The sequence below is a fragment of the Rissa tridactyla genome, chromosome 1, assembly GCF_028500815.1.
Source record: "Rissa tridactyla isolate bRisTri1 chromosome 1, bRisTri1.patW.cur.20221130, whole genome shotgun sequence".
Taxonomy (NCBI): domain Eukaryota; kingdom Metazoa; phylum Chordata; class Aves; order Charadriiformes; family Laridae; genus Rissa; species Rissa tridactyla.
In genome coordinates, this window is record NC_071466.1 from 61,048,685 (window position 1) to 61,337,042 (window position 288,358).

General features: G+C 44.3%; 3 protein-coding genes and 1 long non-coding RNA gene across 4 annotated transcripts; 2 read left to right on the forward strand and 2 right to left on the reverse strand.

Annotated features, from left to right (window-relative positions):
* Nucleotides 1-11,084: 11,084 nt before the first annotated feature.
* Nucleotides 11,085-12,596, reverse strand: LOC128910215 (uncharacterized). The gene is made up of 2 exons (XR_008466646.1): nt 12,480-12,596; nt 11,085-11,495 (listed from the first exon to the last, which is right to left on the reverse strand). It is a non-coding gene; the product is annotated as an uncharacterized LOC128910215 (long non-coding RNA).
* On the forward strand, nt 11,974-40,041 carry TM9SF2 (transmembrane 9 superfamily member 2). Its single transcript, XM_054203167.1, has 17 exons — nt 11,974-12,227; nt 16,285-16,352; nt 17,474-17,567; nt 18,168-18,295; nt 22,399-22,528; nt 24,104-24,228; nt 25,112-25,223; nt 27,753-27,832; nt 27,931-28,039; nt 28,163-28,295; nt 28,546-28,665; nt 30,840-30,897; nt 31,553-31,712; nt 33,242-33,393; nt 34,403-34,514; nt 35,112-35,283; nt 39,365-40,041. The coding sequence occupies exons 1-17, from the start codon at nt 12,096-12,098 to the stop codon at nt 39,430-39,432; spliced, it is 1,953 nt and encodes a 650-aa protein (XP_054059142.1). The 5' UTR covers nt 11,974-12,095; the 3' UTR covers nt 39,433-40,041.
* Nucleotides 40,042-64,192: 24,151 nt separating this feature from the next.
* CLYBL (citramalyl-CoA lyase) lies at nt 64,193-242,960 on the forward strand. The gene is made up of 8 exons (XM_054182875.1): nt 64,193-64,274; nt 156,202-156,391; nt 214,586-214,774; nt 218,376-218,477; nt 220,280-220,373; nt 221,738-221,905; nt 227,158-227,282; nt 242,308-242,960. Exons 1-8 carry the CDS (start codon nt 64,216-64,218, stop codon nt 242,401-242,403), a joined length of 1,023 nt encoding a protein of 340 aa, XP_054038850.1. The 5' UTR covers nt 64,193-64,215; the 3' UTR covers nt 242,404-242,960.
* A 34,253-nt stretch (nt 242,961-277,213) lies between these two features.
* On the reverse strand, nt 277,214-283,768 carry ZIC5 (Zic family member 5). The gene is made up of 2 exons (XM_054222127.1): nt 282,460-283,768; nt 277,214-277,668 (listed from the first exon to the last, which is right to left on the reverse strand). Exons 1-2 carry the CDS (start codon nt 283,766-283,768, stop codon nt 277,214-277,216), a joined length of 1,764 nt encoding a protein of 587 aa, XP_054078102.1.
* Nucleotides 283,769-288,358: the final 4,590 nt, after the last annotated feature.

Below are 288,358 nucleotides of genomic sequence, written 5' to 3' on the forward strand. Positions count from 1 at the left end.
CTCTTGCCTGGGACCTCCAGCACTAATGCTCTGTGCTGGTGACAGAGAAAGGGACAGGGCTGGCTTGCCAGCAGAGGTGGGCACCGTTCAGGAAAAAAAACATCTGGATAGAAGAGAAATGAATGAAGATGGATGTGAGAGGCTTAAGAAACACAAAGGCGGGTGTGGGAAATCAAGAAAGTCAAGAAGAAGAGAAGTTTTCAGGGTCCCTGCAAGATCAAGGCACATAGTGTCATAGAGATAGGGGCCGAGGGACTACTGGGGGCTGTGAGCAATTGAAAGAGCTGGTAGTTCCTGGAGCTATGTTACTGTGCCACTGGTATATTGTGAAAAATGTGAAAAATTACAAGAAGAGCCCCAAGAACCACGTACCCTTACCACAGCAGCAACATTGGTCTCTTTGTGCATCTTGTCCTAAGTATCAGAAAGCAAGCTGAAATGATAAGGAGCCTTGAGTGAGTGGCACGTTGTTGCATGACACCTGCATTTGGGAGCTGAGGAAGTCTGGACCAAAGTGCCTGTTGGATGGTCCGATGCCTGTTTTACTGTCAGGTGATTTGAAAATTTGTTGGACCACAGGGCTCAAAGGCCAGTGGTCAACATCTTGATGCCCATTTGGTACCTAGTAGCAAGCAGAGTGCCCCAGGGGTAGATACTGGTGCCAGATCTTCAGTCATCAAAGACCTGAATGAGACCAGGCAGAATGCAAATCTGTAAATGCATCATCCTCAGACAAATCTGTGGGTGCTACTAAACTAAGGGAGTAGCTGACAAGACAAATGGTAGAGCATCAATAAATAGACCTTGAAAAGCTAAGGAGTGCGCCCAGCAGAAATCCCATGAAGTTCAACACGGAGACATGAAAAGTTCTGCTGCTGGGACAGAATAGTCCCAAACTGGGAAGTAAGAGGTCTACTGAAAAGGACCTGGGGGCTACGGTGGGTGACAAGAGGAATATGAGACTACAGTATGGTCTCATTGCAAATAACTGCAAATTGCAGGTGCAGCAGTGTTGGGTGGAGGGTGGCCAGCAGATAGAGCTGGACATCTGCATGGTACTGGTAAGTCTGCAGGTGGAGCACAGCATCCTCTTTTGGGACCCCCTGCTTCAAGGGGGATGTGGAAAAACTGGACAGGTCTGGGTAAGGACTGCCACCATGGTCCAGGGTCTAGAGTGCAGATGTGGTGAGAGACGTGGAGGGAGCTGGGCTTGTTTTGCCCAGTGAAGAGGAGTCGAAAAGGTGATGGAACAACAGCCTGCGACTGCCTGAAGAGCAGGTACAAAGATGACAGAGCCAAACTCTTCTTGGTGGTGGCAGAGGATATAACATGGAGGTACGGCCACACACGGCAGATGGGGAGGTTCAGGTTGACCATTAGGAAAACTATCTCCACCAGGTGCTCCAGAGAGGTGGTGGCAGCTCCTTCCTTGGAGGCTTTTCACAACTTGGCTGGATAAAGGCACAGCTGACCTAACGGTATAACATTGGTGGTAGTCCTGCTTCAAGTGGGGTGATCTCCAGGGTCCCATCCAACCAACATTTCTGTGATTCTATCATCTCTTTACCTAAAAATTAACATTGTAGGTACTGGCCTACTTCACTAGCATAGATGAAACTTCAGAGAAGTTGCAAGCAACAATACACTACTACATACATGAGTAGACCCATAACTTTCTGCAATCCAAACATGTCACCCAACTCAGAGCACTGGATGCACGGGTTGCATATTCAGCTGCATGCATTTTCCATTCACCCAGATCACACCGATATAATTATGTCCTTTATGAAGCCTTTCCCACAGCACTGAAGGTGCCGAAGCACTAGCAGACTCAGCTGTTGATTGTCTCTAATTGCTTCCAGATCCACCATTCTTGGCAGGCCAAGCCTCCACAGATTGCTCTTTTTTTTTTTTTTTTTTTTTTTTGGCTTGCAAAACTTCTGGAGCACACAACGTGCTCCAAACACAAATACAGCACTAGGAGGCTCTACAGTCCATATAAATCCATAGACTGTATTGTCATATGCACTGCCAGCCTGCCAGCCTACCACTCTACACTAACTCCTCTATATGAAGGAGGAACAGTACAGATTCATGCTGAAACAGCACTGGCAAACATCCACGTACACTATACTGGCCAGCGCACTCAGTCTGAGTATCTGCAAATACAGCCACATCATCGTCTAATGTCAAAATAGCAATCACCCTTTTCCACACTTAGATTTTCTATTATTTTAATTTAGGACTACAAGTGTTTTGCACATTACAAAGTCATACTACTTAGGAGACTGCCTAACCGGGAGAAAAAAAAAAAAAAAAAAAAAAAAAGGTGACTTGCAAAAACCTTGGCCCTGGCAGATTTTGGGTTGTGTTACCTTTCCATTTTCTCAGTGGTGCTGCCCTGTATTCCTGCTCATCCAAACCCGAGAACGACAAATGAACACCTTTTGAGCAGTGCAAAGTAACCTTTGCAGACCTACCCGCCACACAGGAGTATTTACGGATGATTTTCATTGTAAGTAGCCTGAGATTTGCCTTGTTAGCAAACTCACATGTCAGGTGAGATTCTTTTCACTACAGCCTCTATTTTCCGCTCCTGCTTGTCCGTGCAGTGATCATGTATAGCATGGCAAGTGATCCTCCCAGGGAATGTACTGCAATTTCCAGAGAGAAAAGGTCACCGAGAGAACCATCGTCTTCTCACCAGAGCTTCCCAAGCATTTCAGTCTCTTTTCTACGTAAATAACATGCATGGATTTTTTTCACATCTGATCAACTTTCTCCCACCAAGCGTAAATTAAAGTGGCAATTTTGTGTTTATCTGTAATCTACATAATCTTATTATCTTTGGTGAGATATAGAAGACATAAATCAGAATGTAATTTGAAATTTCCAGCATTCCTCTAGTTTACAATGAATTTATAACACAGAATAACAGAGATAGTAATTCTCCTAGCTGATGTTTTACATCAACTTTTTACACCCTAACCCCATTGATCGGTAATTTAAGTTTTAGACTAACTTCCATCCTGCTACTGATTGGGACATACTGACAAAAATTTTTAAGGCATGTGAAGTAATGCTTTAAAAAAACATCTCAGTGGAGAACTTATACAAAAATCAATAGGAAGACCCCCCACTCCTGGTGCACTCCTTTTCCTAAATTATCTAAGCACTCCTAACAAGTCCCTTTGTAAAGGGCAACAGGGACACCTAAGAAAGATGTTTAATTGCAAATGAGGGCAAATAATTAAACCAGTTTCGGGGTGTGAGCTGGCAAAACTACCTCTTGTAGTCTACCCATTAGAAAAATGCACCTCTTGATTTTTTTTAATCATTCAAATTTGGGTACTTAGAGACTCTACCCTCTAGAATATAAAAGGGAACTTCATTATGGGAGGGGTTGCAGCAGGTTTGCTCGCTTTTCTCCCTCATTTGAGAAAACAAAAAACTTCATGCAAAGGATCTTAACATTTTTTTTCGGCACAGGGCAGGTTTGTATTTACTGATCTGGCAAATCAGGTTCTATTTACAGTCACACACCATTGCTGTGAAGACCAAGGCATTTGCATGAAACTACAACACTAGATGTGTAATACTGTGTTGGGTTTTTTATTTTGGACCTTTTTTGTTATTCGCAGAGGGGGAAAAATTACCCCATATTGTGCCTTCTTCCCTCTACACACCTCTTTATTCCTCTTCTGTCTTCCACACGTTTGCCTGATCTCTTGCCTCCTTTTTTCCCACTTTACAGTAGTTTAATGAAGACCATATGTCCCTAGTTTGTCCATGAGAGTGTCATATGGGACAGCGTTAGAAGGTTTGCTTGTACCACCTGCAAGCCACCTTTTACACCATCTTTTTGACTATGAGGTCATCTTCCTAGGTGGCCACACTGGCCTCCCCCCATTCTTGCTGCAAGCCTCCTGCATCAGGGTGGTTTTTCATCGCATCTTCGGTGCCTCTTTTAGGAGCCGACAGTTCTCCTGGGCTCCCTTTCCCATTAAAATTCCTTTCCACAAGACTGCATTTACCAATTTTTTGAGCGGGCTGAAATCTTCTGGTTTAAGTTCATTAGTCCATTGCTTCCACTCCCTCCTCTCCTGAAACTCGAGAGCTCTGCTGATTTGTGATCTTTTCCACCCAGATCGCCTTCCTCCAGCAGCAGACTTTCAGCCAGTTTTCCCACATTAACCGGCAGCAAACCGCAAGCCGCCAGGTACAGCTCCATATGCCTCACCTCACCGAAACAAAAAGCTGCTTTTTATACCCAAAACTTCAGGGACAGACTACACAGTGCGGTCGCCTCCCGAACACGTATCTAGGACAGAGTTTCTGCTGTTGTGGGATGTATCCTACAGGACGTATAGGCATCATTTCCCCATGTCCCCTGCTGCACACAGAGACCTGGTTCAAGGTATCAGCTCGCCATGGCTGGAGCAGGATGCTTGCGGCTCTGCAGTCGGCCTCCTACTCTCCATGCAAGCAATTCCCCTAGGAGCTGGGAACCAGTTCAATTCTTTGGCTCTGTGCTGTCCCCCACTCTCCATAAGCCCTAGGATGTAACTGTCTGGAAAGTGACGGGTCTGAGAACTTTAAAGCTGTGTCGACATTCCAGTGCCTGAATCAATGGGCTTATTTCACCAGGAACAGGCAGTCAGGCGTTCAGGTGCGATTACTGATTTTGCACAGTTCTCATCTTGGATGCTGAATTTCTCTCTGAAGTCAAGGGAAGTGGCATCAGGCGCCCAGCAACACTGAAAGTCACATGCAGGTTGTCTTAAGAAAGGGCAACACAAAAAAAAAAACAACTCCCACAAAATTCAAGGCATATAAATCTGAAATATAGACTTTAGAAAAACAGGAAAAAAAAGAATTTTTGCCAGGATTTCTCCCAGAAAAGCCACTTAATCCTCTGTTAGGCTGAAGATCAAGAAAATTATCTTTTAGCTTTACCCACATCATCTTACATAGTATTTTATATGCAATATTATTCACCACAACTTTTCACTTCTAATTGTAAAGTTCTTTTACTTCTAAGTGTAAAGTTTAAAAGAACTGAGTAAAGCTCCTTTCAGTGTCAAATTCCCCCAGAATTAGAGGGCTTGGGTGCACTGAATTACCGTTACTGTTTAACACACATCCTGCTTCTCGCTGCTCTCTGTCCTGCTTTTGCTTTTCTCTGACCATTTATTACCTCCTCTCCTTTCCCAACTTTCCATTTCAGGCTGTCAAGGAGAGAGCAGAGTCCGGCTCCTGCAATGAAATGCTTCACCTGGGGAGCCTGCTGAGAGTGAAATTGATAAAAGGACAGCACCAGTCCAGGCAATTTCACTCACAGCGGGCACTTGCAGGTGAAGCACTACCATAAAATGGAGCAAGGTTACTCACCCGCCACCTCTCAGCACAAGTCACCAGCTGATAGCTGCTTCTTTCACCATCTTTTCACCCGGCTCCTGACGGGCACTGCTTGCTCTGACCCCGGCGCAAGAGGCAGGAATCGGACACGTAGACTAGGATTTGCTAGTAAGTGCTCCAAACATTGAACGCTCAGCTGAAGCATGGCCCGGCTGCAGGACCACCTTCCCACTGGTGGCATCCCAGGGAGGATGCCCATGGTGCCACCAGCCTCGTCAGGTACCACACCAGTGCCATAGAGCTGTCACCACTGCAGCCACTCAATGGGACAAAGGCGACTTGTAGCTGTTTCTGTAGCATCTGACAAGGGTACCATCCTGATGCTCAGTGCAATATAGGACAACTTATACATCATTTTAGCTGGTGGCTCCCACAGATCTATTTCTATCTTTCCCACAGATCTATTTCTATCGCGCCAATCCTACTTTCTCAGCGATTTGAAAATCCTGTGTATTACAGGACAGCTTTTCACCAGCTCAGGATTATGTTATTTTGATAGAAATGTACCTCAGAGCTTGACTGACACCAGCGCTGAGATTTTTCTCTCAGATGGGTTAGCATAAGAAGCAATCATGAGAATCATGGTGATGCAGGGTAGGGAAACCGGGCTCTGCCATCTACCCCTTTTTTCAACACTGGGAGTAGTTTAAAAGCTCCAGATTTGAAACAAATAAAAAGATTTTTCTTACAAAATTCTTCATTTTTTTTATCAAGGTAATTTCACTATTTCATATCTGAGACAAAAATATTTTTAAATCTAAAAAGGCTTAAGCCTTTTTAGCTTAAGCCTTTAAGGGGAACAGTCACAGTTTGCAGTTAGATCACATTGATAAACAGGATAAAAGGTTACGACAGACAACCTTCCTCATACTTCAGGGCATAACATTTCAGGAACTCAAGGGATTATTGAGAAACTCCCTTTCTAAACAGTGCTCTATAGCCCTTATTAGAGACCTGAATACCAGGCAGTGACAGACATCTGGTAGAGCATTGCCTGTAGTACTGGTGGGGGGAAATCATTATGACAAATACTCCTTCTATGAGTCAAAAAATACCCATTGTACCATTCAAGGACTGAAATTAAGACCCAAGAAGCACAGTGCAAACTCAATGTACCTGAACACTCAGCTCCTAATTTGGCACATAATTCCCAATTGAAATTAATGGAAAAATAGAAGTCTCAAAAGGATTTAACTGCCTCAATACCTTCATGGTTCTTGTCTAGCAGCCGCATCCCAGATCAGCTCTTCAGCCTTTGCTGCGTTGTTCCAGAAGGCTTCCCATAATCTGAATTTCATAAACGTGATTTGCTTTACAACAGTGCAAATTTCACCACCAGGAACTGGACTTGGGTAAAGACCTTTGTCAATGAATGCGGCTGATTGCATGTGTTAAATACATCATGCACAGAAAGATACAGGGCAAGGACAGAGTACTTGAGAAATATCACCACAGATTAACTGCTAATAACCAGATGGTGTCTGTGTGCATGTTCTCACTTATAAGCTAGAATCAGTTCAATATAGGTTATTACACAACATTATTCTTCTTCCTTTTTTTTTTTTTTCCAAAATGTAATTTAACTCTTCTCAAAGATCCCGAACAATCTCTTCTTGAAGGGAAAAAAACCAACCAAACAGATTCTTTCTTTCCCAGTTGATATAAAACAGTGATCACCAAGAGTAATATTTAAGCTTAGAACTACAGTGAAACTATTAATTACTGACCGTGCTGACTGCTGAACAAGTTACCAGCTCAATTGATTTGGGGCTCATAGAGCTATAAAAAGAAAGCATTCCCTTTTGTTTTATTCACAAACATATTCTACTTTCTCCTGTATAAAGGTTTGTTTCTTCCCAGTCCCTATAATCGGTACTAATGTGAACAGCAATTATATTATTACACACTGAGGGCAGAACAAACTAATTGGTGCAGCCTGAACCAGACCCACTCCAAACCTGGGAGACGTAGGCCAGGCAGGCAGCCATCTCCCCACACTTTCTTTTGCGCTGGTTTACAGTTCACCAGGGACCTCACAGAAACCTTAGCTGTAACTGCGGAAGAGAGTCATAAATGCAGCTGCTCCCAAGGCCATTAGTCCTCAGACCGCACTAGCTGGTGCCACGTGCCCCGTCTCCCTCCTGGAGGATTCTGGTTTGTGTTTGCTGCAAGGCGTTGCCGCATCCCTCTTGGCACACTCATTTCTCCTAAGGCTCTGCCCCATTGCCTCGGTAAAGAAGTCAGCCGAGCTGAATTTAGCCTTAAATATACAGTGATGGCTGTATAATCGTCTCAGCATTTTCTTTTGAGATGAAATTCAGTTGCCTTTTTTACCTGACAGAGCTCTTCTTTGCCTATTTTATTCAGTCAGTCATCTCTCTTTTTAATTTAGCGAGTCAGGTAGCAGACTGATTGCACATTTCTAGCACCGTATGATATAGTGGGGAAAAAGACATAGGCCTCTATAGTATACCAAAACCCTGAAACGATTTGTGTTAAATATTAATTTGAAGCTGGTCATAAAGTCACGGGAGGTGCTGAATCTAATTTTCGAACAAAGATTAAAAAAAAAAGCCCCAAAACCAAACAGACTTGCAAGTCATTAAACCAAATAAAGACAAAAATGGCACAACCAGATGAGTTTCTACATGTGTGACTAGTCCGAACACTGCACTGTTTACTTAGGTAGTGAACTGGCTGCTGTTCAAGAAGATATGCTTTTCCTGGAACACTGCAGATCTACTTTGACCCAAAGGAGAAACACTTCACACATCACCAAGCCCTGCAGAGTATTCACAGGTTGCAGCACGGCGGCTGCAACGGTCCTGAGCTGCAGGAGGCCAATCCGCCAGAGGACTGTGCCTTGGGAAAGAGGGACGAAAACTATCGGGATCTGCCCTGGAGCCTTGCAGACAATGCTGCCGTCCATCTGCGTGGGCTCGGGGCTGCTTATGCCATGTGTCCACTCCCACCAGTCCCACGGGTAACGTGGTCAATGACATGTGGCTATTGCCACAGAAGCTTTGGGTCCACAAAAGGACTAGGGCACTTGATGTGCTCAATTTCCACTTCAGGGACAGAGCCGAAGCCCTGCTCTGCTGTCATCTCACCAAGGAGGCAGGCAGCGCCCTCCGTTTTCAGGCTCAAAGCTCCCTAAAAATTGTCTTGCGATCACTCGCAGAAGTACCTGAGGCTTAGCAGGACTGCATTGCTCAAATCTCCTCGTGGCAAAGTAGCATCAGTCTTTGCAAACCATAATCCTTCACTTTCACCTGATGAGGTCTTCATCCATACTTCTGGCTTTCTAGAAAAATGAAAAAACTACCAGTCTAGGGGCTACTTAACAGCAGGGGATTTCCCACAAATATGAAATTTGTCATAAATTTATTAGTGCCAGTTGTGTCGCGGGAGAAAAAGAGCGCACTCATTTAAAAAACTCTGGATTTTAGTTGTTGGGGGAACTCATCTGCAAGAAGGGGATTTGGGTTTCAGGCCACAAACACATAGTTTATACTAAACATCTTTAAAAAAATAATGTTGAAATGACTATTCGCATTAAAGTGCATCATAGAATCATTTAGGTTGGAAAAGGCCTTCGAGGTCATCAAGTCCAACCGTGAACCTAACGCTGCCAAGTCCACTGCTAACCACGTCACACTCCAGGGACGGTGACTCAACCACTTCCCAGGGCAGCCTGTTCCAACCCTTTCAGTGCAGAATGTTAGTTGTATCCAGTTAGCACCCTAAACGTTATGCAGCAGACTATTATTCTGCTCTTATGGTACTAAAAATCATGCCCACTGAATTGTAACCCGTGGCTGTAACCTGTAGTGGGGGGAAACAACTGTGTGCTCGCACCCTCCACAGCAGGGAGTATTTATTTCACAGGGAGTGGAACAGCCACACAGCTTGGCTGCTAAGGCACTACAGTGAGAAAAGTGGGTTTCAGTGTCCTCGGGCAGGGGAGAGACTATGCTGGGAGAAAGCACTAGCCACCGAGGTATAGGATACAAGGGACTTTTAAGAGTTTCTTTCTGAAATGAAGAGCTAAATTATGAGAGCTGTGAATCCCCCAAAGGAAGAGGCACCCCTCATGGCCCAGACGTAAGCAGCAAAAGGTGAGAACCACCACGATAATAGCAAAAGTTATTCACAACAGTCTCTGGTAACAAAAAGAGCAGTAATGTTTTTCAAGGAGTGACACACATTTTCCCAGCAGTTTCTGACCACTCTATATTCTTGTCTTTGTATTTTCTTATCACAGGAATTTCTCATGAAAAAAACCCAGGCTGTTCTTTCCCTTTGGCTTCTGTTGGTTCATTAATCTCTGAAACAGTACTTTTTCCTGTTTTTATTTCACAGCCTTGCGTAACCTTGGAATTTCTGATGATAAAACCTGTGATACTTGTTCTTCTGGTACTAAAACCACACCCCCTGAATTGTAACCTATGGCTGTAAAACCCGTAGCAGGGGAATTTAAGATGAGAAATTATCAAGCAAATTCCCACTGAAGTTCTCATTAAATTAGAGAAGAGGGGGTTTGCCCAGGCTGAAATTGGATCTCAAGGACCATGGCCATTCCTGGGATTATAACCCATGGTTACAGCTGCTCCAAAAGAGTTGCTATATGGAATTAATAACAGAGCCTACAAACTGTTTTTTCCACATCACCTTTGTAGAGCAGAGAGGATCATAGCATTCAGCATCACATCCACTGAAATGCTCTTTGCACCAACTGGCAGAGCACTCCTTAAAATTGCTCTGAGTCAGCAGGTTTTGTAGTCACGACAGCAGAGCAAGACGAGGGATTTAAACAGATCACAAAGCACACCGCAACTCCTACTCATCACACAGCTTTTGGAGCGTTCTCAAGGAAGATGAGGATTAAATGGGCAAAGGCTTTTAAATATTCTCTCATGTGAAGGAATGGAATTAGGCCCACAAAAGTAATTTGCTTGGAATATTAACCTGGGAAAGAGGAGATATGTTTGAACTCCCTCGTGGCAGAAGAGAAACTGAACTTGGGTCATTTACAACCTGATTACCCTAACCACGAGTAATTTTAAATAAAAAGAGGGAACTGGGATTTCTTCTCCAGCTGCGCTTGTCACAAGGCTTGATCTTATAATTGTGCTTTTAGGATATCTACAGGATGAGACAAGTAGGACTTAGACCTAGGAATGAGAAAGGTAGATGAGCAACTTAGATTTTAGATATATAGAGTTCAAAAATATCTAATGTATGTAACATCATAAATTCGCATGTATCCATCTAAAACTAAGAATGGCTTATGTAATGTAGAAAATATAAAAAAATGTATTAAAATAACCTTACCTAAGGACTACATTATGTGCCCTAGGTGCTTAGGTACTCAACCCTGTATCTGGTCAGATGCTGTGTGAATTAACCCACCTAGAGCTCCACCCTGCCGCCGTAGCCAGGTATCTCATTTATTGCTTTCTCAAGCACCGCTACATCACATTGCAGGACACAGACCAGACATCCCTTTGGACAGCCCTGCCACTCATTCCTTACTGACTTTACTGTCAATAGCTTTGCTGCCTAAAGACCCTGGCTATACACAGGATTGCGTCAGCAACGGGTGTATCCCCTGAACCCTGTAATAAATAGAAGAAAAGAAATCAAAGATGTGACAACCGAGGAAATTAGTGGAAATACCGCAACATTTATACATACAGTTTTTCATTAGAGGCTGTTTTTTGGAGTTTCTGAAGCTGCGCAAACCCAAACTGATGGAAAATATTAGGAAGTAGGGAAAGGTAAAATGAGAATCTGAGCAATGTCCGTTTCTACATTATCAAAACAGCCTTTTCATGCCTGCCCCTTTTATAGGGGTTGGGTTTTTTTGGTGAGGATTTTTTTTTCAGCAGACAGCAGTGACACGGGGAGAACGTGGATTCAGGTTGTTCTGAACATTGAGCTGTAACAGATGTCCACCACCGCCAACAACTGTCTATCTGTATGTCTGTCTGTCTCGCCCCGGCTCCGCTGAGCCGGCGGTTGGTGTCGCCTCAAGTTCAGTCCTAAAACCGTTGAGAGTTGTCCACAGTGAAACCCTTGAGAATTTAAAAAAAAAAAAAAAAAAGGACAAAATATATTTAAAAAACAGCAAGTACGGCTGAGCAGCCACCAAGCCTGCGCGGCCTGAGCGGGAGCAGGGCCAGGCCTCGTTGGGACCCCCCAGGCGGGCGCCGCTCCCACCGCCCGCGGACGTTCCCCGCGTCGTTCCTCAGCTCCCGGGGAAGGCCGGTGGCGGTGGGGTAGGCCTGGGCAGGTGGCGGTGGCAGTGGCAGTGGGGAGGGCCGGGCCGGCTGCAGTGGGCGGCGGGCGCCGCGCTGCCATGGCAACAATGGGCCGAGCGAGGTGTGGGGGGGCACTACCCCGGAAGCGAACGGCGCTGGGCCCGTCCCGTCCCGCCTCGTAGCGTGCGCCGGTCCCGCCCCCTCGCCTTCGTCAGACGGCTCCGCGCGGGGGTGACGTGTCGCGCGCGCGCGCGCGAGAAGCCGGAAGTGGCGGTCGCCGTCCGGGCCGGGAGGGGGGGAGACGGAGCCGCCGCCGACGGGCGAGAGAGGCGCCAGGGACCCTCCCCCCTCAGGCCGCTGCGCGCCCCCGCCCCGCCGTTCCTCCGCGCGCTCCCCCTCCCCCCCCGCCCCGCCATGGTTCTGCGGAGGCTCCTTATCGCCGCGGCGCTGGTGGCCGCCGCGCACCCCCCCGCCGCCGCCTTCTACCTGCCGGGCCTGGCCCCCGTCAACTTCTGCGACGCTGACCAGGAGAAGCCCGAGTGCAAGGTGGGCCTGAGAGAGGGGGCAACCGGGGCGGACCCTGAGGGGGGAGACCCTGAGGTGGGGAACCGGGGCCTGCCGGGGCAGCGGCGGACCCTGAGGGGTCACCGGGCCCCGCCGCCCTGAGGGGAAGGGGGAAGGCCTCGGCGCCGCCCGCCGCTGCGTGGCCCGAGTTTTTATCCGTCTGCGGTGGAGTTTGTGGGGTGGGTTGTTCGTTGCTTTTTTTCCCGGGGGGTTTGGTGGCTGCTTCCAACGTACCCCGGGGGCTGTCGCTGCAGGGACTTGGAGCGTGTGTCAGTGCCCGTCGTCGGGGGTGAGCGGTCCTTCGCAGGGGAGGGAAGGGCTCTCGGCTCCTCCCGTAGGTTACGGTCACGGTGTGGAAGTGGGAAGCCCCCGCCGCTGATCTCTCGGGCCCTTTTAAGTACTGTTTGGAAAGCTGCAGAAAGTGAGGATCGCAGTGACAGGTCGTGGCAGGGGTGTGTGTGTGATTCTTGGCAGGAGTGAGCAGCTGGTGGCTGCAGGCAGATAGAAAATCAAGGCAAACCTTTCTCCCTGTGTCTTCCGGGTTGCAAGAATTGAAGCTTAAACTTATTTTCACGCCTATATGAGCAAAGTTCACGTAACTAAATTATATATCAGTGAGGACGTTGGCTGGTCGGGCATCTGTGCCTAAAATAGTCTTTGCTTTTGTGGGTGAGCTTTAGAAGTTCCTTGCTGCTGCTGTTATGGAAATTATGCCAGACTGTGCCTTGAGACTTGAATGAGAAAGTTCAAGATCAATTAACAGCTTTTATGATCCATTGCCTTATTGCTCTTGAAAGTGGCTGTCTCACACTTCCTGATCTCTTGGCTTCTGTGTTACGTGAAACACTGGTCTATGATTCTTCAGATTTACAGTCTGTTGAAATTGCATGCTTTTGGTAAATACCTTGCGCTGACTTTATCTGTTTGCTGTCGTGAATCAGTAGAGCAAGTAATAAGCCCAGCGTGTGATGAAGGCATAGTTGCTATGAATGTCTTTTCCCTTCTTTCTTAAGTGTATTGTTCCATTCAGACCAGACAGATCTTGCACCTAACACATAGCTGTGGATTTTTTCACTCTTGTTTCCCTGCCGCTTCTGTTGTAGTAGTAAAAAATTCTGTGGACGTTCTTTTATAGGATCATAGAAATGGTGTTTGGAAGCGACCTCAGGAAGTCACATAGCCCAGCCTTGTGCTTGAAGCACAACTGTTGCCAGCACTAGATGGGTTCAGCTCCACCTTTTATTTAAGCAAACCTTGAGAACATCCAAGCGTGGAGCATCCATCACCTCCCTGGGTGACCTCTTACAGTGCTGCACTACTCTGTTAAGGAATTTTTTTTTTTTCTTCAAATACAGGCTAAGACTTTCAAGCTGCTGTTTGCAGTTTTCACAACATCCCTGAAAGCCATTGCTATGTTTGAATTATTGCTGTTTTAAGCTAGGATTGTGGCAGAAAGAGTATTTGTTTTTTTAAAGTCAAGTAAATGAGGTTGCCTACTGTCTTTTGTAACCAACCTGAGACACTTAACGGGGTGACCTTCCTCAGCTGTCTCTGTATTTTTTTTTTACCCCTCATATAATATGTACAAAATGTTTTTCTCCTTATCCTGAGAATTTATCATTTTGTAAATGTGAAGTGAGGTGCTTAGGTAATGTGAATCTACTACCAATGCCTAGATGAAGATTTTAGGATAACCTCAACAGGTGTATTATTGCAAAAATCTCTTTCTGAAATTAGCCACCTCTTACATTTCTCTACCTCACGCCAGCCAGCTTACGTCCTAAGTGAGACACAGGCATATGGAAAAGTCTAAATCACTCTTCACATCTAATTCTCTCCGTATAGCCTGCAACTGAGTGTAGTCTGGTCCCTGGTGAGGAGAAACAATATGTAATCAGATAATTGGTATATCATAATATATACGTGAGTGGGTAAAACTAAGCTTCCCTGGACAATCTTAACTTTTTACATGTTCTTGTGGAGCTCTTAAAATTGTCACTGTTGATTATAATATCAGTAAAAATATTGAGTCTTCCCCTGCCTTGAGGATTTAGATCCAGAGACCAGATCTCTAAATGTTAATATTTGTCTCTTAGAATCTTTGTGGATCTCCTGTCCTCTGTTGGTGGGATGGGATGTTGTTAGTGGGGCAAATAGCTAGCATCACAAGAATGATGAGACTTACGACTTTCTCCCTTTCTCCAGGCTATCTTGGGCTTGGGCAAACTCAGTTTGGCTACTTTTCCTGTTTCTGGTTGGAATATCATCAGAAATGGAATGTGATTTGTGCAGACTTAAATAGTAACTCTTGCCCGAACATTAGGAATCCCTACTCAATTTAAAAAAATACTGATGGCTCCAAAGGGGACTTGGCATTGTATGGGAAATCATTTATCAAAGATGCTGATCTGCAGTAATGCATATACTTCTTATGGAAAACTGAAGCATTCAAGTAAATCGCCTTCTCCAATGAAAAATAGCTAATCTAAGGTGTTGGTTCTGTGACCAGCTGAGGCAATCTAATTCTTTGCTGCTGGAAGTGAGAGATTTCATTCTTGTCTTCCTCAGGGCAATGTGTTCCTGTCCTCTGCATCATCCCAGCTATGTTACCTGTTAAATCCTTTTTTGAGCTTATTAACATGGCAAGAAACTATCCAACTTTTTGCAAGACTAGTTATTTTGCTCTTAGTGAGTTGAAGCGGCTTACAGAATTATAACAAGTGTGCACTACCCAGAGGTAAGCAGCAGGTCTGCATGGCTTCGGGCAGAGGAAAGAGGAGTGGTAAAGTGTGTTTTCACTTAGTGAGTGAACCTAACAGCTCACAGCTGCCTACCTCTCATGGAATTGCATCCTGAATCGCACATGGACAACTACAGTGTATCAGCAGAACACAGTACCTGACTGAAGTATCTGAGCTACAGATACATGTGAACAATTCCATCTTTTTTTTTTCCTACTTTTTTTTGTTCCCTTCCAGAATTTCTTGGGTTTGGCTAAATATGAGTGAATTTTCATAGGGAGGAAAAGCTCTCCTGTTGATTCATGGTGAGAAAATAGGTGGCTTGCTCTTGAAAGGGGGAGGTCTTGTCCCTGAAAGCACTCACCTTCCTTTTGTTGTCTCCAGCTCTTGTCTGACTGCACAGTAAGTGCAAGTGAGTTCAACTTGCTATGCTGCTAAAAACTCCTCTTAAAAAAAAAAAAATGGGGTAAGTCTTTTAGCCAGTTTAATTGGTTCACTGTGCAACCAGATAACTGCCAAAACCAGCACAAGTTAAACAGTTGGAATGCATTGTATTGGGACTGTGGGATTAAAATAAGGGAAGGGATTTTGAGACTGAGGGAAGAGTGAGAGGCCTCTCCCTTTCCATAGCAGTGGGCTATCCCATCTGTAATTAACACGTATAGACCAAACTAGTCTGAAACCACAGCAGATTGAATTTCAGGTTCTTGCTCAAGAGTTGCTAGAGTTATTGATAACCTTTTATAAGAAGTAAACGTGGATATCCTTGCCTTCTCTTTGGAGAGGGCTGCTGTTCATACTTAAAATAGTGTATCAGTCTGAATACATTGTTTACATCCTCATAGTTCAGTTTTCAGTTGCTACCTAAACAAAATTGTGGACCAGCTTAATTGTAGGGAGAAGTACTGATCTCATCCATACTTCTGTTCATGTTCTTTTAAGACTTCCATTACACAAAAGTTGTGGTGATGACTAATATGGCTCTATCACACTCGCACCTGTGATAATTGTATTATTTTTGTGCTTGATTTCTTGCTGCCTTGTAGTTTGTATGGTTATGTTAGCCTTAAAGTGGTTTTGTAATGTGGTTGCTGTTTTTGTGATGGTTAGATAGTGTTTTATGTATGCTCTCAGCAGATACAGTTCATTACACAAGGTTCTGTGTTTCAAGATGTAGAATTACACAAATCTGGTATTTTCGTCTTCCCTTTACCGTATTCACATAAACCTATTTTTATATATCTGTCAGAATTGATGAAGTGCTTTAATATAACTGCTTATTATCTCCACTTTTTCAGTCTGCAATCGAGCTGTTTGTGAACAGACTTGACTCTGTAGAGTCTGTCCTTCCCTACGAATATACTGCGTGAGTATATTATGCTGTTCGTATCAGATGAATTTAACTTATCTTAAAGTACTATCTGCCTCTTGCTACAACAGTTTGCCAGTGAGGAATGTCTATTATTTTGATAATGTAAGTTTACAAATACAGAATTTTCAACAAGCAGATGGGTGCACGCATTGCTTCTTTCTTCTTGGTTGTCTTTGCGCATACTTTAGAAGTAGTGCATGGATTCATAGGCCCTCATGGAGGTCGAAGCATTGCTTTAGAGTAACTAAAGGCTGAAATGTGTGTATGTATACATATAATATTTACTCTTTTGTGTTAGTTGTCATTTTGGAGATCAAAGTGTCGCTGCTGCCTTAAGTAGCCTATAGCCAGATGAGTTGAAGTGGTAACGAGGTGTGAACTTCCTATCAATTATCTTAATGAGGTGTTAAATGTTTTCTTGGTACACAACTTAGGAGCAGCACAAGACATATCAGTGCCTGGTACAACTATGTAAAGTTGTTGTGTCAGAGAATGTTTTGACTATTGAAGAAGTTAGGCACTAGTTATGTCTATGTTTTAATGAACACAAAGGTGATGTACTTGAAATGAGGTTTAAAAAAACTTGGAGTATGTTCTATTAAATGTATTGGTGAATAAAGCTGCAATAACCTGTTTAATAGTGCTTACTGCAAAGGAGCTGTCTATGTGTGTGTGTATTTTTTTTTTTCTTTCATTATCCCCTTCCCTGTCCGCCTGTCGCAAGAATCTGGCCTGCATGCTTTTCTCTCAGGGCTGCCATGAAACTCTATGAGAAGGTTTAATTTCTAGCTAAAATTCCTGTGCAAATAAGAAACTTCTAATTATTTAAGGAAACTGTTATACTACCATGTTTAGTATAAACTGAGTTCTGAAATAGCTGAGGAAGAGATTTGATTGTTGGTGGTTTTGGGTTTGTTTTTTTTTTTTTTTTCTCAAAATGGGACTGTGATTTTCACACTTTGCTTTGCAGGTTCAAGGAAGAAACTGTTGTCTAGAAGGCATGCTATATGATTCCTTTCCTTGTGATGAAGGTGTTGATTTGGGAGCACTGTTTGAAGTCTGATATTTGCAGCTGAGAATATTTGATTAACTTTTATATCTTTTCTCTGATTCAGGTTTGATTTTTGTCAAGCGGAAGGAAAGAAGCGTCCCTCTGAAAACCTTGGCCAAGTATTGTTTGGAGAGAGGATAGAACCGTCTCCTTACAGGGTTTGTTCTCTGACAAAGGGTGTTCAGTAATATGTATTTTCAAATGTAACCAAAGGAATGCTGTGGAGGTTGTCTTCTCTCTGGAACCTGCCAAAACCTGATTCTTGCTCCTCAGCTGTACCCTTGTTAGAGGGAATTGAGTACCCTTATTTCTTGGAACCAGATCTGAAAATATTGCAGCTGTAAAATGGAACAATTAGAAATGGTATTAGCCAGCTTGTCTTTTCTGGTGACTGAAGCTCTTGCCTTCTCCAAAACACGTAGTAGAAGAGAAAGTTATCAATTGAATCTGCCTGGAACAGCACTGCTGCTGTGAGGTCAAATGTGTTGTCTGGTAGATCATTACAGAAAACAGGTTTTAATCAGTAACAAGGAGCTCTTAGTGTAGGCCTCCTACAATGATCACAGGAGAATTTTATAGCACAGACTAATATAAAAACCTCCTCTGGAGGATTGATATACATTTTCTTGGTAATTTCTTTGGTGCTTTTATTGTATCAGTATAGGCAATTATAAATGTATAGGGGAAACTTGTTAAATAGTGAAATTACACAAAGTTTGTTACTACCTTTTTGTTCATATGTCTTTTGTTTTTCTTAGTTCACATTCAAAAACAAGGAGACATGTAAAACTGTTTGTACAAAAACATATGATACCACAAAGCCAGAAGATAAACAGAAATTAGACTTCTTGAAAAAAAGTATGCTACTGAATTATCAACATCATTGGTAAGTTGATATCAAAATTCATAGATTGGTTAGTCTAGTATGTTAGTGATAATTTAATTTCATTTATTTTGTATTTGCAAGTTAATGCAGGTTGAACACTAGGTATTTACGCTGAATCTTTTCCTCGAAAGCCTTTGCAGTCCCCTTCAGATGTTGTGTCCAGGAGATGGGATGAACATTTCTGAGAGAGTTTTATGCAAAGTTTGTTTCTCTTAAAGGATATGTAAGTAAAAGGTGGCCAATGAAAATTAATTAATGAAATAATTTTCAGGAGCACATAAACACTTAGTCCTTTCCTATTCTCTGAGTCCCTTTGTAACCATCTGAGTTGTCTTGGACCATGATAGGGCTCTGTTTCGGCTTGGACATTGAGGTCCTCTTCTGATGGGTATTAAGGACAGGGCGAGTCTGAACTTGTATGCTGACTCTCATGCTGATTTTCAGTTTGGATGTAGCCATGCTCCACACCCACATCCAAGAGCTGTGAAATGTTTATCGGCAGGCTCCGTCTTGACATTTGAAATACCCAGCCATGCTATTGGTGTTTGTATAGTGCTTTGTGTGTTGGTGCGCTGTGCTAACAGCAAGGGTAGAAGGAACAACTTGGGCATGAAGTTGTCCGAGTTCCTGTGGCATGTCTTTGCAAGTAATACATGAGCGTAATTAACCCGCGTGATTACAAATATGTGCTCCCTGCTTCATGGAAACAAATGTTTTGGTCTTTGTCTAATTAGATTAAAACTTTCTGGATGTATTAGTAAAAATGTCGGTGAAATGTTGAATGTTGTCAGTGTCGTTAAATGTTTTTCTGTAATGTCAGATTCCATTTCTTCAGTTTTGAAACAGCTACCTGTGCTGGAAAGGCAGTGAGTGCATTTCCTACTGCTCTTGGGAACCAATATGGAATATCCCTTTTTAGGGATAAACTATGGCTCACTCATGTTTCTGGGACCCTCTTGAAAATTAGCATAGGTGGAAGTTGATAGATAGCTCAGAAGGGTTCACAGGCAATAGCCATATGTTCATGTAGGTGAACCAGGAAGTAATAAAGAAACCCTGAAAGGTACACCTAATTTTGCAGGGATTTGAAGTGTATATGCCTAATGCTGAAACAAGGAGAGCTTCAAACATGCTGGATTTGGTTATATTCCTATTAAATACTGCAATAATATTTACACCACTTGTAATTTCACTGATGCATGTTGGTCTGGCATAAAGCTTCAGTTTTAAAAGTTTGTATATGTTTTGGTGCATAAATGAAGAATAGTTTCCCAAGCCTATGATCCTGTCACTCTTTGTCAGAAATTAAATTTTTTTTCTAGGAAGGCCCAAAATTTAAGCTGACAGAAACTGAAACAGAACTGTGTAAAACTCATCATGTGGGAAAGTACTTTAGACAGGCTTTTTTTCCTCTTAGATTAAATTGTTTTACAAATATACTTAGTGTATTTAAGTATATTTTTTAGCCTGTACAGCTAACTTGGTAGGATTGTTCAGATTTTAGTAAGATGTAGTTCTGTTTTTCAGTGTGGAAACTTCCCTTTAAATTTAGGGTACTTCTTATACTCTTAGTTCTTTTAATAGCACTTCTACTTTTTTTTTTTTTGTTGGGCCCACTGTCCTAAAACTTTAGAACCAGTGGCATGAAGAATCCCTGTTTATGTCTGTATGGTAATGGTAGTTCTCCTCAGTCACAGCTTCACGAAGTGAAAGTGGCTGGATTTCTGTGATGAATGATGCGTGGTCCAGGAGTATGGTACAGGGGTATGTTGTACAAGGATCAGCAAGGTAGCATAAGTGAGGATTTAATAGAGGCTTATTATCCAGCTTCAATTTGTCATAAAATTCCTGGGGAGCACAGATGGTGCAAAGTACTTTTAAGGTTTTAAAAGCCACTTAATAAGATTAGGAATTGACATACTGAATTGGACTCAACAGCTATACTGATATCTTGGCTGACAATGTTCATCACCAGATGTTCTTGAGCGACATATAAGAACACTGTTGTATAGCATATTTGCCACACATGTATAATCTCTTAGAGTCATTTTAAACTTGAAGATTAACTGTGAAAAATGATTTGCTGCTTAAACTATCAATTTGTTCCAGCATTGCTGCTTGAGGGCAGCTCAGTATGTCTTTGCTGCAGAAGATGCAAGGGAAAGCCTTTAGCCCAACCACACTGATTTCCAATAGGTTTACCTGGTTTCGATTAGCAAATTAAAGTACTAACAAAACCAAGAGGTATCTCTAGCATCTGTTATGGAGGTCAAATTCCAAATATGTCCAAGTGTAATGAATCTGCATCTGGAATAGCTCCTGATTAGCAACTTAATTGTACTCCATAGTAGCATGGGGAAGTGAGTAGGATTTGGTTGGTGCTGCTGCTGCTTTGCAACTGTGATAGTCTTTGGAATCTCCTGAAAACCTGGGAACTGCATTTCTGGAGGGCCTGTCTTCACCTCTTCCACTGTGTCAATATGAGCCAAGAACATTGCTGCTCATTTCTGCCTGGTAGCTAATGGTAGGGATGATGCAGATCTCTATGTTGTGTGAACAAAGGCAGCATGTACTGCTATTTTTACCCCCATCTGTTGATGTGCTTTAAAAAATAGTGCTACTTTAGAGACTGTTACAGTATGTAACAGACTAAATAATGCTTTGTTTTTGTGGCCTGAAGTCATAATTCCCATGTTTAATTAGGTATTTCAAAGTACCTAATGAGGTATTATCAGGTATCTGTTAACATTAATAGCCTAGTGGTTATAATGATGAGACATTTAATTGTAAAGGGTATTCAGTAGCTTGATAAGTTCTACCAAAAATGTGTGTTGTTAACTTTCAGTGGGATGTCCTTTTTTTGGTCTAGTGATGCACAAAAAGTGGCAGTTGTCTCATCTGTTTTGTGTGAAGTTTATTAATAGACCTTTAAAAACATAGTTTGGAGCAATTAATGTTGCCCTAAGGGCAGATACTGGATTTTAAGTCTTCTTCAAATGACTTTCTTTTGGGATTTATCTTTCAGCTAGTTAAAACATGTCATAACATAAAGAAACATGTTTTGGTTTTTTTAGTAGTTCCTTTTACAGAGGTCACCATGCTGGGTATCTTTTTTATGTTTAAAAGTATATTTTTCCAGTTTGGTATTCGTACTGATTGTAGCATGTTGGATACTGTTTCTATCTTACTGTCTTATAATTTTCTGCAACTCCTCATGGCAGTGTGGGTTCCTCCATAAATTTTTCATTGAAATTGAACTATAAACCTACTGGGCTCAGGTCTTCTAGGTAATATGAGTATAAATCTTTTGAGGCAATAATATAAAAGCAGCAGGTAGACAGTGGAGGGAGGTTTGGAAGTGATTACTTTCCTAAATATGTGGGATTACTTTTGTGGGATTTACTAAAAAAGTGGGATTACTAAAAAAGCTTACAATTTTTTGCTCGTGTAAACCATGGAGTTAAAATATGCCATGCTCTCAGGTCAGTGGTCAGGAATTCACTTAAATAGCTCCCTTCAAAAAAACCCTTGCACTTTAGCTTTAATGCAAAATAAAAGTTTAAAGATTTACAAGAAAAATGTATTTTGCAATGGAAGAGCAATGAGGAAGCTGGAGAATTAATAGTGTGTGTGTGTAAACAAACTTTTTTGTGTTTTGTCTTAAACTTGAAATTATCAAGTGGATGACTTTGGCCATTTTTAAAGACAAAATAATGAAATGTTAAATTGTTATGACTTTGGAGTGGGAGAGATTTATGTATTGGGCTATATTTGTAAAGGGACTTCAGAACCAGTCCAGTAAATGGAATTTTTTGGTGGTCACAGAGTAAGCCTCCTATTTCCAAGCAACCTTCTGAAGAGATAGATTGATTTTTTTCATTTTTTTTTTTTTGAAAAAGATAAAGTTTCAGTTGAAGAGCTACATGCTTGTATCTCACTGGGAAATTGTATTGGCAATCAGTGCAAGATCTGAGAGAAGTATTATACTTGTAGTTAATCTTCCAATAATGAATGTAGCAAAGTTAGATGAATATTAATCTGGTTTTGTTTCCATTATGCTGTATTTTGAAAAAAATTGTGAAATGTCGCTATGCCATTTACAGGATTGTGGACAACATGCCTGTGACCTGGTGTTACGATGTTGAAGATGGCCAGAGGTTCTGCAATCCTGGTTTTCCTATTGGCTGTTATATTACAGAAGATGGCCGTCCAAAAGATGCCTGTGTTATTAATGTATGTTTATGCAATTATTTTTTTTAATATCCTCTTTTTACTAAGTTAAAGACTGGCATTTCTCCTATGTTGTGTTTCTATGGTGAGTCCTCACTATCTTACAAACCCTTGTTGCCTAAATCTAGGTAAGTGTTTTGGTATCTCTGCAAGTACAACAATTTGTAAGCCTCATCTAAGCCTAAGAACGGTCTCTTCTCTTGCATAATACAGAAGGGCTCTAAAAGATGGAGAGATGAACTTGCATAGCATTTACTACATGTAAAGGGTGAAGGAGAAGAAGAGCATGTCATCCTTCATTGTTTAGAGAAGTCTAAAGATTTGAAGGCTTGGACTTTACATTTTTGTGGGATAGAAATGTTTTTGTGGAAGCAGGTTTGCATAGACACGTTTGTATCTCTGCGTGGAAATTAATACTTCTTGAAGGACTGCTTTCTGTAAAAACCTGTGGGCTAATGGAAGAAAGCAAAATATAAGATTATTGAGTGAACAAAGCTTCTCCTGTGAGAGACAGATATATTGGATTGACTGGTGGAGGTACAAATAGATGCACTGTAAGCATTATAGAGATAAGAATGCAATAGAAAGTCCAGGATGTCTTTAGATTACCGCAGACCTTTTCCGTGGAGAGGTCACTGAAAACCTGGAATAGGTTTTTGGTTTTATCGAGATGGTTGGTTTTACTTAATGGATCTTACCAAAGACGACAGCTTCTGCAGTTTCTAATTTTGTTTCCTTGCCTCCATAATGAATTGGTTGCGGAGGCTCCATATGAATGAATGCATTTATTAGCAAATACGTAATCTGGCAATATTCTTTTATTATTGTTTAAATACTTGTTTTTAATAGAGGACAATACCTTTGAAGGAATAACTGAAGGGACTGTAGAGGAACACTTTGTTTATATAACTATTCTTATAATTAGGCTGCTTTTGTAGAAAGGGGTGGGGATAGAACTGTGAAGAAGTACTAAATGAATTACGTTAGACATGATGCTTGTGATCGAACAACATCTTTGACTGACTAAGTTCCAAGCTGATGTTTCCCTTCACCTGAGATTTGTATTCAGCATTCTTGGCTGCTGCTTGCAGTTCATCCCTATGCATCTTTGTTTTCAAATGCAAGGTGCAATTATTTGCATTGTTTATCTTGGAAGGTTCTGTTTAATCTATGAAAAATATACACGTTATTTTAAAATAGGTGTTGTTCATGAAATGCTTCTAATATGAAAGTTACCTATTCAGTTTGCTGCTTCAATTAAATACAATGAGACATCTGGAGTTACTGAAATATTTTAAATATATTTATAAATACATTTTATATTTAAATACGTTTTTCTACTTTTCAACTGTAGTAAGACAGTTCTTAGCATTAACTTTTCTAGTTTGTCTTTTTAATGCAAGACTTTAATGCGAAGACTTGACTGTGTTTGTATTCCTAGAATCCCACATTCATCTTGTAGAAGTTCTTGACAGAAAAACTGTACGCAGTCTAAAATTCTGTTATGTAAGCCTCTGTCTAAGGCTTTTAGATGTCTTTATCTTTTTGGTTGTTTAACATAATCTTTTATAATTGCAGTCAGAATTTCATGAAAAAGATACTTTTTATATCTTCAACCACGTTGACATAAAAATATATTACCATGTTGTGGAAAATGGAGCTCTGGGAGCAAGACTAGTCGCTGCTAAACTTGAACCAAAAAGGTTAGTACTTGGAAGTAACTTGTCATCAAGCAGTGGTCTGTCCCAAGATATTTGCTTTGATCTGCGGACCTGTTGCTAGTCAGAAATGTTTTCAGATATGTGACCTGTAGATTAGTTATTGTTTTGATTGATGTAGTGTAATGTAGGACAGTCTAACGTAATTTTGTTCTGAATTCTGCAGATCTTTGTGCTGTTTCATATTTGTGCCAAAAAAAAAGATAAAATAAAACCTGTTCGGTAAAGCAACCCTCATTTCCCTACTGGGGAACGTTTTGTCTTGTGACAGAATAGGCTACCAGCATCTGATGCAAAAGTAATCAGAGTGTAACATTTGATATCTTCAACAATCAGGATTTGAATGGCATGATTTCACAAATCTACTCATCAGTTGTTCTGGAGTCTATGTGGCTTTTGCACAACTGATGTCTGTTTTATTATTTCTTAGCATCTTGTCTTTCCTTTCTTCTGTATTCTTGGTACAATTGAGCTTGTTGCATTGTTGGTCCAGCATCATGATGAAAGTTTGAGGGTTTTTTTTTTTCCCAAGAGAAGTTAGTAATTCTGTTGTAGTAACTTTTTGAGTGTTTTGGAGTTTCTAGCAGTACTCAAGACTTCTTTAATTTTGGTGCTCTGCTTTAGAGACTGTGCCTCTATAATTTTTCTTTTTAGAAGGGATAACTTTTGTTTAAAAAGTTCAAATAACAAAAAATTCCTGTGCTTATACATTCCTTATGAGCTCTGGAATTTATGAGGCATTAAGAACAAATTTTATATTTAAGGGAAGAATCCTGGATGAAACTCATGCTTTTGTAAGATGAATGAATTCTTCCTTAAGAGTGTTGTCAGTGAAGCAGTTTTCATTCTGTGTGTTTTCTTCCTGCAGTTACAAGCACACTCATCCAGACAACCCTGATTGCTCAGGAGTACCTATGGATATAAGTAATAAGGCTAGTGGAGAAGTCAAAATTGCTTACACGTACTCAGTTTCTTTTCAAGTGAGTACTAAGCTTTCTGTGGTAGTTACCTCTTAAAATCATGCATTAATAATCTGAATTATAAAGATCGATAACTAAAAGTATCTCAGAATAGTACACTTGTGGTTTTCAAACTTTATTTGAATTGAAGTGTCAGAGATGGCTTAGGATTTAACCACATGCTTTCCAATTTTTTGTACCACCCCCTACACACTGAATGTGAAATGCATGTGTTTTTTAAAGGAATCGTACTTCCCATGTTTACCTAGGTTGTCTGGTAGATTATTTTTCAATCCAAGCTCTTAAGTCTGAGAAATTGTGTGTTTCAGCAAATTACTGTTGTGGGTAGGTTGAAGCTGGTAATTTTCTGCTCTCCTGCCGCAAAAGCTTCCTTCTCTCCAAGGTCTTCCTTCCATGGAAATCTGCAAAAGAGTAGGAAGCTGGTACTCTTTGTTCCTCTATTCTGTATTTAAAAGCAGAGCAGTATATTAGGCAGGGAGCTCTGATATGTGAATATGTCTCATTCTGGTGACAAGCAAGAGAGGTTTTTTGTTGTTCTGTGGGGGTTTTTTAATGGAATTTGTAGGACAAACTGTTTCCCAAAGTTTCCCACTCTTTCACAAACTGTTTCCCTATTGGTCTAAGATGTCAAAATGCAAATGACTCGTTAAAAAGGCTGCAGATTATAACTTAATTGGATTTCTTGACGCCTTGTGTACGTGCTGAGGGGATGGCTCACACACAGCAATACATATTTTCAACCTCAATAATTCTGTGATTCTTCTGGATGTGAAGGAGTCTACTCTTTACTTTTTTTTTTCTAGTCATTATGGACTTTATAATCAAAATCTTGGCAAAGAATAGATTAAAAAATAGCAATAAGGAAACTTTTATTTAACCTTTTTCTTGTTCTGATTGCAAGGTCAGTGGTGTCTTTAAAATGATAGGCCATTGTAATGTCAAAGCTGTTCACGTCTTAATTCTAGACTTAGAGCCTGCTGCAGGTTTCAGTTCAACTGTGGTGAAATGGAGAGTAATAGTTGATCTTTAAAGTTGGTTGAAGGGTAGCGTTGAGTTAGCGTGTGAGATCCACTGCCACTGTCATAAGAAGTACACATAACAAAAGCACTGCTTTTACAATGTCATTACATTGCCACACTTTATCAGGCATGAACCCCTTTTATAAGCTGTTATAGCAGTGTTTGCAGAATTACCGTGACTGTTCTTTACTCTAGTAATGTACTGTATTACATGGTAAAGTTCAAAATACAATAAATAGTATAAGAAAAATACTCAGAAGGGGTTATATTGTGTATTACCTAAAAATTAAATTTTGGGAAATTATATCAGTTATGATGCTGAAGTTAATTTGTATACTGAAAAGTAAGTATTTCTGGAAACCTGTGAGAAGTTAGTAATTAAGAATAAGCTTAGCTTCATGTTACCGTATTGTTTCTCTTCAAAAAATGACATGCCCAGCCAGCTGTGTGTGTGTGTCCTGTGCACAATGTTTTGTCACTTGGAGGTCGTCTTCTGAAATTCTATCAGGTTGGTAGATCAGGTCATCTAAGGAAAGAAAAAAGGCAGTGTAGGTATAGGGAAAAATGCAATTCTATCCTAGAATCGTTGATACTGGTTTAGAAACTTGTTGCTTGCTTTGAGACATAGTTTTATTACCTCAGTGAACTAGATAATTTGATCTTGTCTAAATTTTTTAATCTGCTGGTTTTATATTTTCAAAAACTGGCTTTATTGGAAAGCACTCTTGCTCTTATATGTTATAAATTACTGAAATAACATCATGTCAGGAAGACATCTAACCATTTTTATTAGTTGATACTAGTATTCGTGGTTTTGTTTAATAGCAAACTTGAGGTTGATCAGCACAGTTTGTTCCTTTTTTCATGTTTACTCTGCAAAATAAAACAAATGCTCTTTTTGAAGTGTTTCTGATCGATGAATGTTCAGTCTGAGTAAGTATAATCCATTGAAATGCCTGAAGGAATAATTTGTTTCCTTCTACTAACAATGTAAATTCTATAGTATTGTCTCCCCCTCTGTCTTGCAGTATAAGCTGAATGTAACTGGATTGGTAGTTGGTACTGAAATTAGGTTGTATGAAAGCAAAGGATAATTTGGACAGAGGGCTATCTAGAAAGTGGAATTTTATGCTGGAGGCTATGTAGCAGAGCTTAGTTCTCAATGTCTGTGGCATTGACTTATATATGCTAGAAAATGCATGTTCTTTTATTATGCTGCTAGTCATTCGAATTCCTGATGAATTAATGTAATTTTTGAAGGGAGGAAGCACAATTAAATTGATAGGCCTTTATGTCTTAAGAAGACATTCAGAAAATATTTTGGTTTGGATTCTATGGTCAAATCTTAGGTTTGTTTTGGGTAGCTACTATTAAACTAGTCCCTTTAAGGCATGCAATGTGAAATTTTCAATTTGTCATGAGACTTAAGATTGCTTTGCAGGAACATCAACTTGTAAATTTACAAGTTGGATACCGATTGTTTCTGAAACTGATGTGTTTACTCTTTCAGGAAGAAAAAAGTATAAGGTGGGCATCAAGATGGGATTATATTTTGGAATCCATGCCTCACACTCATATTCAGTGGTTTAGGTGAGAAGAAAACTTGTCTTCAAGTGTACTGTACTGAAGTGTTTACGTTGCAATTTGAATGATGAATTTTTTTTATTTGTTTTATTTTTTACATTCAGTATTATGAATTCCTTGGTGATTGTCCTCTTTCTGTCTGGAATGGTAGCTATGATTATGTTGAGGACACTGCATAAAGACATTGCAAGATACAATCAGATGGATTCCACTGTAAGTCTAAAATGTACCTCATAAAATTTACTTGGAATATAATTTTTTTAGCTAAACATATTTCTGTAACAGGCTATTTAAGTGGCAATACACTGTATTAAAACAGGTGTATTTCCTTTACAGGAAGATGCTCAGGAAGAATTTGGCTGGAAACTGGTTCATGGTGATATTTTCAGGCCCCCAAGAAAAGGAATGCTGTTGTCTGTTTTTCTAGGCTCTGGCACACAGATCTTAATAATGACTTTTGTTACCCTGTGTAAGTAATAAAGTGGGGAGGAGTCAGTTGAGTACGGATGATTTTCCACTGCTAATTGCATGCTACTAGTAAAAATAGCAGTTTAGGTTTTTACCGAGGAGTGTCTTAAAAAGTCTTAAGGTTAGAAACAGCTGAGCTGATACAGTAGACACACAACTTTTAGTATACACAGATTTTTAAGATAACTGATGTACTGGCTTTAAGTCAAACGTATGGTTACTTTCTAAAATTGTGCATCTCTGCTTCATAGTTTTTGCTTGCCTGGGATTTTTGTCACCTGCTAACCGGGGAGCTCTAATGACCTGTGCTGTAGTTTTGTGGGTACTGCTTGGAACTCCAGCTGGTTATGTTGCTGCCAGATTCTACAAATGTGAGTAAAAGTTATTTAAAATGACAAGGCTGAAGTTCATTAAAGTAAATTATCATCACGGAACTGATTTTTATTTTGTAACGCTTTTTGTAGTTTCCCTCAGGGCAAGTTGGAAAAATGCACTTACCTTAACAACAGAAAACACGTATAGAGCACTGATATGGTTACACTGGTTTTGATGTGATCGTGCCTGAATTGCTCTTGGTACTATGTATTTATGGAATTGGGACACAAATTCCATTTTACTAGTACTAAACTCATTGCATCAGACAGTTTTGTACTTCTGTTTCTTACAGCTGGGGGGGGGGGGCACGGTGTTAATGTGCATTTAGTTTTAGCCATCGATGTTGCTTGGTGACTTTTTTTCCCCCAAAAAAATCATGAACCTGTGTTCTTGCATGCCTGAGATTTGTCACCTCTTTTTAGTTAGTTCCTAGGCCTTCAGAAGAATGGCACTTATCAGACAGTGGCAGGGGTGCAGGGGGAAGAATTGTTAGGTGTTCTGTAGTGTAGAAATTAACCCAGTGGTGTTTGGACACCTGACTGTAGTTAGTTGATACTGTTTTCCTTCATTGATCCCAGCTAGCTATTGTTTCAAGGCCTGCCTACCAACCTCAAATGGTTTGCTGCTGTACCCTCTGGTTTATTTTAAGGTGAAACATGCTGTTCTGCATACAGCTTATTTTAATTACCTTACTCAAGCTAAAAGACTCCTTACGACTGAGTGAGATGGATCTTTTGGACTGTTTTAGTTCTGAACACGCAGGGATAGAGACGGAGTTTTCTGAACTTCAGCCTGGCAGTAGGCATTGGAGTTCATTCTTCTAAGCATTTTGTAATTTTCATGTGGGGAAAGAGGGTTTGTATTTTGTAAGGAGTTTTTCCACAATGGTAGTGATGTGGTAGTGAACTGTTCCTTTTCCTAATCTTCAAGCCACTTAGCCTTAAATGGAGGGAGATTTTAGGACAAAGATCATAATTGAGGACAGAATTCTTTATATCATGTTGTACGTTACGTGTTTTGAAGGATATTTTGGAGTGTATTGATGGTAAATCGAATCCTGTATCTTTGGTGGAGATGTAGCTAATAATAATTACATTTCATATTATACTTATTGGGAATCATTTAGTTGATACCTGAATATTGTGTTTAACTACTAAGACAGTGAGTGACAGATCCAGAGATGATATTGTTATAACACGAGGTGGTCCATACCCTGTATAGAGCATGTAAACATGAATGTTTCACTTTTTAGTATACAAATAAAGTAATGTGAGACATAAATGAAAATGCAACTGAAATGGATATCCAGTTTTAAAAGTTGCTTGTTGGTTTTGTGTGGTTTTTTTCAACATCGCATTTAAAAAGTGAAACCTGAGTTGAAATTAAACGGTTAATCTTAATAACCCGTGCCGTGTTCTTCAAAGATTTTATGAAGAAGTAGAAACTTAATTAAAATCACTCTAACCATAATCACTTCTGACTCTTGAAGTAGCATGTCATTATGGCAGTGCTCCGATGACATTGTCAGCTTCACTGAATTCCAGCAGGACATTTTCATTTAAAAGTATGCTGACTAGAATTTTTATCAGCATAGTGCAAATTCATAAAGATTTTCTTAATAAAGCTATCTTTGGTCTTTTGGTATCACAACTGCTTAATGCTGTTAAGACTCAAGAGAACATCACTACTTCCTGTAAGCGTGTCAGTCCTGACTTCCTTGTAAGATTCTTAGACAAGAATTATTTCAAGAAAACTGTTAAGCTTGCTTTTCACATTTTTATGTACTTTTTCCTACTGAAACCTGCAGTTAAGTGCTAGAAAGCTTAAATTTTTTAATCACTCCGGGTTTAAACTGTTTTTTAAAGACTTGAAAGCACTGCAAATCTGCTTCCTCCTTTTAGCAGATAAAGTGGTCAGAGACCCAGTTTATTTAGTTGGATACTTTTCTTGACCTTGGTCTGAGTCTTTTCTTTGCTTTGAAGCTCTATGATTAAGCAATGTGATGAGGAAATTCAGTTTTATTACTGAAGATTTAGTTTACTGTTTTAAACTGTCATGATAGCACATTATTTGAGTATTTGCAAGCTAAGTGTAACAGGTAAATGGGCTGGAAAATTAATAGTTGTGAGCTTAATGCATGTTTTGATGACTGTCAAATGTTTTAATACAGCATTTGGAGGTGAGAAATGGAAAACAAATGTCCTGCTGACATCATTCCTTTGTCCCGGGTAAGTTGAGGGTATTGCCATGATTAAAAGAATTAAATTGCTTCTCTAATGTGCATAGCTAACTTTTAAATTTCAGCTGTACAGGTAAATCTTGTTACATTCTCCCTTTATTCCAGAAGCTACAAGACTGTCACAGCACTTTGACAAAGATGAATATGTTAATAGCATATCATCCTTAGATTTTTTTTTTGTTTAGTAAGCATTTGTTTTATTCTCACCACATGAAAAGGTTGATTAAGAAAGAGCATTATGATAGTACTAAGTTTTAGACAGGCACACTTTTTCATCGCTTTCTTTTACTCTCTAGGGTGTTTCTCTGACCACACTGTAGTTGGTCTTACATAGTGTCACCTACCGTATAACCACTGTGATAAATTTTTCTACTTAATCACAGCAAGCAGTCTTACCCTGAAGTGTAGTTAAGACAAGCATACATTTGAAATTGCTTAGTTGGAACGTCAGCTCCTGCTGGAGTTCAGTCCCACTAGATTAACAAAGAATTGCTTGTTTGACCTCTTCATTTTGGTATTTTGTGTGTGTCATTTGGTTTTAACAGAGATTTACACTAAAATCTTAATACAGTGCTATTGTTTTGTTAACATTATTAAATATTAAGGATCATTTCTGTGCTTTAAGTGTGTTATATATTTTTCAGAATTGTATTTGCAGATTTTTTTATCATGAACCTCATTCTCTGGGGAGAAGGCTCTTCAGCAGCTATTCCGTTTGGTACTCTGGTTGCTATTTTGGCACTCTGGTTTTGCATATCTGTACCGCTGACGTTTATTGGTGCCTATTTTGGTTTTAAGAAAAACGTAAGTGTGTTTGAGAAATTGTTTTGTAAGTGTGTGTATACACATATATACACACATATTTATTTTTCACTGTATAGACTGTGACTGAGGTAGCACTGAAGCTAGTTGCATTGTCAGCTCTGGTTCTGTTCGGTTACTTTAGAGCTGCACTAGATATCCAGTCTTGATATTCTAAGACTTTGATATTCACTTGGTTGTTGGTGGTGATATTTCTGTGCAATGATTAGGATTATCATTGTATTTGAGTGACTATGCCAGAATAAGCAGTGACTTGAGCATTTTAATTTTAATTAGCATGTCTTTCATTACTAAAAATAGTTGATCCAGTCAAGCATAAAGGAAAGCAACTTACGCATTTCTGGTTTTCCCCCATGGTTTTTGTTCCTGTACGCCCTCTACACTGAGAATATTTTCAGTATTGAATTGCAAGAGTTCTTGTGAAGTCTCTTTGCATAAATATTCGGTAAATTCTTATCACTGCTTGGCAGACATTAATTGGCATTTACTCCAAAGCTGATCAGTTTTACTTATTTATATGAGGGCTCTTTGACACTGGTGACCAAACCTTCTTAAATTGGCTCTTCTCTTTTTGCTTAAAAAGTGGTTTACTGTGCCCCACAAACTTGAAGATCTGTAAGCTCATATATTTTTGTGGTTTTTTCTTGTATACAAAGCCAGGGTTCCAGTTCTCTGTAGCTTTCATGGAATACCTTCAGAGAATATTTAAGTATCTTAGAAGGCACTTCTCGAGTTGATTTTAGTTATCCCATTTTTCTTAATCAGAATTCAGTGGTGTGGTTTTTTTTTTTTTTTCTGATAGTCGTGTTGAAATTCCAGCAATGCCCCCTGCGTTGTACAGAGGCAGTTCCTTTAAGAAAGGAGGATTTGATAAACTATAAGGCAACGTGACAGGCGTCACGAATACATTAAAATCAAATCAGAAAGCAAGTACCTAGCAAATATCTATTGATGCTCTTGATGTGATCTTTATGAAGGGAAAAAGATGGCAAAGTATGCATTTATCTGCCTTAACTTTTTTTTTCTCACACCATGCAAATCTATGTATGCATCTTCAGTTAGGATTTAATTACCAGATTGAATCCTCTCAGTTTGTAAGTTTACCCTAATGTGATTCTTGGAGAAAATCCTGAAAAACAACATACAGGGATTTTAAGAAGGGGAAAGCAAGAGTCTGTACCACCGCTACCCGGCTTTCCCCCCACCCCACCTCCCCACCCCCAGCTGAAAAGTGAGAAATCAGCTCAGGCTGATCATAAATAGGTATCGTAAAAAGAGAAGTCCAAAATACCTGCTGCTATGTTTTCAATGAGAGCTGTCTTTTAGCTTGTTTGCCTAGCAAACTTTGCTAGGTAGGCTGGTAGTGAAAGCAGATGTAGTGGTAGCTGGGTATGCACATGCTCAAAACAAAAAGTAGACTTTTGCCACCACTCATGTTAAAAAGAAAACCAAAAGGTAGTGCTGTAGTTTGACATTGTATTTATTTAGCAATTTCTTATTTTCGTTTAAAGGCTATTGAACACCCTGTTCGCACAAATCAAATTCCTCGTCAGATTCCTGAGCAATCATTCTATACAAAGCCATTACCTGGCATTATCATGGGAGGGATTCTACCTTTTGGATGTATCTTTATACAGTTGTTTTTTATTCTCAATAGCATTTGGTAAGTTAACCGCGATCTATTTGAATTTTCTCTGTCATAAAAGGTGGTAATTTTGTTGTGAAAGGTTTTTCTTCGAGATCATTTGACTGATTTTTGGGTAATAAAAATTTAAATGTTAACATCTTTTTACCATTTTGAGATTTAGAAAACACATGGTGCCTGTTTTGCTTGTTGAGGTGTGTAGAGAAGCGGCTGTGATACACTTAGCAATTTAGAGCTGACCTACAATATTCAAATAGCTTGTTTTCTCATGCTACTCCTCTGACTTCATGTGGAAGTAGCTCTGAAGCTGATGTATGGCATATAACTTGAAAATAGTAAGTATATTAAAATTGACTTGAGGGGTTTTTTTTAGTTGTTGTTGCTAGAAAAGTATTACTAGTCTTGTGAGAAAAAAGAATCAAGAACAAATTTTGTGAAATCTTTATAAAAGCACCAGAGAGTAATTCTTTTCAAAAATAAAGTACCAAAGACTAGTCCAGTGTAAGTGAATTCTGATGAGAGCTCATAGCACACTGGCAAACTAATCTACTGTGAGGGATTTGTCTCCCTTCTGGCACAATTTAGTTATTGGATCTCGTTAAACTGTTTCTGAACCTTGAATAGGTGCCTCTACCCAACGTAGACAGTTACAGCATTTGACACTTGTTATTTTGCAGCTCTGCTCCTTTGATTGAAATGTGAGGTGAAATCCAAGTTCTGCTGAAGTCAGTGGAAGAGATCACGCTGACTTCACTGGAACTGTAATTTCACTCGTTATGTCTAGTCAGTTCTTTCCCTAAAATCCCAACCAGCAGCATGCTTTGGGCTTGCTTTCTCACAGTTTTCAGACTGAGCTGCCAACGCTCCTGTTCTTCAGTTAGAAAATAAATTAGTCAATTTATACAACTGACAATACTTCAATAGGAAGGGGAATACTTAAGGTGAAGGTGATACTACTGCATATGAAGAAGTAATATTAGCACAGTGTCCATCTTAATTTTTATCTTTTTTAAACTTCCTTTTATAGGTCTCACCAGATGTATTACATGTTTGGCTTCCTGTTTCTGGTATTCATTATTTTGGTTATTACATGTTCTGAGGCTACAATATTGCTCTGCTACTTCCATCTATGTGCAGAGGTAAGAAATATTCTTCAGTATTCATACTTGATATTGTTTTAAGAATGTTTCCAAAAATTTTAAGGCTTTTGTAATTGAAAATAAGTATTCTAGAATTCAACATAAACACCGCTACTAGATGAGATGTGCTTAAACCGTGTCTTTAAAAAGTGAAGCAGGCTACCTTTGGCGAAACTTGTAGTAAATATTGCTAAGTACTACTAAGTCAGATATCTCATCTTTAGATTCTAACTGCTTGTTTTCTGAAGGCACCAAACTAATCTGTTAACTTTTGTTGAATCAAAGTGCATTTTGGACATGCCCGAGCTTGAGGAAAAAGATCTCTGTGGCTGGCTTATAGTAGGTCCGGCTTATTTGGGTTTTTAGATTTTTTGCCTATTTGATATTGATCTTTAGGTTTCTTATCTCTAATTGTGAATGGTGTAGTTAAAGCACTATTTATTATATATAGCTGTTTTTCCTGTAGATAAATACTATAAAAAGTCACTTTTGGATAAAGTGGTAATAGAAAAAATATCTGTGTTCAGTAATAGGGTCAGTGCGTTAGAGGTGCATGGAATAATACTCATACGTATTTTTCTTTCTCACCACTTCTAGGACTATCACTGGCAGTGGCGTTCATTTCTCACTAGTGGCTTCACTGCAGTTTATTTCCTAATATATGCAATACATTATTTTTTTTCTAAACTGCAAATCACAGGAACAGCTAGCACTATTTTATATTTTGGTTATACCATGATAATGGTTTTGATCTTCTTCCTTTTCACAGGTAAGTATATTGAACCTTAATTTTAAATTTAAATGAGGCTACCTTTAGCTTTGCATAGTAGAATCCTTGGCAAAACTTACCTTGCTACAGGATTACAAATTTTTATGTCTTTGACTATTCCAGATAGTTGCATAATGTTTGCAAGTCTCTGTGATCACAAATTTTAGTGAAACAGATTAAGTGAGGATGAGGCAAAGCTAATGCTAATTAGAGGTGTGGCCTATAACATCAAGTATGACACCTTAAAACATGATAAATACTTCTCCAGATTTCATTCCTATGTTAGTCATGTGACAAACTCAATTTTTAAATTAGTTGTCTTTGGAGAAACGCACTTCAAATCACACACAATCAAGCATAAAGTTACAGTGTTAATGAAGGAAAAAATTGCAGCTTTAGAATAGGAAGAAGGAAGAGAGAGGAGTAAAAGTTGACAGAGAATACTTTTTTTTTTTTTCCTTCATTTGTTCTTTTCCAGAATTTCTTTACCTTCTTTCCCAATTGCACTGAAGTGGCATGGGAAGCAGGCAGAATTTCTTAACCACTTTTTGATGCAGTCTTGTCAGAACCTTGTCATCTTTATTGTGAGCTTTTGGAAAAGGTGCTTCCTTTCAAAGGTGCTGCATTTCAATTTCCTCTTGAATAAGTGAGATGAGGTCAAAAAAATCTTCCTTTTGTCATCTTCAGTATTAAGAAGGAATCTTCAGTCAGAAACACATATCCCTTGTTTAGAGTGGAAGAATGCTGGTGAAAATGCAAGGTCTCCTTTCAAACCCTCGTGCAAGAGGGAAGCAATTGCCAGCTCCTCAAAAATCTTAAAAATACTAAATTCTGTTCCAGCAGAATGTAATCTGTCTTTGTGGACTTTACCCCACAGAGTAATGTTTTTGAAACTATTTTGAACTGATGAATGCTTTAAATAATTTCAAGGTCCATGTTTATGATGAAGTTTAATGATTCCAAAGGCTTTGATACGTATTTACGTATACAGCTGTAGAAGCTGTATTTTGAGGCCTCCTGGAACACAAGTGGCTTGTCATTGGAGCTTTTAATACAGATCTCCCTATAAGTAGAATTTTCGTTTCCACTTGACATAGGAAAACAAAAAAGATCCAGTGGGAAAAGGAATGACATTTGAAAATGGTGTTAATTTTAAGTGTAACCAAATATTAGTTTCAAAGATGTTACCACTGCAGCTTAGGAGATACTGAAGCTGTTTCTGCACCACGACTGAATGCAGATGATGATGAACAGGAGCAGGAGCCTGCAAGGAGTTTCTTGGGTCATTGCCTGTTAGAAGGAGGGAATGGCACTTAAGTACATTATATAATCTCTTTGAAAAGTGATCAAGCTGTGTTCCAAAAGTGGTTAGTTTTATCTTTCATCCTTTTTAAGTCAGTCTAACGTGTTTTGTCATTGCTTGAGGATATCTTGTAACTTGCATATCATCTCTACATCTGTTCATATTTTGTGTACTGGTCAGCAAGTCATTCTGAATGTGTAGATCAGAGATTCTGCCTCCCTTTCTCCCTCTGTCTCATTTCTCATCCTGCCTTTCTCTTAACCTCTGATCTGGGTTTACTAATAGTCTCATTGAACTGAAGAATTTAGGAGTGCATGGTTGTTCAACTAGAAATGAATGTGTACTGCTGTTTGCAGATCAATTTTAACTGTGGTGCAAAAAGTAGCATGAAAAAAATAACTAAGCCTTACATAAGTGTAAGGTCAATTAATTTAGTTTCACTAGCTTTTCCAACAGATATTCAGCATGCCTGCCTTTAACAGTAAACAGTTTGGGCCCAAACCAGAATTGACTTTACCCTGTCTCCTTTGTTCAGTCTGTTTACTTTGGATTGTCCACAGTAATTCTGGAGCGTGCAGGTTCAAGATAAAGGGGATTTACGCTAAATTTTCTATGCTGAGTCTTAGCTTAGCGAAGACTTACATCTTTTGCCCTTATTCTTTCAAGTCAGTCATGTCACATGACATCATCTAGAGGCATTAGGACGTGTCCAGGGCATCTGCCTTTTCCTTTGCTCACACGTTCACTTTCAACTGACCAGTTGGCTGTGCGGCGCCTGCCAGCAAGCCTGGGGAGTCCTTTTCAGGGTGGGTTCACAAGCGTGCAAAGAAGAGGCATTTTACTCTCAGACCCCTTCAGGTGCTTTCTGTGTTAGTCATTTCTATGTAATTGGGACAGTGGAGATGTGAGTTATGCTGTGCAACTTGAACTAAGCTTTCAGAGTTTGCATGCTTTAGTTTTTTTTAAATTCTCAGTTTCTATATTGAAATCAGGGAAGAATACATGTGAAGTTAACCAAATGGTTAGAACTTTAAAACATCGTATGCTTAATGATTTTTTTTTTTATTTATTTCCCACAAGATTAAGTGCAAATTACCCTTTAATTTGAGGGAGTAGTCCTATTTCTTAAGATTTAAGAGTAATTTTGTCCGTTTAGGTTGATACGCATTCAAAGACAGATATGATCAGTTCTCTGAGATTTACTGAAGTGATTCGAGATAAGGTTTTACAGAAAAAGTTAGAGGCGGGGTAAAGGACAGGCAGTTCTCCAGCTTCTAAACTGAAAAAGCATAGTAGCAATTTAACAAAGACTGCTCTTAAAGGCAACTGACTTCCTGTGTCAGGATGATAAAAAAGCTAAAAAGAGAAAATCATAATTGTTGTATCAAAACTATTCTGCTGCTGCTTACTCATCTGTTAAAAATCGTCAGTATCAGGAAGGGTTTTGACGGTGCCCTGCTGCTATGTCAGTGTAACACATGCTTCAGGCACTTGCATCCATACTGCATTCCAGGTCATTGATCAGACTCAGCAGGCAAAGTACCGGGAGCTACATGACAAATCTTTGATTCACAGCTGGGACCACAGCTACGTATCATAGTAAATGAGTCAGTTAAACATCAGTAGCTTAGCAAGCGTGAAGGGGGAAAAAAAAATACTGTAGTACCATTCATGGTTCCTTCCAAGCTTGTGTAGTGAATGAGTTAGCACACAACTTCTGTTGTGCCTCTTATCAGATCTAAAATAAAGGTGATTTTTTTTTTTTCCTTTAAAGAGCTTACTTGGCTCTTGCATAAGTTAAGGCTATGATTTCAGAAGAGGTACTCAGGCAAAAATCAGATAATTTTCAGGGCTCTTTTTCTGTCCTAGTTTTTGTGGGAAATGAAGGTTCCTGTAACAGGTGTTCTGAGCTGCAGTTAAATCCATTCTGACTGAGGCTGCATTTTGAAGTAATCCAGTTAGATTAACAAAGCCCAACTATATTAACTCCTTTGCATTCGAAGAAATATTTTTGTTAAAAACTTCTGTTGGAGTTTCACGAACAAGGGATGCAGCTATTTTTCTTCAGCTAAAAGGATTATAAGTTATCAGGGAGAAACAGTCTTTGTCCTTAAATTTCAGTTCAAGTTTGCTTTTATCTTTTGACTGCTTACATGTTTCAGAAGTGTTTGTTTTTAAAGGTATGTAACATCTTTTCCATAAGAGTACAAGTTGCATAGTAACTACACTGTGGTTTGAAATTTGTATTAACTTGCTTTACACAGAAATAAAGGTAGTGCTCTAAAGACCTTAAAGTGTAACTAAGACATGCAAACTCCTTTTGATGCTGTCATTCTAATTGGTTTATTAAATATAATAACAATATTCTGACCAGCTGAGCAGATCAGGTAAAGTGTGTGTGACTAGTCACTGAAGCAGGGTGAAATGGAGTGATACGAAGGAACTGGACTGTGGAATAATGAAACAACAAAGTACAAATATGTAGGAAGAGAAATAACATAGAAATGTCTTAAAACTAGCGTCTTCCGTGTGATCAGCTCTGTGATTGTGAAAATAATGAGATACTTTAGATAGTATTTGATGCCTGAAAAAAACAGGTACTGTCTGTAACTTTCCATTACCTGATCTGATGGATGTACTGAAGACTAAAGGTAGGACATACATATATGCAATCCGCTGATTTATGAGCTAAAGGTAGAAATTGATGTCTCCTGGGTCAGTTTTCCTAATGTGTAATTTCTTTTTTCATTTTCTTTTTTTCTTTTTTTTTTTTTTTAGGGACAATTGGATTCTTTGCATGCTTTTGGTTTGTAACCAAAATATACAGCGTGGTGAAAGTTGACTGAAGAAACCAATGTAAAGAATTAACACAGAAGAGGTTTAATCTTCATTAATGTTACTTAAAGACCTGGTCTAGTTGATGAACTTGAGCTTTGTCAGAAGTATTGGCTTCCTGTTCTTTGAGAATGATACTGAATATGCAGCTGCCCCAAACACTTTTTCCACTAACACGTTTGTATTGTGACTTAACAGCCTGTTTTCATTCAGATCTTAATAAAGATCAGAGTTACAATATTTATGCATTTGTAAATACAACTATACTTTAAAAGAAATGTTAAATTCTAATGGCAGAATAGAAGTGGCTGTATTGCTCAACTTAATGATACTTCTGATAAAAGTACAGCTGTAAATAGGTTTTTCTAGCTTGGTAGGTGGGATGAATTATTTTTCTTTGAGGGAAATGAGAACTTTTTATTATGCTGACTTTGAAGGATGACTCTTGAGAAGTGTTGCTTTTAGTTTGGATGTGATTTTTATTTTTTACTGGTGTTACATCCACAAATATTCTGATTTCTGTGACTTCATTAGTTTCGGTGTTCTTGGCCTTTTAAACTATGTGCCTCTGAGTCCTTGAATTTATAAATTCATAATCTAATAAATATTGTAAAAATGTCTTCAGTGGCTCATTACATACTATAAGTTCATAAAAATTTGTAAATACAATTATATTGAAGATGGATGCTTAAAGTTTGCATAGAGTATTTTATGGCATTTTCTATGGTTTAGTGTCTATTGACACACCCTTAGATCTGCAAGAATTGTTATTTGTGCTACATGGCTATAACACGGAAATGTGATTGTGGCGCATGAGAATTAAATTATACACACATTTAGCAAAACCACTCTGCAGCATTAATCCAGTCCTTAACCCAGATACGTTTTCAGAGATGGCGATGGAATTGTCAGTATGTTGAGAAGATCTTACAATGCATGAGTCGGCGTTCTCTGCTGATCTTGCTCTTAAAAGATCTCGATGATGCATATTCTATATGGCAACTATTGCTGATTGTACTTAATGTAGGTTAAAAAAATGAAAGAAAATTACTATTTTTGCCTTATATTAAGAGACTAATGTCGATTTTTGGATGACTAGCATTAAACCTATATTTGCTTTTTTTGAAAATGGAGTATTTTGTTCATATCTTGTTCGGTAATTTTACACTCGTAACAAAATTTGGCTTTTGGCATGTTTTCGCAAGCCTGATAAATTTTGTTTAAAATTAAACTTCATGTACCAATTGCCATTCATAAGGTTGGGGTATTTTTATTCTTACCGGTTTACTTTTCTAAAGGACCTTAACCTAATGATGCTCGAATATTGAACCCAAGAAAAATATCTTTAGTTACGGTAAGTTGTCATTATTAAGCTCCTAAAAGTTGGAATGTTAAAAGGTTTCAGGTGACATTTCCTCAGTTGCTCTGCTCCACAACCCCGCCCAGATGAACCACAGGTCTCTGGTGCTCTGCCTGTCCCCAGCCACAGCTCAGTTCCGATGTTGCAGACAGGTTTGTTCTCGCGCCCCTCCCCACGTGTAGTCACTAGGAAATGCTGATTTCAGATAAATCTTCCATGTTTGACGTTCAAAACAGGAAAAGGGTGAGTGTGGTAAGCATTTGTTCTTCACTAATGCAGTGAATTGCAGTGTGGCTCTTGATTTAAGTTTTAAAAAGTATAAAATTGAATATTCTTAATATCCCTGGGTTTGTGATCACCTACTGTATGTATAGTCACTGCGCAAAATCATCAGTAGTTATTACGCAAATGGGAATGCTTAGTTTGAGAAACACAAATCAGTTGTCTGTTACTGAAATATGAATATAATAGCTGCTCAAGAATTTCAGTGTAGTGATATGAAAACAGCTCTTTTTTTTGTGATGTATTTACAACTGCTGTTTAAAAATCAGATTAATAGAAGTGAGATGTAGCCACCGTGGTATGTATATGGGTTTGAAAGTGATGGGTATATTTCTCTTTTTTTTTTTTTTTTTTCCTACAGGTTAGTTGAGAAGCCATGGCAGCTTCTCAAGTATCTTATTTTTACCTTTAAAGGTAGTTTGTGCAGTGTGTCATTATCTCGTGGAATGTAAGCCTACTGCATACACAAGTTTTCAAGCAGCCTTGCCTTGTAATAATTGCAGCTGTTTTGGAATTTGAAATAGTTTGGTTTCAGTGTGCAGTACTTGAGACAATCCGGAAAGTTTAATACATCACAGATTTGACAGAAGAGCTATTCTAAAGTTGTCCCTTCCCTTGAAACCCATTATTACGTCAGATAATTTTAAAAGTTTAAGTTGCATTTAAGCTTCTGGTGTGTGTTAGGGCATCCAGATGTTCTACTGTGTACTGTATCTGTTCTTCTGATTTCTTGTGAGGCCTGGGGTTTTGTCTAAGCTGACAAAAATACTGGCCCCTTCCAAAATCCTTCTATACTATGAGACATTTCCTTAAAATGCATTAATCGCACAGATACCTGAGAAAATGTAAATTAATAGGAAGGTTAAGAGGTAGGAATAAATTGCTGAGCTGCATGAAGACAAAGCAAATTTAGACAAAATATAATACTTCAGACCAGTGTCAGCTTTTTGGTGGCTGCTAAATAATTTAAAAACTGGTTCTTCAGAGTCTGAAAAAAGTGACCATCGTTGCCAAATTTAGTCTGAAAGTAATCCTCAGTCCAAGTCGGGTTTTGAAAACATGATATGGGAGTTAATGGTTTGATTTGTTTTTCTCTAAGAAAGAAAAAATAAAAAATCAGCTTTACAGCAAGTAAGTATCTCCTGGCAAGCTGCCTGGTCCATCTTTAGCCTGGTAGCTTCACTTCTTAAATTCTGAAATGCTTAGCTGTGTTTGAACAGCCCTAAGAGTTCTTAGATTATTTTTTTTTGCCGTCCTACAGATCACGTGTGCCCTCAGCTGCTTTGCTGGAGTCTTGCAACCGTATCACAAATATTAGTTGGCTGTGAGGTAGCCATGGACAATGTCTTCATAGGCTTTGTGCCATTTTCAGGTAAAAGGCAGTGAGGGATGTCTGTGGAAGGCTGAGGTCATTAGTGCAGTCTCCTGCTTGCCCCTTACCTTTCTCCCTTTTTGCAGTTTTGCCCTAGGATTGCTTGAGAACAGGTTTCCTTACGTTTTTCCTCTGTCTTTCCCATGAGAGCAAAGAGCAGTGATTACCTTACCTGGCAATCCTTTTGTATTTGAAAACTCAGCTACCCGGAATGTGTGTGTGCTTACAGGTGTGATGCAGATGTTGCACCAAGCAGAAAGGTGTAGGCAGCCTTGTGGAACCTGTAAGTGTATCTCCATGTTTCTGTAATGCCACCGACTGTCCCTTTGGGGTTTGGGACAGTCAGAGTGACGGTATCGCACAGAGGTCCATCAGTATTTGTGGATGGAGGAGAAAGCCTGGCCCGTGCGGGGCGGGGAGAAGAGGTAGGCGAGATGTCTGGTTATTGGATACTGAGGTGGAAGGAAGGTTACTGGAGTTTCTGGTTACTTGAAAAATGCTTGAAGTGGGTACTTTAGTCCTGTTATGGGTGGTGCCTGTATTTTCTTCAGGAAGAATAACTTTAGAAGAGAAGTGAGGAAGAGAGGGCGGAACAGGATGGAATTCAGGCAGGCGTTTGAGGGGCTCGCAGTTATACTGATCTGAACAACCAGTTTGAAGGGACAGGAAACACAAATCAAGTCCTGTTTGAAGCGACGTACAAATAAAAAATGTGAAATGTTGTGGATGAGAAACATCATTTTACTAATACTGGAAAAGCAAAAATACCAATCTCTAAATGAGGAAAAGTAGGCTGGACAACATCTGTACTTCAGGCAAGGCAGGGGAGGAGTGGGAGACCTTGAAAGAGAATGGTGGGGGTTTGGTGTGTCTGACTTCGGTCAGGGCAGTGTGAAATTGTGGACAAGTATTTCCGCAAAGCTTTGCGGGATTGCTGGGGAGGGGTTGCTGCTGCAGCCAATCCTCACCACATTAGCAGCGCACAATAAATAAAAACCGAGGTCGCTTGGTGAATTATTGTTAATCAGCTGATGGAGATCTTGACTTTTACAGGTAAGGAACAAGTCACATGAAAGTATGGTAAATCCTTAACAGCTGGTAGAAGGTTTTGTATTTAATAGTTGATAAATATTGTCCATTGTTGTTATGATTTAATGTTACTGCAGTGTTAGATATAGGTTTTTCTGCTCCAGCTGCCCCAAATGTCAAATTGTATGAGCTAGAACTTTGATAAGCTTTAGCTGGTGTGGGATGCACGTGACCGTGACTTCATGCCATGAAGGTACGTGCTGGCCTCTTTCTGTGCCTTACCAGTTTGGGCAACAGCTTCATTTCTGGGGGCAGCTGCATTTCCTCTTCATAATTTTTCATGAAAGTTACTGCTTCTGAAATTATCTGTTCATCCAGGTTAGTTCTCTCTCAAATCCCTGATTGTTGCCTTGGATTAATTACTAATCATCATTTAGAGAATGATGTATATTCTGCAAAGAGCAGTTTCATCTCCGCATTTCATCCCTTTTTTCCTTTCAGTTGCTCTTCCTCCAAAAGCTCCTCTCTCTTCTGATAATGCTCCTAACTCTTGCTCTTGGAGCTCATCACAACTAAGTATTTTCTTACGGGAAAGGAGACTACTCATGCAGAGATGTTCTAGCCTTCTCCCAGATATCTGTTTCCTACAGTTCACCCCTAATTTAATTTTTCATTCTTAGTATCCCGCTGTTTCTCCGTATGCCAGGCACATAAATAAGTAGATCGCTATTAACTGTCTCCATAAACCTGACTCCTGAATTATTTCTCCTATTACCTTATATATTGACTTTGGGTACACGTGCGTACACAGGTGTATGGCACTTCAGACTAAAGCATAAATCCTCAGGGGCTACCAAGAGGCTTAATTTATCAGTTGATTACTGTATAGCTGCCGCCATGCATTTTCTTTCTTCTTATTTGAAACATCTGGAACTCACTGCTGATGAGATGAGAGTAGTTAACTGCTTGTAAATCAGATACAACTGGGAGATCACAAACGAAACCTGTCGATGGTGCTTTCCGGCTGCTTCGCAGGGTTCCGGCACTGTCAAAGAAGACGCAGTTTGAATTCTTCCTGCCCTCAGAGGTATTTTAGCATCACCTGCTGGCCACAGCACGTATAAACTTAGAAAGTGCAGGAGCAGAGTTAAGGGTATGATAGGAGGACTTACCAAAGCAGGTTACTTGGCGGGGGGGGGGGAGGTATCCTTAACACTATATCTTTAAATATGTATGCTAATTTCAAAGTTTCTGGAAGCAGGCAGCCAGAAATCAAAGTGAAGAACAGCTATCATACAAATAATTTATCTGTGAAGATGCTAAATGTTAAAAATGTGTCTCCTGCATCTAGCAGGGGCACGTAGCTAGCAAGGGTCCTTCAAAAATGAACTGCATTTCAAATATACGGGTTCCTCTTCTCACTCGGGTACCCACTCTGATACCTTCAAACAATTTTTCTGGGCTCACTAAAAAAAGGGTGCTGCAGAGGGGGCCCCACACAGCATCCCAAAATCCTGGCCAGCCTGCGGAGTGAGACGGGCCAAAGGCCGTATCCCGGATTCATACTTTGAATAGTGTTGAGTCTTTATTTTTGAACAGTTCAGCATGGCCCTTGTTTTGCTACTGCTGGTGCGAGATTTACTTTGGCTTGTTTGGTTTTTTTGTTTGTTTGTTTTGGGGGAGTTTTTTTTGTTTTTCATTTTCTTTGATCATATCAAGTCAAGAAGACAGTAGACTTATTTTTAATTTTCTTCTCTATTTTGGGGAAATGGTTAAAGTAGAGAAAAACATTCTTCCTGATATTTTTCTCACCTTTCCCTGACTCTCTTTCGATTTGCCCACAATTACCTATTCAGTTGAGGTATGTAAAATCATAGAATAAACTGACTGGGGTGTGACTGTGTGAGGAAGGAGCAGTGCACATGGTGGCCTCCCAGGAGGGCTGACACATGCACCTACACCATCCAGCCTCTGTTTCTCCTCAGCATGGCGGAAGACCAGCTTCTCATTTGCTGGAGGATGGTGAAGCCAGGTGGGCTGTGTTCTGCTCCCACCTGTTGGGTGCGCCAGGAATGAGTGGCTCTGGGACATACTGAGGAAGTCGGTGGGCTGGCAAGGAAGCCCATTCTCTCCCTTCGTGGCCCAAGGATACAGAAGCAGTAGGATTGTGACACTGCTTCTCCAGCCTTGCTTAGGAGCTACAAAAACGAGCCAACGGAGGTCAGTCCTGGTTTCTGCTTCATTCTGCAGGTTCTCCCAAGGAGTCCCAACCACTCTTCCCCTGGAAACTGCTCGTCTCTGCCCACTGCAGCGAGACAGCCGAGAAGAAATGGATGTTTTGTTCTGTCGCCCATGTCCTGCTGTCTCCAGGCTGTAGTGACAGCACCAGAGAGCTAAATGACACAATTACGCATGTTCCTCTGCTGCATAATGTTGGATCCGTGCAGCCCCAAGGCAGGTGGAGGGTAAGGCAAAGGGAAGCAGCGGGTGGCCTTAAATTTACTGTTTGTCCCAGAAAGCAGGGTGACCGTAGTAACACCGGACAAAAATTGCGGAGGGAAAGAAAGAAGCTTCCTTCCTTTTTGAGAAGGACAGTATCCAGACCCAGGGGGGCAAAGCCCAGAGAATTGATTAATGCACCAGTAAAATGCTAGTTTATTAAACCCCATTCTTTTCTGTCAGTCTGTTACCAGTTTCAAGTGGGGGTTTTTGCTGGAAGAGACATCTCAGATCCAGAACAGAATTTCTGAAGAGGGCAAGACAGGCAGACAAATTTAGGCAGATTAGGAATGTGACTCTAAATCCCCAGAGATTTTCTTGACCAGTGGATTATTTTAGGGTTAATATGTCTATCTTTCTCTCTTTTTAAACAGCTTTACTGACAGGTTTGTGAAGACCTTTGATGCACAGAATGGGACAGAACTTGCAATCTCAGTGTTCTGTTGGACAGGACACCGCCTCCTGTCCCACTCATCCCTGACACTTCAGATTGCTGGTAAAATAACCTGAGCAAGCCATCTGCCCTGTAATTTGATGCAGAAAGACACTTCTGTGTGCTGTAAGAGGAGTCCCAGTGCACAATGTCCAAATGGACAAATACACATCAGAGCCCCTACAGACAGAGATGGTCAGATGGGCCATCTCTGTGCAGGACTTGGAGTCCTCAGTGAAAACACTGCCTAAGAAAAAAGGGATAAATACGAAACAGAAATGGCATGGAAAATGTTAAGAGTTCTAGGGCTGCAAGTAGACGACAGCAAAGACTCCCTCTCGCACTTTGAATCAATGTTGAATCTCATGGCCTGAGTAAATATGGAGAAAGCTGCAATGCTACTAGTTTGTATATACTGCGGTATATAGCAGAAATCCATCAAAGTCAGGGCCAGACACACCAAAAGGAAGAACAAATAAATACGCTCTCGGAAACTTTACAGGAGTCAACAAAAGACCTCTACTGCAGTTAAGCTCCAAAGGAAAATCTGATTTGGCTGGAATGAAAGGGAGAAGGAACTGGGATAATTTCAAAACTTAACATGATGCAAAGCTTAAATTGCACTAAAATAATTTTACTGGTGGAAAGGATTTATTTGAATGTTGGGTTTTGGTAAATTTATTGGGAATATCAAGGAATTACGTGTTTCTGGAAAGTTGCGAAGCAGAAGCTGATGTTAAAGTAGTTTGGTATTGCTAATGGGATCAAAACATAGGACAGTATAAGAAGAAAAGTACCGTCATAACCCAACTTGGGCAAGACGACTGTGCAGTGCTGACCCTGCACTCACAGGCACCCCTCACGCAGCTCTGTTGCCGCCCTGAGTTACAGATCCTTGAAGACAGTAAGGAGCCCGAGATCATCCCCTCAGTCCCTCCAAGCTCTGCTCTTCTGGGAGGCTGCGATCTGACGATGTTTCAGACTTTCAGGACCTGTTTTGCCTTCTCTCTCTTTCAGCCCCTCCGTGGGGGCAACGGCAGCAAACATCCCACTCCCACAGCGTGGAGAGGGTTTCCCGCGCTTTGCTGCTCCCGTGTCGTGGTTTAACCCCAGCCAGCAACTAGGACCACGAAGGCACTCACTCACTGCCCCCCAGCTGGGATGGGGGAGAGAATCAGAATTGTGAAAGTGAGGAAAAATTTGTGGGTTGAGATAAAGACAGTTTAGTAGGTAGAGCAAAAGTTGTGCACGCAAGCAAAGCAGAACAAGGAGTTCATTCACTGCTTCCCAGCGGCAGCAGGTGTTCAGCCATCTCCAGGAAAGCAGGGAAGACAAATGCCATAACCCCAAATTTCCTTCACTTTCGTCCTCCTTCCCCCAGCTTTATATACTGAGCATGATGTCGTATGGTATGGAATAGCCCTTTGGTCAGTTGGGGTCAGCTGTCCTGGCTGTGTCTCCCCCAACTTCCTGTGCCATACTACGGCCACCAAGTGTAGCAGTCTCACTTTCAACTGTTCTGTTAAAAACTGAGCAACTAAAGGCTACTTCTAAATAACCCAGCGCCACGATGGTTAATCAGGCCGGCCATCGTTATCTGGGAGATATAGAGGTGGCTGTCCTAGTAGCTGTCACTCACAGCAGCACCAAGTATAAATCACAGCGTTAAAATAACAGACAGCAGAGGAAAGCTGGGCCCCAGAAGGATTATCCTGGGTCCCATCCCTCCTGAAAACACCCCATGACCTTCTTCACGAAATGGTAGTCAAAGAAAAGCACTCGGTTGGGTAGCAGTGCGCGTTCCCCTGGTGAAACTCTGGAAGGCAGTCTCTTCTCAAAAATACTCCGGCTAGACATTTTTCTTATACGTTTAGCACACAGCTTTCTCTTGGAAGTTTATTTGAGTATTTCTGAAGATGCTGATCTTTTTTCGAAGACCCCATGCTTCCACTATGGATGATAATGGCTTTCTGTGGGGTATATGGTACACATCTACTGGCCAAAATGATTCGTAGTTTTTACTTTCAGTTTAACTTAGGTTTAATTGTCTCGATTTAAGCCTCTTGCGCTAACACTAAGCTGCTTTTGTTTTTACTTTGGATCCAATAATTTTAATGTTTGCTCCATATGGCAGTGGGTTTTTGAGGGGAAAAACAAGGTCTGAGACGGAGTTATTTTGAATGGATTGAAATTAGGAAAGTGAAACTAAAAATATAAATAGGAAACGCCCGGCTAATGTGACATATACATAGGGAATTCCTGTGTGATACAAACATATTCAAAAACGTGACAAAATTTGTCACGTCTTATGTTCAGCCCTTCTGTATCTACGGCGCATTCTCTGTGCCTCCAGCAGCATGTGGATAAGCAGCACGGCTACTCCTCTGGGGTGAGTGCCAAAGAATAACACTTATAACATATATTTCAGTGATCCTAAACAATGAGTTACACCTGCTTGTCAAAAGTATTTTTGTCAAGCATAACTGGGCCATGGGCTTATTCTGTGAGTGTGATATACTTCGTTAGCCAAGTTTCCTTCATAGTCAGTTGGATTGTTGGCACAGGGAGGAGTACAGGTCTGACAATCCACTTTTTTAGTCCAGTAGGTATATTGGTAAATATTCTGTCTTTGAGACTATTTAACCATTTGTTAAATTGGTAAAACCAATGTTGCTTTACCTGGAGTCTGAAATCTGGGTCCTCTTCCAGTTGTGGCTGTGTCCTGTGAGGGCAGGCTGGGGGTTTCACTCCCAAAGGTGGTATGTCAGAGACACATATTCCTCCTAGATCTGCAGGCTGAAATGTTCGTGAGACCACCCTGAACTCACTTCAGTTCAAACACGGAAGGTTAGCCAAGATCTTCTACTTAAACCAGCTGATTTCAACTAAAGACCTTTGGAAGCAATTGTTATGATCCTTTCTCTCAAGTCACTGGCAGTTCAGGAGGTCCTGCAGGTAGCAGGAGGTCATTTCTAACCACAGCTGATGCAAATCCACCTGAAACCAAGTCTTGATGTTGCTTTACTTAAAGCACAAGTCTCTCTTTCCCTGTAAAGAAGATGTGAGATATGGGAGGTGGCTAGCTGGCACGTTTCTGCCTCTGCTAGCATTCCTCTACTTGCATTTAAGTTGTAGGTCTCTCTCCACCGCTGGGCTCTCAGGTGGGCAGTTTTTCAGTCCTTGACTGATCCAAAACTAGCCCAAATTGTTGGAGAACAAATTCCCTGCCATGTGATAGCCCTTTGGCCATCTCTGTGAAACAACTGATGATTCTGGTCTAGTTGATGGCTGAAAATGTTTACATGTCATTAAAATCATTGTGACAACCACTACTTTTCATGCCATGCTAGTCATAAACCTGAAGGTTAAATGGAAAGTGTCTAGCCACCATACTTCTGGGACATTGGTCACTCTGAGGCTACTGAGATGGGGGGGGCTGTGTGTGCCTGTTGGGTGTGACCAACAGGGATGACAAAGTCAGCAGATCCTTCAGTTTGGGATCTGGGACCGGCGCTGCATTTACCTCTGCCTTGTCCATGCGGGGGTCTTCAGCCAGCTCCTGGCTCCATTCTGCTGTGGCACATGGCACTGAGCAGAGATGAGTCAGTGAGGGGGCCGCCTGGCTTTTTTTACCTCTGCGGCCCAATGATACAAACACAAAAAACCCCCCCAAATTCTAATTTACGCAAAGAGAGGAAACGAAGATTTAGTCTTTAAAATCCTAGCCAAGACAGAACATGGCACGCAAAGGACTCCTGTTCATTTGCAGGGGATTGCAGGTTTTCCCAGGGGCCAGAGCCCACTTCACCACCTGCGTGGAGTCTGAGGGGGTTCTGCTGCCAGCGGTCACGGTCTGTGCTTGAGGCCAGGGGTATAACAGCATTATGTCTCGCTATTCATCTGATGAGAAGTCTCTGTGTCTTGCTGGGATGCACAGGTACCCGGGTTACTTGAGGAAAGCAAAATCATTGCACTTGATGTTTCTCACATCAAAAGCATTCAGGAAATTTTATCACCGTTGCCAAATCCTTTTGTTCTCTTTATAAAAATGAGAAAATGACCTCATTGAAGCGCTGTGAGACACTAGCCTTTGGATGTTTAACGGTCTTTTGAAAACTTTTATTTTGAGATACGCTGCTTTCTGACATGACAGAAAGCAGTAGCATCTCGATGTTTCAGAGACTATAAACAGAATAAAACATTCAGAGTATGCACTGTATTTAGAACACATATTCTTACCTTTTGATCTCAACAAATTTACTGGTTGAGACAATCTTACTGGAAATCAGTGAAAGCTCTGTTTTCTGGTTTTCTTTTTCTACTTTTTTTCCTTTTTGGCATTAAATGATAATGCACTATGTACGGTCTTTTATATAGGGACTTCAGAAACATTTAAAAAATGATGGAAAGTCTGTTAAAGTGGTAGGTAGGTAGGCTAGATTTAACTTCTCTAAGACTTTTTAAGTGTTTCTTTCATTTATTATTATAGTGCAGCGTAACTTCTGAAGCTAGCAGCAATCTAATCCTAATTGCTAGTACCACAGGGCTAAGTTATAAAAGACTTTTTAACTAAGGAGAAATACAAGCTAAGTTGTACAAACCTTTAGTTTAGGATTAGATAAAAAAATGGACACTCCTTAAACGTTGCCTCACAGAGAGCTGTGAAGGGAAATTGATTCATCAGATCTCACCAGCTTTATTCTAGATATTTAGGAAGAAATTTCTCCCTGTGAGGGTGGTGAGGCACTGGAACAAGTTGCCCAGGGAAGTTGTGGATGCCCCATCCCTGGAAGTGTTCAAGGCCAGGCTGGATGGGGCTTTGAGCAGCCTGGTCTAGTGGGAGGGGTCCCTGCCCATGGCAGGGGGGTGGAACAAATGATCTTGAAGGTCCCTTCCAACCCGAACCCTTCTATGATTCTATGATTTTCCCCTCCGGTTTCCCAGTGCCGATTCACTTTGGCCACAAGTGGTCTTTTGGAGCTGCACTGAAAGCCTGCCAAAGGTCTTTCTTTTCTTTCACACCAATTCAGGTGACACTTTTCAGAATCTGAAGGTTTCCCGGTCACCACCACACTACCCTGGGCACGAGCATCATTGCCTACCAGTACAATAGTCTTCCCTACATGCAACTCACGCTTGCTCCTGAAGCGGTGCCTCTGTGGATGCCTTGTGCCGACTCCATTTGCTGTGCCCTCCTGCATGGGGTTTCATAAGCTTCTTACAAACCACAGCATCGTATGTCCAGGGGCTGTACAGAGGTAGGAAGCGGACCTGAAAACTAACAGATACCATCAGCTGACGGATAGTCCGTGGAAGAGAAATCTCCTGCACAGTCACGCTTGCAGAAGGAGTTTAACTTGCTTGATATGGAAGCACCTGAAGCTCCATTCAGAAATATCCAAACTCTTCTGTAAAGTACAACAGGGAGCTGGACTAGCAGCAACAGGATTTAAAAAAAAAAACAAACCGCAAATGTAAAACTGGGATTAGAAGCAATTATTTCAATATGACTTGCAGTATAACTGAAATTTGGTACAAACACATTCCATAGTGGAAAAAAATGGCTTTGCTCTACTTAACCTTTTAGTAAATATCACATAATGTCTATACACAATTTTTTTCTTTTCATGTTGGCACTTCGCTACTGAAATTTTACTTTGCCTACTAGTTCGCTTGAAAACAAGTGTCAACCAGAGTTCAGCTCTCCAGTACACAGAGCGAGCTTTAAAGACAGCAAGCTGTGGCAGGCACACAAACAAACCAACCCGAGGGTCTCTGCCTTTTAAACAAACCCCCTTTCCCTCCCCCTTTCCAGCCAGTAAACAGCTTCTGGCTGCAGATTTGGTCCTCTACAGAAGAGATTTTGAAGATGCCAGCTGACCTGTGCAGCAGCCTGGTAATCCTCAAATCATCTGCTCGCCGTGCTCATGCGGAGATGTCACCGAAAAGGCTTGTTGACTACCTTCTGCTGCATTAAAGATAAGTCTGTAAAACTCCCACTATCTTACTCAGTTCAACTTTACCACACGGTTGAATAAAACTTCCCCTTCTGACAAATTCCGAAAGACTGTTAACAGAAGAAAAAATCTATGGAAAAAATGCTTCTGGCTTCCAGTTTGCTCTGGGTTAGACTAAATTGACGCTGATCTGTATAACAGCTTGTGAAATCTTTTTAAAAAAAAAAAATAAATTGAGAAGTCATTATATTGGAAGTCCGAATGTCCTTTCCATGCACGTTCTCATACAGTGCATTTTAAACTGTCTATATACCATATTTTATATTAGTATGGAGTTAAAATATTTTAATTAACAACAGATTTATGTCAGTTATTCAGTTTTTACCTTTTCACACAAAGTGAACGTTTTATTCTCAGGTCTTAACAAGAACTCGTATGGCAAAAAACCAGTCATTTAGCGATCAAATACCAACTGTGATATTATCAGCATCTACGAATCCTTCAATCAATTTCAATAAATACTAATCTCAGCTAAACTGTTTTGTTACATATACAGCATGCTCTGATCCCAAACAATGCCTTAATCCACTATTTTAATAATAGTCTATGGATTAAGGGATCTATACTGTATACTGACACAACGTATTGAGTTCAGGTTCTACAGATGAACATTTCTGTGATCCATTTTAATGGCGTGCCAACCATCGCGGTATTACGGTGTCAGCAGCCTGCAGATTATCTGCTGGCTTTCAAAGCATCCTGCAGCAAAGCGAGTTTAATGAACCTCCATCAAGGTGAAAACACTATCAAATGTACGAGGAGAGAGGACTCTGAAGTAAAAGCGTAGAGTATATAAATACCAACAAGTGTTCATAATAGTCAGCTATAAGATATACAGAACGTTTCGAGTTTCCAAATCTGTCAAAATAACAGCATTAAGAAAGCATCACACTTTTCTCCCAGCATCCTCGTTTCCCCCCTACATCTTGACAGTATTTCATGTCGGAAACCCAGAATGATGGATTTTATTAATATTTTTTTTATAAATTTGCTCCAAATAGCTCCATGTCTGTTATATTCCTGCTTCTGAACTCTAGTATGGCCTGCGTCTGGTTAAATAAAATCACCAGTGCGCTGGCAGCAGAGGCTCTCCAGCACCATGTAAGGTAGGGAATTGTCCCGCCCACCCACCTTCACCGGTATCCACGCTAAATGTTTAAGGTTATTTTTCCTGAGCTTTGCCTGTAGTCAGGGAAAGGACACGCTCCTGCAGAAGGCAGTTCAGGAAGGAGTCGTCATCGCTCGGAGTCCCTCCCCTTGTGGAAGGTGTCTAGTGGGATGAGCCCCGTCAGGCTGGAGTCAGTGCCCATGTACAGCACCGCATCCCCCGGGAGCAGCATTGGCACCACTGGCAGGCCCCGCTCCGGGGGACAGGGCTGAGATTCCCCCTCCCCAGCAGCACAGTGCGCACCACGTTAGCAAGCCCAAGGTGACGCACGTAGGGGAGAGCATCTTGAACCATTCCCGTGTGTCGTTCATCATGAAGTGACCGGCTAACATTCAGGAAACAGCCCTGCTTCAGTCCCATGAAAACATCTGCTCAATGTATAGCACCAAACGAACCCTGGGGATGTATGAGGAGTGAAGAAGAAAAACAATACTGAAACCACACCACTTTTTGTGATCGATCACCTGCTCCCTCCTGGAGTACTGGCAAGCACATCTCTCTGCTTCAAACCCTTTTACAAACTCTGTCTCCCAGTTGTCTCCCCTTTTTTTTTCCCCCTTCTAATTTCTCCTAACTAGTGCATAGAGCACATAGGGTGTGTGCTGCTTCCCAGCATGGAAATATTTTGACTTGCCTGAATTCCAGTTGTCCTGGTTTGAGGTACCAAAACCACGACACCAGTGACCCAACACAGACACTTCTCAGTAATCTTCTCCCAGAGCTGCCCAGTATGTAACAGCGTCTGAATTGGATGGCAACAAGTATTCAGTGTAATGTTCTCCTGATGTCTGAAACCACGCCTCCCGTACTTGATATCATTTATTGAGTATTTTCTTTGATTTATGGTTGAACCTGTTCTTGTAGTTTCTATGCCCTTCACCTGGCCCTTCTTTTTTTCCAGATCTTTCTCCCTTTTTTGACTTTCCTGTTCCATCTGTTGGTGATGTTCACCCACAGCTCACTTGGGGAAAGGAAAGGTTTGATTTCAAAGGCAGAGAACTGAACTTGGACAAGGAACCTCTAAGCAGCATCTCTGGCAAGGAGATTGGGACAGGCAAGGGGTCTTTACATTTCCTGAGGAGCTTCCTGGGAAGGATCCACACACATAAAGCTGTGGATTTCCCCTGGTTCAATAGGATGGTGGTATCAGGGGCTCTCTGCCCTACCCAGGGGGAGAAAGCGGCTGCACAAGCTGTGCTTTTGAGGTGGTTGTGAAAGGGGAGCTGGGGTGCTTCTGGCCCTTCAGCAGAGAGAGCTTTTCTTGACAAAATGATCCTGTCTCGATATACCAGGGCTATTCAATCCATTTTCACCAAAATCCACTTTCCATCCCGCCTAATGCATAGGCTCTGGATGATGGATTTATGGTGGATTAAAACACTATGCACTGCTGGGTTGTGACCTACACTGCAATTTCGTTAAACATAATGGTGCAACGAACAGACAGTGGAAAATTCATTTTTCACCCATGAAAGTATTCAGTGTTTGCTGGCTTATCTCTATTCTTATATCAATACCGTTTTGGTGAGGGCTCTTCCTTGGGCTCTCCTCCCCCTACAGGAGGATCCAATTTGGCCCAGCAGCCCAGCAGCTCCCTGGGACCAGCTGCATCCCTGCGCATGGGCACACTGTTGCCTCTGGTGTGGAGCGGTGGGACAGGACAGTTCTCCCAGGAGGTGGGTGCACCCAAGACAGCCAGGAACTCCAGGCAACATCAGGCTGAGCACACGTGGCCCTGGCACCTGCTCCACCAGGGAGCCAGGTGCTACCATGCACCTCACAGCCTCAGCGGCGGTGGAGGATGGGCATCCTGCCAGGCATGGGAACACAGAGTCCATCTCAGCTTTCCAGACTATGGGTAAGAAATACGAGGTCTCAGGCAAGGAGGCTGTCAGTACCATGGGCTCCATTCGGTGGCCTGCCTGTAGATGTCCAGTGCTACCTGAGATGCTCCTGGTGCATCTTGAACAGACGCTGGGGCTCAAGAAGGGTCTGAGACCTCTGACGTATCTGATGCCTGGTGCAGATGTCTCACATGGGACTTAAGGACTTAGATGTCACACCTTGTGTGATGTCCAGCCTGGACCCAAGGAAGTGTTTGCTGTCTCAGGCTGTGTCTACACTAACAGTAGGTCCAAAGCAGTAGTGTGGCTTCAAAGTGAAATCCATCACTACACTTATTGTGCCCTGGGTTGGTTCTCAAAGTATCTGTGAAGTTCAGGATTTGGATACCTTTTGAAGGAAACTAAGCTAGAAGCTGTGCTCCAGTGCCTGCTGGGGATGCCAGGGTCTAGGGTAGGGATGAGCGGCACCATCATGAGGTCTCCTAACACAAATGTGCCAACAGGACATTGCTCTTGCACCATCAGGAACTCATGGAGCATCCTGAAAAAGTTCTTGCACTATACATGGGACAAGTGTGCCTCCCTATTAGCCTTTGACTGCTTGTCCTCAGCACTTGGTGACTCCACTACTCCTTCCTCACCCATCCACCTTTCTTCTGGCTCAAAATAATTTCTCTTCCTTTCCTTGCCCTTGCTTAACCACTTATATTTTTTATCACCTTTTCTATTATCTCCTTAACCCACTGCCTAGGCCAAGTCAACCCCACAATTCTTCCAGAAAAGCCAGCAAGGTCCCAACAAGGTCCCTTAGGAGATGTCACTGTGCTGTGAGGTTGAAGGCAGTTTCTTGATGGCTAGATGATCCATGGCAGTGCTGTGGAGGTGCTGGCCTCCTGGCTGCTGCTGGGTATGAGAGGGCCACATAAAACCGAAGATGGTGAAGGCAGTGTTCTTCTTCAAGAGTCAGGACACCAGCTGGATTAGAGCCTGGCAGGTGTGCTCCTGTTGCAGGTGCTCGAAGAGATCTTCAGTGTCCCACCAGCCTCAGGGATGGCCACGTGGCAGTGACTGGAAGGGAGCACATCCTCCAACCCTGCTCTTGCAGGAGACCCAGGGATGGATGGCTGGCACCTCAAGGGGCTGCACACTGCAAAAGGGGCTTGGTGTGCCCTGCAGAAGGGGCTGGGGGTGCAGGGGTGTGCTCCGTGCTTGCAGGGCTGGTGCCAGCAGGAGCCAGAAGGAGTGAGAGGCCTCTCGTGGCTGGTGTCTGCGTGGGCAGGGGGCAAGCAGGAGGCCAGCAAGGGCTTCCCGGGGTGCTCGTGGTGGGGAGCAGAGGTTTAGCACCTTCGTTCTGCAAGCCTGGAAACACAAATGGCTTGTAGGGGAGACCAGACACTGCCCATTGCTAACAGCCAGAGTCTGGATAAAAGACTGACAACGCTCCTTCAATTTCTCTGTGTCGTTAAGCTAGAGCTGGAAAGTACAAGATAAGAATATGTATCTTGAGGGAAAGCCGTGAGCTGTTTGGTGTCACAGGAGGCACAGTAGGAGAGGGGTCCCTCCAGGTACCAAGTGCTCTCACCAAGGGGGAGCCAGGAAGCAGCGGAGGTGCTCAGAGACCCCCACAAACACTCGGCCAGATAGGAGACCGGGCCCAAAGCAGTATGTTCACCACAGAAACACTTCAACACTGCTGGCCAGCAAAAATGAATGTCCCCCTCGGAGAGAGGCACAGAAATCTCAGTGAGATTGATGCCGGCAGTTATTTCTTTCCCACTTTTGCGCAACAAGGTGAGGAGGATATCCCTTTGTGTTCACAATACCAAGAGGAAGGCACATCATTCCTTGGCTGTCGCAATGCTCATTTCTCTCTTGAAAATCCAAGTACGTGAGTGTCAAGAGGATACTGATGTGCAACAGCTTCAGGCAGCAACACAGGTCTTTTTTCTACCCTGACTCCACACAGGCTCAAATAAAAGATTATTTATTTTTATCAGGATGGGTCATTAATAGTTCTACAGTATTTCCATTCTACATGGCTTCTTTTACCTTTATCATGAAAAAATACCTGCTTTAGTTGCTAATAATACTGTTAAGAGATCATTAAAGTATTAGAAAATTAGCGTAGACCAATGACAACCACAAATTCTTCCAGAATATTTGGTTTGCTCTTTCATAGCAACCTTATGCTTTCAACAGCTCAGAAGATACTAGACCACCATTGCAGAAACGGTATTTGAAATACAACAATTTAAAAAATTGTGTACATGAAATGCACTGTGGTTGCTGTGATGCTTTATTGAAATAAGAGAAGGAAGACTGGTAGGCAGTTATCTTTTATTAGACTATTTTGCCTAGTCTGTTAAAATTGCAAAATTATTTTCAACAGCGCAGTCTCTGAGTCATTTGATCTTCATAACTTGTTTTCTATCTGAGAAGTTGCAGGATTGTGCTCTCAGATGAATTCCCAGTGTAGTTACCACAAGCTCAGCTGAAGCATTTATGCAGAGGAGGTTTTGCAAGGGGACACAAAACCCAGTAGCACTGACAGAGATATCATAATACTGACTACCAGCCCCAGCTGAGCTCAGAGACCCTTTTTTCCACATACTCTTGGTGTACATATGGCCCCAGGGTCTTAGCCCCAAAGACACTGCCGCTATAATACTCACACCCTCATAAGCACCTGGGTGCCTAACTCTGGAGGATGTCAGTGGGAGTTAGGCTCATAAATACCTTCAGGACATCCTGGAAAATGTTACACTGGCTTAATCCAATTCATGGAAAACACAGCATCTTTAAAAGGCTTCCAGTTTTAAAAGCGCAAGACAGATGAACAGCATTTTTCCCAGAATACAGAAGGGAAAAGACGGTAATGAGATTTAATTGACCTCCCTGTGTTGCTATGGTCGTTTACAAGTTGAAGGGGCATATGTCATTTGGAAACGAGCAGGCCGGGCTACCCAAGGCTTTCCAACACTGGTTTATGCAAAACCTATGCTCAGCTACTAGTGCTGACAAAAGGGTGTTTGGACTTCTGACGGAACCTGCAAGCTGCTCTGCACACAGTGGTGACAGCTGATCTGCTGTCACCACACTGTCCTGCCTCCACCTGACGTTGCAGCACTAAATGCCGTTGCTGCAAGGGAGATCCACCTTTTGGGAGGATCTGCCCCTGGCTGTACCCCTGCTCTCATCCTCCCCAAGCTGGCATGGGGAGCCACTGAGAGACAACAGCCAAGAGTGTCCAGCAGCGGCCACGCATCTCTTTTCTTCCCTGCTGCTGGATGGCCTCATCACAGCAAAGCGGGGAAGGAGAGCATTGTGTGCACCTGGGAGTCTTGGAGTCATAAAGAGAAAAGGCAAGAGAGGTTACAGGAAGGAAATCCCCTGTCCCTACGGAGGTAAGAGAGGGGCAGGAGACCAAGCCCCAGGCTCTCCTTCACCACCTCCTGCCATTTCATCCCTCATGACGAAGAGATCCCCATGGAGGTAAGATTAGCAGGAGGAGACAGCGAAGGGAGGGAGGCGTTAGTGATGGGAGGGAGAATGAAGAGCCTCTGCCACACACAGTTCAGCAGGCCTACGCTGAAAAGGGTTAACGCTATCACGCTACGGGTGATAGCAGGAAATGTTTCTTTGTTATCAGGTTATGTCAGATTCAAGTGGTATCGCCCACAACTAGCACGCAAGATTGCAGAGGGGAGGGGAGTTGAGCGCGGGTCACTTTCATGCTTCAGCACAGCTCTTCAAAACAGCATATTTCATTTTGCTAGGAGGGGAAACTCACACTCGCTGACACTGCTTCCCCAGTACAGCGACACTAAGCCAGACCGGAAAATTTCTACATGGCCCTCTGACAAAGAAAATCAAATAGGGCATAGAATCATAGAATCTTCACGGTTGGAAAGGACCTTTGAGATCATCAAGTCCAACCAAACACACACCAAAAAAAAAACCCCAAAAAACCCCCCACCCACAAACAAACAACCTACAATCTCTGCCACTAGAGCATGCCCTGAAGTGCCACATCTAGATGTTTCTTAAACACCTCTAGGGATGGTGACTCAACCACTTCCCTGGGCAGGCTGTTCCAGTGCCTGACCACTCTTGCAGTAAAGTAATTCTTCCTAATATCTAACCTAAACCTCCCCTGCCGCAACTTCAGACCATTTCCTCTGGTCCTGTCATTATTCACCTGGGAGAAGAGGCCAACACCCACCTCTCTACAACCTCCTTTCAGGTAGTTGTAGAGGGCAATGAGGTCTCCCCTCAGCCTCCTCTTTTCCAAGCTAAACATGCCCAGCTCCCTCAGCCTCTCCTCATATGACTTGGTCTCCAGACCCCTCACCAGCCTGGTAGCTCTCCTCTGGACACGCTCCAGCACTTCTATGTCCCTCTTGCACAGCGGGGCCCAGAACTGAACACAGGACTCGAGGTGAGGCCTCACCAGTGCCAAGTACAGAGGCATGATCACTTCCCTACTCCTGCTGGCCACGCTATTCCTGATACTAGCCAGAATGCTGTTGGCCTTCTTGGCCACCTGGGCACACTGCTGGCTCCTGTTAAGCTGGCCGTCCACCATCACCCCCAGGTCCTTTTCTGCTGGGCATCTTTCCAGCCACTCTTCCCCAAGCCTGTAGCGTTGCTTGGGGTTGTTGTGACCGAAATGCAGGACCCGGCACTTGGCCTTATTAAACCTCATACAGTTGGCCTTGGCCCATCGATCCAGCCTGTCCAGGTCCCTCTGTAGAGCCTTCCTACCCTCAAGCAGATCAACACGCCCACCTAGTTTGGTGTCATCTGCAAACTTACTGAGGGTGCACTCAATCCCCTCATCCAGGTCATTGATAAAGATATTAAACAAAACTGGCCCCAAAACTGAGCCCTGAGGGACACCACTGGTGACCAGCCGCCAAGAGGATTTCACCCCATTAATCACAACTCTCTGGGCATGGCCATCCAGCTAGTTTTTAACCCAGCAAAGAGTACACTTGTCTATGCCATGATTCGCCAGCTTCTCCAGGAGAATGCTGTGGGGGACGGTGCCAAAGGCCTTACCAAAGTCCAGACAGACAACGTCCACAGCCTTCCCCGCATCCAGCAGGCGGGTCACATGGTCATAGAAAGAGATCAGGTTGGTTAAGCAGGACCTCCCTTTCCTAAACCCATGCTGGCCAACCCTGATCCCTTGGCCGCCCTGCACTTGCCGTGAGAGCTCACTCAAGATGATCCTCTCCATGATCTTTCCTGGTACCGAGGTCAGGCTGACAGGCCTGTAGTTCCCCGGATCCTCCTTCTGACTCTTCTTGTAGATGGGCGTCACATTAGCCACCCTCCAGTCATCTGGCACCTGCCCTGTTGACCAGGATTGTTGATAAATGATGGAGAGAGGCTTGGTGAGCTCTCCCGCCAGCTCCCTGAGTACTCTTGGGTGAATCCCATCCGGCCCCATAGACTTATGTACGTCTAGGTGCAGAAGCAGATCATTGACTACTTCCTCCTGGATTATGGGTGGGTTGTTCTGCTCTCCATCCTTATCTTCCAGCTCAGGAGGCTGAGCACCCTGGGGGTAGCTGGTCTGACTATTGAAGACAGAGGCAAAGAAGGCATTCAGTATCTCACCCTTCTCCTCGTTCTTGGTTGCAACTTTCCCCCCAGCATCCAGTAAGGGATGGAGACTCCCCCTGGCTCTCTTTTTGTTGATGTATTTATAAAAGCTTTTTTTGTTGTCCTTAATGTTAGTGGCCAAGTTGAGCTCCAGCTGGGTTTTTGCCTTCCTAATTTTCTCTCTGTATAACCTAACGAGATCTCTGTACTCCTCCTGAGTTGCCTGTCCCTTCTTCCAAAGGTGGTAAACCCTCCTTTTATTCCTAAGTCCCATCAGAAGTTCCTTATTCATCCAGACTGGGCATTTTCCCCGCCCTTTAGACTTGCGACACTTGGGGACAGCCTGCTCCTGGGCCTTTAAGATTTCCTTCTTGAAGAGCGTCCAGCCTTCCTGGACCTCTTTGCCCTTCAGGACTATCTCCCAAGGGACTCCCTCAACCAGTGTCCTGAACAAGACAAAGTTTGCCCTCCGGAAGTCCAAGGTGGAGGTTTTGCTAACCTCCCTCCTTACATCAGTGCGAATTGAAAACTTGACCATTTCAGGGTCACTAAACCCAAGACAACCTCCGACCACCACATCTCCCACTAGTCCTTCTCTGTTTGTGAGCAGTAGGTCTAGCAAGGCACTTCCCCTGGTAGGTTCCTCTACCAGTTGTGTCAGGAAGTTATCTTCCATGCACTCGAGGAACCTCCTCGCCTGCCTGCTCTCTGCTGTGTTATATTTCCAGCAGATACCCGGCAAGTTGAAGTCCCCAACCAGAACAAGGGCTGGCGATTGCGAGACGTCAGCCAGCCGCTTATAGAATACTTCATCTGTCTCCTCATCCTGGCCGGGTGGTCTGTAGCGTACTCCCAGCACAACATCTCCCTTATTTCCCTTCCCCTTCATCCTTACCCAAAAACACTCGACTTTGTCATCACTGGACTCTAGCTCTATAGAATCGAAACATTCCCTAATGTACAGAGCCACACCCCAGCCTCTCCTTCGTTGCCTGTCCCTTCTGAAGAGCTTATAGCCTTTCATCGCAGCATTCCAGTCGTGACAGTCATCCCACCATGTTTCCATGATGGCGACTACATCATAGCTGTCCTGCTGCACAACGGCTTCCAGCTCATCCTGTTTGTTGTCCATGCTACGTGCATTTGTGTAGATGCACTTGAGCTGGGCTACTGATTTCACCCCATCCTTGGCCCTTTGTCCCTAGGCTCATTACTAGGGAAAGGACAAAATTATATGGCAAAACTGAACGACACCAGAAAATAAAAAAGCTTTTCCATGAGGACCTGAGCTTGATTTGCATGGATCAAGCCCGGGCCTTCCGAGGAGCTGGGGCGTTGGTTTGCGGTTTTATTATACTTCTGTTTTTATAAAACTGTTGAAACCGAGTGTCTCGGGGATCTCTCCCTCATGGTCAGACTTGGTCCAAAACGGGCAACATTTTTCAGCAGCTGTGGGAGGATAGGGATGGGAGATGACGGGACAGACCGGTGGCACAATCCAAGTTCCTGTCCTTCAGAAAGGACCTGGCTGGAATATCCACATTGTTGGAGGAGCTTGCTGGGATTATGCTTTGTGGCCACTCCAGCACATTCGAGCAGCACAGCAAGGAAAAATATGTTCTCAGTCTAACTGTGGACTGAAGAAGATGGGCAGAAGCCCTGCCCCATTTTAAGGACCCTTTCCTTTTTTATTTAGTTTCTCTCCAGCCCCCTCCCCTGCTACTTCTTATGTTACCTTTGGTCTTGACTCTTGTCCTGGTTTGAGCGACACGGGACTAATTTCTCTTCTAATGCTTGGGAAAACTGCACTTTCAGAAGACTCCAGTGTCTGAATTGGTGAAAATATTTACTTTATAGCCAGCTGTGGTATGTGGGATTCAAGGTCTCAGTGTTTTTGAGCTCACCAGGTACAGAGACGAGGAGCAGCGAGACCTGGGCACTTGGCCCAAGCTGGCCAACAGGATTACTTCATACCATGAACATTCAACATAAATTAGAAAGTTTGCTGAGCAGTTCTCTCTCTGTCTTGATGATGGTGGTCCAGAGAACGTCTTGCCCCGGTGCCAGACCCCTGATCCCTTCCCTTCCTCCCAAAGCCATAGTGCTCACACTGTCTGACATTTGCTGTCCCCTGCTGGGAGTGCACAGCTTCCTGCTGACAGCATTGGCTGAGTGTAATCCTTGTGTATTTTATATTGGTATCAGGATCAATATTGGTTCTTTAACATTATTAATGTTAATTTTTTAGTCTTATTCTATCAAATCTGTTTATATTTCCACCCTCATGTTTCCTTGTTTGTCCCTGATTCCTCTTCCCATGTTGGGAGGGGTCATCGGGTGATAGAATAATTGTCTAAACGACAATAAATTGTTGTGGGTTTCTCAAACCATAACAACTCGTTAACCTCCTCTTGAAAGAACGAGCTATTTCCCTTCCTGGCACTTATTTCCACACAGAGATGCACAGAGCAGAAGCATACCCAGCCAGAACCAGCCCCTGAAGCTGGAGACACCTGTGCCAAAACCCTCTGCTGCAGCAGCGGGCCTGGCCCACCGCTAAGGTTGAGCATTTCCCCAGGTATGTGCCGACTCCGGCAGCCTCACACCAAACACATCCCAGCGGAGTAAGTTTTGCCACGCCTCTGTGCCGTACCAATGCGTACACCAGCACCCGGCCGGCTGAAGTTGCGCTACCACAACGGCTGTCCCGGGAAGGGGAACAGGCGACACCGGCGGGGGTGATTTTGGCCGAGGAGCCGCCGACGCCCCCACACGCACCGTCCCGGACGGGTTTCAGGCAGGCTGAGGCAGCCAAGCCCAGGCCCGCTGGCCCGGTGGGGCCTGGCGGAGGAGCGGCGCCCGCCCCGGGGCAGCGGGGGAAGGGAACGGACACCCGGACCGAGGCCTCCCCGCCCGGGACAACGGACGCCCAACGGCTGTCCCCGGGCACGCGCCCCACCTAACGGCCGGTAACGGCAGCGGGGGACGCGCGCCCGTCCCCTCCGCTGACGCAACGCTCCTCCCCCCGCCCCGCCCGGCTCGGGCACGTGGCGGGCGTGGCGCGGGGCACGCCTCCTTCCCCCCCTTCTGACCAATCAGCAGGGCGGGAAGGAGGGGCGCGGCGGCGGGGAACGCGCTAGCCAATGGGCTGCGGCGGTGGGCGGGGCCGAGGCGACGATCATGGCGGCGGCGGCGTGGATCTCCTGGCGGGCTGGGCTGCGCCTGGGGAGGCGGAGACTGTGAGTGACGCCAGTGCCGCGCGGGGGGGGGGGGGGACAGGGGCGGGACCAACAGACCCCCGGCGCCGCCCCTGCCCCCCCCCCTCCGCCCCGCTGGTAACGGCGCTCGGAGGGTCTCACGCTCCCCCGCCCTTCCCCGGGCCGCGGGGGGGTGGCGGGGAGGAGCCCCGCAGGCGGAGCGGCGGAGCTGGGGTGGGCCCGGCGGGAGGGGCTGAGGGGGCCGGGCCGGGCCGGGCCCGCGCGCCTATGCCGTACGCCAGCGCCGGGGGGAAGCGGCGGCTGCCGGGGTCGGCCGCTGCTGCGCCGGGCAGCAGCCCGGGGAGCCTCGGAAGGGCGAGCACCGGCCTTTCCTCCCCGCCTTCGGGCAGCCCCCGCCCGGTGCCTCCCCGTGAGGGGCGCTGGCGGCGGCCGCGCTCGGGCACGCGAGGAACGTGAAAATAGAAATGAGTTTCTCCCAGTTTACCCCAAAATTGCCCTTGGCCGGTTGCCGGCTTTGGTACAGCTGCTGCACCAGGGGGGATCAGAAGAGTGCAGCCCAGAAGGTCAACTGTGTCCTGGGCTGCATCAAAGGCACCGTGGCCAGCAGGGCGAGGGAGGGGATTCTGCCCCTCTGCGCCGCTCTAGTGAGACTCCACCTGGAGTACTGCGTCCAGCTCTGGAGTCCTCAGCACAGGAAGGACATGGACCTGTTGGAGCGGGTCCAGAGGAGGGCCATGGAGATGATCAGAGGGCTGGAGAACCTCTCCTGTGAGGACAGGCTGAGAGAGCTGGGGTTGTTCAGCCTGGAGAAGAGAAGGCTCTGGGGAGACCTTATAGCGGCCTTCCAGTACCTAAAGGGGGCTTATAAGAAAGATGGGGATAGACTTTTCCTCAGGGCCTGTTACAGTAGGACAAGGGGTAACAGATTTAAACGGAAAGATTTAGGTTAGATATTAAGAAGAAATTCTTTACTGTGAGGGTCTTGAGGCAGTGGAACAGGTTGCGCAGAGAAGTTGTGGCTGCCCCATGCCTGGAAGTGTTCAAGGCCAGGCTGGATGGGGCTTTGAGCAGCCTGGTCTAGTGGGAGGTGTCCCTGCCCATGGCAGGGGGTTTGGAACTAGATGATCTTTGAGGTCCCTTCCAACCCAAACCATTCTCTGATTCTGTGACCTGGGTCTTTCCAATGCCTGCACTGAACCCCTGACTGAGCAGGCTCCTCATGGCCCCCATGCCCCATCTCCTGCAGGGGGAAATTGGGGCAGGGGGGCAAGGGGTGCTGGATCCACACCGTGGGCCTTCCTTTCTTCAAGGGAATACTGTGTTGCCTCCTCCATTGATAAACCACCCTGGATGGAGCCGAGCAGTGGAGCTAAGCATGGGTCATGATGTGGGCAGAAGTGGGGCCATCAGCAGTCCCATCACCATCCCTTGTCCTGGGCTTGGGGAGGCCCTTGTGAGTCCAGAGGGGTGTTGTGTCCCCATACCCCTGCTGTGGGAGGGTTATGTAGGCGACGTGCATGCACTTGTAAAGGGACGAAGATCACCAGGCGCTTTCCCACCGGTGGCCAAATAGTTGTCAGGGCATGGACTTTGGGTGGGGTGCTAGGAAAGGCTCCGCTGAACATACTCAATACCCATGCAGGCCAGTTTGCAGGATCAGGCTCTGAGTGACGTAGGCTATGTAAGATGAGGGCTCCACCACACCTTTCTTCTGGAGATCTGGGTGGTTTTGATGCCTGGCTTTCCGCCTGCAGGTATGTGCTCGCATATTACCCGTGGGCAGAGAATTACTTCTGCCAGATGGTTGATTGTTGAGTCTGTGCTGAATTAAGGGAGGTTTTCAAGCAAATTTTTTTAGTAATGATATTAGGCAGGCAGTCAAGTGTTAATTCATTTTAATATTTAAAGCTTTAAATTCTTGCAGTCTCTGCTGAGACCATGATACTGTAAATATTTTATAGTTGGCTGACAAGAGTATGCAGTTGGTAATAACTGTAACATAGTTGTTACTGTGAACACGCAATATTGGTGCTGGTGTTCTAGGGGAACCTCAGGGACAGCTGGACTGGTTTGTGCTGTGCTAGAGGCAGTGTGAAGAGCTCATAAAATTCACGTCAGTCTTTCTTGCCCACGGTAACACTGTCCTGCATAGCACTCAGGGTCATTTTTCCAGCCTACCTCCTTCAGCTTACTTTTACAGCCTGTTTCTGGAGAAAATGCACACATATACATGCCTTCCCCCCAACCCCACCCCCACCTTATCTCCATATTGGTGCAGAATCACAAATGCTATGGTATTTCTGGTCATGAGGAATTTCGAATATTTATACTGTGGGGAGAAGAGGAGTCTATACAGCATGACAGCAATCAGATGATCACATTTATATGTGCATAGAAGCCTTCAGAGCTGGGAGAGAAGGCTGACCACATGCCTGCGGTGAGGCTGCTCTCTTCCAGCCATGGTCAGATGGGGCTTCCTTGGCTGGTGCTGCCATGGGATGGGACGTGGCCGCCGAATACCGCAGCCCGCTCGCTTGACTCCCAGGAGATGTGACGGCCTCCCTGCAGTGGGAACTGTCTGCCCCTTGTCATCAGTGCTGCTGTGGAGCCTGAGAGGCCATCACACAGGTGGAGACTGCAGAATTTGGGGCATCAAAGCGATCACAGACCACATCCGGTTGAGGCATGAGGAGCCCTTGCTCACCTTGGAACTGGGCAGCCGTGTAGCTGGGTGCAGTGGGGAGGGAAAATACAGGGATGACTTCAGATGTCACTAATGGATGCATGTGTTGGTCGGATTTAATTAGCAGCTCCCAGGTCTGTTGCAGGAGTTGACAGGTCCTGCTGGGGTCCGGACCCTGATGCCTGGGTCCCAAAGTGCTTGTTGCCATGCTGTTGGGCTGGGACCCTAATTATAGCAGGTACCTCCGATGCGGTGTGGCTGCCTTTCCAGCTGCTGACATCTTCTCCTCATGAGGACGTTGCTGCCCCTGCGAAGCCGCTGTGCAGTGCTGCCGTGAGAATGTGGATGGAGTATTTGTGTTGTTAGCAAGCAGGCGAAACCTACAGTATCCAGAGCTGGTTTTGCTCACTTGTGACATTCCAGAGCCTTTTGGGCTTTTGCTGCCTGGGAAAAATTTTTGTCTTGTTGGAAAAAGTTCAAAAGAACTCCTTCCAGCTGTTTTTTAATAACAAATACAACTGTTCTTTCTGTTGTTGTTGCTCTTAAGAGCTTCAAATGTTCTTTTAAAGACAATGTTGCAGTAAAGCATCGATGATAAAAACTTTCTTGATGACAGATCTTTATGAAGGGCCCTTTGCTTGATGTTTTTAGTGTGAGAGAAGAGCACAGCACGTGTAAGCATGATCACCTGTGTGCCCTCAGCTACCCAAGTGCTTCATGCAAGTATGAGGGATTTTTTTATGTGTATTTCTTTTCCATGGTGTATTCCAGCAGAGGTATACCCACATGCCCACACCAAATCAATCAAAAGCAGCATTGTTAAGCTCACGTCTCAGCGGAGTGCTGCAGAGTACAGAATATACCATGTGGGCACGTAGAGCCTGTCGTGCCAAAGGTGCAGACACCAGCACGTCTGCTATGAACACAAGAGCTTGAGAAGAGCTGCCGGCAGAGTGCTGCTTCTTGTGGCTCTGTCACCAAAATGGGCACACCAGATTTTCGTGGTGTGGTGAGGCCTGACGAACCTCTGCACAGGAGATAATACAGAATCAGTAATAACCCTGTATCAGATCTTCAGGGACTGCGCCTATGTCGTCTAAAATTTCTAGCATTAGGAGTTTCTTCTCTTGTCTCTGATTGCCATCTTCCCTCCCAGGACTCCACTGCTGCTCCGTCGTGTTTCAGGCTCCGAGTTTGTGTCCACTTGGCAAATTAGTGATGATGATGTTTTTCATGGATCGGACACTGGAGGGTGCTAATGCAATGAGAGCTGAAATTGTTCTTGCAAATTAAAGGGCTCCTCTTTGTTAGTTGTGAAATAGTTTCATTCTTTGTTGCAACGTTTAAATGGATAGACATGAATCGTGGTCCTTAGCAGTAGCTTATCCTGCTCGGTGCGTGTAGAGCTATAACCAAGAATATCAATAAAGTGTTAACTCCATGAGGGATTTCTTTCCTGAACCTCTAACAAAAAAAATCACTCATTTTATGTTCTACACATTTTTAAGCGTGTCTTTTGAGATTATGGCCTCAGGGTGAAATTTATTTGAAAGTGTGACTTTCTAGTGATAAAGCCACTTTACCTGGCAGAACTGTTGAGCCGTATCTGCAGAATCTGCTTTTCTACAAGGTCACTTTGGTTCGCCTAAACCAATGTTGTGTTGCTGGCAAGGTGAGAACCTGATAGTGGGGAGGGAGGGGACACCTTGAGCACTACTAATCAAGTCCCTGGCGTTGCAATCCTCTCGCTGGGGCTGTACCTGGTGGAGCCTCAGCTTACCTTGCAACCACCATCACCAGGCCACGCGTGAGGGAGTGTGGACGATGGGAGCCTTTCGTCAGCCGCTGCTGCTAGGTCAAGTGAAGCATGTGATGAAGCTGAACTTTAGCTCTGGTATTTCAAATTCACTCAAACGTTGTTGGCAGGTTAAAGTCATGTTGGGAGGCCTTATGCCAAAGGAGGTATTACCTGTCTTAAAGCTGCTTCAGCTTTCTGCTGAACAGGGTCTCCACTCGCCTCTGCCCTTGGCAGAAAGACACGGGGCCGACATAAGCTCCCCGTTGTGCACTCTGGCAACTCCATACTCGGCATTAAGGACTGTGAAACTACTGCCTGAGCCAGTCCTCGTCCTGGCAGCCGTAGAGGTATGATGCTGGCTAATTAATGCTAATGAGAAGCAGGGTGCAAAGCCGAGCGTGTCCAGCTAATCACTGCTGGCACCTCAACTAGTCTGCTTAAAGCTAACACGGTTCTGGACAGTCCTGCCCAGTCCTGTATGTGCCTTTACAGACCTGTTAGCCAAATGAAAGCTGGTATTCATAAAATGTGTGAGCAGAACAGAACTGGGTATGAATATGCTTTCCTTAGAAGTCTTTCTCATTTGGTACAAGCAGCAAATGAGTTACTCCTCTGTCTCATTCCCTTTTGCAAATGAACTGGGCTGTCCCCTCCTGGAAAAACATCATTACTGTGCTGTATTGGTTTGTTCTCTCCCAGGTGTTGCCATTTGCTTACATAGGGCTGGTTTAGTTTTTTTCTTTTAAAAATACACATCATTTTTGTCCAAATTCCCTCTTGAACAGAAGATGCGTATAAGCACAGAGAAAGAGCCCGTGGATAAGGAAACCAGAACCCATTGCTGTCCTGTTCTGGCATCGGGTGAGATCTGCTGCTCACCTCACAAATGGATGTACGGCTAGTTTCACAGCAAAGCTGCTTGGCACTTTGTTGGAAGCAACAGAAACGTAGCCAGCTGAAAGTTTACACTTCTTCTGCAAAAAGTTTTAGTAGCTTGCCAGAATTGGGTCATAAGGGGATGTGAAACGAAAAGCTTTTAAAATCACTGTAATAACTAAAGGTACTGAAGACAGTCCGCTTAAGAGGAGACAATTTAGCCTAAGCACAAGAAAAAAGATCTGATTGACCATGTTCATCTTGTTTACCAGCTTTTAAGAGAAGACCGCTTCTTCCATCACACCTCCATGCTTACGAGCAGGGAGCCAGGTTACACCTCCTGGCGTCATTTCAAGAACCATCATGCTAGGTCTGGTGCCAAAAGGATTTGCAGTTGTGCATTTTATGTAGGCAGTGTCCTAATTTATCCCGGGAGACCTTTCCCTGGGAGAGAGGGTTAACGGACCTTCCACCAAACCTGCATGATCACATTGAGTTTAAATGCCGCCAACTGTGGGATGTCATCTTTGAGGCCCAGCATCACCCCTGGTCCTTGGCCCTGCATGGGGAAGGAGCATGCTTGTTCCCTTGGGGGGTGCTGGGTGCCTTCCAGCATTGAGCCTTCATACACCTGTGCAGCTTTTCTTGCCTACTCATAAAAGCTGGGTGAATGGGCTCTGGGGTTTTCATGCCTTTCTGGGAGATCGGGCTGCTGTACTTGAAGCCTCTTCTCTTATGAGTCATTCTGGCAGGTAAAAGCCCCTTGATGCTAGGAGCTTTGTAGGGTTTCTGCTGATGAACTGGTTGTCTTTTGAATCCCCAGTGTGGTGTTCGCTCCCATTCTCCGCGGGTCAGGTGAGCTCCCAGTGGTGGTCTCTCCTGGATCCCTTTCTCACGCCTCCCTGAGTTCCAAACCCCCTCATCTGGAGAGAGGAAATAAGACATTCACCCTTCCTTTGTCAGCTGGGCTGCCTATGGAGATATTTCTTCAGCCGCTGCCCTTTTCATGCTTCCCTCTTCTGCCCCGCAAGGCTGTGGAGCACAGTAGGTCTGCAGAACTTCGACTGCAAGTGGGTCTGGAGGTCAGTTGTGTGGTTACCGAGCCCCACGGGTGTTGAACAAGTCTCCTTCGTAATTGTTCCCTTATTTTCTTGTCAGTGCTATATTTACCTCTCAGTCTCCCTGTGCCCTTTAAATCTCCAAGCGTCACTGGCGTAAATAGGATTTGCCTGTCCCCGTGAAACAGGCATCGGGGTGGCTGCCTGCCTTGCCTTCTCCAGCCCTTTGCGGGCCGGGGTTGACTTGTTGTCACGGGCTGAGCAGGCAAACCTGCTTTCTTCTCTGCCATTTTAATTAAAAATGGTTGGCATCAGGGGCTCTGCAGCGATGAAAGGGAAATGATGAAACTTTGAAGAATTTGGGGCATAAAGTTGATCTCTAAATTTTAATGTACTCATTGCACTTAAACAGTTGATACATTTTATTATTGAGCTTTCAGGTGACCTAATTTCCCTTAGTACTGTACATTTAGCTTTATACATCTGCACCTAATTTGTAAAAAAGGACTTAATGAGAAACTTCAAACAGTTTAAATGTCAATTACAAAGAAAGCGAGGTTTTAAAGTTCCAGTAATCTGTCCATATTGGTCATCGAAACATGATCCCAGGTGGACGTTAATTCAAGACAGATGGCATTCCAAAGGCACAATTACAAAGAGCTTATATATTTTCAACACTAACAAGCTGTCACGCTATGTTGTAGCTACACTTCCAATACTGTATAACCACAATTGCTGCTTTATCTGCTGCGGACTCAGTAATAAAGGGGTTTGATTCCCCACTCTTGATATTGTCAGTGGGATTTTTGGGGGTTGAAGTGGAGAGTGGGGTTAGTTGGTGTGAATATCTTTCACTTGCTCAATCTGTTGGGGAGTGGGGGGTTGTTTGTTATGGTTTTTTTTAAGTTGGTGAAATGCTTTTCAAAGAAAGGAGAGAAAATATTGAATATGGGCATAATAAGACTAGCTCATCACAGAATTACTTCTATTTCCTGGCAACATTAATTAACGTTAGTCTTATCAGCTGCTAGGCAATAGCTATGATGATTTGTTAAAATGCCCAACATCCTGGATGTTTTCAGTTAAAAAGCCATCTGAAAGCCTTTGGAGTAACGCACGTGTTACTTGGAAGACTGAAGTCCAAGGGATTGATAGTGTCTCGACTTGCGGTGGTGTAAATGGGCAGCAGCTCGGCTGCAGCCAGGCAGGAGCGCTGCACCCCATGCGAAAGGCAGTTTGAATTATTTTTAGGTTTCTGAAAGTCTTCTTAGGCCCAGAGGCAGAAGTGGAGAGGCTGGAGAAAGCAGGGTCAAAGTAGAACTTCCATTAGAGAGAAGCATCAGTGTGTGATCTAGTTGAAGATGTCCCTGCTTATTGCAGGGGTGATGGACTAGATGACCTTTAAAGGTCCCTTCCAACCCAAACTATTGTATGATTCTGTGTGGTAGGTGTCAAGGTTTGTTGTCAAGGACGATGTTTGATATCTAGTTAGTAGTTGAGGTGGGCAGTGATCTGCATAACCGAACAATGAAAGATAATTGGGCAAAATTTCCACTGATTTTTTGTTTGTTTCTTGAAACCAGGTCACAATAAAGCAAGACTAACACAGCTATGACTTGACAATGTTTTAATAGGCTTTAAAAATTCTGTGCTGTTAGGAGCAAGATTAATGATGCTCCCTAGGAAGGTTTTTAAGCTCCTATGGACACGTGTATCCTCTAAAGAGATACTGAGAATGAAGAGCTTATATTTCTGCTAATTTATCTACCTTTCACTGGAAAGTGGAGAAGAAAGCAGAAAGGCTAAGATGCTTCATACTTGGAAAGTGGGAATGAAATGGTGAGGTTATGCTCTTTAATTTTTGTTTTTTGTTAATGAATGTTGTAAATGTGTTCTTTGAAAGCATCTTACCTGGCTTCCTTTTTGGAGGAGATGCAAGTCCTATTTGAAATATACAGGTTGCCAACAAGCGAATTGGACTCCTGAGCCACGCTTGAAACAAAATGCCAATTTTACCTACAGTTTTACTAGGTTTCCTGGTTTATGCAGTGGCATTTGAATGGCCTCTAGTAATTGTTTTTAGCAGAAAAAAAAATTCAAACAAAAATTAAAAACACAACCCAAAGCTCATTAGCACTGTATTTGGCATGCCATGAATCGTTAAATCTTTATATAAATACAGAAGTAATTTGTAACAAACAAAATGCTTTCTTTTCCTGGAAAGACTTTCTTTTGGATTTTTATTCGGACTGATGAGGTACAGTATGTTTTCCAAACATCGGATGTTATTACCAGAATAGGGGAGAAACCAATTCATGTTTTAATTAAATATTATGTATTATTCTTGAGTGTCAGGTATACTTAGTGGTGATAAGTGAATAAAATTAGTTGGAAAACAAAAGACAATAAATAAATGCTTACATAGGGTTTTTTAACCTAAATCTTTTTCACCTAAATTTGATGCTAGTGTGTGTTGCTCTCAAGTGGTCTCCCCTCGTATTTTCCCAGTGCTTATCGGGGTAACATACTGCAGTCTTTTTGTTTAGATCAGGCTTCGACTGTGAGAGTTAACTAATTGTTCGAGCCCAAGTGGGAGACTTTCTTGCACCTGGAAAATTAGGAGAGCAAAAGCAAGAGACATGTCCGCATCCTTTCCCTGGTGGTTCTTCACCTGCGAATTTGAACTGCAGCGGTAATAAAAGTTTTGTGGACCTCATTTTATGTGAGATCATTAAGCGACAGGAGAATTCGGGACTAGCTGCCCTTCATAATTCAGGACACTGAAAGGTGCCATTTATAAGCTCAAAGTGCCTGCAGGAAGGCAAAACAGGCTTGTAAAACCCGCACTCCGAACCCTGAAAGGGAACCGGTTTGTACTGCTGCCTGCAGCCTTGGAGTGGCAAAATTGCAAAGGTGGTGGGGACTGGGTTTAAAAAAATGGAAAAACACCTGCCTCTAAACGTTGATGTAATAGCCTGCTTTTTCACACTTCTTGTGTTGATATCTCTTTTGTCCAAAAAAACACCAAAACGTCCTGGTAAATGATCCCAGTAAAATCCTTATCAGTTGTAGCGCCCAGCTGTTGGGCTTATCATCTTTCCTGCTACAGCCTGCTCTTTTGCTGAGCTGCTAATTTGGCTATAAAATAGGTTTATCCTGACTTTTTAGTAATATTTTGCAACCGGTAACCTTTGCCCATTATGTGGGCCAGGCGTTTTTTGAGAAGGAGTAGCAGCCTGCACAGCACTTGAAATGAAGAGAGGTCTTCAATAGAGTGGGTGATAAGCCAGCATACCCAGTCTTCATAAAACTGACTGTTATGGCTCTAAACAGGCAATGTAGTCTGCGAAATACAGAATACGCTGCAGCTTTATGGACCTAGAAAGCCTGAAAGGCACTAGAGCGGCAGCCTAAGGAAACATTGAGTCCAGTGTATATTCTCAGAGGAGGTACTGCTTTCCCTACGTGCTCCCCTGTTACCCCTCAAATGAGAGTTAGAGCAATCTATTTTAAGTTTATGACCAAAAAGCAGCAATTGCTGCCTAGAAATGAGGCATCTGTATCTGTAATCTTAAATGGCTGGGGCTGAACTCTTCTAGTCTGGCCAACGTAAGCCAACTCTTCACGGCCTCATTAACACCCTATGACTGAAGTTCCTTGAGTGCCAATTTGCACCATCAGAGCCTAAGTTCTAGTGAAGACAAGAACTGGTGGCATGTCAGGTCTGCCTGCAGTGCCTTTGCTTTATTAATTCAATACCTGCATCTTTATGCATGTTGGTTTCAGCAGCAACTGGCTATATGGCACAGTACCCAAACTGTCATCTCTCCACGCGTCAATCACGTAGGAGCCAGGGAAGCGGCTGTGCTTCAGAAGTGTATTGCTATTATTCCATTTTCTGATGCTGCTTTTGTTGCCCAGATTGACGTGCTCGGGGCCCCAGCCAGTGCACTGAGTTTAGTATGACCCCAGGGCCTTCGCAGAGTCGACTGCAGGACTCAAACCTTTATATCCACTATTAAAAGGCACTTATGTGACTGTTTATGTTAGAGCCAGGTGCTTTGTTGCCTGTGGACATGCTGTAACTTGAAAAAAATTATTTATTTTTTTTCTTTATGGTCAAAATGTGATAAACATACTTACCTGAGTACCTTACTCTTTACAAATGGTCTGGCTGCCTTCAGCAGACCGCTTGGATTTCTGTGGGAGGATGGGAGTCAGGGTTTTCCAGCTCTCTGTAGGGATGTATTTGTGGTAGCATTTCTGCTGCTCCTGTATTTTCTTTGTGAAGGACATACAATTTCTAGATGGCGTGTTGTCAATGTATTTTTAATGACATTTTTTGTGGTACTTTTCATTTAAGTTCTCTAATTTGCAGTGCATTTCTGATTTTTGTGGGTCCATTTATTTAGGCTTTATATATGAATGCATGCTTTGCAGGCTTATTGCATTAAACGTTTGCTTATTTTTTGTTAAATCTGTAGCAATACTAAAGCACCGAAGGGGTTTTGGGTTGGGTCAGTACCAAATAGTGACTTCAGCATACTGGAACTATAAAATCCGTTTTCTTACTAACTGTTTCTTTGAGAGGCTGATAGATGTGAAAACCATTTAACAGTTGGGGTTTTCTTCCTTTCCTGTTAAACTAAGCTACTGAGGAAATCTTCCTACTGCTACACGCTGCAATATGTCAGAAACACCATTATATTATAGTTGCATCATTATCTAAAGGAAAAATTGAGTGTGGGTTTGAAGTCGACAAGTGATGAAAGTAGCCCTGAGGTTGTCAATTAGAAAGCCAAGGCCTGGAACTGATAAGTTAATGGCCAGTTCCCTTCTCAACCCCTCGCTTTGCTGCCTGCTCCCACCTCACCCCACAGCAGCTTTACTGCTCGGAACATAAAGAAAAGGCTCCCATTGGATTGTGTCCCAAAATTTATCATCTCACTGATACAATTCATTTGAATTCTTGGCTGGTTGCAATGTTCTTAGTATGAACAGACAGTTAAACAAGGAGAAATGGGATGCAGCAGATAAAAAATTCAGTCTCCAGATGATGCTTTTTTTGTCCTTTTTTTTGGTTGTTTGCTTGTTTATTTTTTTGTTTAAATGTTGAACCGTTAACACTGTTTCAGACAGTGCAGTACACACGGCAAATTTAGCAGCAGTGCATAATTTAACTTCTACCGTATGTTTGTTTGCAGGTTTTAAAGCCTGAAGTTTTTAATGGCAGCCAGTTGGAACCCATGTGTTCCTGTTAAAGGCAGAGGGCAACCAACACGTGTGGTTTTTCCTGAAGGAAGATACTGGTTACCAAAGTTTATGATATAATGAAATATTATACATAGTGTTTCTATTTTGCTTGGGCAAAAAGGAACCAATGTGTTGCCATTTCTCCTAAGGAACACATGGCTTCAGATAAATAGGTAAATTATGGAAAATAACAAAGAAGATTTATTCGGATTTTAATCATTCTTGGTGTGCTGTGTTGTGAGAAGAACAGTAAGCTTATGAAAAGAGCTTTAGAGTAGTATTAGAAGCAGAATATAACTCCAACAGGAATAGTGCAAAGCAAAACACTTAATTCATCTTCACTTTTTGAAAACTTGTGTGCGTTTTTAGGGCTTGTAAAAGGTTGCAGATGAGCACCCCTTCAGCAGCCTGAGGTTTTCTGCTCGTGGCACAGCTGCTTCAGTGACAATGGAAATTCAAGATTTTTTTCACATAGCCGTGTCTCAACCTAGAGCAGACGAGTAATAGTCATGAGTATGAGAAGGCAGTTTTAATTTGTAAGCACATTCAGGTTTTTGACCTTTCTGGTGGTTTCACCATAACCAGCCAACATCTGTTGAATAGTAAAAAAAATCGCAGTTGTTACTTACCTGCCAAAATCAAATTAAATAGCATGGACTCCAAGCGTGGGCTGCTGCTCTGGAGTCCCTCTCTCCTCCAGCCAGATTTCAAAACATGAAATAAATCTTATTCTAGCTTAATTCACAGGAAAAGTGACGTGACATCGTATTAAACAATTCAGCGTTGGATGGCACTCCCTCTGCCTGATGTGCTAGCTTTGCCCAAGACCCACGTGGCAGAGCTTTTGCAGTGCTTCACTGGAGGTTCAGTGCAGAAGAGGTGGTACATGATTTTCCAAAAGCAGTCGTTCCTTCTGTGCCATACTTCGACTTACTTCTTGAGATAGATGTCTCATAGTACCCATAAATAATGAAAATATGCAGTGATATTGAAAATATACAATGCCATTGAAAGTATACAATGACATTTTTTATGAGAGGTGGTTTTTTTGTTACACATTGTGTCTCTGGTGTTTCTTATTTATTCAGAAATAAGCTCCTGTGGTGGCCTTTTTCAGGAGAGGTTATCTCAAGATGATGTAAGAACACTGTGTCTAATTTAGCTTAATCTGTTCAGGCATCACACCTTCAAGAAACCATAATTCTGGGTTTTCCTCCCATGTTGGTCCTTTCCTTGGATTTCCATTTTGTCTTTGCAGGAATCTTCTGCAGTTATTTTTTAAACTTTTCTGAAAGTTAGTGGTGTTGGATCAGCAAAGCTCATATTCCAGGGGGACAGTCATCTCTTTCTGGGTTTTTCTTCTCTTAACTCTTTCATCTACTTTCATATATCTGTCAGCCCAGCAGAGCTGTTGTACAGGTACACTCACATGCCGTATGGAAGCTGGTCAGACAAATTTTGGTGGTGCCAGTCACTGCTCTGCAAAAGGCAGCCCAACACCAAAATGTCCAACCATCTCTTTCAGTGTGTTGCTGCAGGATGTTGGTCTCTGTGCTTGGGAGGGAGAGGGGTTTCCCTCCTCTTTTGTTTTTGCTGTTGGTTAACTACATTTTCTCACCCATGGAACACTTTCAGTCTGAGAGTCCCTCTCTTGCCATGTGTGTGTTTACTTTTGTCATGCCTTAAGTATATCCACATCTTTCAGTGTGGATGAAAATTTGACTCGTGTGCTGTCTGCTGACCAGTTGACACTAGTTACTTCCATACTTCCATGAAGCACAGGGGTGCTCAACAGTGCCCATCTTAGGGTGAAGGCTATGGTGCTCTACAGAGATGTTAGCGGTAGAATTGGTCTTTTTCCCCCTTTGCCTACATAAGGAGGAAGAGTGTCATTTTAGGAGGAAAAGTTTCTTTCTTCCCAGCAAGACTGGGTCCACATATCAGCTCTCTAGAAGTTTGGTTGCATTGGATCACTTCTGTCTGAAGATGCAAAACCCTAGTGTCAGAGCTTTTGATGCTATGGAGCTTTCTAGGGCTAAAAATCAAAGAATCTACTTTCCACCCACATACTTTGCCTTTCCTGATAAATACACGTGAGTGTTGTCGAGCCCAAAGCTCCTGCCTTACTTCACCTTCATCTGTACTCAGAGGAATGCTGGAAAGAAATGAAAATTACTTACCAAAAAGTGGCATGGCATTTCCTATTTTTTTCATTCCAGTATGGAATCTTAGAATACAGAAAAGCTTGTCAGTAATTTGACACATTTGGAATTTATGAAAGCCCCTGTCCTATACAGTAAAAATAAAGGAAAACACACTGCTTGCACAAAGGCATATCCGGAGCAAGAAAGGTGACTTGCATTTCAAGATTTTGAATTGCTAAACCAAAATTGAAGCCCACTGTTGTCTTTATGCAGTCATAGATTTCCTTTGAGTATGTCTGAAATGATTACAGAGTTCTGTTAAGTCAACTTTAAGGTTGATATCATTATCTAAGACACATGTCATTAGCAGGTTGTCATCCCACAGCAACGCAGCACCGATGTTCCTGAACAAGATAGACCAGAAAATGAATATTCTATCAAAGGGCTGCGTTTTTGGGGGCAGCTATAGAGTATTTTTAGCAGTTTCTTTGACGATTTTTGCCTGGAAAATGACCTACTGATCTTCAAACACAACTGACAAATGGGAGAATCTAAAAAAGAAAAATGAGGACATGGTGGTTTAGATTTGTTATCGTAATGTGTGACTACATAAAATCACACATTCATTATGCAATGCTAATGGCAAAACTAAATGTTTTCAAACCAAATATGAACTTCTGAGGGGAAACCAGCAACAGTTTGGGCCTTTCTGGTACTGCAGACTTCAAAGATGTCTGGAGGTCTTGACTTCAGAGACTGAAATATTCACCCGCTCCCTGATTCATCTGTTGCAATCAGGGTCTGCTGCAGGATGTCTTTGCCCCACAACCATGAAGGAAGTTAGTTTAGAAGAGAAAGACATTGAAGATTTTTAACACTTCAGACATTTCCAGTTTCTTCTTCATACCACTTTCAGCCGGTTCTATAATTAATAAAAATATTTATTTTCTGTCATTTTTGTATAAAATATTTGAGATGTAGGTCTCGCTGCTTTCTGCCACTAGTAATGGTAATGCTGGCACCTTCCTCCATTAAAAAAAATAATTCTGGAACTGAATGGTAAGCAAAGAGCTGAACCCTGTGTCAATGAGACGGGTAAAAACTTAAGTGATCAAGAAATAAATAAGAAAAACAGTTCTCAAAATTTATGCTGAGTGTATTTCTTCTTAAAAATCCATCTATTAATTATGCCAAGGCCTAAGCTTACTGTAATCTGCTTAAATCATAAAAAAATAACAAAAAAGAGAGAAACAATGCCTCCAGGTTGTGAGTCAGACTACTGAACTCATGGAAGTCACTGCCTAAACTCTGGAAACCTGAGGTGTTTGAAGTACTAAGTTGGCTTTTGAGATCAGTAGTCTCTTATGCAAGTACCAAGAGAATATTTTCTTCAATATATTCAATTAGCTCAGTTAAATGACTAATTTATTCAAACTTGACTAATTGGGAGTTGAAAGAAGCAGAAAAACTTGTTCTTCTCTACCAATCTGTGAATAAAAGCTAATTATGAGAGGATTAGATTTGCTAATGCTACAATATTGAAGGATACTATGACCAAAGACTAGATGGGTGCTAATTCTAGCTAATACCGAGTTATTTTAATAGATCAATTTTCAAATCAAACCACAATTTTCTTTAGGAGTCTAGCCTCTTTAAGACAGTGCTATGCAACTGATAAACCGTCTCACTACATTTTAAGTTGCATTCTAGTTTCCATCCAAAGACACGTAAATCGTAAGTAAACGCAAAGGGATCAGCTAGTAAATAAGAATTGTGCCATACATGATTTTCTAACAAAAGCAGTAAAATTAATCTGAAAAAATGTGTAATGAGGTATAGAGAAGCTTAAATATATATCAGTGGAGCTACTCTGTCCTTCTGGCTAGCAATAAGAAGTGCCAAATTTAGTGTAAAAGCTATATTTAGTTACAAAGCAACATACTTTAGTGGTTACAAACTGAGAATTAACCTTTCTCCAAGAAAATAACTAAAACATTTAAATGGGAAAACAAGATCCAGATTAATTATTTAACTCAAGGTTTCCCGCTTAGTAGTTTAACTCATTATTTTAAAATAAGTGGCTTGAAAGATTTCATCCTGCTGAAAGTCATCAATAACTGAGGTACCTACAAGTGAAAATTAACATAAGTGCAAACTTGACATACGGATCCAGAAATTCAGCCAAGAACATGATGTCAGGAATATGGGAGAATAACATTTTCAGGCCTGTCCATAAACATTTGGTATATGAGAAACCCCACAATGAAATTTAATTACCTCTTCTGCCAATAGGATCACGAGAAAAACGTTGCTTCAGGCACAAGCAGAATGAGATATGGAGGACAGGACAGAGAGTGTCTCGGTCATCATGCCTTTGCTTCAAAGACACCAAGTCCTGCTGCTGTTGGTCTTTGGTGTCTCAAACTTTGAGACGGACACCATTATATTTCCTCTCCATCTGCTGGTCGCATTGGAAGCTGTTCCTGTAAATGCTAATTCATCAACTTGCTTTGAAAAAACACCACTTTCTGTTGCTGACTATTTAAAAGATCAATTTGGCAATGGTTAGGCTGCCCCGTTGCCCCACCAGCAGAGTCCGTGAACAGTGCTAAGTTTCCAAGAGGTGGTCCCTCTCCAATACTTACTTGGCAGCATGGCTGCCTGGCTCTTCCTCACCTCCTAGCCAGGATGAATGACCAGAGCAATAGAGACAAGCGCTTGGTGCAGTGCTGCCAGACCAAGAAGCAAATCTCGGGGTGCTGCAGCCCCATACTATTTGTGCACCCTCTGCTGTGTGCCTTGATGGGTAGCTTCTTTAGGTTTTAACCTCTCATGAACGTAGGTTCCTCATCTTCAGCAGGTCCATAAGCCAGCCGTGTAACTTAGAAGTAGCCTATTAGTAAGTAGAAAAGGGATTTATGGCTGGAAATTTTGCTGGGAAAAATGGCCTGTTTCCCCAGCTCCCGCTTTTCCCCATGGTTATTGCCCATGGTAGTCCTGTATGTTTTGTCTATACGTCCTGAGCCTGCAGGAGCCTCCTGCTTAATCACGTCTCTCATTGACAAGCCCAGCAGAGGATTTTCTTAACCGGCCACCCAGCCCCGCTGCTCACTGCCGGGGGCATGGGGGTGTAGCAACGAGGGGTGCGTAACAGTTGAAAAACCTAGATGATGGCATTCACCTCCCCAAAACTATTACCATGAACAGGCTACGGGTGCACCCCAACCTCCGCTCCTCTCTGCATGATCTGCTGTCTCCCTCGTCGGGCTCTGGGGTCCGTGACCCTGCTTGGGCATTCACCGTGACAGCCATGAGGCTTTATGTGTTTATTGAACAATAACAGCCATTGTAAAGGATGCAGAGGTAAAGGCTGTGTATTACCTGCCCTGTGTGTCTGACCAGGGTCCAGATTTTTAAATATGCTATTTCTTTGTAGTCCTTTTCAAGTAAAAATCCAGGTTTTGCCATCTCTGTCTCATATGCATCCACAATGAAAGATTAGCACAGTATATAGGTTTTTTTCCAGACCGATTTTCAGGACAACTTGGACCTTTTTTTTTTCTGTGATGTTTCTAAAACTGGCAGAAGAAGAACTTTTTTTTAAGCCTGCATACACTGCAAGGAGTATTTTAAAATAAAGATATTTTTTTTTTAATCTTTAAGCGTGTTTAATGCTTGTGTAAGGTGCCAGATTTTAATTACAGTTGGCATTTATAAGCGTGGTGCTGGCAATGGCAACCATATTGCTGAAAAAAGGCATAAATTTTGACACTGGCAATATGGGAACCCAGCATATGAGACTGTAAACCTCATTGCTTTCTGTTTTAATATACTAGTTTAAGGGAAAAACTTTTAATGGTTAATATTTAACTAGAATGTTTAGTGTTCGATATAAAGTTGCTCTAATTTCAGACTATTTAGTAATTCAGGTCCTATCAAAGATCGGCTTAGGTAATAACTTTCTATTAAACAGCCTTTAAATAAGCATGCTTAAAGTAGGGAAAATAAGATGCTTCATTACAAGAAATGAGGTTGGCATCTACCAGGTTTTCCATTAAGTTCCAGGTCACAGACAAATAAAGGAAGTATGTTAGGAAAAAAAACCTTTTTAAAAATAATTAGGGAGATGTCTGTTTTGTTCACCAGATGGAAAATCAGTAGTTGTGGGTGGTCTGTGCTGGATGGGGCATCTCACAATTGGCAGAACTATGCCTTTAACTTTTAAAGTCCTGGGACAAAATGTGAAAGTAATTGACTGTTCAGAATGCTCTCTCTCTGGATACCTAGCATGCTTTTAAAACCGAGATTTGGTGAGTTTCTGACTTTTTTTTTCTAAGAATGCTCAAGCTGTTGTGTCTAGTATTAGGCCAATTGGGTATATTTTTGGTAGCTGTTTAGTGGGGCTGTTGTCTTTTGTGCTTACGCCTGTGTGTGCCTGGACTTGCGTGCACACAACTGAAATGCCACAGCTTTACAATTCTCCATTAGCGTGTTCTGCACATGGTTTTCATAATATTGTCAGTGTTTGCCTTGTTCAGGGTGTACGTAAACTGTTGGTTAACATCATTTGTTTCTTTCCTCTAGTTCATTCCTTTTAAAGAAATTTAAATCTGTCAGTTTGCCAACATACTAAGGAAAACAAAGTTGCAACCTTATTTTTGCAAACAAGAAGAGAATTCCTGTTTTAAAATAATTCGGGGGTTTGCAAAAGTATTTTAAATCCACAGTATTCTTTTTTTTTTTTTTTTTAATCTGAATAAATTATCTGAATGTGCATGCGTGGATAGTATGTGTACACATATGCCTATTAAATACCGTCATTTAAGAATGTGTTAGAATCTTCTTGGTGCAGTTCGTAACTTTTCTTGCTGTTTCAGGACTGATACTTTCTAATTGCCAGATTAATTTGAGAAAACAGTATTTCAAATGTGAAAGACGGGTTAGAAAATCTTTGTATTCATGTTAAGAATAACAGATTTTATTATCTGAACTGCGATAAGAATGTGTGCTGTTCAGCAGTGACCTCCCAAAGAATGAGGCACAACCCATTTATGGCATAGGAGGCAATTGCTTTATATTTGCCTTACTTTACAGACAATTTTTTTGCAGTTATCTATATAAATGGTCACAGAGAATTGTATGCGTGTGTTATATCTACATTGTAGCTTGTGTTAAACCGATCCCCGCACTTATTATGTAGAAGCATTCTTGAAGATAAGTGAGGCACTCAACTTAGTGCCTTCTTTGTAAAATCCCTTTTGCTATGCATGACATGTACTCTGTATTTTTTTCCTTGCAGTAAATTATAAAGCTTTTTTCTTTCCATGAATCTCCTTCCAAGAAAACACATACAGCCTAATAACACTCGCCTTGAGAACCGTGCATTGCCGCCACTACAAAGCCGTGTTTTCATTGAAGAGATAATTATAATATGGTTTAATGTTCTTGTCAACCCTGAAACACTGTCCCTAAAGAGTGCTATTCTGGAGGACATCTTTTTGAAGAGAGTTGAATGTAGCTAAGAAAACATACATATAGCCACACGCTTTTCTGATAAACCAAGCCAGATTTTTAATACAATATGTGCTCTCTGAAAAGAATTACATGTTTTCTAAGGCGTTAATTCAGAGCTGCGTCTTCCTCCAGATACAGAAAATATCCTTGATTTATATTGCTTTCTTCTTTCCCCCTCCCCCCCCAATTATATTTATAGACTTTAAATCTATACAAGGACATAAACTCATAATAATAATATAAAATGCTTTTAATGTGTTTTGAGGCACAGACTTCAAATGAGTAAAAAAGCCCAAACTGGAACACAAATGGTTCTTCCCGGGCAACAAACACGCTTGGCTGTTGATATGCTGTAATTTTCTGCTTTACTTAGTAAAAACAGCAATTACTTATTTGTTCCATATCCCCCCCCCAGCACAGATGCTACTCAGTCTGTCCATTTTCTGAGGGCCGAGCAGGCTGCGCGCACGCACAGGGATGCGGGTGCATGCGTTTTAATGCGACGCAAGCGAGTTTTCCCCTTGCACGCCGTCCTATTAACAGCATTTATTTGCCACTGCTGCCAGTTTACCACCAGCCCAAGACAATGGTGTGCTGGAAGCGGCTCTGGCTGTGAAAGCCTCGCTTAGCGGTCTCTCCTGCCACCGGCAAATGTTTGCTTCCAGGTGCATTTTACAAAGCATCGAGCTGACCTTACAAACCGGTGCGAGGGCAGATAAAAGCCAGGGCGGTCACACCGGTTGAGACTGCAGCCGGGTCGAACAAATCTTTAACATCATTTTCGCTGTTATTGTCTTTCGTGGCGGTCTGGTGGTTGTGAACAGTGTCTGGTAACGCTAAAAGCAATGCAGTCTGAAGCAAAAAGCCTTCGAGGGAAACGAAATCGCAGGCTGGCTGAAGGCAATGCAAAGTTCCCCTTGGCTTCAGGCCGTCTGGGATTTCCCCCTTGGGTTTCAAAGCCCAGTTAAAGGCTGCTAAGTAAGAAAAATGTGGTTATGACACAAAAAGTGCATGCAACCAAAAAAGGCCCTTAAAAGATAAGGACAACACAACTCTTTCACTGCTCTTACAGCGAGTGTGAGACTGTTGGCGTATACGAGGAATTGTGTGGCTCCGCACAATGCAACCTGACTGCTGAATCGGGTGCTTGGGATCTTGAATGTAATACCTAATTATTTTTAAGAGCTCCTGTTAAAGGAGGAATATGAGCGAATATGGTAATTAATTGAAAGGCATTTTATTAAGTATTTAATTAGTGTAACTCCGGAGAGGTACTATAAAAGAAGCGCAATACCTGGCAAAAATGTATCACTTGAATCCTCTTTACAATCATCTCATCATTAGCAACCCATTTGCTTGCTCTGAACTCAATGGGATTATTTTTTTTTCTTCTTTGAGGAGGAATTAGAAACTAAGGCCTTAAATTAGTATTGTAAATAATCTCTCTAGAGAAACTTTTCACTGCAAAAAACTTCCTCAACAGGCAAGTGTTAAAACGTTTCTGGTGCTGCGCATTTTAAAAATATCCTTGGGATTTTTCCTCTCGGGTTTATATATTCAAGCTAGGTAGCCACAGTTCAAAGAATAAGCAAGTGCTTCTGGCAGAATTAACATTTTATAGCCATGTCAAGTATGTTTTGGTTCCCCCACCATTTTCCTTTTGCTTTGTAGTGGAAGGAAAAAATAGCCTAAAAATACAAAATCTTAGTTAATGAATGTAGATGCTACGTGGCATGAAAAGAAACGAAGAATGTCAGTTTCCCGTTGCCCCCTCTTTTCATATCTTTGAATTTGTTACTACAAATGTTATTTTTAGAGTTTGTTTTCTTTTAACAAGATATACGGTGTTCCTACCTAATTTTTTTAATGCAACTCAGCACCTAACATTTTGATGGATATTTCTTACCTTAAATCTTGGGTTTGGGGTTGTTTATTTTTTTCCTAAACTACCCCTTTTCTTTTGTGAACAAATAACTCATTGTGGGATTAAATATCTGACAAAAAACATATAGAACTTTCCCAACAGGTGAACATACATTAGTTTTGCAATTATATTTCCTCATTTTTTTCAGGCTATATATTCAATTTATTAAAAAAATCTTTTTCATTTTAGCTATGATCATGTCTCATATAAACCCATTGCCACACTAGATGCTGCTACAATCACAGCTAAGGCTCAGTGATCTCTGTCTGGCAGACAGGTATCTTTGCTGTTATATGTCCTCAGAAATTTCCCCTCTGTGGAGGGATAATTCCCGACGGCCCGTTTTGTGCCATCCTCCTCCCGCTGCCCAGAGGCATCCTTGCCAAGGCAAACGTCCCTGCTCCGCTCTTAACACATCCTTAATAATTCACTTCCCTTTTCCATGTAATTTTGCAGATAAGGAATTGATAATCTCTAAATACTCTCGGTGTTTGTTTAAAACCAACTTGATTTTTATCAACACCTAGTGTTTTTGAAGGTGTTTGATTTCCAGCTTTCACATCCAAATGTTGAGATGGAGAGAGCAACTGCATGGAAGGCTGCACTGTTGCATGTTGATGACTAAATCTTGTTTAAGTGGGTAAATACACTCTTTGACCTCATTTCTTCTGGAAATCCCCATTGGTTGCATGTTATTGCCATAGGATGTAAATTGATTCTCTAGTATTTTCTTGCCTTTTAAAAGACTGGAGCAAAATTTTGCTGAAGTTCTCTTTTGAAAATTTTATTATTATTATTAACCTTGTTTTCTTTTATGATACTGGCATTCATTCAGCCTCTGTATCTCACTGCACACTGCATTCTTTTAAGTCTTTTCTCATAAGAGGAGACTGCAACAGCTAAAGACAGCCTCATTAAGGCTGGAAAGTAAAATATTCAGGAGTTAGGAAGTGTCAGAACTAAGGTGATGCAATCATAGTTAAGCCCCCTTATATGTTTGCATGATAGCATAGTCTTTTAATTTCAGGATTATACACGGGTTTTTCCAGAGGACCCCTGCCTCAGTTAGTGAACAGGATGGACGATGCTGAGTTAATGAGCAGTTATTCAATATTTTGTTTTCTCCTAATTTTTCAATGTGTAGCCCTAGGCCTTATTTACTGCACACTATTGAAACCCTGCTGTGAAGACAGAATTGTTAATTTCCTCATGAGCTTTTCTATGGCACTTATTGCTATAAATATCTGAATGCTTAACAAACATTAATTAATTTATCTTCAGAAAACCCTCACGATGAAAAGCGCTGGTATCACTACTGTTTTACAAATAGGGAGCTGAGGCATAGGGAGATGAGAGTCGTGAATGTCCTGTAAATTTGGGTGCTCAGTTGTCTGCTTATAGTTAAGGAGGCAGAGATCTGTATTTCAGCATTCAATTTTGAGGCACCTTGTCATCAATGTCATCAGAACAGAAAGGTAGTGCTGATATTAGAAGAGCTAGTGAGATGAGCTGTGCAGGGAGCACTAATACCATTTATTGCACTAATAGCTTTTATATGGGGAAAAACGCAGAAGCCTTGAGCATGCAAATCTTCTTCACCTGCACTCTTTTATTTTTGAATGTCCAAATAATTTTAATTCTGTGCCAAGTAGAAACTTCTAAAGATACACGAGAGCGTCATGGCTGCGACTTCACTACCCTTAAGAAGATATAGTGAGCAGGGAATCACCTAAAGCTAGACGAGGGGAAATACCACAGAAATACCATTCCTTAAATCACAGCCTTTTCATAGATTTAGTATCCTTACTGTGGGTTTCAGGAAAGTGCTTTCTTCCACTCAAGATTCAGAGCTTTTAGCCCTTTATTACAGTCACTTATCTAAGCTCTTGCTTCCAAAAGCATTTTGGAATTTGATTTAATTAGGTAGGAGCCGTCCAGAAGAGTACAGGAACAAAAATGTTGACAGGAGTGTCCTCTTACTTTAGAAGTCGCTCTGTGATAAGAAGCAATAGCATCAGTTCATCCTTATTTTTGAGATTATTCAAGTCTATATTTCCAAAACACTGCTTTAAGTAATAGGTTAAACTATGACTTTCTAGATGAATAGGTAGAGGCATTCACTTGGTAGAGGGCAGACAAAGTTCCTGTTCTTGCTCCAGCTAGTTATCCAAGGAATTGGTATTAATCAAGTATTGGTTAAAGTAAGAAAGTAGTTTTTAGAGGAGTCTTCATAGACTGGTCTCAAAGGTCATGCTTGGGCTTGTTTGTATCATCTCCTTCAGATCCAGTGAATATGTAACTGTGCACCAACTAGCACTGCTTCTGCAGCGTGTCCCCAGGTAAGGGGAAGACCTTAAAAAACCTTAAAATGAACACACAAACAAACAAAATCCCTCCCAGGTTCCTACAGACAATAATCTTCTTTATCCGGTCATGATTCAGGTCTGTCCCATAAACATCTCTGCAGGAATATATTACTGAAGACAGTTTCATAAGCTGTGTGCCTAGAGGGTTGAATCTGGATTACACAGAAACATCAACATGGCGATTTCCTAACTTTCTGTTCGTTTGCCTTGCAGTCTTATCTATAGTATTTTAATGTGGTTTTAACAGACTGCTAAGAGGGTTTTAGCCTGAAATGATACTGGACCCCACCTGGTTTGTAAGCTGGAGAGCTCTGCGCTACAGTAGGCAACATGCAGGTAGTACTGCAATAGTGCACTTATCTATATGCATATGGCACCAAGGTATTAGGTGCCGATAGTGTCGGTGTCCTCTGCACAGGCATTACGCCTGCTCAGCGTGGCCTGGTGTCACTGAGCTGCTGCCCTTGCCACCTCTGTCCCCAGAGCACAGTTGGTGCCTGGCGCCATCCATGGAGAAGTGAGGCTCGGCACAGAGCTGGGGCTGGCAGACAGGAGCCTTGTCCTCGTAAGAGGGTGGGTCAGGAAACAGGACTGCAGGGGGTGGAAGGAAAACGGGGATCGTAGTGGCTTTAGGGCCACTTTCTGCCATAGCCTTTTGTCACAATGTAAGCGAGTATGAACGCCCTGTACAAGCAGATCACAGGAGCCGCCGCTTGCCAAAGTCCCACTGACTTATGGTCTAACAATTGAATTATAGGTGGTGGTACTATGATACTTTTTCTGGTTTGGGGGGGGGATGTTTGCAATTAAAGATGCTCAGGTGCGCAGGGGGCCATTGCAAGTTACATGATGCCTTCTGCTGCAGCTCTGTCTTGTCCTCTCTCTTCCTCAGTGCATTGTTTCAGTCCCATTCCCCTTCTGAGGCTTCTCATTTACTTAAGCCCTCTTGCCTGGCCAAGATGAGCTTTCCTCTTAGGGCTCGGCATTTGGGAGAAGGTTTTGGGGAATGCATAAGCAAAACCCCTTCTTCCTATGTCTTCCCAGAACTGCAGGTAACCACCATCACTGGGCAAGAGGTTCGGGGTCTGTACCTGAGCCGTGTCGTGGAGCTCCCTCAAGGGGACGAGGTACTGCACTGTCTGGTCTGACCAAGGGCTGCAACTGGAAGGAGAATGGCAAAACATTTAGACTATTACCACGTGAAACAAATCTTCCCTGCCTATGTTGAACTGCAGTTTTTCAGAGGTTTTTAACTTGGCTAAATTTGAGTAATTTCTAATAAGCATGAAAAAGACATAGATAAAATACAAGAGACTCCCATCCCAGTCCTCCTTGCTAAGTTGGAAGTAATTTGGAAAGGAACATTTTTAAAGGTCTTGGGAATTTTAATATGCAGAATAACCTCACTCTTTGAAATAACTTATTTTTTACTGTAAAGTTCTCAGAACTCCAGCTGAAGTGGACACGTAACACAGACAATTCCTGTCCCTGCTGTCAGGAAAATTATGTGCGACTGAAAATGAGGAATGTCTGGCAACTTGGTAATAGACCACAACATGATCTTACTGTAGATACTCTACTTTGTGAGGGAAGCAAAATGTGGAGACTGATGTTGTATTAATGGAGAGACAAAACTTTCTGCAGGGTTAACCGGGAAAAATGTGTACTTTTCCAGTCTGCTTAGGCGGCAAATTCCAGAAATTGAGAAGAAAAGAAAGAATCCAAGCTGTAGGCAAGCAGACATCCCTCTCCAGTGCTCAGGTGCAGATCTAAGTAAATGTGGAGGTTGAGGGGTTTTGTTAACAAAAAGACCAACGTTGCTAATGCAGACCCCCTGCTATTGGAACACCAGAAGTGTTGGAGTAACAAATTAGCACACAGGAAATCTGCAATTGCAGAAAAACTCAGGTCTCGTGATTGTAGCAATTGTTTACATCTTTCTACAGCAAAAAGGCTGTTTAATCATGTTACATTACAACCTTGTGTTCAGATAGTGGGCGCTCACATTATTGTCTTTGTGAAGATGAGTTGTCACTTCTCTGATCTAGGTTGCTCTCACAACAAAGAGGCAGTAAAGCTTTCTGTTTGAAATAGAAGAAATTGAAGAATTTCTTTTGGTGCTAAGCCGTGCAACAGTTTCCCTTGTATAAGCCCTGAAGTTTAGCCTTTACTAATTGGACTGAAATGAAAATTAATCAGTGTGAGGCAAGAGAATTCACAGCGGAATTCTAATTATTGCAGAGAAAGTAAGCAAAACTGTGCTCGGGCTGTGCAGAAGCGTGGCATGGGAGTGAAATGCTCAGTTCAAGCTTGTTAACTGGGACCGATGTCCTGAAACAGTTCTGTGTGTTTGCTCTTACCAGCAGCTGGCAGCTAGAGGAAGGTCGTAGCTGTACATTTTGGACCCAGCGGTGCAGGTTGAGAATGGCACCACTCCCCATCTCACAGCCGCTTCGGGAGAGGTGATTGCTCCCGTAGGTCTGCCTTAGAGAAGTTCAATATACACTAATGGGGCTCGTTGTGCTTGGAGCGGGGTCGGGGACACTCATGCAACCCCATGCAACACCAGCGTGGTTGCAGAGGCAATTGCATCCAGCTGGTGGGTGATTCAAGCACCCCAGGCTGATACCATCTCAGGTTAGGTTCAGAAGAGGACATCTGCCTGCAGCCTTCAATCACCGAAAGCAGTAGGTGTCCTGCTGGCAGAGCTTTTATGGCTGCTGCTTATCACAGTGCTCTCTAGACAGCATTTCATGTTCCTCTTTTCCCTCTCCCTAGCTGAACTGCATAGGCTTTCTTCCCACATGGATACATGGTCAATGGCAACAGATACCTAATCAATTTAATAAAAATGGTTTTTTTCCATATTCTCCATGAAGAGTAAATTCACCCATCTCTACTAAGCTCCTGTTCAGATAACATTAGAGCTGGATGAAAAATGTAAAGCAAAATATCCAGAATTTTGGAAAAAGACACGTTTTTCCTCTTGATATTTGTGTTGTTTAAAGAAAAATTAACAACCTTTTGTTTTCTTTTGTTTTTCTTTCTTCCCTCAGTCTCGCTTCCTCTTACCCTTCTCTCCTTTTCCTTTTTCTAGCTTGCTTTTGCGAAAACAGAGGGTCAGTAAAATGAAAACCATAGACCAGGCTGGGCCAATGTTCTTTGCCTTCCAATTTTGACTGAAATAGTGAAATGTCAAAGCTTTGGCAGTGTTTTTTTTATTAAGCCTTTCTTAATACAAAAAAAAAATCAACGAGCTCTAGTGAGTAGCATCTTCACAGTACTCTTGGTGGTTGTTCCTAAGCAGCAGTAAGTGGCAATGAAATTCTGTCAGTACGTAGGCTTGTGACCTTCTGGTTTGCATAAAGGTCGTGGGGTAACACAGTGCTGAACTCATACCCCCTGTACAATGTGAAATTAGTGTTATCGCCAACTTCAGCTATTTCTGTAAGGAGCAAAAGCAACCACAACTCAAGCTGTACAGAGCAAAAAAAAAAGGTCATGCCTTTTTCAATCTCTTTTCTGATAGACTTGTAAGGATTTGATTTGAATTAGCAAATGGTGATGAACGCTGATTTTCACAAAATCTTTTTTAAAGGATTTAGAAAAACTTGAAAACCCGATGGCAAAAATACAGGTATCCATCTGATTCTTCAGCATACACTCGCTTCCTCTCTTGTTCTGCTCTGGAACCGTGGCATTGTCTTTGCCCTGCATATTTAGTGGGACATAGACAGGAGAAAACAAGAAAGGCTGAACTTGACAAAAGCTATACTTGGCGATTATCTTTGGTAAAGCTAAAGTCTATTAACTGCTGATTTTTTTTTCCAATAAAAAGCAGAAATTAAATCCTATTGTGCCCATTGGAGACTTCTTCCAAAGGAAGAGTTACTGGTGAGCTATTCTTCCATGATTTCTACAAATAACAACATCACCGTGCGTTTTTCTCAAAGTGAGTGTAATTTGCATAGCATGCTTTTGGGGGTTTCCGCTGCCCCCAAAGCTAATTTAATGCTCATTAAAGTACTGAGCAAGTGTAATCCAAAGCCTTATGGGCCTTCAATGCAGGCCCATAAAATGTGCAGATTTGCACTTGCCAGTCAGCTCCCGGGGAATCGTGCTGTGGGAAGAGGGGGTTGGCGTGCATCCTGCTATCACAGAGCTGCTGCCACTGTGTTGGGGGAAGTTTGAAGAAGATTCCCATCACCATGGGCAGAGGCATACATCCTCTGGTAGCAATCCCACCTGCCGGAGCTGTGAACAGAGCTGGAGGCCAGCTCTGACGATGATTCTCCCATCCCGGCAGACTGCCCGAGCCATGCGACTGGTCCTGGCGCCCCACGAGGGACAGGTGGTGTGGGGTGGTGTGACACCACGGTTGCCCTTCATCTTGTTCCTGCAGAGGCACTGGCACTGCTTCTTGCGGGGTGGGGCAGGCAATACTTGCTCACCCCCTGGCATTTCCACCTTGTGTGGAGTCTCTCTGCAATGGGTGAAATCATGGCGTTGCCACCACCTTCTCTGGGGCCGAGGTTTTACCCAGCCTGTTGTAGGCACCAAGCAAACCAGCTGCCTGCACTGACACTGGGACTCAGGCAACCCTCTGAGCACTGCTGGGGGCATGGAGGGGCTGCGACTGCCATCGCCTCCCCCCTGGTGACCTCCCTGCTGGCAGCCGTGAAGCCAGACCCTCTTTTGATTGGCGTATGCACCCCACACCTGGAGAAGTGTGAAATAGGACCTGGCAGCAGTATAAGGGCCTGTGCAGCTGCGTGGGGGCAAGGGGTGGCCAGCGGCTGTTCCTCCTGGCTCCTGCTGCTCTAGCTCCTCAGTGGCGGCAGGCTCGCTCCTGGTGGGATGTGTACCCTGTCCTGTACGCCACCTGCACCTTCTTCTCAAGAAGAGTTGTCTTCTTGCAGCTCACGTCCAGCTGGCTGTTTTCCAGGCCAAGAAATAGAGGGTGGCCGCAGAGGTCTGCTAGCAGGTGTGCGGGATGGATTTGGCCCTTCGTCCTGTGGGTGATGGGGCCCTGTCTGGCCGCCCCATCTCTCCAGCGCTGGCAGCCAGCCCTGTGGTGCTGCTTCGCTTTCTTCCTCCCCAAAGTGGCTCTCTCAAGCGGCTGTTCTTGCCAGGGGGAATATGTTGTCCATCTTGTCTATCCATCCGCGTATGTAGACAACCGGTGAGCAGAGCGATGGTGCAACAAGGTTTCTGATCCGGATCCATCCCATTCCCCCAGCAAGGGTGGGGGCAATCGGGGCGGCCTTCTGATGGGTGTCACAGCCGTGGGGAGAGAGAAGGAGAGCCAGAGGGTGTCGGTGGGGGGGACAGGTGAGCTCCAGCCCCACTCCGGACAGGGGCAAGAGGGCCTGTGTAAAACCGTGGCGTCCCGCCGCTCCCACAGGCCTCCAGCCTGAGCCCGGGCCCCCATGCAGGTAGTGGGGTGCTGCGCCGGCTCCTGGCGGCCCCAAGCACGGAAGGCCGGTGGCTTCCAGCCCCCACACCGGAGGGGAAACCCGGCCAGCGGCAGGGTCCTGCGCCAACCCGACAGAGTCCCGCTGGACCGCGGCCTCCTCCCGGGCACGGCCCGGTCCGGCCCCGCGGCCGCCGCCGCCGCCGCCGCTAGATGGCAGTGCTGCCCCGGCGGAGCGGCGCGGAGCGGCGCGGCGCGGCGGGGCGTGGCTTGAAGGGGGCGTGGCTTGAAGGGGCGGGGCGCAGCCCTACGCTGCGAGCCCAGCTGCCCTTATACCACACAGCGTATGTAAATACATATAAAATATGCCACCATATATATACGTATTTTTATATTGTGTTATCCTTTAAAACACATAACTGCACAGTTCATTTCTTCCTTCATCCCAGCAGCTTCTTCCGTCACTTCTAATGCTCTTTTCTAGGGCATAACCGCTGCAAATACTTTACTTTTTATAGAGGCTTTGTTGCGAACCGTAGATAAATTGTTCCCAGCTAGTCATATAAATAGCAGCGACTCACTTTATACCTCTATATGGAGATAGCCGCCCTTTTATAACCAGCGTGGCAAACATTAGTACCGAGACTGTTCCCCGTCTGCTTGATGAAGAAGCAGAGACAAAATGTCAAGTGATATTGCCTAAAAGCCGCAGGCCTAAATCTCTCACGCTGTAAACCGAAACACTGCCATTTAATCCAAAGGAATGGCACAACTTTCTATTAACAATTACAATAGAATCACAATTCTATTACAACATAGAATTAGGCTACAGAATTTTAAATGTGACTGTAGTCACATAGTATTCTGGAAACTCCTAATTTTCTCTTGAAAAGGAAGGAACGAGTCTCTTTCAACCATCGTCTGCGTGAAATGACAGCTGGTTGTCTGAGGCAGCCCTGCTTCTGCTGCTTGGTGAGATGTTCAGAGCCTACGTGCAAGAGTGATTCATCTCTGCGCTTCTTAGTTGAGATAACAGCATCACCAACCCGGCTGTTAAGGTTAACCTGTACACTGCATAAGGACAACAGATGGAAATTCTGGTTTAGAGCCACTGCAAAAAATAAAAACATGTTCCAAAGGGAAAAGGAGCTTGTATTTCTGTGTTTGAACCTTTGATCTTCATTCCCTTCTGAAGGGAAGAGTAGACCTTTTGCCGAAGACACATGGGTTTGCATCTGTGAAAACACAGCTGTAGAGAGCAAAACAAAACTGGTGAAAACACAATGGTTTTGCTGTGTCAGTTTAGCTCTTGGCATTAAAATGCTTTAGAAATAGTGGGGTTTTTGAAGAACATTGCAGAAAGTCTCTGTCTTTACACTATTGTTTGTTGAGATTTTACTCTGTGGATTTTCAAGTTTGTCGGTGATCAGGAGACAGCTGCTACCTAAATATTTAAAGCAAACTCATGGGAAAGTCTGGCATTCCCTCAACAATCCTATTTTAACAGTTTTCTAAAAATATAAATGAAAGCATCGAAATTTACAGGAAAATCTGTGCTGGCAAAATAAACTTGATTCAGTGAAAAATTAATCCATATATCATTAATGCTGTAATTCTTAATGGGGTGTGTGTGACATACAGCTATTTCATAGTAAAATACAGCCTTTCTGGAGTTGCCCCAATGCACCCCGTGAAAGTAAAGGGTTGTTGCCCGGTGTCCCCGGTCACATCTGAGCGTGAAGGCAAAGCTGCTCCCCAATGCCTGTCTGTTGTCTCCTGCATTTGCAGGGCCACGTCGCCATCCCAGCAGTGTCCCCAGCAGTCTTGCTGCCTCACTACATCACCCAGTGCATGCCTGTGTGTCGTGTGTGTGTGTGTGTGTGTGTGTGTGTGTGTGTGTATGTCTCCGGTGCCTACCTGTCGCCCACCAGCACTGCCACTCATTCACTGTGTCAGGAGCCTGGCAGTGGTATTCGTTTTCCGCCTTAAATCCCTACTCATTCCATTTGGTTTATTACGGAAGACAAAGAGAGGTGCTAGAAATTAGGAGTGCTAAAAATGCAAATGCAAAATTATTTCTTTGAACAGAAAAATATTCTCTTACTTCTTAACCACGCAGTTCCTTTTTGGGCAGGGAGAGAATCTGACTCATATTTTTTAATTCTTGACATCAGCACAACAGTGCTTTGCTCTTAAAATTTATCTGTCCTGGAGCCTTTACAATAAATTTTCAAGTGTGTTTAGGTTTCTAAACATGCAGCTGGCGCTTAATTGGATTTTCAAAAGAGCATAAGCAGGTTAGACATCCTCCCATCTATTGAAATCAGTGGGATTTAGGTACCTATCTTGCTCAGTTGCTTTTGAAAACCCTGCCAGGTGCCTGTCTGCGTCTTCAGTTGCCCTGGAAAATCTGGTCCCCATCTATCCCCATGACCCCCCCCCCCGCTCCCATCAATATTTGTCTCCCTTCTCTTTCCCGCACTCTGGCCTGTATTGCTGCCGGAGTCTCCTCCTTTGTAGTTCCTAACACCAGGGACATCCCTCTCCTTTCTCTCTACCAAGCTGGCTCTTCAGATGGTTAAAGGCTCAGTTGAGCAGCTATGAGCGTGCCCATATTTTTCAAATTAGTTTCCCTCTCCTCCTAATGATTTTTAATTCTTTCTTGGTGGTGTTTTGACTGTGTAAAGCATTTGGGGATAAAAGACTCAGTACAAATGGGTGTGAACGTGAGGGGAGCGCCCTGTTATGCCTCTTGGTTAGGTTTTGTGTGTCTCTAGCTGCATGCAAGGAGATGGGGAACTAATTTCCTGATCAGCCTGTCTCTCCCTGTCTCCTGGAACAGCAAAGTGGTCAATGGGGTTTACATTTAAAGTCAATAAAATAATATTTTAATTTCTGGCTTGACCACGGATGGGGGTGACTCACTGGGTCTCCTCGTGCAAGCAGTTCCCCATCTGTAAAATGGATCCCCAGGTCTCCGTTTGCACGGGTATGGAGCACGGGTAATTAATTAGTGTTTGTGCAACCCTTTGAAAAGCCTCAGACAGAAGGTGCTAGAAGGTGCTGTGGGTTGGCCTGGGGCTGAAGAGGCTCAGCCCGGAGCCTGGCCGCCCTCGGAGCCCCACGGGGCGAGGACAAGAGCTGCGGATGCAGAGAGCTGACGCCAATTCCTTTGCCAGAGATATTTTCCAAGTTCTTCAGGGGAAAACAAATTGGAAAGGGAGTTATCAATGCACACGCCTCCCTCGCTGCACATTGCCTCCTCCTTTCCCCAGGAATAACAACAGCTTCATTAGCAAGCTGACAAAAAAAAAAAAAAAAAAGAACAAGAGTATTGAAATATTAATAATAATAATAGTCTGGGTAATGGAGAGCAACAACTCTCGTCTCTGCCTCATGCAGAAAGTTTCCTCTTTGAAGTGCTCGCTTTGCTCCTCGCCCCGCCGGGAGGGAAGGGGGAACAATTGTCGAGATCTAAAGCCAGCCAGGAATGCTGAGCTGATGGCTTTCCTGCCTGCCCCCTGCCTGCCCCCTGCCTGCACCCCTGCCTGCCCATATCCCTGCCTGCCCCTACACCCCTGCCTGAATCCCTGCCCGCACCCTGGCATACATTCCTCCTTGCTTCTGCCGGCACCCTGCCTGCCCCTGCCCGCATCCCTGCCTGCCCCATCCACATCTCTGCCTGCCCCGTTCTTACCCCCTGCAAGCCAAGTGCCCACACCCTGCCTGCCCCTGCCCAAGTCCCTGCCTGCCCTCATCCACATCTCTGCCTGCCCCCTTGCCCGCATCCCTGCCAGCATCCCTGCCTGCATCCCTAGCCTGCGTCCTTGCCCTCTTCCCTGCTTGTCCCCCTGCCAGCATCCCTGCCCGCGCCCCCGCCAGCATCCCCGCCAGTATCCCTGCCAGCATCCCTAGCCTGCGTCCCTACCCGCATCCCTGCCTTCCCCCTTGCCCGCATCCCTGCCAGCATCCCTTGCCCGCATCCCTGGCCTGCGTCCCTGCCCGCTTCCCTGCCTGCCCCCTTGCCCGCACCCTTGCCCGGGGCTGCATTTCGCGGCGGGGTCGGTGGGTGCCACTAGAGACCCGGCTTTCCCCGCCCGCCCGGTCGCCCCCTCGCCACGCGTGGGCCCCGCCGCCCCAAGGGGGGGACTTGGGGGGTGGTACCCTGGAGGGGTGAAGACCCCCACCCCACGTAGGGTCCAAAAAATGAGACGTTTCCAGTTAGACTGGAAATAAAGCGCGGGAGAGGGATTTCAGTGTTTGAGTGTGGATTATTTTGTGTTTGTTGTTTTTTTTTTACCAAGGGGGCTGTCGAGTTTTTTCCCCGCGTGGGGAGGATACCCCCCTCCTTTTCCTGAGCCTGGCGGGAGCCCTCCAACTTGGGCTGCAAAATCAGCTGTTTGGAAAGGGCGCGATTCCCATCACGCTCCTCTAGCAACTATAGAAACACCACGGGTAACGGTGAAAAAGCAATTTATTTTTTTCCCCCTTAACTGCCTTTAAGTAGGCGTGTAGGTGTCTGCCTGCCATCGGCAGCGAGTCCAAGAAATATTTACATTTGGCTGAAGATCATTAATGAAGATGAGGGAGAGAACTCCTTGCCTGGCTTTGACCAGCGAATGAGAAGGCTATAAATGGATATTTGTTCTTCTAAAAAAGATACACTTGAACTGTTTTTTTCCCCCTTGAAGTTTCTTGCATATCTCATGGGTACAGTTTCTTCCCCATGCAGGATTATTTTCCTGGAGGGTTGTGAGCTTTCCCTCTCCTTTTCCTTAAGAAAAAGAAAAAACAAAACAACAACAACAAACCAACTCAAATACTTTTAAACATCTTCCAATGTTATGGGCTATCCACATTTTGCACTGTATTCCCAGTAATTTGCAACTTTTGAAAGCCAGGCATTCTTTCTCTCAACTTATTGAAATGCACAGATATGTTAAATAGGAGGGGGGAAAAAAAAACCCCAACCCCAATGACTTCTGTTTGGCTGAATATGCAAAGAGAGGGCAGCTTGACTCTTCCCTCGGTGTTTGTTAGTCACATCCTCTTGGCCATTGTTTTGCTATTTGTGCTGGGAATTCAATTTATTTAATGGTAAAGAGCCAGGTGTAGGGGTGCTGCTGGTTTTTTTTTTTTATTTCACTCTTTCTGAGCTGATCTGAGGAAAGTAGAAAAAATATTACCCATGCTAAGGGGCAGCTCCTGAAGAGCGCTCCAGTCCCCTTGTGGGAGGGATGAGGATCTCTCAAGTGACTATATAGAAAATATACTGCGTTATTACACTAAGTCATTTTTGGTTGTATATTTAATTTTTGAAGATCTTAAAACCCATCTGGTGGATAGATGGAGAAAACTTGCCAGTTATTTCAGACACTGGGCTGCATGTACAGTACTTCTCTCCTTTTTGTAAGCCTTAGAGGTGGTCCCCCGCCTGCTGTAGGTTGCCTGTTTCTTGAAAATCCTATCCCAAGTCCCCCAGAAAAGCTGTTTATAGCAACAGGCCTATTTCCAATGTCAAGAAGGAGGGGGGGACACACGTAATTTTCAAATTAGGAGATTGGGGGGGGGAAGCAGAAACAAAGAGGCTCCTTGTGAGAAAGGTGTGAGCTGCCTAAATTGAGAAACTGTCCCGCCTTTGAAAGCTCCGGAGTCCCAAAATGATTTTATTAAAAGGGACCAAATTTCTGATGTTGTTATGGCAACAGAAATAGTTGGGTGGCACCATGGGTACCCATAACGTCAGATTGTAAGGAACCAGCAAAATAAGCACCGTGTTGTATTTGGAAAAACAAATTGAACGGTGGTGGCCAAGTCTTATACTTCTTCCAGTCAGCATAATCCCTATTTTCATCTGTCCAGTCATGCCGACAGTGCCTTAACGAAGGTGCCAGCAAGGCGTTGCAATATTTATTGCCCTTAAATATTGCAACCCGAGATTTCACTTTGTTATTTTTGCCGTTGACATACTGGAAGAGGGATGTTTCGTTACGTTTTATATTTAGTCCTTCTACAGACCCTCCAACTTTTCTTTTTTTTTTTTTCCCTGCCTTTCTCTAGTGACACGTGCTCTGATCCCTTTTTGTCCCTGCGCTCCCCACCTCGCCTGCCGCAGGACCGTTGCCGACATCCAACCTCCCCCCCACCCCCCCCCGTAAAAAAAAGCCTAACGTGCTCCTCTTTAAACCTCTGCGATATTAAAATTTCGCCTCCGCTTTCATTTCGTTCTAGTCGAGGGAGCCCTGAAACCCCAGCCCCGTCTTCCCCTGGTTCAGAAACAGCCAAAGTATTTGGGAAGCTCGCGGGTCCCTACTGTAACACGCTTCAGGGACCTTTTGTACAGCAGCCGAACGGGATGAATTTGCCAAGTTTCAAATTTCAGGGGCAGGCAAGACATTTGTAAGTCGGTGTTTTTGTTATTATGGAAAAGTTCTTTGATTTGCAGGCTTTTTTTTTTTTTTGCCTTTTTTTTTTTTACCTTTAATAAAAAGGAGATGGAGTGTGACATTAAGCAATTTTACAGCATTAGCAGCTTTGGGCTGTAAACAAAGGCAAACGAATCCCGCTTACTTTCAGTCTCAGAAGTTTGCTGTCAGTTGTTCCTAAACTGGGGACTCGATCCTACGGGACGTTATTCAAGCAAAACACGGCTTGAAGTCTCGGAGAGTTGTGCCTGAGTAAGTACCCTGGAATCAGCCCCTCTGCCTGCTGCAAAAGAGAAGTGCTGGTTATCTCCTTTTAAAGATCTTCTCTGCAGTCACACACTTCATCGTAACGCTTTTGCTTTGCTTTGAGATTGCCTTGCTAAGACACCGTTCTTCATGCAAAAGCTGGCGAGAATAAGGGAAATCAATGGGGGTTTTTTTGAGTAAGGCTGCTTTTTTTCTTTGTTAGATTTTTTTTTTTTAACTGAAAAAAAGTCTCCTCCTCCAAATAAAACAAACCAAAAAAACCTGTTATTGAAGCATCTGATTTTAATTTGATGTGATTTTTTGTTTCGCGGTTCCTGAAAAAATTAAAACATATTCCCTCGATGTTTCAAGCTTCAATTTTCAGCATTTTACAACATAAGATTACTTGACATTATTTAATTGGACGTGAGGGTGTAATACAGGAATTTCCGTTATGTGATGGATTAATTGTTTTCCTAATACTTTAAAGGCTGAGATCCAAACATTTTTCCATTCTATTGCAAAATTAACTGCAATAAATCTGTCAGACCCAATTATTCATTTAAAACATTCCACACTGATTAAATCTGCACATTTGCCTGCGTGCGAGTGCGAGAGCGAGGGAGAGGAGGTGTGCGCGGAGGGGGGAGTCCAGGTTTACTCCCTCTCCTCCTCAAAACGGCGGCGGTGTTAGAAACGAGTCCTTTAGATTTAACCTGGAAAATGTGATTAGCTAAATCGTCTAACGAGAGGGTGAAGCATACGTGGACACATGTCCCCGAGCCTCCCTGCCGTCCGTCCTTCTCGCTGCCAGGTCTGGACAGGCAGAAGCGTCACATTTGGATGTTGGACGCTCTTTGAAAAGATCGTATTTTACTTCTGGTGAGGGGTGCGGGTTTTTGAGTTTTTTGTTTTGTTTTGTTTTGTTTTTTTCTTTAGTTTGTTGATGTTTTCAAAGCCTCTAAACAAAGTCAGATGTGTTAACAGTCTTATTAACAATGTTAAAATGGAATTAACAGCTTGTGGATACCTCTGGAGTACAATAGCATGTCAGCCTACCCTGCCCCCTTATAAATCGCGTCCCGCTGTCTTTCTTTTGTTTCGTGCCCAATCAGCAAACTAAAGTTTTGTTGAGGCAGAAGGGCAGTTCAAGTGTTCCTGCTCCGGCGGAGGCAGGAGTGGCGGCGGGGTTTCTCCTGGGCCCCGACGAGGCCCCCGCACGAAGCGGGGAGAGGCAGCGACCCCCCCAAACCTGCAGGCAGGGCTCTGCTGACCCGCCTGCCTCCCTGACCTCTGCCGTGCTGTTTTGTCAGTTTAAAAGGCTTCGCCGTGGTTGTAGTTTACTTTTATGGGCCTTTCAGCGCGGCCACAAAAGCTTTTGTTTATTTAAGATGTGGCGCGGTTCAGATTTCTATTAATCTTCATATCACTTCGGTGGCTTCGCCGCTTACGTGAAGGTTCGTCACCGAAATGGTGCCGCGCCTGGTCTGAGGCAGCCAACATCGGCTGGGTAATTGCAGTGAGTTTGGGGTATTTCAGAAATTAATTTGCCTCTAAGAGTGGAAATTAACACCAACACATGCTGTTGTTTACGTGATTTCAACATACTTTGGGATCTGCGCAGGAAAGGAAAGACTTTTATTTTACTTTTTACTCAATCTTAAGTTTACTTCTTGCAGTCGAACTCTTTAGAAACACCACCCAGCTGATTTCAGTGCTAAATGCATAACGAACATTTAACGAGATCTAATTTTTTTCATGTGGCTAGACTCACCCTGGGTTAATCTGCATAGAAAATTTATGTAAAACGAGAGGCATTCCCCATAAGGAAAACGCTTACACGTTTCGCTTTATGGTGATTCTATTTTTACTCCTTTCATCCAACAACCTCCAAGTATTTACAATTCCTCATAGAAGTGCACAGCGCTACCCGGCAGACAGGCATTTCAAGCCCTTTCATCGGTCAAAAAACTGCAAGACACAGGCAGGTTGCAGTTCTGCCAAGGACTTGCAAAACAGTTGCAAGCCCAAAATGGAGAAAGCCGTCCCCTTTTGTAGGGGGACACAGGCTCCGTGTGCTCTTAGCCAGCCCCACACGCTGCTCCCCATCCCACTACACTGGATGGTGCCAACTGGAGATGCGCCTGCCCATGGTGGTGCTCCAGTCTCCGTGTCCGAAAGCTGCTATGTGGAGCAATAGTTTTGTCTGTGGTACCTTCCCCACATGCCGTGCCCTCTCTGAAATAATTCATCCAAGCTGGGCTACGCTCTTTCCTGGCTTTCCTCATGCTCCTCGGTGTTGGCTCCCGCCGTGTCCCCACGTCCCGCGGCCCAAGGTGCTTTCCATGGGGGTAGCAAAGGGATGCTTGGTTTCCAGTGCCGGAGCCGCAGCCAGACCACTTGCTTCCCTCAGTCCCCTCCAGTGTGTGCACATCCCTCAAACCCCAGCCTAAAACCCTGCCGCTCCCTTCCGTTTACACAGCTGGTCTGTACGTGGAGAAGGCGATACCAAATGCGATGCAAACTCATCAGTAGCCCTTCGGCTGTTTGACTCCACTCCGGCACACACCGAGCACGGCTCGCCCTCGCCACAACGGGAAAATGTTTTCCCTTTCTGAGGATCGTGTCCCCAAGAAGGCATGTGGTGGTGAGGATTAAGTTCAGTTCATTATTTTCTTACCTAACTGGCGCAAAAACTCTCTCATGGGGAAACTCGTGCCAGTTTTGCACAGAGAAAAACCAGTATCTAGTCTTAATAATGAAAGAAGCAGGGTGAAAAAGACTAAATTATAGAGGATTAAAATATATGTTATTTATAGTATAGCTCACTTTACCGTGTTGTGAAAATGTTATTTTTAATAGGCCATCCAATAATATTATAGTAATTCATCTTATTTTAAATGCGCTGTGCGTATTTTTACACTCCAAAGGTTTTACACCACTTTGAAATTCTACAGATAAAAAGAGACATTTTTGTCTTATTTTAAAGCTTATGAAACTGGTGAACAAAGAAAAATTTGTAAACGGGTGCTGGTTTATTTATACAGAAAAAAATAAATGCCCATTTTTGTGAAGTGTATTCATTTTTGTACAACATCTGCTGAGAGAATAAACACACCTTTTGTCAGACTCCTAGGAAATTCATAAATAGATGCAGTGTTTGCTGAGAAAATATTTTTTGTTGATGGAAATTGTGGATTACAACAATTATGGCAATACTTTGCGTTTGTTGTCATCCTCCAGAAGGAGGGCATCTTAAAGTGCCTTATATGAGGAGTCCTCCCAGGAAGGGTGGGTAGGGATGCCAAGATGATCTCCGCCGCTCGCCCTCCGCACCCAGGTGCTGCTCTCGCCATCGGCAATCCCCATCACCTGGGAAATAGCCCGCCCGTCAATTACATCTCCAGTGCTTGTGTTATGATCCCCGTAAATCTCATTCATTTCAGTAGAGGATTGACGGCAATGGAGCAACCCATGCTCAGTGTCTGAGGAGCGTGGACCAGCAGGGCAGTCCCCGATGGCTTACCTTTATGAGGCCCCAGAGCCCAACCATCGGAGGTGCTGAGACCTTGCCGGTGGGGGAGTTTCGGTGGCACGGCAGCTGCCCACCGCTTGCCAGCTTCAGGCCCTGATGTGGTTTTGTTTTACAGAGGCTTGCTCTCGTGCGCTAGTTTTCCAGACTCCTTGATCTACGCATTCGTTTCTCTGGTTACACAGAGTTCTCATTCCTGCTAGACATCTACTGAAAGAAGACTTAAGAGTAGTCTAATTTTCCTCTTTTCATTTCTATTCTTTATAATTTGTAGCAAATTCCTATTAAGATTTATATTTCATGGAAAATAGTGCAGTCTGTTTACTTTTAATGCCTGGCAGTTTTGTATATGGAGCTATGTGGAAGTTCATTGTATGTATCATCTTCTTGGTGAGCTCTCGGTAGTGCCCACAGGAGTTGCATGAGTTTTCTGAAAGGAGAACTCCACAAACTACACAACCAATTGGGAAAAGAAAAAAAAAAGGAAAGAATAAGCAACCATGGTGCTACTGATTTAAAAGCAATTTTAAGTGAGAGTATATATTACCTATTTGCTCATCTGTTTGGTTCCAAATAATTCTACAGAAATGCACATTGGACCATCAGCAGAAATTGAAGCATAAAAGCAGAGCCAAAGGAGTATTACATTATGAATCCAGAAAAACGTACCCACATATTCCATACTACAAATGCAAAGGGATCTATTGAAAGTAAAATCAAGATACTGCAAAAAATCATTCCAGGATTAGGCCTTGATGCAAATGTCTGTATTTGAAAGAAGCTATGATATTATTCAGTATGATACTACCTTTTATAAGTCTAACACTAGTAACTTGTACATTTTGGACATATTTCCTGACGATATGTCTGGGGAGCTTCTTCCAGCTATTGGAAGTAGGTAGGATGGGAAGGAGAACTCAGTTTTAGTGAAGAGTGGCTATGCAAGAGAGGCGGTGGTCGCTCATTGGTTGGAACAGAGGATGGGGCAGATTCAAACCCCTTGGAGAAGCCCCTTCCCCAAGATATTAAGAAAAGGCCCACGGATGTCCATGACAATCTTTCCATTGCTCTCATCTGCAGGAAAAGCCAGTGTGTGGCTTTGGGGCAGGAGGAGAGAGTGTGGCTTTAACAGGTACCAGTTTTGGGTTTTCTGTTCCTTCAGGTGAGCTGCATACAGGCTGGGCCAGTGTGGGGGCTGGAGTGTGTGCCAAGGGCAGAAGTTGCTGAAGATGGAAAGTTCTGTCTTTCCTGCAGAGCAAAAAGACATGCCTTGACACAGAAAACACCATCTTGAGCGGTGGGGCACAAAGACATTAGAGAACCAGATGTCATCCATGCATCTGCCCGCTTGGTGCTCAGCTGGGTGCAGGGAGGCACCCGGACCAAACTTAAATGCTCATGTGGACTTCTCCAGAGTATTCCTGTGGCTCACCCCTAAACTTAAAACACACCTGGCTAAGCTTTTCCAAGGCAAATAGTTGTGTTCATATTCCGTGTTCATCTGTCTTGGACGATTTATTTATTTACCTTTTCTGTGCCAGGCAAGTTTTATTGAAGACATCCTGCAGGTTAACTGGTTGCAGGTGACTTTAGTTTGAGTGGCTTCTGCCCTTGGAGGGAGGTGCAGGGAGGTGGCCGGAGGGAGGTTTGTTGGGAGCCAAGAAGTCTGCATTTCATCCCCAGGCAGCGCTGCCGTGGGGCGGGTACAGGTGAGTGGTGGCTTGGGGAAGGAGCTAAGGGAGATTGTGGGTGCCAGAAAGGGACTTTGGCTTCCCCAAGTCAACTGAAGAGTCGTATCACACCGATTTTTCACTAGCATTATATTTTTATGAACACATACTCATACTAGGTAATGCCACCTCAAAATGTTTGATCTATTTAGGTATACCTATGTATAGATTTTTCTGTAGAGGTATAATACAATAACAATTTATGTAAAGGACACAAGAAGCATTTTGAAGATGTAGCGCCTTTAATTCTATATGCTTTCCTATTGCAAGCTGATTTTTAAATTGGGAAACTTGGGAAAACCTTGTAAATGAGGCTGCTGGTTTATTTATTTATTTGTTTCGTTTCAGCTGAGACAGATGGGATTCTCGGATCATGCACTGTTAAGCCTTCCTTTGGAATTCGCGCCACTGTGGCCACAGAGCCCAGATGGTGCTTAAATCTGTCATTTTTTAACAACCCGACTTTCTTAATTTTATATCCAAACACATTGAGCATTCGAAGTGATTAATTACTGTCCAGATATGTCTGTGCTGCAGCAATTTACGCGCGTGTGCCAAAGATCATTTTGTTTTGGAGTAGGTAGTTTGGTGAGGGCTGAGCGGGTGGTGAGAGACTCACCAGCAGATACTTTACGTTGGAGGTAGCAGCGCGGTGCTGCTTGTATCGTCCTTCTCCCACAGCAGTGGCTTAGCAAAAAGTTTCCCTAAGTAAAATGGAATTTTGGTGCACATGGATATTTTAAAGCTTCCATGGAGGCTTTTCACTATTGCCATATAAGTTTCAGCCTCACCAAATCTTCCATTTCCGATCAAAAGGGAATTTTTTTGATGCCTGGCAAATACGAGCATTATCTTTTCAGGATTTTACATCCATACACTAGTGACATGGCCAAGATTATAATGGCCAAGTATTTAGTAAGAGAAAGCTGAAGGGTTTTCTTCAAGAAGCAGAGCTTGTTCCAGAGGTTTCAGGAATGAAATGATCAAATTACCATAACTCCTCAGAATCAGATGTTTCTCTGGTGGCTTCTGCTCAATTTGTATTTAAAAGTGGTCATTCTTCTGGAAGACTTTAAACATTATTTGCAAGTCCAGCGCTGGCATTAATTTGCATTTTTGCAGCAGGGTGCTATCAATTCCTCGATTTTTGGAAATGAGGGAAGAAGTGATGCTGCACGGTCCATGCAGCTCCAGCTCTAGCTTTGCTGCAGACACCAATATAGCCCATCAAAATCCTTGAACCGCTGCTGCTGTTCCCTTTGACCAAGCACTGTTAGACAACCACCCAAAGGTTATTTTTGGACGTTACTGCCTATTGTTTGTTGGGTGACATAGGTCTGGTGCTGGTGGAACTCTGGCTTTCAAAAAACCCAGGGAAGTGGGAGCTTCCTCTGGTGTGCCTGGAGCCAACCATGGTTTCTAGGGCTTTCCTCCCCTTTGCGAAGGAATTGTAGTGCTCCTGCTATGTTAAACGTTGGCAAAGCAAATGTCTAACGCTGCCCATTACGGGGGGACACGGGGTAGCACCAGGCTGTGTCACTCCTTCTTCATACAGTCTTTATACCTTGTACAGTCTTAGTTATTGGCACCACTGTTCCGTGTCTCCCCCAACCATGTACACCAGTGGGGGGACCAGTTCATGTGAACGAAATAAACCATGTTACTAGAGACTGCTATGCACTTATCCAAGGAACTGAAGTTCGGCAGGGATTAATTTTGTTCTTCTTAAAAACCTTGAGAAAGAACCATTCCTCACCATATTAACACGCTTGAAAGGAAAATTTAGTTCTGGAAAAGCAAAACGAGATTTTTCCCCCCCTCCCATTTTCCTGGAATCTGCCTGGAATCAGATAAGTAATAAGTAATCAGATGATTAGATACCACTGGCCAAATGTATGGTTTAAGGTTTTAAGGAATACCTTCTACTAAAATGAAATTGTGCTCTTCTACAGCTCAAATAGGCAAAGTGTAATGTTTGATGGAGTGCATTCTAAAGTGGTATGTCTTACGTAGATTTTATCGTTTCCTTGAAAATAAACATCTTGCTAGCTCCAGCACAGCACTTGCTTGGAAATTGTGCTAATATACATATAGGTAGTTATAAACCAAGTTTAGACAAACGCACATAATGAAGTGAATTTGCATCTGTGTTAAAGTAATGTGCTATATTTATACAGATAAACGCATGTATGTGTGAGTGTATAATTAGTCTGAATGTTCCCATTTTTAAATATACTGTAGTTTGCATTATTTAACACACTCCTGTAGAAAGCTTTTATTCCAAGAGCACTACGCCTCGGTATAGACATTTCCCTTGTTAAATTTCAGTTGAATTTAATTACTGTTAGTAATTACTGACTGGCAGTCACTGTTGCAAAATTGATAATTAATATTAAATAACCAATGTACAGGATTTAAAATAAAAAAAAAAAAGTTCTTTTGAGGAGGAAGGTGACTCGGCTCCGAAGCCCAGAGCTGCGTCCCAGCACATCCAAAATCACATCCAAATCTTCATCCCTGCTTACAACACAATCTAGGAGGTCTTACAGTAATTCTATCAAGTTGCAGCAGTGCTTTGCCGCTTGCTTTTGGTTTGTAACTTAATAAGGCAGGAGAAGGCTGAGCTGCTGGTTCTGGTTTTTAGGAGGAGAGATTTATTGGCTTTCTGGGGCAGGGAGTTCGAGTTACTGTGTGTGCTTCCTCACGCTTTTACTGGTGATATGTGTATCTAACACAACATTTTCTGGACAGGGTAAGAGCGCTGTAGTTGGGAAGGGTTTTTTCTGTCCTTTCTTGTTTGTACTCTACCATATCTTAAGAAGGGCGTACGATGACACCTTCTGCAGTGTTGCAGTGTTCAGTTAATTTTATGTAAGTTATAAACCCGAAGTTTATATAAAAAGAACTGATAAGCCCTTAGCCTGAGCCTCACTATAAAAAATAACCACTGTACATTGTTAGTATTAAGTTAGAATAATCCTTGTTAGTATTTCTATTTTTTCATCTTTGATAAATAATTCAGCTTGGTAGCAACTCTGTAAGCTGTTAATAACAAGCATCATAAGTTTCCATTAAAGTGAATCCTGGTGGTGCGGTGGGAGTTGATCCCTTCACTAAGGAGGTTCTGGTCTCTCCTCAGCTTGCTCCTGGGTATAATAATACCTAAGTTTCAGTAGCCCATTAAATGACTGCATCAGCAGTTACTTCTGCACCTCCTAGGTGCCCCTAAAATGTAATAATCAGAGTTTCTTAGACAATGAAAGTGCAAGTCTGGTGGGTTTTTCTGGTTCTCTTTTTGGAAATAAATATACAGGGAAATTTACATCTGTAGCTTCAGCTCTGTTTTTTCCTTCCTATATAAAGCAAAATAACTTATGTTCCACGGGAAGGTCCTGGTTCAGATTCCCTTTATTTCAGGTAGAGATAGAAAATGATGCTACCAGGTTTGCACTTTTCACGATACTTCAGGGCAGTTTCACCCGGGAGGAAATTACTGCTGTTGACACTTTATTATTGTATGTTTGGTTTTGGCACAGAAATTACTTAGACTATCTCTGTGCCATCTTCCTTAGATCTTGTTAGCCAGAGAATGACCTGGCACTGCTCATCACCTTTTGACACTTAAGACGTCCGAGGGTGGCTTCTCCTTGGAGTCTCCCCCTCATCGGGAAAGCCAGGGATTTGATCAGACTACTCAGAATATAGAAATCCTTTTGATGAGTAAAAGTTAAACCAGGTTATCTTATCAAAAACCCAAAACACAATCAAAAGGATGAAACTCCCAAGATCACCGTTCCTACCCACCTTTTAAAAAGAACCCACTTCATCTGATTTCAAATCTATTGGCTTTTATCTTAATCGTTTCCAGCGCTGAAGGACTTTCTTCCTAGGAAAATCTGTGTTCTTAGGCTAGGGTTCCCATTTTCACTGGTCCTCTGTCACAGAGGATATAAAACTTTAATACAAAAGGCTATGAAACGAGTTGCTTTTTTTCTGCAGCTTACCTTTGTCGTGTGGTCAAAACAGGATGAGGAGAAAAGGGGATCACCCTTACTAGGGCTCCTCTTGCCTTCCTCTGGGAGCGCTTCTTCCCAACACCCCAAACGCTGGACTCTCCGGGATGCTGCTCTAATCGCAAAAAAGCTGTCTTTCACAAGTGAGTCTTTTTAACCTTTTCCTAATGAGTTCCCAAGTACTTTTTGGCCATAGATATTAAAGCTTGTGTGTTTGCGATTTCCCTGGCAAGCTGCCGTTCGTAAAGAGGATATAGTGTTTTCTTGGTCCTTTGCCCAAAGTAATTTTGCAAGGAACTGTAACAGCATTTAGTACATGTCGTTCATTGGAGAGAAGTCATTGTAATTGCATTTGATCACAATCAATTTATGGCTCTTTTATCATGTTTTCATGCTGCATATCTACTCAAACATCATAGCAAAACTTAATGGCTACTGTTTTACTTCTGCGTAAAACATTTTATAGCCTTTTTGTGCAGCAGACATCAGGTTTCAATCACCGTTGCCCCATAGAGAGAGAAAAAAGTTGGACGAAGAACTATCAAAAGTCCTTAACTACATAAAATTTTATATCAGGTCAACTTCCCATAAAAGATATTAAATGTATTTTGTGGTTTATTCTGCACGTTAACAATTTTAGAGGAGCTGCAATATTTTGGGGGAAGCAGCATGAAAGGGGGAAGTTAATTCACAGAAGATGTTTTACATTTGGGGTAGTTTTCCTTTGTAAAAGGATGGATTTGGATGTGGAAAGTGCTGTAGTCACATTCTCAGAGTGGCTTTAAAAGCTCGCTGTTGCCTTCGCAGAATTCAGATTTCTGACCTTCTGCTGTGCCTGTTTAATCATTGCTTTAAATTTGCGATGTTCCATTCATAAAACCCAGCACAATTCATGTGCCTTAAATTATATCTTTTGCTGCCTGAGCACTGCCGAAGTTCCCAGCTGAAAAGTTTAATTAAAAGGGAAACTTTGACATGCTGCTGAGAAGATTAGTTCGCATTAGAATGGCGAGATAAAAGAAAATTTACTTCTAATCTAATTAACACCAATTAAAAGATGTAAAAGAATTTGCATCGGCCAATTGTTAATTATGCATCAATTTGCCTTTCCTGTAACAAAAAAAGCAAAACGTGACCCGTTTTGTTTTAGGATACCTATAGTGTGATGATATTGCCACAGTCATTTTTCATGCGAATTGGCTAAGATGGTAACACTTACTTCGCATCATCCCAGTGCTTTGGTTTGTGCTCAAGATTCTAGTGGAAGGTTATTTCAGCTTAATTGGTCTGTAACTTGACAACTGTATGTAGGCATGATGGACATGCAAATAAAAATTCAGGTTTTACAGAAATATATGTGTGTGTGTGTGTGTATATATATGCTTCATCTCCTTAAATGTACGTATGTAATAGTTTGGAGGTGTTAGAGGAGTATGCCTGGCCACTTTTAAGTGTGTGTGTGTATTTACACATGCTTATGTTTATTTTGATTCACATCTTTTTTGAGATTATATCTGAGGTTATCTGGTAATAAATAAGGTTTTATTCCACGTGCCGTGACTGTGCTTTTATGCAGGATGTAGTATTTCAGGAGAACTAGTGTGGCTAGTGAGTTTGCTGAGTTTGCTTCCAGGTGGAATGCTGAAGATACTTCATCGCTGGATGGTAGGCACTTGCTGCGAGTCTAAAATGTTCTTTATTTTTTTGATGTGCATTTGCTTTTTGCTACTGTGGCTTTTGCAGATTTAAAATTTAAACATGAGACGTCTAGTTCAGTGTAAAGAAAGGACCCAGGCAAGACTATGTTGTTTACATTCTGTTAAGCACTTTATTTTTATTGAGGTTATCATATTACTGGATGATTTTATATATAAATAGCATTTTTTTAGTAACACCACCAAATGAACATTTAGTTTACGACGCTGGTTGCTGCTTGTGCCTTCAATAACCTGAAGATAAATTTAATACAAATTTCCTGAATTCATGTTGACCTTATCATCTTCTTTAACTCTTTTACTCGCTGTCTATCTGTACAGCTGATAGTGTGGACGTGGTTTGCCTTCAATGTGGCAATTCTAATCGGGTTATGAAGATGTCAGAGCTCTCAACAGCAAGAAAGTTGCGTATTTCTGGTAACCAGCGACTGGAGAAGGGAGGTGCGTGCTTGGTTCTGAAAGAGGGGTTATGACAACCCACTTTAGGAAAGTAATATGGAAATGGAATTTTATGGCCAGGTTGTATATTACGGGGACAAAAGAGGACAGGGAACATGTCAAAGGGAATAGAAATATTTGTGTTACAGTATTGCTTGCAATCAAATGGTATAGAGTTTTAACAATGTCTTAATTAAGAATTGCCCTGAATTTGCTCATAATATTCAAAAACCTAAGTAATTCTTTACCACTGTTAAAACGTATCTAATAACTCTTCTGTATGTCTTCTTGTTCGTGTTATGCCTTGCTGTGCTGTTCTTTACGCTTTATATTGCCTTTTGTGAAAAGCATCACAGAGGTTCTTTCTAAAGAAAACAAACCAGGAGCTAGAACATTAAGAGTACATTATATATTTGACCAATCACTTTTATAAAGTCTGATGCAAGTCTTTAATCTGAGATCCTTGGAGAATGCTTTAGTTTTTAATATTTCTATGACCTTCTCCAGGGGACTGAAAAATTACTTTGAAGTACTAAAGTGGTGCATGGAGTTTTAGCTGTGTGATTCCCATTAAAGTCAGTAGGAGCCAGGTAGCTAAAACTCAACACAACTATGAAAACATACTCCTTGTGCAGTGTTAAGTAGTAAAGCAATTCTGTGACATGGCAGTGACATTTTATTGCATTTGCTGGCTTTATAGATCCACTCAAGGCTTGTATTTTTACTAGAGTTTTACTGTTCAGTGAAAATAATAAAGGAATATTCAAAAGCAGGTGTAGGCTATTCTAGTTAAAGGCACAGCTGTTGGAAAAACCTGGCAGCTTACATCTATTTTTAATGTAAAATGGCAAAATTCGTTTTGCAAACTCCGAACTCATCACCCGCATGCTGGTCGTAAGTGTTTGAGGTGCCCAAAAATACTTCGCACACTCTCGGCCCAGAGCCACCATCAGCCCTCAGTGACCAATGACGCAGGCAGGTGATGAGGATTTTTCATCTCAGCCATGCTCCCGTCCAAGGAGAAGGAGGAGCCGGTGCTTCCCAGAGGTACTGACAGGCAAAGCAGACATCCAGAAGAGAAGCCTGATCTAATTAATACTGTTTCTTTTAATCTGAAATACCCCTACATTTGGCAAATGTATCTACAGAATTGTCCCTGCTTACTGCAGGGGGGTTGGACTAGATGACCTTTAAAGGTCCCTTCCAACCCAACACATTCTATGATTCTATGATACAGAATGAGCATTCAGTCTTTGAACCTCTGCAAAAGCAGAGAGATCGGGGTTTTTTGGTGCTTTTTTTCAATATCCGGGTTGTGGAAACCTCTAAGAGGGCAAAATGTTTTTATTTGATGTTGTTTCACGCTATGGACCGAGAAGACAAGACTTTCATTGGGAAACACGGTATTTAGGGATAGGTCTCAAAGAAATCTGTCACCGCATCTTAATCAAACATCATGACTAGATTCCACTAGTGTGCCTTTACTTTCAGCTCATGGCAGTAAGATTCTTAGTTTTGTCTGTCAAAGATCTCCATATATTGTATTTTATATGAGCTTCTGATTATACTCCAAACCCTGCTGCAATAAGTTTTACCCTGTACAAAACCTATATATATTCTTTTGTGTTGACGATGATAATCTGCCCTGCATCTTTTCTAGCAAGGGTAACTCATGAAATCAGAGGTGTTGGTCATCGTCATTAGCTACCTTTCAGCTCTTCTGGATTTTTTGCTCTTGATACTTTCTAGCTGTAGTGTCTGTCTGACTGAGAGCAGCTGTTTTTTACAGAAAACCTCTGGTCCGGCCAAATTTACACCAAACAAGTAGCCTAGAATGTGAAAAGATAGTGTCTTCTGTGGACATTTAAAATTTCTTTTTGAATGGCAGATAAGTTTCTGTATCAGGTTTTCTGAAAGAGTGTGGGAAGTCTGGTTTATGATATTAAGGGAGGAAAAAATGCAATGGTATCTCCATTCAGTCATGTCCTAAGATGCAATTACATAGAGGTTTGTCCTTATAAAACCAAACTGCCTTTTCCAAAAGAAAAGCCCATGCTTATGGGGTTTTTTGGCTCTGGAGCTGCATGCAGAAGTTTGTAGGGTTGTCATACACCAGGGACCAGTTAGAAATAATTGGTAATACAGTGGGGTATTAATGATGCTTGAGAAATGACACCATCACAATCTTTAAGCAAAAGTCAATTCCGAGTTTTCCTGCCAAGGGCATCTTTTCTTTGTCCACTGCTTCACAAGAAGAGCAAGCGTTGAGAGGAGCTGGCAATCAGAGCTCCCCTCACCTCTTCAAACTTGACCTTTGTCCAGTTTGAAGTACCTTTGGAACCAGCACATCTCCTTTGCATCCTTCTGCCCCAAACCAAAACATCCTCTAAAAAAGTCACAACACAATCAAGTTGTTAAGTGTCTATGAAGTTTAATGTAAGGTAAGTCAGCAGTTCTATTCACTTTGCCTGAAATCAGAAAGGAGGATTTAAAGCTTCCAAATCTTGCATTTCATGACAACATCCGGTAGCCATCTGACGATCTGGACAGCCTTCTGCTGGCATCCCTACCTGGGCCTGCCACGTCCTCCCGAGTAAGGACCAGAGCTGCCTACCAGTCAGTGCTGCTGGCTGGGACGTGCTCCTTGGTGCATCACAGATGCAGTTTCTGAGAGGCATCCTCCAATTACTCTAGAATTTTGGGGCCTGAGTTCATCTCTAACTGACTTGGTGCGCTAAGAAGCCCACAATGCTCAAGAGATAATCTGACCATTAATATCTGACTACAGCTTCTTGATATGGCCAGTGATATGCTGACATTTACATTTTCACCCAGAAATTGGGAAATGCGCATAACGCATCACATTACCTCAATAATGCTGCAACTTTTGTGCAAGTAGGCAAGTATGTTTACAGTGTTCAAGTTATAGCGTATCATGTTTTATAGCATCAAGTGTTTCGTCATTACCATGATCATTTCAGTTTTTCTCAAGCTGACTGAGAAATTTCCAAAATTAAATAGCACGGAAAGATAGCAGGAAGTGTCCGTGGACTAATCTATCCTTAATCCCCAAATTTTTGTTGTGTGAGTCTCAGCACAGTTTGCCAGGGGCTCAAGTGCTACACAGGGTTTTCAGAGAAAAGTAGTGGTAATTCATCTTTAATATGGGCATATAGCTCCCAGAAGCTACAGGCTTCAGCATATAAAATGACCCAAAGCACAGACTGCAGAGATAAAAAATCCGTCTCAAAGAAGAGTTTTGCTGCACTTCTGTTTCAAAACAGTAGGCTGTATTTGGAAGTCAGAGGGTTGACTTCCTTGGGTCCATAATTTATATGAATTAGATTTCCTGAGCTGCTTTGATTGTTTTTCAAGGGCCATTTTCAAACCTTTTGAGAAGGGTGTATTTATGAAATACTGACCTGACTATAGCATCCAGGCACAGGGCCAAGGACTTGCTCAGCATTGCTCCTCTGCTATCCCACGCATGTTTGTACTGACCTCTTTGGAAATGTAGAGTGATATTTATTGGTATATGACAATAGAGAGTAACTTTCCTCAGACAGTTAATCCAAAAGGACGTTTCTGTAATTTTTAACAACACAGTGTATGTGTGTGCATCTGTATTTGCATATTTAATTAAATTACTAGAAAATTCTTGACCATGATTTGCAAGACATAGCAAACATGTCTGAATAATAGAAGAAACAATAGTACCATTATACTAGCTTTATTAGACTTTTCAGGTTTAAATATGTAACTAGATTATGATTTTATTTAATAGATTATGATTTCATTATTTATTTCTCTTTAATGGAGAAATATTTGGAAGTGTGCAGAGACTGAATCGAATTTTCATTATGTACCTGGTCAGGGACCAGGCTAAATGATTCTTTAAGCAGTTTGGGAAAAAAAAAAAAATGCTCATTGAAGACTTGTTAAGTCGTGTGAGAATATGCATTAAATGCTTATCTCTCCTGTGGGTATGTAGGTATCAGCTACTTGGTTTACTGTGTGAGGTTTAATGCTTTTCTTCTAATTTCTAATGAACTTTACCACCAGACTACTTGATCATGACTAAGCCTATGAACAATGCAAATGGAATTGCCCCCTGATGGTGAGGAATGGGGCCCAGATGGCCCTTAAAAGGTGATAATTAGGAAATATAGCATATCTGAGTAGCTAGAAAGAGAGAAATTTGTTGAAGACAGTCAATCTGTTTGAAGCAATGGTCTTTCCCTTAATTATATAGATTTTCATTTAAGGCTGCTTTAAAGTAAATTTTCCCAGAAAATTTTATTTGCAACTGGAAGCTAGAAACCACTGATTCTGCTTCTCCCTGTTTTAAATTCTCCGTGGAACCTTTTTGTCTAGTGTTGTCTCCAAAATATGAGTGACGGGCTGGCTGTGCATGTTCTGGCAGTATTTTGGGTTGTAGGTATTTTGCAGCTGCAAAATGGCAATAAAATGAGAAGCACCAGATATAGATATTGGTACGTTGTAAAACATATGCATTACCAGGAGTCAACTGTAAACTCTACTGGATGAGGATTTGCTTGCTTATAGAAAGATTGGTCACTGTTTTGAGAATTTCATTGCCTTTGGCGTGTGTGTGTGTGTGTGTGTGTGTGTGTTAATAAAGCTCAGACTTTTATTTCTCTAGTTAACTTTATAACTTTATTAAAACACTGTGATTTGGAAATATATTGTTGCTTTATATTATGGCTCAGATGCTAATGAAATAGTACCACAGGTCGTTTAAGGCTTTCCATTGTAGCTCTCCTTTTACAGCTGCCTTATGAAAAGAGTTTTTATGTTGATTGTATTTGCTGTGTTGTGAGAAAGATTTCTGGTGGGGAAGGGACATTGATTTTGCTAGCTTCTGGGAGGATATTGTGGGGAAAAGAGAAAAATTACTGTTAAATCCACTGCTACTGATTTTGTAAATTCGGTAAGCTCTGTACCTGAGAGTGATGTGACTCAAGCAGATATCATAATTTCATAGGACAGGTAAATAGATATAAAGGTAGAGACATACCACAGGTAGGGCCATATCAAGTACTAATGTTTTGAACATGAAGTCTTGACTTGAATTCAAGTGTCAAATGAAAGCCTGTGACAAGTATTTAGCAGTTAAATATGTTGGGATGGCCTGCTCAAGCTGACGCCGGATTCACCATATCAGAAATAATTCTCCAAAACAGAGGTGTATCTAGCAGACTGTTTTCTTGCTGTGGGAGAGGACAGACTTGCTGACAAAATAGGGAAGGTCCTCCAGGAAGATTATTTTGTCCCCTAAAATACACTAATTCTGTCTCATATTCTGTCCCTTAGGAAATGGTACCATGTTATTACCCTGTGACATTGAAATGGAAATACAGGGCTCAGCAGTCACTGTATTGCTGGGGCCCAGAAGTGCTCTGATCGTCATTGCCTATGTTAACCTCCACCTCATGTTATGTATTGTCCTCTGTTTCTAAATGCATTTTCGTCAGCTTCTCGTTGGCTGAATTGGGATCATCAAAAGGTCAAGTTTCTAGATCTTTAGATACCAGCGCACTACTGGTTTCTCTGCTGCTGGAGCTGGAGCACCCGCTTCTTACAAGGAACCAAAAAAACAGTACTTAAGCCAACCTACTGAGAGGGAAGCTACAGGAAAAGATATTTTTTCCACAATTTCTTCTGATTTTCTTTCCAAGTGTTACGTACTCCAATGCATAGAATGATACCTATGTTGGGTTATGGCTTTTATGGCTAGAAGTCATATTGCAGTAAGTAAAAATATTTCCAAGACTTTGAATACACTTGTAACACCTTGTTTGATGATACAAATATTAAATGGTATTAATATGAAATGAAATTAAAAAATAGTCTTTGTTGTCAGTTTGCTATAGGTTAATTGTGACATTGTTGTAATACATCCATAAATTGTTCCTCAGACTGGTAGCGGTTTGAGCTCCCTGATATTTTTTTAATTAAGAATTTTGAAGCATGAAAACAATGTCTGTGAAACTATTTCACATTTTTTAGGAGAGTTTTAAAACTGCTAGAAATTACATAGAAAATATTGTAAGTTGTTAAGAATAGCTCTGGCTGGTAGTATTTAAATTCAAGTTAATATAGTTTTAGGAGATACGTGACTGTTGAAGTGGCAAAAAAGTACCAGCTGTTAAGTGCCGGGGGGGGAGGAATAGTAAATAAACACAGCGGATTTCCTCCTCCCTGCCTCACACATCACAGCATACTGTAAATACGAGTACGACTTCAGCAAGGCCTGTGGGATTCACCACGTGCTTGACCCAGGAGTGGTCTGGATGCAGACCCCACCAACTGGTGTCCATGTCCACAGCCAGATCCAGCGTGCGAGTGAGAGCCGTCATGGTGAGAATTACCGTGGCCCTCACATAATTTAGATGATTTTGTGAGTGCTGCAATAGCACTGTACATTTGGATAAAAGCAGTTTAGCAAACAGATAAAAGAGGTTTTGTTTCTTTATCATGATCATGAGGAATTTTCTGCACGCTGAGGTTTATGCCCGTCTGAAGCAACCAGCACATCCAAGTGGATGGTGTTAGAGGTGCATAAATGGAAAGCAAAGGAGGCAGGCGGTTGATGTCTGTGTGTAAAAAGTTAGTTGCCTGTTTATCGTGTCCAGAAGCGCCTTTCCATTTGACAAGTCGCGTGTGGGTTTTGGGCCCCTCACTACAGGAGGGACATTGAGGTACTGGAGCGTGTCCAGAGAAGGGCAACAAATCTGGTGAGGGGTCTGGAGCACAAGTCTTATAAGGAGCGGCTGAGGGAGCTGGGGTTGTTTAGCCTGGAGAAAAGGAGGCTGAGGGGAGACCTTATCACTCTCTACAACTACCTGAAAGGAGGGTGTAGAGAGGTGGGGGTTGGTCTCTTCTCCCAAGTAACAGGTGATAGGACAAGAGGAAATGGCCTCAAGTTGCGCCAGGGGAGGTTTGGGTTGGATATTAGGAAAAAATTCTTCACCAAAAGGGTTATCAAGCATTGGAACAGGCTGCCCAGGGAAGCTAGTTGCGTCACCATCCCTGAAGGTATTTAAAAGACGTGTAGATGTGGTGCTGAGGGACATGGTTTAGGGGTAAATTGGCAGTGTTAGGTTAACAGTTGGACTTGATAATCTTAAAGGTCTCTTCCAACCAAATTGATTCTATGATTCTATGTGTCTTCCACGAGGCTTCCACCTTTCCTTCCTTCTGTGCGCCTATGCTGCCCACTCCGGGCAGCTGTGTCCCCTTCCCTGCCGTAAGGGAAGGCTTTGCTGCCAACCCGTTACGTCTCCCAAGTCTCCCGAGTGCTGCATTTATTTTTGTTCTGGTTGTTGTAAGCTGAATAAACAAATTTCACCTGCTCTGCTAGGCATGACTGCACTGCTTCCCAGCATTTCTGTAGCGTCAATATTTTGGGTTCCCTTCTGCTTCGAATGGAATAGTTGGGTTTATTCTGCTGCTTTTCTGCAGTTGTTTTTTTAAAAAAGATAGACTCTTACTGTCATTAATGTTGTTTGTTATTCAAAAAGAGTGGTTTTAGTCTATCCATCCCAGCCTCCCAAAAACCTTCCAGAACGCTCCATATTCTGTCATTTTACAAGTAATTTATTGCAAGTTTAATTTTAAAGGGCAGGAAGGAGAAGACAGAGGTGGAGGGTTACTGCATGGTGCTCTGATGCGATTCCGTGTGCTTGTTCTGTTTATTATAATTGATTGGGAATGGTTAAAGTACCTAACAGCTGCCCACTATATTGTGCTGATATTTATATGGTACTTTTATATTCTGTCTGAAACCATAAGCACAAAGGGTTTCTAAAGAATTAATATAAAACTTGCTTGTAAAATTCCACGGTTTATAGCACGATCCCTTCAGCGCAGACCTGTTTGGATTCTGTGGGTGGATGCTGCTTAACTCTGTGCGATCCTTTTCCGTGCTTCTCTCACACAGAAAAACTCTAGGCTTCGAAAAGTTTAAAACCTTTTATCTTAGTGAGACAAGCCTACCATCTTTTTGTGAGGAACTTATTTTCAAAGTAAGTGACAGGTATACATGCAAGATTAAGGCGGAGTAGATATCCTGAAGTGCTTTAAATCACTTGGGTAACCAGTGGCCACTTTTCCCTAGCTTGAAGCCTTTTGTTTAGGATTAACTCCTTGGTAGCTTGCTTATTTTCCCTTTCAAACAGACAGCCTAAGGCTTGATCCAGGAAATTACGCTGGTGCAAACTGCCTCAGGACCATCTTTCCCTTTTATCCAGCAACCACACTTGCCGTGGGGCAGCCTCTGATAATACTTTCTCCAAAGCTGAATTTAAGGTTTCATGTGTTTTACATCCAACCCTGGGTCTGCAGCTCCTGTTTTCCCACTGCACTAATACAACCCCATCTCTGGTTGGGGTAAACCACAACCCCTTTGTTTCCTCGTGAGCCTCTGACCATCGCAAGGCTTCGTACCATCCATCCAACTGTGTTGGCATGTTGTCAAAGGAGCAAAATAAGCTGGGGGAAAACCTGCAGCTCTTTCTAGGTGCTGGCAAACCTGAATGTCTCAAACACCTCCTCTGGAGGCTCTGCTGCTACTGCTGTGGTCATTTCTCCAATTTCAGTGACTTCCTCAGAGCCACTGTATTTTAGTCCCATAAATAAGATTATCCTGGTGCCTTCTCCTGCTCTGCACATACATTGATCATTAACTCAACTGGGAGCACAGAAAAGCTGAGAATGGTTGGGATAAACTAAAGGAGTGGGAGGAAAGAGAGCAAATGTATTAGTCCTGAGCGGGTGGCTTTGCTACGGGCAAAGGAGGTGCAATGTGAATTTTTCCAGAGTCCTTTCTGACTGCAGGAGGTGGTGGGGCTGTCCTGGCCATCTCCACCTCCCTGGAGGCTGGTCTTTCCCCAACCCGCAGCCTCTTGGGTCTTGCTGTGCCTTCAGGCTTGGTGTTTGGCTGTGGAAGAAGACCATGCAACAGGCGTGCTGCTGGACCTGCCCCGTGACAAACCGAGCCTGGCTGGGGAGCAGGCTTGCTTGGAACCATGTTAGCTGTGCATGGCACTGACCATCAGTCCCACCTGGTGGTATAACCCTAGTCCTACCTGGTGCTATAACCTTGCTTAGTTGCCCTGCCTCAGTGTTGTGCCAGCTGGAGCACCTGAGTCTCTAGTTTCCTTCTTGAGTGAGGTTTTAACGAATCTCCACCTGTAACATTAAAAACCACAAGGTTTTAACATGTATAATAATAATAATAATACTGCTAAGAGTATTCTGCTTTTGAACTGTGGGGTTCCCACATTTCCAAGCTTTTCTTTGCAATCAGCTGATCTTGAGATTTACCCTCTTTTAAAAATCATCATGTAGCTCTATGACTCTCAAAAAGGAAGTGTGAACACCAGACAGCATACCACGTTTTATAATGCTGATAAATCCCAAAGGCACAGTTAGCATACTGAATGTTGACAAAAACGAGAAGAGGCAAATGCCCCTATGAGTATGGTTATTTGTGCCTGTTTTCTTTTCATGGGCTGGATTTAGCTTTAATGAATGCATCCATGTGCCAGGAGCATCAGAGGCGCTCCCTGCCCCTTCCCACCCCTCCCACCCCCACTCCGGATGTTATTACACAATGTTAAGCATATTCTTTCCTGGACATTTGCAAAAGAATAGGAAGATTACCTTATTTTCATGTCTATAGCCTGCGTCGAGATAACTTGTACCCTGTTAGAAGTACTTATACTTGAAAATAAGGCTGTGGTTAATCTGCGCCCACAGAAAACCTGTATTAAATAAAGCGGCAGAAGCAGGGTGGGATTAGAGAGAGGAAGAACTAATTGGTCACACAGAAGGAGCTCTTTGGCGGGTGGAAGAACAGTAAGCTCCCCATCACATGCATTCTCCTTATTTTGTTTTGGTTTGTATTTGAACAGCTAACCCTTGGATTGCATACATGAAAATAGGAGAGTAGGAATTCGCACCTCGGGAAAGGAGCAAAGCTGCCTGCTTTAACACTATGCTCCGTAGTGGGATATAAGGATTGCCTTCACTTTGCAAAGCAGTTTTGAGTTCAGGTAGCTAATATACATCTGCTGCGCTCAGGTAAAAACACAGTGAAGACCAGGCACTTGGGTTTTGTTCTGAGGTCATACCCCGACTCCGCATGGAGTTAACCTCCTGATAAAAATGAAGTACCTGGTTTCCACTGTCTTTCTACCTGCCAATACCTGCCATGCACAAGTTATTCCAGGGGGAAAAAAAAAAAACCCAACAAAAAAAACCCAGCTGCCTTTTTATCAGGGAGAAGCCTGAGGCAGTGGAATCCTCAGCCTTACAAAAATATAAATGACCAGGCTTTGATTCCTGCAGCAGGTTTAAGGCTGATTATTTTAAGAACCGTTGAAACCTGAAGCCGCAGCCCTCTGATTACAGTCCTAGTCTGTATTTGACATAGTGCAGTAATGATTTCTAACATCTATTTTAGTTTGGATTTAGAGAGAGAGAACCAACCTACATTGAAGTATATTACCATGCTCTGACTTGTGAGCATTGTGTAGGAGGTTTAAGTCAGATTATTTTAAGAACTCAACAAGCCTGAAACAGCATTTTTATGATTATAGCTTTCTTTTCCCCCCACCCTTTCCACCCAGAGCAGTAGTGAATTCTAACATCTCTTTTAGCTGGCTTTAGAGCCGGAGCCAGCCTACGCTGAATTGGCCTCTTTTGATGCTACAGTATTGACTGAGGGGAGGGACAGATGGAACAAAAATCCTAATTGCCCAAACTTACAATAGGTTCCCAGCAGCAGCCATCACAAAAGAAATGTTAATGCAGTAAAAGGTAAATGGAAGGAAGCTAAACCCAACTTGTGGACAATTCAAAACCTACATCAATTTATTTTAAACTGCTTCCTGCAGTTTGTGAACACCTTCCTTGTCATAGTGGAATTATATTTGTTTTAACATTAGTCACTGCTCTGCAGAAGTCTTACCATGCTTCTGCAATTTGTAAAGTAAACTGGAAAATGTCATCTGGCATGAGGAACAAGTGACTTCCTATGGTCCAGGGCCAATGCTCTTGAAGTTATTTGTTGCAAATGGTCAGCTTCCCCTGCATAGTCTTCACAGCTGCAGCTGAACACTATCTTTTCTAGCAGTAAGAGCTGACGGTATCTGCAAGCACAACAGATGGCAGTAGCATTTTGATGCTTCAGCCATGAAATGAGGGGGCAAAATCTTATTCTCCATCCATCCATCCACCCATCCATCCATCCCACAATAACTCTGTTAACGTGTCATTCATCACTTTTATATTTGCCATGTTTTCTGTTCCATTTCTATTTTCTGATGCCCTTACCTGTATGTCTGCCTTTTAAAATGCAGCTCCTGTGGATGAAGTTGCAATTAATTAAGAGCATGCTGTAAACTGAAGAGTGCTTTGCAAGAAGCCTGTGTCCCTGTTCCATGCCCTGAAAAGCTCCCCCTCATTAAACAGATTTTAAGAGTAAGTTTCTTTGGCTGACCATCATTACCTTTTCTAATAATGGGTACAACTGAGGATTGTTTGGCCAGTTCTTAGACTTCCAAACTAGGCATTAATTCAAGATACGACTTTAAAATGCTTTTTGCCAGAGTGTAAAGAATCTCTAATCACAGCGCAAGCCCTCTTGTGTTAGACCAAATATTTACAATTTGGGAAGATGATCCATCCTCTAAAGAAGCATCACTTATAAGTAATTAATATCTCATTTTCTTAACTTTTGTTTGGGGTGATACTCATAGGCTGTTTGGAGTCCACTGTTCTATGGTTGATGGATACCTACAATTACTCTTAGGAGAAGCAAATAGAACTGTCTTTTAAAATTAAAGTAAGGTGGGAACTGGTCCATATGTAGCACAGAAGATTCTAATTTTTTCCACCCTTTTAATCAAAATCATTAACAGTAAGTTTATAAGAACCATGCTTGGAAGCTAAATCCCGCCATGACTGGCTCAGTACCTTATTGAATTTGGCAGTCGGGTTCCTCCCCTTGCCTTCTCATGACCACACACCAGCAAAGTCTCTCATGTGAACAAGAGCTGTAGAAGACAAAGCCCTTGGCCAGTGGGCAAGGAAGAAGAAAGTGATTTTTGCAATCGTGTATTTTAATCAGAAGCTTTCTTAGTTGCTATACATACAGCTTAAAGGACTCTGCCATCATGACAGCCTTATAAAGAAAAATGCAGATGCAACTTTATTTGTCCAACCATGGAGTCATGTTCAGTGAGATGGATGGTGTCTCCCCACTCCTCTGCACCCAAGAGGAGTCAGTCAGGGTTTCAGGGATGAAGTAAGAGATGCCTTTGCTACTTATTAGTGCGAGCGTGCTTATGTGGGCACACATGAATGGTGGTCCCTGATGCTTTTACTGCACAAAAAACCCTGAAGTTATCTATATGGTTTGACATCATTCCATGCAACTACATTGTCCTGCATTTTTTAGGAAAAAAACATGGAAGTTATGAGTGCAAAAGCCTGATGCAGGGTTGTTCTCTAGCGCTTACCTGTGGGTGCCTTGTCAATAGTAAAAGTGTGAAGTAATGAAACTTCTAGAAATTCCTGCAGAAAACTGTGCCGCAGCTCCCTGCAGGGCTCCCTCCCTCCCTCCCTCCCTTTCTCCCTCCATGCTGAGGTGCAGTTGGCGTTTGCCGCTCTCAGTTTCACCTCGTTACTTCTAAAGCCGTTCCCCCAAAAGCCCCTCTCTGCCCACATTACAAAATTGCTGTCCATTTTCACCCAGAAAGCTTTGACAGGGCCGCAATCAGACGCTGCATCCAACATTTGTCACCGTCGCTTTTGTTCTTGAGAACCTTTGGGTTTCCCTCTCCCTCTCCGTCCCCGGCACGGCCTCGCACAGGGTGGATGGAGGGGTGCAGCCACCAGCTCCCCCCGTGCAGCTCCAGCTGGGTTCAGCGGGACTTAGCCTTTAATTATAAAGTGCTTTTTCCCACCTCTGCCTGATTATTAACCCCTTCTTTGCCTGGCACATGCACCACTGGTGGGAACGCTGCGAAAACGCCTACCCGGCGTCCCTGGGGTGCTCTACAGCAGAGGGGTTGTGAGCAGAAACGAGGCCCCATCTCTCCTCCTCCCATTTCCAGGGAATTCCTCCCGTTTCTGCCTCTTTTTCCAGGCCACGAGTTTTGTACCGAAACTTGGCTTCTTGCAAGCCCAATTATTTCCATCCCATAGCTGTCTCCACTACTGTGGGGCGCTGGGTTTCAGTGCCTGGCAGCAGTGTCGCTTGCTGGTCCCCTCCACAGTAACAATTCAAGGTCTGTATGTTTAGTTATAAAAGTCAAAGGTTAAGTGATTTGGGAATAAAATGTCACCTAATGCGACAGAAATGCGACAGAACTGAACCTGCTGGTGCTTGCGTTACTCCTGGGGTTTTCTTTTTGCTTGCAGGCTTGGTGTTAAGTAATTTTATTAACTGAGGAGGGGGAAACATATTATTCGCTAACATTTTTATCCTCGTTGCAAAATTTATTGTGTGTTGCTTCATAAGTATTTGAAAGCAGCGCAATTGGGAAGGCAATGAAAGTAAAAATGGAACGTGGTGGGTTTTTTTCTTTTGGAGGTGTTATTTAAAATATTGTACGATTAGTCAAAAAGATTAATTGTTGCTTGTGGCTAAACAGATGATAAATTTTAAAATGATATTATTACAGTGTGTCAGCATAAAAGCTCTGTGTCCCAAGTGTGTCGCCTTTTTATGTTTCTGTTGACAAGGTTCACGTTTTATAGCACACTACCAGAAAGTGTTGACACATATTCAGATCACTGATTAAATGTTTTAAAAACGTGCCACTCAGAAACTAACCCTGATGGTCTTGGAGACAGGCATTTTAGGAGTCTGAATGCATTTCCCTTCATCAGTTAGGCTGTAGCACAGTGAGCAGTATTAATTAACAATTAAAAAAAATTTTTTTGTACATTACTATTTTAAGAACAGAGCTATTTATAATATATTTTCAGGCACATATTTTTATCGTCTTCAGTATGGTTTAAAAATTGAATGTTAAATAGTTCCTCAGAAAGATACTTAGGCACTGAAACAGGGAAATAAAGTCATCTTTCTTATGTAGGATTTTACGGAAGTTTTTTTCAGTTTGGAGCTTTTTTTGCTTTTGCTCATTGTTCACACTGATTTGTCTGTCTTGAGCCCGTGTTAAAAAGTACAAGTCAACACATCTGGAATTTCAAGCTGGAGATGCTCACGTTGTTTTGGAGATTTCATTCATGACTTTGTTCCAAGTCCTACGCTCTGATCTGCCACCTCAGACGTTTTCTCATCCACGGAGTTGCCTGAAAGTAAGCAAGCTCCACCTGAGCCCACTGTTCAGACTTTTTATTGCCCGGTCTTACAGATTGCCGGGCAATTCCCATTCCCACTGCTTTCGCAGAGGGGCTGCTTCTTCCTGCAGAAGAGTCATAGGAGAAAAAGCAAAACCAGTCGTGAAAGCACAAGTTTGGGACCCGGGTGTTTCCTCTCCCAGCCCTGCTCACCTTTGCAAGTTCAGGCGTCTTTGTAGAAGAAGATCTGCCCCCATCTATTTTCTGTTCTTGGAAACCAAGCGGCCCATTCGCAGGGATAACCCTGAGTGTGCTATTGCTTGGCTGTAAAAGTCCCTCCTGGGGGTCGTCGTGTGTTTGAGCCTCCTGAGCCTAAGCCGAGCAAGAGAACCGCAGCTCTCGCTCTGGGCAACAGCTGCTGGGTAGCTTCTTCAGTGCCTATCCTTTGAAAGAGACTAATTAGCCCACATTAGAAATACATTGCTTTTCATTGCAGATATGCTGTGAAGCTGAACTTAGTATTTTCTACTGGTGTTTTGTTTGTTTGGTTGTTGTTTTGTTGTTGGTTTTTTTTAGAGAGAAGGTGTTACTGAAATATGAAAGATGTCATCTATTAGTGCTCTTTCTCAGTGTTTGCCACTCCAGCCTGTTCTCAATGGAGCAGTAGTATTTCTGGAGTGAAAAGTTTAGTCAAGTAAGAATATCTGGTTGACAGGTTACCTTGCTATTTCATGGGATAGGAATGCACAATGAACGTATCTTTAGTTATCTCATCTCTTGGTTCACTGGTAGATTATATTGTGCCTATCAAACTCTATTTGTATTACGAGTGCCATCCGTATTCTGTTTCCTTGTCATGCAGTACAACTATTCAGAAATATTTTTATTTTGGAAAACACTACTAAAATTTTGTGCGTATGAGGAAGCTGACTAGCTGAGTGGAGAAGGAATTTTTAATTGCACTATTTAAAGCCTTTTGCATGCTTCGTTTCCAAAAGATCATTCATCATGAAAAAAAGGTGGGGCTTCAACTTCAGTTTCTAGTGAAAACTCCCTATAAACATTTTTAAATTAAAAATTTTTGAAAGGAGACGTCCTCCCATCTTTAGAAATTTGAATAACCTGTGGGGGAAGACAGGATCCACTCCCATATCTCTAAGACCTGGAAAGCATTGAATATATGCTCAAGTAGAACAGATGAGAGAGTCCTATCATCTCACTTCTGCTCTTGTGGTGATGTTGACCCACCTCTTGTTTTCCTTCCATTATGCCACCAAGGAGCGCTTTTCTAGTGGCTGGACTGCGAAACAAACCCATGGGGCCACGGTGCAGTCATATGTGCAGCAAGTCCCTCTGGCCACCACCTCCCCCAAGAGCCACCGTTCTTGTTTTGCTCCTGCCCTTTTGGGGCTGCCAACCTTCTGCTTGTCCTCTCTGCCAGCAGGAAAGGTGATACAGCTCATACAACACAGGGTTGTGGGTGTGTATTAAAGAGAGAGAAATCATGACTTTCCTCAGGATGGTAGTTCAGCCCATCCCCGAGACAGTGGGATGCTGCCTCCTTTCTCCACAGACTGCCTAAAGGAAACAGGTAACTCGCACGGGCTCGACACCTGATATTTAGTTGACTAAAGAATTTTAAAAGGCAGACAGGTGAAATCTTGGCTCCGTTAAGTCAGTGACTTTTTTATTTCATTGAATTCAGCAGTGCTGAGGTAATTTACCCAGAGCGCTCCAGAGAATCCCGCTCTGGCAGTCAGGTAAATGGCCGAGCACAGGGCATCTGGAGCTGAACCTCCCATTCGGTGAAGTGACATGAGCGACACAGAAATGCTGGATTGGTGGCCTCGTCTTGGGGTTTTCCAAGATAAACAAGGAAGCATTACTGCAGTATTTGCTTAATTTATATTTTTGAAAATTGAAATGCCTTCTGAGCACTAACAAATGGAGCCATCACGGTGCTAACAGACATGAAAATGCATCTATCGCTCCACTTACAGGACAAAAAAGCCTGCACCCAAACTCCCAGTTGGGTATTATTTCCTGGATTTACTACAAAAAGAACAATGCATGTTTATTAAAAACAGAGTGGCTTTTAGCAGCAGCAGTAGCGCTGCGCACAATACACCAAAGCACAACGGGGGCCTTCTCCCAGCAATTGATGTGGAGAGGACCTTTGGCAGAGCAATATGGAAATTCGCATTCAGTGGCTTGATTAATTTGGAGTTTGGAAGCCACCTTCCCGAGATGGATGACAGTGGCTTATTAAATAAATAAATAAGGAGCAAGCTGAAGTCGCGCCGGCGTTATAGCATCAGATTTATGTCATCTGTGCTGGCAGAAAAGGCCTTTGTCGCCGCTATTGTTCGGCCTGTCAGCGGAGGCCTTGGCAGCGGCCTTTTGTCAGGGCTTGTGTCGGGGGTAATAACGGGGAAGATGACGGCGGTTGGTCCGTTTGATGTAACCCGGTTTTATGGATGCCGGAGTTGGCATCCACACACGCGGGCGGAAGAAAATAAGCGTGCCGGGGCGCCGGGCCCGTCTGCCCTCGGCTCCCCTCTCCAATGGCCAAACGGGGGGGATACGCCAGCCCAGGGTCCCGGGGGCTCTGCTCCGGTGTGGGTCGGCCCAGGGAGTGGAACGGGGAGGAAAGGCTAACAGGGAGTGGGGTCCCCACCGTCACATGTCCCTCCTTGCCCCTCGGCGCGGCTCCGGGGCTCGGGAGCCCGCACGGATCCTGCGGGAGCATCGGAAGCAAGCGGCAGGGTTTGGGGTACGTGTGCCTAAAACGATTTGCAAGTAATTAAAAACTGTCTTGTACGAATCTGAGTATCACGGTATGTAATAATGACCTAGCCTACTCAGGGTAGAAGCAAATAGGAACATTAGGGAAAAAATAAAAACAAACTAACTGCTGCACCACAAGTTACTATATGACATTTTTAGATCGGTGAAGGGACCCTAATTTCACATCTTTTTAGGGGGAACAATCTGCAGTCCCTGTGGGTTTTACTGAGATCTTTGCACTTCTTTTCAACGTGGTATTTGTATGTCTTATCATAAAAAGTAGAAGACTTCAAAGAGGCAAAATTTTACTTGGAGTGCTTTGTGATTCATTTTCTCTACAGAAAAATAAAAAAAGGTTTATGTTGCTCACATGCAAGTCACTTAGTTCTTCCACATTCATTATGTAAAGTACATAGATCACCACAAGTCATCAAAAAATGTGAGCACATTGACCTGAAGATGCGAGATAAAAAAGAAGACTATTAGTTTGCACTGACTCTAAGAGCAACCCACTTTTTTATGCCACAAGGCCAGTATCACTGGGTGAAAGCTGAGGAATAATTGGCACCCATTGAGAGCACCTGTCCAGTCTTAGCTCTGTGGCTGCAGAAGTTTGCATGAAGACTGAACAGTTGCCATTCACCTGGAGGCCTGAATTTCTGATTTGCAAGCAGAATATGAAAGTCATTTAAACTCTATTTAACGCAGAGTTGAATAATAACAGGGAATTTATGATAAAGACTTCTTGAACTGTTTTTCCTACTTTAGCATTTTTTCAGAAGCAAGTAATTAAAAGTTAATTGAGTTTGACACCAGTGAACTAAGTAACCCAATGAGAAAGACTCTTCATCTAGAAGTTCGGGGGGGGGTGTTGTCCAGGGGGCACTGTCATCAAGTTCCCTACTTACTTGTTTTGGGACTAGACTTTATACAGATGTAAATCTTATGGCACAAAAGTAAAAAGACCCACAGTGTTTAAAAAAACAAACAAAAAATAAACTGGACAAACCTCTTACCTTAGTGCATCTCATGTCACTGCTAACTACATGCTACAGAGATTTGCCAGGGTGGAATTACAACATGGGATTTTGCTATAAACTCTACCGGGCAGAATTTCATCTCATTTGCAATCATACAAAATCGTTACTATACAAAATGTGTATAGTACAAAATCTGTAAAGATACAGTCTGAAAGTCATTATTCTGGGTTACGTCCAAATTTTCAGTGTTACCGGAAACGGTGGTGTTGATTTTTTGTGTGTGCATGTACTGGAGATTATTTTTTTTTCTAACCAATTTACTCACTCTGAAATCAGAGGGGAACTTGAATGTAGAAAAGAAATAAATTTACTGGTTTCAAAAAAGTTAGTTTTGTCTCTTTAGCTAGATGCATACTCCAACCGGGATACTTTGCATGAGGATCCCAGAATGATGTTTGATAAGGTCAATGATGTTACTAAGATAGCATGATGTTGATTTGGTAAGAACTTAGATCTGTAATAATTTCATTTAAGAAACTGCACTTTCTGTTCACCTTTATGTGTGACTGGCTGAGTTTGGAGTTAGCAATGCTTTGCTTTAAAAAACTGTGTAGATTGGTAAAACAGAACTGCTGTGATAAGCTGAGACGGTCCATACTACGTGAAAAGTTTAAAATGTAAAAGCTAAACATTATATGTAGCCATAGTTTAAGTCTTGTAAATTCAGGTTATATATAGTACTTTGAAATGTATTTTCTTACTATTACATAGAAAACATCATTGCATGACTTCAGATTACTCCTGCAAGCATACCATCAACTTCTTAAACTGGCTGATGGTTGCCTCAGCGCAGTGAGAGTTTTGTTGGCAACTTCAGGGAAGACAAGTTTTCATCCACAGTAACCTTCTAGAAACAGGAAATCCTGTTTCCAGAAGGTTGTCTTCACTTCTATGTGACTTCAGTTCGTGAATTGAGAGCTTTGGATGTTTCAAAAGAAGCAGACCTCATTTTGCAGGACTTATCTACCCTAATTTACCCATGTCAAAAAAAAAAAAAACAAAACACCAACAACCAACACCAAAATTGTGAAGCATCCTTCTGCTGCACGTGGCGTGACTTGTTGTTGTCTCTGGAGCTTTTCTTTCATGCCCTCAGTTGTCGGTGTAAATTAATGTTAGCCAACATCTTTAGGCAGTATTTGAAGAGTTTTAAAGAAATTATGGCAGATATCAAATGTAGGGCAACCTATTATGGTTTGGACTGACAGAAAATATAACACTAAAAGCTGGAATGCTTCTTGGGGTGAAACAAAGCACGTATTTTCATCTTGTATAACTATCAAGAAAACTTCCTAACCCACTCAAATATCGCTCACCCGTCATCGTTCTAAACATGAATATAGGCCAGCCAACCCCTCTACTTACCAATATAACTGTTCAACACCTGCACATGCTAGAGATTTTCTTTGGTTTTAGCAGGCTTTGGATATACTATTACCTGAAAGCCTTGTGGTTATCATTGATTTTGCCACGTGTTCTCATAGGTAGAAATTGTATTTAAAGACGCTTCTCTTTAAATGTGTACCAGAATTTTACTAATGGCATTTATTTCTTTCCTATTCAGTCATGGAAAACAATGTGGGGTTTTTTATCAGAGCAGTATTTTATCAGGAATGGTGGGTATATGTGTTTCTAAAATGTTCTCCTTTGATAAAAACGTTAATTTTTGTTTTCTGCTCTGGTATTAACTATACATCTCTGCAGCCCTTCCATCGATCTTTTCAAATCTCCTTTTTTCTGTCTGTATGACTGCTTTTCTTTTTATACTGTTTCATTCTGTAGGATTTACTCTTTCTTGTTTGCTTGTTCATAGTAAATAGTTCCAGTTGTGTTTGTTGGGGGAGGGAAAGTATTTTTAGGTGAGGGTCTGGTCCCACAGGTTCTGAGATCACCATAATAACCTTCCGTGGTGCATGTTTTATTTAAAGCCTGCATACTGAAGCAGCCCTTAGAGTGGAGTCAGACATACATTCCAGGAAACTGAATTTGCCCCCAGTAGTCAGATGCAAAATCGGAGCAAGGCTGTTAGCTTGGCGTTTCCTTTGTAGGTCCCTGCACCCCTCTTATCCAGGCCAATTTAGTTGAATCTTATTAGGAAGAAAAATTTAGCACCTACTAACGGGTATTAAAATGTTTTTTGGTAATATTACAGGTCCGTGATGTTAAGGGACTGGAAGCAAAATTAGATTCCCAGACTCTTTTTTGACCCATACATTGAGATACCTGAAGTCTCAAACAACCAAAAATTGATGGAGAACAATGTCTGAGGAAGCAATGACCGCTGTGGGTGTGTGCGCTGGCGAGTGAAATATAAACTCCAAATCAGAAAACTGTGGTTAAAACAATATGCTTAGAGATCCTTCTGCCACTGTTTTGTAAGGTGCTGAAGTAGTTTTTTTTTCTTGTTTCTGAGCTAAGTTTCTGGAATCTAACCAGATCTCCCAAAAGAGAGTGAAAAAGAGAGAAAATCTTTATGGAGTTTGCCCTGACCTATAAAAGCACCGCTCTGCAGGAGTTACAAATGGCTTTTTGGCTAAGTTCAGCAGCTGAAAGGGCCTCTGCTTGTTTTGTCTCCGGCTCTGACAATAGCCATGGAGAAGAATGTCTTCTTTAAAAGTTCTGGGGATCAAGCTGAACCTTCAGCTGCTCGAGTTTCAGCTCTCCTCTTCCCTCCAAAAAAAAATAAAAATGTTAAAGGGCCTAATCCTGCTTCCATTGAAATCAATGTAACTTTGACTCTTTTCAATATTTTTTTTGGTAGGCTCCTCTTTTGGGCTGCTGGAAGCATGTTTTATGCTTTTAGGTTAAAACCAGGTTTCGTATTTTACAGTACAATATAAAAACATGTAAGGAAAGGAGACGAGACTTCATTTCTGAAAAAGATTCCGGTTTGATAATAAGCAGTAGGAAGTTGGTGTTTTCTACATGGTTGCAGATGGTGTGAACTCTCCCATCCTTGTTTGCAAGCGTCTGTATGGGGGCTACGGGCAGCTGTCCCCCAGCACTCAGGATCTGGCACCAGCAGGCTCTCTGGAGACAGGTAAGTAAAACTGTTATTCCAAGAAATAGCTGATCTGTCAGCAGGTCTCCTTGTTTATTTCTTAAAAAAGGAGTGCTCTGGTGCCTACTGTCTTTCTGATACTCCAGTGCTACCCCACCTGCCCAGGCAGTGAGAGCTGGGCTCAGTCCCACCTTGAACTGGCTGGGTTCAAACACGCCACTCCAAAAATGCCCACGTCATCTGACCATTTGCTGTTTTGGTGGAGGATCCCATATTCCTCCTGTTGAAGCTGAGCAAGAAAGAAATACCATCGGCTCTTTATGTGGCCAAAATGTACCTGTGCGTCAGCCTTCCCCAAAACAGCTGGTAGCCTGGAGAGCAGGATCTCTCAGACAGTGTGGGCAGTAGTGGGGACCCAGGCTCCCCTTCCCTGGGACACACTCATACACACAGTGACGTGCCCCTCCTTTTGCCCAGCCATGTTTTGGGGGAAAGAAGTGCCTGTGAGAGAGCTTATCCTGGACTGGAGATGTTCTGCAGGGTGGTGGGGGCCCATCACAGCACACTTTGTTTCTCCGTCCCTGGTCCTCAGAAAGAGCTGCTGAGGACAGAGGACACTGTGATACAATAAGAAGGGTTAAAAGCCCTTAATTGCAATTATCTTAAATTGCTAAGACAGGATCCTTGTGATGCTTTTAAATTGCAAGTTGTTTGGATAACTTCTACGGTCAGTAGCGGGAGAGAGGCGTATCTGGAGGGCAGGTCCTCCAACCCAAAGATACCAGGCCTGCTTGCTAGATGACTTGTTCTTTGGAAATACCTGATTCTCTTGGTTGATAGTAGGGGTCACCTACACAAGTAATGTTTTAGATTACCAACATGAGGCAGGACGAAAACTACTCCTGAATTGGGAAATTGTTTATACTGAAAAAGTCATGATGCCACTGAAAAAGTAGCAGTTCCGAAGCAGTTGGGGAAGCAGAAAAATCATTCTGCAGACAAAGTCAGTCTCATGTTTAGCTGATGTAAAAAAGAAAGAACGATTCCAAAAGATGTGGATTTCCAAAGGACTATATCTCTGAATACCTATCTGTGAGGTTACAAAATACATTATGTTTTGCAGAGAAATATAAAACAGGCATCAAATTGACAAAATCAGATAGAATACAATTTGGAGAGAATTATTACAAGATAGTAATGCCATTCTTGCTTTTCATTACTTGTATTTTCCATATGGAAAGGACAAGCAGGTGTCTTCAGTTTAACAGCTTTTGCTTTTTAGCTTAAAGGGGGAAAAGGCGGCTTCCAAGAGACCCTGTAGCAACAACCATTCTGAGCTGTGACTGTGTTTGCTGGTTACAATGCAACGTCACGTAGAAATGCTTAAATTACTTCTGAGCGAGCTGGCTCAGGAAGTCGGAGCAACGTAATTGCATTAAGTGCTCTACTCAAGCTAATGTTTCCTTCTGCTTGTACGGGGACAGCTTTGATATGTCTGATGGCATTACATGAGGTGTGTCTACTTGCCTAATGCACGGAGTAATGCGCGGTGCCCAAATAACAAGAAGGCCAGCACTGGTGCCATGAAAAAAAGCAACTCAGTGCTTCTGACACTGCGTTATTAAACGCACTTTCCTACTGCAGAGAAACATCACGTGTGTGTTTGCGGGTGCCATATAAAATCCATATCATCTATTTCATATAATGTCGGGCATAAAGTAGGGCCTTAGAGCAGGATTAAATCAGAAAGAAAAAGGAACAAAAGTGGGATCATTTGGCCTCCTAAGGCCCTTAAGGGAACATTAACAATGCAATGATTGTAGCTCCAAGTTGTCTCCTTGTCGTGACACCATTTTGGGGCTCCCTCCTGTACCTATGAACCGGGGGATTTGCCTGCACGCCCCGCCAAAGCAGCCTTGGGTACACCCGGCGCCGCTCCGAGATCACAGCTCACCGGGATAAAATGGAGAGCGGCACATTTCTTTAAGGGTAGAGAAGCCCGGAGGATAATGGAGTCATTTAACTGCCTTGCCTGGCTTGATGTATGAAGGTGGATTCACGAGTAGTTCCCATAACATTTTGCTGGTGGTTTAATCATTACCAAGAGAAAAGCCTAAAGAATGCAGAGAACAGGACACTGCACTTGTGGGGCTTTTTTTTCGGGGGTGGTGTTTTCTTCTGTTTTTAAGAAATGCATGTCTTTGATGAGATATGGCTGCAGGCTACCGTTTTACATTTTATGTCGGCTACCTTTTGTCAGCGGCTCATTATTGATGCTGTATTCTGTTTTAATTCACACTTCTCTGCTAATCAATTACAGCGTTTATCCATTAATCAGGTATTCTGACAGGGTCAATAACTGCTTTGCGGTTTTGTGGGATGTTGCGCGTTATCAAGCAAGTAGCAACAGTCGGTGGATTAGTTTAGCGCGGCGTTGTTTTCGCAAGCTGGTGGACGTTCAGGGGAGTAAACACCTAGTGAGGCTTCTGGCAATTACTCGGGTTTTTTGGATTCCTTGTCAAAAACCTCATCTGTTTGCAAAATTCACCCTCACTGGTGGGTGTGCGAGAGCGTGTGCATGAATGCGTGCGCTCACGCATGTGAGCCTGCATGCACCCATGTGTGCCTGCCTTCCCCCATCTGTGTGTGTACAAATAGACGTCGGTACCCTATAGTCTAAATATCTACCTTATAAAACGTGCCAGTTCAGCTCTAGGGCTTGTAACAGCTATACTGGTGGTAAACCATCACAAGCATTAAAGGTTTTTTTTTTCATTTTAGCAAGTGGTGTAGATAACAGAGGGGGCAACATTTAATTGGACAGTTACAGTTTTGGTAGTTAAGTTACCGTCTATAATGATGGTAACAGGTTTCAATTATCTTTTTTATGACAGATGTACCAACATTTAATTGTTTCTCGTCAAGTGTGGAAAGAAAAGACACTTCTGTAGATTTTTCAATTCTTCTACATGTCACTTAGCTGTCTGCACCATTGTTTGAGCTCCTTTCTCTCATCCTTTTTGCAGCAATGAGTTGTGTCATTCCCTCATGATCAGCACTTTTGTTGTCTTTGTTTTTTGCTGTACCTCAGAAGTCCATCTTTTCTTTCATCTCCTTCCCATTCATGCATGAGGGAACAGTTGTGCTCTGTTGTGGGGATGTTCCGCTGGATTTCAAACAGTAGGGTTTCTTTTTATTCTCTTCTAAGTAGTACAATGGGGCTGAATGTCTGTTGCAGAATGCACACACTAATATGCCAGGTTATTTGGTTTCTAAGAAGTCAATAAAAATGCTACATTTAGGTTCAGTACTTGGCTTGCTTTTTTTTGCTGTTTGCCTTTCGGTCTTCAGTTATAAATATGTTTGTTTGTTTCTGGTTGTAAAATATAATCCTCGATATTAAATCCAAGCATGGAATCAACAAACACTTAGGAAAAAATGTTAGTGGCCATGGAGTATTTTCACACTCGCAGATTTGGCAGACTCTGTCTTCCCTGATAAGGAAAGGGAAACTGCCGCCAAATCTAATTAATGGGGTCTATAACAGGGAAGGAGAGAGAGGGAGAACGGGGCTGGGGGGAGATGCAATCATGAGTTTGTCTTGGCAAAACTTTCTTGTTTCTTGGAGACTTAGCTAGTGTTTGCATTTAAGAAAAGGTAGCTTTAGTCAATTTAATTTTTAAGGACTTTTTTTTTTTTTGCTTGTGCATGTATTTAGTTTATAAACACTTGTTCAAAAGCCATTTCAAGAGCAAAAGGCTAAAGACATAAAAAGCTAGAGATATCTTCAGACACTTTGTTCTCATATTCAGGAACAATCTTCAAAATCCTTCTTAATGAGGTCATAAAAGAAAAAAAATCGAACAAGTGGTACTTGTGTACCTCTCTAGGATGTGTCATCGGGGTCACTTGCCACTAGGTTATCCTATTTAAAAAGGGATTGGGATAGTTCAATCAAGCATTGCATTAAGAGAGAGACTTTGATTAATTCCTTCTCTTCTCTATTGTGCTATAGATAATTTCAGTAAATTTGTGATACTTTCTTCTTAGTCAGTGTTGAGGCTTAACGTTCTCGATGTGTCATGCTGAGTATTAGCATTTATTGGGCCTATTTGGCTCTAGTAAAGAGGAGTGTTGGCTGCAGACAGCCCTCTAATCTTTGACAAGTGAGGCCATTCTTTCAACATTACCGTTATCTCAGGTCATAGGGAGAAAGTGTTCTCTTACAGGTTTGCTGCGGGAACAAATATGGCATGTAAGAAGGGGAAGAAGAAAAAGTAAGTAGGCTGATGATTTATTGCAGATTTCTTTTCGGAAAAAATAGAGGTGGTTTTTACGGAGAAAATCGCTGTCTCGAATAACTTGTTCGTTTTGCGACACAATGGGAGAGAAGTAAAGAAAGGCAAAGCTGAGCTGTGTTGCTAACTTGCGCCGTGGCTGGAGACTTGAAACGCAGAAGAACTGCAACTCAGAACCCAGCTGCGATTACATTATTTTCATACCTCGTGAAACCTAACTTACATTTTAAAAGAGGATTGGTTTTGGTGGGAAATTTCCTTTTTAATTTAATTCTCTTTTTTTAAAAAAAAAAAAGAAAAAAAACTAAAAGGACATGTTTTGACAATGAAGAGATCACATTACGTCCTGTTGCTCAACTAAACATGCACTTTTTTCCCGTTAAATATAGGTCTTTAGAATTTGCATGCTACATCTTTTATTTATTGTAAAAAAACTTTCTCTTTATGTTGTTTGGTGTAATCTCCCTTCTCTTCCCTGGCTCATTTTGAAAACGTGTGTGATAGTCGCTCCGGAGACTCAAGGCCCTGTTGGGTATACACATATTTAGGCGCTCTTTAAAAAGTGGATTTTTGACCTGATAGACCGTAACGGCTCCCAGGGAGCCACTATGGTCATTGTGTAAATCCTTCTTAGTTTTCGGTTTACTCACTTGATATACCGTAACGGCTCTTAGGGCCGTTATGGTCTATTGTGGTAATCCAGCTGCTGCACATGCGCATGAAGCTTTTGTGCCTAAAAATCCTCGGGAAGTTTTGTTGGGTGCATAGCGGGCACATCCAGAATCGCTTCCTTTCTGGTTGGGGGGGGGGGATAAAATGGCTGGAGGAAAAAGCGGTGCGTCTTCTTTTCCCACTGGCAACAGCCAAAAACACTGGGGCACCTAAAAGGCTATCAGCCTGCCAAAAATTATATATGTAAAAAAACCCCACACTACTGTCAGATGCTCAAAATGTCATGTGGAAAGACTGGTTTGAATCAAAATGTTCACAAGTGTGAAACAGCCGATTTTTATTTATGCATTTGTTTAATGTATGTCTAAGATGTGTGTCAGGCGTCTGCCCAGTGGGATTTTTGGCAACTGAGTTATTGACCCTTGAAAATGGGGAATTGTAACTGAAAGGCTGATATAGTCGTAACTATAGCAACACTGTCAGTGTTCCTGTAATTATTAACTTTTTTTTAATAAAAAAATTAAGAGGCTGTTTCTTTTCTTAAAGAAACCTTTATTGCAAACCGATGGTGCCACCATGGAGATGCAATACGTTGAAACAATGCATGTCAGTCAGTTACTAAAATAATTGAAGTAGTGGGAAAGTATGGAAAAAGAATTAAACATCAGTTGCTTGTATGAATAAGGCCTATTGGTTCAAACTGCTCGTACGAGCCAGCGATGGCAGACGGTTTTAGCCATCATTTTGTGCTGTGTAAAGCTGATGGAAGGCTACGTTTTCATGACTTGTGCAACTTTTCATGCCGTGCTGCCTTGAGAGAGCAATGCTTGTACTGAGGCTGGAGGCAGGGATTCAGACATTTATTTGGAGTTAATTCTCCGGCGTACGGGGCAGAGTCGTTTAACTGTGCAATACGCATGCCTGCCTTCAGCACGGGGAGCAGCGGCGGCCCCCACAGATGCAGTTTTAGATGGGCTTCATGGCAGAGAGCACTGCGGCACGCCCAGGACTCAATGCGATGCCACGGGGCTGTCAGAGCCATGCCAGCCCATGCTACACCCTCCCTCTGCTACGAGTCGCCAGAGGTTACAGGTCCTTATCCTGGCACAACGCAAAGCCCGTGTAAGATGTATCTCCTCTGTGCCACTTTAGCCGCTTCCCATGCTTTTCTCCCAAGCCTTGCTCTGTGGTGGCCATTCAGACGAGGTGGCGCAGGTGGGGCACCTCTAGAGAATGATGCTGCTGTTTTGGAGTCCCTTCACCCCCATGGGGACACATCCAAAGCACTGGCCTTCCCATCTGAGCATGGTTTTCCAGGACTATGTGTGTGTGTCTGTTGATGGGAGGAAAAATAGGGCAGTACTTCAGCAAGATCTCCTGAGCAGCAGACTACTTGCACAGCCCTGTTTCCTTTTTCTAAGACTTGACAAGTCCCTTAAGCTTTTATTATTGGTCTAGAGCTTGCTTGCATTTTTAAATTCATCTTAAGAAATGTTGATTATGCATAAAATGTGTGCACCTGAATATTTAACGTGAGCACAGCAAGTATTTAATACTGCCACGAATGGTGGCAAGTCCTCCGTTTTCTTTTTCCTTTGCATCCAAACTATTGATAGTACTATGTTTAATAGAGTTTTTTAATTGCTTGTGTTAAACAATCAGTTGCTAAGCTTTCCTTAGCCAGGTTTTAGATAATGGCTTTTGTTTTTCTTAGCCATCTGTCCCTGTATTAATTGTCCTTTTCCCCTAGCACCACCCATAATTTTGGCAAACTGGTTCCGGAGGTTGGTCTAAATTCCTTTTGCCTCATTTTCTATTGTTGGACACCATTACCTTTAGCATTTCACACATTTAATGGATGCAGTTCTGGCTACTGAAGGGAAGTTCAGCCACTTGCACTGCATCGCAGGGAGCTGAAGTTACTGTATTTTTATGCAACATTAAGTGCTGGCAAAACAATGTAGAGGCCTAAATTAAAATGGTCACTTGTGTGCTGGAAATCAGTGTGTAGGGCAAGTAAAAACATTTTTCTGCTTTCTTTGCAAAGTGAGGTGACCGGTCACAGTTATAGGGTTTCAGAAGCAACTCTTCTGGGGTCAGCATCGAAATTCCCATTTCATTTCCATTCTGCATAGACCACCATTTGTTCTGCATGGTTGACACAGCTTCTTCCCATCTTTGACTGGAAGGTTCCTGAACCAGGCCCTGATTCAGGAAGATGCTTAGTCAAGTGATATTATTAGAGTGCTCAGACTCTTCACATTGTGCTCAGCTATTTCTCTCAATCAAGATCATGCTGTCTCTTTTTGCTTCATCCTCCTCCTCTGTACTCCCCATCCTTGTCTCCACCTTCCAATCTTCATCCTCAAAAACATATGCCAGGCTGCCCATGTTTTCCTTAAGTGATGCAGCTGGCTGCCCTGAGTTAATACATTTTCTCTGTCTCTGATGCCACATCAAGAGATTCCTCCTCACCAAAATCTCCGCTGACCTTGTCCTCTTTTTTTCTCTTTTTCCTTTTAAAATTATGTCCTCTTTTAATCTTGCTTTTGACCTTGTTTTCTTCAGCTTTCTAAGTGAATACCTGCACTGGCTCCCTTTTTGCATCCCTGCTTGATGTTTTGGTTTCACAGTCTCACCTCCTGTCCTGCTGTGTCTCTCCTACAGTCCTCCCTGGTCTTCTCCTGTGGTGGCTTCGTTAGGGTCACATCCTGGCACTGCCTCTCTCACCACTTTCACAAAACCCATCCCTCTCTTTGGGGCACAAAAGACATCTCACCAAGACACTATGCATTTGCCACCCTTCTCCTGGCCAATTGGGCCACCTGGGTGCTGGCTGTCCAGGATTCCCTCTCTTGCTTTGACTCGACTCTGGAGCTACTCGTTGCATGCTGCTGGCTCCAGATTTTGTGTCTATGCTGCCCAGGTCCTAGATTTTCTTCACTTCATCCCTTTGCCAGACCTGGTTTCTTGCAGCCTACAATTACCATTTTATTCTCTTCCTCCTGTAGATGCTTTTTAATCTTCTTACTGGCCCTCAAACATGAGCAGTCTCAGCACAGTCCTCCAAATTCCCTGTATTCAAAGCCACCTGAATACTCCTTGTGCTGGGTTAAACGTTGGTTTGTTCGTTGCTGGTTTCCAAGCAATAGAAAGGCTGTATAGAGTAATAAAAGTGTATTTTGAATCAAGACATAACACACATCTAGTTGAGTAACAGAGTAATCAACATACTGCAGCTGCCTGAAGCCTTATTTGTCTCTCCAGGCTCTTTTGTCTTCACTTCATAATTCAATCCATCCTGGTCTAGAACCTGTCTTCTATTCGCTTTCTTCATTGTTGCAGACGTTAGGAAATAATAAAACAGAATATTTTAAGACTAGTATATCTAAAATCACATAAAACTTAACAACAGGTTAGTTATTTTTCAAGCTAATATAAGATCCTGAGGCATGAATGTACCTTCTAATATTTATAATATCCTTTTTGTGGATCAAAATCTAGCAACGTCCTTGAAATGCTCAAGTTAGCAGGCACGACTGTTACCATGATGGGAAAACAATTTACGTTATATCTGCTTAGGACAGGAACAGAGGCAATGTATCTTTAAAAGATCCCAAAACATAACTGTATTTGTTGAACAGAAAAGCAGGATTTCAGGCCAGATTGCACCAGTTTTGTTTTTTTCTTTGAGCGTGCTGAATTGTTTTGTAGGGCATCAGGAATGTCCATCAGTGGAACAACATTTCTTCTGAAGAAGGGTTGTAGTACGTAGCAAAAGAAATTATTTAAACACAGCACTAGCACCAGCAGTGGTGGTAATTTATCTTTCAGCTACACCAAAGTTATGCAAAACAGCCTAAATACATATCCATGCAGGTTCAGGTATCTAAGATGGGTGTGTGAGACTTCGCTGTGGAATTCTTCCTAGAGACCTGCCACTCTTCACTGTTTCCATGGGGAGCTTGGGTCTGTTTGGTGAAGGGCGCAGCCATGTTTTCACAGTCCAGCCAGGGCACAGGAACCGTGTGGCCTTGGGAGTGGGGTGGAGAACAGGTCACGGCCAGGGAATGCCCATCCTTGTCCTGCTGCTCCTCAAGAGAGAAGAAAAAACTGAGTTGTTTCATTCCCTTTTGCAGTGCGCATTGGTGGCTTTGGCTACCACATTAAGTGGCTATTTTAGCAAAAAAAGTCATCTTTATTCTCACTAGTGGGAAGTGTAGTGGTAGAGTATTGATGAAACAGCTCCTTAATTTCCTCCTTGCCCTGCAAAATTATCTGAGCAGGGACAAGGATGGCAGATATGAGGACGTCTTCTTACTTTCTTATGGCTAAAAATGTTGAGCCATCAGGGGAAAAGGGAGGAGTGTCACTTGTGTGAAATACCTGGTTGCTTGCTTTGTTCTGGCAGGGATTTGGCAGACAGAAAGCAGTAACTTTAGGGACAGAGCTGCTTTGGTTCACAGGCATGTCTTCAGTCTACAGCAGCTGTAAATCTGCAGGGTCACAACTGTACTTGCAAGACACGTAGGATACGCACAGTGTCTGGACGCAAAGTGTGTGATGCAGAGACCACAAGCGTTGCAAAAGCAAGGCACTGTCATCAGCAACTAATGGTGGAACAACCTTCCAGTGTAGTGGGGTCTTGGGGAGACTTCATATATCATTGGAGAATTCCCACTCCAATGCCATTGCTGGAGATGCAGGAAAACGCAGTTTATTCCGGCAAAGTATGAGGGATATTTGAGACTAAAAGATGTGGAAAAAACAGTTCTATTATTTCTTGGGTTTATGCAAGACAGTTCTCCTCGACGCTTTCCATTGTTACATGGTACTGTTGTACTATGTCATATTGGGTCTTTTTATATGCATACATGTGTATATATATGCACATTTATATATGCACATTTACATGTGCATAAATAAATAGTATATTTAGATATATATACAGACACATAAATATATAAACATAAGCATGCACACATAGAAATAAATGTTCGCCTCTGGCTATCGTGGTTGCAAGCCAAAAGAAAACCTTACCTTTAAGAGTGGGGATATTGTACTGTCTGTCCAGCGTCTCACATTTTGTTCTTGCTTGCACCCAGAGCTAGTGAGGCTATTATTTCACATTTTCTCCTTTAAAATTAAATGACTCAAAAAAGGAGGAAAGACTGCCCGCTGGATGGTGCGTTCTGGAGAAGAGAGTGGACGCGCCACATTTTCTTCCCAGCGCATCTGATGCTAATCTCTAACAACAAATCTTGCCATTACTGAGACATTCGCTCAACTAAACTGTTACTCAGGAAGATAAACACTGAAACGTCCATGACATTCCTCCTATCAGCAAGGAAACAGATGATGATGAACAAGGGATGATGTGAGACTAAAACTGATGCTTCAAACCATCCGAATTCCATATATGTAAAACCAAATTTGAGAGAGGTACTTAGCAAGAATGTTTCAGTTTGATCCACAGAACATCTCAGTACTTCTAGGGCTGTTTTCTGCCTTCATTTTTGTTCTTGCTTTTCTTCTTAATATTACTACAGATTACTGACAAGCTGTGCAGAATTCAAATTTATTTCAACTCTATTATTTCACCTTTGTACTAAAGTCTATCTAAAATGAGACCAAAAAAAAAAAAAGTAGGCAGATACAGGAATGGAGTATTTTTTTTTCTTTATCCAGTACAGGATAGAAGACATATGTTATTTAGTTATCTAATTTCCTTAAGTCTGAACCCGTATTCATGACAGAGGTTGTTAAAGAGGACTTTTAGAGGAAAACCAAGCGATGCCTTTACATATTTTCACTGGAAGTTTTTTTCCATAAGGTTATAAATCAGTGAGTTCAAAGGGTCTGTATGTTGTTCAGTTTTTATACAAAAGTGCAGTGCTTTAACACTTGCTTAAAGAAACACAATTGCTCATTCAAGTGTCATTAAAACTGTTACATGGAAGTGGACCTAATTATTTTTCTGCTTATAGATTTTATTTGCGTGTACTCCAGGACTTTTGCTCATCTATTACATATCAGTGTTATGAACTAAAAGCAATTTCCTTTATTTGTGCAGGTTGCAAGGGAGGCAGTGTGTTTTTCTTCTTCACTTATTTTTAAATGAATATCGAACAGTCTGCATCAGGAATTTAGAGAAAAAAAAAATCCTTACACTTAAACTAGGGCAGCCTGGAAGAATTTCTTCTCCATGGTGTTCCCGTGCGCGCTGTGTGCTCGGCGACCGTTTCTCCTGCCTTTCTCTTCCCTTCCCTCCCAGCCAAGTCCCACTCTTCCCTCCCCACTAGGCAGCCAGCAGGGACAGGGCTGTTTTCTAAAATTCAGTGTTACGGGAGAGAGACTGATGATGACGCTGTGTGTTGCGATGCAGTGAGGTAGGAAATCCACGTTTAAAGAAACAGAGGTGTTTGAGGGAAAAAGGGGCATCCTGTGAAACAAGCCCGTCGGGGAGGAGAGCAACTTTGACTCTTGAGCTTTACCCAAGTTCCAGTTGGCTTTTTTGTGTATTCACTGGCCACGGTAAATATATGCTGTAGCAACTGTAACCGCACAAGTAATCTCACCTGGGAAACACAGATAAGAAACTCCCACGGAGCATGTAATAAGAGTGTTTGCACTCACTCTTGCACAAAGCAAGGCCTGTCGGGTGCTCTCAGTGCCCCAAAAGGGGCTTCTAGCTGATAATTTGACTTTTTTTTTTGTGAAAATAAAATCATATTGTTTTGCAGAGAACTTGATTTTCAGCCCGTCTCTCTTCCGGTCTTGATGGTGATGTTTTTTTAAACTTTGGTCTGTGTAAGGTGCCCACGTCGGTGACTGACTGACCATCAAATGAGATGGGACTTACCAGGTGGGGGATCTGCAGTGGGCAGCTGGGAGTTGTGGGTTTATGACCAGTTTCCGAGTCTCCTGAGATGTGGCAAAGCCGATCTGAAGAGTTCTGTGAAAATGTTTAGAGATAATTAAATGATGAAAGTAGCTTAGAAATGGGTTTTTCTATAGCAGGCTTCCGCATTTAATATTAAAATATGTCCCTTGGGCAACGTTTTTTCCTCCATCACGCATTCATATTATCTGCCCTGGTAGGACCGGCACCTTTATGGTCTTTGAGCTTGCCTACACAGCCAAGTTCATCCTCGGTAAGACGGGCTGTGATGATATGACCAATGTGTTTCTCTACATCACTTACCCACCATGGGCACCCCCAGATGGGGTTTGTCTCCCCCAAGCGTGCTCACCTCCTTAAGGTGCTTAATGAACCGCTGGAGTCGGGAGGCGGCTGATGGCTGTGGAACTATGGAACTTGGGGGCTAGACGGGTGCTGAGCCTGAAAAGGCTGGTGGGAACTGAAATTGCCATTTTAAGTTTATTGACCTTGCCAAGGAGACAATTTTGGAGGGCTGCTGCCAAGTTAGGGGTTGGCGTGCCTGTTCCTGTGTAATAAAGATATCCTTCAGCTGCCTATGTGGAAGATCAAAATGAATCGACAACTGCCACCTCTTTACCATTAGTTTTGCAATATTTGCTATTTCCTTTAAGCGTGGCTTCCTAAATTCTCACCTTTAATTTATTTTTTTACTTTTAAAGAAAATTTCTGGTTTGGCTGTTGGAAGGAAAATCTTGAAAATACAAAGCCAAGAACACAAGAACCACAAAATAATATTTCCTTGTGCACTTTAAAAATGTTGTAATTTTTAATGCAGTCTCATGATTTGGCATCACATTGTTCATGATTTTTTGAATTCTTGATGTTGTTAGCAAACAAAAAATCAATAGTTTTTTCAAGAGATGTATGGAATAATAGGCAGATGCAGGAGAAATACTGAAGAAAATGTAGGTGTTTTATCATCATCTGTACAAAAGCAGGAATAAGGTTAATTCTTGTAGCGTACTGAAAATGGCAGAAGAAAAAGGAAATTTTATTATTGGATAATAAATCCTGCAGTCTCCATGAAGTTGTTTAATCCCACCACTGCTATTAGTTTTGTATGTTTTAACTTCGGATAATTGAACAGGGACATTGTTAAAAGCATGAAAATACAGAATTTTGGGACATTCCTTGTTATCTTTTGAAATTAATAAAATATGATCTGGTTTTCAGCTGATTTCATTCTCAAAGGAAATAGGGCTGGGCTTATTATTGTTACTACTAGAACCGTCATAGAAAGAGTTCTACATTTTGCTCGCATTGAGTAGCGATAGTGGCATAGAAAATTCATTTGATCTTATATAATGTTTTCATGGTTAATAAGATTTACATATGACATTTTTGTATGATTAAAAGTACTGGAATTTCATTGCAGTAGGCATTAATTCCTGTGATTGAAGTTAAGGGAGATTTTTTTTTTATAGCTAATCAAGAGTTTAACTGCCTCTGGGGCATTTTAAGAAAATGTTATACTGTACTTAACGAACATTATACTACAAATAAGAGTGATATTCCTGTAATTAAAACAGTCTGGATATTGCTTAATGAATGTTTTTCTTATCTTAATGTATAGGCAGTAAGGATTCATGTAGTTGCCTTTATTAACTTGTGGAGTTAGTTAAATAGCTGGTTAAAACAGTAAGTCCATATCAGGGCAATATAAAATGCTTATGTAGGGATTTCATTGCTCTTATAAATCTGACTAGTTAAAAAATAAACACAGATGCTTGTTTGTGCCATCCTGCGCCGTACTGCAGGGTAGTATTTCTGCCTGTGGACATTTCTAAAGTTAAGGGTTGCCCGGAGCACTGCAGGATTTGCAGGCGTTCTTCTTTATTGTCCATTTAGGAAATTTTTTTAAATTTCCACCAGACTGGTATTCAAAAGCAGAGAGCGGTTGTCTTTCAATTAGCATAGCTACGCTTGCTGTTGAACTAATAGCGTTGTGCGTTCCTTCTTTTCTCTGTCATATTGCATCAGCTTTGATGTAATTACAACATTTATTTTTTTTTAATGTAATTGTGGTGCATTTTAGTTTTATAGTTCTTTTCTTCAGTGGTTTCATATTTACTAATTGCTTGCTAAATTGTTCTTCACTGCTCAATTATTTGGCGCAGAAACCATTCTGAATATGTTCAGTTTAATACAAAATAATTCTTCTACATAATAATTCTTCTACAGACTAATGCTTGGCTAAACATAAATCATATTTTTACTTTTCATCTTATTCTGAAAATATCACACAGGGTTTTTTTTTCCCCAACTGAGATGGAGCATCTTTATGTTGTTTAAAAGATACTCACCAGCTGGATTGCATCTGCATGCATCTAAGTCTCAATTTTGCACAAGTGTCTGTGCCAAAACCTGAAAATAGCAGGTTGGCCCACGGATAGCCTAAGAACACATGGAAATGGAACAGTTTCATAATCCAAAATTAATCCCCAGTCCTGCAGGCACTTAAGCACATGGTTAATTTTAAGTGTTTGACTAGTCCTTTTGATTTCTCTGGGCTAAGCACATGCTTGAGTGGGTTTACGGGAGCAATCTCAAAGTGCAGAGAAGACTGCAATATTGTTTTGTTTTTCCTAAGTAGTAAAAATGTCTGTGCTTTATTTAGTAGCATAATTTACATACATTTCTAAGTACAGGAATTGTCAAGCTGTTTGTGCTTTGCTTAAGTGTAGACTGCCGTAAATTGCAAATCAAGATAAAATATGGCCTATTTAGTGAAAAATTCTCAGAAGTATGAAGGGAACCTCAGTCTGTAAAATATCCCCACCACAACCAAAATTACAAAGACGACTACTTATCATAAAAAATCAGAAGTTCTGAAGGACCCAAAGTGGGTGACCAATTTTTCTTTCTTATGACTTCTGCAGCACCAATGTATTGACACTCAATTTATTTCCTTCTGCTAAATATTCTCAGGCACACCTTATGCAATTTTATTTTAACTCAGATGTAAATCAGGACTAATTTTAAGGACTGTGCCATTTTCCTTTTCTCTCACGCTGTGCAGATGTGGGTATCTAACCTGCCGAGGCTCTGGTGAACGTGGTGGTTCTGTGTTACAGCAAGGTCATTTAACAGGCAGGAATGGCACGTTATTGATTCTGACTTTATCAAGTGCCTGTTTCTTATTTTACATATAACTCGTTAGCAGCCTGCTCCTAAACTGCTCTGGAGGCTTTGGTTGTTTGGGACTCGGACTGTAATCATAGTAATTAGCGCTGAATTTTCAAATCCTGGTCTCGATCTTGACCTTGCAGCATTTAGCCAACGCGCACACAGCTGGACCGGTGGCAGGAGCTACAAGAGCTTGGTGGTGGGGATGCTCCCTTTATCCTGGTGCAGGCGCTGGCACGGAGGGAAGAGAGGGGAGAGGGGAAGAGGGGAAAAGCATGTTCAGCGAGAAAAGAAATTCTGTCCAAACATCGTTATCAATTTTTGTGTATGCGTACATAGAGATGTGGGTGGGTGCAGAGTCGTGGCGTGGGAAAATGTTGGGGCAGAATTATTAGGAGGGGAGGCGCCTGATGGTGAGCCAGAGGCAAGAGTGGTTTTGCAGCGACATAAAGAATCTCCTCAAAGTTCAGCTTTTCTGCAGAGGCCACCGACATGGGTCTGACTCTATAAAAGTGTAAGCATTGGAGTTGAGAGTTTTATATATTCACTTCCTAAAACAGAATTTGGCATGGGATGCTCCAGGACAGCTTGTTGGTGATATGGGCCTGATCCTCCTTCCAAACTGGAAGATGCTTGATGCCAGAAGCCATGTTTTTTCCTTTGTGTTGCACATTTGGTGCATATTGGTTTGTATACAACAGTGATAAACCAAAACAAATTACACATCGATGTCCTACATCCGAAGTAATCTCCTCTTACTTCTCAATGCACATCTTAAAAAACGGGAAAATTTTATGTGTGGTCCTTTCTAAACCTCTCAATAGGGTATGGAATCTTCATCTTTATTGTGGAATGGTTTTGCTATTTAGAATGCGTTGTAATTTTCTGTCGCGGCTGCTAGTTGCAATTCTGTAAAAATAGGTAATGTGAGACCTTCTGCTCAGAAAATGTGTAACTAAACAAAATTTTAGTGTTGTAGATTTAAAAAATGCAACATAGGAACCAACATTAGTTAAGTACATGAAAGCGCTCAAAATTTGCTGTTAGCAATTAAAACTTCAAAGCTGTTTAGTGTTTATGTTTATTTATATATCTTTATATTTAGGAAAACAGGGAACTGAACTATTATCTTAACTACGCTTTCCTTTGGTTAATGTGGCAAAGGGAATGTGTCCCAGGCAAACAGCGCTTTTTCCATTGCCCTGCAGTGATGTGGGTTTGATTGAGCAGCAGTAAGCATCCCAAGGAGCTCGAAACTTTGCTAACGGTAAAAGCAAAGCAAGGCGCAGCTCAGCTCGGGAATACTTTATGGGCATGACGAGTTACTCAGTTATCCATGCCGTAAGGAAGAGAGCGAACCCTTGACTGTATGTCACGTATGTTAAAGCTCCCCAAGAAAGGACACCAATTAACCTTGGATGATAGCAAGCGCACACGCACACAGGCTGCCCGAGAGAAGCAGCCTGTTGCCATTAGTAGGAAGCAGCAGCCCTTGTCACCCTGAGCCATTATTTAAATCTCTTTAAAAATTCCCTTATTAACTCAAAGAACCATAGCATTCTCCTCTTCCTCACAGACTATTTTTGATGCCGTGAAAATAGGAGACGTCAGTAATATGAGAAGCCAGTGATCCTTTTATTTTTATCCTCGCCGTCTAATTTGGCCATTTTGAAATGAGAAGAAAAAAAAAAACAAGCCCTGATCTTCAGTCAAAGCAATTCAAGGCATGGTGGAGCTCAGAGTGAACCAAAACAACAGGGTCAAATGTAGTTGAAAGAACATGGTGGGGTAAATAAAAGGTTTTGTTTTTTTTTTTAACATTTAGTGTTGGTGGGAGGAGAAAGTTTGGTTAACTATTTAACCTATGACAGCCTTTTATCATTTTATGGCTTAGGACTCCATGATTTCAAGCCTTTGTCAGTAAGTTCCTGGTTTGTATTCGATCTTTTCCTCAGAAAGGCTCTGGTGCCCGGTTATAAAATTTACCTCGATTTACTGGAGATAAGAAAAAATTATAAATAGCGGCCAATGATAGATATTTTTCCTAAAATGAGACTTGCCAGCAACTTTGGATTTGGTACTCATTTTCCATTTAAACCCTAAACTGCTTTCTTCCACTCACACTTCTCTGCGTTGTGATTTTTTTATCAGCGGTGCTGTCCTTCCCCATTTGGTTCGCCTCTCTGTTTTTTGGCTACAATGTGATGTGTCCTAATCAGTTGGAGGAAGTGCTTGCTAAAGGTCATTTGGAAGCCCCTTTTTCATTTCTTCCCGCTACGGTTTTTCCAGCAGGCAACCACTCTCGGGAGTGACTCCCTCCAATCTGTCCCTTTTGATATCCAAAGCTGGTTGTTACGGGGGTTAAATTTCTCAATTCGCCGAGTTTTTGTGAGCGCTTCTTCAGCCCCCCGCGCTCGGTCGCCGCGGCTGGGTGCAGTGCAGACTGCCTGTCTTCCTAAGGACGCTGTGAAAGTGTTGGGGTTTATTCTTTCACCTTCTTCAAACTTGAGGGACAGGGGATGATTTTATACCTATTATAACTCCCGTCAGCTTCAGGGGAATTGATCTCCACGTTACATCGGTGCGAGATCATATCGGCCTTATTGGGGGAGTTTAAAATCAGACAAAGCCTCTTGCAGGGCGCTTTGACTGGGAAGGAAAGCTGCTTGTCAAGGGATCTCAAACCACGGAGCTGGTGGCTTCTGCCTGCCCTGGCGAGGGGTTGGGTTTTGGGGGGGTTTCTTAATTAGTTTTTGGAGGGTCAGGGAAATGACCGTAGTGGGTCTGGAACAAAGGAGGAAATCAAAATGTAAAGCAGAGTGTTTGATATGTTGATAACCCCCCAGTTTTAATTTTAGCATAATTGGATCAAGGTTAGTGGCAGTTGTTAGGTAAAGTACCTTCCCGAAGTTCTAGCTTTATTCAAAAGTAAATATCATAGCTCTTCTTTTTTAACCTAAATCTTTTTCTTTCTTTTTTTTTTTCCGCCCAAAGAACAGCTCAGTTTACCTCGGATCTCTTTCCACTGGGAAAGCGCTAAGATTTGGGAGACCTGTATTCTGATGGTAAAGCTTGTGACATAAGCTTTTGTTTTCCATGCGTGGAAATGTTAGCATTTTTTCACATGTTAACTTTTTAACAGTTGCGGGGAATTTCTTTTCCTTGAAAACTGCCGTCCTTTTCTTTTTCCTTCCCTTTTCTCCTTGATATTTTTATTTCCCTTTTATATGGAGACTTGTAGATTTTGTCACTTCAAACGTTAGCTGTTCCTCCTCTTTTCTTTCGCTTTACAATACACACTAGGAGATTTTTTTTTTTTTTGCATATTCCTCCCCTTTCTCTGTGAGATATTGTAGTTGACCAAATTTAAAACACTACAGTATTTAGCATCCCCGCGGTGCCATTTTAAGTATTTGGACCTGGAAAATGCCCCAAGCAATAACTACCTGAATTGCTTTTAATTACACAATATAGCTGCATCATTTTACTTCAGATTCTTTTTGATTGATGCTGTAAGGCAATTGTAACCATGGATGATGGGATTAAGTGCCTCTTGAAGTGACTTTAGCTTCTTGTGGGAACAAAGGGAAAGAAGAGAACACTTAGTCCCTTTTTGAGTGAACAGCCTTTTTTCACTTGCCATATAAAGAAATACAATTAACAAACATTATCCCCAGAGGTGAATTGAAATGTACATGCAGACAATAACCGCTCTTGACTGCAATTAGACATATATGATCCGAGGTATTTTGGCCATTCATTAGTGCTAATTGTTTGAGAAACAAGCCCACAGAACAAATGATTAAAATGTTAGTGCCATAACCAGGATTATTAGCATGTGTGATAAAATGCATGCGCCGCAGCTGTACCAATAAAACTCTCCGGCGAGTCGCTTTGATTCGACAAACACTCAGCTCGGCTGCGAGCCCTTCGTATTTGCACAGGGCCTGCTGATGTTTATAACAAACAACTTATATCTTCTTTTCTTAATTAGAAAGAATTACTATGCAAATTGCGGGGCTTTGTAATTTCGGAGAAGTTTCCTTTGTCTTTGGTGGATTATTTGTGAGCGGTTGTGAGCTGCTCCCTAGAAAATTCAACATAGGAAGACCATTATATTTACTCTAGGGGTTTTTTTGCAGATATCGAGAAATAATTTGTAGGAGATTTTGCCACGTTAGCTGGGTTGTGTTCAGTGAAGTCTTAGGTCCTGGGTCACTCCTGTCCTTCTACCACAGCCCCCCAGATATCCAGGATTGTGGTCAGTACGCAGTTACATCCATACAGGTCAGAAATACACATCGGGGAAATTATCCAGCTTTTTTAATGGTTTTATTCAGATGCCTAAAACGTTTTCCGGAAACACTTAGCAACACTGTGCCAAAGACTGCAGCAGGAGAGTTTCGGCCTATTGAGCAATAGATATTTTTCCATGCATTAAGTAGATTATGGTGTAGCATCTCTTAAAGGATGATTTGATCTAGCAAATAAACAGGGAACAGAGGCGCAGGTTGAAATGCTGATCCTGAAAATCACTTGTGGGAGTACATTACTTTGCGAGCTATACGTTGTTGGCTCAGGTGAGACTGTACAGGTGTGTGCAGTTAAGTATATGTGTGCGTATGAGCAACACTGGAATGTGAAAATCCAGTTTACAGCAGGGAAATGTGTATAATTTGGAGTAATTTCCCTGATTTGCAGTCACACTGTATGGCTGCCATTGCAAAGTGCAATGTCTCTTGGAAATCAAAAAGGTTTTGTTTTCTCCTTCTTGAGGATGAACTATTTGCTCTTGGGTGAAACAGTTCTCAGAGGATCACAGGTAACTTTAACTTGCCTGCTACTTTTACATATTTGATGGAGACTTTAGTAGAATGTTATGTTTGTGGAAGAAATCTAGTTTCATTTCCAAGACCCAAGAGCATTCAGCATGCTGCTAGATGCTCTGAATGAAAATACGCTGCTGTAAAACAATTTAATGAGCATTACCCAATAGCCTAGTCCCTGTTTTAACTTAACAGTGCTTAAAGGAAGAAACATTGTCTTAGCAAATTCACTTGGCTTATGTCCATGTGTTTAGTTTAAAGCATAGTCAAGCTTAGTTTGAATCATTAAAATACTTGCAGTCAGGAAACATATGTAGAGATTTTCTTCCTCTTTATGGCATGGGGTTAACAATATAGTTGAGATTGCAGTGCTGTGTGGGGGGTTTTTTGTCCTAAAAAAAGTAACTGCTGGGGATGTTTTTATTCTATCAAAATAACAGAAGTCGAGATAATCAGGATAGTGTTTCCTACCAGAGTAGCTAACTGCTAATATGCATAGAACCCTGGGCCTTGCCACTGTTTTAAAAAGATCTACAGGCAAATACACTTCTTAATAAATCCACTTCTTCCTCCACATTTCATTTTATTGTAGAACATAAAATATGACCGTGCAAGAAAAATGCACAGAGAGAACAGAAGATGATTTTTTAAGAATATATATCAAACCAACAGCATGTGAAAACATTTACTGCAGTCACACCTAAGCATGCTTGTTGAAAACTCTTATTTTACATGTACATTTCTAGAGCTCTCTGTTTTGAAAGAAGCATGCTGTGATGGTCCATGGACACCAATTCTTCCTGTATGGTTTTTTTTCTGGCCATACCTCTTGAAAAAATTATTGCTAAAATGTTCCATGAGACTAATAATTTTACACATCAACAGTATATTTTTATATCAACAGTGTATTTTTATTTTTATTTTTTTATTTTTTTATTTTATTTTTCTCTGTGTCCTGAGAAACCTGTGTTTTGGGCCCATGTAGCCACAAAGTTGATTATTTGAGGAGGAGATACCAATAGTCACTGGGTGATAGGATTTCTAACATTAAGCCTATTCGGTGATGGTATTTTAATGGATTAAATCTACCACTTCTGCAGAGTCGGGCGGTCTGCTGGGGAAGCCATACTGCTCCCCAATCTAAACGAAAGTTCATAGACCTCAATGGTGACACCTGGCTAAATCTGGTCTGCAGGTAACAATGGTTTTACCTACGTGGCACTACACGCCATTGTGCATGGTATGCAGAGCAGAGCTGCCTTCATGGGGCTTGTGGCAGTGAGAGGGAAACCGGCTGATCAAACGGCCCTTGGTTCGATGGCAGCCCAGAAGAAATCCTAGGAAACGTGTGACAGGAGATACATCTCATCTCAGCATGCTCTGAGATTATGGCGTTAGCCACCTCAATTGAGTTTGGAGTTTGGGGTGGTTGGAGGGTTGGTGAGAAGCATTCCTTAAGGGTTCTTCAGGGGCTGCTTGGCTCTAGGCTGGAGTTAACTATTAATGGGCTGAGCTCTTTGACTCCTTTGTGCCTTTGGGAACTACAGGGTTGAAGCCATCAGAGAAAGAGAATAGAAACTAATCACTTTTGTCCCCTCATATATGTTTAGTGAAGGGCTGTAGACTTCTTTTCTGACCTCTGTGTCACACTGAAAAAAGACCCTCCTCTTTCCATTTGAGATAAACTACTCTTCCACCTCCTCCTTGCTCTCCCAAAGTGTACTACTGCAAGAAAATGGGATTAAGTGGGTTTAACTAGCTGCCACTTGAGTTGCCACAAGTTGTGTTACCGTCCCCACTTCAACATGAAGCAGAGGACATGAAGTGGTTAGTAGGAGAGGGGCAAAGAGGGTACTTAGGAGAGACTCAGTGGATGTCTCCAGGTGTTGTCAGGACCTCCACCACCTAAGTCTGGAAGCTGTTGCAGTTAGAGATGAAAAAGATTTATTAACATGGGTATCACTGGCACTTGTAATAAAATAACATGTCATTTCTGTTTAACAGCAAAGCTGCCCCATTTCTTAGGCTGGGTTAAGCATTACCAGGCATATTACAAAGAGGCGTCTGGCAGTGGGTTTTTGTGGGCTCATAAAGTGGGTCCACCCAGGACATGCAGACACACAGCAAAGGAGATGGTGGAATAGTTGTCCTCTTCAAGTTAGTTTACTGAGATAAAATGTGATAAAAGCTTTCTTCATATTTTTAACCCAAGACTTATGTTCAGCATTTAGGGTGCACAGTCTAGGAGAAGAGAGGGTTCTTCGATGGGGTTAGCTTAGAAAGGCAAGTATCGTAGTGGTCTGTCAGCGATACACCGCGTTGGCTCTGATTTAGATTGACTGAACCCATTTCCAAGCGTTTGAGAGGGTTAGTCATGTTCTCTTTGAAGAAAACCCACGTGTGCGTGTAGTCATGTGTCATCCAAGTGTAGCAACTTGGGAAGCATTATTAAGAGGGGCATAGGAAAATGCATGGGTCCCTGACATGATGCGATAATGACATGTTCAGCGCGGCGCTAGAAAAGCTTTGCATTATTCAAAGTGCTGAATAATATACATGATAATGCATAATGGTGTTATATGGTAGGATTATTTTGTGGCATAAGTGACTTGTGCTCTGAGTATGAAGGCAAATAATTGTATTATTTTGTCCTCATTTTTGACGTAGCAGAATAGGCTTGGGGGTACAGCTTGAAATGGGGAGGAGCAGGAGCAGGCAAGGGGTTTTTTTTTTTGGAAGGCCATGAAACACAGTGGCACCCTCTGCAATTTATTTCTCTGTGCTTGTAATTACGGAGCGAAGCAAGCTTCCTAGCGCACCCGGGGCAGCGTCCCCTGCCAGCCCCGCTGCCTTCAAGTGCACCAACCCGGCTTCTGCCTGGCGTGGGTTAGCTGGTCCCTCACCGGGAATACTGGCACGGGGTGGAGACCGCCACAAACCTGACGCCTACGGACCATACGGATGCCACCCACTCAAGCTGTGTGGCACCACAGGCTCACACCTGCACTGATGTGTGGTGCACAAAGCACTTATAAATTGTAAAAGCCACTGAAGCCAACAACCTGCTGATGATGCTGGTGGGTTTATGAGCTCTGTTAATGGAAGTCTGTGCTGTGGACGTGAAGGTCTGAATGCTTCTGAGAGGACATGTGGGGATTAATGAGGTTCCACATTACATGAGGTTTTCATTCCTGTTTTCCTCATTTCCCCCTCCATCCATTTTACTTATTTAAAATTTGCATGCAAATGCGTTTGTTGATATAACGCTAAGGTTGCAAAATCAACTTTGCAAACCCATGTTTGTTTTAACCAACACCCCTGCTTCATCCACAGCATGCCATCCAGCTCCTGGAGCAAACGTGACAGATAGCAACCTCCTCCCTAAATCAATCCTGATCCGTTCCCAGCACAGCCTCCGTCCTATGGAGGACTCCTGTGACAGGGAAAAACCAACCACCACCCTTCTGTATTTAATACTTGCCATAGTGCACAGGATGGGCAGCGTAATTAAGGCTGCACGGATAACCTCAGCCCTGGCAGTTCTTCAGTTATGAGTGTTTAAGTTTGCAACTTCTTTTGAACATAGTAGTTTTGGAGGTTTACTAACTGTAATACTGATATCTCCCTACCTTGACTCTTTCTAAGGAAAAAAAATAAATATATATATATATAAAAATAACTCCAAACCAACCACTATGTAGGTAGGAAAGTTTCTCTTTTAAAATAGAGTCGAGTATTCTTTGCAACGTTGTAGCCAAGAGTCTAATTTCAACAATATCCTTTACAGGGTGGAGTCTCCTCTGCCAGCTGGTGTTCCTAAGCTTAGTTATCGCTTTGCATCATCTCACAAGTACGTTCCCAGGCGAGCTGTGCTGTATGTACCTGCGGATGATGAAAAGAAGATACGAAAAATCCCATCCCTAAATGTAGATTGTGCGGTGCTGGACTGTGAAGATGGCGTGGCTCTGAACAGAAAGGTAATTAAAAATTATCTGTGTGATATAATCAGTGCTAAAAAGAACTTGTGGAAAAACATTGCCTTTGCCTTGGGGAAGTGACAACCAGAGAGACAAAGATAAATCTTAAGATCTACAAAGTAATGTAACAGTGATAGGCTTTGTGAAGGTGTTGGGAAAATCTGATTACCCAGAACTGAAAGAGATCACACGTGACTAAGTGGGGAGGGAGTTTTGAAGGAGCTGGGCGTAAGCTCTCATCACAGAAGAGCGGGAGATACTGTTATTACTGCTGCATATTTCTTAGGGAAGAGGAGGAAATGGACAGTGAGGAGAGAAGCAAGAAAGGGTCAGTTCAGAATCACCAGGTGGGGGGTTTGTTGTTGAAATGAAAGCATGTACAGATCATGAGCAAAACAGTGTGGGTTTGGGTTCGAGCCTTGGGATGTTTCGAAAGATTTACTTACCGAACTTGTTGGAAGAAATGCTGTTAGGGGTGTTTCTGAAGGAAGCAGAAGTTCGAACCTGAGTGCGCCAGGGTTTGGACAGTGATTTAGATTGAAGGATCTGCAAGAAAGGAGGCATGGAGAGCAGCCTGGCAAAGAGATTTAGCTGCGTTAAGTACCACTGCCAAGTTTTTGTTGACATTGAATTGTGAAAGAAGAGAGAACAATCTAACATACATTCAGTTGTGCTTGCAAGCAGATTTTTAAAATATCTGAAAATAACAGTTTTAAAATATTTCACATCTTAATGTATATGAGAAACTGGTGTAAATGCTTCCTAGTGAAAAGTATTTCTGAACAGGAAGGTAAGTTTGCCATCATTTTTGCATCGTTGTTATATTTGTCTGTTTAGGGTTTGAATATGAATGTGTTGTCCAGGAAGTTATGAAAATAGACCTGAAAATTTTCCTGTGTCATCTCAAAAATGTGGATGAAATTTTAGTCTTTTCTGTTTCTTGGGAGTTAATGCTTTCCAGAAGGACTCTCTTGGGTAGTAGTCTCTTTAACGTTCAGGTCTCTACAGGTATGATGGAAAGAAAAAAGTTTACAGAGTTTGCATGTATCTAGTTTAGTTCTGAAAAGTGAAAATAGCATTGCTGAATGTTCACGTGTACTGCTGAAGACAGCTAGAAAACATTTTCCAGTTGCTAAAATTCTATGTGAAAGACTAAGATTATATCTGCTGGCACCGTGATGTAATATTCTTTAGGTCATATTTGGGAGGCTACTCCTCCCAATGTGTCACTGTAAGGTGACACAGGACACAATTGTGTATTAAACTGTAGTATTTGTAGGTGCAGCTTAATTATGTAAAACAAATCTTTAATAGCAGAAGCATCTATTTGTAATAGAGGATGACAGCAAAACAAAATTTTATGATCAAGGTTACAAAGTTGATAGTAGTGATTTCTAAAGGGTGGTAAAATTCTAGCTCTGTTGAGATGAAGGGGAGTTATGCCACTGGGTATCAGCTCTGCAGAGAGAAGAGGAAAGACCCATTGCATCAGGAGAGGTGCCGGAGCTGAGTAAGGCAACCCGATCTGCTCCTTGTGTAACAATCAGTGCAACTAAGAAAAGGCGATGGGTGATGGTATTAGGTGGCCCTCTTCTGAGAGGTACAGAGGCACCCATTTGCTGACCTGATGCACTCTCTAGAGACGTGTGCTGCTTACTGGGGGTTCATATCAGGGATGTCACCGAGAGACTACCAAGCCTCATACAGTCCACTGACTACTATCCGCTGCTGTTGTTTCATATGGGCACCAGTGATACAGACAGAAGCAGCCTGAGGAATATCAAGAAGGATTACAGAGCCCTGGGAGCGGTGGTCAGGGACTCTGAGGCACAGGTAGTTTTTTCATCAGTCCTCCCAGTTGAAGGGAAGGTGGTTAATAGGGTCAATTGAATCTGACAAATCAACAAATGGCTACAGGACTGGTGCCACAGCCAGGGGTTTGGCTACTTAGACCATGGCAATTGCTTTGAAAAACCTGGACTGATGGGGCCTGATGGGGTCCATCTGTCAGAGAAGGGGAAGAGCATCTTTGGTCAGAGGCTTGCCAAGCTCATGAAGAGGGCTTTAAACTAGAGTTGACAGGGGAGGGGAACCTCAATCCATCCCACTCCTACCAGTATGATGCCAATGCCTGTAATACATGCCCAGAGCCTGGAGAAGGGTCGCAGGTCAACAGGAGAGCACCTGGAGTGCAGCACAAAGAGATACCAGCCACTCTAGCCAGTAAGTTAACTTCACAGAGCCCCAATTTAAATGCCTCTATGCAAATGCACGTAGCATGAGAAATAAACAGGAGATCAAGACGTGCGCACGCCTGCAGGGCTATGATTTTATTGGCATCACAGAAACGTGGTGGGATGGCTCCTGCGACTAGAGTGTTGGAATGGAAGGATACAGGCTCTTCAGGAAGGACAAGCAGGGGAGACGAGGAGGGGGTGTCATCCTCTATGTCATTGACCAGCTGGAGCATATAGAGCTCCACCTGGGGATGGATGAGGAGCCAACCGAGAGTTTTTGGGTCAGGATTAAAGGGAATGCAGGGACAGATGACGTTACAGTGGGGGTCTGCTACTGAGCAGGAAGATCAAGCAGGTGAGGCCCTTTATAGACAGATAGGAGCATCCTCATGTTCCCAAATCCTGGTCCTCATGGGGGACTTCAACTGCCCTGATACCTGTTGGAGGGACAACACAGCAGGGCATAAGCAATCCAGGAGGTTCCTGGAACGTGTCGATGATAACTTCCTTCTACAAGTGATAGAGGAGCCAGTGAGGAGAGGTGCCATGCTGGACCTTGTTCTCACCAACAAGCAGGGGAATGTGAAGCTCAAGGGCAGCCTTGGCTGCAGTGACCATGAGATGGTAGAGTTCAAGATCCTCAGGGCAGCAAGGAGGGGGCACAGTAAGCTCGCTACCCTGGCCTTCAGGAGAGCAGACTTTGGCCTCTTTAGGGATCTGCTTGGTAGAGTACTATGGGATACCTCAAGGGAAGAGGGGCCCAAGAAAGTTGGTTAATATTCAAGGATCACCTCCTCCAAACTCAGGAGTCATGCATCCCAACAAAGAGGAAGTCATGCAAAAATGCCAGGAGGCCGGCATGGATGAACAAGGAGCTCCTGGACAATCTCAGACTCAAAAAGGAAGCCTATAGAGGGTGGAAGCAAGGACAGGTAGCCTGGGAGGAATACAGAGAAATTGTCTGAGCAGCCAGGGATCAGGTTAGAAAAGCTGAGGCCCAGATAGAATTAAATCTGGCCAGGGATGTCAAGGACAACAAGAAAATCTTCTATAGGTATGTCGGTGATTAAAAGAAGACTAGGGAAAATGTGGGCCTTCTCTGGAAGGAAATGGGAGACCTGGTCACCCAGGATATGGAAAAGCCTGAGGTACTCAATGACTTTTTTGCCTCGGTCTTCACTGACAAGTGCTCTAGCCATACTGCCAAAGTCACAGAAGGTAAAGGCAGGGACTGGGAGAATGAGGAGCTACCCACTGTAGGAGAAGACCAGGTTCGAGACCATCTAAGGAACCTGAAGGTGCATAAGTCCATGGGACCTGGTGAGATTCACCTGCAGGTCCTGAGGGAACTGATGGATGAAGTTGCTAAGCCGCTATCCATCATATGTGAGAAGTCTTGGCAGTCTGGTGAAGTTCCCGGACTGGGAAAGGGAAAACATAACCCCCATTTTTAAAAAGGGGAAAAAAGGAAGACCTGGGGAACCACAGGCCAGTGAGTCTCACCTCTGTGAACAGATCCTCCTGGAAATTAAGGTGGAAGATAAGGAGGTGATTTCACACATGGAAAATAAGGAGGTGATTTCACTAAGGGCAAATCGTGCCTGACAAATTTGGTAGCCTTCTATGACGGTGTTACAGTGTTGGTAGATAAGGGAAGAACAACTGACATCATGTACCTGGACTTGCTTTTGGCCATGTCCCACACAACATCCTTGTCTCTGAATTGGAGAGGCATGGATTTGACAGATGGACCACTCTGTGGATAAGGAATTGGCTGGATGATCACAGAAGTATTGTCCAGGTACGTAGGGACAGAATGAGGGAGGTCAAAGCTTCTCTGAAATCAAAACTGGTGAGGGATGAGTGGAACAAGAATGGCTGCTACGAGTGCATCAATATCAAAAATGAGAAGGAAGACCAGGGCAAGTATGGAGCCACTGCTCCATGAAGACTCAGGCTTTACTGTCAGAGCCTGCTCTCAGGCCTCATAGGTTGTATCCTAGAAGCAAACCTTGGGGGAGGGAGGTAGCAGCCACAGTAGGGGAGGATGGAGTTAGGGCCTATTCAAATAAACTGGTCCATGGAACCAGACAGGACACACTGGAGGCTGCTAAGGGAGATGGCTAGTATCATCCTGAACCTGTGGTCTGTCATCATGGAAAGATCATAGTGGCTGGAGGAGGTTCTTGATGCCTGGAGAAAGGCAAATGTTATAGCTGTCATCAGAAAGGGTAAGAGTGAGAAGCTACAGGTCCATCAACCTAAGGCTAGTCCCCAGGAAAGTGATAGTCCTGGTTCTTATGGAAGGTATTTTACAGCGCACAAGGACCTAGCCAGAATGGATTGATCAGAAGCAAATCATGCCTGCCAAACCTGATCGCCTTCTCTGAATAAATTTCTGTCTTTGAGTATGAAAGCTGAATAGATGTTGTCTGCCTTGACTTTAGCAAGGCTTTTAACGTGGCGTCTCATAAGATCCTGGTTGTCAGCCTGAGAAGAAATGGACTGGATGGACAGACTATAAAGCGGGTTGCAGTTTGGCAGGAATCGGGTGGTCCATGTTGTGTGCTATTTTTCACTTAGCTTTGCTGGGTCCAATACTGTTTAACTTCTTCGTTAGAAACCTGATTGATGGGATGGAGTGCACTCTCACCAGGTTCACAATGAAACTAAACTGGGGTGCAGTTGATATGCTGGAGGGCACAGATGCTCTTCTGATGGGGCTTTACAGTTGGAGGAACAGCCTGAGAGAAAAGTAGTGAAGTCCAACAAAAGTAAAAAGTGAATTCACGGCATCAGGCTGGGATAACCCTATGCACCAGTACAAGCTGGGGGGTGACTGCCCGGGGGCACCTTTGCCAAAAAGGCTCTGGGTGCTGTTATACAGCAGGCTAAACAGGGTCAGCAGTGCGCCCTTGCAGCAAAGGTGGCCAACTACCTCCAGGGCTGTGCTGGCGCGGGTGCAACCAGCAGATCCAGGAAAGGATTTCCCTCCCCTGCACTTGGCTTTTAAGGGTCTCCATTGGGAGGGCAGAGGACTGTGCCCAGCTGTGGGCTCTGGGACAAGAGAGAGACTGGCCAATGGAGAGGGAGAGAGACCAGGAAGGGCCACCAAGGTAGTCATGGCACAAGGAGAGGCTGAGGAGCTGAGTTTGTTCATCCTGGAGAAGAGACATCTGAGGGGGCCTTGATGGAAGCTTTACTGCCAGAGGGGAGATGGATGGATGGCAGAGCCAGACTCTTCTCAGAGGAGCTCAGCAATTAGGTGAGAGCAATGGCCACAGGTTGCATGACGGGAGATGCTGACTGGAGACAAGGGAAAAAAGTCTTTCCCATGTGGGTGGTCAGCCACTGGAAAAGGTTGTCCAGGGTGGTGGTGCATCCTCCTTCCATGGGAATATTCAAGCCTTGGCTGGATGAAGCTGTGAGCAACCTGGTGTAGAGCAGTAGTAAGCCTTGCTTTGAGGAGGCGAATGGACGAGGTGGTCTCCTGAGGTCCCTTCCAACCTGATAGACTGTGTGATTGCATGATCTAGTAGCAAAGCATAGTTAAAAGTGATTTGAAGGTTGAATTTCATTTTTAGATCTGCCAGAGATACTCAGGAAGACTTTGAGACTTAGGTTCTGTAAATGTGAAGCTGAAATTATTATTGCTCTTGCAGCTTGATTTATTAATGTTTCTGAGGTGTTTGGAGACTTTGTGTGAAAGATATGTCAAGAACATGCACTGAAGTACAGTATTCAGTGACCCATTGCAAATGGGTCATCTGAAACCGTGGGAAAAAAACCACTGGGAAACAGCAACACTGAGCCTGTCCTTTAATCATTATTCTTAAATACTACTGATGAATTTGACTATTTATTGCTGTATTTTATATCAATAAAAATGCTACTTACAGATTTTCTTGAAATTGCTGCCAAAATGTTGGGTTTGGGGAAAATCAGGACCTGGTGAAGGTTCACAGTACCTTGAGCCAAACATCTGTCTACAAAAGGCCTTCACTTGCATCAAGTCCAAGAAGCAAGTTTGAACCACATCTTAACAAGTCTATTTTAAGAAGATGCTGTGTGTATTAGGATTAAGTTAGATTTGGAGAGATCAAGAATCTGGAATGTCGGCAGCTCCGTTTGGTTGTGCGTTTAGACGGCAATGAGGAAGATGAGCTTTCTATAACTGAAACGGATAACATTTGCAAAACTGCATCTGGTTGCAGTAGTTGCTTTTGAAGCTTCAGTCATAAATTAAAAATCTTTAACTATTTTCTATACAATATTTTCTCTCAAAGAAGATATCCTCCCCTGTGCCCTGCCCCCACAATTATGTTTTGTAATGGTTCACAGAGAGCGCCAGAAGAGGGGAGCCCATAGCCATATCTAATCTGCATACCATTTTGGTTCCTGCATTTCTTACCTTCAAGGGCTACAGCACCGATTTCAGCTATCATCTGTTGACTTCTTCTTTTGTATCTTTTTTTTTCTATTTTGACTAAATGAGAAAAAAAAAAACCCTTGCAGCAAGAAGCTCACAAGGAGAAAATTTCTCAGCGAATTTTCTGAGGGGAACCTGTGGGAAGAAATGGCTAAAAGGCAAAGTTACAGCGTAGTGAATACTAAGCCTGCAAGTAGAGTGTGAGCTGATCCTGGTGTGAGTAGGACATGTGGGGCTTTTGTAACCCCTTTAGGACTGGACAGAGCTGTAGGAGGTCTTCAAAAATTCAGAATAGGGAAGATGATAGGAAGATACCCCAGTGTTGCTGAAAATTTCAGCCTTCTATTACAAAGTTAGCTTTAGTCTTGCTGACCTCAGATCCTGGTTGGGGCTCCACATGCTGGTTTTAGAGGTTCAAATCACGTGGTGTGGACTGTCTGCTGCCTCTCCAAGTGTCTGGCTCTGTAAGACATTGGCAGTTTCTATGACAGAAATTTAGTTTTTGTTTGGGGGGAGAATTGAATACTACTGAAGGGAAATTACTTTCCCTGAGCTACTATACAGTAGTATAGTATTTCCCCCTACAAATAAAGATAGGAGTTCTTCCACGGGGATGTACATGCAAAATTTCTCCAATGTTGCTATACATTTTAAAGAAATGACTCAGAATGGCTCGCTTGGTGATATTTTTAAGTGAACAGTTCAAATAGAAATTCTAAAACTATAAAATTAGAAATAATACAGATTGCAGTGTTGATATGTTACAAATGCACCACACTCTAGAGACTTATTGTGAAATGGTACAAAGATAGCCTACATCTATTTTACCTTTTTGCAGGAGAAGGCCTGAATATTCTTTCATTCTAATTGTAAAAAAGAAAAAGATAAAAAAGATGTCTGCATCAATGTGCTTGATCAAGTCATATAAGCCAGTAAACTGAATTGCATGTAATGTCATTGAGAGGTCTCTGTGTAGGAGCTGAGCTCTCTGAAGATATCTCGAGGGCCCTCAGCCAAGCCAGCACTCCCTGGTATGGCTTTCTCTGTAGAGCTGCGTTACTCACTGTGCTTCCGTGCCAGGTGAACCTATTATCAGGTAGAAAAGATTCTTCCTCTTCTTGGAGAAAGGAAGATTTCCATGCCAGTGCTTTCATTTTCCAAGGGCAGAGTGGGCTGAGATTTCATAGCTAGTTCCCACGGGTCTTGTAAGGTTACCACCCTTACAAGACAGTTTTCCAGGACAGCATTTTTTCCAGCAGGATCCTGCCTTCAGTGCTGCTATTCTTCAGAGCATCCAGGAGGTGTTAGCTGCCAGGTCAGCCTAGGAAAAGACTAGTTGGAGCTGCTACTGTAGTGTTTATGCATCTTTCTGAGTCCTTGACAAGAGTTTCAGAGCATTTTGATGCCTCCAAACCAGTGCTATTAGTGACTTTATCTTCACTGAGGTCAGTATGAGGCTTTGAATAAGTGGGATGTATGGCGCTTCACTCTGTAGCTCTCCTCAGGGAGAGGGCACTGGCTGTTCTGCCAGAGATGACCTTTGAAAATTATCTCAGGCAAATTTTGAAGGGGCTAAGATTCGGCCTTTTCTTTCCATGGGGAATGCCAGTGTTATAAGTAAGAAGCAAAACAAAACTCCACGTTCCCCCTCATCACGTTTTTTGTGTCAGAGGTGTAAAATCAATCCCTGGGAGTGTACATATGGCTGGGAAATTTCTGTGCGGGCATCTGACACGAAACACTTGAAAATAGGAAATTTTATTGCTCCTCTGGAACTAAATAGATGTCATTCATACAATAAAAGTTATCGATATTTAGGGCTGCACCGTGAAATGATGTAGGACCAATTAGGGGTTAAATTCCTAAGCCCTTTTTGCTGTGTATCATGATTGTATCGCTTTCTCTTCTAGAGGGCAGTTGCTCTCTCCTCCAGCACTTGAGCAAGAGAAGCTGGGGAAGAGGAAGCCTCAGCTGTGTCCTTTCCTCACATCCCTTCCTCGATAGGGAAAATGAAGAGGACCTCCCGTCCTCTTCAACAGGAGAGGCCCCTGAGCCTCTTCTGTTCTCCCTGCTCCGCTCAGCAGCGAGGGGAAGTTTGGTTGAGCTAAGAGGATGTATGGGGAAGGACCTATTTTGCTCATCCACAGCACGGCCTCTTAGGGTCATAGCACAAATTTGTTCCTATTTAATATCTTGTAGCCACTTAAAAGATCATCGCTGTGCTGTGCCACGGAAGAAAAAATAAATTCAATTAATTCTTTTGAATCGTCTGTTTTTAAAAATAGGATTAAAGCCTGACCACTTTGCAAACTGTTCCATTATGAATAACACATACGTAAGAGATGACTCTGGATTCATTACGGTTAAGAGCAGATCATCCGCATACATGCTGATTTTATGGAGATTTGTCCCCATGAGAATGCCTCCTCCATATCTCTAGTGATCTGATCCTGGGGTCAGAACAAACAGCACGCCGGCGAGAGAGCATCCTTGCCTACCATTTTTCCCCTAATCTGAAGCCTTCTGACCTTTTTATTCCTTATCACTGATGAGAAGAGGCTCTTGTATATAAAATAACACTTCAGCTACATTTGGGGGTGGAGTTAGCATTTATATGTAAAATGGGTCAGTGTGGTATAGAAAAAAAAATCCTAGGCTTTCCTTATTGAAATGCATTTTCTTATTGATCTTATTGAAAGCTTTTACAGTATTAGTGGAAAAAAGCTGCAGTTGGTTTCCATAAATCTCGAGCAACTTCAATTAAAATCAACAGTTTTCCTGTATAACGTGATGATAATCTTTTTTTTCTAATAAAGCCAAGTTGGTTAGGATTTATCAATGCCGCAGGTATTTCTCTAAGCTCATAGTGAGAATGTTAGCTAGTACTTCATAGACACAGTTGCATGAAACATTGATAACTAGGTTATTTTACCAGGTCTTTGCTTTATTTATAATAAATTAGTACTGTACCTAATTGTATTCCTCCTACAGGGAGAAGGCTTGCTGATAAAGTGTGTAGAGAATGATTAAATGTACACAGGCACATAGTAGGGTGACTTCTCTTCAAAAGATGCACAAAATTAAAATGGGAATGCTGCTTTCCCCGGTGGCTTGCCATTATTAAAAGTCTCAGTAGCATGGGAAATTTCTTCTGTAGGAATTGGGGAGTCCAAAAGTCTCTCTGGTTTATTGTAGGGAAGCTGAACTGTACAGTGAAACTCTGCAAGGCCTTTTTGATCCTTGAAGAGTTCTGATGAATATACATTTTTATGAAAGTTGTAAAGTGTTTTCATTTTCTTATTAATCCCACCATGGTCCTGGAAGAACTGCCACTCCTGAGTGGTAACTGTGACAATAAAAGTTTTTGTTCCTATTGTTTTACGCTACAAGCCAATCATCTTCCTTACATAAAAATTTGAGGATTCGTAAGGACAATTGCAATATTCAGCAATTTTCTTCTTAATGAGCTCAGTAATGCCTGTGTCTCTTCGAGCGGAGCCTTTGAATTGCCAGTTATTTCTTTTCTACTGATTCAGATGTACCCAATTAAGTTTGACTTGGACATGTTCTGATAGAACTATTACTGCTGACAGAATGGTGTCTAGAAACTTAGGGAAAATGCCTTGGCTCAGTGTTAACAGGAATTTCAGGCAGGAATACATAATAGACGTGGGGAAAGATTTTAAAACATACAGTTAATGTTTGTATGGACTTGAAATTCACAGTACTTCAACTCTTTGTGTGTAGTCCACTGTCTGCAGGCACATCAGCACACCTGGGTACTGAAGGCTAATTGCAGGACTGGAAGTCATGTCTTGCTACGCATTTCTGGACCAGTTTTCAATATATCATCTGTTTTTGTAGCAGGAAGGATCTGGCTGCACAGCCACTGAGCATCTATCACTTAATTTGAAGGGAGCTGTTGAGTTTCAAGTGTGCTACAGAAAATCAAGCCAATACAAGATGTTTAGTATACACATGTGCTTTGGAAACAATCTGCTGGATCAAATTTGGGCAGACTTTTGTTTGTATGCAGAGCCATGTGTTGGGTTGTGTTTTCAGGGCTGCAGTGCTACTGCAGTTGAGCAAAACATAAAGGTACTGCCCAGATCGCAGTCACAGGGGTTCTCAGCGCTCAACATAATTTGCTACAGGTCTCCTTTGGATTTTTGTTGGCCATGAGCAGGCAGAAGAATATGTTTCTATTGCAATTAATCTTGAAACCTAGTCTTGAACCTGACTCCATTGTACTCATAACCAGCAGTCCACACTGCTCGTTCTTCCACATTGCAAGGGCCACATTTTGAAATCAGAGAGGCAGGCCAAGCATGAGGAAACCCACAGATCCCATTAATAGGGGCGTGGGTCAGGAAGTGGTAGGACACACAGAGAATACAGCACTTGCCCTCTTTGATAAACTTTTCTATGAGGCATCTTTACAGTAACAGTCAAGGTAGTGGTCTAGTGGAACTTTGGTCTGATTTAGGTAAGATAGGTAGGTATCAGAAGGTGGAAATGCATGGTACTTTTCCCAGTGCATTGGTGCCATCAAAGCTGGACCTGTCCCAGGATGGTGAGGAGTTGGGGGGAACCTTAGAGATACTCAGAAGATTATAGGCAAAAGCTGTGGCTTATTTTACCAAGCTGTTTAAACGTTACCTTTTTGCTTGTGGTTTAGTAGTATTATTAGGTAGCAAAACAAGGAAATGCATCGGGATCCTGGGTAAGAAAAAGGAATTTTTGATGTCAGATGGTGGAACAGCATAGCTGTACACATGGAAGTTGCAGATGAGGGTGAGGATGTGTGTGGTCGTGGTTAGGCTTAGGTACCTTTGCAGATGTCAGCCAAAAGCGTGATATTTAACCTCTGTACCTTTGGATTAATCTATTATTCTTCTGGAGACTAGAGAAAAGGATCCTAGCACTCAGTACCTATGCGGAAGACTCATTTCCTTCCACTGTATGTCCAGTTAGCAGGAGTCCTCGATATTTACAATGCTGAAGATTCTGCAGTCCTTATTCAGATAACATTTCACAATGAACTAAGGACATTTGTGTCTAGATGAGTAATTCAGGATTAAGCCCTTCAGGAGTCTGAGCAGCTTCTTCCTCCTATGCACCACTGTATATTGAATTGAAGGCATGTGTGCTGTGCTAGTTGCAGGACACGCCATTCCCAAAATAGCATAGAACCATCTAAAACCAGCCTTTTATTTCCACCATGAACTAAGCGCACGCCATGACGTCCCTTCAACTTAGAGTGGAGTAATTTATCTCTGTTCAACAGAAGACAAACCACATGGATTACGATTGCCTAAAGCCCTGGTTTTTACATATTCTGTGAATTACTTTCTTCTCTGAATTGTGAAAAGACTGTATGTTAAACAGTGCTTTATACACCAAAATAATACACTTCCATGAAACAGGCTGGTACTCAAAATAGCTGTAAAACCACATCTCTGGCTTACTGAAACTGGAGAGCATCCAGAGCCATGAATTCATTGTGCACTCACATACCAGAAGAGAACAAGATACGCAACTTTTTTGACTTTTCTAGTCCCTATCATAAAAGCCAAAATAAGTGAGGACAGATCATTAGGAAGTGCAAGCATTTATTTACTCACATCTAAACCTGTGTAGCTCTGCTGGCTACATAGTATGCAGCAGGCTCCAGGGGCACAAAAGCTCTTAATGTGTCCCCAGGTTGCATATTGCCATGCCCAGAGTTTGGGCTTCCAACCAAGGAATTCTTTTGCAAAGAAGCAAAGAACACGCCGATTTTTTTTCTTCGCTTTGGGTAAGTCAAAACACCTAGCTGCATTTGAAAGTTGCTGTTTCGGCAGTGCTTTTTGTCTACGTATGGAGCATGTGCAGTTATTAGCACATCTAGGTATATTGGACAATGTATGTTATGTATCTGTCTCCAAAGACAAATGCACACATCTGCAAATCCAGCACACTTACAGATTTGGATGTTACTGTAAGCTGCTCTGCTGAGGTTGCCCATCTTTCCTTTTGGCTACAAATATCACAAGGGAGACTATGATCTGTCTTCTTGTTTATCAGTAAGGAAAGTGGTAAGCTGACTGTGGAGCCTGATCAGCACTTTGCATCTTTTCTGAAAGGATAAATAAAATCCTAGTGTTCTCTGAGGTTGACTGCAATTTCTACCTTTAAAGTAGCTTGGGTGCTCTGAGATTTCTGTTTCAACTCCTGAATGGCTGCATAACATAGTGCTATCTACTGTGTTTCATTGTAATAGCTCTTTTTGCTCTCCTTCTTCCACCGCCGTGCATTGGGGCTACCCTCTCCAGAACAACCTGCTTGCCGGTTATTACTTCTTTAGGGCTGGGAGAAAAGAAAAGAATTGTAAATATTTTTCTTCATTTCTGATCACTGAGCTCCAGAAGACCATAAATCCTTATGTTACTCCTCATTTGGGAGCAAATGGTTGTAGAGATCCTGGCTGTTCATTTTAGTATGATTATAAACCGTGGCTTGCTCATTCTTTCCTCCTTACTTGTTACAGTCTAGTGAAGAGTGCGTCAAAATAGTTGCTCCTATGCCAGGCTTGAGATAACTTCATCTTCTAAGGTTTCACAATGCAATTGTGCATTAAAAGGGGATATGTTGAACAAATTGGTGTTTTCTTCCAGCTTAGTCAGGTTATTCCGTTACATTTTAAACTTTGATTCTACACAGACTCGTTAACCAATTATTTTTAAATAGAATAATTATAGATCATAATTTAGTGTGCATTTTCTTGAGAAAAAGGGCAAATTAATACATGTAAACATGGGTGAATCTAGTTAAATAAACTGTCCACAAAATCCTTACAATATGTAAACAACATTTGTTATGCCTTGGAGATAGCATATGATTGGACTCGTGAGACCCTGTTTATCCTACTGAACAGTTTCTTTTATAACTTCAAAGGGAATTTTATATATTTATGGCAATAGCAGGGTGTTAAGTGTAGCTAGACAGAAATTATACCTCAGCTATTTAGTTAATGCCAATAGGGATTAAATTAGATTTTATAGCTGTTAGTAGAAGTCTGTTTTGTAGCTAACAAGTGGGATTTTTAAATCCTGGAAAGCATAATCCTATTATAAAACTGGCAGCTGAATTAACATTATCTAGGAAGCAAGTCTTCACGGATTAACATTTTTTGACATTAACAAAGAAAAACTAATGCTACAGGGATATTAGATGCTTTTCCCAAAAGTAGGAAAAAAAGGAAAGTGAATATAGGACAAGATAAATGGCACAAATACTGCAGGAAGGAAAAATGGAGTGAAATATGCATGAGAAATTAGATCTGGGAGTGGCCATGTTCTGCCTCAAATACAAAAGAAATACGCTAAGTAGGAAAAGGCTCCACAACTGGTAATTCATATGTTAGCCCACACATTGATTTATACGTGCCTTGTGACTAATTCACAGTTATCCAACATGAGCGTGCGATAGTCATGAAGGCCTTCTCCTGTCCTAAGAGATGAGGTCTTTCCATTCCAGCTAGATGCTGTAGGAGCCAAGGACTGGCAGCATTGCAGAAGAAACACTCCTCCCTTTACTGAATCAGCCTATAAAGCTGTTCCACAAAGACCCTGATGAAGTTCTTACATACATACCTTGAAGGAGAGTTACGGGACAACTGCCGGAGGCCGTGGTACAGGAGATGAGTGCGTCACTGAACTTGCTTGTCCTGCCATATCTTATTCTAGGCATTGATAGACTAAATAGCTATAGGTATATGCCATGTCATATTTCAATTAAAAAAATCTTTGTCCCCATCACAGTTGCAGAGCAAACATTTTCTTACTTAAAACTGTGAGGTATACATCTCCTGTAAATAATTTTAAAAGCTCTATGTTTACAATCTGAGCCCTTATTCACAGCTGCAGCATTGAAATAATGAAAGTAGTATTTTGTTGTGCGGAGGATTAAAAGGAATCTACTTGATAGACTTACCAGTCAGAAAAACATGCCGAACAATTTCTTGCAGATTTTGCAACATCATATTCAGTGTTGTTGACCTAGTACAGATTTCACTGTATCTGTTGGCTGCCATCTTGTCTCATAAATTACTTCCTTCTTATCAAATAGAGAATTTCATTAATTATTAGTGAGAGCTAAACAGAAACTTGTTCTAACTTGGCCTTCCAACCTCACAATTTCTTGGTTCAAGTAAAGCAGAACTAGATCTGAGCTACTGCCAGACGGGGGGGTTTTGATATCAGAGGTTTAACTGTGGCTTTGCAAACCTAATACATGGCTTCACAGGTTGATTCTTGGTTTGGTGCTTTTGAAATGCTGTGGTTTTCCTCCTTGTTGGATTCTACTTTAACGATGATTACTCACTGGGTTACATTTTTACCAAGCATCTTTTCTGCCAGAGCACGTGTGTATAGCAGTCATGGCTGTGGTTAAATCTGTTACCAGAGGTGGTAACACAGAGGTGGCTGTGACTGTCTTAAGGGGTTTCTTAAAGCATGGTTGTGTAGCATAGGCTTTACTTTGCAAAGCATATAACACCATCTAAGCTGTGGAAATAGTGTGAAATTTCTAAGTTGCCAAACCGTCCTCCTCTGAAGTTAGTGCCATGAGGAAGAACCTTGGCACCATTATGTCAGTGAGACAACTCACACCATTTGTCATCAAGAGGGCCAAGATTTATCCCCTGTTGTGTGCATGTTGCACCAACGATAATGAACCCTAGTGGGAATTGGAAATAGTTGCTTGCCCTCTGTTGTGGCTCTTTTTCAAAAATCTGTCCCCCAAATGCCTTTTATTTATTTATTTATTTTTCTGTATGTAGAAGCATGCAACAGTCCATAAGCTTGGTGCTTTAAAGCATGGAGGTATCTTTTAGTATTGCCACAGCCCTCTGAGCAGCTGGGCATCTTTGAATAAGTGGGACTAGAAAGTGCCTGTGATTTCTTACATGAGGAAGGACATGAATTTGATGTCTACTGGAAGCACATGGTCCTTAGATAAAAGACCTATCTTTCTTTCGCCCTTAAGTAATGAACAATCCCTTAGCATTTTAGAGTTTGTTTCTGGTTTCACTATCTGGGTTGAAAAGTATACAGATTTGGCCCATAAGACTTGGGTTTTTTTAAAAAATGTTTGGCTAGCACCTCAGCTTGTGTAAATAGGTTTAGCTCTTAATTTTTCATATGGTGACACATTGAGTAAAGCAGCTCTCAAATGAGAATTAAAGAAAGATTATGTGGGAAGACAGTGTTATATGACTGGGGAGTTGCATCCACATCACCTGGCTGGACACTCATCATCTGCCTCCAATCTCTGGAAGAGATAGATGGAGATAAGAGGGGTCATGTGGTTACTGAGCAGAGCACCTTTCATCCTCCAGGTGACCTTGCACCTGCTATGACCGCCTGCTGCTTGACTGTGGAAGAGCTCACTGAACCAGGAGGGAGGGATGAGGGATGCTTGTCTCTGCCACCCAGCACTCTTGCATCTGAGTATGTGGTTTTCTAGAGTAGATGCTTTGTAGAAGCTCGTTCAGGGCCAGCATGTGAAAAACCGCAGCAGCAGCTCCTGAGCGTTGCCAGTCAGGGCACCTGATCTCCAAATTTGGCTTCATGTTGTCAAATTTGCTTATCATCGGTGATGTACAATGGAAGTGCCAAGTAGAAAAATAAAAGCCCAGAAATGTGATGGTGGGTTGTAGGTTTCAGTGCTTGAGACTTCTACAAGTAGCCCTGCACACACATGCTCGATTTTGTAGCTGGGGGAAATTCACGCACTGAGCAGCTTCTGAGTAGCACTTGATGTGACTTGACAGAAACTAGCAGAAAGAGCAACTGGCTCGTAGCCTGTGAGGGCGATCCTGATCCCTGGTCAGCTGGCATCACCTCTTCCCATGTCCATCTCTTCATAGAGGTGTATTTGGTGCTACATAACAAAGTGCTGAGTGGCTCATGCCCTCCTGGGGGTGACGTTCCCTGCAGGAAGAGCAGCCAGCAGGCCGAAGAGATCTCAGAGACCTCCCCTTTCTTCTGCTGTTGAAACTTTGAGCTTTCTCTGCACTGCAAAGTGAGAACAGACCCACAAGGACCACGTTTCCAGGCCATATGGTTTGGCAAGCAACCTCCTGACTGGAGTCAAAAAATATAATAATAATGCATATTGTGCATATTTAACAGGTACCTCTAAGCACGGAAAACCAGGTAGTAGCAGAGAAGAGATCTCTGTGAGCTGGTTGTGGCACACTGCAGCTTGAGCTGGAGGTAAGAAGGCTCTTTTCCAATGTGGTCCAGGAGTTGATAAGTTGGTCATTTGGACAGGGTGTGAAGAAAGACTAGTAAAGCAAATGAGGCCCCTCTGAGGGGCAGTGGCACAAAGCAGCAGCTTCTCAGCTCAAAGAAATCTTGCCTGGGGTTCCACACAGGGCTGCCTATAGGCCCTTTTTTGACTCTCACTGTTCAAGAAAAGAAGACTTGTGCTAGCTTTTAAATGGGCAAGTTACACACAGGAAGCTCCCAACTTGTCATCTGCTGACATTTTCACACCCAGAACTCCTCAGGTGCTTAGTAAAGTTGGTATATATAGTAAATCTGCCATTACTATCAAGCCTGATTCCTTGAGTGAAGCAGAGCATTTATTGAATTGTGTCTTTTTTTGTTCTACTGGTAAACATATCTGGCAGGGGAAACTAGGACCTCCATTTGGGATTATTTGCTGAAGGGTTTTCTGGGGTAATAGAAGTATTGAGCTGGAAGAGCTGTCGTCATCTAGTTTAGTCCTCTGATCTGAAGCAGGATGAAGCCTTTCCAAAGCACTCCGATGGATGTTTCTGTAACCAGTTATAGAGAGTGCCCACAGATGTCTCTGGTCGCCCTAATGTCTACTCAGGGTTTTCTAATCATTTAACTTAAATGTTATTTTCAACAAGTGAGGTGAATTTTGTTGTCCGTGACCACTTACAGAAAGAAAAGCAGAAACCTGTAACCCTCTCCTATAAATCATTATTCCATGTATTGAATTGTTATTAATGTCTCCTATATAGATTTTCTCGTTTTAGTGAAAGTGACTGCATATCCTTCAGCTTTTTCTATCAGGAGGTGTCTGAACATCTTATCAGTCTTCTTGTAAGCTTGTGGATATTTAGATAACTGGAGGGCAGATTTAGATTAGATATCAGGAAGAAATTTTTCCACTATGAGGGTGGTGAGGCACTGGAACAGATTGCCCAGAGAAGTTGTGGATACCCCATCCCTGGAAGTGTTCAAGGCCAGGCTGGATGGGGCTTTGAGCAGCCTGGTCTAGTGGGAGGTGTCCCTGCCCATGGCAGGGGGTTGGAACTAGATGGTCTTTAAGGTCCCTTCCAACCCGAACCATTCTATGATTCTGTGATTCTGTGAACTGAGGTCTTATAAATGCAATATAAAACAGTGCAATTACTTCCTATTTTTTGTAATAACACTGAATTGGTGGCACTCATTCATTTCAACCTACTACTCTTAATGCATTTTCAGCTTTGTTTCTCCCTCTGTGGCTCTGTCTCATATGTAGTATTGTTCTATCTTTTTCGCTTTTTACTGTCTATCCAGTCAGAGAATGTCTTTGCATCTCCCTCCAAATTACAGGTCTCTGAAGATACTGAAAATCTAATCTCTCTTGCACTGTTCAAGTCATTAATGAAAATATTGAAATTGTATCCCTTCACCCTCCCAGAGGCTGCTCAGTTGAATACTGATTGTTACCTTTTGAAGGTAGATTTCCACATTAGCACGTTTCCTTTGAGGTTGTTTTATGCAGCAGTGTCAAAAGCCTTCTCACATCTTGACTGCCCTCCACAGTTTCTCAACACCTCTCTTGAAAGCCGATGGCCAAAGCTGGAGATAGTACTCCAGAGGCAGTTTCACCAGTTCCAGGTAAAAGGGGACAATAACCTCCTTAGTCTTCTGGCGATGTTTCTCCTAATGTAGTCCAGTGTGCCATTTGCCTTGTTTGCAATGACAGCACACCGTTCCCTTGCTGGCCCTCATTCAGGTTGCCCCCCACCGAAGCCCCAGGCCCCTTTCAGCTGGCACAATCTGTAGCCTGTCACCTTCAGCCAGGCAGACACGTGGGGTTATCCGGTCCCCTCTGCACAACTCCCTCCTTCTTCTTGCTGAACTTCCTGGTGCTCCAGTTGACCCCGTCCTCAAGGTTCTTATGGTGCCTCTGGACTGAAAGTCTAACAATCATGTCCCTCTAGTTTGGTGTCACTGGAAAATTCACCCAGGGCTCATTCTGTGTCATCACTGAGGCTGAAGCAGAAAATGATGGATAAAATTGTCCCTAGTATCAAAGCCTAGTATCTCCACTTGTTACAGGCTGCCAACTAGTCATCAAGCCATGGATAACTATCCTTCAGCTCATCTCTCCAGACAGTTTTCAACCCAGTCCATTCTTCTAGCCCATATTTTCTCAGCTTCCAGATGAAAATGCCATGCCCTCTAAAGTCACAGTGTATTACATCTGCTGCTGTCTCTTTGTCCACGTACCCAGTCATTTTGTCATAAAAGGCCATCAGATTCATCAGGCAAAGGTGTTCTCCTCTCTCCAACCCACGCAGACCTATCCATTTTCTTCCCTCATTTCATTGTCTGTGCTTATTGTGATACCATGATTGCAACCTGTTCTGTCCACTTTTCTTCTTTACCCAGCTAAAATCAGTATTTTGCTAAATTTTTTGCTTTGCTTTGCTTTACCCAGCTTAATGAACAAGAGGCTTTATTCTTACTTCATCATATAGCTTCACTGTGTCAGGTATTTTGAAGCGTCCTTAGCACTGGAGCATATTATACTTTCTGATCATTAAAATTTTAGTTTCCTTGAGTTGACTTTAGACACCTGCATCCAAGAATGCAATTCCCAGCCACACTGCTAATCCCCGCATGTGCTCTTAAGCGCTTGAAAGTCTGCTTTTGTGCATACTCAGAAATGCTTCTGTCCTCTTCTGGCAGCTTGTTGCCTCTCTCATGCCAAGGCTATCAGAAAGATATGTTCTGTCTAAGGCCCTTGAGCAGATGGGATCAAAACTTGCCTAGCAAATTCTGACAGGAGACACATGCAAAGCACAGAAACCATGGCCTTTTTATTTAAAAATGACTAGGATAGGAAAGAATAAATAATGGTCATATCCATGGTGGTATTGGTAGCAGGCTTACTGTGAGCTGATGGATCAGGGTTAGAGGGGAAGCCAGAACAGGGGAATGTCATGGTGGTGCCTGATCAAGGAGAGACCATGGACAAAGATTTCTTTAAACAACTGAAAGAAGTATCTCAAATTCTTCCTGACTCTTATGGAGGACTTTAACCACGCCAGTATCTACTGAGAGGACAGTGTGATGGGAAACAAGCAATCCAGATTTCTGAAGTGCATGGAAGACAGTTTTCTGATGCAAGCTAACTAGGGGAGATGCTTTGCTGGATTCCTGAATGAGAACGAACTGTCAGTCAATAGCAGCCTTGACTGCAGGAACTGTCAGATGCTGGAGTTTACAATCGTGAAGGCAGTGAGTAAGGCAAGGAAACAAGTCTTCAGATGGTAGGCAGGCCTGATCCCATGTTAGGCTGCCCCTGACGGTAAGGGCTAGTCAGACTTCAGTGACAACCTGCTCAAAATGCAAGAAAATCATCTGAAGGGCAGAAGAACAGTTAGGAGTGGCAGGAGGCCAGCTTGCTGAACAAAAAACTCTTGATTTAACTCAAATGTAAAAAGGAAGCATACAGGAAATGGCATCAGGAATAGGCTACAGAGGAGGAATAGAGAAACATTTATAACCTGGGCATGTAAAGCCAGAATGAGGAAGGTAAAAGCCTGGCTGGAGTCAAAATTGATGAGGGACCTGGAGGGCAACCACAAAGGTTCCAACACTTTTATCAGCAATATAAGGCCAGGGAAAATGGGGGTCTACTACTGAGTGGTGGTCTTTGCTTGCAGGACATAGATAAGGCTGAGGTGTTCAATACTTTCTTTGCCTCAGGCTTTGCTGTCAGAGCCTGCTCTCAGGCCTCCTACGTTGTATCCTAGAAGCAAACCTTGTGGGAGGAAGGTAGCAGACACAGCAGGGGAGGATGGAGGTAGGGTCTATTCAAATAAACTGGTCCATGGAACCAGACAGGTCACACTGGAGTTTGCTGAGGGAGCTGGCTAGTGCCATCATGAAGCTGCTGTCTGTCATCATTGAAAGGTTGTGGTGGCTGGAGGAGGTTCCTGATGCCTGGAGAAAGGCAAATGAGTCAGATTCATCTCAGAGGATCTCAGCAACAAGGCAAGATCAATGGCCACAGGTTGCATGAGGGGAGATGCTGACTGGAGACAAGGGGAAAAAGGTCTTCCCGGTGCAAGGGGTCAGACACTGGAAGAGGTTGTCCAGAATGGTGGTGCATCCTCCTTCCATGGGAATATTCAAGCCTTGGCTGGATGAAGCCGTGAGCAGCCTGGTGTAGAGCAGTAGTAAGCCCTGCTTTGAGGAGGTGAATGGACGAGGTGGTCTCCTGAGGTCCCTTCCAACATGAATTAGACTGTGTGATTGCATGATTTTCCTAGTGATTAGAAGACTTGTCCAGGAAGCATTGTGCAGAGGTCAATTTGTCTTTAGCTGGACTGATGACAGCACCCTGCTTGCTAAATAAAACTCTGATCTGTATGTACGCACCTCTGTGGTAGAGACACCCTCCACCTTGCTTTAAATAAGTAGATATTAACTGGGCCAGAGAGCGAATCTAGGCCTGAAGCTGACTTTCTAGCTCAGTGATTAGGGCATGAACCTAAGAGAAGAGAGACCTGGATTTCTGTCTGTGCTCCAGGGAGAGCTTATACATTTTAGCCTATGGCTTTTTTTCAAACATCACAGTGCATGTGTCCCTGTGTGGTTCTAGTCCTAGTTTACTAATCTAATCAAGAAATCAGATCCTCAACAGGCATGAAACTGGTACCATCAAAGGTACTGCTGTACTACCAGGGAAATTTTCATTTATGCTTTTTCTTAACAGCCTGCCACCTCCATGAGCAGCTCTTTCTGTTTAAAAACCTTGAAACAATTCATGTAGTTTTTACTGCTTTTCTAGTTGTAAGTGGAAAATTAGGTACTTTACTTACAACTGCTGACAGCTTTTTTTTCCCTCCCTCTCTACTCTTCCCTCACCTGTTGCGGTTTGAAAAACAGTTCAATCCTCCTTTTGTTGGAAGTGCCTGGATAGAGACTGCAAGGGTCAGGACGAGAAAAAATGGACGTGAGGAGAGGTCGCTGAATGCAGCAGCCCCTTAGAGCCAGTTCCACCATCAGTGCGGCTGAGCAAGTGTTGCCAATAGGCAAATGCATCTACATATTTACATATATGTGTCTGTGTGTGTATATATATATTTTCTGACTGCGCTAAAAAAACAGAGTGGACAGACAAAATCTGTTCCCAGCCCTGCATGCACTCCCTCTATATAGTAGTATGCATACACACAATGTCTGCATAATATATATCTATACACACATATGTATATAATGTGTATATAATGCATAATGCCAGCCATATCTGGCATTAAACAGTCAGTATATCCCGTAGCTGGCCCCAGATTTCTCGATCTCAGTTTCTGTCCCCTGGACCTATCAAGCATGGAGGTTCACGGCCCCACTGCAGTTGCTGTTAGTCAGACTTCTTTTCATTAAACACACACACACACAGGAGCACTCCTGTAGCTGGTCCCAGATCCCATTAACAATTCAACTTAGCTTACCATTAACCTGAGATTTACCACTTCTTATTGCCCATAGCCATATGTATTGTTAGTAAATTAAAGGCAAGGTTTCTCAAAGTCAGAGACTGATGGTAAGAAACTTGCTGTCATGTTTTTTGTCAATAGGAGGTGGGTACTAAGCTGTTATTCCAAACCCTGTTTATCTACCGGTGTAGCTATGAAATTAACGGCTGTTAAGTGTGGCGTGCTTGAGCATCCTATAGAATTAGGAAGGAAACTTCACAGAACTGATACATGTTTTATTCGCGATTAAAAATGCAAAGTACTGTATCGCTTAGCTGCACTGACCCACGTGTGAGGGTCTGTACATGCAGCATGTTTTACGTATCCCTTTGTAGAAGGTGGAGGAGGAGGAACAGCTCAACTGGGTTAAGCACGGTAGATGGTATAGATAGGAGCTTCTGGCTACCCTGCTGCTCTTGCAGTTGATTAGCTGTTTTCAGTAATTATGCATTTCCATCAGGGGTGCAATGGTTATCACCTCTGGTAATGAGATTACTCCCATTTCATACAAGTGTAATGTTCTGACAGTTCCCTTTTGGCACTTTACACGTTTCCTTGACTCGTGCTCTCAACACTTGCCGAGGTTGCTCACCGTATTCTCTCCTATGGACTCACCGAACTGTGCAAACAGGTTCCCCAGCATTTGTCAGTCTCGTGGAAGCAACCTATAGGCACACCAAGGTAGCCTCGCAGCACATACAGCAAAGAGCTTTGCAGTAACTGCAGTGAACTAGTTCAGTTTTTTGTTGTTGCTTTTTTTTTCCAAGTGGCTGCAGTAGGCTGTCACGGAATGGGAATTTCATGTTTTTCACTTATACGAGGTGTCTCTCTAACCCATGACACAGCATCCCAAAACCCCCCAAACATGGATTTGCATCCCATCCACCACAGAAGGAAAAACGGATAAGGCACTATCCTTTCATTACAATATTGAAAAACTTGCAAACTTTGCTGGGATTCCCTAAATGCAGAGTATTCATTCCCAAAGCACCATTAAAAATCATTATTGCCAATTATAGGACCCAGAGAAGTGGATGCTGGTGTTGCATCTGACTTACACAAATAAATTGTCCATTCTTCTGGTGCTGGGTAATTACCCTGGAAATTTTTTAAATGGGAAAAGAGAGAGATACCCCAGTAAAGGACATAAATCATTGAAGAAGATACAAAATTGTGATGCATGTTACTGGAGCTTAACAAAGAGGAAAGAGTATGCAGTGAAACATTACACTGCATGGAGCTGCAGATTCCAGGCATTCCTTTTGATGGAGCCTCTGAAGGAAGGATAGAGGCTGTGTACCCCTTTTGAGACAGCTTTACAGGTCACAGATCTGGCCTAAACAAAAGTATTTTTTTCTAAACTACTCCTTTCATTTTCCTCCTCCTCATGTCAGGACTCCAGCAGAGTTTTGTAAGCAGTCCGAGGGCTGTCCTGGCAGCATCTACCTCCCTGCCTCTGGGGACCGATTCCAGGTCATAGATCAGAGGGAAGGTATACTTCATAGAGCGCCTTGGCGCTAGCACACCTCCTTTCATGGTTATTTTTTTTTTTCCTTCCAGAGTGTGGCATGAAAAGGGCAACACTGTAGGCTACCAATCAACCACCTCCTTAAAATAAACCCCATCATCACAGTATCTTTCATGTAGACATCCCAGGGAGTAAGCTGCGTGGTGCAAAGAAGGGCATCTGGTTTTCACCCTGTTCTGGAAATCGAGTGAGTACATAAATGCAGTTTTTGCCAAGAAATATAAATGCAAGTGCTTGAGCGGCAGCCTTGGAGCGCAGAGCCATCCTTGACTCTCCATGTGGTTCCAGGAGCCATGTGACAAGTTCCTTTAATGCTTTTTCCCGTTAAAATTGATCCAAGATCCCAAAAGATAAGCTATGAAATCCTCCTTATGCATGAAGCTGCCAGATTTCCAAAAGGAAAGAATCCGGCCAGGAGATCAGAAAACAGTGCTACCTCTGCCGAAAACCTTCCCTGTCTCTTCAGGAAAAAGTCTTCAGCCTGAAGGTGCTGCTAAAACCAAGCGCTTCCGAGCAATCGTATTTAGGGGAAAAGAGATTAAAGGTGCCTTCTTTAGGAACGGGAGGGCCCAAGCCTCCCACGCCAAGAGCAGGCACAAAGGAGCTGTCAGACGCAGCCTGCCACTCAAGGGAACCGTCTCCTCCCTTCCTGCTTTTCCATATATCCTTTCTTGCCCACGGCCCTTGTTTTCAACGTGCTAAAATGAGACAGGGTGGTGCTCAATCCAGTTGCTTTCTTTGGGCTTTAGAGAGTCTGGCTTTTGGAGGCCGGGCACCAGCTGTGAAGTTAAATTGATAAGATCTACATTTCAACAGAATAAGACATATAATTCACCCTTGAAAAGTCAGAAGCCTTATTTCTGAGAAACTACTACTTAAGAGAAGATTTGACTATACTCTTTAATTCAATCTAATCTACCCAGTCTAATTACATGCTCATTTCTACTCTAGTTTAGAAGAACAGTAATATAAAAAATCATACAAAATTTGGGATCTTTTTCAGCATTGCATGAGGTCACTAAGCTTGGGTCATGTAAGTGTTGTGAAGGCAACACCATGGAGTTTTCATTGAAAGGGTTTGATAAGGGACTTACATTGTTGCAGAGGGAAACGCACTCAGAAAATCTCTCTATTGAACTTGGTACTTCGTGTAAAGCAGTAGCTGCAATAATAAGAAAAAAATCACATCTAATTTCCTGGAAAAGTGGGAAGTGGAGAGAATATACTTTAATGGCAGTCATGTTATTAACTCTTTGAGATTCCAGTATATTTCACCGATCTCTAAACACAGCTGTACAGTACAAGTGCCAGTGCTGGCACGAGGAGCATCTGAGAAAGTTCCCCGTTGTGCCAAGACTGTGACATTGCGTTCTGCTGGAGATCTCTTTGGCTCCGTTTCATGCATACCTAGCAGATTTACCAGATTGTGAAAATGAATGTTTTCCATTCTCATGGCTGATTTTTGCATGCATCTGTTCACTCATCTAATCCTTAGTTACATGCTGCTATGAGAATGAAAGGCTGTAATTTTTTCCTTGGAAATTGGGATTGTTTCATGCACCACAATTTCTGCTTAAGGATCCTGCACAGAAATTGTGAAACACTTGTCTTACTAATGTCTTAGAAAAAATCGTAGCTACAGGGATGTATTTTTCTCCCCTTCCACGTGCATATCTGGGCTTCACGTTATAGGAATTATGTGCATAAATCAAGAGAAAAGTACTCCCTCTAGAATGGAAAATACCTGTTGGCAGGTACCAAGAGATAAATATTTAAACATGGCATTTGCATATGACATTAATAAACCCACACTGATTATGTCACAAATTCTGTATTGTAATTCATGGTGTTTACTTCACATACCAGGTTGCAAGTTACTGTTAGTGCACAGAGTTTGCCAAATTATTTGAATATTGTAGCTGTGCTATATTACAGGGCTTACACAGGCATTTATATGCTCAATGTTCTTCTTTTTATTTTGGGGGGGAAAAATGGCCTGGCAATTAGCTTGATACAATGAGCTTGAATAGGGTCATGAAAGAAAACTGATGTATGTGACACTCCAGAATTAACAATGTTTACACTCTCACTTTTTAAAAATTGCATTTCTGGCGTGTTAGCTTTTTATGCTGTAATTTCACTGCAAGTGTTTACCATTCTAAATATCCTTTAATATTATTTTTTTCCACGAACGAGGGGTTTAAATGGCTTAACCATATTCTCATAAGAGATCTAGGCAAAGACAAAGGCTGAGATTCAGATAACTCTCAGCCCACCCAACCCCTGCAATGTTTCTAGTAAATAGCACAAGTCTGTTGTTTTTTTCAAAATAATTTGTGCTCTGCAGATTTGTATTCCCTTTGTTGCAGCGATGTACTTTTCTGGGCCTTGTCCCTGTGCCACCAAAATTAACATGCACCATCTAAAAGGTAAAGACAAGGATACAAAGGCAAAAAAGCCATCAGTAGAAGCATTGTGCCCCACAGTACTCTTAAAACACTTGCTTCTTGTGCATCCAAAGCACCCACTAAACCTTTATATCACTCTTCAGAGACTGTCATTTCTTTTTCCACAGCATAAAGTTTACTGGTTCTTCTCTTTTCTAAGGCACCCTCTTTGCTGAGCAGTCACACAAAAGGAACAGAGCTAAAAAGTGAGTCACATTAGTCATGCTGCGTAAGGTCCAGTGAAGTGGATTTCCAATTATTGCTAATTTATTCAAGGGTAAATTGTTGCGCTGCGAGGGGGCTAGCAGTAGGGGTGGGTGCAGAGCCACGCCGGCCCAGCGGGCGCCCGGCAGGGCACGTCATGCAAAGGCTGTCATGGTTGCTGCATCTCCTGGGGGCTGGCTCCAAAATGCAGGCGCACACGTGCAGGGGTCGCTGCGCTGTCTTGCAGAAGGAAGGAAGGAAGCTTGGGTTCCATTGTCCCCTTGCTCCTCTGTGAGCTCTCAGGGGATCCTGGTGGAGCTAGACTTGAGCTTTGGTGGTCAGAGGAACCTTGGGTCTGCCCTGGTGGCTGGGTCCTATCAGGGGCTTCTCGTATGATGATGGGGTGCTTCCCACTTACTTGTTTCATCTGAACTGTATTTCCCTTCTGGTTTGGGAGTATTTTGTGGAGACAAAAGAGAGCACTGTGATTGAAGGCTACTGCAGGCAACCTCCAGGGCCCTGAAAGGTCTCTGGGGGACCCTCCACTGCCACACGTGCTTGGCTGTGCCCAGCCACAGAGACAACGGAGAAAGCTTGGCTGTCTGTAGCTACGTGCTCTAACTGGCACTTTGTAGTCCAGGGAGCTCATAGTCGAGCCCTTCCCTCCTGCTTTGTGCCCATACAGTGTTGCTCCTTTAGCTTTATCAGCAACACGAGTTTCAAACCATTGCACATCTCATACTGCTCGGCTCTCCATTATCTTCTCTCCAACATCCATCCATGTGTCTGGTAAGGATGTGTAGAAGAATTAGTATTTCATTTTCAAGACCCCGTCCTCTGCAAGCTGGTACATACGCTAGCCGTGCTCTGGCAAGCCAAGGTAGGAAACGTCCCCACTCACCTCACAGAGCAACTAATCAATGCTTTTTTAATGCAGCTGAAAAGCTCTCATGTGTGGTCTTTTTAGCTAGCATGATCAGAGCACTGGATAAAGACACTTTTGCAGTTGGTAGATATATGACCTTGTGGTTGAGATCAGCTGGTTTGGTTTTAGTGGCAAGCAGCGTATTTCTGGCTGGGCGCTGAAGCTGACCATGGGAGCCAAGGCCATCTGGGCCCTTCCCCAAGGGCCACTCTCCCTGCTGTGACTGAACGGTATTTCCCTGTCGAGCTGCCAGCCTTTCCCTGCAAAGGAGTGAGCTACTAATGTCTTAGTGAACCTTCGGGGATCTTCTAAAAAGCTGAGAGTATTTTCAATGGAGTTTAGACACACTGCCTCAAAACTCTCTTTTAGCCCACCCAAACCTCTAAGTCAGAGACACTTAAAGTATTGTTTCGTAGCGATTTCCTCTGCTCAGTGATCACGGTGGTACTCGCAGAGCCAGAAAGGCTGTATTTTCCTTCTGTGATAGGACGAAATATAGTAAAAAAGGTGGGGTTTGGTGCTTTACAGCTTGAAAGTAATCCTGCTGTCCCTTGCTCTACTAATTTAAAATTTGCGTTCTGTTGAATTCAAAGGAAAATCAGAACGCGATGTGTTTCTTTAAGGAAATGAAGTGTGCTTAGGCTTTTAAGACCCTGCATGCTAGCAAATAAATAGCAACAGTAAGAATAACCAATCTTATTTTTACCAATTCTTATTTAACTTACGATGCTTTGCAAAATTTTCCTACATGTTTCTGATATGTGTGTGCAAAATTGCTGTGGAATTGCAGGTGCTGGGTTTGGGCAGAAAGTTGTAAAGTGTTTACATTTGTGAAGATTTTGTTAAACTGGAATGCTACTGTATTCTCCACTTATCTAATATTTTACATAATGGAGATGTAAGTTTGCTTGCCTTCCTCTTTTTTTGTCATTGTAAAATGTGAGAGCTGAGAAGCAATTAGAAATGGTGATTCTCTTTTGGCATCTAAAAACTGTTAATAGTTGGAAAGTTACGTTTGCGGCATGGATTGCTAATAAAATTTGCCTCTTTCTGCCAAAATCAGAGAGTCCAATTTTCAACATCTCCCTGGTCTCTCTCTCTGCACGAGCCGTTCACACTGAACTGGCTGCACTTCTGGCTGTTTTGCTCGTGCACTCTGTCAAAAAAAATTTTCTGCATCTCTAATTTCATCAAGATATGCTTGACTGCGAGTGTCGGCATCGCCGAGCGCTAGTGCTTAATTCAAAATTCACTGCGTCTGTGGCTGCGGCAGCCAAACAACTGAAATATCAGTGAGGAACCAGACCACCGAGGTGCTGCGGTTTGTTGGTGTGTTTGTGCAATTAGATGGGAAATGTCACTCTTGTGTGACTGCCTGCGCTCAAGCCGTGCTCCACTGACGTCCATATAGCGCTCCATATAGCGTCCATTTCTAATGTTAACATCAGTGAAGGGCTATATATATATAACACCCCTGCATTTTATTGTCGTTTTATAGAGGTGTGTGCCATACTTTGAGAAATAAAAATACCTTCTTTTTCTTCCCCCATTAGTCATAGTGACACATTTTTAAATGGCAGTCTGCAGTGATAATTATCTCATCTGTGCAGTTTCTAAGGTGTTTCTTACACTGAGATACAGTCAGCAGCATTAAGGTTTTAATAGTCCTAAAGTCAGACGTGGGTAGGATGGCAAAGGTTGTAAAGAGCTAAGACTTGAAGAAAATAGATGGAAAAAAATTGGGATGTCTCTTAAATATGGATTGCTTTTAGGAACATCAGTTGATTTTGAAATGAAGCTGTATCATTCCTGTTTGATGTGCTCTTGCTTTCGCTGTTGATTGTGATCTACCTTGGACGTTAATTATGGTACTGTGATTATCTCCTGCCCTGGCTATTTTATTGTCCTTATTTTATCGTCCTGCACAGATAGTTTTTCTTGAGCACTGGTATATGGGGAGAGGTAGACGCCCAGGATATTGAGTAAGTGACACTGAGGCACGGAGCTTCTAACCGGGGTTTTCTTTGGACATGGCTGTTTACAGTGAGGAGGCACGGGGTTGGGAACGGGCGGCTGCCCAGACCCTCGGAGATGTGGGCTACAGCTGGGCTGGTGTGGCCCAGCATAGAAAACAGGCCCCTGAACTCGATTCACATCGTGTGTAAATCCAACCATTGCTGATCTTCCCTTGAATATATTTAGCGAGGGAATTGGGTTTAGTGGGTGATTGTTTTGAATGATGAGCTGTTCATTACATCTGTTTTCCTTGACTGCTGATGTGAAATAATTGACAGATGAAATGTGAGAGGATAATTTCATGTTTCACACCAGTGACTCCATTTTATTTGGTACCCTTCTCACATGATTGGGAAAGGCTAGTGTCATATGAATCCTTTCCCCAACTGAATGGTGAATCAGCAGGTCAATGATGAGGTCGTACCAAGACCTCCAGAAAAGCTCTTTGTTGTTGTTTTGGTTGGGTTGGGTTTTGTGTAGGCTTCTGAATAGGTTTCGTGATGCAACGTGCAATTTCAGTGCATGTCCCTTGGTTCAGATTTATTCCTGGTTGGCACTGTCAAACATTTTAATTCTCTGACAGCACCGATACTCAGTGGCAGTCCCTTTTCTGACAGATTTAGCTGAGTTGCCAGTGGTTGATCAGACACGGACACTGGCCTGTGCTTTCAGCCCAGAGATAGTATCTTTGTCTTGGGGCTGAACAGTGCTTGCATGAGCTCGTGTGATATTGGGAAAACAGGGTGCCTGTGCTCTGCCTGTGTCAGGCAAACCTAATAAAGCACAGGGTTTAATCAGAAGGGAAGGGCCAGACACAGGCAAAACAAAACCTGCGGTAGGTTTTATCCTAGTAGACAGGCCTGAAACATCCTTAACTGCTTGCTTTGCTTCTCCAGTACCTTCAGATGCCACTGGCTCATAGCAGAGGGCAGTCCTGTGTGCTATGAAATCAAATAATTGATCCAAACCACAGCAGGTACTGACAGTGGAAATGAGACCTCAGTCACTGGGAACGGCTCCTCAGTGCAGTCACCAGTGCTCATGCACTGGTGACCAGGAGAGGAGTTTGCACAGCACAGCAAGCAAAGGTGCAGAAATCCTTCCCTTTTTTCCGTTACAGATTGGAAATTAATGTTTGCATTGTAATCCTAAAGCTGCGCAGAGATTATAAAATAGAGTATGTCCCACGTTTGCTTGGTTACACTTGACACCGAGGAGATAGCAGCATTTCCTCCTGCCACCCCCACAATGGCAGAGGGTGGGGGGCTTGGAGCACGGCTGCTAATGTGAGCACAACATTGGCGACAGCATCCTGGCATTCAGAGTACTAATCCTTTCCGAATTTCTGAGGTGCCTGTCAGTAGGGTTTTCAGATGGACCGATGCTCTGGGAATAGAGCCGATTTTTAACTTACAGTGGGCTCCACATGCTACCCCCCTCGCGAACTCCCAGCACAAGATAAATAATTGTTTTGCGCTTCTGCTTCCTATCAATGGTACTATTCTTGCGACCATTCCCAGCCCCGATGCTCGGTCTCCCAGCCAGCAGGTGCGGAAAGCTCAGTGAGGGTGGTCCAGGCTCGGCGTGCTCTGCAAGAGTGTATCCTGTGTTTCTCAATAACAGCCTCTCCAACCGGCGGATGAGCCCCAGAGGGAGTCCTGGACAGTCCTGCGTTGGGCAGAAAAAGTTGGCAGCAACACAGGGCCTCAAGGATGGAGTTTATAAAGCCGGGAAGAAGTCCCCTCCTGTGGCGCGATGCTCCGTGCCAAGGCCATCATCCTTCCAGCCAAGGCGGGCTGGATGGGTCTCCCGTAAGAGCCTGTCAGCCCCTTTCATTAGGCAGCCGGAGGGGCTGCCGCTGAGTGATGCACGGCACCTCCTTCCACCCGGCGTGCTCACGGCCAGCCAGGGGAACAAGAGGCTGGGATTAGAAATCGAACTCCGGGTTTTCTGCATGACTGTGCAGGGCGTATTACCATTAGACCCCCTTTTTTTTTTTTAATAAATATTATCTATTTGTTTTTTCCCAGCATTGGTGGTTTTGTTCTCACCTTCCCGTCCCCATCTCCTCCTCCCCACCCCTAGGTGTGGGTACGCAGGGGATTGTTCCACGCCAAGCGGGGGCCTGGATGTGGATTTCGGGGTTTTGTCTGTCTCATTACAGCGAATGCATCACCTGCATGACTCAGTCATTCTTCGGCTGCCTGGGGAGAGAGGCCTTCAAGAGCAGTTGCAACAATAATCCTGTCTCATTACGGCACATGGCACTGCCGCTGTGAAAGTAGGCAAGCTAGCAGATCTCCTTCTTAGAAAATACCAGTCTAGCGGTGCGGAAAAACTACCTTCTATTACTGGCTAGTCAACGCTATATTGTGGACTTCTGTAGATGGGGTAATTTAAATCACAGTAATTAAAATGAAAAAGTGATGCCAGGACAGTGCAATACCATTTTCCTTCACCTAACATCTATTGTGGAAAAAGAAATTGCAAAAATCTCTGTTGGTAAGGAAAAAAAAAATCAAAATAGATTCTGCACCCCATCAGAATACTAAATATTTGTAAAAAGCAAATGTACAAAACCCTCATATTTCTCTGTATTTGTCTGATGATTTTTTCCCCTGAATTTGGGAAAGGTGCTCAGACTGGATGCATTCGGTGGGCCCCACCTAAACTCACTAGCTTGATTTGTCACTCTTGTGGTCTGCCATGTTTTTCCAAACCACAGCCCGTTCTCTGGAGTTTCCTTCCTGCCTGTGCTTCTTCTGGTGAACGTCCACCCTTCAAGTACAAGGGCTGGAATAGGTTTAGGTAAAGGTTTAGTAATAAGGAAGAGCTGTGAACTGTTGCTGCTGCTGAACCCTTCCTGTGAATCCATCTTTTCCTATAAATCCATCTATAAATCCATTTAGGACCCCATGGAACCATACCCTTATTATTATAGGCTTTGTCCTGCTATAGCCACCATCATGGGGCAGCGTGAAGCTGCTCCCCTCTGCCCACCCTGTCACCCTGGCTTCCCCAGCAGCCTTCCCCTTTGTCTGCTCCCGGTGCATGGCCGAGGAGCCCCCGGGGGCTGCGGGAGGTCCTCCATACGGAGTCCTCCCAGAGCCAGAGTTCGGCTCGCTCCTGCTGCCGTGCGGGGGCCAGAACAGCACCGCCGTATTTTAGAGGATTCACTGCAGGAACCTCCTCCCGAACAGCAGATGTCCTTGCCAAAGAAGGGTAGTCAAGCTTATGTTTTCTGTAAGAAAGATGTTCCCTGAATTATTAGGTTTTTTCCTCCAACTCTCTGTATTTAAATATTTTTAAAAAAGGAGAATGTATTACTTCACGCATGTGGCTGCGTAGTTTAAATATAATTAAAGGGAAACTAGTCTTTTTTCCTTCCGCTAAAGAGTTGCATTTATACATTTTAATACGAAGATATGCTCAGTAGGGAGCAGGAGCCTATCATTGGTTCCTACTGCAGGCAACACAAACTGCAAATCTAAAAGAAAGGACTATGGCACAGAAAGGAGGAAGCGAATTTTAGATGCAGAGGGAGAATACAAGTATTTAGACCATATCTGTAGCTATAAAGCTAGAGATAAGAGGCTTTTTCCTTTATATTTTCTTTTTATTGTTTTTTACAGTGCAGTACAATACAAACATTACAACCTGGCTGACTCCTGCAGAGATGCCAGGCACTAGCATCGTGTCCAAAAATTAGCTTTATACATATGCTAAATTAAAGATTGGCAGCCGCAGCAGCACAAATCCCATATTGGCAGCAGTTTGCAAATCCCACGTTGGCAGTCTTCTCCACATGAAAGAAGAGAGGAAATACAAAGGGCAAAAAGCCCAAGAGACTTTCTCTAGCGAATAGCAGCAAGTGGAACATAGAAACTATCTGCAGGGAAAAAAACCCTCCAAATTACTGAAGATAAAAGAGTAAAGCTGAATCTGTGACGAGCTCAAACAAGGGCCCATTTACACCTCTTGGAGAAAGAACCCTTAGTAAGCAAATGTTATTTTGATGGGAAGGGTGCGAGTCCAGTGCTGGGCAGAGCACGGCAGTAGCCCCTGTGGGGGATGGAACCAAGGGGGCTGGGTTCTTCTCTGACACTTGTGTAAAGAAGCTCTGTTTAAATCTCTTAAATCGGGCTATTGTTAAATATGACCTAAAGCATATAGCGTTATTTGGGTTCTCCTTTGTAGACTGTATATTTTGATCTATCTGCAGAAAAGAGACTTTTTAATTGTAGTTTTTATGAACCTATCAAAATTGTCATTGCTTTTAATTCATTAAACTGAACATCCATATTTTCATGTTACTTCTATTTATAACTGCCTTCAAGGTGCATTTCACAACAATGAGTAATTTCTTTTACATGTGTGTTTGGCAGCAGTTCCTTCTAAGTCTGCCCAGTCGGGATGGATTACTTAGCTCCTTCAACCTACCCACCTATGTTATTTTGGCCGGCATTGCTTCCTTCTTGAGAAGTTACTGCTGTATCTGGTAATTTACCGTAAGCAGTAAATCGTTCTAATGCTTTGACTTGCCTAGGTCTTAGAAATCACGCATCCTGTTTTCAGAATAGATACCTGGGCTTGAACCAAGACCTGCAGTAGCAAGTGGCTGTGCGAAGGTAAAAGAAAAGGAGGAGCCACAAGTTAAGAGAAATCAACTAATATTTAGTTCTAATGCTTGGCTGTATCAAAAGGTGGGTCCCAAGATGGATATGCAGAGACGTAGAATTTTAATTTTTCCAGAACTTTAGGGTTTGTTTGGTCTTTAAGTCCCTATAAGCACTGAGGCGTTTAATGATCTTCCAAGTCTTTGGTCTAGCACAAGACATGATTATTTTTTCCTTCCTCAGAAAGGAGTTTGCAATGAATCAAAGAGCAGTGAATGATCAAGGTTTAATTCCTTTCCATCTGCGTGCTGCCTGTCAGGTCTCACCACTCTGTAGCCAACTCCTTCCCAAGCTGATCAGTCCCAGGCCGGCGCTGCAGGATCTGATGCACTGCTGAGTCAATGGATGTGTCTCCGGATCAGTAACCTCCTCTGAGCAGGGCAGGGCACGTACGACAGTGTTTTTGCCAGTGAGGGACGCAGGTCTGGTGCACAGCATCCCTTGCATTTGGCTTGCCCACCCCCTGCAGTGTGGGACGCTGGAGACCACATCAGATAACATGCCAGAGAAACTCTGTGACTTCTTCAAGACGCTGTTTGCTTTTCAGCAGCTCACAGCTGCAGAAGCACGTACCAGGGGGTGGCAAAGGTCCTACCTGTGGGAGTCCCCAGCCTCAAGTGCTGTTTCCCGTGACATCCAGACCATGCTCAGGGAGAGGCTTCAGGTGGAGCTGGGCTTACAGAGCCCTGCGGTGTCTGTCCTGCAGGAGGGAGCGAGGACACAAGGTCTGGCAGCAGCACAGTGAGGGCTCAGCACTGGAGCAAGAGCTCCAGCATGAGGATCACATTCATAGCTGATGAACCCCTTTGCAAAGGGGGAGCAAAAACACTGCCATGGTCACTTGGAAGTTGGTGACTGCCCAGTTTTCTCTCCTGCACTACCAAATATTCATAGCCACAAAGTGAAAGCAAGCAAAGCTCTTGGCCCTCACTTCCTGCAGGTGATGGCCACATGGGCTGTCAAAGCAGTCTTTGCTTGCATTGGGCTTTCCAGCTGCATGAAGAGGTGGGATCTGAAGGACATGTGATTTTGAGAAGGAGAAAGTGTTGTTCCTGTATTATTCATTAGGTGACCTCTGCTAATCAAGTCCTGGACAAAGGCCCTTATGTTTTCCACTGAGGAACCCATTGAACCCTGGCTGTGCTCCACGCTCATGGTGGCTTTCTCTGCCAAGTCTGATTTTGCACGTTCACTCTGTTGAGTCTTCTCTCACCACTGCAGCCCTGGTTTTGTTCCCAGGCTTTCTCTAGAGCCTGTAGGACCAGCTGTGTCCTTGAGTTGTCTGGCTTTGGCTGCAGATGCCAAGATGCTTCAAACAAGAAAAATTATCAAGTGGCACGTTCCAAGCAAATGGAAAAGCAGCTGTTTCACACAATGCATAGTTAGGCTTTTTCCCTCTCAATAGTGTGGAAACGAACATCAGTCTGAAAAGGAACAGAGCATATTCATGAAAGAATCAGTATCAAGGACTATTAAAAACAATCACCGTGTCTCTCATTCCAGGGATCCCTGATCCAGCGTAAGTAGAAGAGGGAAGTTTCTTTCTTCATACTCCTGGAAAGAGAATTTTTGACAGCTTCAGTGGAAGATAAGTGGATCAAGAGCAGCTTCCAAAGTACAAGAGAGTGATGAAAGTGAGCTTAAATTGACTTTTGATGAGCCAGCAATGTGCGCACGCAGCCCAGAAAGCAAACTGCATTCTGGGCTGCGTCAAAAGAAGTGTGGCCAGCAGGTCGAGGGAGGTGATTCTGCCCCTCTACTCCACTCTCGTGAGACCCCACCTGGAGTACTGCGTCCAGCTCTGGAGCCCTCAACATAAGGACACGGACCTGTTGGAGCAGGTCCAGAGGAGGGCCATGAAGATGATCAGAGTGCTGGAGCACCTCTCCTGTGAGGACAGGCTGAGAGAGTTGGGGTTGTTTAGCCTGGAGAAGAGTAGGCTCTGGGAAGACCTTATTGTGGACTTTGAGTACTTAAAAGGGGCCTACAGAAAAGGTGGGGAGGGACTCTGTCAGGGCCTGTAGTGATAGGACGAGGGGTAATGGTTTTAAACTGAAAGAGGGTAGATAGGTTTAGATCAGATATTAGGAAGAAATTCTTTACTGTGAGGGTGGTGAGGCACTGGAACAGGTTGCCCAGAGAAGCTGTGGATGCCCCATCCCTGGAAGTGTTCAAGGCCAGGCTGGATGGGGCTTTGAGCAGCCTGGTCTAGTGGGAGGTGTCCCTGCCCAGGGCAGGGGGTTGGAACTAGGTGATCTTTAAGGTCCCTTCCAACTCTAATCATTCTGTGAGTCTATGATTCCATGATCACTTTGACCATTTGAAGGCACCACACAAATCAGAGGATGGGACTTAGGTCCATGCTCGTCTAGGCTGACGCACACGCATCTTCTCTCATGCCAGGCGTACCCTTATTCTGTTATTGCATACTGTGCCTGTACTACATTAAACCATAAAAGCAGAGATCTGCACAGGTTTCTCTGGAAAAACTTGGTGTGCTGGGAATCCCATTTGTTATCTCAAGTTCAGTTTTGACTTTTACAAATCCTGATGCATTAGGTGAAGTTCAGAGAATGATCTGTAATTATGTATGGGCTTTGCTGTATGAAATTCTTGGCTCTCACAAAATCAATACCATGTGATTCATGACCATAAATCCAAGGGAGGGCAAGCCCGTAAGGAGAAAGGCCCACCAAACAGTAAGAGTTTAGCAAGGAAACTTTAGACCCTGTGCCAGGGCCAGGGCTGTTCAGGAGTCTGCAAGACTGAGACAGCTATGGGTGTGTGTGTATGTACGTGTATATGAGAGTACGGAGCTGTAAGAAGTTACTTCTTACTTTTTTACCTAAAAGGTAATTATTTACCTTTTTGCTCATTACTTCTCAACACGCCCAGAAAAAACTGTGAAATGAAGGGCCTCCAAACACTGCTTCCACACTGATAGATATGGAAGTCAGGCCAATTTCTGAACATCTTGGGAGGTTCCCTTCAGTCGTCTCTTCTCCATCTATGGCGTTGTCATTAACCTCTTCTGGAAAGAACTGTCAAAGGATGACTGCTTCTCCAGGGAATCTCCTGTTGCATTTCCAGTTCAGTCTGTGTCCTTGTCTGGATGCTGGCAACCTCATTGTAGTGCTGACCTTGGATTTCTGTCATTGCCCTTGACCATCCTGTAGGCTTAGCTCGGAGCTTTCCCTTGATTGTCTACTGCTTAGCTGTCCTAAAACAGCCACATGGCATGTGCGTGGCGATTTCCTGAGCTCCCCCTGGTTGCCCCTGTGTGGCTGCTGCCTTCACAACACAAGCACATGGAGTGCCCTGACCAAATGGTGGTGTTCCCTGGGAATACCACTGTCGGCCCAAAGTCTCCGTCGTGTTCAGCTGAGGCCACCAGCTCAGCCCCCGACACTGGTGTTCAGCAGCACTGTGCTACTGTTTGGTGTGGTTGACTCAGGCTGTGGTGTCTTGGGGGCAATTGAGTCATTTCAGGTGTTTTGCAGTGGGCAACAAAAGGTCAAAGTTAAGCCAACTTCTTCATGAATCTTCATGGACCTGCACATAAGGGAGAGCAACCAACATCCAAAGGACAACCAGGAACCATATCTTTGGAGCACGGGGTGTGGAAAGGAGATGAGAAGGGACACGTGAAAAGCCCATGGTTAGCTGAGGGAAGTCCAGTCATTTTTATGCACATCCACAGCCTCTGATCTGGGCTAAAGTTACCCTTCCAGAAAGTATGAACAGCCTTCACCTGGCAGAGGGACTTTACGCTGTGTCAGTGCTTCACATCACGTGGTCAAAATGATTTTAAAATCTTGGATTAGGTGATTTAACTATGAGACACACTTTCCCACTGATAACAGCTTTATTTTTTGTAAATTCTGTATAGTACTTATCCCAAATGCTAGTGATACTTCTCTTTTACTGTTCAAGAATTTACCATTTTCAGTGGAGTGTTAACATGCTTAAATTATTTGTACGTGTCTTGCGTCTTAATCACAGTTAAGCCAAACAATATGTATTTATCTCTTTTCCTTTCTCGTTTTTACTTTGCTCCTTCTTGCTTCCGTACAAACAGATTTCTATTTATTATGGTCTTTCTGATGACAAAGTGCTCAGAATTAAAAATAACTAAAGACTGGCAGTACTGTTGTTGCAGAGCTGCACAGAGATGGAGGTGACACGATGCAGCTCCATTGGCTGGTTTTTTTTACTACTGCACTGTCACACAGCACACCCCTTTCTCATTTGCCGTCCCTGGTTAGCCACACTCCCACTTCTGCTTTGTCTTTCTCACTGGCGGTCTGTGGCTTTGCATTTTGTTTTTATTCTTAGCTGTTCTGTATTTATTTCTCATCCTCTTGAACTGCTTTTTTTTTTTTTTCATGTTAGGGTCACTAGAAATTTTCTCCAAGACCATCAGCACAGATGCAAATTAGAATTTAAAAAAAAATTCCAACAGGAGTACCCTGGACGCTTTTCTTAGCTCGATCTGATTGTTTTACTGTTTATTTCAGCTTATTATCTGCTTAACAATCTTTTCCAGCAATGCAGCTTTTTACCCTCGAACATTAATTCTGAGCATTTGGGGCTTAGAGGTAAAATATATAAATTGCACTGAAATTATGAGAAAGCCTTGAAGAGTAAAATGCTGCTGTAATATGTAATTGTTTGAATTGTCCTCCTGACTCCACTGCATTATTCTCATTCGATTATATCACAATGGCATGAGCACATATATCAAAAAGCTGAAACGAGTCGGAATTGTGACCGTCTACTCCTCCCCCATGTCCTGTCAGTTTCTTCATCCCAGATTAGTGTCTGTTGGCTTGGGAAGCAAAGAGGGAGCAGATGGACCACAAAATGAGATTCTGTAACCTTCTTACCCAATAGATCTGCTTTCTGCGTGTATTCAGACATATTTACTTACTGTAGTGACAATTATCAGTTTTATTTCTTTTAAGAAAACCAAACAACTTCAGCTCAGTATGAAAGAGAGCAAACTAAATTGTCTTCTGGCACCGATACCATCCATATAATTTTAAATCAATTAGGAGTTATGTGGCCAGATTCCTATCTGCGTTATACCTGAATACGCCCATTAAATCCTAAGCATAGATACGCTTAGGTATAAGGGGACGGACACAGTACATACAGTCTGTGGACTCTAGATAACTTTTTACTGTTCGTAACACAGGTCAGAAGAGCACAGTTGTTTATTTCCTGGGATATTTTGTTTGAATATACCATTTGGATGGCCAGATGAAGCATCTTTTTACTTGCAAATGAAAGGAGTTGGATACAAAACTAACCAAATAGTAATAACTACAAAGCGTCAAAATGCATCAAATAAGGAATTTGGTTTATTGAGAAACTTGCGTGTTCCCTATGCCTCATTTGAGAGGCACCCATTCAGAGCACTGGGTGTATTTTAAATGAGAGGAGGTAGATATAGTTGGCTAGTGTTTGGTTAAGGTATAGCTGTGAGTGAAAGCATCGCCCTGCTCTCAGCCGTGCAATGTGTGGTTGTAATCATACATTGAGCTCGTCCTGAAGATCCACTGTTAGCATGATATTTGTATAGCAGCAAAGGTCTATAGTTAAACCTTTCATATTAGCAAAATATTGTGTGTGGAATAGGGGCCGCCAGGCCCAGAAACACCGAGGTGAGGCTTATCTTGCCTCCTGGCAGCTCTTTAGGAAGAGGGCGCTTCATCTCAACTAGCTGCTGAGGCTACCCGCATATTTAGCCAAGGGAGCTGGGTGCCTCCAAAGAACAGATCATCTCTATGCCTTAGGCAGCTAGTCCAGGAGCAGATAAATCTCCTTCCAGATATACCGACCTCTCACTATTGACAGTAAAAAAAACCTCTAGAAAAAAACTCTAGAAAAATACTTTGAGTAGACGCCTAACTTGTAGGTAACTCAGGCCGAATGCGAGGAATCCAAATATATTGTGGCAATGTATTTGGCCAAATACATTGTGACAAGCTCCTGTACTAAAAAAAGTGCCTTCACTCTCCTGCTGAGCAAATGGGACTTGTCCAACAAGTATATGGCACGCATATGGCCACGCACTGGAAACACTGGGTATCTTCCTTAGGAGGAGAAAGGAACGTGTCAAACCCAGCTATTAGGACCTGGAGTTTTAGGAGTTTTAGGTAATGGGGAAAATAAAACCAAGAGGTAGAGACTTTGTGTAGAAGAACTGCCTGGCTGCCTTATAAGCGCGAGTGCGTTGCCAAGAGCTGCAGGTGTTCAATCAGACTGCTTTTATTTGAGGTGCCTGACGTGGATTTCGAAACCACCACGTAGGCAACCCGGCTTGAAAATTGATCTTAATTTCTTCTAATTGCATGTCTTATTCTTCATTATTTTTCTTGTTAGAGACAGAATTTTGAAAGGCGATTCACTAGTGCAGCTATTTTTGACTCATCGCTGACTTTGTCTTACTTCGTGTTATTTAATGGGTTCCAGTGGCCATATGCTGCGGAGAATCCTGGAACAAAGTGAGTAAACTGGGAGGCATTGCTTGGAAGGATAAATTTCACAGTTGGAAACACACTTAATACTAAGCCTTCTAACCAGTTTTTCCAGAAATCACAAGCTTGATTGCCATGATATCTGAACGCGGCATTAGCTGCTCTAATGAGGAAAATAATTGATATGCTATGGAAATTAGGTCTAATTAGATCTTGTTAAGATAAATATCTCAGTTCAGCAGAAAACTTGAAGAGATACGGTTTGCAGCATTCCAGATTATAAATATGACCCTTGTTCTTCATACCCTCCCTGCATCTTGGGTTACTACTGGTAGAAGTGAATGTGAAAAGCCTCCTTATCAGAATCGCTGCAGTCTGTACCCACTTGACACGGAATAAGTGGCAAAGATGCTAGATGGTTTAAATCTTAGCTTAAAACATACCTTAAAACCCATTTATTTTTTACATCAGCTTTAAACTGAGATCCTAATTTCAGAACCATGTAACAAAATATCTCCTGTCTATTCATTTTCTTCAGTTAAAGAAATACATTCATGTTTATATATTTTCAGGTCCACAGCAAATAATACTCTTCAATGCTCTTTAACGCTGTTTTCATTGACTTTAGAACAAGTATGCTGTATTATATCAACAACAATTTGTTGGAGGGCAAATATTGAATGCAAGCTATAACAAAATCAAAATTCCTTTGAAATTGTGAAGGAAAAAGAAGAAAAAGGGCCAAAAATATATAAGGTGGCCCAATATTTAGACCAGGAAGATGACTTATACCCAGATGTATACCTTGCGGGGTGCTGCCAAGCAATGGACCAAACTTGTCTTTCCCCTTCAGTAGTGGAGTTGCCATGGGATTCAAAGCAGGATGAAACCTTATTGGCAGCTGCCTGGTTTTCTTCCACCTTGCCCAAAACACAGGTCCAAAATCTTCACTCTCTTGATGGGCTTGAATTTCCATTTTGTGCACTGACACTCCTTCCGCAGCGCGAAAGAGAGGGGAATCAATGTTCTTTAATAATTTTAGTTTGATATTTTCCTATTTTCACAGAATAAGCTATTTAAAGTGAACCCTTTAAAAGTCTGCCTTTAGATATTAACTTTTCAGAGCCCCTGAGCTAATGACCTACAAGCCCTAAAACCACTGTATGCATCCTGTAACATCACAGGCCATTTTAAAAACATAACATGTTGAGGAGCCGATTTGCATTATTTGCTGCAATTTCTTTGCTGTCAGCCTGGCAGAGCTGGCAGCTTTAGCCTGTTCCCTGCAGCCACCAGCTTGCCTTCTGGGGAGCGGGGTGTACTGGGGGGTGACTCTGCAGAGCGGTGGGGACAAGTCCTTGGTGCATCAGTGTTGCTGGGAGCCCAAAGGCATGAGGATAACGCTGGGGAGCAGCCTGTGCCAGGGGGATTTGTCCATGAGGACCACCACTCCAGGAGGCAGGTTCACCAGGCTGTCCCTGCAAGGATGAGGTCTGATGGCAGAAGGCACAAAAGGTTCTTCTAGAACAAATCCAGTCCCTCTGCAAAAGTAAATAATAATTCATCTATATGTCCTACTCTTGGCAAGTCTTGAGCAAAGGGAAAGGTGAATGATCTAGTGGTTGCAGTCATGGTTCCTGACAGCTTTTCAATGTCTCTGTGTCTTGATAAATACATACATCTGTCCAATGACGCTTTTCCTTACAAAATGAGTGTTGGGGAAACCGTGGCAAGCTAGTGTATAATTTTCCTAGAGGAAGGTGAATAATAAGTGAGTAAAACAAGCTGAATCTTCCTGTGACCTTTAAATATTAATAAATTAAATATCCATTTGCATTAGTCATTTTCTATTATTAATGTATTTCTCTTCTTTTATTCTTGGTCTGGCTGGTCGTTACCACTATTTTGCATCTTCCGTTTCAGAAAATACTTCCAAGCATTGTAAAGACTCCCAGACCCTCCATATATAGATGTACATAGGCAGTCACTGGATGAGATACCATGCAGACCAGCAGCAGATGTATGTAGATTTCTTCAGTGGAAGCCTATTGCAATGATTTCACTATTTAAGTCACACAGCACCAAGGCAGCAGTTGTTGGTTTTTGGTTTTTTTTAAAAAATCTATTTACTCTTTTTGTGACAAACCTAATGATTGCAGAAATGAGAAATCAGCCTGCAAACAGTCCAAATTTAAATAAAATCACCCCCACGCTAGACTATAACAGTGGCAGATGGACAGAGGAAGAAAGTGTATATAGTCATATTTTTTGCCATTATAGTATAGACCCTTTCAGATTGCAGCAAGCAACTTGCCATCTGCAAATCTGAGTCTTTCCTTTTCTGCTGAGGCACTGATTCAAGAATCATGGTTTCTGAAGTTTGAGCTAAAGTATTAAGTGGTTTATCTCTCATTTTAAAGGCATACTGATCTCATCGTTTCACTTCAAACACATGGGAAAGGCATCCTGAAAATTTCCCTCTGATTTCTCCTTAAGACAAAACCAAAGCCACTGTCTCACTCTTAGGTATGCGGTGAGATAATGGGTTGTGCACATGAATAGCTTTTTGTCAAATAGTCTCTTATTGCTGTTGTTCTCCCGGCTTTTGTTTGGGTTATTCTATGGACAAATTACTTGCTCTGTGCCAATATGATATGCACATCACACTGAGCACCTTCCTTACTGCAGTACATGTACTCCACAGCAGCAATGGGGGTTTGGTTTTAATGTTGCCCCTCTGAAGAGTTAAGAATCTGATCACTACATAAATGTCATTGATTTTTAAGGGACAGATCTTCCTGTAAACACCCGCTGATTTAGTGGGAGTGTCAATTTATTACAGGTTTGCAAACAAAATCTGAGCACATTTTTAAAACCCCTTAATGTGTCAACCCACCGTTGTTTTCCACAGTTTTATGTGAGTGTAAGTTTGCAAAGCAGCGCTGAGGATGTGACCATCACAGAGCTCAAACAAGCATATGCAAGCTGCAGCCTACCAGGGTTTCTGATGCTTTCACGTTATGGGCAGGGAGTTGCTTAATCTAAAGGTCAGGACTCTCATATGGGTTTAACACTTTTTCCCCTCTGTGTAGCCAGCAGTAACCAAAAAAATCTCCTTAAGGGCTGAAAGCCTATTTTGAACTTGTCTAAAAAGAAGAAGATGCAATTCAGGTCTGGCAATTTCCTTTCAAGAGGTGCTGCAGTATGCAATGCATCTCTGTATTTCTAGTTTTCACCGAATCAGGGTCGCGCTCTACAGAGGCAAAAAGAGGAAAGGTTTCTTTTGTTAATCATACGTGCAAGAGCCATGCACAAAATAAAGTATTAAATACAGTAATTACAGTAATTTCTGTTAAAATATTTCTACACAATAAACCTGTGGCTTTGAAAACTCTACCAGAAGCAAGAGAAAAACAATCTGTAATGAAAAAATTGAAATCAGAAGCCACTAATAACACTAAAGGGAGCCCAGAAGCCAAATTAATGTTTCTACAAAGAAATACTTTCCTACACCAGGCAAATTCCTAGTAAGACTCTTACCTGGGTCTTTATATATAGGATTCAGATTTCATTTTGAAGCATGCTTTTTACAAACTGTTTAGTGTTCATATGTCATTACCACTGTTGGGCCAGATTGCACCTGGCATCGATATAAACAAAGCTTTGGCAAGAATTCTTTCCTTTGGGATGGAGACATCTGATTTTCAAGCTGAAAACATGTCAGTGTTGCAAGACACTCCAAATAGCCTGTTTTACTAGTGCAGTAAATTAACCCGCCTGGTGTAGTGTTAAATGCTTTACAAACATCGACTGAAGGCGAGGGAGGGAAACAGCAAAAAACAAACAAAAACATTTCAATAACTTGTTTGACTAGGAGCAGTGAAAAAAGTACACAGAAAGCTCAAAGGGAGGAGGTGGTCCTTGGGAGACAGGAGAACAGAAAAACAAATTTTGTGAATTTTGTCCTGTATTCAGCCCAGAGAGCATGCCATGGTGTGGGAAGACACAGAGAGAAGGGGCAGAATGAGTTATATCGACAACAGAAAAGGCATTTTCATTTGAAAAACAGATTAGGATAAGAGCAAACAGTGACTCTAACTCATCGTCTCCTTGTCTACAGGAGGAAGGCTTTTTGAAAGCTATTACATGCAAGAGGTTTACCTTTAGTGCTGCAAACCACTGGTGGACAAAGACTACGTAGGCAAAACAGAGGATAAAATATGAGGCTGTCCCCCTTGCTTCGCCATTGTTCAGGATGAAAAAGCTGAGCTGAACTTCTGGGCACGCAGAATTGGCTGAGTGAAAGCTCTCATCGCTAGACCATGCATTTGTGCTAAGCCTGAATGGTCTAGAGGACAATGGGGTTCAACCTGCCTGTGGCTTTACAGCAATTCTGCGATATAGATGTGAAACAAGAATAGCTGGAAAGTAGGTCCACATGCGTATGGAGATGAACAGTGACCTGTCCTGAGAAACACAGGCAGAAGCAGTGTTTTTAACTATATATATTTATATACCTATTAGAATGAAGTCATTTTGCTACTCTTGTCTTGCTATTTTAATTATCCTGATAGCCGTCTATTTACAAACATGCATGTAAGTGGGATACAATAATTAGTTAATATTCAGAAGCATTCATAAAATGTGGCAAAGTTTATGTTAGGGTGGCTGATAATTCCCAAGAGGATTACATTTGTGTTAAGTGTAGATTCGTATTAGTAAGCTTCAGCATGATTGATTCTTGCTTGGCCAGCAATAGAAGACTTAGCTTCCATACTGGCAGAGATTATATCTGGTCAACAGGAAAGGAAAACTGGCCAAGAAACTGCCAACACAGAATCTGAAGCTGTGAAACCTGGTCAAGAAGAAATAAAGCCAAATAAGCAACAGATGAAAAATTATCTTAAAGCAAAGATCAAATCACTCAGTTGGAAACAAGAATTGTATTGGAAAAGGTGATGCTGAGAGCATGAAGGGACGTAAGAATTTTTTTCAAAATAATATTAATAAATAAACTGGAATGGTGAACACTAGTAATTTTTTTTTAAATGGACCTTAACATTTTTCAAGAAAATGCAAAAGAAGTAGACAGTTTTAATATGCTCAAAGACTTCTGACAAGTAGCAGAGAGGACTTTTAAACTTTGTGAATCACTTGAAAGATAATGCCAAAGGTCCCAGAAGAGAGGCATGGGCATACTGGAGAGGGTCCAGCAAGGGACCACAAAGATATGAAGGAGCTGGAGCATGCCTCCTATAAGGAGAGACTGCAAGAGCTGAGACTGTTCAGCCTGGAGAAGAGAAGGCTCAGGGGGATCTCATCAATGTATACAAATACCTGAGGGGAGGCTGCAAAGAGGACAGAGCCAGGCTCTGCTCAGTGGTGCCCAGTGAGAGGACAGGAGGCAATGGGCACACACTGAAACATGGGAGGTTTCCTCTGAACATCAGGAAACGCTTTTTCACTGTGAGGGTGGCCAACACAGTTGGTGCCCAGGGAGGTTGTGGAGTCTCCATCCTTGGACATATTCAGAAGCCATCTGAACATGGTCCTGGGCAACCAGCTCTAGGTGGCCCCCTTTGAGCAGGTGGATTAGACTAGATGACCTCTAGAGGTCCTTTCCAACCTCAGCCATCCTGCGATTCTGTCAATCTATGTGAAACCCACTGGGGAAGGTGATAGATTGAATGAGGAACAAGAAAAGAAAGACACTTTGGTAAGACACACACTTCACAATGCTTTTCTGGCTCTGTTGTACCTGATACAGCACCCTCAGATGTTGCAGTAGTGCGCTGAACTCAACAGGGACAACAGACTTGCTGCAGAAACCTGCTGCCTCTGAAGAGGAGACTTCCTAGGAAGTTTATTGACCATTGCATGCCAAATGAAAGACTGTGGAGAGAAAAGGGTAGGGGACTCACTGACAGATAAAGCAGAACAGCACTGATGTCACTGTGTATTTTACCTTTGGAAAATAAGTGAAGTTCTCTAGATGTAGAGCAAACCCTTGACAAGTGGCATGAGGACCACTTTGGACTGTACTGGCCACAGCCCTATCCCAAGTGAAAGCAAAGATACCTTAACTAGGAAAGGACCTGAATGACCTGCTGTATCCGGCAGCATAACCACACACTGGCGCAAGCACCGCAAACATGCTGGTGGGGATGGTGCCTCGGTGCCCAGCTGGAATGAGCAAATGGAGCTGGGGAACTTCCGGAAGTTGTAGGGGTGGCTGCCAGGTGGACACAATGCTTGGTGGCAAGCTGGCAGCAGAGGGAGCAGCCACTGCCAAGGAAAGGGAAGGGAGCATCACCCAAGTCCTGCCAGGGTTAACCTGCACCTGATGCAGGTGATGGGAGTGGAGATTCTGGCTACAGAAAACATCTCTGAGCACTTCAGGGGAGAAACTACTTTCTGTTCTCAATACGAAACACATTATTACTGGGGCAATCAAAAAATGTAAACAGGTTTAGCAAGTAAAGCAGAACAGTTTCCCTTAAAAAACATTCATTAGGTAAGTAGGACACGTTTTCATGAATCTCTTTTGGCAGTCCTTCATTCAGATCAAGGAGGAGATTCATATCAAGTCGAAGGGACAAAAAAATTGCTAAATACAAATTTAGTCTGACGGTTACACAACAATAAAGCAAGTTGGGGAAGAATGTGAGGAGACAAAAAATGTGAGCAAAAATGGTGATTTAATGGGTGTCAAACTTGTGAATACTGAATTCCATTTTATCGCTGTTTTAAAATTAATATAATAAATCCAAAGAAGCACTACTGTATGAATGTGATTATACTGCTGTAAAATCCTGATTGTCCATGAAGTTCATTCACACAGGAAAATAAATTAACACTGCTAGCAGCGTTTTGGTGAACAGCTGCATGCCAAAGCTTTGCATCAACTTAGTGTTATTGGTGTCAACTGAATTCAAAGTAGTTAAATCAGTACAAAGGCAGGGTCCAGGCTGGCTCCAACATTTACTATATGTGTTAAGAAATGGTCCAAAGCTGAACCTGCCTTATTAGTCTTTTATTGATATTGCATTTGGCAGAGTCATTGTCCAAAAATTGAGAGAAAATACCTGATAAGCTAGACATAAAGAATTTGAGCTTAAAGCCTAACAGACTGCTTAAAGTGGATGAAATCCACATCGGATTTGGACTCGGACAGATCTAAGAGTAGGTAACAAAAACACAGGTGAAGGAGCCTGCATGTTCAGGCCTGGAAAAAATGTTATGAAGGGAGCAACCTATGTGAAGGCAAAAGTTGTGCTAGTCAAGTAATCGATGATTTAACAAGGTGCCCTGCTTCCAGATGCCCCGGTCCATTATGCTGAGGTAACGTTATGGATAAATAGGCATGGATGTAAGAATGGTGGCTGATAGTGATGGTTGTTATGGCATGCAGGCATTTACTACTCTCCTCATTAGCAAAACACAAGTGAAATGATGGATGCTTAGTTGGTTGGCTCTGGTGGGAAAAACAAAAACAGCTCAAGTTCTTCTTTCCACGTTGCCCTTCCTAGCTGCCTATTGCCATCCTTTGCGACCCCCCTTGCTTGCAGTGATGCAATTGTCTGTATGGTCGTGCTGTAAACAGGACTGCCAAAATGGGCTGGGGTGAAAAAAAAATCCTACTCTCACATCCAGGAATAAACCAGAGTTTTTCTAATGTGGTCGCTTCGGTGATCCAGTTTGTGTCTTGGCTCAAGAAACAGTTGCGTTGGAAATGCCTGCATGGGGAAAAAGTGAGGCATGGAGTGGGAATAAGCAGAAGAGGGTAGGAACTGCTTAGATCTTGCAGAAATAAACATATGTTGATTTATCTTATCCTTTTACTGGGGAATAGGCACCAATCTTACTTTAAACTTCGCAGATATTCCAGAAGCCCCACTAAGGGGCACCTTGTCAGTAAGCCTAGCATTCAAAAATAATTGATTTCATCAGAAAAAAAATACAGTTGAAGAAAAGGTTAGGGAAAGAAATGTCACAAGTTCTGGTAATTTATTCCACTGCAATCAGGAATATCTAAATGAGGAACCTAAAAAGATTTTGAAGAACACCAACAAACAATTAAGATTTCTTCTCTACATATCTATAAAGATGTGTATTATATTATTCCTAGTACAATACGTATATCAGTGATGTACAAATACCATATTACAACCATAGGATTGACACAGGGGAGTTTTGACCTAGAAAATAACCACTTCCTCGGGTCCCACTTTCAAACTGGAGAAAAATCTCAGTTCCTTTAACACTCACTGATCATTGGTTTAGGCAGGAAAAAAATCATATTGTCAGGTTTGGTTTAGACCACAGAAAACAAGTGAAGTCGTTTCTAAAAGGTCCTTACTCCTTGCCATGAGTACATGAGTCATAGAGTCAGTCTTATTTCATATCTGAGGGATCAGTTCCTGCCTCAGCTAGTCACTGCCGATGTGGGGACACGCGGGACATGGCATTCTGGTGCTGTTTCCCCTCTCCCACTTCGAGGGTGTGGGGGTGGAAAGAAAGGGGTGCAGTTGCTTTTGTACTGCTGCCCATTCTTCAGGGACTCTGCCAAGAGCGAGCCGCTAGCTGTAACGGGCTTCGTCACGAGCATCTGAGAAAATGTTGCCTATAGGAGGTGCTAAAACCTGCATCTGGGGTGGAGTGGGATGTTTGAGTTCCTTGACGCACCCCAGGCACTCATCCAAGTGAGATCTCTATCAGAAGGAAGCCTTTCTGGTAGAGAAAGAAGAAGGATTTCTGGCGAAACCCAACGTAGTGAGGTGGGTCTTTGTTAAGGTAGTCACTGGCTGAGAAATACATGTATAAAACAAGTTTGCTTTGCAGGAAGGCAAGAGTTGTGTCAATTTAGTGCGAAGCTTGTTAGATCAAAGTTTCCTGTGTTGAACATCCCCGTGGAGAGCTATCTATTCAGTGCTCCTGGCATCTACTTCTTTCAAGCTTCTAAACTTAAAAACATCTAAAATTACATTCATGCTCTCCTAACATTATTCTCCCATAGAAGTAATTACTGCAATTACAGGCTACTTCTACAATGCTAAATGCATCTGATCCAAGGAGAGATCCCTGGTGCCCCCACCTAATGGGGGAGAGGGGCTCATGTCCACATTGCATAGAGGCAAACCTCTAGAGCAGACTGACTGCAGTGATGGATACGTGGCACATGGGTCTGGGTCTTCCCATGACACAGAGCAGGGCTTTGATGGACCTACGGTATGATCATTTTTCTGAGTAGTTTTTCTTCAGTTCCAGCAGCTGAAATAATATGAGCAGTATGTCATATCAACATGGGGTGCTTTAACCTTTAGCTGAGGATATGTGTTGCGTGTCCCGGGGCATGGCAAGATGGCACATGTCAGCGTTTGAAGGTACACAGGCCTTGCTGAAGCAGCGTCACAGGACTGAGCAGGGGGGAGGCAGCTGAACTTGGTGCAGTCCTGTCCATACTGCTCTTTGGATGTGATGCCAGGAGAGATCCATGTCTAAACCCACACTTGTGTTTTGGTTTGTAGGAAATAGATGGTTCACTGCCCCAAAGGAGAGTCTGGATGTAAATGAGAAGTTGTGCCTTCTGAGCAGTTGGGGCCCAAGACCTTCAGGTGAAGATGGGAGCTAAGTTATCTGATGGCATAGATTCTCTCAGAAGGCCCATAAACAGAAACTGAGACAAATGACATGATCTCTCAAGGCAGCACAGGACCGCATGAGATAATCTCTGCTTTTAAAAGCTGCCCATGAAATGAGAAGGTGTAGGAAGTCCTCTTCCAGACGGTGCGAGAACCCACCTGGTGGGATGATTTCCTGGGGGTGCCTTGCTCAGCGTAAGACACCTGAGTGACCAGTTAGTGTCATAAACCCCATGCTAAACCCATTGCATGGAAACACACACATCTGCAAGGTGACACCACTTAACTTTAAAATGTAAGTTGAAAATGAAGTACGATTTTACTGTGGACGTGACCTGTAAACACTTGGATTTGGGGAATTCTGTGGGATTATGATCATATTACAGAATATTAATTTGCGAATTTACCAATGCAGATAAAGGACTTTATGAAAACTGAGATAAGAGCTGTTAATCAGTATTTGCACAATATCAAAAAGCATGGACAGTTGTTCCAAGTTTTCTCTTTGAAACATCTAGTTTTATTGAGACTGCAGGTAGACTGGGAAAAGTTTCTTCCAGAAAAGAGGAAGGATGAAAGAAGCCTTGGCAAAGCTGACCTGATTTTTCTTAATGCCGCCTTCGTTCCTAGGGGCTTCTGAACAGCTTGGGGCAGACGCTGGCTCCTTCGGTACAAGCAGGCATAAGCCTCTGGCCAGTTGTTGTCTTTCTGATGAACTTTTCATAGAATCATAGGACAGTTTGGGTTGGAAGGGACCTTTAAAGGTCATCTAGTCCAATCCCACTGCAATGATCAGGGACATCTTCAACTAGATCAGGTTGCTCAGAGCCCCATCCAACCTGACCTTGAATTTTTCCAGGAATGGGTATCTACCACCTCTCTGGGCAACCTGCTCCATTGTCTCACCACACAAACTTTTATTTGCCTTTATCTTGCCTTTTACTTTCCACACTGTTTAATGTTTACCTCATTTGGCCTTAAATTTTTTTTTCAAATAATTTATTAAATAATTGATGCAGTAATTAAACGGCACTTCTGATGGTACCCATTTGCCGATCTTCGAAATGTTTGATCTGTATCTGACTTAGAATCACCACACTTGAAATCAGCTGCTGAACAGGGGTTGATAATTTCTTAAAGCAGATGTACTTTTGACAGACAGCAATGTATTTCATTATCAGCATTAACAAAAAATTACATTTATAAAAATAAAAAATGGATGCCTAAATGTACACATTTTCCATAATAATTTATTACATCATGCCAAGAAAATACATCTTAAACTAGACTGTTTTTAAATAAAAAAATAACCATAGCATACAGTTAAATTCACGTGATGGATGAAATAAATGTATAGCCTTTTTTTTTCAGTTGATACATCAGCTTGAGTGTTTTGTGGTCTCATTTCGTCGTGCAGCAGCTCATTCGGGCTGTCCAGGAAGACTAATTAACACTAATGCTTCTAAAGAATTTTCATTTGTGATGCTAATCTGTCAGAAAACCAAAAGCATCCTCAGAAAGCCAGGGAAAAAAAGTAGAGAGACTACATCTTGCAGCCAGCTTAAATTAGTGTTAGCTTGATTTGTCTTAATTGAAAGGTTGTTTACATCTTTTTTGTAAGTGTTTATAAAAGTTGGCAGACAGAAGAATAGCTGCCTACGTACATGAACAAAATTTTCTTGTACTAAAGCTGTTGTATATAGTACTGTCATTAAAAAACCTTTTGAAATATTTCTGTACGCACAGTCGTAAGGTATAAGCCTGTCTCTGTGTTTATGTATACACAACACCCCCCACACCCCCCATGCTGGATTATTTTTGCTACAGAGATATTTATGCTAAGTCCTCATATTACATGAATATTTCTACGTGCCAATTGATTCTAGCAGCCTACTGGCCTCTATTTAAATTTCTATGATACATGCGAGTCAGAAAAATATCTTAACCACCACTTGTGAAAATGTCTTCCTCTTGCACTAAGGTACACATCCTTGGATACGCCGGCGCAGCCGAAATGTAGTGCTTACATAGCTGAGCACCCTTAAAGCTTCATGGGGCTTCATGGGCCCTGGGTCCTGGACCACCAGCAGGTTCTTCATCTCTGGTTCCCCTTGTTCACAGCACCTGAAGCCAGGCCATCACCTGATCATCATATACAGATTGTACAACTCTGATGAGGTTGGTTAGATCCCACCTAATATCTTCAGGATCCATATTGTCCACGTTGGTAGAGGGGGAGAGAGGCTTGCTAAGCTTACATGGCAGCAAGGAGCTCCCAGCTATTCATAAACAGCTTTAAGAGATCTTGTCCTTTAAAAATACAGGATAAAAACTGACGCTAGGCACACTAAATGCATTCCTAGGGCTTAAATGAAACTTCTAGGAAAACGGGCAATGAAATTAAGATTCCTCAGCAAAGCATAATTAAACTGCAGCTTGGTTCATAATGCTGACCACTGAAGTTCGCTTCATTTTCGTGTTGCTAGGCCATGTACTGCATGTAAAGACAATTAGCAGAGCAGAGAGAAAAGCAGCAGATGCTGGAGATGCACAGTTAGATGACTCATTATGTCATGAAGAATCTCTCTTTCAGAAAAGTGAAAAGGTTGGTATAAAAAAAAGAAAAGGCTTGAGTAGCCTAAATAATTATTAGAGAGAGAATTTGAAGATTTCAGGAAAGAGTAATGGAAAAATCAGAATCCTGCAGCGCTCTAAATCATGTGTTTGCCTGAACTGCAGAGGAGAAACACAGACATACGTGATGGACACCCTATTCTCCCCCCTCCTCCCCATTCCTGACCCATCTTTCCTTTGGGATTACATGACATGTTCCCTGTTGAACCAAAAGAAAATGTCTTTTAAAACTTCGAAAGTCTTTAAAAGCTCCTCAACTGATTATCTGCTCAAAGGTAACTAAAAGAAATTATTTAATAAAAGCTCCCTGAAAGGTTTATGATGCATGCGTATTTTACAGCAGATTTTCAGTCTAACAAGGCTAACTAGAAGTAAGTATTTGCTATTTCAGAGATTTATTCTCACAAGTACCTGATGCACGTAAGGTAGAAGGCAGGTCTCGTGAACCAGGCACCTCCTGTTCTCAGAAACACTCTGCTCCACGGTTATGGTTCTCTTTGTTTCCTTAAAAACAAGTGTAATTTGTCTTTTCTCTTGTCAGTCTCATCTGTGAATTTGAAACTAAATGAAGTATCATTCCGTATGGCATCACTTCACTGATAGAGAATTCAGCGTGTAAAAAATGCAGAAGCTCGATTTTGCCGCAGAACCACTGTAGGTATATAATATATGTGCGCTTCCGCAAAATCTTGAGAGATGCATTGGTAGGGTATGCACTAATATAAGTGACAAAAGATTCAGCAATGTCAAGTCCTGTAAACAAACCACTCCAGGGAAGTAACATTAACACATAATTGTATGTTTTTACCATGTCAGACCTGTCACAAAAAATAACTTGAATTGTGATTATAGTAATTAATTTTCCCTCTGCCATTTGAAACATGCAAACTTATTATGGCAATGAGGATGACAGATTCTGGCCTGCCATTTTAGCACATCATATATTTGCATTTCCATATGAAGAATTATTACCAAAAGACATTAACAGGATGAGATCTACACATAAACATGTCTTTAAGTATACCCACTATCTTTACATTAAGACCTGAAAGTCTTGAGAAAAAAAAAAGGGGGTAAGACTAGGCAAAAAAGATAAAGCAAAAAATCGATTTTTCTCCCCCCAAATCAGGCAGGTCTAGAAATCACAGTGCTGGAAAACTGGTTTGTGGGGTATGGTACCAGTTTGAAAAGACAGAATAAAATGTCATTTTTCTCCCTGCTGTTGCAGTCCCCAAAATTCTGTTATTCTGACCATCTCCGTTTCATTATTGCTGTATTAACACTGTGTCCAGGATGAGTGGGTGGCTGAGCTTCCAGCTCCATGGCATTCCTTCTGTTTTGAAGCGCAAATTTCTATGTCTTGACATAAAACTTAAAGAAAAAAAGGGGGGGGGAAGGAAAAGAAGGGAAGAAGGAGAAGTACTGGTTCAGCTCGTAGGAGATTATGGTAGTACTGTTACCAAAGGCACCTATATGGGTGCACTTAAACTGTGTGGGTTTATAAATAAGCCCGAGGGGCTCCTTCTTCGCTGCCACCCCCTTCCCCGAGTCTCGCGCTCTGCCTGCCTGATCCCATCCGACAGTAGAGCTGATACCACACTAATCCCCGCAAGTTTGGGACTAATGAACTAACTGCTGGGCTGCCGCCACGGAGCTTGGTCCCAAACTATACTGTACTTCACACTCGATTTATTCTCCAGATGGCGAGACTGCGCGGCCCCGCCGCAAGGGACTACCTCTTCCACTGGAGTGTAAAAGTGGACGGATGTTGTTTTCTTTGCAGATTTGATAATTCAGAGCTAGGAACTCGTGAGAATGGTTAGTTATTAGGTTTAATGGGTGCCAATTGAGCCAGCAACACGCGTATTCCCGTCTTTAATTTCAGTGTCTGTGTGTCTGGGTGGCGGTGGATTTGTCAGCAATGCTGCGTCACTGAAACCTTTATCTTCTCCAGTTGGCATAGCTGTGCGTGGTAATGAACATCTTCCCATGTCCTCCTCAGAGTCAGACAGAAGGGATGCTAAACCCTGACCAACGTTTTTTCCCCCAGTGGGTTTTCCAGAACGAGTTGCAAATTTAGTGTATTTTAATAATACCACTGTTTACCATGAAGCTCTCTGTTGTCTTTCTCTCTTATTCAGTTTGATAAAGAACCCAACCCACATGGGACCTAATGGGGAAACCACCATCCCAAGCTACCTGGGGATGGAATTGTTTACTTAACAAACAGGTTTATTTCTTTATCAGCTATTCATTCATGACAGAGTATTACCCGATGTTGTAGTTCTCGTGTGAAGAACAGGGTAAATAATTTCTTTCACTGTTCCTTAAAAATTCTAGTTTGACCGTTCTTGGCAGGGACTTTACACAGTGTTTGGAAAACCTGTTTATTCTTGCATCTACTACTATAAAGACATTATTATATCAAGGACTACTTTTTTCTCTACTGTTACAATGTTGAAGTAGTTTACCTAGTTTAAAATTTTAGCTTTTGCATGGACCCTACCGTAAGAATAGCATCTACGTTTCCCTGCGTAATGAGGCAGAAGGGGCTCTCACTTTCCTCCATGTTTTTAGTACATTTAGTCAGAGGTTTTAGTACGCTTTTTTATTTACCCGTGAAATGTTTTCCTGGAAGCCTGGGTGGGGACCTGATACACCCCACTAACATCAATGGGATTTTCTCCATGGTAGGAAGGGCAGGCATCGAGTCAGCCCCTTCACAAGCTCTGACTTTGGTATCCAGGTCCTCTCAGTTTGTCCCATGATTAAAAACATAAATTGAATCCTGATGTGGAAACTACAGTGACTAGAAGTATTTTATCATGGAAGGGAAATGTTTCCATTCCTGGGGTATCTAGGCAGACAGATCTAAAACATAGTGGTTCTAAGAAAATGCATCAATTCTCAACCCAACAGATGGCATGGGTGTGTTAACTAACATAGCAACATATTTTCTATTAAAATATGGGAAAAAACAACAACCCCCTCCCCATGTTTGTTGGTTGGTATAAATTCAGTGAAGTTGTTGGTTATTTTTGGGATACGTACCAGAGGGCTGCACATTTAGTTTATGTAAATTGATAACAGCAACAGCCTGTTAATAAGTGTTTTGTATGGAAATATACCTAGAAAGACACACGATCTGTCTTTTTTGGGAAGAGAGTTTGCAGCCTGAGGAGAAAAATAGCTAATGAGACGGTCTACTGCTCATTATTATAATCTGAAAAAAATCATAACGAATTAGGCTGTAAGTTTGCTGGAGATGCGCCTTCAGTTGGAATTGGATGCTGCCGTAGTGAATAATTTGGGGAGATCTTTCTTTGGCAAATTGGATCAGTGTGTGCTGAAACGGTGATAATCTGACTTTAATTAAAAGCATAAATTGGTTTGGAGCGTGTTTTTAAGCTACCCTTCTGCATCATATCCAGAAACTTCGAGGCCAGCCCTAGAAACCCATTACCCCTGGTCGGAGAAGGAAAACGTAAGGGATTTGTATTACCCGGTAATGGCATCATATGGTTCGGTTTACCTAATTCGGAAGCACCATTTCAGAGGGCTGCACGCCGGAGCTGTCTTCCAGCTGGACGTGTTTGTAGTAAACTGCATGCGTCTTTGTGTGGCTTTCCTAATGGCCCCAGTCAGAGTCCGTTCACAGCAGTTCGAACATTTCGGCTTGTATTTTCCAGAGATTACCTCTGAACGTGCCCCTTGATCGCAGCACAGGGATGCGTACATGTGCGCCTTGTTCCCGTCTGGCCGATTAACGGGCATATGCTCCCAGCCTTTGGAGGAGTACGGCTAGTAGCCCCAAGCTGAAGGCTGTTTGCTTCAGATTTCATTAACTTTCTGCTTCATTATTCCTTCCTTTTAACCAGTTAGAGCCATCACTTGCTTTTCTCTAAACTTACCCTAATTATCGGGGGTCCCAGCCCTGTAAATCAGTACACTGCAGAGCTGTCTTAAACTGGCCCGGGAGACCCTGTTCTGATCGGACCTGACAACTGTAAGCTACTGTTCCCTCACACTGTTTAACTCAGACCACATTGGGAAACCGCCTCTGCCCCTCTCACTGGCAGAGATTTGCATCCGTCTGGTTTAAATCTGCTGTCATGTGCTGTCTCGCTGATTGGTATTAACCTGGATATTAACTTTGATGAGTTCTTTTTTTCCCCCCTGAGTTTGCCTGTTTTCTTGCAAACCATCTCTATTCAGCAACTGCATATTGTTAAAGTCGTTCCTGAACCTCCGCGACTCAGGAGCTTTAAAGTTTTATTAGCCCCATAAAAACTCTTCACAAATGAAATGACTTTTGATAAGTGTGCGTTTTGACAATGCGAATTCGTTAGGGGCTGTTGGCGAGTGGAAGGAATTTGGGGGTTGAAACCGCAGTTGGCAGGAAGCAGGGAGCCCAGCGCCCTCCTTCACCCCACCCTTCCTCTCCACCCCAAGAAACGCGTTTCATTTCAGAAAAGCACGCAAATATTCTTCGGGCAAATCAACTCTTAAACAGATCTGCAAATTTACATTCATAAACATAGCGAACGGCCACGGGAAGAGTGTGTCTTCGGAGATTTTATTTTGTGCCAGCAGGAGAACAGCTTTTTAGGTGGGTCAAGAAAAACCTCCCAAGTTATTTTGGCGTTGTTTTCATGTGCGAGTTCTGTACTCAACCACAAGCTTTAATACATTTTGGATACATGAAGAAAAGGAAGTTTTATGCATCAAAACCAAAGAAGTATATGTACATCTTTGCTTACTGACATCCAGGCAATACAGAGATGAATTACCAAAATGAATTGTTTTATGCAAATTTAAGAACATGCCATTTTTGTGAGTGCAGAGGGTTAGTGCAACACATCGTGATTAGTACAAAGATTTGTGTTTGTTAGACATGTTCAGCACTACCAGACACAAAAGTCTTGTTTTCTACAAGTGGTGGTGTAAAAATACTTAGACATAAAACCTGAGCATTTTATTTGCCAGTTACAAAGAAACGAGGAAAGTAAAATTGTGAGGTGCTGGTGATGACTGCTTCAATAAAAGTCCAAGAGTGACAGACGTTTTGGGGACACCAATATACTGGCTGTCTAGCTTTTTCCCCATGTAATTTCAAAAAGTTTTCTGCTCTTTTCTGTCAATAGAAAAAGTGCTTTATTTTTCTTTTCTTGTGTCTCTAAACACATATATATTGTAGAGAGAAGCAAGACTGACCGTTGTGAAAACCCTTGAAGAGTTTGACTTTGGCCATGCCGAAAAGTGTGTTAGGATAAACTCCGTGTCCAGCGGTCTTGCAGAAGAAGATCTAGAGGTGCTTTTGCAGTCCAAGACCCTCCCGTCAAGCATGATGCTGCCAAAGGTTGAAAATGTTGAAGAAATAAGATGGGTGAGTACCAACAGCACAGTAGATTTTGACTGAAGCCAATGGGCCAAGTTCACACAGGCACAGAGGTGAATGACTCTGAATTATGAGGAAGGCTGCAAATATGATATAATGTTGTTGTTTGGCTAAGGTAATTGGGAAATGGATCCATTTAAATGTGCGTAAGATATGCTGTATAAAACGCATACGTGGAACACCTTGCATTAATAAAGAAAACCAGGTTTATTTCTCCCATGGTCAACGAAGAACCAATATTGATGTCAGAGTGCATTGTCAAAAATAGAAGCATAAGTATCTGACTCTTCTCTAACTCTCCTAACAAGCAAAACAACTGTGTCCGTCCGTGAGCCTTAGTTACATGCATTGTAAGCAGGAGACGGGGAAACCATGTTAGCAACATATGAAAAAATGGGTTGGGGGGGGAGGTCACTCCTTGGGGCAACTGGAGGAACAAACAGGAAGCTTTTAACTAGTGTTTTTAATTAGCACAGATATTATTTCCTGAACAGTTCTCTATTTCTTCCTTTTTAATTGCTGACAGGTGTGTTTGTGTTTCACGACTGACTTTTCAGCCAATAAAAACCTGAAATGTAAATGGTTGGCATGTCAAATTACTTAAGAAAACTTTGAAATAGGCCTAATTATGCTATAATTGTTTTAATTGTCAAGAAAGGGGGACATTTGTTTAGATATACCATTATTGCTGTAACATGCCAGTAAAGGAATAACGCTTAATTATTCACTTCTATATTTTTGCAAACGACTAGCCGAGCAACTAGCACGCGTGCAAGCTGTGATGAAAGGCAGGCAGACGTATTAAGGATCTATTTTAATCTCAGCATCTAACCTTGATCAAACCGTTAAGATCAGGCGTGAGCGCAGAACTGAGCAAATAATGTTGGGTACGTGACTGAGCCCCGGCCGTTCCGTGGCACTGCCCCTTCGGCCTCCGCCGCTCACGGTGGAAGCTACACCATCCCCTTCCACCAACATTTAATTAAATTAACCGGCGTATACCTCTCAGGGTTTACAGCCGTGTAAGTGTTAGACGTAACTTGTCAGTAATGAATATTCATGCTTCCAAAATGGCAGGGCCCTTGCTGCCACCGAGTCGGTTTTGCGGGGAGGTGGGATGCGGGGGCTCTTTGTCCCCTCATCCCTTTCCACCTTCCCTCTCCCTAACTTTGATTTCCGTCACGGACAACAAGCCAGCCCCAACAACTTCAGCCTCATGGTCCGCCTTTTGCTTCCCTCTCACTTTGCCCAACCTTTGCACACAAAGAGCGCGCTCTGCTTAACGCCGCTGCCTTCTTTTCCCAATCCTCCCCAAATTCACTCCGGCGTGATTTTTCAGCCTCCCAGAAGCTGTTTATTTCCCCCCAACACATACCCCCCCAACCCCCCCCTCACCCCCCCTTCATTTTTATTTATGTGCAGCAGAAAACCTGGAGGCTGATGCACAACTAAAAGATGGGCTTACTTGTTTTCTTTTGTGTGAGAATCTCTTGCTTTCCTTTTGTCCCTAGTGTGGGTACTTGTTTGACTGGCATGGCTTATTGGACTATAACAAGCGTAACTCTCCCTCCTTTGTGGCGGGACAATTCTCCCACAAATCCCGACCAGTGTGCATTCTTCCCGACACACTATTGGGTGTGCACTGGAATTGAAAGAATTGCTGAGGCCTTGCTACTTCATCCCCTCCCCAAGCTTTGTGGGTTTTTTTTCCCTCCGCCTTCTTTTTTTTTTTTTTTTTTTTCCTTCCCCTTTTCTCCCTGAAATGAACACTTTACCAGGCCGGAAACATTTAATCGTCTCCTTTTGAAAAAAAAGAAAAAAAAAAATTTAATTGAAACTTCTCCACACGTTACCTTTTGTATTGGTGCTTCTTGCAGATTTTTTAAAGGGGAGAGGAAGGGAAACAATATTTAATTAAACATGTTTGGTTATTTTTTTTAATTACAAAACAAAAGATAACAAAAATCCTAGGAGAGTGACTTTTAAAATATTTTAAAATAAAAGCTCTGCGGCTTTAGCTTGCACCTAAAATATAAACACAGTAGCGCTTTTACTTTTTTTTTTTGCTTAAAAATTAAAAATCAGATAGGAGTCTTAAGAATATATGTGGATGCCATTATATTACCTCATTTTCTGCATTTGCCTGGATGAAGTTTACTATTTTCTGTCAGTATAGTGCCTGCTATACTGTACGCTCACACATGCGAATTGCATTGATTTATTTTTTTTTTTCTCCTTGCACATTTTTGAGTGAAATTCTCTTCTCCAAAGAAAAGTTACTGAGAGGGCCACGGTGACGATGCAAAGCAGGGATGGGAAGGGCAGAATTCTTCACCGAAGAAAGCTGTGATTTATTTTGGCCTAATTGTAAAGTTACTGCAAATTGCTGGAAAGCTTTTTTTCAAGATCTGGGTGATTAGATTTTCCTTCTTTTGGGGAGGGGCGGTGGGGGGAAGCTAAAAGGGGAAATAACACCTCTAATCCAGCTTCTGGTAAATAGGCTGCCAGCTTTTAAAATGAGTTTCCTTTCTATTAGTCAGAATATTATGCTAAGCCTTAAGCATTAGTTTTTTATGTTGCCATAGCAGCCTTATTCCTGCAGGGTTGTGACCTGCGATGATTACAGTACAAAGCTTATAGGGTCTTGAAACCCCCTTTGAAGATGAAAAGTCTTTGATGGTTTATATTTATGCAAATCTCTTAGATATGATTTACCCAACTGAGACTGAATGGAGAGATGATTAAAATTCCCTTTCCTTTGATATCCATTAATAGTTGAATATTCCTTAAATTTAAAATATATGCATATGTTATTTTTGTCTTTATTTACTAACATATTTTTGCCGTACCTGCGATATGTTTATCTCCGCGTAAATTACTCGATCTGGGCAGACATAATAGATTTACAATATAGGGCTGAGGGTTTTCCCCCCCCCCCCTTTTTTTTTTTTTTCCCTTTTGAAAGGGGAAAAATCTGTGCAAGAGCTTTTGTATGTTTCCAGATGATAGATTTTGGAATTTGGGCTACCCCACTGGCAGCTCAGAGCTAGCTGTGAACTGGTCTCATGGAAAAAATTGGCAAGCTTTGGTCTTCAAAGAATTAAACTTCCTTTTTAAGGCCTTCCTAGGTAAGCTAAAAAATTATGAAGAAAAGCCTATTGAACAAAAGGGTAACGGTGCCGTAATGAATAATACGGATGCCACTTAGAAGGCTGGGGAGCACTTCCAGTGATGGCAGTGCTGGACCTGAAACAAAATCGGACCTCAGGTACAGCAGCACTTCATTGTTTTCCAGGGCCGGAGGATTTGCATTTCACTAAACCAGGGTGAGAGGTGCTAAGCTTGGATTTTTTTTTTTTCTTTTTTTTTTTTTTTTTTTGCAAACCAAACCTCCAAACTTAGAAATGTATGGGAATGCTGTAGTTTCGAATCGCAGGCCTTATTAAAAGCTGCTTTAATTTTTTTTAATTATGTTTTCGGGGCGGGGAGGGGTGTTGTTACAGCCAGGTGAAAATTTAACGTGTTATATATACATGTAGACTGTGCTCTTTTTTTCCCCTCTCTGATAGCTCATACTGTCTAGTTTTAGTTTTCAGACAAATTCTTACATCACCTAAAAGGCCGAACACTTGTAGAACCAATGAATTTTATCCCCTTTGTGGAAACTGCAGTGGGCTTGCTCAATTTTAAGGTAAGCAGGTCTTGAAGCGTTCATATTTTGCCATCTCAGCAAACTAGGATACGCAGAATACTCCCCAGTCTCCCCCTAATTTCAGCAAGGAAGAGAGAGGTTAAAAAATACTAACCATATTGTTCAATCCCCTAAAACGTTTATACAGTTAACTCTCATGCTTGTATTGTAAAGGCCTTCATAAATTCAAAATATTTCAGTGACAGAACCGTTCCAGATAGTCCATGCACATAACAAAACCTCTCTGCATTACTGTTATCATTTTTCACATAGTTGGAGTGGAAGTGGCCTTCTCCAAAGATTTGAAATACTCACAGTGTTGCGATACACTTGGCTATTTAGTAGCTATTGAACTCGACTTTGGTATAACATTTTAATTAGAAGAAAGAATTAATCATCATTTCGGTATTGCTAAACTGGCATCTTTATAATGGTTTCTACTGATAACATTACAATGGAATTTCACGTTATCGTTTTTCTGTGTATAAGATGGGGTGTTTAATGCTAAGATTAGAATTAACTGAAAATAGCAAATATCTGAAGAATGTGCTCCTTTTTTAGGGTAATTTTAGATCAAATCTTAAAGGGCATTTTAATATAAATCACTCCCCAACCTTTACTATCAAGTCCAGGTTTTTCAGACAGGCGAGGCAGCGTGGTAACGAATCGGAAGGTCTCCTGCGTGCACCAGGAATTCAGCATTCCCCTCCCAAGCTCTAAGGGAAAAGTTTCGGACCAGCTGAGGACACAGACATCAGAAGTACCTCCCGAAGTACCGGCAGGCCTCACGGGCAGCCTGCTCGTTTGATACAGCCATTTATCTTACAAGACATGCTAACGTGTACCTGGGAACATAACAAAGCAGTAACCAAATAGGCACGCTCCCATCCAGTGTGCACGTACGCAGAATTAAACCATATTTTAAACCAGCTGAGGTTTTTCTTCACCTACAGTATTTTATAGTGGAAATTTTAATATTGCAGTTCCTGATGTTGGCAGGAGAGTTGCCTTTTAAAGCGCTCTGTTAAAGGATAATTTCTTGTCCCACCAGCTGCCATAGAAGAACACCCATTAGTAATTACATCTGTCTCTCCCCACGTACCTTAGCCTTAAGAAATATTAGTATTACCCAAACATCCACATAAAATAGTAATATTTTGGAAATGCACTTCTTCATAGAATAGCTACAGCAGCAAAAATTTTATTGCTTTTATTTTAAGACTTTTATGCAGCACTTGTTGCATTTTTAACTTCCTTAGCTAGTTTTTAGTTATACGCACCAGAAGACTTTAAATGGGCAATCCTGTAAGGAAGCCTTATATCCTGTAAGGAATCTGCAACCATTTTAAACCGTTCATAGTATTTATGTAATAAAAGAGATTCTGATCTTTATTTCTGTTTCTCATGCGGATGTATTACATGTCAGACTAATCAAGTTTAATACTTTTTGTTTGCTTTTAAGCAGTGTCTGACAAATGTTTTGTTTCATGTTGTTACATAAAGATCTGAAGCAGCGATCGCAGCATTACCCAGGGCATTATGTCAACCAGGAGGCAGGGAATCTGCCACGACGTCCTGTATTTACACAGTCTAGGCATAAAGGTGCTTAGGGAAAGATAATGTTTTCTCTTTTGCTGAGTCACTTTAAAGCACTGCGCAGGGTCGAGCAGGTACAATGGCTTTGCTTAATAGGAGCAATTTTAGCTGGAGGATTTTGGTAACACGGGGTTGCTGTACTATCCTCTGTAGTTTCCCTGCGTCCTGCATTTCTGTAGAAATTAATACTCTGTTCTCCTTTGAAGGCTGTCTGTGAAGAGGCACTGAGAGCAGGATCCCAGGTTGGCTTTCATTTGGATGCAGTTGTCTTTGGAGGAGAGGATTTCCGTGCCAGCATAGGTTGTTACCTGTGTGTTTACTATAAATGTTAACGTATGCCATTTGCATTGGAGAAGCCCCATGTCATTTATGGCCATTGCTTTTCCAACAGCAATAATTAAAAGTAATGACAACACGCGATTCTGCGTTTTACATTTTCACTTTTCTCCTTAATTTCCCTCAACGCGGAATGCATCACCAGGACGTTACAACGTGATCCCTGTGTGTTACAGGGCGCTGACACTCTCTTTTGCTTCTTGCCATGCAGTATCAAAAATTAATGAAAAAAAAACCAAGCCCAAAACAAAACTTGTTGAGTCACTGAAATTATTTTAAAATATGATATCTGTAAGAGACATGCACATGCTTCTAAGTCCTAAAAACCTGGTGTATGCTTTATCATGGTTTTACAGACAGTTATCAGTCAGGCTTTTGACATCATACACAAATACTCTTCTGTTACATTTTGCTTTCATAAATGTACTTTAAATATGTCCCACATCAACACAGCCATGCATTCACGCAAAAGCACTATTAGTCTTCCTCAAAAATGAAAAGTATTTTAAAATATCTTTTATGAGAGGCCACTTTGCTTCTTATTAATCTGATTCAGTTTAAAGATAGTAGTGCAGAGCTATCAACAAATTAAAAATAAGTACTATTTAATGTAAAAATTATCATTGCTTTACTAAAATATTCCTTACAAACTGGAAATCTGTAGCTAAATAGTGGCCCTAAGGAAAGGGAACATATTATTTTATTTTTTTTACATCAGCCTTCACGTGAGCACGTTGCTTCGCTGGTGCCCTGTGAGCACATGAAGTCTCATGAATACTTTTGCTTCTCAGAAGCTGTCTACCGTCATTTTTCATCCAAATACTAAAGCTTAAATATTCAGCTTAGGACATCAGTTGTGACAAGAATCACAACCAAGGAAAGTGCAATTCTGTTCTCAGTGTGAATTTTTTAACCATTTAGTTGTACCCAGTATATGAATTTGTATAAATCTTCTCTTGCTGTAATGCTTCTCACTGTACGTACAGTAAATAATATAACCAAATAATTACTTCACATTAGTCCCAACTCCACAGTCCTTACCAACCAGAACTTCCACTGACTTCAGGCTTACAACTTCTGCTTTGAACTGAATCAAAACCTGAATTTTATAAGCTAGTGTTTAAAGAGAGATTTCTTTATTTATTGCTAAATCAGCTTTTTTTTCCTCATAAGAGTATTATTTTGACAATACAGCCTTGCACCCCTCTTTGGTTTTCTAAATTGATAAATGAAATCTCAAACTTTCCTTTTTTTAAGTAGGAAATATTTAAAAAAGAAAGGTTTCAAGCACTCTTGAGAGCTTTTCTTTGTTTTCATTGTTTTCCCAGGTGCAACAAGCAGTAAGGAAACTCACGATATTCTGTATGCCAGGCAAAAAATAATAGTCACAGCAAAGGCGTTTGGCCTTCAAGCAATAGACCTTGTTTACATCGATTTCCGAGATGAAGAAGGGCTCCGCAAGCAGTCAAGAGAAGGTGCCTTAATGGGATTCACTGGTATGGCTTTCTGCCTATGTCTCAAAATGATGCATAGCTTCTTCAATTTAAATATATTGCTACATGCACTGTCACTTAGGCAAATAACTCGGGTTTTCTTTCAGGTCATTTATTGAAAAACTCAGTAATACCAAGCTCTTCTGTGTTTATTAGCACCTTTAAAATTGGGGCTGGAAATTTTGCCTCCAAAGTCACAGGCTGCTTTTTAAAACCACATCCCACAAAGCGTGTGACTGTTTTTGAAGAGGAGCTGGGGTAGAGGCTGCGCAGTGATTTCTCCCATCACAGAGCCCGGGAAAGGCGATACTGTACTCTGCATCGGACACTCTACAATTGCTTTTTAAAATATTTGGATCCCTTTCTCCTATTTTATTTTTTTTTAATGCCAGTTGTTAAAAAACACTTTTGAGTTGAAGGAGTTGAGAAGCAAATCTCCTATGCTAATTGCTAGGGGAAAGTTATTTTCTTATTATTTTCTTTGATTTGTTTTTCATCCCCTGGCTCCCCTCCCAGTAAGTGCTGGTGACACCTACGGGTATTGGCAGACAGCAAGAGCAGCGGGCTCCTTGCCCCAGCGTCCCGTAAGGCAGCCTGTTACCCTGTGATTGGTGTACCAGATCACTCGGACACCCCGGTGGGACAGTGCAGCCACCAAAGATTGGGGGTTTGCAATAGAAATGAGACATTTGACACGTGTATTAGAGAATTCTAGCATATAGGACAAACATTTTACATTATCTGTCTTCGACCGTCATTCAGGATATGCATACAGTAATAGTACATCTCTCAGGTTTTTTTTACCAAAGGCGTGGGTCCTAGGGATGCCACCTATCAAATTATATTTTTACAGTTAGTGGCATATGATATCTTAAAGCACCAAGCAAAATAATCTAATAAACCAAGCGTTCTTTGAAGCGATCTCGACGTGCCACTAAAAGAATAGAGATCGATGCTCTTCAGCGCAAACTCTACCTTACTGTCTGCTGAGTTTCGACATTTGCAAAACCAGATCTTGTTTTGGAGGCAAAGCCGTTAGCTCCTCACAGCTACATTATCGACGTCCATGTGGACTTCCACCCTTCATTCATCTGCGATTGAAGTTGGGAAAATAATAGACCTCCTGAATGGTAGCACCTGCTGATGGCTACCTAATCTAGACAAATATTTCCTAGCTTAAGGAAAGGCTTGATTTTTGAAAAAATTCAAGCATCTGAACCTCCTGTTGACAGAAGATGGAGTTGCAGATGCCTAGCACCTTTGGGAGCACTCTTGTGGAATGCTTAATGTATATTTAAATACTTAACTCAGGCTGCCAATTTAGGAAATTTAGAAATGCTCTGCACAAACAACGTTAATGCTGATTTGGACTCCACTGACTTTATGGTGGAAGTTGTCTGACATCAGGATAGGGTCCAGATAGGAGACAAATAAAAAGGTCACCTGTGGCAATTTAGGGTGTAAAGTGAATTTCTAACTCGGCCATAGAGGTGTCTTGCCTTTCCATACGAGGAGTAAAGATCTGTAAAAGGTACAGGCTTCATTCAGGTGAACTCCCTGCTCTTGCTCTTTGCCTCCTGCCTTTCCGCAACTATCATCAACACATTTCCAAAATCCAGCAAACAGCCTGACAACCAGTCCAACCATAACTAGAGATGGGGCAATACTGACTTCTCTGATCTGGTGGCAAAAAAAAAAAAACAAAAACAAAAACAAAAACAAAAAGTCTGTTTAAGTCAAAGCAAAACAGCATTTTTCATAATTTTGGTAAAAAAAGAAAAAATAAATTGAGGTTGATCCAAAATGTTTCATTTTTTCTTTTGTTTCTTTTGCTCTAAGTTATTTAATGTTTTTTATAATCTTTCTTGCTTGTTTTGATTAAAATAAAACGTCATTTCAAAACTAAAAGCAAAAATATTTTGTTCCAAAACTATAGTAACGAAACATTTTAATATTTCCAATTTAATATGCATCGCAGAAAATTAGAAATGGATCTTAGCTTAATCCGTGACCTTGTATAAAGCAGAAGTCTGCAGATCGTATTTGCCACTGACAGTCCTCTGATAACGTAAGAGTAAAATACTGAAATGTTGCCTTAATAACAAGTTTGAAACACGCGATTCTTGTTATTTTTAAATATTTAAGATCCCTTCTTACTACTTTTTCACAAAGAATCAAAATCATTAAAATCAACAGGACTAAAACGGGCTGAAGCTTCCAAATTGCTCTCGAAGCTGGGGAAGTGCAGACGTATTTGCATCCACAGGGCCAAATGCACCATCCTCCAAACTAATGCACATCCAGACTATTCAGCAAATCCTTAGATTTTCCCATATTCGGATTTAGACTGGTGGAATTGGCCTTTATCTAAGCAAATATGTTCACTCAAGATTAATCAAGCGAAATCACATAACGAAGAACTTACCAGTTATGTAGCTACTATTGTGAGCCTCACTGCTTATCGTAGCTGAGTTTTCTTTTCTAGTTATCTTACAAGCAGCCTGTTTTTCCTTCAGTGGCTGTGCTTACATAAAATCAAATGTTTTCACATGTAATTTAGACAAATTAATAGATCTTTTATATGTATATGTATTTTTTTATTATTTTATTTATATCTCTTTTTTTTATAGGGAGGGGCTGCATATGTATTTATATACATACCCACACACGCACGCATACACACACAGCAAGATGTTTTATGATACCAGAATCCGTGGACATAAAGTCAGTGTGTTGCCTATATAAATGGTCACCAGTTTTAGGAATGTTTATGTAAAAAATTAAGTAAACCTTGCCATAAGCTTTAGCAGCTGACTTAGTCATTATAGAGAAGTCCTGTGCTACATGCTGAGAAGCCAGATATAAATACGAAGCACTATAGGTTTCCTCTCTTTTTGCAGTCTTTTGTAGAAGACTAAAATGACACCATCATACAGTTACCTAAAAGACTTGACAGGTATTGATTTAAAGCACGATATATCAAGTGGTACTGTAAAAAGGATTTCATGGTCATAAATTTTAATGTCTTCCAATTTTGCACTCTCTCAGTAACTTGTCAATAACAACAATTCCGTTTAAAATATTTGCTTCATTCCTGCGTGGCATTACGTCTATTATACAGTTATTTGGATACATAATCTGTAACAAAAAATCAACTGAGTGCTATAAATCGAAAGTTAGATTCTATTATCTGTAAATTGTTCAGCAGTGCTTTAATGATAAAAAGTACGGCTTACTGCTACAGATACTTTTATCAAAACCAAATCTTTTTTCAGAAATGTTTTATACTTTAAAAAATCATATATGCATATTTTTATTTTTGTTATAATTGTGGACTGACTTTACATATAATTTAGAATAGATTCTACATTTTTCCCAGAAAGCTAAGCTCCTTAGGATTTTGCAGGAATTATTTGTACACCCTTCAATTTTGAATTAGTAGTTTAGCTAGGGATAATTTGTTGTATTACAAATAAGGAAGATCATGATCTTATTAATGGTAACATTTGATTAAATTGACTAAAAAACCTCTGATTAGACTCATGTAAAACATGTCAGTTAAGGAAATTTGTGTAATTCCTTTCAAAAAATACAGTTCTTACTGAGTTTAAAATTTTTTCTTATTTTTGAGCTATTTTTTAAATAGGTACTGTATTGAAATTTCAAACTGGATATTTGGATGCCTGTAAGATCATGAATTAAAGGTTGTTTGATAGGAAATAAAAGAAAATTGAGCTACTTGCGGCTTTTTAGCGAAGAAATGTAACAACACTAAAAAATTAGCGTTTCTTTGCTCATTAAATGAAGCAAATTGTGCTGCTGCATCCCCAGATTTTCTTTGTACTCCGGGTTATCGCTCAGACCCAGTGCAGTCTGAGAAAAATAATCCCGGGTTGTTGTGGTTTTGTTTTTGGTTTTTTTTTTTGCAGCAGCAATTTCATTTAAAATAGGTGTATCTCTGCGGTCACGCGCGAGACTTTGAGAAGTCTCTGAGCGAGGGGCTGATTTCTGACGTGCGGTGGCTTAACGTCAGTAAGGACGTGGGAGCGGACCCCGTTGTGCGGGGGGAAAAACCTCCTTAGGTCCTGACGCTTCAGACTTTTCCTTGCCTGCAAAAATCTGGCTCCCGCGAGGGGCTGCAGCCTGCGGCGGGACGGGACGGGACGGGACGGGACGGGACGGGACGGGACGGGATGGGACGGGACGGGAGGGCTGTGGGATCCTCTGTGCGCAGGAGGCTGCTCACTTGGTGGCAGGTTTGCAGGATCAGGCTCATCCCTCCAACTAGTTGTGTGATCTGGCCGAGAGGAGAAGTCATTGATTCCGCGGGAAGCTGGGAATTACGGTAGCCTCTCTTTACTACAAGACTTTGAAACCAAAGTGCAGAACTCGCACCAGGCTGTGAAATTCCCATTAGAAATGAGCTAATAATGTCAAACGTTACACTTTTAAAACTGTCAAACAAATTAGATATGTATTTGTTTTAAAGTAGCTAAACACAATGACAGATTAAAATGGATTATGTGGCTGTCTATTCACATTTGAAAATCTCTAGTAAAAAAAGGCAACATCTATTTTTATTTTCTTAACATATACAAGAAAGGATTAAAAAAACCCACTTCATAAAACTTCAGGGCATGGATGGTAGCTGTTTAACATACCAGTGACTAAATAAATATTGCAACCTGCCTGCAACCGCTCACTATTGCAACAACAGTTTAAACAACATGAAGGATTTTATGATGCTAAGCCAATACCAAGAATTTAGGGCATGATCCTTATGTGACTGGTAACTTTTCAGTCCTACAAATCTCTTGCCACCTTCCTCAGATCTCATTTTCTGAACACATTTTAATGTAACTTATTTAGATGTGGCTGGAGCTGTTATTTATATAGTTAAATTCAGCAGTGCATTATATTTAAGTGTTACTGACTGCCCCGGACAAACAATTGCACCTGAAAGGACGGAGAGAAGATGTATGGATTGAAATGGGGAGGGAGGAGAAAGAATCGTGGTTATGTCAAACGATATTGAATGCAAGCATAGCTCGAGATATTTTTATTCTTAAAAAAAAAATCTGGTAAAAGGCTATCTGCCTGTTGTACAGCTTAAAAAATAAAAGAAACCAAGTAAAATAATTAGTTAAAGAGCAAGAAAGTCTGCGAGGCATATGAGAGCCTCAAGTGGTTGGAACATTTTGCTTGAACATCTGTTTGTCAATGCATGATTCTGGTGTTATTAATCTTCTTTGTAGGTAAGCAGGTGATTCACCCCAACCAAATTGCTGTTGTCCAGGAACAGTTCTCTCCGAGCCCTGAAAAAATAAAGTGGGCACAAGAACTGATTTCTGCTTTTGAAGAACATCAGCGATTAGGCAAGGTAAATATTTTGTTAATATGCCATAGTGGGAGCCAAATTTGAATAATATTTAAGATTTAGAAAGATTGGTGATGGCTCTTTGCATTTATCTTAGGAAGCATGCTGTAACTGAGAGTAGTGCTCGTGAAAGCTGTGTCTGGATGGACTATAGAGTGTATATTTATTATAAATGTGTCACTCCCCGATATATTTACAAATAGAGCGGCTGTCTTTTTCTACCCCCACTGTTTTAACTAGAATTCTTTGAGTACCTAGCCTTTTGAATACCTGCATATATCTACAGCCTCGGTGAATTAAAACCGCTTCTCCATTATGCCACAGAATCACGGTGCTACCGTCGTAGGGAAATATTTGCAATCAAAAGGCAGGTAGCCTGGCAGAGGGCTCAGACTGCTTGTGCAGACATCGTTTACGGAGAGAAATAAACAGATTAGCAAGTCTTGGTTTTCTAAAAAATCTCTGCGTTGGTAAACCTGTTTCACTTTCGGGGGGTTGATGCTGCAAACATCCCTAGCAGCGAGTGAATTTACTTTTGAGCAGAACTGCCTGCAGATTGTGGCTCTTAATCATTAAAAATGGGAATGTTTTATGTGCATTTGTACCAATTGCTGGACCTGAAATTTGGATAGAGGAGAAAGCAAATTAACACTAGAATATGATTGTTCCTAATTTAGTGCATCATTGAGTCTCACGTTTCCTGCTCTGTGGGTTTCTACTATGTAAATATTGCGGTGGTGATGCACAATCTGTCTCCACTTTGTGCCAGTAATACTTAAATTAGGGGTCGCCTGAAGGAAGATTTTATGCTAGTTGCGGCATTGTCAGTTAATTATCTTAAAGGTTATTTGCTATAATCCAGTTTGCCTCTTTTTGAAAGAAAAAAAAAAAAAAAAAGTTGCAGCTAAATATGTTTATCTTAGTTGCAGCCAAGCCCGGGCTAGTTAAAAAGCAAAGTCCCCATGTCAGAGCGGGGAGCGCAGCTGAGCGGGAACGGTTCGCCTGTGCTTGTGTGGCAGTCAAGTGGGAGACAAATCTCTTCGGGAGTGGAGTTCATATATAAAACTGTGCATAAGGTCTCACTTTCTCTGGTGCCGTATAAAGGTTTTCTGTACATTTCTGCACTTTCTGGTGGGTAGAAATAAATCTTCCCTGTGCCTTCCCTGTTCCCCTGCATTTCTGGTACTGCAGGTGTTGTGCGTTAGAGATGCTAAAAAGGTCCAAGCAGAAATGATCTCAGGGTAGAAGTGTGACAAGGTATTTGCTATTGCTTGGCCCTTCTCTTTGCTGGGCTATCGCATCCCCTCTCTGGTACCTGGCTGTTTCAAAACACGTCCATGACTACGATATTTGGGTGCTGTCCTGAGCAGTTATTTCAGGGTCACTATTAGGATTCCATATGCCTGTTTCTCTTTGTTCTGTTCCCTCGATTTTGAAACGTAGCCGCCTTCACGCAAACAATTTAGAAATAGAAAATGTATGGCTGGGTTTGCCCATTATTCCGATTTACAAAGCTTGGCCATCTTACAAAAGGCATCGTTATAAACATACTGCCGGTGCAAATGTGTAGGCAGGTAGACGCAGAAAGAAAAAAGTCGAACGACTCACGCAGCCAACTATTGTTTGTGTTCATGATGTGCATAATACTATTCATTCAGCTGAATTTAGCGTCAGAAACTCATCTAAGGAATACCCCTGTCATATGAACAACCGATGAGGAGACTGGACTAAATTTAACTCTAGTCCCAGTATCACACAATCACGAAGCCAAACATGTTTAATATTGAAGAATTCTGTATTAGGCGAGTATTAGTATTTGGTTTTGTTTTGAAGCTGTTACTTTACTGACATAATGCTGGTTTCTTGCTTATATCAGCCATTTGGGGGGGGGGGGGAGGTGGAGAGAGTTGTTTGGGTTTGGGGGATTTTTTTTTTTTTTTAATAAGTGCTTTTAAAATAGTTCTAAGCTTCTATAATCAGCTGCAAGAACAGATTTGCTGAGAGTTTGTGATTTGGGCTATTTTTGTAACCAACCAGGTCGCGTGCTTCATATATTTTTGCATGTACCTGTCTACCAACAAAAAAGGACAGGCAGGTTAATATGGGAACTTCTGGATCTTGTATCACTGCTGTATTGCCGGGCTTCATAACAAAATCAGAAAGAAATAGTTTTCCGTGTAGTGCTGCAAACTTCGGAGCCGAGTTTGCAATTTGATATTATAAATGTGGCAGTAAGAAGAGCTTGGACGGTCTGATCACTTAATTTTTTTTCCAAAGCAAGCATATCTCACTGAGGGAGCCTCTTGCTCCGCGTCCTAGCAACATGCTAAAATGTAAGTAATAACTCTTTCCCTACCACCTCCTGACAAATACTCCACACAGCAGTTTTAGTAATCCTCGTGTCCTAATGAAACACCTCTTCTGTTTTCCTTTTCCTTTTATTATATTAAAGTGTTCATGTCAGTAAGGCTAAAAATATAGCTGTGGTTAATATGGTTGAGACTTGCATGGTTTTGCCATGTTATTAATCAAAGTTGAAAGCCTGGAAAAAATAAATGCGAGGAATTTGTGCAGCTGTTTGTGTGGTAGGTAAGTTACTGGTCTGCAGCCTCTGGGATCATAGCTTGTTATTAATTGGGTTTAAAGCTTGATGCCTTCAGTCGACAATATTTTATATTAAAATACAGTGGTAAACTATTCCGGTTTGAGAGCTACAATTGCAGTAATAATCTTTCTTTGGGAGAAGGCTGCATCAGGCTACTTCATCCCGGAGGCTGAAATGCTTTGACATAGCAGCCCCCGAGTGTAAGTACTGAGGTCAGGAAAAAATAGGATCTCGGATGAGCACTGCAGAATTGGAGATGCTGTGGGCAGTGTCCGAACAGAAGGAAATTAGAGAGCTAACCAGCTAGACACAAGTATTTGGACTTACTTACCTTACGGAGATAGTCCTGTCTGAGGGGTTGTTTTGGTTTGGTTTCTGGATTGTTTTGGTTGTGGGGTTGGGTTTTTTTTACATTTCTAATCTGACTGAAAAATAGCATATCTAGGAAATAAATGGTAACGTTGCATTCTGGACAATTAGAAGACAAACGTTGAAAAAGTACATTTTGCATTTTATACAACTCTTTATTAAGTGCTCTCTTTTGTCTGTGACTTTGAGGTCTAAAAATGAAAAGTGCTTAAAGAGAACAGTATTGTTCTGTGTCATTGCAATATTTTTCCAGTAGAATTGCATTACTAGGGGATATGATTTTCAAAATTAAGAAATTCAAATTCATCCTAAAGAAAGCAGGCGTAGCTGTTGGGAAAGCCTTATATAAGATAAATGTCAGAGTGTGTTCAAAAATGAAGAAGAAGGGTAATACACATTGTTCTGGTAGTCTAAAGGACAGTTTCTCTTCCAACTTGCTTAAGTATTTGTACCACATTAAACAGGGAAGTGATCTTATAAATCCAGATTAAATGAGTCCAAGAGTTTGTGGGAGAAGTTACTAGTTTATTTCAAGAAAAAGACCTGACTTCGATTAATGAAGGTTCAATAGTCTTTACTATGTAACTCCTGTGTTTACATTACCAAAGCACTGGATACAGGAATATAATCTCTTCTGTATGTAGTTAGTGTTTATATAAGACAAGAAAGTAAGGCATTGAAAATGCGGTTTTGAGCTATTCGACTTGTGAATACATCAGGCACAATATCATTATCTTAACGGGATCTTCCCAAATCATCTGTTTTTTAAATAAGAAAGAAAAGAAAAGAGTACAGTAAGAGGTTGCTTACACATTTCTCTCATGTACTAATTTATAAATGGTTTCAAACCACCCGCACATTAAACCAGAGAATAGCTAAAGGCTGCTGCTGAAGTCACCTGTCAGGTAAGGATTATTTAGAGTTAAGGTAAGTAATTCACAAATCCCAGCTGTAATACGGGTTGAATATTTTAGATCCCATGGGGCAAAACAGAAGGAGTATCTGTACATGCCACAAATGCACAGAGTGCTTCTAAGAAGATCTTTAGCATATGTTTCTTGCATTATATTCTGTGCCATTGTATATCATGTTCCCAGCGGCTGAGGAATAATATATATGAACTCCAGCGATTTGACAAACTATACAGTTTCTTTTACAAACCTTTCCAGGATTATGAAAAATCTTAGGAATGCATTTATTTACACAGCATCTACCCAACAAAGGAATGGAAATTTCCAGCAGTGGCTCCCTTATAATGCTCTTTGTTTAGGAAAAGCTACCCCAAGCCACTGTATCTTGGAGACGATGCGCCCTCGTGCTTGGGCCAGATCCAGCTCCCACCGCCGCCCGGGGAGGTCTCTCCTCACTCCCCTCCCTCTCCCGGCAGTGTCGTGCCCCCCGCGAGGGCTCTCCACGTATGGCCCCAGCCACGAGGGATCCATCCCATTCCAATCCAGCCCTCGGATGCTGGGAGACCAGGACCGTGCCCTGGGGGTGGCAGGCTCCTCTGGGCTGCCTCCTGGGAGGGAGGCACCGGAGCACTGCTCCGGCATGGAGCAGTGTGGGAACACATCAACCCCCAGGGATTATATTGCACTTTATAGGGCCTTATATCTCTGGGCTTTACATGGAGCTGGGGGTGAGGGACCAGCCCAGCTCCCTGCTCCCCTCACCCAGGAGAGAGTGCAGGCAGAGTTTGGAGGTGCCACCAAGTAAGCTGGATCCCATCCCAGGGTGACGCTGGCATCACAGGGTACCTCCATGCACACCGGGCTGTGGCGCTGCCAGCCCTCGGGCCGGGGATGCAGGGCATTTGCTGTCGTTTACGTTAATTAGGCAATGTATATTCCTCACCCTGCAGAGTGGGGGATTCAGGGATTTGTGATAAATTGCCACCTTTTATGAGCTTCGGCCTTAAAAAGTATAGGCTCAGGTGCATCTCTATGCAAAGATGGAGAGCACTGGTGGGATTTAAGCATGGGCCACCGTTATGTTGTTTATCTTTCTAAAAAGTGGCCAAGTGAAATTTTAATGTGAAAATTGATGAATAAATAGAGATCGAGAGAGCTCATGTTAGTACTTAGTTTCTCTATACGATTTTATTATTTGAAAAAGATTTTAGAAATGTGTTTCGTGTCACAGTTGAAGGCTTTTCTCTTAGAAAGATCCATCTGGGGGCGAATTTCGAACCTTTACAATAGAGCAGAAGGGGCTGCATTAGCTAATTGCTTGTGCTATACTGGTTCCTACACTGGCGCAATCAGTCCTGAGGGAGTTATGCCAGGTGGGGAGAGAAGGAGACAGATTTTACTACACGGGGCTGCAAAAGCTCCTAAGCAGGGCAGAAACTCATACAAAACATTTTCTTGCCAATTCCCCACCACCACTCCCCAGCAGGCATTCAGTGGCTCTTAATCTGTTTTCCTCCACTCATTAAAGACCTGTGTCCAAAACGTGGGGGGAGAGGGACTCGGATGGCGCTTTGACATTTCCCGCAGGGAGAAGTTTCTCCGCGAGCCGGGAGCAGAAGGATGGACGCTGTGCCCCTCTGGAGCCTTTCCACCCACAGGTAGCTCCTGGAGGAGGTGGCTGGTGTCCTGAGGGACATTGGCCCTGCGGAGGGCACAGGATGGCACCCCTCTGGGTTCCTCCTCTGTCCTTGTCACCTCACGGAGGTGCGTGCAGGGTCTCGGTGAGACAGGGTGAGTGCCTTTGCTTTTGGAAGAGCCATGCTGGTGCGCTCCCAATGCAGGCGATGCGTTTTTGCGGGCATGGAGTGGGGAGACACCTATCGCTGCAGACACCTGCCCACTGTCGTGCCAAAACCTGCTCTGCACTGAGCAACCCACCGAGGCAACCACCCACCTCCCAAATCCCTCTTTAAAAAGCATTAACAAGCGCTCGCGAGCCTTGTTTCAATTTCCAAAGCAGAATCTAACCAGAGATGTAATGTTCTGACCAGATGGCTATTTTTAAGGCTTACTGAGGAAATTCAGAAGCCTGTACAGACAAAATATTGTTTCCGTTAATTTAAGTAGCAGCGGTCTTGCTGCCTCTTCACTCCTCTCTGTGCTAGCTGGTGTTTTCAGGGACCTGGAGAAGCTCTCTGCAAAAGCTCCGCCAACTGAAATAGTGAACGGCAGTAAAAAATGCCTGTTCAATCCTATTTAGAAAATGAATCTGAAATTAAAAAAAATATAGACCACAAAAATAATGGTGATTCCATTCTTGTTGACAGAATGAGCTTCACTGTTTTTACTTTTCTCGCCTGCATTGTATTTTATAGTTACCTTCCCCTTCGCCATCAAATGCCTTTTGTGTGTCCTGTAGTCATTTACTCCCAGATGAAATTTTCTAGTCTATATTTAACAAATTGCTTCCATGACTATAAGCCTCAAGTTAATTCTAAATGACTTAATTAAAGGCATTTGAGGATACTGAGGTCTTAATATTAGTTACTTTTCCATATAATAACCATGATGCTCACTAGGGGGAAAAAAAATGCATGGTGGGATAGGATGTTTGTCCAGGAAGCTGCTTTTGTGCTATAAAATAAAGATTTGCTTGGCAGCAGCAAGTGTGCTCTCTAGGATTCTTGCGTTCCTGATACGTTATAGGACGGAGGATGGAAACCAGTGGAGAATATTCCTGTTTTCTAGGGCTTTCTTCTGTTTCTTTGATTTTATTCTTTCCTACTCTAGAGGAGCACGCAGGAAGGCAACAACCACAATGAGAAGGAAACGAAAGAAAATGTAAATACAGCAATAAAAGCCCTCATGTCTGCCTTTCATTCACTCAGCCTTAAACACGTTGTTTGCTCAGTGAGAGGCAGAGACTTTGGTGGCTTGAAGGAGTTTCCGGAGTGGGACCAAGCAGGATCCCCTGGCCCATCCCAGCCTAAAGGGTTGTCCACAGTGGTTCAGGCAGCTTGGGGGCCTGTAAGAGGGAAAAACAGCCTGTCTGGCTCATACAGCAGAGCAAGACCCTTATCCATGGTCTGGGATCAATAATGTCAGGTGGAAGAGAAATAAAGGACTTTGTAGGTGCCTGTTCTTCATCTTTCCTGCCCCACAGTGGACTTGAGGGATCACAAAGTCCTTCCTACCTGTTGAGCTTTAGAAAGGGCTTTTTCTGTCAGAGTTCTTGTACTGCTGCTAGGCAGTTATTTGAGGTAAAAATTAATCTCTGTTTCATGTGGTTGTTGCTCTTTCTTTCTTGACCTTTTGTGTCCTTCCGTCTGCTCCTAGAGGTAGAAGCCTATCTCATATAAACAGGCCTGCTTCTGGCATTACAAACTGATTTATCCTCTGAACTAACTAACTTGCTGGTGTTGATACTTTGCAGAATTCCCTTTCCGTCCATCCCTTCCCTCAACAGATCAGATGCCCCCTGAGCATCTCCTCTTGCCAAAAAGACATTTTTGACAAACCTTTTCAGGGGTTATTTATTTTCCCCTAAGATTTTGTGTGTAAGTGTCTTTCCTTCCATAATGTTGCTACAAAAAAGGGGCGAACGTCAAAGGATTCAAAGGAAGGGATACAGAAATAATGTAACCCGAAAAGCAATATTCATATAGCTGGCTGTGTGCAAAGTCTTCAGTTTGTCATGCGTGACCACATGAGTTATTTGGGCATTTCCTACCTACTGCAAAGATGCTAAAAGAAGCACAAGAGTTGTGTGTCAACTTGATCTGGAGGCAGGACAGGCCTGAGCAGAGGAGAGCAAGACGTTATCTTGTTATAGCCTGAAAAACATGCTCAGTTGACCCAGATATCGCTGAACACCTCCTAGCTGCTCACTAACCTTTGGAAGTTCATCACTAAAAGGTGGAATCATGACCGAGCTCTTTATGATGGCTCTTTGGCTACAACTTGCAGAAGAAAAAAAATAATTAAACCTGCATTCAGCACCATCACAGCTGTTAGCTTATTTCCTACTCTTGACTTCCCCAAAAATATGGCTTCAACCTTCTGTTTCAAGGGAAAGTCATTCCTTTGTAGTGAGGATAATCACTCCTCCCCCAGGCACAGACCCAACACCATTTGCTGCAAACAGGACTCTCTTCTCTTTTGTTCATTACCTGTAGGCAAATCCAAGCGGTCTTTTTAAGCCCCAAAGCAAAGATTTCCAAATTTCCTCTGCAGGGGGTCGCTTAAATAATGTGTGTTTTCGTTTTATCCCAGGGGAATTATCTTCCTGAATGCCATGCTTTTTAGGGGGAACCTTTGCCATCCACCTGCTTCCTTCCCTCCTCAGAAGAGCAAATCTGCCCTTCTTCCAGAACATAACACTCTTATTTCTGTATAACAGTTAATATTGTGCAGGAGTAGAGATAATGTTCTCAGACCCGAGTAGACTTTAGTGGGTTTATTTCATGTATTTTTATGGCCTCCAAAAAGTCATAACAAGACCTTTGGGATTTAGAGGTGGGCAAGCCACTGAATTACTATGGGAAGAATTGATGTTTCTCAGGTCCCAGATGCATGTCCCCTCAGAAGGCAGCCAAGTAGGGCGAGAAGATAACCCGACTGCCACACTCATTTCAGGGATTTGGTCTGCAAAGGAAAGTATTGCTAGCTAAACTGTTGAGAAAAGTTATTGAAGAAAACCAGATCTTCATCAACAGGGCAGTATTTCTAACCCTGTGACAGCAGAGTGCCATCAAAGGACCTCCTCTCACTCGTGAGTTTGTTTGTCTTCTGAGCAACAGCCACCTAACTAGCGGCAGAGATTTTTCTGGCAATTCCATAAGCATTAGATATATCTTAGACCTATGCTTAATTCAAAATTCAGCAGTAAGTGCTTTTTGTCCCTATTGCAACTTCATGGAACATGACCTTGGCTTGCTTTTCTTTTTCTTCCATTGGACCGGGACCTCACTGTGCTAAAGCCTTACCTACTTACCAGGATCCCCTAGCACATCCAAGCCTGCCATCTAAATCGCCTGACCAGATTCCCAAAGTAAACTGCTTTTGAAAAAAAGTTGGTTGTCTTTACAGAGTGGCCCAGGACAGCCCATACGTTGACACACACAACAAATGAACACAGCACTATTGGCTCTACAGGCTTAATGTAATCTTTATAAATATCTTTTGAGAAAGTCCTGGCCACTGTCACGTGGGAGTGAAGTTGCTGGCTACATGTATGATGAAATCTGGTAGGACAGGGCATCAAGTCAAAGGTTTATTAGCAAAGGCTTGCCAGTGATCGAGGTAATTAATAACAGCAGGAGTGGTTCCCAAAATGGAGCGCAGAGTTCTCACAACCAGTGCTCATGTTTGGAGTCCCGTCTGCCATCAAACAAGAAGCTTTTTTGGAACTTATGGGTAGACTTTTTGGAACTCATAGGACTTACTTGGCACTTTGAAAGTTATATATTTGCTACACCTTAGGAAAGCCAGTCCTCACATTCAGTAACAATGCGGGTGATTAATAGATTCTGGTGGTCTAAGAACCGAGGGTCTGCACTAACCCTCGTAGTGAGTTCATTGCAGTCATCAGGATGGGCATGGGTAGAGGCACAGATAACCACAGACAGAGCAAATGCTGAGGAAAAAGCTACAAGCATTCCCAGGTGCAGGAATACATCTAATTCTTCCATCTTGTCAACCAAAGGGGACTAACTCTCTGTCCCACATGTCCCAGAACAATTATTATTTGACTTTAATTAACTCGTGTACTTTAATCCACAGCTCAGAGAGAATCGTGTCGCATAACTATGAGGTGCCTTAAATGTTCTGTATCATGATAGTTTTAGCCAGCTTGTTTCTCTTGTTAACCCAGCGGTACATAAGGAAACAAAAGATGGTGGGAGTAAAACCCCATGTAACATTGTATATTATACAAAAAGGTTTCAGGACAGAAGAAGAAGTATAAAACTTTACATTCCCTGATCTTCTGGGAAAATATGAAGGGTACTTCGCTTGTGATCCTGTCCATCCCCTGTTGTAATCAAAGACAACACGATTCTACCACCCATGATAAACACTTTCCTGGTTCCACCAGAACATAACAGTCCCCAGATGACATGGCGTTCTGAATCCCATCCATTTAACTTCTAGAAAAGTAAATGTTTCTTGCCATAAAAGAAATTGTACTCTGTTTATGAGATGGTCGTATAGATTTACCAAGATCTTAACTACTCCCAAAAGTTTCACAGAGCAAGTGTTCCTGGATGCTGCCACGCATAGACACACACAAAAATAGGAGGTCTTCATGTTCCAGGAACCACTGCATTAACGCGTCCATCTTTCAGACGTGGCAAATAACAGACCAACCCTGAGACTCTTTCTGCAACTTGATACATGTAATTTCTTATAGGTAAAGGAAATCTTTTAGGAAGACACATAGACATGACAAGGGTCATGTCCAAGACCCATGGCAACACATGGACAGAGTTTTCTTCTAAGTTGTCAAAGAAGAGCCCTTAATTATATGTTTAACTTTTTTAGATGTGAGTTTGGTTTGGTAGGGGCTACATTTATCCAAAAAGAGTTTCATAAGGTACAAGCATAAGCTCTGCCAAACTGATGTCTTACAGAGTTTGGTTCTGCGTCTCATCGGTCTCTCCACAGCCACCTGGAAACTTATTGCATTAGTTATTTCTCCTGCACAACGTGATTTGCCCCCTTTTTCATGAGCTTGTATCGTCAGCTCCTGACCTGTGAAAATGAATGTTCTTTGTCAATTCACTTCTCTTGTCTGTAGGCTGGATCTTTGTATCACTTGGGGCTGACCATGCTCAATTCTCTTTTTTCCAAGACTATCATTTTTTGCTGTTCCCTTCTGGAAAAAAAAAATAGCAGCTTTCTATAATTTTAATTCCCTTCCAGCTGTTTTCTGTATTTGCCAAAAGCCTTCTCTGTTCCGTTCTCAAAGCACTTTAGGACATATTGAAACTCAAAGTAGAGCTGTTAAGACCTTACTCAGCATGGCCTGCATCGTGCATAAATAGCTGTTACGTTTTTTTAAAATGTTACTACTGTTTTAACAGAGCATTAAATGTCATTGTGAATTTATTGCATTCAAACACTATGTGGTTCCTGGGGGATGCAGCAAATTGCACAGTACTGGGTCCTGCATCGTTCAGCCTGGAGAAGGAGGTCTGATACAAGAGACGGAGATGGGGAAGTGACGAATTGGTGGGCTCTGTGGGCGGCTGCAGTAACCAGGCAGAGAGAAGAGGAGTTAGATGGGTCTGCCACCTTCTTCTTGCTCTGCTCTCACAGAATTATCCAGAAGGAAAGCCTTTCCTCGCTTGTCAGTCAACTGGGAAGGACTCTTAGCTAGTCTGCGTGATGACCCAAATGGGAAATGTTGCCTGTTCACCTTTCTTCCTTGCTTTCTCCCTTGCTTTCTCCCCAGTAGTCTGCCCCGACAGAGGCATACAGTGATCAGGCTGAGGGAAGCCAAAGGCTGTGCAGATACAAACCCCTCCGCTGTGTTGTGTTGCCTTCACAGCTGTACAGCGTAGGCCAGCCAAAGCGCCCTTATAGCTCCCATACCCTACAAGCTGGTGAGTGCCAGTCATAGAATCATAGAATGGTTTGGGTTGGTAGGGACCTTAAAGGTCATCTAGTTCCGACCCCCTGCCATGGGCAGAGAGACCTCCCACTAGACCAGGCTGCTCAAAGCCCCATCCGACCCTATTTCTGACAGGTCGTTGCCCTTGGCGCCTGCATTGTGTTGCTGCATGAAGGATGGCATGGATAAGAACAGCAGAATGTGTGCTGCGTCGCTTAAAACGAGGACAATGTCTATGGCCCACAGAGCCACCCGCTCCTTAGAAGGGCTGCGCTCCCAGCCTGCTGTCCTGTGGGTGCCGCAGTTGTCCTCCATTTCCCCACTTCTTATCCCACCTGAGTTAGTCCTGCTGCTGCTCCTTCTCCCAGCTCCTCCATCAGCCTTTACCTGGGTGGGGGCCTGTCTCTTCCCAGGGCAGGTCTGGCAGGTTTGACTCGCCTGGTGGCTGGGTCCCTTTGCAGGTTTCCGAAAAGGCTCCCACTGAATGATTTATACGGTTACATGGCGAGCGAGAACCACAGCCACCGAAGGCGATGGATGCAAACCCCAGCCTCACACCATGCACCCGCTGTTGCTCCCATTCACCCTGCAAGGTTCCTTAAGAACAGACCTCTGGTCCAACCGTTGAGCTACTGGAAGTCTAAGTACAGGCTGGAAGTGTGAGATTATTGAGAAAAGTAGCCAAAAAGAAAATTTAGATCTATGACTAAATTAATGCCAGATTAACGCTATCAAAGCAAATGGTGTTTATAGAAAATCTTGTTTTCTTTATATTAATGCTAGAGAAAATCAAAAGAATGCTAAAGGCAAATTTCGTCTAGCAGAACTGGAAAAGAGAACATGGGGACAAAGCTATAATTACTGGTATTTCCTATCTGTTGAAACCTGGGGTTGGAAAGAGAGGCAGTGAATAGAGTATATTCAATGGCATTAAAATCAGTTTCTTTTTCTGGACTTCAGCTCAACGCTGCAAATTAGCAGGAAGAAAATAAGCCTCAGAGTGAACAGGCAGAGAAGCCAACTTCTTCGTGTTACTCTTTGCTGGTAGGGAAAAAAAAAAGGCATTTTTTTCCTTCAAGAATTCAAATTCCTAGCAACCCAAACTACAGCTGCACGCTGTCAAGAAGAGAACGTACGGCAGATCTCAAGTGGTTCAGTGTTCGTGTGTCCGCACACACATACTATTATCCTGATTTCCTTTCTAAACATGTTATTTTAATGAAGAGAGGACAGGCATGCTGTTTAATTAACTCCTGCTTTCTAAAAGAGACGTCCTGACCCAGATTGATCGTGCTCCAACTTAGGCACCTGCAGAGGTACCTGATTTCAGAGCATCCTTGGCACAGTCAGTGGAAGGGATAAGACCCTCCCGATCGTGATTTGGTCCATCAGAGATCCCAGTTGCCATTGCCAGGTGCCCGTCTCTTTCTGACAACTATTGCAGGTACTTAGGATAACTGTGCTCCAAAGTCAGCCATTTCACAAAGCTAGGAAGGATGATTCCTCACCTTAACGTAGCTCTACTTATCACTGTCATCCCACGTGCCAATTTCTCTTTTAAGCAATAGCTATTATTTGACTGAATGCCCGTAGGAAAATAGGCTCAATTAAAACATGGGGGTTTTTACAGTGGGAAAAAATCTATCATGCGCTAACCTGTAGTTTTAGATCACTGCATAGACCTGAATTATTCTGAAGCAGTCCCATGTCATAAAATGTTTACTTAGTTCCTGATTTATTTTCACAACAGTTCTTAAATGGAACGGTTGGAGGCTGCATTTTCTGTAAAGATTTAACAAAATAAATGAAAACGGCTGACACGTTGCTAAGATAAAAAATCGTGTATTATTATTAATAATAGTAATAATAATAATAATGTTGGTGGGGTAATGTAGTGTTGATTGGTTGCTCCGTAAACAACAAATTAGATTTGAAGCCTCTACTGCTGGGTATCCTCAGTACCATCGTTCTCCAAACACACCTAAAATATTGCAGGCTATAGTACGAAATCCTACTTAGAATAAAATAATAGTTTTAACTATTAGGTTTTTAATGGCTTTAATACAGCCTGTTCTTACATGCAACAGTATTGATTCATATTAGATTGCAGCTTAAGGCAGATTTTTCTCTTAGCTGTTCTAGAATGTGATTTAGTATTTAATTAATACTGCTTCCGTCAAGCTAGCTATGTCACGGGAGCAACACATTTCCTAAACATTGTTGTAAATGGGTTATATTTTCACTTCGCTTTATTCGAGTCCTCTATTTAACGATTATCAAGCCTTAAATGAAAACCAGAAAGCAACAAACGTCTTGTTCTCCCTCTGCATTTCTCCCCATGCTCTGCCTGCACAGCCGCACGTGTGCCGCTGCCGTTCTTACCCTGTTCCCGGTCAGCCTCCCTCACTGCCAAATCGCGGGCCACCCTGGGATCCCATATCGGTGGCAGCGGGACGTTGAAAGGGCGCTCAGCGCTTCACAGAGACACCCTGCGCAATGCTGGGGCCAGGCCTTCAATTCTGAATTCTTCAGGGAAGGGATTGCATCTTTGTTTTTTGGGGTTTTTTTCAATAATGCATCAAAGTATTGTCAGAATTACAAGTAAGATTATTTTTTTTTTTTCTACTGAACTTTGGCATGTCCTGATGCACAGTGTTTTACCTTCAAAATCCTACCTGAGCGACACGTGTGGATTAAAGCATCCACAGGAATAAGTCAGGTTTAGCCCTGTTTAAGACAAGTGTCTTCTGTTTAAGAATTAACTGTCATTCGTAGTTAATTATTTTAAACTTGTCACCATGGTAGCAACGCAAAATCGCTAGAAAATACAAAGTGACTTCTGAAACCTGCCCTGGCTCTCGGATCACCACGGCTGAGGCACACTGGCTAGCTGTGCATCCGCTCGGGCAAATTCCCTGTATGCTCAGGTGGGCTTTACCTGGGCGTCAGAGCCGATTTGGGCAATATTATCGCACCAGCCACTTGCTTTTCCAGCCTTCATCCCAGTGCCTGGCTCTAAGCGCCGGCCCAGCCTATCTTGAGCACCGGAGACCTGACAGAGAGGTGCAGCAGCACCACCTCAACACCCGCACCTGAGTCAGGAAAACCCCCCTCCACCCCCTCCCCTTGACAAAGACAATGCTTCTGCCTTTGCCCTCCATCCGCAGTTTTGCCCCACTCCTGTGGCACAGCCCTGGCGCCAGAGGGTGATGCTGGATGCGGGAGGCATCACCCCCGGCTGGCACACACGGCCTCCCTGCCCTTGGCCCTCGATGCCTGCCAGCTAGAGAGGCTGAAACAGGCAGGCTGCACACTGGGCTTCTCTTTTCCCTCTCTTTTTGCCTCCCCTTACTCGGCACCCGCTGCATTTCTTTAAATGCATTTGCCCCGTCTCGGTTAGTTTGTCTCCTCGTGCAGGATTCCTGTGGGAGCCGATGTTTCTTGCCAAACGGATGTGTTTGTAAAGGAAAAGACAAGCCAACTACGGTTTCCAGAGGTCCTCTCAGGAAGTTTATATTCTCTCTTTTCCAGGGAGCGTTTACTTTCCACGGGAGCATGATCGACATGCCATTACTGAAGCAGGCACAGAACATTGTTACGCTTGCCACAGCCGTCAAGAAAAAATGAGCTGGTAAATGAAGCTCTCGCCATGGGGCCCCCGTAGCTGTTTTAAAAGATGACTATAATACTTGGAGGAAAAAAATAAAAAATTAAAGACGTCAAGCTTAAGCAGAAATTCATTTCCGTTTTGCAGATCTGTCATAGTTTGCTTGCCAGAATTGCTAATTACTAAAACTATTCCCGACTCAAACCACCGCTCGCTCCTGCACAGCCCATGTACCACTCACAGCCTGCGACGGAGTTACATCACCGACTGTGTGACATCACAATAATTACTACGAATGCAGGATTATGACATCACTGAAGGAGAAAGGCAAAACCAAAACGTAAAGTGTGAGCTCTGTTAAAGGAGCAGATGAAAATGGGGTCAATCGCTTCTATTTCTTTCTACGCTTCTTCCCACTGCGGTGCACAACTCCCATCAGAAAGGGCAAAGCCTCAAATAATTATGCACCGGTTGAAATAATTGCAATGAAAATCATTACCCCGTGCGGGCTTCGCATTTCCCCCCACCACCCCCTTCTGTAAATGTGCAACAGCCATTAAAAATATTGCTCTGATAATGCGGGACTCTTGACTTTCTTCTCTGTTTTTTTAAAGCGGTCGCTATTGAGAGCGTTTCCTCCTGGAAGCGTCCAGCCCGAGAAGGGTTGGACGGCAATAAACTTGTAGTTTTCGGAGACACAATGCAGCAGAACTTGTGCATATGGTCTCGAGTCAGATTTACATCACATTAGGGATACGGCTACAGGTCATGTGGGCCGTGTGGTTAACGGGCTTAGTAAAGCTGTTTTGAAGAGGTTAACCCAGCTTGTAGTAAGGGTAAATAAACATAACAACCAGGCATTGTCCTCTATTCAGCATGTACTCTTATATGGAGGGCTAAAGGGTATTGAAGCTGCAGAGGATCAACTTGTGGTTGCCAGAGGACTCCAATGAAGTTTGAAACACCAACAATCAGAGATTTTGTTTCTGTTCCTCATTAAATCATGAGCTTTTGTGCTCAGACTATGAACGACTGTTCTTTAAGAAATTAACAGAATGGGAAGTTTTAAACTATGCACCAACCTTTTCATGACCTACACAGCAGCAATGCTGCTGCACTTAGGCAAACACCGCGGGGAAGGCTGTTCTGTTTATTTAAATTCGTAAATAGAAAACAGTTGTTTTTTGAGGGTTTTTTTAGGTTTTGGGTTGGGTTTTGGGTTGGTTTTTTTTTTTTTACACCACCTCCATGGCCATTTTATAGGGAAAAAAAGAAAAAAAAATAAGAAGAAAAAAAAATAACGGGACCGACCCGTGGGGAAAGGGAGAGGGGGGACGGGGGGGGGGGGGGGTCGGGATGAGAGGCTGCACCCCCCTTTCCCCGGTGTGTGTGTGTTCCCACCACCACCACCCCCGCCTGGGGGGACGGACCAGCGGCCCCCCTTTCCGCGGAATTTGGGGATGAGCATCGCGGCTCGGCACCCCCCCACACCCCCCCTCCTACCGGGGCGATCCCTTACAGCGCGGGGACCTCCAGGCTAATCTGATTAATTAAAGACTACCTGTTCATATTGCGCCTCGCAGTTCCCCCCCCACCCACCCCTTCTATTCCCCCCCCTCCCCCGTGATTAATTCTTGGCTGACTTAAATTATGGGTAACGCTATTAAAACGTTATCAGAACTAATGAGAAACAATTACTTAGAAGATGAGCTGGGACGAGCCGGGGCTGGGCACAACGCGTCGTTATCCCCGCAAGATTACGTTAATAAATCATCAGGTGCAAGACGGCGGCGAGGCCTGGCGCGGGGAACGGCAAATGAGATTTATGAGATATAAGGGTTTGGGTTGGTGGGTTTTGGTGTTTTGGGTTTTTTTTGTTGTTTTTTTTTTTTTTCCGCTTTTTTGCATAATTTTTTCATTAATCTCAATAGGACCCGTGTGGCGTAGATTGTTTTATTCCCTTCATACCGCGCCGGGTGAGCGAAGGCGGGGGTGGGGGGAGAAGAAGATTTCAAAAAAATAATGTCTTTATTGTTTTACTGAAGTCTTAATGACAACGTGTGGCAAGCCCGCGGGAGCTGCGCGGCCGCGGAGGGCAGCGGGGGGTGGTGGCGGAGGCGCACCCCAACCCGACACCCCCCCATCCTCCCCGCCTCCGCTCCCTCCTCCAAAGAAATCCAAGGAATAATACTCAGGTCTCCGGAGGTGTTTACGCGCAACCTCTCGCTTCCGCAGCTGACCGCTTAAGTAACTTCACTCCGCGACTCGGGCGCGGAGAAATCAAATATGCAAATGAAATGCCGCCTATCGTCGGATTTCTCCTTAAATTTCCCTGACACCCACCCCCACCCCGGCGGAAGCTCCCGCTTCCATTTAACGGTTTTAACGATTTTCGCTTTATAAGAAATAAAATCCGATTTATTTGGGGTTGGGTTGGCTTGGTTTTTTTTTTCGTTTACTTTAGGAAGCTTTCCGTGTTTTTCCGGCTTTATTCTTCTCCTCTTTCTTTCTTTTTCTTCCTCTCTTTTTCTTTCCCGCCTGGTGCTAGGCAAGCAATTGATGAAACAAAACAGATTATAAGATTAGCGGCAGGATTTTGTGCATATTAATGATAGGGAAGGGCACCGAATGGGTTTGTAATTGCAGATCTTGCGCTTGGGATTGGGAACTGTAGCCCTGCTACAGCAAAGACCCCCCTGTGAGGTTTTCACATTGGAACTTAGGCGAAAAGTGAAAAAGTAATTACCAGAGCACAACATTGAAATGTTAAAGCACTTATTCTTTCTTTCAGCGTTCTGTTTTAAAGGGGGAAAACGGGCAAAATGGAAAATAAATTACTTTCAAATAAGTAGGTTAGCACCTGAATGCTGGTGCGCATTTTCTCTTCTTTTTTTTTTTTTTTCCTCCCCTCTCTTTTTTTTTTTTTTCCCCTTCAAATTCTAGCAATTATTTAGCAGGGCATTTGCTTCTGAACGTACCATCCAAGCAGCAGAAACGGGGGAAGGGAGGGCAGGGAGACCTCGGGAACACGGGGGCACTCCGCCTGGGAGGTTTGAAGCAAATATCGCCGGGAAAGCTGTTCAAAGCTGCAGTTCGAAATTTAGAGGGATGATTTTGTTGTTGTTGTCTTTTTTTTTTTCTGTTCCTTTTCACTTGGTTTTGTTTTGAAATCGGGGCTTGAAAGGGAAAGACTGTTTTGGTTTCCTCTTCGACACAAGCATCAAACGGTATTTTAGCAAGGGATGCGTTTCACAACCACAAAATCCCTTGCAGGAACGGCGTGTTCCCTGGAATATCGAGAAGTAACCTCACACTGAATTTTAACTTTTATTAAAAGCCCCTCCTTGTTTCTTGGGCTGCTTCAGTCCTCCTCCTCCGAGCTTCCTCTTCCCAAAATCTGGATTTTTTGCGTTTAAAACACAGTGCTCCTTTACTGCCTTTTCTAATCGTTCTCTCCTGTGATTAACAGCAAAAGATGGCTTAGGTTTAATGGCACCTCCTCGCGCGTATTGTTTTAATTCTGCTTTCAACGGAAAATAAATGTATCTGGTGGAAATTAGGCTTTGAAAACTTTTTTATTACGAGCCAATAAAACGGAGTATCTGCTCCTCAGGCAGTAATTCCTGATTTCGAATCGGGGCTGGGGGGGGGGGGGGAGAAAAAAAGGAAAAAAAAAAAAAAAGCACACCCAACTTTGAGCGCATTTCGTCCATCCCATGGCTCCCACCCTCCCTTCTCCCACCTTCGCCTCCCTCAGGTTGAGAGCATGGCAAAGCTCCGAGGCATGGCTATTTTTTAGCTACTGTTTTAGAGAAGAAAATTGGGGAAGGGGAGGGGAATAAAAGCCCGCGAAGGCAGTATATTATTTTCCATTTTTCCCGGTACCTCGGGAAAACCGCGGCCCCCCCCGGGGGAGCCGGGGCGGAGGGGAGCCGTGGGACGGGGCGGGCAGGGCTGCGGGTCGTTTTGGGGTGCTGGTATTTGGGTATCTGCACGAGCTGCCGCGATGACGGGAGGGGGGTGTCGTCGTCCCCCCCCCGGCTCTGTCCGTTCCCCACCCCCTCCCCCAGGGTCGAGAAGCTGCCAGCAGCTCCCGGGGCGGCGGGAGGGGACTCCCGCACCGCACCGCACCGCACCGCCGCGGGGCCGCTGGGACGCGGCTGCCGGGACCGGGTGGGTGGGTGGGTGGATGGATGGATGGATGGATGGATGGATGGATGGATAGGGGACAGCCTCTGGTCCCGCGGGAACCGGAACAGCCCTGTGCCTTCCTGGGCTGCTGCCGGGAGCCCCGGACACCGCAGAAAAAGGGAAGTGGGGAAGAGAATGGAGGAAGGGAGATGAGGAAAGGAGGAAGGGGTGCCTCAATCACACCCACTACACCGCCACCAGAATGGTCTCCTCCAGCCGCCCCCATGCATCCCTTCAGTGGGGACCAGGGTGCCTGTGGAAAGGCCACCTGCAGAGAGGTACATGCACACCAGCCTGGCACCAGTGGTCCTTGCAGGGGCCAGCAAAGAAATTAATGCCCTCCATCTCCTCTACCCCTTCCTTCCCCTTCACAGTCCCCACTGGGTCTCCTTGTCCCCTCGGTTCACCCCAGGCCTGCCTGTGCCCCTCAGCAGTGGATGTCTCTGGGAAGAGGAGGAGGACTTTCCTCCCCACGTCCGGGGATGCAGCGGAATGGGATGCAGAGCAGAAATGTCCTGCATGTGCCCATACAGCAAGCAGGGGAGAGATCAGATACCCTCACTACGTTTGGGGCTATTGCTTCCCAAATTAAGTCTGAAGCTCACAAACCTGTGATAGCAAAGCCAATACCTTAAGGTGCTGCTCAGAATGATGCCTTTCGAAACACAGAGGGCCTGGAGCTGCCCGCTGGCATCGTTTGAAGCTGATCATCCTGGTGAGAATGAGGAGTGCTAAATGCCTGTGCTACCTTCTTGGGCCTCTGTAATTTAAAGTGTGGCTCCACGTAGCTTTGGGTCCTATGCTTATAATTTTATTCCCATTCCTGCTAGCCCTGCTAATGTTATTAAGGTTGTGATATCAAGCACACGCATCAGTTAGGAATTTTCCAAAGTGAAGCCTGCTGAAGGCAAAAACCTTGTCCCCGTGTGAGACATGCCTGCAATAGCCTAGAATTTACAGGAGACACGTTCATGCTACTGGGAAGATGTGGTCTAGGCTTCCTGATACCTAACTTCATTCCTGGCTTGCTTTTGCAGTAGCCCCTAATATATAGCAGTGTTTGTGCAGGTCTGGTACCCTATGGGATGCCACTGGCAACGCTTCATGTTAACTCCGCAAGTCCTGTCCTATGTAAAAATGCCCCTCAGAGACAGTTGATAGCCCGTGTATCGCTGCAAATCTGACCGTCGCTGACGGCCCTGCCTCCGGTTTTGTCACCAAGAGGCCTGTGGTTGGATAATACGGAATCAAATACGTGCGATTGAGGGGGAAACCAGTGGCAGAGGATGTGCAAGGGCTGTCCGGTCCCATCGTTGGCATTGCTGTGTGGGAGGTGTGAGAACAAGATCACTTCCACCCTCTTCAATCGTCAGAGCTTGGGCCGTCAGTGAAGGCTTTGTGTTTTATTTTAGAGTGTGAGAAGGTCTCACAAGTCCGCGGGACTTGGTCAGAGTGCAGAGAAGAGCTGTGGTCCCTGCCCAGAAGATGCCCCAGAAGGAGTTCCCCCGGCAGAGGCTGCCCACCCCTGCCTGCCCCCCACGGCGGTGCCGTGCCCCCGCCTCCGCACTCCTGTGCCCGCTGGGGTACGAGCAAAAGCCAACCTGCCCGTTTGAAAGCATTCAGGCACTTCCAGCTCCACATCACAACGCTCTACTCGGAGACATAGTAGGTAGAGACCTCTATGGCTTTCTTTACATTTGATTTAAAAAAAAACCCAAAACACAACACACTTCCCACTGAAATAAAAAAGCCAGTCCTGCACTAATGGTGTCGTGGTTTGGTCCAAACCAGGACAAACGGCAAAATCTCTACTGGTGCAGTTCAAAGATTTTGCAAGGTGAAGTTCTAAAATTTTACAAAATCCAGAGGGGAACCGGATTAACTGACTTCACCATGCGGACAAATGCGAGTTGGTTGCATATTAAGGATATGGCAAATTTACAGAAAAAGGCGCACAGTGCATTCAGTAATAAACGTAAATCCATCTCTACATTGTGGCTATATTAGGCAACTCTTTCTTTAACATTTAATGAGCGTTTGTTAAAGGGGTAGGTGAGGGCGATGTGTAGGGTGCAAATTTGCTGTCAGAGCGCAGGGAAATGAGTCTTGTCTTTGTGCCCAGGTTTTCCTGAGGCACGCACATTCCCGCGTACAGGCAGACAGAGAAAACTGGAAGGCTGTCCTGCTTCACGTGGAGGGGAGACGTAAAGAGCCGTGCTCAGTTCCTGGCCTCGCTCCCCCCTAACTGACATCAGTTTGTGTCAAGTTTACCAAAAAACCCTGCTGCTGTAACACTCCATTTGAGAGGCGGGGGGGAAAGGATAATAAACTTTTTTTTAATTGCTTCCCTGGCTATAAATTAGCATGCATTGGGCTAAATTTTTTTTTTTTCCCTCCGTGAACAAAAGCACAATTGACGGCGAGGCTTAGGGAAAGTGGGGAGGGAGCTCTGAGCCCCAAGGCTCCCCTGCGTATTGAACCTGAGCAGGGGGAGGCCTTGTCTGTGCCCAGAAGTTGAAGGGCACCGAGAACTACAACAAAACAATAGGGATTTTTATGTTTCGCTGACTGTTTTTGCAGCTGCATCTTCCCCCCCCCCGCCTCCTCCTCCTTCTTTTCCCCCCATTATTTCATGTGAGAACCAAGTATGAAAATAGAAGCCATGGCTCTCCCTCCTGCCACAGCCACCGTGGATAAAACCGGGACAGAAATCACCAGGGATCTGAGGTTAGTTACGGGCAAAAGCAGAAATTGCTTTGTGCTTCTACACCATATTTCATTTCTATTATCACAGACATAAAGACAGGGCCCAAGCATTGTGGGTTCAACATGATCATCTTTGCATCCCCAGGGCTCCTGATGGCATTCGAGGAGAAGCTGGCAGAACCCACCAACTTCTGCCTTTGCAGTTCCCTCTGCGTGCACACCTCCCATTCAGCTCCGGAATATCTGATAAACCACCTCTTCCCATACTAAAAGCTCATATAAGGTGATTTTTCTCTGGAGGTGTCTGTGGAAGCCCTCACGCTACTTCTCCTCTGGCACATCCAGTTACTGACCTGAACAAAGAGCTGACTGCAAGAAGCAGGTGGGCATGGACCACAAGTTGCAGAGCAAACGTTAACAGAGAGGTGACCTAAGGGGTGGGGGAATACTGGTAGAGAGTGGCTGAGAAATTGCCAAGGGACGGGGACGGAGGGGACAGACACATGCCTGTCCTTTCATACTCTGTGGTGGAGTCATCCCTTGTTCTCCACGTCCATAAGGCAGAAGGACAGGCAGAAATCAGTTTAATTTGCAGCAAAGTTAAGTGTGAACATCTAACTGTTTGTAAAACAAAAAACCTCTCTAATTGAAGACTTAGTTGCACCATGAGGTCAGTCACTGAAGGAGAGGGATGGGGTTTCTTTGGAGCAGGCTAGGTTAGCATCTGCTGCAGGGCCTTCAGGGGGGGCTGGACTAGGTGATCCGTGAGGCCTTTCCTAGTCTTTTTTTTGATGCTATAAAATGTACAGAGATGCAACAAAAAAAGAGGGGGAAAGAGGAACCTTAGAAAATGAACAAGAGAAGAACAGGGAACTTGCTTTCCTACCCCTATATTTTGTCAAGCTGTGCTTGCACCTCAGTCTCCTGCCTAGACATCTACACCGATGGACTGTTTCCCCCCTTGAAAAATACTTTTTTCTTTCTTTGGTGACGAAAGGCCTACAACACTGCTGTTCAGAGAGATGAAGAAGTCTCTGTATTTTCACGTGGAGCCTCCCTGACTTCAGTATTCTTCCGATCAGAGGTGTGCCTTCGCCTCGGGGAGCAGAATGTGGTGGGCTGGAAAACCCAGAGTAGGGGTCTTCTGAAGAGGCTGCCTCATCCACCGCTCGTGGAGATGGTCTGTGTCTTGAGAACTTTTCCCTTACCGTTTGTAAGGAGCCGTGAGTGTGTCAAACCTGCCTCCAACCAGAAATCCCAGTAGCTGCTGAAGCTGTGACTGGGCAGCTGCAACTCCCGAGATGCGTTTCCCGACAGGTGCTGATCTCATTTCATGTATCAGCGGCGAATCCAGAGCACCACCTCTTTCACATTAAACACACTCCTCCTACTGCCATTCAGGTTCTGACAATGTTTGTATCCTTTAAAACTTTTTTTTCTTTTTTAAGTTTGTATCTTACTTAAAAATAAATTCATTTACCCCAGATGCAATATCACTTCCAAGAAGCAAATCATTCTTTTCTCATTGCATTATAGAGCGGAGCATTTGCAAAAATCATTAAAACTCTCGCTTTTGAACCAATTTCAGGCTAGCGTCCTGTTATCCGAGGCTGTTGGTGATTTTTCTGGTATTATTTTGCGTGATTTTTAAATCGGTGTATTCTCTGCTGTTCCTATTAGAATTGTATAAAACATCTTGTTTGCAGAGCTGTGAAATGCAACAGCTCCGTTTTGAATTGAAATTGAAATGGCAAGGCATTGTCCAAATTGAAATTTGTTTCCTCCAAAACAGTGTCCTGAACATCCAGGTGGTAATAAACATTTTTCAACCGCGTACAAACTGTGAATTGTATTTGAAATTAAATCTCCGCATTAAAATCTGCATTGCTGAACCTCCCGCTGGCAGCCACCGTTCCCCTGAAAAGTGACATCTTCCCTGGCACTGATGGGGCGGGAGTTCTCGCACGGATATTACCAAATTATTCCCTATCGCTCTTCGGATATCGGGAGTCTATAGCAACGTATACCTAGAAAGTACAAAGGATGCGAGGTGTGTGAGGAACACGGGAGGGGGCCGCCTCGGGTTTAGCAGGGAAAGGTGGTTTTTTTGTCCTGACACACGAGGGTGGAAACCGTTTTACAAACCTCTATTAAAGCAGCATATTGCTGATGTCACAAATTATGTCATTTTTCAGCAAGCTGTTAGGTAGCAGCAGGATGCTTAGAGGTCCCAATCTGAGTTCACAGCTTGAGGCCTCATCATCCATTGAAGTCAAGGAAATACTCCAGTCCCCTGGCCCTCTGTTTACAAATAATATATCAAGAATCAGGATGCCCACAAATGAACTTTCAGGCACTGAGCTAAAGGAAATATGTTTGTGTGTATATATTTTTATATATTTACATACATACTAACTGCGCATTCGTCTGTAGGTATATGTGCATGCGTGCATTTGTGTGCAGTGCGACTGAATTCTGCAGTTTGCCGTTAGATTTTCTTTAAAAAAGCATTGTTCTTTATTCCTTGATACACAGAACTGGTTCTTCATGGCCAATTTTGCACACAGAACCCCCACCAAAGTCAGAGATATCCGCATCAGAAAGGGGTACAAAGTACCCCCATTAATTTCTCCTTTTTAAAATAGTGAGGTTTTTTTTAATATCTAGGGCTTATATAATATAAAAGAGCTCTGATTTTAAAAAGACGTACATAAGAAGAGATTTATCTATAATGGAGTTGAATGGATTGTGCGAAATAAAATAGCCAGAATGTCTAAACACATACTAATTAGTACAGCAGAACAGCTCATTGGAGGCTCCCTTCATCTTCTGGATGGACCGTATTTCCACATAGATTTGTATTTCCCCCCTCCAGAGTGGAATATGCCATCATGTTCTGACAACGCACCTATATCTGGGAGACAACAGCCTACGTTAGAAGACAGAAAAGATGTGGTTATGTGGCCCGAGGTTGTGAAACAACCCAAGAGGAGGAATTAAATTCAAAGCTGCCGGCGCCAAACTCATCGGTGGGTGCTTTTACCCTCCCCGTGCGTTAGTGGGAGCCAAAGACGGAGCGCCAAGGCACAGCTTTGAATTGCCTGACTTTTGCCAGGGCGTTAACATCACTCCTTAACAGATCGAGGGTACTGGCAGGGAGACGGATTAGACGGCCAAACAAGGCATTTTTATCCCTGCACTCTCTCCCTAAACCGATTCCAATATTTTCCTACTTACTTACCAACATGGTTGGCTGTAACTTCCTCTACTGGAAATGATATTAACAGGGCTGGATTGACTTCTCCTCTACAAGCGTATCCCCGATTTAATTACCGCTGCAGCTATTCCCCCACTATCTGCGCAATAAATGCTGTTGCTTACAGAAACATGATTACAGGATTAGAGTTATTGGGCCCTCGCCCAGACGAACGCGGTGACATAGCATAGCAGTGGCACCTCTGAGAGCTACACTGACCTCAGGCATCTCTACATCAAAGGCCACGGCCACAATCTGAGCTTCATTAGCTTTCAAGGCTGAAGTTACAGGAGCACTACTTCCTCAGCCGCTAATGGGAAACACTCTCCTCCATTTGCCGTTGAGGTGTTAAAAGTTCCTCTTAACGTCAGTTACTGAGCTACAGCTTCACCGGTATCCCAGTAAAATAAAAATGACTTGTGGACTAGGAGCTGAGTTCAAACCAAAAGGCTGCGATGGGCACCCCTGACTCAAGCGAAGGGCGGTCGCTGGCGCAGGGATGCTTCAGAAGCGGGGGCTGACGGAGGAGGTGCACCCTGAATCCCAGGCTGGGAGCTCTGGGGAAATTCCCACAGCTCCCAAAGGGTTTCATATGGTTGTAACCAACTGTTTAATGACTGAGGTACCTGAAGGTCGCTCTGGTTTTCATTTGTGGGATGTGATGCAGATGATTACGTGAAGGGGGGGACCTCGGCAGCTAGCTGCACCTCGGAGCACGGGCATCACCGGGGCTGCGCTCACCGTGGGGAATCTGTGAATTGTGGGGATCACTTCCCTAGTCCCCCCGGTTGATCTGCACCTAGAGGAGGTGCAGGGGAGGAGAGTTGGGAGGTAACATTTAATCCCACAGAGAGAAAAGCTAGTCAGGTGGTGGCAAAGCATTAGGTAGGATCAAATTGACTTTTTGCTTCTAGCACACATTTCCTGTGTGAAAATCTCTCTTAAACTCGGTGTACCTCAGTTCCTCTTTATGCAGCTGGAACAGTAGTATTTCCTTGGTCCTGTCTGTTTAGACGGTGCATTCTGGGACACAGGCCACCTCCTACCGTGTTTGCGCAGTCCTAAGCATGGTCATTTGGGGCTTGCAGTCATTACCCTAATTGAATAGTAATATGCGAAGGATGAGGCTACATTATCGACTTGCACAAAGAAACCAGCTAAGTGGCTAGGCGGCGTGGAAGAAGCCCCAAAGTTTCCTGACTCTCTATGCAGAAAGCGGGAAGAAATACTTGTCCCGTGAAAATACTTGAGAATGGTAGGAGATAGTCCACCACGGTGAGCACAGAGAACCAGGACCTGGCTTTATATGAGAATGAAATGGCTGAAATACATCATTTGTATTAAAAGACCTCAATAAGACTTAAAAAAAAAAAAGTCTTCTCTAGCCTTCTCTGGTGCTTTGCCTATGGGATTGTCATTTCTAGTTTTTAAGATGATGCTGAAGGAAGTGGCTTGCCCATGAGCCTCCCGGCTGGGCTGGCTGGATAAGGTGGGCTAGTCAGGTGCTGCCAGGGATAAGGCTGAGGAATTACAAGGGTGACCTCTGGAGCTAAGCTGCTCCTTCTCTTCAGGAGGTAGGAGGCTTCCCCAGGTCTGAGGAGCTCCTTGCGGCTGTAAGATTTAGTGGGCTCGGATATTAGTGGGATCACATGTCGTCTCCGGAGTTTTCTCCAGCTTGCCTGTTTGAAAAAGCTCAGAAGCTCGCTTCAGCTGGCAAGTTTAACTTAATCTCTTGGGTTTGTTCTGCTCTGAGCAGCCTGTTCTTGTTGTCAGAGCTGATTTCGGTTTCCCGAGCTTTAGGCTGGGTTAGGAACTAAGGCAAGATTAGAAATCAGAGTAAGAAGAATTCAGCTGATTTTCAGCTAAGCACCTTTTCACCACAAGCAGAGACTTACAAAAAGGCATTTATTTCCTAGGAAATTGCCGCTGGATTTCCTTTTAAATTAAATTACCGTCATTCAAAGAAGTAGGAAATTCCTCCTTATGTGTACGTTTTTCACGAATTACTGATTCTTTCCAGGCTTTCCCTTTGCCACATGCCCAGGGCTGTGACCCCCCGGCTCAGGCACCGCAACAGCTCTCTGACCAGCCGTGGTTTAAGTACCGCAGCAGCCACGGCCGCTCCAGCAGAAATCCAAGCCCTTTCGCTTTGCAAACTCGGGAAGTATGTGATGCTAATTAGAAACGCTCGCTCCCCTTACGAAGATCAGGGCTGGTGTGTAGGCGTAGGTGGACCCAGGGAGGGTAAAGAGGGCTTTTCTCCCTGTCAGGACCAGCAGCTGCTGCCCTTACTGTCATTTCAGGTGACACAGATGCAGCTCCGCAGTCATTTTCATTATTTTCGTTATTTTCTCGTCTGTCTTTCCCTTTGGGCCAGGGCAGCACGTGAAGCGCAGTGGGGCAAGGGGACACGAGGAGAGATGACAGTGTTGCAGTGGTCCATGTGAGACCATTGCTCTTTAGAGCGGGCACGTTCTTTAGAGGGGATGTACACACCAGTCTTTGGCGTGACTCTCCCATTGCCACCAATGATTATCGCTGTACCAATTTCAAGGTGCTCAGGGTTCTGTGGGGGGGGTCTAATCCAAAACCCAGAAAGGTTGACAGGAATTTCAGATTGAGGGGAGCCCAGAAAATACAAAGTTTAAAAGATTCAGAAATGTGCATTTCTAAGGTTCTCTTTAAATAATAAAATAAAATGACGGGGGGGAGGCAGCGGGGGAACAGCTTCTCTCTTCCTCCTGCTTGCCAGCATGCTTTGACGGAAAACAGGGAGGTGATCTCGGGAACACTCGTTCCAGCCTCCTGTTCATAAGTAGCAGGAAGGCCTGTCAAACCTGTCAAACTCCTTGAGCTCCTGGGGTTTACAGACTCCTCTCAGCTACCCCAAGCAAAACCACAATCCCATAAAGAAGCCTTTTCCGTAAGACCTTCTGCCATTTGCCTGAAGCCAACAAATCACTCATTTTAAAAAAAAAAAAAAAATCCATTTCTCGTTTGGAAACGTCCCTTCCCCCTGTGCTCGCTCTCTCCTGGTGAAGCCCCGAGCGATGGCCTTGCAGCAGCAGTTTTCTGCAGGAACCTGCCACCACAGGGTATGTCAGAGCCCCAGATCTGCAGTCCGTACAGAGACCAAAGTCTTGCTGGTCCAAGGAGAGTCTGGCTTGGGTAAGGAACTGCAGAAATGACCACCTGGCTCCAGTCAGAGCTCAAGGTCAGTGTAGGATGGCTTGCGTTCATTCCTGTCCCTTGCCTCTTGGTGGACTTTTCTGAGCTACCTGGCTCCAGCTAGCTGCCAAGGTGCACATCCCACACTGAGGGATCTAGAAGAGATGTCCAGGCTGTCTGGTTTTAACCCTTCCTTTCATTCCCTACATTGCCCCATCCTTTCCCTGCAAGCTGCTGTGAAAACAAAGGTTCCTGGATCATCGTCACTAGTCCCAGCCTTTGCCCTCCCGCTGCACCCACTGGCTGCCGGTCTCCAAACTCACCTCCATCCTGGCCCCACCAGCACATGGCTGATGGAAAGCTGTGGTGCCACTCATCCACGACTCCAGTTGCCCACAGCACAAACCTCTGCAGTTCTCGGGACCACTACTAGGTCATGGTGTCTAATACAGTGGCCAAAAAAAAAAATGTAGCCCCAAAAGAAGAGGGCAGATGTGAAGCAGCAGCCACTTTTGGAGGGGAGGCATTATTGGATTTATTTGAATAGAGTTGCAGGGGTCCATTCTGCCCTGAGGGATATGCCGGACCATGAGTTGGTCAGCTATTTTTCAACACCATTTTGGGCTTTTCCCAACTGGCATATGTCTTTGGCAATTATCTGACTACCTACATGTATTCAAATCATATTGTTTGATTTATTGGTGGCAGATCAGAGGACAAGACACCATCATCTTTCCATGTAATTGCTGAGAGTAACAGAATCATACTCAAAGTCCATCATGGTAGAACCATGGCAACACCGTAATAAATAAAACAGTGATTCCTCAATGAGGGCAAAAAGTGGCAACTTCAAGCTGCAATTTATTCACAATATGGGAGACACGCTCTGGCAAGAGTTAAGCAGTCATCAATACACGTATCATAAGGGCAGAAGTATAGCAGAAGCAGAAGTCTGTTGACAACACAGTAAACAACGACACCATGAAGACTGAAGCAGAATTTAAAACATACCCTGAAATACAGGTTTTGGAAGCTGGCACTTAGCCTACGCTATGAGCTCAAATCCTGTTTCATTTTACATCTATTTTAACTTAGCATGCAAAAATCCACCCATGACCACCCGATTCGATGCTTGAAAAACCCAAACCATATTTAAAGTCTAGTTTTCCGAGATGTATTCATGTGAGGCAAAGAGTGGGTTTTTCTACATCCTTATAAATAGCCAAAGACTATTCAGCAGAGGCCACAATGCTCATACTATGTGAAAAGGGAGGAGTACATGGGTAATGTTAGACTTGTTCTTCTCTGGAGTGCAAAATATGAAAACAAAGTGAAAGGGAGAGAAAAACAATCTGAGGCACTTCCTTAGGACCTAGAGCTACTGACTCCACAAGAATTCCCCTTAACAGACCAAGCAGAATGGTGACGGAAAATATGAATTAATCTCTAGTTCATTACCCAGGTTCCCATGGATTGGGACTTCTGCATGGCAAAGGGACAGAATACACACGTTTTAAGATAAGATTCATCCAGAATCGTGGATTTCATCCAGAAGTGGTGCATAGCTCTATATATTAAAGAGCAGATACAACTACTATACTTGGTGATTTTATATGTGTATGTACATGAAAATAGGAATGTAGCAAGAACAACTAACAGGAATATTTAAGATGTACCGACAAAAAATTGTCGCCCGTCTTGAATCTCTTTTCCCTTATGTTTCACACTATTCTTATTTAAGAACCACCATTGTAGTTTGGGGTGGATAATGGCCACCAAGCCAGGAATCCTGTCTCCAGGGATGGATGTGCTGGATGCCTAACGAAAAGAAGAGTAAGCCAGGCACAGACTGACACCTCCAATGAACTTCTACAGCCCATTGACCTCCTCCGCCTGAGAAGGGCAATGAGATACCTCAGCCCATTGCACTCAGACCCTTCACTGTCAGTCATCTGTATTTTGTAAGGACCAGGGTCCTTACAAAAAGTGGGCGAAACTAGCAATTAGGACAAACTATCCGTGTATCTGTGACCTGAGCAAATAAGATGAGCAGTCACTCACGCACAATCATGTGGAAGCCTGTGCTTTGGATGCTAAGTCACGTTTTTTAGTATACCCAGCTTGAAAAGGTACAAGGGAAAAGTTGGGAAAGGTTGCATAGTTAAGATAAAATGAGCAATGTCCTCAAAATTGTATTTACGAGAAAAAAAAGTAGCCGGTGCTTTGCCTCACTCAGGTTCTTGCATGAGGTACTAAAGCCAAGGGGTGACACACGAGTGGATCAGGGCGAAGCAGAACAGATCTCAGGACTGTTCACTTTGCCTAGGAAAGAGTTGATAGGATACACAAAACCGATGCACGCTCGAGGCAGCCACATTGGCTCCTGCTCCACTGGAAAGGGAAATGTTTGCCACATGGAAGCAGAAAACATTGGCAGGAAAATAATTTCCAAACTCGAAAAGGAGTATTGCAAGCAGAAAAAAAAAAAAGGGAGGGAGGAGGGGAAATAACATTCACTTGGACTCTGATTTTACCTTCAGGTGCTGACCCTGAACCTTTTTGAAGGTTTTGGGTATGTTGGAAAGTAATCAATTTGTGCAAAGACAGAAAGAGAGCTTAAGGGTGACTTCTGAACTTGAGATAGGAAAAAAGCATGTGCGCCTGTCACCTGTGAGCTGGGATGAGGATGAGCAAGGACTCCTTGGAGGAAGGCAACGCAGCTCTCCCATACCAGTGACCAGCACAGAGACCTGGCTGACATTATAGGTGTATACGGCACACGTGTAGTTATATACATACATACTGGGAAAAGGCAGCGGAAGAAGCCCCAGCTTCTTGCACTCTGCAAACGCTCATCCTTCTACATTTCTCCTGCTTTGAGCCTTGTGTCTGCTTAGGACCCAGGAGAAAGACAAAAAAACATATATATATCGAGCCAGTGCCATGAGAGTTGACAAAACCTTACGAGGCATTTTGTCTCATCTACAGCCTTCCACGCCTGTTGCCATTTGCCTTCTGAACCTAATGGAAACCTGCCCTGGATGGTATGTTCATTGTTATTGTTTCAATTTCCTTGTCTTTTATTTATTTCCCTTGCCTCTCAAGAGCCGTTCAGAGGTCCCGTTGCTTCCCGCTGACCAGGGAAGGCTATGAGAACAAATAGTTAGAGTGGATTAAAATACACACGCTATCACAAAAAAAACAAGGGGAAGGGGGCAGGGGACTTGCTTAGCAAAGGGTGGCGGAAGCCACGGGACAGAGAGCTGCCAGAAATATTGAAGTGGGGTTTTATGTCAAGACTTGTTTTCGACTTGAGCTCTGCAAGGAACAGAACTTCCGAATTCTTCCCATGGCGGTACTGCAACTTGAACCTGCGTATCTCGAATCGGTTCGATGTTTCTTTTGGACTTTAAATAAAAGTTTGTTTGAAAAAATGCAAATGATAGCTCTTGGCAGCGTGGATTCCTCCTGCCCGTACTGATGGAGGAGACGGTCGCTGTTGCAGCGGAAGGAGGAGAGCTTGCACGCAGGATGCTTCCCCCTCTGCAGCGAAGGCCCTACATCGACCATTGTCTTCAAGGAAGACGACATTTTTGCTGAAACGATGGACATCATTAGCCGCCCCCATCTCTAGGGCAAATGAACCCCGTGGTCCATGCTTGACCCAGGCTACGGCAGATTGTATCTGCTGTATTTGGAAATTTTCCTTTCTAGCATCTGTTAAAAAATTATTAGCAGGTGCTGAAAACTGCGGACTCCAACCCAGGGACCTAGAGCCAAAATACCAGAGGGGAAAAAGTCAGTTCTTGACAACCGCCTGACTCCAGGGTTGGACGAGCCAGAGAGACAATCTGCTGCTACGGGAGATGCCAGATCAGAGGAGGGAAGTGGTAGCACCTCATGCAATTAGTCTAATTTTTTTTTTTTTTTTTTTTGAAGCTACAAGTGGCAAGGGCCAATTCCTTGCCTCTGTGAAGTTACAAGCCCGGTGATCCCCTCTGGTGCCGTTAAAGAGTTAGACCAGCTTGCAGATGATCAGAAAATGTTAGGCTTCCTGTGCACCACCCGGAATAACCGACCAAAGTAGTTTAACATTTGCTGTGTAAATGGCCCGCTGCTATGCACGTATATCCCAGTGAACACAGGAGAATAAATTCTTACATACCAGGTAGTTACACACACACTCATGTAAGAAATGAGCTGATATACAACAAATATGCATATAGCTATGCCTATGCCGATTCCAGCCTCCACTCCAGGGTTATTGCATTGCCAATGTGTTGACATAAAAATGCAGTTTTATGGATTACATCTAAATAGAAATGTGTGAAAAGGGATTTTGTTTTGGCTACAGCCCAGTCTCCTAATATAATTATAATTACTATTTTTACTACTACTGCTACTACTACTACCACAGTGAATTGCTAGCCCCCTTGGTTCTACCTATGGTGCAAATAGCAAGAACAAGCCTGACCTAAAAAACAGGAGAGATGAAAGAGGGAGAGAGGCAACGTGATTTCTCCAAGCTGGAGTAACAGGATGGGAGGTGGATGTAGGACTTACATCTTTTAATCCTCGTCCTCGTTGTTGCCTGGGCTCTCTGCGCCATTATTTCATACATGGCTTTCTCAGGGAAGATGGGGGCAGTAAAAGGACTTTTGATTGACGCAATGGGGAGAGCGGCTTTTGTTCTGATTAGGGTGGCCCTGCTCGGTGTTTTGCAACACAGATGGTGGTACCCATCGGTGCGGGTTGTCCTGGGTGTCCAGGGCCGGTGGCCAGTGTCCACGGCCACGGTGGGGACTGCGGCCACTGCTGGACACCTTCCCCACGATGCAGTGACAGCCATGGAGCAGAGGGCTCAGCTTGCTCGGGACACAGACACGATGCCGAACGTGTGGAGATGGGAGCTGAGCAAGCATTTCTTTTCCCCTTTCTTTTTTCACCTGCCTGCCTTTATTACCACCACAGCGCAAGTCATTGTGCTCTGCTTCAGCCCAAAAATCAGAAATACGTCTCTCCTGTTCACTCCTTGACAGTTCGTCAATAGAGAAGAGTTTTTAAAAGATCTCACCAAGGACAAAAAAATGCCCTTTCGAGTGACGTTTAGGTGTTTCCCAGATTTCTTGTCATTTCGTGCCGGGGTCTGCTGGGTGCTTTGTGAAAAAGCCTCTGAAAGTGCCACTTTCTTTCCGACGCCAATCTTAAACAAGGCAGGTGCGCAGCCCATGCAGCTGGGAAGCATCCCCACCATGGCCATTGCTCCATACCAGCCACCCTTGTTCAGAGGTAGCTATTTTCTGCCGGCTCTGGGGCTCGAAAAATGAAATAAAATATAATGAGAGCATCACACCCTCCCCTCGGAAAGAAATATTTTGAGAGGAAAGGGCATAAAACACAATGCGTGCCTACCCAGCAAACGGCAGCGGGCTCAGGAGGACTAGGAAAGCTGTTTGCCAGGAGGCCAAATGGTTGGCCTGCAGCTCCAGGAAAAGAGAGATGTTGTTTGGTGCTTGAAATCGTTTAAAGAAAACAAAGGATGACTGCTACATGCCTGCCCATGATAGTCTGGAGCACTGCGCTGTTGTGGGATATTTATGCCAACCAAATGGCAGCAAAATACCAGCGCGGAGATGGGGGCGAGCCGGTCGTACACAGGCATGCCGGCGGGACCAGCCTCCCACGGCTCGGCACGCACTGAACCCCGAGGAAGGGAGGACATCCTTCTCGTTATCTGCATTTCACAGGTGTTGAAAGGGAGGTTGGGGAGATTTGCCACCAAGGGGGTCTGTCAGAGGTGGGATGGGTGGTTATGGGTCCCAGCTGGTTATGGGTCCCAGCTCACAGCCCTGTGCATAGACTCTGCCTCTTGGAACAGATTTGGGGGGATTTTTTTTATTTCTCTGACACAGGAGAGAAAAAAAAAAAAAAACACCTTCCAGCTTCCACTAAGGGAATTATTTCTTGCCATGTTGATTTGTCTTAAGGGCACTGTTAGGATTAGCCGAGCTAGAAATCCGTATTGTCAATTAAAATTTAATATTCTCCCAAAGAGACCCAGAAGAAGATAGGCTTTTGCAAGCAAGAATAACCAAGTTGGCACAATGGTCATCAGCAACAAGAAGCATCCTTTAGGAAGAAGTCGTTTAAATGATCCTGCTCTGCTTTTGGCCCACGTAGGCACATACATGAAGTGATTTGCACGCGTACAAGTGAAAAAAACCACTTTGGTCTACACTACCCCCAAATACCGCTCTCCATTCAGACTTTGTCTTTCCAGCCGTCCAGCATCAATCCTGCTCTGAATCCCTTTGACATCAGGAGTGTTAACATGTCCTACCTCATTACTGCCTTTCAAAGGCAGCCACAACCACAAAAAACTAGACCTGGGGGAAGAGGGGGCGCGGGGTGGGGGGGGGGAAATCTCGGCGCGCACAAGCAGAGCCCCACCTGCCAGTTCTCTTCTCTCCTCTGTGCTTTGAACAGGCGTCTCAGGGAAACAAGTTCGTCGTGGAGGGAGATGTGGTTAGTAATTCCGTCTGTGCTTCCCCGGCCTCCTCTGAGCCGAGGATGCCATGGGGCCAGGCGCTCCCTCCCGTGCCACACAAAGAGAGAGCCGGGCCTGCACCACACTGACTGCCTGGCATCCCTGGTTCCTCCCAGCTCCCCCATTTCCCAAACCCTCCTTTGAAAAGGTAGTGCTGGTGTCTGAAGAGATGGTTAGCCAGCAGCGACCGGACCGTGACAGAAATGCGAGTTCATAACCTGGCAACGCACATTTGGCTCTGAAATGTAACAGATCCCATTGTAATCTCCACGCTCAAAGGCAGGCTTGAGGTTTAAATAATCTTTGATTGAAAGATAACGGCCCGAGCGCATTTCAGCTTTACTGAAGTTGAGTACACAGTCCTTCTCAGCCATGGGAGAGACGCTGCCATCGCCCCGCTTGCTGCTTTAACGCCGCCTCAGTTACTAACACCTGCTGGAGAGACAGCAGCGTCTCTTGGCAAACGAAACCTGCACAGTCTCAGGAGTCAAAAATCTGAATATGTATCGAGCGCGGAAGTAATCATTAATGCATAGCACGTCCCCTCTGGTCATTTAAATAAATTATTGACACCAGCATCGCCAAGAAATGAACCAGGTGCCACCCCAACGGTTGAGACCCTATAGGTAAGTGTAAATTGTCAGAGTGCTTCAAAATTTTGAAGCCTTCCAAAAACAAGAGAATAATCACGCCGCGTTAGTTGTAAAGACGTGTGCGTGCACATACGTGTCTGTGTGTGTGCGTGTGCAGGTATGCACGCCTTGGCGTTTGCACACCGTAATGGTGTGACCTTTATCATTTGTTTTAAACGGCGGGTGAAGGATCCCTATAGCATCTATGTCTGTATATCCAAGTTTTGCCCTTGCCGTGCCAATTCTTGTCGCCACGTAGTCTACAAATTGCTTCTGGAAAAGTGTAATCCTGGTGTTACCTCTGTATTTTAAAAATCATTTCCCTGTGTATTATCTCTTCGCAGCTTTATACATTTACGCTTTTACTCTCCAAATGCCTTGACTAGAATGCTGTATCCCTGAACAGAAATATATTCCCCCCTGCTATTTTTCTGCAGGAGCCTGGTTCATTCAGAAACAAGGAAAAAAATACGAATGATTGTTTTTAAATTCCCCGATGTGCGGAGCTCAGACAAGCCACAGATGCAAATGTGAAAAGCAAATCTAGTGCTGGCACTGGGAAATGGCTGGCTCCGCTGCGCTTGTAAGCAAGCACCTTTATTTAGGTTGTAAGCTGCCATTTTGATATAATCCCTGGTTTTCTGGACGAGGTACGCTGAAGCTGGCACCACACATCTACCGTACCCCCTCCCTCCCCATTATACCCAGCCATCAATCAAGCACCCTCTGCCAGCGCTGGTCTACGCTGGCTCCTGGAGCTGGCAGCCACGGACAAGCTTGCACATCCATGTCACCGGCAGCCCACCTAGCCGTCCCTTTCGTCACTGGGGAGCACCAGGGCCCCGTGCCAGCCCAGCAAGCGATACCACTGCCCTCTGCAAGTCGAGAGGTCGGTGTCGGCATGGAATCCCGAGGTGGAAGGTGGGATGTTCCACCCACACCCCCCTTTTAATTTGATTTGGATCCAATAAATGGGCACAGTAAAATTCTTAGTTCCTCAACAGATGGGCGACTAAGAAAGGCAGGGAGCAATGTTTTGACTCCTAACAAACTTGGGTCTCTGCTTCTTAAGTGGCAAAGTAGTAAAAATAAAACAAATGCTAGAAAGCAGGCCATTCATATAAAGCCTTGCTGTCACCCTGCGCCCTGGGCTCTGCGTGGTAACAAGGGGTTGGTTGTGTCCTTGGAGACCTCAAGGGAGAAGGTGTCTGAATGCCAGCAGCATTGCCTGCCTTCCAAGGTTGGGTTTTTCTTTCACTTATATCCTGGAAAAAAATCCCTGGGGATTTTACTCTCCTCGTGAGCATGATCTGAGGGTATTCGGATGAGATTGGTGTCCGTGTGGAGGGGAGGGTTGGGAACTAGATGTGTGTACCTCCACGTGTTATCTGTGTGCGGCGGGTTTTTAGTTGCAATTGCAGAAATGGTCTTTCTTTGGGGAGGACACAAAGCAGAACTGGAGCGGCCAAGAGGCAAACTCCACACTTTATGGTGGCTTACAAAACAACGAATGCAGCTTTGTTTACATGGCTATAAAATGCTGCTAAACCCTTATCTCGCCAGCTCGTGAACATCTTGGGGAACTGGGGCTGTTTACCTCCCTGCTTTGCTGCTCCGCTGGGGGAGCTCTGTGCCCCTATTGTGCGTATATTTGGGATTAAGATCTTCCCATCCTCCCTGCTTTCTGCTCAAGAGCCGCTTGGTGCGGGACTGCACGCACCCAGCCTCAAGCTTCACCTCCGAGCACTGCCTGGCAGGCTCCTACCCCTGGGACGGTCCCGGGTGCCACGTGCAAGCGTCAAACTGCACAGGTATCCCCTTCCAGCAATCGGGGCAGGTTAAACTCAGTCCTGGGTTATATTTCTCTGACCTCTGCAGCACACACCAAATGGCAAACGCATCTGGCATATGAACATTGCCAACTAGAGAAGAGAAATTTAAGTCCTGACGAAGTAAATGGGAACGGGGAGGAAGATCTTGGTAAAATCCCGGGCGGATTGCGCTGTGCTCTTGGTGGGGTGATGGCGTAGCATAAAATAACCCAAGGTTCCCAGTGATGGCGTGGTGAACCGTTTCAAGGGAGACTTTTTTTTTCTGTGCCAGAGGAGAGGGGAAAAAAAGATCCAAGGGCTGTCCCCGACTGTTAGGCACTTCTGGGCTCGGCTGTTGCAGCCAGCGGCTGGTGCTGCCCTGGCTCGCCACCAGCAAACTTGGGATCTGAAAAGCTGCTCTGGGCCGAGCCTGCCTCCCTGCCCTACAAGAAATCAGAACATGAAAGCCTAAAGGAAGCCCCCCACGAGGGGATCTGGTCCAGGGTAGAGTCCAGGAAGCAAGTGCCGTACCCTTGGCCAGCCCTGGCCCTGGCGAGCCGGGGCTGCGACCGCCTGAGCCTGGAGTGGATTGGGTTGGTTTGTGTTTGGTTATGGTTTTAAAAGAGAAGTTTTATGCCACCACGGAGAGTCTGCATTTTTGTGGGATTCAAATATTCCTTAATTAGGTGTTGTCTCTTAGCAGAATGAAAAGAGGGCTTTTATTTCATTTTACTTTGCCATTTTCATTTACTCCCGTTCGTGTTTAATAACTGGGTAGGGGAATGTTAAACAGCTGCTGTAAAATATTTTGTAGCACGGCCCCAACTTTCAAACACTATCTGCCATCCAGGCTGGTGATGATGGGCATCCAGGGATCTCCTTCCAGATTTAGGAGAGGGGAGAGCTGCCTGCCTTTATCCTGTTGGACCTCCTTTCCTCACCCATTTCCCACGGGAGGCAGCTTCCCTCCTCCTTATTAAAGATGAAAGGGTGGGCCCGTGAGAGGGTGCAACCTCCAACAAATGTATATTAATTCCCTGACAGCGATTAACAGCGCCGGCTTCAGGGGCTGGAGGGCTGCTAGTCCTAGAGGGCAGGTCAGGCAGGAGAAGCAGGACAGGCAGGGAGGGCAGGGACGGGCAGGAGCAGTGGTGGCCGGGCAGGACGGGCAGCGGGGGCCGAGGGGACGGTCTGGGGCTTCCCCCGCGCCGTGACATCCCCCCCACGGGACCTTGGGAGGGCAGCAGCGCCCCCCACCCACCCAAATGGGGTTTGGGCTATAAAACACGTCCCGGTTGGGAACCTGCCCTCGGTTCCCCAAAACCTCACGGCGACTGGCGGGACTCGCTCCTGGCACGGGCAGGTGCCGGGGCCGCTGCCCACCCCCGCTCCTCGGGGCCGCGCACGCCGGGAGCGCGCACCAGGGCGGCTGTCCGGCAAATCCAGACTCCGGGATAGGGGTGGGAAGGGTGGTATCTTTCTTTCTTTCTTTCTCCCGTCACCCACGAGATCCGGCGTGCCGACCCCTCCCCGCCCCGGCTTGCATCCAGACCAGCCTTCTCCCCCCACGGGCTGTGCAAAGCCCGGGGCTGCACCACCATTTCCATTCCCACGTCCTAAAAACACGCACACACACACACACACACACAAAACGTCCCGGCTCCGCGGCCCTGCGTGGGCACTGCCCGTGGATGGGGGTGGGGGGGGTCAGGAGCACCCCGAAATTGGCCGCCCGTCCCGGGGCAGAGCCGGGCGCCGCTCTCCCAACTCCGAGCCTAAGCCGGGAGGGGGATGGTGGGGTGGTGGGAAACAGAGCCCCCTCCCCCAAAAAATGCCTTTTTCTGTTTTAACGTTTCGGGTTTGGGCTCTGCTCACTCTCTCCCGCCCGGCAAGACGAGAGCTGCTGAGCTGGAAGCGCTCTCCGTCGCCGCGCAACCTCCGCGGCCGCGCAGCCTCGCCCGCCGCCTCCCCGGTGCTACCGCGGGAGAAACCCCCATTTATCCCAACTTCGGGGCCAAAGCCGCCCTTGCTCGGCTTTTCGGGCGGCTGGTTTCCACCAGGAGGGATTTGATATGTTCGATACCCTCACTTTTATAAGTGCTTTAATATTAAAAATACGTAGCAATTAAAAACACGCCGCATCCCGGCTGCTCCGTGCAAGTAAAGCACCTCTCCCCCCTCCGAGCTCCAGCTAATTATTTTACGCTATTTGTGTGAGTTTGGGAACCTACCGAAACCCTCGGCACTTGCGCTTTTTCCGTCCCCCCCCATCCCCCCGCGTGTTTTATCACCCGTGTCCGAAGGGCCTCGCAGCCGCCCGGGTGGCGGTGGATGCTTGGTGGCCCCAGCCCTGCCAAAGCCACAGGGCCCACCCCCGCTTCGGCCCTTGCGGCCGTGGGGGCTCCGTGCCCCGCTCCCCCACGGCCCGGGCTGGGGCGAGGTTTACTCGACGAGGTGCCCGACGGCACGGTGAGGGGCGGCTCCGCCGCGGGTGACATCTGCACCCTCCCCTGCACCTGCCTTGCCCCGGGGCCGGGCTTTTGCCGCGACGAGGATGGAAATTAAGGATCATCCCACCCCCGCGACCGGGAGGAACCGGGACAGGCAAGTACCGGCGGGGCTGTTCGTCCCGTTCCTCTCGGCGGGTTTCCGTGGGGAAGGGCCGGGCCGGCGGAGGGGCGGGGGAGCCCCTCTGCAGGTGAGTAGCCGAAATGTGGGCAGCGCCTGAGGATCACGAGTGGGGAGTGTCGCCAGGGCCGAGACACGGTACTCTCCTATATAGGGCTATATACAGCCCTACCCGCCCCCTCGGCCTTGGGTTTTTCCCGTGGGTCCTTTCCCCGGTGCCCACCCGCGACTGTCCCCGCGTGGGGCGGGCCAGCCCGTGTGATTGCGGGCATGCTGTCACCTCGAACTTCAGCCTCCCCCCCACCCCCCCGCCTTAACCGGGGAAAGGGAGGGGAGCGGGCGGCGGACGGACACCCCAAAAACCGCCCCCGCTCCCCAAACTCCAGCCGGCCTGGCGGGCCCTCCGCAGGGAACCAGCCCAGATCGGAGCGGGGGGGGGGGGGGGGAGTGTAAGCCCCCCCTCCTTCCCCCCGGGGCTGCCCGGGGTCCCTACCCTTCCCCGGCAAAGGGCCCGGCGCAGCGATGCGGCTGCGGCCGCCACTGCCGTGGGAGAAAGCGGCTGGGGCTGTCGCCTGGGGGCAGCCGTGGGGCGCCCCACGCGTGGAGCCACCGCCCCGGGGGGGAGGGGGTGGGCTGCGATGGCAAGGCGCTGGCTGCGGAGAGAAGCGAGGAGGCCTGGATGGTTTGGGGGGGGGGGGGGGGTCATTCCTCTCCCACTCCCCACCACGTCCAAAGTAGTTTTCCCTGCCCCCTACCCATTCCTTTCCTGCCCCGAGAAACACCAGAATCGAAGGGCTCCTTGCTGCCCCCCCCGCTTCCAGCGCCGAGCCCCGCTGCTTCCCCCCGCAACACACCCACGCACGCCCACGCCCTGCCCGGCTGCGGGCAGCCGATTCGCAGCTGCAGCCCGTATTTCATGCCCTTCAAGCCACCGAGCCGCCGCTCCCTTTTGTCCCGGCGGCGGATGACCCATTTCCTCCCTTTTCCCCTTTCCCCTTCCCCCCACGCCCCTCCATCGGCCCCGTCCCACCCACCCACCCCCTCCGCCCCCCTCCCGGCCGCACGCCCGGGGAGCCCCGGGCCGGCCGCGCTCCTCCCGGGGCGGGGGGGACGGGGACACACGGGGAACCGGCGCCTCGTCCGCGCCGTGTTTGTTTTCCTTTCCCCCCTGAACGCTAGATTAAGACGTGAAGATTACACTTTTATTGTGGCGGCCGAATAATACCACGAGTCAACACACACAGCAAACAAAAGTGCTTGTAGTACATGGCCAACCCCGCTGGGAACCGGGCTGCGGGCTGCTGCAAAAATCAAGCTCTTCAGTGCTAATTACAAATAAATGATGATGTGCTCACTAAGTAATTGATTTAATGAAGTTCCTATGAAACTATTAAAACCGGGTAGAGGTCAGGCTGGAGACGCCCCAGAGCGCCCATTGTGGGATGTTTAACTCCGCCAATCTCCTCGGAAAGACATCGGGGCTAATAGGTGAAGTCACAGCTGGTTCGGGCTGACTTTTGCAGCACCGGCACTGGCCTCCCCAAACTCGCCCAGCGGCCCCGCACCGCAACTTTGGGGAGGCGAGTCCCCCCTGGCACATCCCCGGTCCACTGCTCCCACCCTTCCCGCAGCCCCTCTCCGGGGGCGGGGGGGGGAGGCAAACGGTCGCCCCCTCCCCAGCCCGGAGCCCCCCCTTCCCCGGCGCGGCGCGCATCGGCTCCCTCCCCGGGCGCCCATCCCCGTCCCGTCGGGGCTGCGCTGGGTACTCACTCGCTCGGCCCGGCCGCTTCGCCTGCACCTCAACCAGGCGCCTCCGCGGCTCTCCCCAGCCTAATTAAAGAGGGGGGAAGTGGAGCTCTGAACTTGTGTCTTACCACTACAGGGCGGCTGTAATTCCAACACCACCACCCCCCCCTTCTCCCCGGCCCCGACACCCCCACCACCCCCACCCCCCCCCCGCGCACTCAGACACACACTTCTTGAAGAAACTTAAGCTAGGATGCCAGGTAGGGTGCTTGGGAGATTTTGGCAAGGTGCCTGGAAGGGGATGAGTGCCCATTTTTCCTTGAAGGGTTTTCTTGTTTGAAAGGCCATTTGGAGCGCTTTAGACGGGCTGGCCGTGTGAAAGGAGGAGGGGGGGGGGGCGGGAAACACAGACATTAAAAAACAAAAAAAAAAAAAAGAAGAAGAAAATACGGCTATTGGATTTCCCAGCCCCACGCTCGACTCTCTCCCCCTCGGGCAGGGCAGAGTCGAGGTGGCCCCTCGCCCCCCCACCCATATAGGGAGGCCCCTAACCCGGCCCCAGCTTTGAGCGCGCTTGGGGGGCGGTGGGTCCCCGCTGACCCCGGGCGGGAGGGTGAGAGCATCCCACCCCCCACCTCCACCTGCCAAAGGACCCCTCTGCGCCCCCTTCCTTTTAACGCCCGGTGCTTTTGGCGGGTTGCAAACGAGTTGGGGAGAAAAGCGGAGTCGGCCCCCCAGTTTTCGCCCCTGCTGTTGGCATTTGCTGAAAGGGGAGGCGATGCCCCCCAGGGGCAAAACCCCTCTCGGCCTCCAGCACTGTCGGGGGACGGGGGGCCGAGCCGCCCCTCCGGGGCTCAGGCAGCGTCCCCGACGGTCGGGGCAACCAGGGACGGGGCCCGAGAACGGCTTCTCCCCGGAATGCGGAGTGTCTCTGTTCTCCCCGCGGAGGGGGGAGCAGCGAGACCCTCGATACAGGAAGATAAATGCGGCGTGAGGTGCCACGCCGGTTGTCCCCAAGCCTTTCCCTCCCCGTGTCTGCCAGGGGCTCTGCCCACCCCCCTGCCCGGTGCAGAGCCGAGGGTGTCCGGGTGCATTTGGGGGGGGGGGGGGCGCAAATGCAAGCGGCAGCCGGGAAGGTGCACAGGCACACGCCACGGCTCCCCACGCAGGCACGCGTGGGCTCGTACACGGGGACCAAACGGCCTGAGACGGCTCCGCCGGTTCGCTTGCAGGATTTTGGGGAAGGCTTGGCGAGGGGGGGTGGTGGTGGTGGTGTGTTCTTTTCAGTTTGGGGTTTTTTTGGGTTTGGTTTTTGGATTGGTGGGGGTTTTTTGTTTTGGTTTGTTGGGTTTTTTTGGTGGAAAACGATTAATTTGAAACAAATGAAGCTCGCCCGCCTCTTGTTTGCCAAACAGGCTGTTGGCGATGTGCAAACAGGCTTTCACCCCGGCGCGGTGCCCCCGGCTCCGCTCCCTGCCGTCCGGCTCCAGCCCCGGCCACCGCACCCGCACCCTCCTCCTCCTCCTCCTCCTGCCCCTGCCCCTGCTGCCGCCGCCGTCCCTCCTGGCCCTACAATACCGCTTGATTACTATCTCCCCGTTGCCCTTAATGCACGATCCGGGTTTCTCTTCAGCCTCGAAATAAGAAGTGACACATGCACCACTAAACCAACGTGTGGGGAAAGCTCGGGGTTGAGAGGGGCTATTGACGGGAGCGCTGCAAAGAGACAAAGCTGGGGGCTAGTGGAATCAGATGCAGCCCTTAATTAACACCATCTTAAATAGTCCAACAGGCACTGAAGACAAAGTTGAAGAAAGACTTTAAGGCTGAGTGCCCCTCGACAAGCTCTTTTTTTTTCCTCGTGTCATTCAATATTTAATGCACTGTGCTTGTAATGCTACTACTGGTGCTCCTTTCTCAGCAAGTACATTATTTTTTCACGGTGCCCATGGCCAGGGAAAACCCTTTAGGCAAAGAAAATCAAAATGTTTGTTGTTTTGGATGACTTATAACTCTTGTTTAACACAAGCACTTTCAAGAAAGTATAACAGGCGCAGCCTCTAAAGCAAACAACGAAATCCTTGTGACAGAGTCGGACACAAAAAGCACATTGTGTTATGGACTATCCCTTTTCTCTCCTGCTAGATGGGTGCCTGTCTGAGGCTGAACACCACGATGCCATTTTACTTTTGAACTATTGTTTTTGAGTTATGCCATGTGGTCAAAAGGAGAAGAAGGGAGGTTGTTTCCAAGCTCATAAGACAAACGAGTTGCCTTTCATTGAACTACCCCAGAGCTCCTTTAAAACGAGGTTTAAATGTCACCTCCATGTTTTTAATGGACACAGGGCTTCAGGGGCGACCCTTCAAAGCGCCTTCGTAATAAACGACCCTTATTAAATATGTCTCTGCCTGGGAAAATCACTTGGCAGAGGGAAAAAAAAGAGGGGGAGCGGGGGCTGGGGGAAGGAGAGACCCGGCGCTGCCGGTGGAGGCCCGCCGCCCCCCTGCTCCAGCCGGGGCCGGGACGGAGCGGAGGAGCGATCCCGGTTCCGCTCCGGGTCCTGCCGCCGGGCGGGGAGGCCGGGGGGGGGCAGGGAGTCGGGGGGGAATAAACCCGCCTTTCCCCCTGGTTCCAAACCCCCTTTTCTCCCCCCGGCCCCCCCACCCCCACCCCAAAATAAGAGGCTGAGTGAAAGGTTGGGGTGTTTTCCTCCTGACTTCTTTTTGTCCTTAGGAGAGCGGCGTCTGCGAGTCTGAGCTGGGAAGTTACTGATTTGCAGGCTGCATGTTAAGGCAGCCCATGTAAGTAATTTCTGCGGGCATCCTGGCAAAGGAGAACAAATCGTTGACAAAGGCGAGCCCTTTCAATTCAGCAGCGTCGTTAGGGAAACCAAAAAGTATTCTTCCTATAATAAGTTCCACTTCAAAGGATTTCTCATTCAACGGTGACTGCTTCGCACTTTTATTAAGTCCGGGCTTTTTCACTTGGCGGAATCATCTGTTTGGTTATTTTTCATCGTGTTTATTTTTCACCATTCACACAGTACTTGTATTAAATAAACAAAGAACAATCGCTCTGCAAATAAAAGTGCTTAGGTGGGGGAAAAAAAAAAAAAAAGAGGGGGGCAGAGGAGGAGGAGAAGAGCTGGAGACGGAGCTTCTTCCCCGCTTATTTGTTTGTTTGGTTATCTGCTGAAGTTGGGGAAGGGGGGGGGGGGGCCTAAAAAAGGGGAGGGGGGGTTGGGAGAGAGGCCAAAAAAATATGAGACGTTCTGATGAAGTGAAAATTGACTGCGCTAACACGGCATGAAACTAAAGGTCAATGCAACTGTATCTTAATAGAGTGTCTCGAATCGAGGTGGACTATTTTAAATGCAGCTTGCTTTTGCTGCGCTCATTGCCATAGCAATCCTAACGCTCCATGTTGATGTACCATAAAAGCAGTAGTTTGAATTTCAAAGAACCTGCCTTTGAACTTCTCCCTGCCTGATTAGGCACTTGCGTGGTGTGTGTGTGAATGCGGGAGCGTGGTTGTGTGTGTGCGCCGGCGGTACGCGGGATGCGGGGGGGAGCGGGGCAGCGCCCCGACGGGGTTCGGGTGTCCGAGCCGGGGGGGGGCGGGGAGCGTGTGTGTGCGTGTGTGAGTGTGTATATGTGTGCGCCACCACTCTCTCTGACCCCCTCCTACTCTGCTCTACCTGGAAAGATTTTTCCGGGGGGGGGGGAGGGCTGAGGGTCCATCCTTCCCCGCTCTTTACAACTCCTAGCAGCGCGAAACACGAGGAGAAAAACCCTAAAAAAGAAAAACCCTAAAAAAGAAAAACCCTAAAAAACCTTGGTTGCTCACCACCATCCCCCGAAATACAAAGCAGACGGGTGGGGGGGGCCGCCCCTGCGTCCCACACTCGTGGTGCGTGGGTGCGGGGGGGCGCATCCCCGCGGCTCTCCGCTCCCCCCTCTTACCCATATCCCCCCCACCCCCCTTCCCGCAATGCCATTTCCCACACTCCCGAAATTTCTTAGCCCCTTCAAACTTCGCTCCCGCCGCTCCAGCCTTGGAAGGGGCCGAGCGCCAGCGGCAGTGTGCGGCGAGGGGGTCTCCCAGCCCCGACTACAAAGGTGGACGATTTAAACAGTGTTTGCTCGGACCCACGTTTCGCCTAGGAAAAGATGAAGTTCTTTGATGATGGCCAACTCGGTGTCAATAAGTGGCTTTTCTTTGAGCCATATTCAGATGGGAACGTCTTGCTTGCCAATTGCCATAGAAATCTTAACACACCATGAAGATTGTCCAAGCGCCAAGCCTTCCGTTCTGGGCTAAATTACTTTGAAGTGGGGCAGGACGTGCACTGGTCAATGTTAACTCTATAGGGCGGGCAGGGAACACTAGGAGAGGGAGGCTGAGGTGGGGGGGGATAGGGGGGGTGGGGGGGAAGCCGAAAATAAGAAGGGGAAACTTGTTTTAGACACTCTATACAAGGTTCTGCTCATTGTCAGATATCTTTTATCTTTTATATTTCCCATGAATGATTCATGTCTCGGTGGCTTTGTGTCGCCCTCCTTTTCACAAGAAACTTCATTAGGGAGCTATAAGTTTTCCCATTGATTGCAGCCCTCATTTATGAGTGTTTTTCTGCTTCGTATGTTGGTTATTGTCATTCTGCTTGAAACAACTCTTTGCAACCTGTTTCACCTTTACCACATTTAACAAAACTGACTTAAAAAACACTCTAACCTTCTGGTGAAACTGTTCCTGACATTTTGACCAGCAGTTTTCTAGCACTGGTAAATTACAGCGCGGGGGGTGGGGGGACACACGACACCCCGGGCTAGATTTATTTATTTTATTTTAAAAAATAATTAAAAAAAAAAAAGGAAATAATCCTTGAGGATGCTGACACACGACTGGTCACAGAATTTTTCCAACAGCGGGTTTCACTCAGCTTTTCTCTGTCGAAAGGAGAAACGTGTGTCTTTACTCAGCTCCCAAAAACTTCCCCCCCACCCCCCCCGCTTCATTCCAATGATCTCCTGACGTTATTTCTCGCCTGACCTGACTCTGTGTTTCAGAGTAATCTCCTGGCACACGGTATTGCCACTATGTCTTCTACTGAAGAGTAGTGCTATTTAACTCACTTGTGTCTGCAAGAGCAGACTGCCAGGAAGATTTTTATCTTTTTTCCCCCCAACAGAAACATTAACGTTTTAATTGATTGGATTTGATGCTTTGATTAGCTGTCCTTGAGAGAGATGAAGAATATTGTGCATATAAATCCCTGACTTTTGCCTGTGTGTTATCTGTCTGTCTGCCTTGTGCCTCTCCTTCCCCTGTGCATGGAAAGCCAGCAGCAGAGCACCCAGTTGCTCCACCATGAGGAGGCAAATCCCCAATCCTGCCCCCCCCCCGCCCCCGCCTCCTTCTCCCCATTAGCCCGATTGACTCCCAGGGGTAAACCCCCACGGGAGCAAAGGCTGCAGCCGCGGGGGGAGGCGGGGATGGCTCGGCCCAGAGCATCCCTCCTCCCGGCCGCGAACCGAATCGTACATCCCAAGGAGAACCGGTTTTTTACTCACAGGTTTCGCTTGGAAGAGCCGGGGTGTATCAGCCGCCCCGAAATCTCCCGGTGCTGCTCCCGCGGCGCTGTGAGGCTGGGATTGTATCTGACTCTACCTACTGACCCTCGGGGGGGCGGGGGGGGTGTTTTGGTCTGTCTCTGCCCCTCGTCTGTCAGTAAGGCACATGCAATACATAGAAATAATATTTTTATTCATTTGCATGATAATATTTTTTTTCTGCTTTTTACGGGGTTTACAGAGATGAAAAAAATTAAATTAGTATTATTTTATTTAGGAGGTATCATGTGTCATAAAACTGATGGGCAAGTGTCTGACCCTACGTGTAGCAAGTACATAAAAATAGTGATATATCCCCCCGAGCCATAGTTTATAAACCCTGCCATGTAGTAATGTATAGTGCAATCCGTTGTTGAAAAAAAAATGCATAAATTAAAAAGTTCGTTTATAAATCAGCACCAAAATATCTCTAATAAGATTACATTACATAAATTATTCTTTAAAAAGTCCATACCTTACTTTATTATTTTCTATTTATTCAAATGGGCTTTCAAAAACGAATAAAAAGCAAATCGAATGAACTTTAAAAAATTATTGTCTATTCAAGTTTCCTGTTTGTTTTTGAAGTAACGCCTGCTTCTTTATATCCAACACAACAATATGAAGACAACGTTTAAAGGCTTCCAGAGTGACAGCACCATGCACTGTACTAATAATATAATATCTCTATGAACTATACATATATATATATCAGCACCAAGACACCGCACGGAGGACATGCAGGAAGAGTCTGTTTCACATTACATCGTTCATTCAAGTAAGCTGAAAAATATAATGATTTTTTTTTTTTTGTACAAACCACAGCATCATAAACAACAATCTATCACCAAAATTAATAAGAGAATTCTTTGGTGTGCTCTGTACTCTTCCAGGGGGAAAAAAAAAAAAAAAAAGGAAAAAAAAAAGGATGATGTCAGAAAATAAATTAATTCGACTGTACAAAATAATCGCGTTCACATACACGTTATTAACAATGACAAGACGACATCCACCATTCACGGCACACAAAACACATTTCCACAAGCCCTGGGGGAGGGGAGGGAGGCTGCCACTTCTCCTCTCGGGGTCTCTGAGGAGGAATTAGTGCTCTTTAGTTTATTTGCGCCCGGCTCCTGACGGACGGGCGATGGGGCCGGGGTGTCCCCGTCCTCGTCCTCCCCTCCCCGCCCCGCAGCCCCTCGGCCGCTGGGCTGGGCCGCTGGGGGGGGGTGTTTGGGGTGAGCACCCCGACCCCATCCCGACCCTCCCACCACCTCCCCGTTTCTTTCCCAGCAGCTCTGGTCCCTTCCTCCCAGGTGACTCTGCCCGGACACCGCAGGGGGATGGTGAAAAGCAAGAGTGCGCGCAGGCACTGGCTCGGCTGGAGAGAGGAAATAAACCGAAGAAAATGTTATATATATATATATAAAATAATAATAAAAAAATAATCCCCGCACTCCCCTCCCTTCAGGCACTCGCCAGGCCCGGGGGGCTGCTCCCCCCTCCCAGCCACGAACTGCACACGGGGCTGGAGGGAGCCAGAGACAAAGTCTTCCTCTGCCAGACGAACTTTGAAAAAATATATATAATAATAACCAGAGTAATAATAATACCGACCCCAAGAAAAGGGAAAATCGCTGTCAGTTTTTGTATGTGTTTTTTAGGGGAAAAAACCAACAACAACAAAATGTATCACAGTATCGCAGTTGTCAAATAGCAGCGGGTTTCTTTTATTCTCCGGCTACATTTTAGGACCCATACGCATACAAACCGTGGAGGAGCGGTAAGGGACTGCTGCATCTTTTGTCTTTCCTTCCCTAAATTGTTTTCACATGGTTACGGCTAAGGGAGAAAGAAAGAAGGCTGGAGAGAAAATGCCGGTTGTGGGTGGGACCCTACGATTTGGGAGAGAAACCAACAATTACAAAGGAGCTGAACTGCAAGAGGGGAGGAAAAAAAAAATATTTATTTAATTTTATTTTGAAGGATGTGTAACCTGTCTTCGACTGGCCGGAGCTTTCAGCAGGTGCTGCTTTACAGTCAGGAAGCCGCTGCCAACCTGGGGCTTTACCCTGGGCTGAAGAGGAGGAGCTGGGGTGGCAGCTGAAGTATTTCGGAGCCACTCCAGGGAACGGCAGGGCTCTGCCAGCTTGCAGCCTTTCCCCCGGCTCGCTCTCTTGTCAAGAGCATTATGGCATGGGCAGGGTGGGAACCGGGCACCTCCCTTGGCACCGTCCCCCTGCAAAGAAGCGTGGCTGTGGTGGCCCAGCGTGGCGTTATTAACGCTTTTTCTTACCAAAAGGAGAAGAAAAAAAAAAAAAGTCCGAGACTCTTTAATTAAATTAGTTACCGTACAAACACCATAGGGTTTCGTACACGGAATAAATAGCGCGAGTCAAACCTGACGGCACTTCCACGCCAGCCCCCCCCACTCCCCCCCAACTCCCCGTGCCAGGCGGCTGCCGCTGCAGCCTGGGCCAGCGCGGTGGGGCCGGGGGTCGCCGGTGGCACGGCACGGCACGGCACGGCCCTAGGGAGCGGTTCTGCCCCCCGAGGTCCTGTGGGGCTCGTCCCCCTCGGAAGCCGGGGAGGCGTCGCGGCTGGAGGGGGTGCGGGGCCGGCGGGCAGCCCCCCCGGCCTGGCAGACGTACCACTCGCTGAGGTTGGTGACCGGCGGGGAGAGGGCGGCGGAACGGCCGCGGGGCGGCTCGGCGGCCGGGTCGGGCTCGGGGGGCAGCGGGCCGTCGGGGGGCCCCGCCGCCGCGTAACCCTGGGAACCGGGCGGGGGGGAGGGCGGCGGGGACTTGCAGTGGATCTTCATGTGCTTCCGCAGGGAGCTGGGGTGGGTGTAAGACTTGTCGCAGCCGCGGATCTTGCAGTAGTAGGGCTTGTCGGAGGTGTGGACGTGGGAGTGCTTCTTGCGGTCGCTGCTGTTGGCGAACTTCCTCTCGCAGCCGTCGAACTCGCACTTGAAGGGCTTCTCCCCTGCCGGGACACACCAACGGCACCGTTACCGGCTGGGGGTGAGGGTGGGGGGCGGCGAGGGGGGCACGGTCCTGCCCGCAGCCCCTCCGCACCACCGCCGCCCGGCGCAGCCCCTCCGCAGCGCCGGGGGAGAGCAGCGGAGCAAACCTCCCCTTCCCTCCTTCTCCTCCTCTGTCCCCTTCCCGGCTCCCCACCCTCCCCCCCCCCCCCCGCCTCACGACAGTCGTGACACGCACGAGGCTTCCGATTTCCCCCCTCCCCCGTGTTTTCCAAGCTGTGAAATTTCGCTGGAGGTCCCCAAACTTGAAGCCCCCGGGCTGGCGGCGGCAGGTCCCTGCCTTGTTTGCCCTCTGCCGCGCTCCCCTCGCACACGAGAAAACTTCATTACCGCTCTAATGACCAAGCCCAAACAAAACCTCTCAATGGCTTCGCTTGCGAGGGCTGGCGTTTGCCGCCAGCCTGGCTCGCCTGGCACATCTCCTGCGTAATCCCTTCCCAATGGGCCGCTGTGCTGGGGGAATAATTAGTTCGGGGGGAAATAAAAGTCACACCTGTTTAAGCATCCCGATATAAAAGAGGGAGCACCCAGCAGCCCGTACTGGGAACCTGCAGCCTGGGGGGACCAGCCCGGACACCGGTGGTGACAGCAGCGGGCTGCTGTTACCGCAGCTGATTACCCCAGGCTAATTTGGGTCTAAAAATCTCCGGGCCATCTATTTTAAGAGCTTTACGCGTTGTTTAACAGTCGTGAAAATGAGCCTGGGGCGGGTTTCCCTGGGGTACCTTTCACACACACCCCCACACTCCCGCTTCCTCTCCTGACATACCATACCCTGGGACATATATGTTCTGGTACATATAGCCGTGCCCCGGACCGACCCTTCCCCATAGACCCCGAAGTAAATGCCTATCGCTGCGAGACCGGGGGATAAAAAGAGTGCCGGATCCCTGTTACTACACACGGACTGGAGTTTCTTACAGCAACTTTTCCTTTCCCTGCCATGCGACACGTGAGCCCGGCGCAGCCAGACCTGCAGAGATAATCCTTATCACGACTATTGCGACTCTTGAGTTAAAAATGCTCTGTCTAGGCACGGCCGACGCGTGTTTTCAGATCTGTTTCACTCTGAGCGCTTAAAAATAACGAGCCAGCAGCTCTCTCGGTGGACGCTTTCCAGTTTTCACCAGGCGATTTTTACTGCTCCTTCGCATCATGTTTAGCAAAACAATAATGGAAAAAGAAAACGATTTTTTATTTTTAAAAACTAGCTATTTCTCGGCTGTTACCATAGAAACATGTGCCTCCGCAGCCTATTTACGCGTCAACTTTTGCAATTAAAATCGTCTCACCTACCAGCGAAGCGGTAGCACTAGAATGACCAAGTTCACCCTTAAAAAAAAAAAAAAAAAAAAAAAAGATGGTAAGAAAATGTATCTCGTGGGTTTTTAAGTGGAGTTTTCACGTGCACGGAAACCCCCGCACGCTCCCACTGCCACCGAGACAAATCTCGAGTCACCTCGTTTGTTCATTAATTTATTATATTTAATTTTATTTTTTTTTCTGAAGAAATAGAGCGCATCTACGGAAGGGTTTGGGCCGGTTTATCTCGGTATTGCCGCAAGGATGCAGGCTCACACGTCCCGCTGCCGGCGGTGGCCCGCAGAGCCCCCAAGAGCAGCCCCCTGGGATGCTCCGGACCTGCTGGACCAAACGGCTGTCCGTTCCCCCCGTCCTCGTCGGGGCTTTAGGGAAGTGCCTTTCCCCGTGGACTCACGCGTGGGCACCTACCCGGGGGCTGCGCACCCCTCGACGGGATGGGGGAGAGGGTCCCCCTCTCCCCGTCCCCTCCAGGGGTGCGCAGCCCCCGGGTAGCTCCTCCTCACCAATCTCCGGATGGCGACGATCCAATTCCACGCAAATCCAGGAGCGAGGAAGGTGCCGGTAGTGCCCCCCGCACGCTGACGAGGGCGTCCACGTCAGAGTTTAACCATTTGTAGGTGGTTTCAACCCAAAGAAGGGGGCGAGATGCCAGGCGCCGGCCCCTGACTCCTCCTGGCAGCCGGAGGCTGGGGTGGGGGGGTGGGGGGTTGGAAGAGCACATGGAGGGGCTCTAGGGTCACCCGGGGTTTTTTTGGGGAGGTGAATCGTCGGGGGGAAGTCTGGCGAACCTGAGCACCGTCTCTGGCGAGGGGGCAACGATTTTGCGGGAGAGGGGTTGGTTCCCCGTTAGGATGCAGCCCCCGCCGGGCGTGGGGATAGAGATTTGTCCCCAAAATGGGGCTGAGGTGCAGGGCGCGGTGTGCAGCTCCCGGGGTGATGCTTTCGAGGAAAAAGGGGGAAAAAAACAAACAAGGAAACGTCTCCTGAATTACTGACATACTCTTCTTCCTGCAGGATCTCCAGAAACGCACAAAATCCCCTAGTGATTACGGTGTTATTATTTCCACACCTCCCCCTCCAAAAAAAAATGCCCATAATAAACGAACAGTTTGTACATCTCTCCTGCTCCCAGGCTGCACATGACTAAATGAAAACTGAGGCGGCAAAATTACAGTAATTAATCCGATAGGGATGGGCAGAATGTTTGTGATCCCTCATCCACCCAAGGGCTGTGCATGGGGAAAGACTCACGTTCCCCTCGCCCTCCCGTGGGCCGAGCTGTCATTCGGTGGGGGGGACTGCTACCCCCCACCCCGAGCCCCGAGGCCCGCTTTGTTGCAACGGCCCCTGCTGCGTGGAGATACCCTTCCCCTCTGGGCTCACGCGTGGGGACCCTCTCGGAGGCTATGCACTCCTCGAAGGGTCGGGGGAGAGGGGTCCTCCTTTCCCCCGGCCCCTCGAGGGGTGCACAACCCCCGGGGGGCTGCAGGCAGGCCCCGGCTGCAAACTCCTCCAAATTTCCTTTGCGTGGGGCATTGTCCCACGCAGGGCCTCGGGGCAACGCTTGACCACAGCTCAGAGCTGCAAACTGTGCCTAAACATATTTAGGTTATTTTGGGGGGGTCTCCTTTTCCCGCTGAATCCCTCTGCCCCCCCCAGCCTCCCCCGCATCTGCTCCTTTCCCCCACTTGGAGCTGGGATGGGGAAGGAGTTGAGGAACCCAGAAAGGTCCGCGGTGGAGTTTTGTTTTCCAAATGAAGACAGATGGGGACGGATAGACGACAAAAACACGGGCCTCCGGCATTTAACTCATTCCGCGGTGCCATTAACACGACAACAACAACAACCCCCCCAAAAAAATGTGTTAGCCCCCCCCCGCAGGAGAAATCTCACCTCCCCCCCCCCCCCCCCCCGCGGCTCAAGGCGCAGAGAGCTGGGCATCCTCAGGTCTCCGCAGCTACATATGGGCTCATGCCTGACATATTCTGGAGATAAAAATCTATAATCCTTTCCGCCATGGGCCATTTGTTTTTACATCGGAACAACACGTTGCACGGTCGCCGCTTTTCTCTTCCCGAGCAGCACACAATAAATCAAGAAAGCAATTACGGCAACTCCACTTCCTTAAGTGTCCTCCGAGGAATAATATTTGTCTAGTACTATAAATCCCGGCTTGGTTCGTTTTCGGCAGAGTTTTTACACCCTGAGCGAAATGTGTATTTCGGGGGTGCCGAGGAAGGAGAGGAAAGGGAAAAAGATAAAAATAAATAAAGAAAAGAAGTCTCGAAGGCTCAAGGACGCCCCGAGCCCCTCCAGCAGCCCCGCACCGGGCCCAGCCTGTCCCCCGGGGCGTCCCCCGGGGGTGCCGCTGCCTCCTCCCGCAGCTCCCGCTCCGCGAAGCCCCGCCGGGCAGCCGGGGCTGCTTTGAAGTTTCCTCCTCAGATCCACAAAGAGAGGGAAGGGTCCTCCGGCAACCGCCTTCCCCGCCCTGCGCCCTCCTCCCCGGCTCCGCGGGCACCCCAGGGGGCGGGAGCAGCCCGGGCAGCACCGGTACCCTCGGCAGCGGGGTCCAGTACCGGTAGCGCCGGTAGCCCCGGCTGTCCCGGTAGCAGCGACGGCGATAGCAGCCCCCAGCAGCATCGGTAGCTCTGGCAGTGGGGGTACACCCGGTAGAATCGGTAGCCCCGGCAATAGGGGCGGCCCCGGCAGCGGGGGTAGCCCGCCGGTAGCGGGGACAAGCCCCGTAGCGGGGGTAGCCCCAACGGCGCTGGTCGCAGGGGCAGCCCCGGTAACCCCGGGCGCCGCCACCGCCCGCAGCGCAGGGGAACTGCGCCCCCAAGAGCCCCCGCCGCCCCATCTCCGCCGGGCCAAGAGCCCCCCGCCCGGCTCCGTCCCCACCAGTAGAACCGGCAGGGAAAGCAGAACCGGCATCCTTCGGGGGGGGAGAGGGGGGGCCAGCCCCGCAGCTCTCCCCAGCCGCGGGGTGAGCCTCCCCCCGGGGGTGCCCCGGGAGCCGGGAGGCGCTCGTCCTCTCCCCGCTCTTCCGCAGGGGCTGCTGCTTATCTCCCCCCGGGCTCTGCGTTATTTATTAATCGGTGTATTTATCCGGCGGTGCCGGGGTGTGGGTGGCGGAGGGGGTGGGGAGGGAGCTGCCCAAGGTGCGGGGGGAGGACGGGACGGGGAGGGGTGGGGGGGAGGGAACACGTGTATGGAGGGCAGAGGGGCCGGGTGCGTGTGCGTGGCTGTGTGTGCGTGGCCCGTGTGCTGCCGAATTACTTATTCATGAAAAAAGTCACATGTCCGGCGATGCGTAGGAGAGGAGGAAAAGAGGGGGGGAAAAAAAATAATAAAAAGGAAGAAAACCCTTATAGAGGTGGTGGGCGGGAGGGGAAGGGGGGGGGGGCACCCACCTGTATGAGTCCGCTTGTGGATCTTGAGATTTTCGGAGCGGGCGAAGACCTTCCCGCAGCCGGGGAAGGGGCAGGGGAAGGGCTTCTCTCCCGTGTGCACTCGGATGTGGTTGATGAGTTTGTATTTCGCTTTGAAGGGCTTGCCTTCGCGGGGACACTCCTCCCAGTAGCACACGTGGCTGCTCTGCTCGGGCCCGCCGACGTGCTCCACGGTGACATGGCTCACCAGCTCCTGCATCGTGCTGAAAGTTTTGGAGCAAGGCTTCCTACCGCCCGGTGGCGGCGGCGGAGGCGGAGGCGGCGGCTCCCGGTCGATCCACTTGCAGATCAGCTCTTGCTTGATGGGCTGCCGCATGTACCGCAGGAAGGCCCCGGCCGCCGCCGCCGCCGCCGCCGCCCCGACGTGGCCGTGGTGGTGGTGGTGGTGATGGTGGTGGTGGTGGGGATGGGGGTGGTGGGGGTGCCCGTGGCCGGCCGCCGCCAGGTTGAGGTTGACGGAGCCGTAGCCTTGCAGCGCCGAGGAGGAGGCGGAGGCGGCGGCCCCGTAGTGCGCCTCGGCGCGCCCGTAGAGCTCCCCGGCGGCGGCCGCCAGCCCCAGGCGCATCTGCCCGTTGAGGGGCGGGTGGCGGCCGGCGGGAGCCCCTTGCTCGCCGGTCGGCGGCGGCGGCGGCGGCGGGAAGGCGGCGTGCGCCCCGTCGGCCGCCCCGTAGGTGCCGGCGGCCGAGATGAAGACGCCGTGGGGCGGCGGGTGCGGGAGGTGGGGGGAGCTGGCGGGCGGGTGCTGCTCGCCCAGCGCCCCGTGAACGGCGGCGGCGGCGGCGGGGGGCAGCTCCCGCCGCAGGAGGAAGTCCCGGCCCGCCGCCCCCCCCGACGGGTATCCCGGGAGGGCGGCGGCGGGCGGCGCGTAGGCGGCGGCGGTGGTGGCGGCGGCGGCGGTGGCGGCGGCGGCGGCGGCGGTGGTGGCGGCGGGCGCGGCGAAGGCGGCGGCGGCGGCGGTGAGCGCCTCGGGCGTGAGCTTGAGGGCGGCGGGCTGCGCCATGTGCTCGGGTCCCAGCGGCGTGAGGGCGCCGCCGGGGTCTCCGCCCGTGTCCCCGGGGTGAAGGTGGGCCGCGTGGTGGGGGTGGACGTGGTGGTTCCCCAGCCCCGGGAAGCCTGTCATGTTCTGGTGAGGATGGGGCTGAGCCGCTGCCAAATCCGCTAATCTCAGTGTCGGGTTCCTCTTGCTCAAAGGGGGCTCCATAACGACACAGCCAAGCCCATCTACGCTCGCTGTTGTTATTTTTTTCCCTCTACCCGCCTTCAAAAACATGTATATATTAAGCGGCTCTTTAACTTCTTTTGTCTGCGCTCCTAACTCCGCGCATCCCCGGCCCCGCTCTGCCCGCCCGCGATTGGCAGAGCCCTCACCACCCTCCGCCGGCGCGGTGGGAAAGACGGCTCGGACACCGCACCGGAGGGATTGGACGGATCGCCGTGATTGGCAGCGGCCGGGGCGCCGCCATTGGCTCCCTTTCAGGACGACGGCGCAGCGGGGATCCGCCCCCGACGCCCCCCCACCCCCCCCAACACCACCTTTTTTCCCCGTGTCCCCCCCCCCCCCCACCTCCAACCCCCGCAGCTGCACTTGCAAAACTTCGCGCGGGACCCGACGGGGCGCACCCGCCGCCCCCCCCCCACACCCCCCCATACACCCCCCCGCCGGCAGCGGGCAGCAGCGGGCAGGGGCTGCCCCTTCCCCCACCCCCCCCCGGACCCCGACCCCGGCGCTGGACGGGGCGCCCAGCTCGGAGGCGCGGCGTCGCCGTGTTTACGTTCGCGGGGCTGCGGGATTTCTCTCCTGGCCTCGGAGCAGCCCACGCGTGGGGCTGCTGCCGGGATTCTGCGCTCGGTTTCCGTCTCTTTTCCCTTTTTTTTTTTTTCATTCATCGCTGAGGCGGGAAAGCACGCCCTGATGCAGGACACCCCCCCCCACGCACACACCCCCACGCGAGGCCGCGACTGTGTGTGCTCATCCCAAGGCGGGCCGTTGAAGCAACACTAGGGGAAGGCAGCCAACGTTTTCCTAAAAAGAAGGTGGCGGGGGGGGGGGGAGGGGGAGGGGGGAAGGGGGATTCCTTTCCATTAGGAAGTAAGTGAGTAAGCAGCCGAGGGGGAGGCTGTAGCACATGTTAGGGAGAAGTTTTGGGAGCCTGCGCTCGCCGACTTTTTGAGGGCTTCCTTCTCCTTCTCCCCAGGCGCCCCGCGGCCCCTTCCCGGGACGCCCCCTCGGGAGAGCCGCCCCTCGAAGCTTTGGGATGCCGGGCAGGGAAGGGGGGCGGTGGTCTGGGAAACGGGGGAGTCTCCGGGTGGGGGGTATCTGCCAGGAGCTGCCTGCCCTCTTCGGAAAAGGCAGGAAAAGTGGGGGCTTCCCTAAAGGGGGGCAGAGGTGGGGGGCGGGCGGGGGGGGGGGGGGAGCGATGGGACCGTCCCTGGGGTGCGGGGTGTGTTGGTCTTCGAAAGTGAAGCGCTTTGTGGAGCGCCAAAACTGCCCTTCCCGCACAAAGCAGCATGCGGCCGTTTTGGGGGTGCCGAAAAGGCAGGGCCGGGGATTTCCCTGCCAACCGGAGGGGGGTGGGGGGAAGACCATTGCCGTGACTTTTCTCGGGGGCCGCGGGAGGAGAGGTGGCCTTTATTGATATGTCATCTGCTTTCCTTAGCCTGCTGGTCCCCCTGGGAATGCCTGGCGCTCCCTCGCTCCTTTAGAAAGTGCAGGGCAGGCTGCCCGCCCTTCCCTGCCTGCGAGGCGGCGAGGGACGCTCCTCCGCCAGGCCAGCAGAGGGAACGGGGCGGGGGAGATGCCAGCGGACCCACACACACCTCCCGGCCCTCCCCGGCCACCCTAATCCCCTCGACCAAAGCACATCTGCCGCTGCCCGTCGCCGAGCCACGTCCAAAGGAAGCCCCGTGTTGGTCCGGCATTTCCCGGGCCAGGCTCCAGCACTCCCGTCCTCCCCCCCCCCGAGCCCCCACTACTCACGTGGGGAAAACTCGCAGGATTTGGCCCACGGCTGCCAAAAAGAGGGCATGGGTTGTAGCTCAGGAGGCGGCCCCGCGGGGAGCCCCGGCTTGCTTCCCCCCAAGGGAGAGGGACCCGCCGGAGCCTCCCCACCGCCCCCCGGCCGCCCCGGAGCCGAAGCGATGCTCCCGGCTCGCCTGGCGGTGGTGGGGGTTTCGGTGATGCTGCAAGGCAAGGAACAAGAATAAATAATCCCCGGGTTTTAAAAGGGACTGCTCGATGGTTTTATTGCACAGTAAAAACTTCTCCTCGCAAACTAGCCGTACGTCTACACGCGTATTTATACACGTATGTTTTCTATACGTGCATCCGAAAAGTGCCCTCCTCCCTCCCCAAATTCTGGGCACGTTGCTGGACCGAGCTTCCGAGGTGTAAGGGTTTGATGGGAGATGCTGTGGAGGTGAAGAGCAGTATCGCGGCTCGGCGGTACCTTGCGCACGCCTCCTTGTCCCGCTCTTGTTAAACGCAGCGTGATATGTATCTGTCATCGATTTAATATGTCTTAATTCAAATATATCCCCCCGATCAATTTCTTTTTATGAGGGGCTATAAAACAAAGAAAATATTTTATAGCTGGGTAATAGGCAGCTGACCTGCGACTGTGGGGAGGGAGGGGTTGGCCGAGACTCACGTGGAAATTCGTCCATTTTTAGGACGCCGGGGAAGGGAAGGTGGCTGCCCGGGCCGGGACGATTTTGGACGGTGCCAGGTCCAAGAGGGCCGTGGAGGACTTAATGCCCATTAACTCATCGACCCCAACTCAGGCCCAGGCTGCCGCAGCGCTGGGGGGGCTGCGGCGGAGGGAGGCGGGCGGTGTCGTGTCCCGTCGTCGTCTCTGCCCCGCCCCCCCCCAAAACCCCCGGCAGCGCCCGTCGGGGGTCGGCTCCGCGCCCCGCTCCCGCGGCGGAGCCGGCTGCAGAGTCCCCCCCGCCGTGCCCCGCTGGCCGGCAAACCCGCCAAGGGACACCGGGGGAGGCTGGAGAGGCGGGGTGAAAGCCTTGGAAGCCCTCACATATATTTCGTCAAGGTTCCTCTAGAAACCGAGCTGAGGCTATCGGCTTTAGGAGGCGTTTAGGATGTAAAATGTTGTGCTGTGGGCTGCATTATGTAAATATATGCTAACGATCATGAACACCATTTACAAACAATCGTCTTTAATGCACGGCTTATTGATGGTTAGGGAGCGGGGAGCAATATTTTATAGCGTGGAAAAACATTCTTCTGGAGCAGCATTAGAAAGTGAACGCGATTGCCGCTTTCCTCGGCAAGACCTCCAAATCTCCCCATATCTGCTAAAATAGCTTCCCACCCGCCCGACCCGTCGCGGGTGGCTTTCTTCGCTCGTGGGGCTGCCTTGCGGCGTGGGGGAGCCTGCGGCGCTGTTCCCTCCGCGAACACGCGTGACCGCCGCTGGGTTCGGCCAGCAGCAGGGGGGAGCGCCCCGAGTCACAGACCCGCGGTCGCCGAAACGGGCGGGGAGCAATCCCGGCATCCCCCTCACCGTCCCGTCGGGGCGATAACACGGAGGCGTCGGGACCCCGGGCGGGTCGGGGGCGGGGGGGAGGGATGTTATCGTGTCTGCCCACGGGCTCGAAAGGGAGAAGAGAGGGGCGATTTGGCGGCGGGGCTCCCCCCCTCTCCTTTCTGGGGGTGGATATTTTATACCTTGAAAAATAAACTTCTGCACCCAATAAAAGCCGGGTTCTCGTCGCCTCATGTACCCAAGCGGGAGACCGAGGGCTGGGACACGGCCCCGAGAGGGCGGCGGCACCGTGCCCGCCGTCGGGGCTGCCGCCGTCGCCGTCGGGGCTGCCGGGACCGGAACCCGCCGTCCATTTGGGACGGGGACTTCGAGGGGCGTCTGCGCAAGTTTCGGAGCTGCCATTTTCAGTGCGCGCCTCGCCGGGGAAAGCGGGCTCCATCCCGCACGTGCCCTTTGGGGATTTGCTTAAATAGGGGCGAAATTAGGACAAAAAATTCCATCCTTCAATCCCTGAATATGTATGTATGTGTATACATATATATATTTATGTATACAGAGAGAACGAGATAAAGAGAGAGGCGGCCTCAGGAAACCCAGGCCAAATTTTTGCTCTGCACTCTCTCCCCCCTTCCTTCCTTCTCTCTGTAGCTGAACGTCACCGTTGAAGAAGCTGTTGAGATAAATCAAATAGTGACACTTTGACGGCTTTACTTGTATAAGCAATATGGTTACCATATGGCATTGTTATTTATGAATGACAGCATAAATTGTATTACAAAGTCCACCGCGCTTTATTGGGAAGCTTCTCCCCTGCCCTCTAACGTTTATGTGGGCACCTCCAGGCGGAAAAAGGTGCATCGAACAAAACTCGGCGGTGCTGCGGCAGACCCCATTTTGGGGGGGGGGGGGGGGAAGGAGGGGGGGAGTCCCACCGGCTCTGGCCGGCTGCCGAGCGAGGCGCGCAGCGGGCAAGGGCGCGGGGGAGCGCAAACTACGCGGCGTTGCGCGTACCTCGGCAGCAGAGCCGGGCGCGGGGGGGGAGGCAGCGGCTGCCGCTCGGCGGAGGTTCCCCTCCTGGAAACCAGCCTCCGCCTCCCGGCATCGCCACCGAGGCGCGGGGTTTATACGGCAACTCCTTTTATACATATATATATATATTTAAGTGCAACTGAGAGAACAATAAATATTAATTGCACGAAAGCGAGGTGCTCCTTCCTGCTGCCCCCGCTCTTGCCTAGCGGTTTGGGTTTTTTGGGTTTTTTTTGTTTTGTTTTTTTTTTTTTTAAAGGCACTTAAAAGTTACAGCTTTGGCTGAGATTTTCATTATTTCCCCTTTTTCTTTTACATTACGCTGCCGGTAG

Bases quoted from the DNA above. Each gene is read 5' to 3' on its own strand.
- TM9SF2 (XM_054203167.1), top strand. From the start codon at position 12,096: ATGGTTCTGCGGAGGCTCCTTATCGCCGCGGCGCTGGTGGCCGCCGCG. The intron at 12,228-16,284 runs GTGGGCCTGAGA...CCACTTTTTCAG, and splicing joins AGGAGAAGCCCGAGTGCAAG to TCTGCAATCGAGCTGTTTGT. The intron at 24,229-25,111 runs GTTAGTACTTGG...TTCTTCCTGCAG, and splicing joins GCTAAACTTGAACCAAAAAG to TTACAAGCACACTCATCCAG.
- CLYBL (XM_054182875.1), top strand. From the start codon at position 64,216: ATGGCGGCGGCGGCGTGGATCTCCTGGCGGGCTGGGCTGCGCCTGGGG. The intron at 156,392-214,585 runs GTAATTAAAAAT...TATATATTGTAG, and splicing joins GCGTGGCTCTGAACAGAAAG to AGAGAAGCAAGACTGACCGT. The intron at 221,906-227,157 runs GTATGGCTTTCT...TCTTCTTTGTAG, and splicing joins TGCCTTAATGGGATTCACTG to GTAAGCAGGTGATTCACCCC.
- ZIC5 (XM_054222127.1), bottom strand. From the start codon at position 283,768: ATGTTTTTGAAGGCGGGTAGAGGGAAAAAAATAACAACAGCGAGCGTA. The intron at 277,669-282,459 runs GTGGGTGCCCCC...GTGTCCCGGCAG, and splicing joins CCACAAGCGGACTCATACAG to GGGAGAAGCCCTTCAAGTGC.